This window comes from Saccopteryx bilineata, chromosome X (assembly GCF_036850765.1).
Source record: "Saccopteryx bilineata isolate mSacBil1 chromosome X, mSacBil1_pri_phased_curated, whole genome shotgun sequence".
Lineage (NCBI taxonomy): Eukaryota > Metazoa > Chordata > Mammalia > Chiroptera > Emballonuridae > Saccopteryx > Saccopteryx bilineata.
Window position 1 is genome coordinate 10,597,277 of NC_089502.1, and position 288,358 is coordinate 10,885,634.

General features: G+C 39.2%; 1 protein-coding gene and 1 non-coding gene across 2 annotated transcripts; both read left to right on the forward strand.

The window, feature by feature from the left end:
- Window positions 1–44,727: 44,727 nt before the first annotated feature.
- On the forward strand, window positions 44,728–178,899 carry GPC4 (glypican 4). Its single transcript, XM_066249289.1, has 9 exons — window positions 44,728–45,475; window positions 128,863–129,021; window positions 143,827–144,218; window positions 168,705–168,870; window positions 173,996–174,126; window positions 174,222–174,368; window positions 175,192–175,328; window positions 176,489–176,664; window positions 176,774–178,899. Exons 1-9 carry the CDS (start codon window positions 45,316–45,318, stop codon window positions 176,974–176,976), a joined length of 1,671 nt encoding a protein of 556 aa, XP_066105386.1. The 5' UTR covers window positions 44,728–45,315; the 3' UTR covers window positions 176,977–178,899.
- Window positions 103,859–103,996, forward strand: LOC136318009 (small nucleolar RNA SNORA13). The gene has a single exon (XR_010727986.1). It is a non-coding gene; the product is annotated as a small nucleolar RNA SNORA13 (small nucleolar RNA).
- Window positions 178,900–288,358: the final 109,459 nt, after the last annotated feature.

The following is a 288,358-nucleotide window of genomic DNA, read 5'->3' on the forward strand; positions in this document are numbered from 1 at the left end:
ATCCCAAGGTCACTGGCTTGTACAAAGGGTCACTGGGTTGGCTGGAGCCCCCTGGTCAAGGCATATATGAAAGCAATCAACGAACAACTAAAATGCCACAACTACAAGTTGATACTTCTCATCTCTTTCCCTTCCTGTCTCTGTCTCTGTCTCTCTCTCTCTCTAAAAAAAGGGAATCAACCAGCCCTGGCCGGTTGGCTCAGTGGTAGAGCCTCGGCCTGGCGTGCAGAAGTCCCGGGTTCGATTCCCGGCCAGGGCACACAGGAGAAGCGCCCATCTGCTTCTCCACCCCTCCCCCTCTCCTTCCTCTCTGTCTCTCTCTTCCCCTCCCGCAGCGAGGCTCCATTGGAGCAAAGATGGCCCCGGGTGCTGGGGATGGCTCCTTGGCCTCTGCCCCAGGTGCTAGAGTGGCTCTGGTAGCGACAGAGCGACGCCCCGGAGGGGCAGAGCATCGCCCCCTGGTGGGCAGAGTGTCGCCCCCTGGTGGGCGTGCCAGGTGGATCCCGGTTGGGCGAATGCGGGAGTCTGTCTGACTGTCTATCCCCGTTTCCAGCTTCAGAAAAATACAAAAAAAGAAAAAAAAAAGAGGGAATCAACCAACGAATGCATAAATAATTAGAACAATCCAATCCCTTCCAATCTCTCTAAAATAAGAAAATAAATATAAAGCAACATTAAAAAATAACAAAACTTTTTAAAATTTTTATTTATTATTTTCAGAGAGAGAGAGAAACAGAAAGAGACAGAGACAGAAACATAAATTTGTTCATGTATGTGCCCTGATAATGGATCAAAACCACAATCTGCCCATCAGGACGATATTCTTTTTTATTTATTTATTTTTTTTTCAGGACGATATTCTGACAAAGGAAAATATCCGGCCAGGGAAAACCAAAAAAAATTGATGAAAATAAAAAAGAATTTCTGGACATTCTTGTCCCTTCTTACCTCACTTAGAGACTAGCCAAGCAGTTCCCCTGAGCAGAAAGCAGCATCCACTGCCCCCCCCCCAGCACACTTAAAATAACTAGCCCAGGTGATGGTTTACTTAACCCTTGCAATGTGATTATTATTGATAATCTGGAGTCTTTTCTTTAACCTGAACCTAGGAAATGGCCTGGCCAGCAGAACTCATATCCTCATGGGGAACACCATTTTTCTGGATTGAATGGTGGTCCCCCCAAAATATGTGCCCATGTCTTAATGTTCAAAAACTATAATTGTGACCGTATTTGGATAAATGATCTTTGCAGGTATAATTAGGCTAAGGATATTGAGATGAGCTCATCCTAGATTTAGGTAGGGTTCTAAATCCAATGACTGGCGGTCTTATAAGAGAAAGGCAAAGGGAAATTTGAGACACAGATACAGAGTGGAGAAAACCATGGGAAAATGGAAGCAGAGTTCAGAATTGTGCAGTGTCAAAATAAGGAATGCTTGAAGCCACCAGAAGCTGAAAGGAACAAGGAAGGTGTAATGGTTGATTTTATGTGTCAACTTCGCTGGGACACAGAATGCCCAGATAATTGGTGAAACATTTTTTTAGGTGTTTCTCTGAGGATATTTTGGTTGAGATTAACATTTAAATCAGTGGACTTTGAGTAAAGTAGAGCGCTCTCCATGATGTAGATGGGTTTCATGCAATCAGTTGAAGGCTTGAATAGAACAAAAAGACTGGCATTCCTGCCCAACCCCCACCAGACCTCTGCCCCAGAAAGAGAAAATTCTCCAGCAAATGACTTTCTGCCATGATCTGAGACATGGCTCTTCCTGGGTTTTGTTTGTTTTTAATTTTTAAAAATTTATTTATTGACTTTAGAGAGAGAGAGAGGAAAGAAGAGGGAGAGAGAGAATCATCGATCTTTTCCTGTATGTGCCCTGACTGGGATAGAACTGCAACCTTTGTGCATCAGGATGATACTCTGACCAGTTGAGATACCCAGCCAGAGCCTGATTTTATAGGAGACTGGAACACTGGCTCTGCTGAGTTTCCAGCCTGCGTGCTAGCCCACTCTACAGAGTTTGTACTTGCCAGCCTCCATATTCCTTATAATCTCTCTCTCTCTCTCTCTCTCTCTCTCTCTCTCTCTCTCTCTCTATATATATATATATATATATATATATATATATATATATATATATCTCCTATGATTCTGTGTTGTTTCTTTCTCTCTGAAAAAGACTGACTACACAGGAGGCTCCTCCCCCTAGAGGTTTCAAAGGGAGTATGGTTCTGCCAACACCTTGATTTCAAACTCCTGCCCTTCAGAATTGTGAGAAAAATATATTTCCATTGTTTTAAACCATCTAGTTTGTGGTAATTTCTAATGGTAGCCCTAGGAAACTAAGACAGTCACTGTGGCCTTTGACTTTTCAAGGTCCTGGCCAGGTGGCTTTTGGGACATTTTCAGAAACATACACGTCACTGGGTATTTTTAAGCCCAACATACAAGTCAGGTACACATGTAGAATTGAGGAAGCACAGTGTCCTGGATCCAAATTCTGGTTCTATTACTTACTACCTGGGTGGACTAAAGAATTTCATTTAACCTCTACAAAGATATTTCCTTATCAAAGCAATGAGGATACCTCCTATATTTCTGTGGTCCTATCAGTGGTGGAATTCAAATAATTTAACAACCGGTTCACTGCCTAATGACCTTTTTAAGTATAAAATTATATATACCAAAAGGTAGTTTATTATTTCATGAATGATTAAGTTATAAGAAAGAGTTGTAAGATATTAATGAAAAAATATTAAATAATACCTGACAAACAATAAAACTATTATTTAAGATATTTCCATATTGCTTCTTGATTGGCATCCTCACCTGCAATTTTTTTTCACCTATGGACAGAATGAACATTACTACAGGTGCTTAGAATACACTGTTGCACAGATGAACATTAAAAAAGAGTAAGGAATGTAAATTTGTGATTTCCACATTGGGTGGTTGCCCAGGTGCCCAGCTTAGAGAGAACCCTGATGACAAGTGCCATTTTAACAACCAGTTCACCAAACTCAACAAAAAATTTGGTATTGGTTCTTCCAAACCTGTGTGAACCAGCTGAATCCCACCACTGGGCCCTATGAAGAGTAGAGATAATGTAGATAAATTGCCTGGCCCATAGCAGTGATTATAAATGATATCTCTTCTCTTCACCATCTACCCTCCCCCTCCCTACGTTTCCTCTCATATGAAAGTTCTGTAGACAATTTTTTCGAACCTGTCTGGCCTGACATCCCTCAATTCCAAGCAGAATGCTGGCTTAATCTATTTTTTCCGGCATGTGTAGTGAGCACCTCATTACTGTCTTAGTGTGTTGGACCCCTTTATCCTACCTACCAAAATCCTGTTCTTCCTGAAAGGTACAACTCACACTCCCCTATTCCAGGAAATCTGTCAACACCCAGGCTATGGTCCTCCCACCCTTCTCTGAACTTCTATAACACATTCTCCAAACAGTTACTCTGACTCTTAGTGAGTGCAGTAGTGCCTTATATCACTTGTCCTACGCAGTTCACCCCATGCAGTCAGGTGCTGTTTGGGAACTGGAAACCATTTCCCATGAATACAATGGTATGGATGATAGAGTAGCAAAAAGTGTGCTCAATATTCAGTTTTCGCCTGACCTGTGGTGGCGCAGTGGATAAAGCGTCGACCTGGAAATGCTGAGGTCGCCGGTTCGAAACCCTGGGCTTGCCTGGTCAAGGCACATATGGGAGTTGATGCTTCCAGCTCCTCCCCCCTATCTCTCTCTCCTCTCTGTCTCTCTCTCTCTTCTCTAAAATGAATAAATAAATAAAGAATAAAAAAATGAATAAATAAATAAAAAATAAAAAAATAAAAAAGATAAAAAAAAATATTCAGTTTTCATCTTTGGGAAAGCAGGCCCCACATACATTCCAAGTGTTATAATTATGCTCCATTATGCATACATAAGCAATACAGACAGTGTCCCTTTCTCCTGGCTGCATCATCTTGCATCGTTGCCTCTTTGGCTAATATCCATGGACAGCAAAGCTGCCTGTCTCCCAGGATCATGGGGCCCTCTGGGAGTCTGACTCACTGTGCTGGAAGGGGCTTCAGAGAGTCACCAGGGCCAGCCCCCTGATGCCAGGGAAGTCAAAGAGCAAACTACCCAGACAGGTGGATAAAGGTGCCAAGAAAGAGGCCACCAGCCCAGCTGGGCACATGGCCCAGAGCTAAATAAGCCTGACAGGCAGGAAGTACTTCCCCACATCCAACAGGATGGAGTGGGTCTCCTCGCCCTTGTCTGTGGCCTGGTGGTGGTAGTGGTGGTGGCAGGCTGCAGAGAGACTGGAAGATCAGGAGGCCTGGCCCACATGGGAGTCCAGGGATCCTTCCTAGGACAGGGTTGTCTTCACAGCCCTTGCCCAAACCTCGACAATCATTTGCCCTTTCAGTGGGGCAGTTCAGGTCTGGGGGTTTTCTTCTGGCCCACAGGGAGAAAAAGAACAACTCAACACACAGATTGACAAGACTGATGTCTGGGTTAGTTATTCGAGCTCCTTAGTGTCTCCTACCCAACCCTGAAACTAGCCAGATCAGCATCACCTGGGAGCTTATTAGAAATGCAGACTCTCAGCCCCCAGGCCCACACCTACTCCTTCAAAATTTTCATTTTAATGAGAGGCCCAGGTGATTCCTAAGCGGCCTAAAGTTTGAACACTGTTTTAATTGTTAAAGACAAAATGGAATGAAACCTAGATTTGCAATCTGATGAATTGGGAAAGCAATGGTGGCTTCCAGCTGTGGTCATAGCACAGTAAATTCAGAGGCAAGGCAAGTGAGGAGAAAAGTTCTGTTCTCTGCAGCCCAGCCCAGACTTCCCAAAGGCCCCAAAGGTAGGGTTTCTGCCCGTGAAGATCATTTATAAACCAAATGCAGCCTCTGTGTTTGTGTGTTTGTATTTATCTTTATCTTATCTTCTCAACTAGACTTCAAGGTTTAAAACGCAAGGAATCATTGTATATGTATAAGCATATATATAATGTGCAAACAATAATATATAATTAGTGAGCAAAGCTGTGAAGGAGGTGGACCTGCCTTCTGGGCCCAGAATTTTCACTGATTTACTGTGTTCTTAGCTATGACACATGGTCTTGTGGAGCCTCAGTCTCTTCATCTGTATTACTGGTGCTAATGCAAACCTACCTTCCATAATTGTTGCAGGTAGAAATGAGTAAACAGTATAAATGCTCCTGGTAAATAGCAGGCACTCAGTGAAACAGTCACACCTTTCCTTTAGAATCTCCTTACGCCCACTCATCCCCCTCCATCAGGCCTAGCTCCAGGCCAGCATATTTTAAATGCTAAATAAAAATATGCTAAGTGATTGGTCAGCTTGATTGTCATGACTAAAATGCATTTTAAGTAAACAACTCTGAATATTTCCTTACTGTTTTTGCAATTATCAAAGCAAATCGTTCTCATTATGGAAAAATTTGAAAAACACAAGAAAGAACATAAAAAATCAAGTACTTTCTTTCCTGCCACCAAGTGGCTGGAAGATAAGACTCAGGTGCATTGAAGATTTGGCTCTATTTTGTACTTCATAGCAGTTACCAAAGAGTCAAGGGGTGTAAAGTACAGCACAGGGAATACAATCAATACTGTTGTAATAGCTATGCATGGTGCCAGGTCCCTCCTGCACTGCTGGTGGGAATGCAGACTGGTGCAGCCACTGTGGAAAACAGTATCGAGATTCCTCAAAAAATTAAAAATCGAACTGCCTTTGACCCAGCTATCCCACTGTTAGGAATATACCCCAAGAACACCATAGCACTGTATGAAAAGAAGAAAGGCATCCCCATGTTTGTGGCAGCATTGTTCACAATAGTGAAGATCTGGAAACAGCCCAAGTGTCTGCCAGAGGACGAGTGGATAAAAAAGCTTTGGTACATATATACTATGGAATACTACTCAGCCATAAGAAATGATGACATCGGATCCTTTACAATAACATGGATGGACCTTGATAACATTATACGGAGTGAAATAAGTAAATCAGAAAAAAATTAAGAACTACATGAATCCATACATAGATGGGACATAAAAATGAGACTCAGAGACATGAGCAAGAATGTGATGGCAACGGGGGTGGGGGGGTGGGGGGAGGAGGATGGGGCGAGGAAGGAGAGAGGGGGTGGGGGAGGGGAGGGACACAAAGAAAACCAGATAGAAGGTGACAGAAGACAATTTGACTTTGGGGGAGGGGTATACAGCACAATCAAATGTCAAAATAATCTGGAGATGTTTTCTCTCAACATATGTACCCTGATTTATCAATGTCACTGCATTAAATTTAATAAATAAATTAAAAAAAAGATTTGGCTCTATTTTGTACTTCATAGCAGTTACCAAAGAGTCAAGGGGTGTAAAGTACAGCACAGGGAGTACAGTCAATACTGTTGTAATATCTATGCATGGTGCCAGGTGGGTACTGGAAATACTGGGGGAAACACTTTGTAAAGTATACAATTGTCTAACCAATATGCTATACATCTGAGACTAATACAAAATAATATTGAATGTAAACCCTAGTTAAAAAAAAAAAGATTCTGTCCCATCTGTAACTCACCGCTGTGGCTGAGGAAGGCATTCCTGCTGGAGGTGAAATAGCTGTTAGTAAGTACTGTTTTACAGAAGATACTGAAGACCACAGTCATCCATGAGAGCTTAGCCCAAAAAATTTCTCCAAGCTGCCAAAACCTAAGAGCAGTGCCAAGCCAATCTTTATGTGTTCGCATCCATCCAACTGCAATGGGCCTGTGTATATCAGTTTGGTGGAGACCCTTTGTGCTGAAGACCAAATCAACCTAGTTAAGGTTGATGACAAGAAACAGGGGGAAATTGGTAGTTAGGCCTCTGTAAAACTGACAGAGAGAAACCCTGATAAACTGGCTGGTTGCAGTTTTATGCTAGTTCAGGACTATGGCATAGTCTCAGGCCAAGGATGTCATCCAGGAGTACTTCAAATGCAAAGAATGAAAAATAAAATACTTGATTCTTGTTCCTAAAAAAAAGTCTAAAAATATTCTATAATGCATTCACTCAGTAATAGAACATGTTGATACTAACATTTTGGAGTATTTCTTTCCGTGTGTGTATGTGTGTGTGTGTGTGAATAAGAAGCCCTTAATAGTTATCTGTTATTACAGTCTCCGAAGACAATAGGTCAGCTGGATTTCTTTCCTTGCTGAGTACTGAGTGTGGGGCTTCTGGAAACCTGGGCCTTGAAACCAGCCAAACTAAGACACTTTCCTTGTTTCATGCTCACTCCTGTTACTATGATCTGCAAATGATGTGTGCTGCACAACCATATTTTCAAAGACTGCACAATAGAAAGTGGTGAAATAAGAATGCATTTGTATTGGTGACCAGCCAAACATAATCTATATTTCAAACCCAACTTTTTTTAGTAAATAACGAGTTGAAATTCGGGGCTAGGAGACAAGTGTCTTTGAAAGCTTAACTCTGGCTTTGTCTACTACAAGCCTTCTAAACTTGGCAGAGTTTTCCACTTTAATTGGGAGAGACAGAGGAGGTACTTGAAATTGAGCAGGAGACACATTCTTTCATTGATCTAGGGGAGAGTAAAGCTTGTTTAGTCAGACAGAAATCCTTGCCATCTCACAATCACTATGTGAGTCTTAAGAGGAGTTAGTATGCTGAAGGAGGCAGTGGCGAAGCTCTAGGACACTGGGCCTTCTAATAGGTTAGGATTTAGAAATCAGAACTCTTGTTAGGCCTTGCTCAGGAGCCTTTAGAGACAACCTATTAAGATTCAGACTGAGATTATCGGGACCCTCTGCCCCATCTCCCCAAATAATTTGGGTATGTGAACCACTGGTCTCTTTAGTCTTTCTATGTTAAGGCCTAACTCACAGGCTTTTATGATATAGATAAATGCTGTTTCTCTTCCTTCTTCATCCAAATCTTGTTCTAGATCTTGAAAGTGCTAGGTTTAAAGTAGAAAGACTTGGCTTCAAATCCTGCTTTCTACCACTTGTGACATACATGAGGCATTGGCTGCAACACTGACCCTCTTGTATTGTCCATTTCCACATCTGTAAAATGAGAATACAATATTATGCCTCTCCTTTGGTTATTGTGAGGATTTAGTGAGATAGCATCCAAAAAGTGTCTGGGAACAGGGAAAGTGTTCAGTAAATAAGAGTCAGAGCAGAGGACCCCTGCCCCCCATCCTCCTGGCCCCCCCATACCTGATAGACTGTCATTTCTTTAACTAATCTAAAATTCACTTCTCTTTCATCTCTTCGTCAAAACCTTGATGCTGATTTCATGTCTGGAGTCCAGCCTCCTTTGCTTTCAATTGGTCCAAACCACTGCTTCTAAATACATCTTTCTCACACCAGCAGTTTGTACCACATCAAGAGGCTTAGCTCCACCATTTAACCCTCCCAAACTCATCCCTTACTCTCCCTTTCTTTTCTTTTCCTTGGAGAATTTAATTTATTTCTTCCACTTCACCATTTCTACTTTAACTTCATTACTAGGACAATCTCCCAGTTTTCATTCACTAAGCCATCTTTCTTTATTCAAATCCCACTCACTTCAAAAAGCTTGCTTAAGGCTTGACCTGTGGTGGCACAGTAGATAAAGTGTCAACCTGGAATGCTTAGGTCGCTGGTTCAAAACCCTGGTCAAGGCACATATGGGAGTAGATGCTTCCTGCTCCTTCTCCCTTTCTCTCTCTCTCTTTCTCCTCTCTAAAATGAATAAATAAAAAGAAAAAAATGAAAAAGAAACAAAAAGCTTACTCAAAAAAAAAAAAAACTAGTTACCAAAGTCAAGAGGGGAAAAGTGTTCCTCTCACCATCAATGAAGGCATAATTACCTTAAAAAAACAACAACATTTTTTAAAAGATCATAGACTGTGCTGGGGAGGGTGTGATAAAAGGATATTCTCACTGGTTACAAGTAGTGTATATTGGCTCAACCCTTTGGAAAGCATTTCTGGAACAATAAATATGTTCATACTCATTAACCCCATGTTTTAATTTCTAAATGACTTAAGATTTTGGTGAAAAGGAATTATGCTAATACATGTATATTCATTGCAGTATTAATTACAATGGAAATATTGGAGCCACCTGAAGGGCTAGCAAGACAATTGTAAGATGAATGAAAATGAATCTAATAGATGTAGTCTGCAGTTATTAACATAATAAAAACTATGAAGGAACTACCCAGAAAAGTTTAATGTGAAAGCAAGGTGCCAAAAAGTGCATGTAGGAAAACAAATACATAAATAAATAGAAATAAAGCTAGCAAGCTATCACTGGGAAAAGATTAAAGAGAAAAAACAAAAAAAGCAAAACACAACCAGTGTCTCTGTTTAAGAGTTCTAATTAAAAATAGAGGGGGTTTCCTCTTTTTCTCTACTTTTCAAAATTTCTGTAATGTGGTTATATTATTGTTACAAATATATATAAATTATATATGTTACATATATATATCTGAAGCATGCCTGGAATTAAGGAGTTCAGAACAAGGACCACCAGGCAACAGCCCTCTATCCATGGCATCGTAGTCAAACCTCCAAGGAACTAACCTGCCAAGGGACCCTATTTTTGGATCCACTAATCCCAAAGCCAGAGTCGGGAAGATGGGCTGGGCTTGTGACTTTCCTATGTAGGAAACTCTTGCTAAATCTCCATTTTGCAACGAAACACCTGGACGAGCGGAAATCGGAAGCTGAGAGGAGCTCTGTTCCTGGGCAGTCCCTTCCCCCTAAACTGTGCTTCCCCACCTTGGGGTTGTGGAGGTGGGGAGTTAAAATAGAGTCAGGGAAGAAAAAAACTAGCTACACACTTGAAGAGACAGTGAATTGGGGCAAATACTTCTCAAGACGAAGTTATAGTGGCAGTTTGGAAAACTGAAAGAAGCAATTCAGGTGTGAGTACTCCTGCAGTGATTGGGAAGTAGAGATTTTTCTAAGACATGGACTGGATTATAAAAACAAAGGAACTGGATTAGGGCCACAGTGTGTTAGCACTGGAACAGACAAGCCAGGAAGAAATTCAAGTTTCCTGAGTGCTGCCTACTGTGTGCCAGATATTTTAAAAACAGTGTCTCTTTAATGCTCTGGATAGCTCAGGCAGGAAGGTCTTATTGACTTTAATTTTACATAGGAAGGGACTGAGACTCCGAATAACTGTCCAAGGTTACAAACTGACCAGTGGCAGACCCAGGAGGCAGACATCCAGCTTCCCTACTCCAGAAATCACCTTTGCCAGGAGGTGCTGCTTCTCTGAAATTCCCCTTTCTGGGGCAACTTGTGGGTGATTGGGAAGCCTGGGTTGATCTCTCTCTGGATTCTTTGCAATTTAGGACTCATTGTTATTAACATCACTATTATTTTTATTTCATTTGATTGTTCACTTCTATATTTCCTCGCAGGCTGGAAGTATTTGTGAAAAAACATTATCTGTGAAGTAAAGAACATGTAACTGAATACATAAAAGCTGTTTGCCCTGGGGCTTTATGTTTGAAACTGAAGTCAGCATGACCATTGAGTGTATTATCTGAATGATATCTAATACCACCACTTTAGAGTGTGAGAAGAAACCCTTTTCTTAAAAGAAAAAAATCAGAAAAGAATATTGACCTTCCTAATGTTTCCCAGCACAAAGGAATCCATCTACTATAGATTCCAAGACAGACCAGACCAATATGTTGACATGCTGGGCTCAGATTTCATTCCTGAAAATCTGGAACCTTATGCTGAATAAATAACATGATCTTTTCCGTGTTTCGAATCAAGGGGGAAAACAATTGCTGGCAGATCTCAGAGTTTGCCTTCCTCCCAAATGCCCCACAAGTCCTAGCTTACTACCCAGAAGTCATGACTTGCATATTTTCATTTGCAGAGTTATGAAATGCTCTGGAAATCATATGAGAAAAGAGAACTAGATCCTCCTGAGAAATAGAGTAATGGGAAACTTTTTTTAAGGGGAAAAAAGAACATAAAAGGAAATGTCTTGAATATATAAATGTATATTGAAATAGTTAATGCAACTTGAATAGGAAATTTTCTAGCCACAGACTTGTCAGACACAGAAGCACTGTGTTAGATCTAACCTCATTTTTCAGAAGAACAAACCAGTGTACAGAGAAGAGCTATGCCCAAGGCCACAGAAGGAACTGGCTAACTTGTACTTCTGTCTATGGTCTCACTTCTCTGGACTAATCAGAAGATCTAGATATCACATTCTAGTCTTGGTGGAACAAATTTATGCCTAAACTTATATTATTTTCTGGTAAAAACGTCTGAATCATTGAAGTTATCATTAGAAGTAATTATGATTCTAACTATGTTTGGAGGTCTTAGAGTAGTGTTGTATTTGCTACTGTTTAAATTATAGTCACATTTTAAATTATTTATTTATTTATTTATTTATTTATTTATTTATTGAGAGAAAGAGAGAGAGAGGGACCAACAGGAACACAGAGGCAGAAAGGGAGAGAGATGAGAAGCATCAACTTATAGTTGCGGCACCTCAGTTGTTCATTCACTGCTTTTTCATATGTGCCTTGACCGGAGGGAGGGGCTATAGCAGAGTGAGTGACCCCTTGCTCAAGCCAGCGACCTTGGGCTCAAGCCAGCTACCTTGGGGTCATATCTATGATCCCACACTTAAGCTGAAGACTTTGTGCTCAAGCTGGCAACCTTGGCTTTTAAACCTGGGTCCTCAGCATCCCAGGCTGACATTTTATGCACTGCACCACCACCTGGTCAGGCTATAGACAAACTCTTTGATATAGTTCTAGATTATTCAGAAAGTAGGAGAATGAGGGCAGTGGCCATGCATTATTTTTCTTTATATCCCCCAGACTGTTCAGCACTGTGCCGCCTAGCACTGTGTGTCATTCATATAAACCAGTGAAATGAATGTAAATTAGTCTATTGGCTAATTAGCCCAACCTGAGGTACATCCTCAGAGACAATGGAGTAAACTGTAGAAACGGATAGAACTGGAGTGGAAACTGAGTGACCTTGAGTGAGCAACTGCAGTAACTATCTTGGGAGCAGAACCAGAACGTCTGACACTCCACTGACTTTGTCCGCCCTAACTTACTCTAGTCTATCCTTGCCAGTATGCCTTCCACCATGTTTCCATTATTCCTAAGATCAACTCTAAACTCCTCATAGGGCCCTGACCAGGTAGCTCAGCTGGTTAGAGCATTGGCCCAATACGCCAAGGTTGTGGGTTTGATCCCTCATTGGGGCACATACAGGAATCAACCAATGTACGCATGTGTGAGTCGAACAACAAGTCGATATATCTTTCTCTTTCTCCCTCTCTCTTTCTCCTTTCCTCTTTCCTTGAAATCAATAAGATAAAAAAAGAAAAGAAACTTGCCTGACCAGGCGGTGGCGCAGTGGATGGAGCGTCAGACTGGGATGCGGAAGGACCCAGGTTCAAGACCCTGAGGTTGCCAGCTTGAGCGCCGGCTCAGCTTATTTGAGCGAAAGCTCACCGGCTTGCACACAGGGTCGCTGGCTTGAGCGGGGGATTGCTCCATCTGCTGGAGGCCCGTGGTCAGGGCACGTATGGAAGGGCAATCAATGGACAACTGGGGTGTCGCGGTGAAGGACTGGTGGTTGGTGCTTCTCGTCTCTCTCCATTCCTGTCTGTCTGTCCCTATCTATCTGACTCTCTCTCTGTCTCTGTAGGGGGAAAAAGGGGAAAAGAAAAAAAAAAGAAAAGATTCAAAAAGAAAAGAAACTCTTCATAGAGTCCTCTGTGGCCTGCTATGCCAACCATCACCCAGGTGTCACCCAGTCCCACCAAACTTTAGCCAGTGCTAGAGCCATAGCAAACTGTTTGCAGTCTTTGCTCCCCTACCCTAAGGCCAGACTGTTAGACACCTCCATGCTTCTCCCTTGAACATTCAACATTCACACCTTCCTGCCTATTAAACTTGTACTGCTCTTTAACTCTTTGACTAGTACGACTGTTCATGTACATCCTCGTGCCTCCTGACTGTCCAGAGTATGATCGTACAAAAATTTTTATTTTAAAAATGTGTATGCCTGACCTGTGGTGGCGCAGTGGATAAAGCATCAACCTGGAAATGCTGAGGTCGCCGGTTTGAAACCCTGGGCTTGCCTGGTCAAGGCACATATGGGAGTTGATGCTTCCAGCTTCTCCCCCCTTCTCTCTCTCTGTCTCTCCTCTCTCTCTCTCTCTCTTTCTCTCTCTCTCTCTCTCTCTCTCTCTCTCTCTCTCTCCCTCTCCTCTCTAAAAATGAATAAATAAAAAAATAAAATAAATAAATTAAAAAAATGTATAAGGCAACATTAAAAAAAGGCAAATGTATGTTCTTCTTGTTTCCATAAATTGGTTATCCAACAAACATGATTTTAAGTTAATAAAACTGTAACTGGAACTAATTTCATTTTTTGAAAAAAAAAACCTCACTCCTGGGGGTCAGCGAGCATGAAAAAAACTCACTACTCAAAGAGTTAATTTCATTCTCATGTCATATCCAGGCACCATCATTATTTCTTCATTCAGGGTGTAGCATTCCTTTTTTCTGTGTTCACACAACTCCCTGAACATGTCTGTATATAGCACCTACCACACTGGGCTGAAATGCACTGCTTAGATGTCTGTGTCCTCTGCTAAAATGTGATTTACTTTAGGACAAGGATTAGATCCTGTTCGTTTTTGAGTCCATGGTGTTTATCACAGGGCCTAGCCTTAGTAGTCTAGCCCATTTAAAAATGTTTAAACTGCCCAAGGAGTTTTACTGACTATATTTATGCTGTCCAATATAGTAGCGACTAGCACATGTGGCTGCTAAGTAGTTGTAATGTGGCTGGTGCAACTGATGAAGTATAGTTTTAACTTCAATTAATTTCTATTTAAATACCTCTCTGTGGCTAGTGGTTCACATACTGAACAGTGCAATTTCAAAGTAAACCTTAGCCCAGTCAAGGCCCTAATCACCTTGCCATCTACAGACCGTGGCCCCTGGCAAACTTTCTTTAGCAAAGCAATTTTTAGAAAAAATTAAAATAACTACCCTCCTGAAAAGTTAGAAAATAAGGAAAATGAAAAACAATTCATTATCCTAGCCCTGGTTGCATAGTTCGCTTGGTTGGAGTGTTGTCCTGAAGTGCAGAGGTTGCTGGGTTGATCCCCGGTCAAGGCTCATACAGGAACAGATTGATGTTTCTGTCTCTCTCTCTTGCCCTTCCTCTCTCTCTAAAATTAGTAAATAAATTTTAAAAAAGAAGAAGAAGAAACATTCAATATCCCTAATCTCAGGATTGTTACAACCATTGATAGATACATTTTGGTGCATTTCCCCCCACTCTGCCCAGCTTGCTCATTAGGATCTTGGATCTTTTGTCAGTCATAAGGCCTTTGCACAACAACAATAGATTTGTGCTCTATACTGGACACCAGGGACCATGAAGGCAGCCATGGATGGTTATCTGTGGCCTCACACAAGTGCTTCAAGAGGGGTAATCATTTGGGGTGAAGCTACTCACCCTGGCAATAGTAAACATGATGGCATCCCAGTTTTGACTCACCAGGGAAAGGGTCCTCTGTGTTTTCCACTCTCATATCCTGTCCTTTTTTCTAACTCCTTTCTTTTAAAAAATGATTTTATTTATAGATTTTTTTTAGAGAGAGATAGGGGGCAGTGGGAGCAGGAAACTTCAACTCGTAGTAGTTGCTTCTAGTATATGCCTTTACTAGGCAAGCCCACGGTTTCAAACTTGTGACCTCAGTATTCTTGGTCAATGCTTTATCCTCTGTGCCACCACAGGTCAGGCTCTTTTAATTTCTAAAAACTCTTATCAGGAAGTAAAATCTGGAATACTGGACCTGGAAATGTCCCTAGCAATGAGCTAGTCCAACCCACTTAAAGTACAGATGAAGAATCATATCGAGCCAGAGACTGTAAGATAATTGGATCCCTGACTCTTGACTCAACTCCCAGGCTAGTGCTCCTTCCCCTCAATCACTGATCCTTTCAGCAACCTCCCTGCCCCAGTGACCAGGGACCACTTCTTCACCTCCTCCTGCTTCTGCCATGCCACAGCTGCTGAGGAGAGGCAGGAGAGGGACAGAATGTCATTTTCTGGTCTTCTCCCAGATGTTTCATTTGCTCAGCAAAGTAGGAGCAAGTGCCCATAACTAAACCTGGCCTATCTCCTTCAGGAAACCCCTGCCAGATAGAGAGGCCAACATTGCCTCTCCTCAGTGCTGGCTGCTACTACGAAAGGCTCTGGTTGTCTGTTCCCACCATTCTCTTCTTTCTGGGTTTTCTCAGAAAGGCTGGTTGAAGCCTGAGTCCAGTTCTTTACTGCACAGGAAAGAAAGTTTTCCACAATGGAGGCAATCTTTTTGAAGGCTCCCATGGCATGCCTGAGGGAGGGCCATATTCCTCTGGAGGCCAGTCCTGGCCCTGGGTAAGGTAGTTTGCCCTCACTATTCTTCCCATTATGGGGATCCCTCTAACTAGGGCACACATGCATGACTCTCCTCTCTATGCCCTCTTAGTTTCTCTAAGAGCCCTAACCATATTGTTATCTCCAATAACTTGGAAGTCAGGACCCTACTGCTACCTTCCAAATTCTCTAGCCCCATTTGCTCCCAGTGAATTTAAACAACTGCATGAGTGGGTCTAAACTCCCTTTTGTGCTATAGTTAGGCTGGAACAAGGTTCACCCCAGGACAGAAATACTGTATAGGACTGGTTATAGATTGCTGCTAGTCTCCACAGTAGGGAAGTAGCGACCTTTTAAATAGGAGGATTAACATATTAGCACATAGATTCCTGTTTCCAAGGAGGGTTGAATTCTAGGATAAAAGCTCCAGCTTGTAGGAGAGGGGGAGGGGAGGAGGGGAGACATCCACATTGAAGACTATGTATTTCTGGGGTACTGGTGGAGTCAACATGGGGAGAGGCCAACGGGCACCAATCAGAGAAGCAGAGCAGCACCAGACCCTTCCCAGCTCAGTGCTGCACGTAGAAACTGCTGAAACCCAGGAAGAAAAAAATCTCCTGTTGTCTCCTCCTTTTTCCCTGCCTGTAGGGTTTGGGGCAGCTGGTGTGCTGCTGCAAAACCCTGGGACTATGACTGCTGAAGTTAGATGCATAGGAGTACCGGGAGAACCAGCTGTGTGACTTTGGGCAAATGCCTGTACCTCTCAGGGCCTGTTTCTTCATTTGTACAACAGAGGGTAGTAACATCTAGTTCATGAAATTGTTAGGAGGATTAAATGATATAACATAAAGTGCCTAGAAACAGATAAATGACACTATAACTGGCCCTCAACAAATGGTAACACCTCATTCCCAGACATCCTCTCTGTCACCCATGTTGGCAAGAATTTCCTTGGTAAATTTACCATTGATTCTTTTTTTTTTTAATTTTTTTTTATTTATTCATTTTTAGAGAGGAGAGAGAGAAGGAGAGAGAGGAGAGAGAGAAGAGGGGAGGAGCTGGATGCATCAACTCCCGTATATGCATTGACCGAACAAGCCCAGGGCCTCGAACCGGCGACCTCAGCATTTCCAGGTCGACGCTTTATCCACTGTGCCACCACAGGTCAGGCACCATTGATTCTTATTGACTGTTTCTAGCTATGCCCCAACACAGTTATCCCATTATTGTCCCCTCTCCATGCTCACTAGTATATACGGGGCAGGGCAGAGGTGGCTGAGGCCGACCTCCCACCATTGTTTCAAAGGGCTGAGTCCTGGAACAAGGTTGGCAAAAGTTGGTAATCAGTTCAGCTCTGCTCTTCTTTCAGGAACTCCCAGAAAGGAAACTTTCAGATATCTTCAAGGGCCATAGGTGAGTTGGTGGTGGCTGGGTCGGGACCTACAGGGTCTTTGTACCCACTGATGCAAGTGCATTGAAATGGGCCCTGAGCCAGTCACAGAGCGAGTAAACAATTCGATGGCAGGTTTATTTAAAAGACAGAAAAAGTGAGAAGTCACCAGCTTTAGAGTCTTCCCTCTTAACAACAACAACGACCGGTAGAGGAGAATAAAAGGAAGAAGAAGGAAAAAACACAGTCTGACAATAATAAAGTCTTTCTCAAATCTAGCAAAAATGGCCAAGAAACTCAGGAAAATATCTGTACTGTTTAGTTACTTGAGTCCTGTGCCTTTTTTCCTTGGTGAGTCTTGCCAAGGGTTTGTCAATTTTGTTGATCTTTTCAAAGAACCAGCTCCTTGTTTTATTGATTTTTTCTATAGTTTTTCTGTTCTCTATTTCATTTATTTCTGCTCTGATTTTTATTATCTCCTTTCTTCGGCTGGATTTGGGTTGTCTTTGTTCTTCTTTTTCTAGTTCCTTAAGGTGTGAAGTTAAGTGGTTTACTTCGGCTCTCTCTTGTTTGTTCATATAGGCCTGAAGTGATATGAACTTCCTCTTATTACTGCTTTTGCTGCATCCCAGAGATTCTGATATGTCGTATTTTCATTTTCATTTGTCTGTATATATCTTTTGATCTCTGCGCTTATTTCCTCTTTGACCCATTCACTTTTTAGAAGTATGTTGTTTAGTTTCCACATTTTTGTGGGTTTTTCCCCCTCTTTTTTGCAGTTGAATTCTAGTTTCAAGGCTTTATGATCAGAAAATATGCTTGGTACAATTTCAATTTTTCTAAATTTGCTGATATTGTCTTTGTGGCCCAACATATGGTCAATTCTTGAGAATGTTCCATGTACACTAGAGAAAAATGTATACTCTGTCGCTTTGGGATGAAGTGTCCTGTAGATGTCTATCATATCCAGGTGTTCTAGGATTTCGTTTAAGGCCACTATATCTTTATTGATTCTCTGTTTGGATGACCGATCTAGAGCCGTCAGCGGTGTATTGAGGTCTCCAAGTATGATTGTATTTTTGTTAGTTTTTGTTTTAAGGTCAATAAGTAGCTGTCTTATATATTTTGGTGCTCCTTGGTTTGGTGCATATATATTAAGGATTGTTATGTCTTCTTGATTCAACTTCCCCTTAATCATTATGAAATGACCATTTTTGTCTCTGAGTACTTTTTCTGTCTTGTAGTCAGCATTATTAGATATGAGTATTGCTACGCCTGCTTTTTTTTGGGTGTTGTTTGCTTGGAGTATTGTTTTCCAGCCTTTCACTTTGAATTTGTTTTTATCCTTGTTGCTTAGATGTGTTTCTTGTAGGCAGCATATAGTTGGATTTTCTTTTTTAATCCATTCTGCTACTCTGTGTCTTTTTATTGGTAAGTTTAATCCATTTACATTTAGTGTAATTATTGACACTTGTGGGTTCCCTACTGCCATTTTATAAATTGCTTTCTGTTAGTTTTGTATCTAGTTTGATTCTTCTCTTTTGTTTTTCTATCATTTGTTTTTGTTTGTTTGTGTTCCATACTTCTTTCCTCTGTTGCTACCTTTATTAAGTCAAGTGTTTTTGTGGTGGTTTTTTCGAAGGTGGTTACCATTAAGTAATGAAAAGGGTACCTACCATATTCATTGTAGTACCCTATCTTATAAGTATTTCTGCACTTCATCGTCCTTTGCTACTGTTAATCTCCATCCTCTCCCCCCTTTTTTTCCTTTGTTGTCACAGTTTAAGTTTGGTTTTATTGTGTTCTTGGTGGAGCTGTTACTTGTGGTGTTGTTTTCTTTTGTTCTTTGAATCTGGTTGGAAAACCCCCTTTAGTATTTTCTGGAGTGGGGGCTTTCTGTTGATAAATTCTCTCATCTTTTCTGTATTTGTGAATGTTTTTATATCTCCTTCATACTTGAAGGATAGCTTTGATGGGTATAGTATTCTTGGCTGAAAGTTTCTCTCTTTCAGGGCTTTAAATATTGGGGTCCACTCTCTTCTAGCTTGTAGAGTTTCTGCTGAGAAATCTGATGATAATCTAATAGGCCTTCCTTTATATGTTGTACTCTTCTTTTCCCTGGCTGCCTTGAGAATTTTTTCTTTGTCATTGGTTTGTGTCATCTTTATTATGATGTGCCTTGGAGTGGGTTTGTTGGGGTTAAGAAAACTCGGTGTTCTGTTTGCTTCTTGAATTTGAGGCTTTAGTACTTTCCACAGGCTTGGGAAGTTCTCGTCTATTATTTGTTTGAGTATATTCTCCATTCCATTTTCTTTCTCTTCTCCCTCTGATATACCTATTATTCTTATGTTATTCTTTCTGATGGAGTCAGACAATTCCTGTAGGGCTTTCTCGTTTTTTCTTATTTTTGAGTCTCTTTCTTCTTCTCTCTTTTGTGCCTCAAGTTGTTTGTCTTCTATTTCACTAATCCTATCCTCAATCTGGGCTGTTCTGTTAGCTAAGCTTGTTACCTCGTTTTTCAGCTCGTGAATTGAGTTTTTCATTTCTGTTTGATTTGTTTTTATAGTTTCAATTTCCTTGGTAATATATTCTTTGTGTTCATTGGGTTGTTTTCTGAGCTCCCTAAATTGCCTTTCTGTGTTTTCTTGTATATCTCTGAGTATTTTTAAGATTTCTATTTTAAATTCTCTGTCATTTAGCTCCAAGGCTTCCAATATGTTAAGTCTTTTCTCCATAGATTTTTCCACATCTATTTGTGTTACCTCTCTTTCTTTTGTATCAATAATATTCGATTTTCTCTTTCTTATTGGCATCTGAGGGTGGTCTTGTTGATAGCACTAATTAGAATTAATAAAGAGTAAAAAGTAAAAAAAAAAAAAAGGTAAAACACCCCACAAAAAAAAAACAGTAATAATTTATTATTTCCCCCTTTTTTTCTTTCTTCTCTTTTCCTCCTCTCCCCTCCTCAGGGAAATATCGTGCCTATAATGGAGGGCCTGATTTGGGGTGAAGAGTTCAAGGGGCAAAAAAAGGGAGTAGGGACCTACTAAATGCAAAAAAAAAAAAAAAAAAAAGGGAAGAAAATTTTAGACAAGCATAAGATGATTTGCTTGTAAGTGATGGTCAACTAAGAGATATAATGAGAGGGATAAGAGGGAACCAGAAAAAAGGACCAAAAAAAAGAATAATAAAGAAGAAAAAAATAAAAATAATAAGTAAAAATCTGTTGTATTAAGTGGAGCGAAGACTAAAGACAATGGAGACCTTAGGTTGGGAGGACCCAAAATGCCACAAAAATAAACAAACAAGAAAAAAACAAAAACAAAAGCAAAAAAGAAAAATAAAGCCAAAAAAAGCCTTGAGTCCCAAATTAACTAATTTGTTCGTGATTGAGGATTAAATGGGAGGAAAGTAAAACAAGAAAAGAAAAAACGAATAGAAAGGAAAAAATAAGAAAAAGAGAAAAACGAAGGAAGAAATAAAAAAGGAAGAGAAAAAAACAAAATAAAGCAAATAAAAAAAAAACCAAAAGAGGAGAGAGTGAGAGTTAAGTGTTTTGGAGTATAACCTTAAAGGAGGGTGAGGATGAAGAAGAGAAATAAAATGTAACACTCATAGGTAGTGTAGTTCAAGAAAAGGGAAGCATAAGATGGGCAGAGAATAGAAGGACCGAGGTGGAGGAAATAAAGGCAATAAGATAGAAGAAACAAACAACAACAACAAAAAAATTAGTGGAACAAGTTGTAAAGTCTGTGGATTTTTCTTGATTTTGAGAGGTTAACTTCTTCCTTTTTCTTTTCTCTCCCTCTTCCTGGTCAGTGACTCTGTACCCCAGGCTCTGCCCCTGTGTCACACTTAGGTAGGGATTTGCAGTTGATGGGATTCTATGGCAATGTCATATAATTGGCTTTAGTCTTGCTGGTAGTCAAGGCTTGTTGGCGTTTGCAGGGTCCAACGATGAGAGAGTTTGCTTTCCTGGATTCTCTCTCCTAGTCCCCCCTTCCTGAATTAGCAGCCTGGTGATCCAGCTATAAGGCTGCAACTGCTTCTGCCTGGGGAGTAAGAGGCTCAAATTGCTGGGAAATCCCCACTCTATCCCCACTCAGTGCAAGGCTTTGGGAAAGGCTCTGGCAGTCAGAGCCTCCAGTGTAATCAGGCGGGGGTGGGAGTCAATTGTTGTCAAGGTGACTGTTCAGCGCCTAGCATTCAGTTGGACCTCTCAACCCAGGCTTTCCACACTTTGTAGCCTGTTTTGGCTGGGAAGAAGAGGCACTAGTCTCTGCTTGTGACTAGTGTAGTATAGATCTTATTATCTGCCAAGTCCCTCTTGTTAGCATTTATCCCTGAATATGGAGGCTCTGTCAATCAGAAGTTGCCCCCGCCCCTTTAGCGAGAGGCACTAAAAAATATCACGCCTCTTGTCTTGGGTCGCTGAACTGAGAGAGATCTTATCAATTAGAACCGAGGGTGCGCAGATTTCATGGGTTAAGCTAATTTCAGTGATTGGGTCGCAGCTGTGTTCCCGAAGGTATTTTAGGCTGCCTGTGCACGCCCCTCCCCCAATGCTTGATTGTTAGCTTGAATGGCTGGGTGAGGTGCCCCGCCCATGGAGAGAATCTCCCAAGTAGAAGACCACCCTTGTGCCTCTCCCGCTTGCCCTGCCGCTGGCGGCTGGATCGCACCAGGCGCAGGATAATGGGGCACCCTGGGTGTGCGGGCCAGTAGGGCGTTCTGGGCGTGTGGAATGCCCAGGGCACATGCGCGAATGGGGTGCTCCGGGCACTGGTGGCTGGCGACTCTCACTCGCAGTGCGCGGGCCGCTGGGAACGTTAGCGGTGCTCGCTCTGCAACCGGACCGGGCGCGCGCCGGCGGCTGCTCGTGGCTCCCGAGTGTGGGCTGACTCACCACAGGCGCACTCCCTCGCGGCTTGAATGAACGTCCACTGTAGCTTCCTCCACACCTTCGTCTCTCAGATTCAAGTGATAACAGTCCTTTCGCTTTCAGTTTGTGTGGAACTCCGGAATGCTCCGAGGATAAATTTTTCTGTTTCTAGTTGATAAATTTGTTGTGATTTAGGGGAGAGCTGTCGGACGCGCTGCTCACGGCGCCATTTCCGTGATGTCACCCTGTTTAGTTACTAAAATAAATTAAAAGTGTTTCTTTGACCTCTATGGTAAGATTTCAAGGCGGAAGACATTTCAGACCCCAAACTTTCCAAATCTTTGGACAGCCACAGCTCTGAATCTCAAATCCAGGCAGGGTGCAATGCAACATGAAGCAAGTGAGCCAAAGCCTCACTTGGTCCACCCCAACCCCCACACAGATCTGCAAGACTGTTCTATAAGATACAGAACAGCAAGTGAGGCCAGTCAATTTTCATGGTTTCTGCTTTCTCTGTTTAGCTCTAAATTGTCACATAAGGCAAAAAACACAAGTCACTGAACATCTGAAGGCCTCAGTTTCCTCATCTGTAATCTGAGGGTGTGTGACAATACCTAATCTGCCCTCACCCCAATGGCACAGTTGCATCTGAGTTTTCAGTTGTGATCTTAACAATTTATTGAACACATATGTTTCAGAGTGTGCTCTTTTCTCCTTTAAGGACAAGATTTGGAAAATGCTTTGTAAATTGGAAATGGCACTCCCTCCCCAATGTAAAGTATTATTATTGAAAGTAGCATTGTAAGTCTTAAATGCTTTCTTGAAAATGAATATTCATTTCAGGGAGGAATAAAATTAAGACTTAAATGGAACTGAGGATAGAGCTCTAAATCTGCCTCTTAAAGTGCACATCTCCAGGTTGAGTCTTTCAGGCCTGAATTGTTGATTTCTGCTTTGTGAATAGCCACTCTTTCAGGGAATAATGATTTATGTAGAGTCAAAGGTTAAGAATGTTAATTTCATGTCTTTTGCTCTTATAGTAAGTACCTTTAGGGGACTAGCAAACTAGTGAAAAATGGTTTGTAGTTAGTAAAATGTCTTATATTTACTTGCCAGGCTTGCTTGGTGGTAGTACTTCCTTGGGGCAGAAGAAAGGACTTGTCTGGAAGAGCTGCTGAGCAGGTGGGATGCTACAGCTGTGCCTGGTCTGGCTGGCCCAGCCCCAATGGCCTGCCTGGCACTTGGAAAACCTAACAATAGAGGGAAAGCCCAGCACCTGGAGTGCCCAACTTCCTTTGGGTCAAAGCAGAAGCATTATTTTGAGGGACAGACAGACAGGAAGGGAAAGGGATGAGAAGCATCAATTCTTTGTTGTGGCACCTTAGTTGTTCATTGATTGCTTTCTCATATGTGCCTTGACCCAAGGGCTACAGCAGAGTGAGTGAGCCCATGCTCAAGCCAGCAACCTTGGGCTTTAAGCTAGCAACCTTTGGGTCAAGCCAGTGACCATGGGGTCATTTCTATGATCCTATGCTCAAGCCAGTGACCCTGCACTCAAGCTGGTGCCCGCACTCAAGCTGGTGACCTCTGAGTTTCAGATCTGTGTCCTCTGTAACCCAGTCTGACACTCTATCCACCGTGCCACCTCTTGGTCAGGCAAAGCAGAGCATTCTTAACTCACTCTGGGAAGAGTGTGGTTTGGAGCCACACCCCCTCCAGAAGACCCACTTGAGAGAACCTGTTATGATTTCCAGAAGAAGAAATTCTTACTGTACCAGCTAGGACTGGTAGTGGCCATGGCCCCAACAGCCATAGGAGTAGGACAACAGGGTTTTATATTTTGTCACTTTGAATCATAGGCAGTTAGTGCCTTGGTTTTGCATATTTGGGCAGAGAAGCAGGATATGTGGTTAGGAGGACTAATTCAGAAACATAAACACTTAACCACATGGAGAACTCATTACCTAAGTAGGCAGCCCGTTTAGAATGTTCTGCCTTATATTGAGTTAGAATCTACTTCCTTGTATCTTCTACCCTTTGTTCTCTGTTCCACCTTCAGGAACCATGTAGATTAAATATGTTCTCTTTTCCCAACAGGCCTTAGGAACTTTGTTCCTGAATTCAAATTCTTAGATTAGTCTGAGCACTAACTATAGTGATATTCAGTTGTTTAGACACTTTTCCATTCTTTATTTTTTTGTAACAGAGACAAAGAGAGGGACAGATAGGGACAGACAGGAAGGGAGAGAGATGAGAAGCATCAATTATTCGTTGTGGCACCTTAGTTGTTCATTGATTGCTTTCTCATATGTGCCTTGACCAGGGGGCTCCAGCCAAGCCAGTGACCCCTTGCTCAAGCCAGCGACCTGGGGCTCAAACCAGCAATCATGGGGTCATATCTATGATCCCACACTCAAGCTGGTGACCCTGTGCTCAAGGTGGTGAGCTTGCACTCAAGCCACATGAGCTTGTACTCAAGCCAGTGACCTCGGGGTTTCAAATCTGGGTCCTTTGTGTCCTAGTCTTACCGACACTCTATCCACTGCACCACCACCTGGTCAGGCATGCTTTTCCATTCTTATGATTCTATGTGGGGAGAAAATTGATCCTGTTCTAGGAGACATGACAATCCCTATGTTGCATTACATCTCAGTGGTTCCATTAGGAATCCTTCCTGACTCCAGGTATACTCTACCCTGTAGACAAAAGGCTGTCCTGAATTTCCATTATCAACCAAATAATGGAAATTTGTGCTTTGGCATGTATAGTCAATGAATTCTTAGCCAACAGAGGCAAATATTATACAAAACCCCATATAGCTAGTGCCTTTATCATGGTGGTGGTATTAAAACCAAAAGTATCAGATGTTTACTGATTAAATATATCTTAAAACGTCAAGCTTTTCAACATCCCTCCTCCATTTAGCTTCTATCACTTTTAATAAGCAATTTGCTGTCAGACATAATTCCATAGACAGTAATCTGGGCACATGCTGCAGGGGTAATTATATCCAATCCTACTGAAGAAGATGAGTGAGCTATACCCCTTGGCTACCTTCCCCACCCACCCCCATCTGCTCATGACCTGGCTTTCCTGGCTGAACTGCCCTTGACATGCTTGACCTTTATGCTTCCTTTTGCTCTGCATCAGCCAGTCAGCAAGCCACCAGTGAATGCCGCTTAACACAATTTAAGCTGGGGCTTCTAACTAGCCTGTTGACCAAGTCTCCAAGATTAGACAGTCAGCAACTTCTGTTGAGGCTACATCATATGTTGAGTACTGTTCTACTCTCTGCAAGAGGGAGAGGGAAACAAAAGAAAGAAAAGGTAGGGCCCTTGGCTTCTATGGGTTTACAGGCCTAATTAGTGATCTCTGAATGACTCTCATGAGAAAAGTCTTAATAAGGACACTTAACAAAACAACACACAAGTGGGTATAGTAAGGAGAGAAGTGAGCCAAGGGGAGACTCTAAGTTCCTTGAGAGAAACTCCATGCCTTTGTCTCCTGCCATCCCCCAGGAAGGACTTCTCCATTTTGTCATTACCTTTTGTTTGGAACAATTAAAAAGAACTTTAGGCTGGCCAACCTCTTTCTGGTCTCAAGCTCAAGGATCAAGTTGAAACTACGGAGACTTCATTGACTTCAGAAGACGTATGTCAATATCTTGCTGAGATGACTGAATAGGCCTTTGATATAATGGATATTCATTTGCAACTTACATTTCTGTCAAAGATAAGAATGATAAATCTCTCCTCTTTAGTGTCTTCCCCTTACCTCCAACTTTATAATAATAAGAAAATAACTAAGAATAAGAATAGCTTCTGCTACTTATTGAGCACCTATACTATGTCAGATACTACATGGTATTTCACTTTATACATTAGGAAGTATTATTGTTGTTAAATAAAGACAATTAGTACTATCAGTTTTTTATTTCTTCAGAAACATTAATCTGAAAAAATAAGAAAAATTCCTTCCACTCTACTTGGCAGTGATGAAAAGTAATCCAGAGGCCTGGGTCCAAGCTGGAGTTCTGCAGCATGGTGAAAAATAAATCCAAATACAACAGAGAAAAAGGAGAGACCAAAGAAATAAAAAGGTCCTTATATACAGATGAGATTCTACTATAAAACATTCTATCACAACCACATTCTCTTATAGAAAAATGCTGGTGAAACCTGTAGTCAGTGGTACATTTATTTAAAGCAATATTTAGATAAACAGAAATTGAAATGGGGTCGTCATATTATTTGAAATGGATTTTTAAATCAGTATGGTATATTGAGGTGAAAATGATTGGAGCTAGTCCCGATAAGCAAAGGCTGCCGGTGCAATTCACAGTAAGGGCACATACAGGAACAGATCAATTTTTCTGTTTCTCTGTCTCCCTTCCTCTCTTTTTAAAATCAATGAATTAAAAAAATTTAAATGGAGGAAGATAATATTTATAATCTGTATATTATGTTCAAGATACTTTTAATCTTCACAACCACCCTTTGAAGAGAGTACTATTTTTATTCCTATTTTCCAAATGAGTAAAATGAAGCCTAGAAAAATTAAAGAATTTTCCCAAGATTATATATGAACAAAGTGGCCAAGCAAGAATTAAAACACAAGTTATACAATCCCAAATCTAGGATTCTTTCCACTCTACCATACTGCATTCTAGTCATGAATGTGTTAACCTAGACCACAAGACAACAGAGAACAAACCTCATTCTTGTTTATCCAATGCTACACAAAGTGTTGAACTGCTCTTTGTCTCTCTGTGAAACAGAGGAGGCATCCCCAGCACTCTCTCTGAGCCTGACACCAGTGGAAGGACAAATGATTGTCTAGGCTTGGGTCATGGCTGAAAAGATAGCCCTGTTCCAGGAAAGCTGCTTGGGTTTGATTTGGCCTCCATGCGGACAAGTCCTATTTCTTTTTCATCTTTCTGCAGGTTCCCACATGGGCCAGGCCTCCTGATCTTCCAGTCTCTCTGCAGCCTGCCACCACCACTACCACCACCAGGCCACAGACAAGGGCGAGGAGACCCACTCCATCCTGTTGGATGTGGGGAAGTACTTCCTGCCTGTCAGGCTTATTTAGCTCTGGGCCATGTGCCCAGCTGGGCTGGTGGCCTCTTTCTTGGCACCTTTATCCACCTGTCTGGGTAGTTTGCTCTTTGACTTCCCTGGCATCAGGGGGCTGGCCCTGGTGACTCTCTGAAGCCCCTTCCAGCACAGTGAGTCAGACTCCCAGAGGGCCCCATGATCCTGGGAGACAGGCAGCTTTGCTGTCCATGGATATTAGCCAAAGAGGCAACGATGCAAGATGATGCAGCCAGGAGAGAGGGGCACTGTCTGTATTGCTTATGTATGCATAATGGAGCATAATTATAATACTTGGAATGTATGCAGGGCCTGCTTTACAGAAGCTTGAAGCTCAAGAAGAGTACTTTAATTTCTCAGTCTCTCACACACAGAAGCACGTACACACACACACTTTAAAGAGCAGGCCAAAAAGTGTTATAAATAAAATTCTAGAACATGAGTGGGAGGAATAAACAGGAAAATTTCACTCTAAGAGATGAAAATGTACCAACTCCTTGCAGGATGGCTTCACTCTGACAATCCACAATAGTGCTGTTAATCAGAAACTGAGTTAGATATATTGTTACTTTGCTCAGGATTTTTTTTGCCCCTCGTCAATACATATTAGAGATGGTGTAAATACTGTTGGATTTCAGGGTAAGGCTAACAGCAAGAGAAAGAAGATAGTCTTCATGGGTACAATAAGAAAACATGACCTGATGCATCACACTTATATTGTCAAGCATCCTTTCCTTCCAGCCAGACAGGGCTCCATGTTGCCAACCTTATAGCTTCAGCTCACTTGCTCCTTCCTACCTCTGCTCCATCCTCTTTCTGCCCATTCTTATATGCTCCTCATTTTCTAGGCCTTTGTTCAAAGCATTTTATTTATCTGACGTGCCCTCCACCCTCTTTCTATCCCCTTGATGTCTCTCTGGTGTGGATATATTCCCTTGCCTGAACCCACCCCCAGAAGTCCCAGTGACCTAATCCCTCCTCTGATCATGAGAACCACCAGCTATCTGGATCGAACACACACGCCTGCCTCATGAGTTAACATTTCGGTTCCTGCCAACAGTGGACACTCCTGGAGGACAGGCCAGGGCTTTGGCTTCTTCTCTGTTCATAAAATGTACTTGGCATGCGACTTTTTTCAAAACTTTAAAAGCAGAGGAATTGTTTAGGAGGTAGTCCTTATTTTGGTGACTTTAATCAAAGCAAAATTTACTTTGTTAAATAACTGTCATGATTTCTAAGTCCTGTAACAATTCCTCCATCATTTCATTCTTCTCTTATTTCTTTCTGTACTCCACACAGTCCCTCTCTTTCTCTCGCTCTGGTGTTTGGTTTACTGTTTGTAATGGGAAAATAATTTGTTTTTCAGGCCAAGGTAAAACAAGAGTCATCTCCATAGATAGACCCACTTTCTCTCTTCTATTCTCTAAGGCCAGGGAATATACATATGGAGGTTGCTGGGAAGTAGAGACACATTTTGTTGGGCACCTCCCAAATAAGAAATAAGAGAGCCCGTGCAAAAATATTGGTTCTAGAAGGCTCAGAAAAACTTCTAGAGAATCTTCTAAATAATATTTTTGTCTGATGTTTGTAAATGTGACTTTGTTTGACACCATCTGTCACACAGTCCTTTGGAGAGAGTTGAGAAACAGTTAAATCTGTGAAAATGAGTATATATTTGTATATACCAAAGCTTGTTTTAATGGGCTCCTGCTGCATGTTGTCCAGTGCATTCTTTGAAATATGATTTTGTCTAATTGTCAAATAACATTTAACACAGAATTCAAAGAAGGGACATGGCAATGAATGGACAGGCTGAGGTGCAGTTTGTAGTTGTGATTCTTTATGGAATGAATGGAGAGACTGCAATGCAGGTGGAAGAACAGTGTTTTTTCACGGCTCTGGGGTAAAGCTGGAGTTTTTGCTGCCCTTTCTCTAAATTAGGGAAGCAATCATCCCCAGGTTGGGTTAGGACAGTGGCCAGCTGCTCCTCACTTTTTAGTAAAGGACTAGACTTGTGCAGCCAGAATTGGGCATTGCTGACAGCTCAGCACTTCAATCTTTATAACATTTCTGTTTTCACATTTTGCCCTTGGTCCCTGCGGGTAATATCCCACCTGAGCCGTGCCCAAGGCATCTAAATTAATGGCAGCAGCAGCAGCTGTTATAGTAAGAAATTTGAAAATTATCAAAAAAGCTTCCTCATGTTGAGTGGAGAAAGTAGACTCAGAGGAAAACTTCTTTCTCCAAACACCTGTAAGACTAATTACTGGTATTTCACACACATGCTGTTGTGAGTCATCAGTTGTCTCTTGGGTGACATGTCTGCCTAAGTAAATATGTGTCCAGAAGGCCAGGATCTTGTCTAGATTGAAAATCAAGTGTCGGGGCTGAAAGGAACTCCAGAGCTCAAGTACCAGAGATGAGAAAATTATAGTCAAGAAACTGGTAAGTGGCAGAGGTAGGACTCAGTCAGAGGCCTCCTAATTCACAGCCCAATGATGTTTCATCATGCCATTCTCCAATATCTACCGAAGACAGACTACTCAACTACTGCCCCATGGAGTACAATCACTTAGAGCCTTCTTTTATAATACCTGGACATAATTAGCAATAAGGAAAGTATGTCAATGCCCAAAATAATTGGAAATTGGTACTCAAATACATGTGCATGCATGTTCATAGCAGCATTATTTAATAGCTTCATAGAATAGATAAAAGATGGTAAAAGCCTAAATATCTATCAGAGGATAAGTGAATTAACAAGTTGTGGTATATATACACAAAGTGTATCCCTATAGCTAATTATTTATGCATATCCTTGGTTATTTTCTTAGGATAAATTCCTGGGCATGTAAAACATAGAAACAATGCAAATTTCCATCAAGTGATAAATTGATAAATAAAAATGTATATACATTCAGTGGAATATTATTCAATCATAAAAAAGGAATTAAAAAAGGAATAAAGTATTGATATATGATGCTACAACATGGGTGGACTTCAAAAATGTTATGATAGGTGAAATGAGCCAGACACAAAAGGAAAAATATTGTATGATTTCATTTATATGAAATACTGAAACAGAATAGGAAAATTTATAGAGAAAGGAAGTAGAATAGAGATTACCGGCCCTGACTAGTTGGCTCAGTGGTAGAGCATTGGCCCAGCATGTGAAAGTTCTGGGTTTGATTCCCAGCCAGGGCACACAGGAGAAGCACCCATCTACTTCTTACTTCCCCCCTCCTTCTTTTCTCTCTCTTCCCCTCCCACAGCCAAGGCTCCATTGGAGCAAAGTTGGTCCCAGGCGCTGAGGATGGCTCCATGGCTTCCGCCTCAGGTGCTAGAATGGCTCCAGCCACAATGGAGCAATGCTGCAGATGGGCAGAACATCACCCCCTAGTGGGCATGTTGGGTGGATCCTGGTTGGGAGTCTGACTGCCTTCCTGCTTCTAACTTTGGGGAAAAAAAATAAAGAGGTTACCAAGGGCAAATAGAAAGGGAAATGGGGAGTTATTGCTAAATAGGTATAAGCAGGGGTCCCCAAACTTTTTACACAGGGGGCCAGTTCACTGTCCCTCAGACCGTTGGAGGGCTGGACTATAAAAAAAAAAAAACTATGAAAAAATCCCTATGCACACTGCACATATCTTATTTTAAATTAAAAAAAAAAAACAAAACGGGAACAAATACAATATTTAAAATAAAGAACAAGTAAATTTAAATCAACAAACTGACCAGTATTTCAATGGGAACTATGGGTTTGCTTTTGTCTAATGAGATGGTCAATGTGCTCCTCTCAATGACCACCAATGAAAGAGGTGCTTCTTCCAGAAGTGCGGCGGGGGCCGGATAAATGGCCTCAGGGGGCCGCATGCGGCCCACGGCCCATAGTTTGGGGACCCCTGGTATAGGGTTTCCTTTTTGTGGCGATGTACAGTTTTGGACCTAATTAGAGGTGGTAGGTGTGAATGCACCAAATGCCACTCAATTGCGCTTTTTGTTTGTTTGTTTGTTTTTTTAGTGAGTGAGAGAGAGAGAGAGAGAGAGAGAGAGAGAGATAGGAAGGGAGAGAGATGAGAATCATCAACTCACAGTTGCAGCACTTTCATTGTTTTTTCATTGCTTTTTCATATGTGCTTTGACTGGGGGACTCCAGTCGAGCCTGTGACCCTGACCCCTTGCTCAAGCCAGTATCCTTGGGCTCAAGCCAGTGACCTTGGACTTGAAGCCAGCGACCATAGGGTCATGTCCATGAGCCCATGCTGAAGCCAGCAACTTTGAGGTCTCAAACCTAGGTCCTCAGTGTCCCAGGCTGACGCTCTATCCATTGCACCACTACCTGGTCAGGTAAAAATGAGAGCTTTTGAATATCATCAGGATAGTAATGTTCATTTAAAGATATTTATCATTTTTTTTCATTTTTCTGAAGCTGGAAACAGGGAGCGACAGTCAGACAGACTCCCGCATGCGCCCGACCGGGATCCACCCGGCACGCCCACCAGGGGCGACACTCTGCCCACCAGGGGGCGATGCTCTGCCCATCCTGGGCATCGCCATGTTGTGACCAGAGCCACTCTAGCACCTGGGGCAGAGGCCAAGGAGCCAACCCCAGCACCAGGGCCATCTTTGCTCTAATGGAGCCTTGCTGCGGGAGGGGAAGAGAGAGACAGAGAGGGAAAGCGCGGCGGAGGGGTGGAGAAGCAAATGGGCGCTTCTCCTGTGTGCCGTGGCCGGGAATCGAACCCGGTCCTCCGCACGCTAGGCCGACGCTCTACCGCTGAGCCAACCAGCCAGGGCGATATTTATCATTTTTGAGACTCTAAAAGCCATATATATTTACTGTAAAATACAGAAAGTTTTCAAATTATATACATATGCATGTATATACACACATACATACATGTACATTGTATGTGTGTGTGTGTGCACTAGCCCTACCTCATCTACTAAAAAAAAATGTGGTTATGGTTTGTTTTATCCCCCATTCTTGTATAACATACATACAATAAAGTGCATCAATCTGAAGTATATAGTCTGATGAATATTTATATATTGAATATGTAACCACCACCAGGATCAAGATACAGAATAAACATTCCCAGACTCTGGCTGGATGGCTCAGTGATAGAGTGTTGTCCAGGTGCACTAAGGTACCTAGTTTAATCTCCGGTTAGGGAATGTTTGAGAAGGAAATCAATGATTTCACAACTAAATGGAACAAATTAAGGGGAACAATAAGTTGTCTTTCTCCCTCTCTCCCTCCCTCCCTCCCTTACCCCTGCTCTCCCCCACTTCCTCTCTCTCTCTCTCTCTCTCAAATCAATGGAAATTTTTTTATAAATATTTATTAATTTTAATGGGGTAACATTGATCAATCAGGGTACATATGTTCAAAGAAAACATCTCCAGGTTATCTTGTCATTCAATTATGTTGTATACCCATCACCCAATGTCAGATTGTCCTCTGTCACCTTCTATCTGGTTTTCTTTGTGCCCCTTCCCCTCCCCCTCCCTCTCTCTCTCCCTCTCCTCCCCCGCCCAACCACCACACTCTTGTCCATGTCTCTTAGTCTCATTTTTATGGAAATTTTTTTAATGAAAGAACTAGCACTACCAGAAGTTTTTCTTAAAATCCTTTATTCATAGTAATTAAAATATTGACTAAAACCAGCAAATTTTAAAAATCATATTATTTGATTATAGTTATTAAATATAGACAAACCTATAAGAATCCATACTTTTACAATTTTTTAAAATTTTATTTATTAATTTTAGAGAGAGGAAGGGAGAGAGAGACAAACATTGATCTGTACCTGTATGTGCCCTGACTGGGGATTGAACCCACAACCTTGGTGTATGAGGACAACATCTAACCAACTGAGCAATTTGGCCAGGGCTGAATCCATACTTTAAAAGGAAATAAAGTTAGAAGTCACAGAAATTAGATTATATTATTTAAAATTAAAAAATAACTTATGAAAACAATATTTTAAAAATAAATATTTTATTTATTTATTTTAGAGAGGAGAGAGAGAAAGAGAGAGAGAGAGAAGTGGGGAGAATCAGGAAGCACCAAATCCCATATGTGCCTTGACCGGGCAAGCCCAGGGTTTCGAACTGGCAACCTCAGAGTTCACCATCGACACTTTATCCACTGTGCCACCACAGGTCAGGCCAACAATTTTTTCTTGATACATTTTCAACCACCTCCTTACCTTGACCCTGAGAAATAAAGGAAAGGAAGGCACGGTTCTCTTGGTGGTGATGGAAGTGGAAGAGCAAGGAAGAGCCACTTTCTCATTTCTGCCAACTTTTGTGCATCCTCCCTCCTCCCCATGATACAGCACTGTGTGCTCTAAGAATTAAGAAAATGTCAGTTAGAATTAGCAAAACGTCAGTCTGGGTAAGGGAAGCTTGTATATGTCAGCAGAGAGGGACATGGGAAAGGCCAAACCCCCTGTGTTGTGGATACAGCCTGGATTCAGCTAGATGCTCAGAATGTCTGTCCAGGTTTAATATTCTTCTTGATTATTTGAATACTTTACTGATATAGCAGCAGCAGTTCTGTAGACATCATCCATCAGTGGTTATAAAATTACAAATGTCAAACTATGTCTGACCCTGACTCTCCTCAATTCTTTATCTGTTGTTCGTATCTCTGGAATAAAAACGCCTACTCCCTGCTGGGTCTTCTTAAAAATGCATATTGTCTCTTCACATAAAGGCAAAGATGATGGTGCTATAGAGAAAAAACAATAAAAAGTAGGGGAAAAAAGAAAAAAATTGGAACTCATTGTAACTTTTCAGGTTTGAAGTGCAAGCTCAGAAACCTGTCGGACTGAATTGGTGCTTCATTAAGAGCTTGCTTATGTAGCCGAAAACATTGTGTTGCTTTTTAAAACTGGCCTTGATTTTGCAGCTCAGTTTCCTAATCATCACAGAGGAGGAATAGGTTTCATAATGTTAAGGGCTGAAGTTGGGGAGGGTGCTCTTCAGCTCCTTGGTGTCCTGTGCATGTGAAGCTGACACTGGATAGCTTGTCTGTTTTTCCTAGCAAGGCAGAGAATGAATAGAAAATACAGTATTCAATACCACATACTACTAGGTGTCTTCTGTAACCTTGCACCACAATATGCCTGATGCCTAGGAGCCCTTGTTTTCAGGTAAAATCCTGAGTAGAAGCAGCAAGTTTGGAAAAATACCATTATTACTGCTATGGCTCTAGTGTGAACCTATATTTTGCTTCTGACAATCTTTCACAGGCTTGAAATTTCAAACAAGATAGGAAAGGTCGAGTTTAAGGTAGATTGACTAGACAAACATCAAGGTCTCTTCTAGATTTCACATCATTATAGGCTTTGCTCAAACAATGCTGGGTTCCTACCTCCACCGTGTCTTTTTGCCCATGTGATTTTCTCATTAGCTGGGTGAGATGTGGAAGAGTAATGTAAAACAATTTTGAAAAATGAATGTTCTAGAAATGTCTTCACAATATAAGTGCAAAACACAAAGTATTAGTGTTTTTATTTAATCAAAAGCATATGAAGAAATAATTTTCTTTCTATGAATGAACCATTTATGTCCAATGGGCAAATTAGAGAAGGAACTTTATCCCAATTATATTGAAATGCACATTTTACATCTAATTCTATAGGTCAAATTGTGTGCAACAAGCTAGAGTAGTGACTATCTCTGGCAACTGTTTGCCATCACATGGCAAATCAATAAAAAGTGGGCTCCTTTTTTTCAGAAATTAGAAATATTCTTTATAAATCAGACTATAAATAAAGCTTATGTATAGAAAATACTAACCAGCTTTCTCCCCATATAGACTTTGGTTGTCGTTCTATGCACTTGAGACATGAATTGTAATTTTTACAAAAGCTATATGAAACCTTTGTCCCAGTAGTAAACTATACATTATCAATACCAGTAGATACGTGATTATTACATAAGAATGTCCAAGTTACTTTTTGGGCCTCAGTCATCTCATCAGGGAAACAGTAAGATAAAAACTCCTTCCCTGGCCCTGGCCAGGTAGCTCTGTTGGTTAGAACCCCAATACACCAAGGTTGCAGGTTCTATACCTGGTCATACAAGAATCAACTAATGAATGTGTAAATAAGTAGAACAACAAATCAATATTTCTCTCTCTCTTTGCTTCTGTCTCAAAAATAACTAAAAACAAAACAAAACCAAAAAACCCCCTGCATTTAAAACAAACAACAAACAAACAAACAAATGCAAATTTCCATATTGTATATAAGTAACTCAGATTCCTCTCTGTTCTACATCTTGTATATTTCTGTTATGGACCATTACAGATGTAGCTTATGTATTGCATTACTAGAACAGTATACTATCATACTAAAGGGTATTCCAATGCTGGCAGGGCTGGGTTTGAGCAAATTGTGAAGTAGATAAAATTCATACTAACTATAAAAACAATAGTATTGCCTTGGCTAGCTGGCTCAGTGGTACACCATTGGCCTGGTGTGCAGAAGTCTTGGGTTCAGTTCCCAGTCAGGGCACACAGGAGAAGTGCCCATCTGCTTCTCCACCCTTCTCCCTCTCCTTTTCTCTCTGTTTCTCTTTCCCTCCTGCAGCCAAGGCTCCATTGGAGCAAAGTTGGCCCGGGCGCTGAGGATGGCTCCATGGCCTTCACCTCAGGTGCTAGAATGGCTCCGGTTGCAATGGAGTAATTCCCCAGATGTGCAGAGCATCGCCCCTAGTGGGCTTGCCAGGTGGATTCAGGTTGGGCTCATGTGGGAGTTTGTCTCTCTGTGTTCCTGCTTCTCACTTCAGAAAAATACAGAAACAAAACAATAGCATTAGTAGATATTTCTTTTTTTATTATTCATTTTAGAGAGGGGAAAGAGAGAGAGAGAGAGAGAGAGAGAGAGAGAGAGAGAGAGAGAAGGGGGGAGAAGCAGAAAGCATCAACTTCCATATGTGCTTTGGGCAAGCCCTGGTTTTAAACCAGTGACCTCAGCATTCCAGGTCGACACTTTATCCACTGAGCCACCACAGGTCAGGCCTTTTTTTTTTTTTTTTTTTTTTTTTTTTTTTTTGACGGTGACATGGAGAGAGTCAGAAAAAGGGAAGAACAGACAGGAAGAGAGAGAGATGAGAAGCATTGATTCTTCATAGCCACACCTTAGTTGTTCAATGATTGCTGTCTCATTTGTGCCTTGACTGAGGGGAGGGGGGGTCTACAGCAGAGCAAGTGGTCCCTTGCTCAAGCCAGGGACCTTGGACTCAAGCCAGTGACCTTGGGCTTCCAGCCAGCAACCTTTGGGCTCAGACCAGTGACCATGGTGTCATGTCTATGATCCTACACTAAAGCCAGCAACTCTGTGCTCAAGCTGGTGAGCCTGTGTTCAAGCCAGTGACCTCGGGGTTTTGAACCTGGGTCCTCCACGTCCCAGTCCAATGCTCTATCCATTGTGCCAACACCTAGTCAGGCTAGTTGATATTTCTTGAGCCCCAACTTTTGGGTTCTATGAAAGAAGGGACATTGTTTTATTCATAACTATAGTCCCAAAGCCTAAAAGAGTGTTGATCCTCAATAACTACTTGTTGAGTGAAGGACTGAGTGAATGGATAAATAAATGATGCTTTGTACCAGGCAGTATGCTAAGTGCTTTGTTTACTTAAATATGTACATATTGCATACTTCATGACTGATATTCAGAGTACAAAAGGAGTTCACATGTCCTAGGCCAAGAGAAACACTTTTCATATATTTTCTTTTGTAATCCTCACAGTGTACATATGACACATGAGAAAAGTGAGGCTCAGAGAGGGTAAGTTACTTATCTAAGGAAACACAGACAGTAATACATGGCAGAGCCAAAATTTAACTCTCAGTCTGTTTAACTACACTGATTAGATTATTTCCTTGAGAAACACTGACTTTCTTCTTTCTGTCTTTAGTTTTCTTATTTTATGCTCTTTTTTTCAGTGAGAGAGAGAGAAAAAGAGAGAGAGACAGAGAGAGGGACTGATAGGGACAGACAGACAGGAAGGGAGAGAGATGAGAAGCATCAATTCTTCGTTGCAGCACCTTACTTAATTGTTTATTGATTGCTTTCTCTGATATGCCTTGACCAGGGTGCTGCAGCTGAGACAGTGACCCCTTGCTCAAGCCAATGACATTGGGCTTGAAGAAAGCGACCATGGGGTTATTTATGTCTATGATCCCACATTCAAGCTAGCAATCCAGCACTCAAGCTGGTGAATCCATGCTCAAGCTAGTGACTGTGGGGTTTCGAACCTGTGTCCTCAGCATCCCAGGCCAATATTCTATCCACTGCACCACCATCTGCTCAGGCTTATTTTCTGCTCTTTATTGAGAATCCTTGGATGAAGAAATGGTGGGGCCTCATCACTTTGATGAAAAAACTGCAGTGGCCACATCTGCCTATTATCAGTCCATCCAATGCCTCCCCATGTCCCCAGATCGTTCATTCTAATGCACTACTTTCATCTATTCACTCGCTGCTTATCAAGTTACAGTGCTGATAGGATCAAGTTGGCACTATCACCCAGGGTAACATTCCTCATTATCTGGCACCTTATTGCACGATAATCTCCCGGATGAACCTGTACTCAATTAAAACAGTATTTTCACAGGCCTCCACTGGCATCATACTTCCTCAATCCTTCTCTTTGCTTAGTGACACCTTGTCATCCTTCATGGCCCAAAGAAAGTGGTACCTTCTCCACTTCTTTACCCATTAGCCCACTTTCTTCAAAATTTTCCTGAGTATGTTTTGAGCTTGGGGCATAGTGAAAAGTGGCTGTGCCACTAAACTTGGACTCAGAGGGCCTCAGTTTAAGACTCTAAACCAGTTTCCTCACCCATAAATTATGAAAAATAATACATATTTTATAGGTAATTTATGTGAAAGCAATTACTAAACTCTGAAATCCTAAACAAATATCAGTGATTATTGTAATATTGTCTTCTCATGAAAGACTTTTAAACCAAGGAGTATAACAAATACAAATGATGCTATAGAGAGATTGATTTTATGACAATCCTTTGGTGGGTGGATGGAAGAGACGTTGAAGGCCAGAAGACCTGTTAGGAGGCTGGCTCTACAGTCCAGGCAAGAGGTAATGGAATTTGGACAAGGGCTGATGGCCGTGAGGTGGAAAGGAGGACTCAGTTGGTCCAGGTGATTAATGAAAAGAGAGGGAATGTGGCAACTATGACACAGGGAGGACTGTGAACGACACTGTCATAAACAGGAGAAGTATGGTGGCTGAGTACCTGGAGCTGGTAATTAAAGCTGTAAACACAGATGAACTCTGTGAGGGAGAAGGAAAGGTAAGGCAAACTTAAGAAATTAGAGAAAGGATATTGGAGGGAGGTATGAAATTAGGAGACAGGAACAGATTACTCACATCAAATCCTTCAAAGTGGCTGATCCTTCAATCATTGGAACTTCAGTAAATTTCCAGAGGGACCAAGAGGAGACTGGCAGCATAAAACAAAGAGCAAACTGGGATGACTGTCCTGGGAGACATGCCTTGTGTTATCTTTGTTAGTGCCTTTCTCCATGTTAATATAGATTCTACCTCCCCAAGTACTATAGTTTGCCAGGTCCTCAAAGGCCTCTGGTCTTTCAAGTTCCTTTACAGAGCCAACCTCTGTACATAGAAAGTGGTCATAAGATACTACCTACTTAGTTGCTTGAAAGGGAGAAGCATGGGATGAGAGAGGAAAGTTACTTGGTAAAATCTGGGCTGAAGATGGGCTGAGTGTGTCCAGTAAACTTTTAAGTGTTTGGAAGTAGTCACTAACGTTTAAAAATCAGGATATTTCAGGTATAATTCTGGGTCTTTTATTCCTTGGGAAACTGCCCACCTGACAAACCTGTACACTGGCAGGAAATACACATTCAAATGAAAATGAAGTCTAAAAGAGCTGTTGGAAGTCTAAAAGAAGTTGGGGGTGGAGGAATCCTCAGAGAAAGCAAGACCTCTGCTGAGTAGGAAGTGTGGTAGTCATTTTGTGTAGATAGTGCTTTGGAGGCCCAAAAGAAGGAGCTATTAGCTCTGCTTGGGGGAATCAGAGAAGGTTTTCCAGAACAGGCGACATCTCAATTAAGTCTTTATTGATGAGAATTTTTCCAAGTAACAGAGGGAAATGACAAGGTATTCCTAGCAGGAAGAGAGTAAGGTTAGAAGAAAGTACATGGCATGATAGAGAATGATGATGTGTTCTTGTAGGATTGAACACCAGACACAGGGTTGGGAAGGACCAGTAAGAAAGCTGGTGCCTGGCCAGGCAGTGGCGCAGTTGGACTGGGATGCAGAGGACCCAGGTTTGAAACTCTGGGGTCGCCGGCTTGAGCACGGTCTCATCAGGCTTGCGTGTGGGGTTACTGACTTGAGAGTGGGATCATAGACATAACCCCAAGGTCGCTGGCTTGAGCAAGGAGTCACTCACTCTGCTGTAGCCCCCCCCTCCGTCAAAGCACATATGAGAAAGCAATGCAATCAATGAACAACTAAGGATACTACAAAGCTGTAATGAATAATTGATGCTTCTTATCTTTCTCCCTACCTGTCTGTCTGTCCCTGTCTGTTTCTCTCTTTGTCACAAAAAAAGAAAGAAAGAAAGCTGGTAATCAACAGTTCACAACTGGGATTGCCTAGTCAGGGCACATATAGGAGTTGATACTTCCTGCTCCCACTTCCTTCTCTCTCTCTTTCTCCTCTCTAAAATGAATTTTTAAAATATCTTAAAGGAATTTCTGGATGGTTGGCTCAGTGGTAAAGTGTCGGCCTGGTGTGCGGAAGTCCCTGGTTCGATTCCTGGTCAAGGCACACAGGAGAAGTGCCCATCTGCTTTTCCACCCCTCCCCCTCTCTTTCCTCTCCGTCTCTCTCTTCCCCTCCCACAGCCAAGGCTCCACTGGAGCAAAGTTGGCTCAGGCAGTGAGAATGGCACCATGGCCTCCACCTCAGGCACTAGAATGGTTCCGATTGCAGCCGAGCAACACCCCAGAGGGGCCGAGCATCGCCCCCTGATGGACATGGCAGATGGATCCCGGTCGCCTGGTCGGGCACATGCGGAAGTCTGTCTGACTACCACCCAGCTTCTGGCTTCAGAAAAATACAAAAAAATAAAAATCTTAAAGGAAAAAAAAAGACAGCTGGTAATGTAGACTATGGCCCAATAGCAAGGATCCAGATCTATTGGATGACTTGTGAATTGATCTGGAAGCAAATGGAATGCCTTGGAGGAAGGACAGACGTTTTTCAGGTGATCTTGTCAAAAGCTTACTCTGATGGCTGTGGGAGGGATGGGTGGGTAGGGACAGAGAAGAGAGAGCTTCATTTCTCCTAAGGGGGAAGTTACATTCCCTTCTTTATCCTCCTATTTAGTAACTAATATAACTTCCCAGCAGGCCAAGAGAAGTGACCCCAAAGCTGAGAGGACCTGACTCAAGTAGTTCTTGGTTTGGAGGACAGCAGCAGTGAGAGCGTACTTTGTTCTGTCTACCCATCAGCAAATGTGGTCCAGTGCCACCACATCAGGAGAAACACCTCACTTGGGAAAACCAATTACACTAAATGCATTCTACGTAAGCAAGCCTTTACACATAGGTCTAGGTCTTACTCAGTATATTAAACTGTAAACTCCTTCTGACTTGTATATCTTCCCTGCTAGGGCTGAACATTTGTTAATCTGAAACAGGGCATTCCTGCAAGATCTGGGCAGTTGCACATTCACTGCTGACCCTAAATGAGACCCAGAGCAGTGCATTTTTTAACAAAAAATTGCATGGGATTTAGTCAGAGGTCTTGCATTTTTTAGTCTTGGTTGGTTCAGCCTGTGGTTGTGGACAAGCCATATAACCTCACTGAGACTTAATTTGCTTATCTATTTAAAAAGAACACTAAAAATTTTAAAGACATGAGAGTATACCTAGAAACGCTTTGCAAACAGTCAAGTACTATATGACCAAAAGGGGTCTAATCATAACATGGAATACTCTTCAGCCATAGAATGAAGTACTGATACATGCTATCACATGGATGGGTCTTAAAAACACAATGCTAGGTAAATGAAGCCAGACACAAAAGTTCACATATTGCATGATTCAATTTATTTAAAATGTCCAAAATAGGCAAATCGGTAGATACAGAAATCAGATTAGTGGGGATGGAATGAACTTTGATTGCTGAATGGGTATGAGGTTTCCTTTGGGATGATGAAATGTTCTAGAACTAGAGAGTGGTGATGGCTGCACACCATTTTGAATGTACTAAATGCCAATGAATCATACATTTTAAAATGATGAAAATGGGGCCCTGGCCGAGTAGCCCAGTAAGGTGGAGTGTTGTCCCGAAATGCCAAGGTTCCAGGTTCAATCCCTGGTCAAGGCATACATGGAAGCAAGTAATGAATGTGAAACTTAGTGGAACAACAAATGAATGCTTCCCTTCCCCCTCACTCTCCCTCCCTTCCTCTCTCTGTCTCTCTAAAGAGCCATCAATTAAAAAAAATATCAAGCCCTGGCCGGATACTTTTCTTTGGAGCTTCGTCCTGAAGTGCAGAGGTTCCTGGTTTGATCCCCGGTCAGGGCACATACAGGAAAAAAAAAATGATTAAAACAGAGTCCTTGCCAGGTAGTTCAGTTGGTTCAAGCATTGTCCAGATAAGCCAAGGTTGTTGGTTTGATACCCAGTCAGGGTACATACATACAAGAATCAGCCAATTAACACGTAAATAAATGGAACAACAAAGTAATGTGGTTCTTTTTCTTGTTTTTTTTTTAAATTTTTATATTTTAATGTATTTTTCGGAAGTGAGAAGCAGAGAGGCAGAGAGACATATTCCCGCATGTGCCCAACTGGGATCCACCTTGCATGCCTGCCAGGGGGTAATGCTCTGCCCATCTGGGGAGTTGCTCTATTGCAACCGAAGCCATTCCAGCTCCTGACGCAGAGCCCATGGAGCCATCCTCAGAGCCTGGGCCAACTTTGCTCCAATGGAGCCTTGGCTGTGGGAGGGGAAGAGAGAAACAGAGGTAAAGAGGGGGGGGTGGAGAAGCAGATGGGCGCTTATCCTGTGTGCCCTGGTCAGGAATTGAACTGGGGACTTCAACATGCTGGGCTGATGCTCTACCACTGAGCCAACCGGCCAGGGCTGTTATGGTTTTTTTCCTCTTTCTCTCTCTCTCTAAACTTTAAAAAGAGGTTAAAATGATTAAAGTGCCTCGACCTGTGGTGGTGCAGTGAATAAAGCGTCAATCTGGAATGCTGAAGTCATTGGTTCAAAACCCTGGGCTTGCCTGCTCAAGGCACATATGGGAGTTGATGTTTCCCATTCCTCTCCCCTTTCTCTCTCCTCTCTCTAAAATTAATAAAAAATGCCTGACCTGTGGTGGCACAGTGGATAAAGTGTCGACCTGGAATGCTGAGGTTGCCAGTTTGAAACCCTGCACTTGTCTGGTCAAGGCACATATGGGAGTTGATGCTTCCTGCTCCTTCCCTCTTTCTCTCTCTCTCTCTCTCTCTCTCTCTCTTTCTCTCTCTCTCTCCCTCTCACTCTCATTCCTCATTCTCTCTCCTCTCTAAAATGAATAAAAAATTTTAAAGATATAAAGAAAAAATAAAATGAATAAAAAATTATTAAAATGGTAAATTTTATGTTTGCACATTTTACCAGAATAAGAAAAGCAAATTAGCGCTGTATGAGGGTTAATCATCCTGAGAATTTGTTGATTCTTGCATTCTGTATGCAACGTCAATCAATTTTTTGGTGTTCAGAATACTTACAGAGTGGGTACATTTCCATTAAGGAGCCTCTTTGGAAGAGAGGAGCTGGAGTGGGGGTGGGGGGGTAAGGAGGAACGATGGGCCATCTGAAAAGGGAATCTGGATGGTATTTGCTTCGCAGATTGCCAGTTGTTCACTCTGTTTGTATTTAAAAGAAAGTAGGCTTTGAAGTAGAAGCTGCCTCTGAACAGAGCTTGGAGTTCCTGCCCTGTGTGGTAAGGTTCAGACTTGTCCAGATCTGTTTTAAGCCAGAGGTTACTGTTTCTGGTGGAAAGGGCTCAAGTTTTGGTCAATAATACATGAACAGGAAGAGCAGGAGTAAACTGGGGGAAAAGGAGTGATTCCCGCTGGAAATCACTTTTCCATGTGAAAAGTTTTCTGATGGGGACTTCATGGTTTGGGAGTGTTTTCTCTCATTTGTGGTCACTGGATTTCATTTTATTATTAATGTTGGCATCCCGTAAGATTATATTCTCTTTGATAAAGAACAAATTTAAATAAATACACCAATCAATGAAAGGTAAAAGTGCTGGGCTGAACCCTATCAATGCCTTGAGGACCTGATGGTTGTCAATTTGAGGGAAATCTGTACTATTTGGAAGTCCCTTGAAAGTGGCTAGAAATTCATTTGTAGTTGAGTTTGCATATTTAGAAAAAACTTCTCTCCTAGTTGCAGAGTTAAATTTTCTGGCAATCCACAGAAATTGTAAGTCGTACTCATAGACAAGTCACAGTCTGTTTAGGCTGATGATCTCCTGGAGCTAATAAAATGTAGAAGAATATGCTGTGGGCATTCAAAACAACAGCTATCCTAGTTTCTACAGCTCCTCATAGCCAACTTTGTCAACGTGGTTTGCAAACAACAGTGGAGGAAGTCTCAACAAACCCTATAAGGGTGCTGTAATCTTCACCCTGTGTAATTTTATGGAAATTGAGAGTCTAGCCAAATAATAAGTTCCAGCCCCTTTTATCTGCCCAGTTCTCAGCACACTCCGAGGTGTATGAGACACTTCTCACTGTAACCTCTTGAAGCAGATTGTAACAATAACAACTGTAATGACAAGTTCCCAATCCGCACAGTTCCCTTCATTAAAGGTCCCTGGGAGCTTCAAAAACACTCATTAATGGAATCTGACAAAGCTTGGAAGGAGAAAGACTCGCCCATTTCCAGTTTTCTTATGGCTGAGAGAAGACTAGGTCCCAGAGAGGTGAGGGTAGAGAAGAATTAGGGATCTTGGGCTACCTTTATTCCTTGGACAGGGAACTGAGTCCAGGGTCCTGGACCACCCCACTGAGGTGCATGCCATTAGCAAGTTGCTTCTATTCAGTGGGCCTCCGTTTCCCGACGTGCAGAAGGAGGGTTCAGGCCGGTTTCTAAGGTCAACCCTGACTTTGTTCCATCGCCTCACAGTTGGGTCCCCTCCCCCTCAGGGTTTGGTTAGAATGATAGCAGAACTAGGCATGGTGGAAAGGAGTGGAGGCGAGGAGGCGAATGCCTCCTAGGCTTCCGAACAATGGAACACCGTTCGATGGGAATCAGGTCTAAAGCGGCAAGGAGAGGACACTTTAAGGCCAGCTCTTCTAAGTCTCAAGTCCTCCAGGTGCCCGCCGAGAAACAATGCGAGTAATGCCAGTGCTTTCCCCTCCTGGCCCAGGAACTGGGCGGTTAGGAGCGTCCTCCCTGCAGCGCGGAGGCGGAGAGGGGGGCAGGTATCGAGGCCATAGGGCTTTGCCCAGCTTTGGCCTACTGGTAGCGGGTCAGGTGGACGCGCATACAAGGCCTAGGACCCGGCCATGGGCTTTAGGACAAGTCCCCAGTTGCTTGGTGCCCTAGGGCTTGGGCCCTTTACACCGGAGAAGTTACGCTTTCCTTTATGGATGGAGGACGGCGGGCAGGCTCCCGCCTCCCCGGAAGAGGGGAGGAAAGAGGAGCCCAGCGGGGCGTGTCTCGGGAGGGAGCGCCGCGCACCCGGTGCGCTGCCCCCTAGGAAGTGGATTTAGCTGCTCCGGATCCAGCCCCGCTTCCAGGTTTTCTCCCATCCCGGCCCTACCAGCTCCCGCCCGCCTCCGGCACCCCCGCTGCCCGCCCCTACCCCATGTGCCGCCCGCTGGGCCAAGTTTGCCAAGCGTCGCCCTGCACGCCTGCCAGTCAATCAGCGGCGGAGTTGAGGAGGGCACAGCCGCGCGGCCGAGGGCAGGGTGAGAGAGCCGAGTGGAGCCAGGAGAGCGGAGCTCGCCAGGCAGCCTGAGCCGCGCGCAGCGAGCGCCAGCCGCCGCCGCTGCTCACACCCTCCGCGGCCCCCGCGGCGCCTGCCACCTTCCACTCCTTCTCCGCGTTCCTGTCTCCCCGGCCGGCCAGCTCGCCCCGCTCACTTCCCTCGCGCAGCCCCGAGGTCAGCGGTCCGCGCCTCCGCTGCCTTGGGCCGCTCACCGGCTCTACACTCTCGTCCTCCTCTTCTTCTTTACCCCTCTTCCCGGCTGGGCGCCTGGCACTGGGGACCGTTGCCTGACGCGCGAGGCCCAGCTCCACTTTTCGCCCCGCGTCTCCTCCTCCTGCCGCCCTCCTCCTACTCCAACTCCCTTGCCCTCTCGCTTCACTTGGGAACCCGCGATTCCGCGCCTCTCGGCCCGCGCCCGCCACTTTCCATCCTGTCCTCAAGGTGGGAGCCCGCCCGTCCTGCCCGCACCATGGCACGGTTTGCCTTGCCCGTGCTTCTCTGCACCCTGGCTGTGTGCAGCGCCGCGCTGCTGGCTGCCGAGGTCAAGTCGAAAAGTTGCTCGGAAGTGCGACGTCTTTACGTGTCAAAAGGCTTCAACAAGAACGATGCCCCCACGCATGAGATCAATGGTAGGTGAAAGCCCTTGGGGGGCGAGCTCAAAGACACTGCAGAGAAAGGGCCACCGAGGCCCCCTCGCTCCACGGCCCCCGCGCTGGACGCAGGTAGCCTAGGGAAGAGTGTTAGAGCTAGCCCCAGAGGCGTAGAAGGTTCCCGCGGACGCTGCGGCCCGCGGGGCGCCAGGTTGCCCTGTGCCACTCTCCCCCTTTGCCCCCTCACCCCCCGCAGTCTTCCCGGTCCCAGGAAGCCCCAGAGGACTCTGGTCTGCAAGAGTGCGCTTCAACCGCTTTCTCGCCTTTTCCGGGTTGAACTTCTTAGTAGGCTCCCTGCTTTGTTGTGTGGGTGACGAGAGGCCGGGTACTGGTGGAAGTCGCCAGTGGGGCAACTCGAGAGGTTGCCAGATTCCGGGGAGCGATAATCGTGGAACTTGATGTTTCATTGATGTAATTTAAAAACCTCTCCACCTTTCTCCCACCAGTGACATGAATTACTTTTAGTACCTACAGCGGCTTTAAAAAGCCGCTCTACCCTCCAAATCTCGCTTTTGGGTACTCATGTTTTCCAGAAAGTGGTGGACGGGGAAGGTATCCCCCCTTCTTTCTCACCTCATTTTAAGGCTTAATTACACATTGAATTACAAACTTTTGAAAGGATTGATTACAGGAAACCTGAATCTCAGCTAGGAGATGGTTATGCAAATAGAGATTGTTTAGCCTGTAAAAAAGTTCACCGGATTTTGGAGCTTTGGGGGTGCGTGGGGGATATTTTTGAAAGCTTTCCTTGGAGCATCAGGGAGGTGGCTTTCGGGAGGGTGCCCTTCACCACTCCTCGAGAGGCCGGTGAAGGTGGCCGGGTCGGTCCCCTCCGGGCCGCACTCCTTCTCAGAGGCCAACTGTTGCGCAAAGCCCGGTGGGCGGCGCTGGAGCCAGCGGCAGCGCAGGTAGCCGATTTCCTCGGAGGGTTCTGAAAGAACCACAAATCTAGCTGGGCAGTGGCCAGCATACCATGACGGAGAAATGAACGAGTGAAGCCCTGCGACCAAGCTTCCATTTCGAACCTTTCATGGAAATGTGCAGTGAGAGCCTTTGCCTCGAGGTGTTGATCACTGGCGTGGGGTGGGAAGGGGGCCGGCAGTCGGCAAAGGAAATACTGTAATTTCAACCAAGCACTTCCAAAGGCTTAGGAAGAGTTGGGGTTCATTTTTGGGAAAGACTATTAATAACCTTGGAGATTAAGTTCAGTCATCAATTACATATAAATTACAAAGGTAATTGAGGGAAGTTGCTGGGTACTTTCCAAGTGTAACCGGTATCTGTCTAGAAATAGAACCCAAGAAGTTGGAGCAGCCTAGAAGCCCACTGTACTTTGGCAGTTATCAAATAACTCGTACACTACTGATTAGGACTATTTGCCCTTGAGCTGCCTGTCTTTTTGGGAGCTCAAGTATGTCCTCACAGTGACACGATTCTATTGGTTGTAGAGAGCCCTGAAAAGCCCTCTTTCTTCCCACTGGCCATCCCGCCTAGCCAGAAAAAGTGAAAAAGTGAAGTGAACCAGCAGCCACTGAAGCTTGGGGGCTAGGCAGGTCAGACCTGGGGGCTTTGTGCCTTGCCCAGTCTGGGCCAGGGCCCGGTGGAAATGATTGGCGTGAAGGTTACAGTTGTCATTCTCACATTTTGAAAGGATAGATGCCATGATGCACTTAATGGGAATGTGACAAGTCTTCATCTTCTGTTCAGGCAAACAATTTGCCTTTGAAATGGGCTGGAGGCATTCAGGGAGTGGGTTGTGAAATGGCCCTCCCCGCTTTTTCCAACTTTGCTCTGTGCAGTCTCCTAGCCACAGGACATCTTCCCCAGCCAGCATCTCAGGAAAAAGAAAGTTTGATGAGTGCTCAAGGGCTGTACTAGGTGTTCCTTTTGATTGTCATGATCCCCAGAAAACACCTGAGGAATATTTTTGCATGAATGTCTATTTGGACATTTTCCCTCCAAAGATAGGAGAGCTATTAGTGACCAGCAGCAGGAAATAGAAGCTAATGTGCTCACACCCAAAACATTTTATTCTTTTTGTCTTGTTCTTCATCTCTCTCCCAATGCTGCTGCTTTTATTTTCCCTTTTGAATGACCTACTGGACTGCATTCTCCTGAGGAACAAAGGAAGTGCCTTTTTAGCTGGAATCCTTGGAAGACCACCAAGGATTTTAGCTCATGCAGTGCAATTTCGCACCACTTTCAACAATAACAAAAATGCATGACTGAATGGCTAAAAAATGTGGAGTGTTAGAGGCATTCATTTGAGTTTAGGACACTGTCACAACACAGACAGACCCAAGTAAATACCTTTAGATGGCCAGTATAGAAACAGGGATAATCTTTACCATCGGTCTGGCCTCTCCATATGCGTACATTAGCCTTGTCTTCCCTGGGCTACACTCAAATCATTTTAGTCATTTTGGGGTGTATAGTCAATATATTGACTTTTAGTTAGCTTAAGCCTGAATGAGTTAATTGTCGGGCATTTCACCTTGTTGGGATGGAGATATATATATATATATATATATATATACACACACACACACACACACACACACACACACACATTATATATATATGTAACATAATATGTGATATATATATATATCTATCTATATATATATATTTAATTTTCTTAACTGCAAAAAATCAAGGATCACAATGTCTGGTTGCCTAAGCTCAGGCTTAGCCTAAGTTTAAGTTTTTGTTCCCAAGGTCCTTGGCACTTGCCTTCTAGAAGTTTGAACAGACTTTAAGAATACTCTATGTTCTTAAGTACTCTCAGTCTTTTCAGGTGATTAAGAAACTTTGATATACTTTCAAGAGTGTTAGGAGCATATCATGCTGACAAGGGTTCCAACTGAAGTCTTACATCCCTGTACTTACCAGGCAATGGGTAGCTCCAGATGACATGATCACAAGGTATCTTTAACGCAAAGATTTTCCTTTTGTTTTAAAAACAGCTTTCAACAGGCATACCTTTTTGGAGTTCCTACTGTGTAAAAAATTCTGTGCTTGGCATACTGGAGGAGAGAAGGACAAGAGGGGCCTCTGGCACCAGGACCTTTCCAGGTAGTAGAGAGATAAGCCATGCACACACATAATTGGAATACAGTGTGGTGTATATAAGTTCCATGTGAGTGGTAGAGATGAGAAAGGAGTGCCCAGGAAGCTCCAAGGGAGAAGGAATTTGGGACTCCAGTATTAGCTATGAAATGCTAGTTCACTAATAAAAAATATAAGAAAATTAAAAACCTAACTGTTTATATTGGATCTTCCTCCACAAAGACAGGGTAATGGGTATGCAACAATTGGCATTTTATTACTAATCTAACCTTTGTTGAAATTGTCTTTTAAGAGTGAAGCAGTTGGTTAGAAATAATCTTAAGTTTGCCGAAGGTCCCTTCAGCAGTGACATTGCATGATGGCAACAGGAACCTTGTGTCATAGTTGTGATTTTGGAATTTTTGTTTTCTATCCATTTGTGTCCATGAACAATCAACCTGTGAGTGTGGATGCGCATGCACATGCATGCACACACATGTGTATATCCCAAAGGATTCTGGGAATTACATAAGCTGTGTTAGGATTACATTGGAGAAAAGTGTGTGTGAGGGGAGAGGTAGGAATACTTTCTGATACTGAGTTTATTATTACATGCAAGAAACACTTGTCTTCAGGATTTGTCTTTCCTGTTCCCCACTTTAAGTAGATGGGTTGTATTTTGCAAAAAACTTGTGATCTTCACTTCTGTTGGAATCATTAGTTTGGCTCCTTGTTTTTCTCTTGAGAAGAGGGTCTATTTGAGCCATACGGCCTGTCAGTATAGAAATTGTCACAGGGAGTATAGGAAATACCTCCTAGACATGCTCATAAAACAAAACAAAAACCTAAACTCAGTAACTGTTCTGACTTATGCAGTTTAATGTCTAGTTAGAACATAGAAATATAAATTGTTTGATTCATTATAATGACTATTTTCCTTTTTTAATTTTTATTTGTGTGTGTGTATGTGTGACAGACAGACAGAGAGGAACAGATAGGGACAGACAGACAGGAAGGGAGAGAGATGAGAAACATCAATTCTTTGTTGCAGCACCTTAGTTGTTCATTGATTGCTTTCTCATATGTGCCTTGACCAGGGGGCTACAGCAGAGCAAGTGACCTCTTGCTCAAGCCAGCAACCTTGGGATTTCAAACCTGGATCCTCTGCATCTCAATCCAGCACTCTATCCATTGCATCATTGCCTGGTTAGGCTTCCTTTTTTATTTGACTCACATTGGGTTACATGCAATTTCAGGAATAGCTGGAGACTAGACTGAGGAATGAAAACAGATTTTGTTGTCATTACAAGGGAAACAACATTGGTGCTAATCTAAATCAGTTGAAAATGAGTCTCTGGCTCCCCAATAGCTATTTTACCACTGGCATTGTTTCCATATATGTTCATAAAATATGCATTTTGGCCTCAATGAAAGAACTAGTAGCTTTTGAGTGCTTTCTCTGGGCCTGGTCCTACTGTAAGGGCTTTACACGAGACTATTTACAATCCACAGCAACCATATGAAGTCAGAATTACTACCTTCATCATCCCCATTTTACAGACAAGGACTCTTGAGATCCAAAGAGATTTATAAGTATGTTCAGTTTCACAGAGAGTTAATAGTAGAGGTGGAATTTGAATCCAGGTCTTATCTGACCCAGAGGATAGTCTGTGCTACGCTGTAAAGATAGTAAGACAAGAAAGTACCATCCCAGGTCCCATGCCAGCTGGTTTTAGAAATATAAGCTATGAGAGGATTATCAATTAACTAGTAAACGACCATTGTCACAGCACTATTGTGATGCTGTAGTAGAGAAGATCCAATTGTATCCTTGCAGGCAACTTGTTATACCCAGACAAGACAATCTATTGTTAACAGTAGAAGTAATCTAAATTGTAATTTTGAGCCATGTGGAACCAGTAATGGTTTCTGAGGAGGTAAATGTTATTAGTCAAGCTGTTTTAGAGAGATAACTAGTGGCTCTGCTAGTTAAGGGTTGCTGACAAGGGAGGGATAAAGGCAGGGAGAGCTGTTACGGGTCTGTTTTAAATAAATCTTAAGTGGTCTAACTGCCATTGCCTGTTACCCTTAACATTGCTAACTTGATTTCTTTACAGCAGCATTTTGAATGGAGTCATTCCTCTGTTTTGAACTTAGGTAGATACAAGTATCTCAAATAACCTGCTTGAAGCAGGTTCATGGTCTTTGCACATAACTGTCTTGTATTATATTTAATTGTGTGTGCCAGTTCATGTGTGTCTTTTCAACTGTAAGCTACCAGAGGACAAAGATGGTAGCTCCTGGTGTTTTGTATGCCCAGCAGTACAAAGTGCAATAGTAAAATGAGTGTGTGTGGGTGACAGCCAATTCTATTCCATTCGTTTCCAGGAGTAGTGCTCTGATGGGATTATACTGCTTTGCTGATAGATTGGTCATCCCATGGTCCCTTGCTCTCCTGGAGATCTTTTGGATCTCAACGTCTGAAGTGAAATAATTTTAGCGTTAAATCTCCATTATAAGTTGGTATTAATGTGGAGAATATTTTTATTCTTTGTGGGGAGTACTTGTCTTTGCCACTTCATTAATAACTGAGTGTTAGGAATTTTTCAGAAAGATTCAGAATTCTGGTTTTCTTCCTGCTTTGAGATATACTTCTTTAAGTAACAACTGAAACTTTTGTGATTAGGCAATTTAAGAACAAACTTAGAAGAATAATTTAACACTTTAGATTCAGGATATAAAACTATTCAATGCATATTGGTTAACTTTTAAAAAAATAAAACTTTGAGCTTATTCTCTTTACCAAACAGGAATTCAGGCTTAAGGATATCAGAAAATTCTCTATAAGCAGACACACTAAACTATGAACAGATAAGAACTAGCATTTTCTGTTCCACTTGGTTAAACATCTGTTGCTTACTATAGAGGACATGAAAGTGCAGAAAATTCATGAAGTGACTCCATCCTGGAGGTAATTTGAAATATTATATTTAAGTTCTGATGCATTTAATTCAGCAATCTGGTGGGAGAGAAAAATCAAAGAGATCCATCAGCCAGGTATTCAACTTTTGAAAAAGAAACTAACAAATGTTAGAAATTAGGGGAAAAAATTGAATGGAAGAGTTAAAAAAGTCAATAACCTCCAGGAAGCCTGGAAACTATGTAAAAACATCTTATTGGAAGCCCAGATAAATGTACGCCAGACATCAAAAAGACCAGCTGCTTGGGGAAGAAAAAAAGAACCCTGCATGACTAACTGGCAGAGTAAAAGAGGCTGCTTCAGGGAAAAGCATCTTTCACAAAATGGAAAGAGTTTAAGCCAAGAGAAGATGGAAGTCCACAAGTATGGCAGGGCAGGTACAAACTAGAAATTAAGTGAGCCAACAGAGAATTGGAGGTGATATAAATTCAGTGGGCTGAAAGAGATTTGGAGGTAACCTGGTAAGGGATTTGAAAGAACGCCTATCTGATGATAATAGTGAAAAATGATGGGCTAACTTATTAGAGGAAAAGCAATATGGTTTCTTTAATGGGAAACCATACCTGATTTAATCTCCCAGAGTTGTTTGAGGAAAAAAGAAGTGGATACTAGAGGGAAGTGGACATTACATAATTTAGGTTTTCAAGAATTACACAATGAAATTCCAAGGCAAATAATATTCAGAAAATGCATTTACTTTGGGAAAAGTGAGGATGTTGGTTTATTGAGGGGACAAAATAATAGAAGAGAAATGCTGCTGCTTTAGATAAAGTAGAAAGAATGGTTCTCTTGAGAGAGAGAGAGAGAGAGAGAGAGAGAGATGGGAAGGGAAAGAGATGAGAAGCATCAACTCAGGGTTGCAGCAGCTCAGTGTTTATTGATTGCTTTCTCATATGGGCCCTGACTGGGGGGCTCCAGCTTAGCTAGTGACCCCTTGCTCAAACCAGCGACATGGGGCCATGTCTATAATCCCACGCTCAAGCTGTCAAAGTTACAATCAAACTGGGTAACTTGGGTTCGAGCCTGGGTCTTTAGCATCCCAGGCCAACACTCCGCTGCTCTATCCACTGCACCACTGCCTGGTCAAGCTTGGAGAGAACAATTCTAGCCTCTATGACAAATTAGTTGTATGATACTTTTGGTGAGGTTCTTTCTCCTTTTTCTGAAAAACGTGAGGTGGGGTGTTAGAGTGCTAGATTAGGTCAGGGAGTCTCAAACCTGGCTATACATTAGAACCACCTGGAGAGCTTTTAAAATCCTATATCTGGGCACTACCCCAGACTAGTGAAATCACACATTCTGAAGGTGTGACTAGGTCATGGTAAATATTTGAAAGCCCCCCAGTTGTTCTGATGAGCAGCCATGGTTCAGAACCAATTCCCTAAATGAGCTCGGAAGTGCCTTCCATCTCTGAGATTGTGATTATAAATTTTCCAATGAAATTCATCACAAAGTGCTATCTCAGTAGAGAGCTTTAGTTTGGACTCAGTGCATGCTTGTGTTAATTCTGACTAACTTCGATTTAAGAGGAAGGTTTGTTAAACTTGGAAAAATATTTTTTTCCATCTAGGGCTTAATTTTTATTGATTTTTAGAGATAGAGGAAGGGAGAGAGGGAGGAAGGATAGCATTTGTGGTTCTAGTCAGTCGTGAATTTCTTGGGTGCTTCCCCTGTGTGCCCTGATCAGTGATTAAACCTGCAACCTTGTCTCGGGATGATGCTCTTAACTGACTAACTGGCCAGGGCCTGGAAAAATGTTTTTAAGTCCAGATTCAGTATATACCATAACCAGTGATGCTTTGCTGAGGGTAGATAAATAGGACTAGGGCACTGAAAGTGCTTTGGAGAAAATTAGATAGAAAGGAGTCTAGCCTTGTCAGTTATTGATCAGGTATCAGTGTGCTAGGTGATATTTTTTCCCTTTCTTTTTATTGGTTAAAAAAAATCTCTTTATCCCTTACTTTAATGTCCTCTTTGCCATGTGTTTATTCTCTTCAAGTATCTTATCAAGAAATAGAAGTACGGTAAATCCCTAGGCTTCAGGCCGGCACAGCCATCCAGGACACAGCTGGGAATGTGGAAGGAAGCAGGAAAGCTAAGTGATGGAAACAGCTGTCATAAAGCCTATGCATGCTATCTACTTGGAGAAATAGCCTTCAAAATTTATCATCCCCAATCATTGATTGAATAACTCTTCCATCAGCAGCAGAATGCTAGTTGCTGGGGCTTCAAAGAGGTTTAAAAAAGGAACCAAGCTTTGGTGGTGCTTACATTCAAATTATGTAGACGGGGTTTAAAAGTGGAAGATAAAGCTTACCTAGGTTATCTGGCTTTTGAGGTCAAGGCTGATTAGAAGGAACAAGTAGTGCTGGTTGAGGAGTTGAGGGATAAGAGGAAGGGCCGGGGCTGGTTTTAGAGGTGGGCAAGGTGACATCTGGGAGAAATGAGCAATGCCAGTGTGTACAGGGTGGGGAGGCCAGAAACTGAACAGCAAACCCAGAACTTGCTCAATTTGAGACCTTTTAGGGTGGGTGAATGATCGAAAGACCTGTGTAAACCTTCAGGGCAGTATTAAATAATTGTATTTAGTATATTCTGATTTCCAAGTTTATAAAGTTTTGTTTTAGAAAGACGGGACATATTTAAAATACAAAATTTGCCCTGGAAACAGAGAAAAGTTCAGGTAGCTTACACATTCACCTGTTTAGAGCACCTAGTTTCCCAACAGTGCTGGATCAATAAGGAGAGATTTCTATGTGCCACTTTCCTCTTTTCTTTAAAAAATACGTTAAAGGCTATATATTATTAATTCAGTCTTGTTCACTTCAGAGCTTTTGGTTGGAGATTTTGCTCCTTAGTCCCTTCTCTTCTAACTTTTCTAGAACATTTAAATTACATGTAGTTCCTAATACAGTTACTGTCTGCTTTGCTCATCTTGGGAAACTGACATTCCGACCTGAAGTCACAAGAGGCAAAAGTTAGTTTTACTTAGAGGTGACAGGTTTAAATATTTGAATATTGATTTCCCTTTTAAACATTTACCAAGCTAAGTAAATGTATAATCATAATTAAAGACACATTAGAAGTTAAGGACAAGAGTGCTGTAATTAAAAATGAGGATAAGAGGATATATTCGGTGGTCCTTGTCTCTGACGTTGTGGCTATTTGAACCTTAAAATCTGAGAGGCCATGTATCTCTAGTTTCTGTCTCATGGCATGGCACATGTAGGTGCTTGAGAAATGTTTTCTTTAAACTGTTTTTGTTTTAATTTTTATTTATTTTAGTGAAGAGGGAGGGAAGAAGGGAGGGAGGGAGGAAGGGGGGAGGGGAGAGAGAGAGAGAGAGAGAGAGAGAGAGAGAGAGAGAGAGAAGGGGAGAGGAGCAGGAAGCACTAACTCCCATATGTGCCTTGACCAGGCAAGCCTGTGGTTTCAAACTGGTGACCTCAGCCTTTCAGGTTAACACTTTTATCCACTGTGCCACCACAGGTCAGGCTTTTAAAATTTATTTTTATTTATTTATTGAGAAATGTTTTCAATTAAAAAATAAGTTCAAGCATGATTTTTGATTTTTGTATTCATTCTAGGAATGGATATTTCTATTTAATCTCCTTTTAATTTAATTAATTTATTTTAAGCTATTTAGTGTAAAGTTTCTAGTGCATTCAGTCCTGGATGCCGAGGTAAGAAAGGAAAATAATCTTTTTTTTTTTTAAACCTAGAATATAGTGTTTATTTCTTGGCTTGCTTAGAGCTGTAATATCTGAGTATTTCATGTGGTCTGTTTAACCTTGGTAGACAAGTGGTTTCTTCCTTCCATCATCTATTCCAGACCTTGATGGGAACTTAGCTGTAACTGCAGAGGTACTTTGAGAAAAGAGAGGCTGCCTGCCTGTGCTCCTCCTGTTAGTGGCTTCAGCCTTCCTACCAGGTGCTCGCTTCCCTCTTCCCTCTTCCTTCTTCCCCAGGAAGCCCAGGTCAGGCCCAAGGCAGAATTGCTGTCTTTGTCTTGTCTAGCTCAAGGTCACCTGATCTCAGCTTCATCCCAGCCATTCTTTTCAGGCTAGTCTTTTCTTCTCGCAGCTACTTTGTCAGTTGGCTTTCTAAAGCCTCTTTGAGCCTGGCTTCATTCTTATATGTTGGGCTTCTGTCTACAGGAGCAGACTGGAAGTGGTTTCTTTTGGACTGCAGAGGTTTTCTTAGTTCTCCAAACACTTGACGTAGACATTCCAGCAAGCATTAAGCCACAGAATATTTTTTCCTTCAGTTATTGTTTCTATTCCACCACACTATTTGTCTCCATTGAGTTTTCAGTCTGGTGTTTGGGTCAAGATGAAAACAAAGCACAGTGTTCTTGCAAACTGCAGTGTAAAGCATGTGGTTAACAGTTACTACTTGCAGTGGTCCGGTCTGAGTGGGAGTATCATTTTTCTTGGCAGTCACTTCACAGCAAGTCCTGCTTCTTTGGTGCCAGAATAAGCAGTCATTACATTCCTTACAATTTATAGTCAAATTATTATCTACTATTGTTAAAATTGCCTTAATTATAGAATATTTCCCCATGTTAAGATTTTAAAAAGCAAACCAGGACAATTTTTTACTGGTGTATACTTTAGAAACAGTCCTTAAAAATCACTCCCTGCCTAGGATATTGAAGGCTATGATGAGGAATAGTTTTCTTGTGAGTGTTTACGGGGAGAAATTTTTAAAGGGGAGCTGTGTAGCGGGTTCACTTTCAAGCGAATTTGAACTAAATGCCTCCAGATGGCTGGATGGTTAAAATTCTGCCTTGTTTATCACCAGTTTGGAATTAGCTTTATTTTTCCTCTGCCCCTTTGAGTCCAGTGGGCCTGGGCACACTCTGGGAAGAAGTTTCTGCTGGTGGGAGGTTGATTGATCAGTAAGCATTATGGCAGTCTTAGAAGATGGTTTTGTATCTTTCAGTTTGAAGCACAAATTAAGAAATCACCACCTTTCCTAAGGGACTATGTCAGTTTTCTTGTGATCTGATTGAAGATTTAGGTGACTGGGTGAGAAATATTCTGTTGAGATATTCTCTCCTAATCTCTACCCTTGGGTTCTGCTTTCAAGATGTATCCAGAATCTATCCTCTTCCCATCTCCAAAACTGCTAGCTTGATCTCCTTCCCCATAACCTCTTGACTGAATTACTGCAGTTGCCTCTGGCTAGTCTCTGCTCTGGCTTTTGCTCCCCACCACGCTCTTCCCAGTACATCAGCCAGTACCATTTTACTCTGTTAAATCTAACATCGACCTTACAACTTCTCCGCTCAAAATACTCCAGTGGCTTCTCTTGCCACTCAGTGAAAGCCAAAGCTTACGAGGCCTTACATGATCTGTCCATTCATTGCCCCTCTCATGCCAGTTTACACCGTCTTCTCCCCTGTCATTTCCCCCCAGGTCTACCCCACGTGGTGAGCTCTCTGTTCCTCAAGCACACCAGGAACACCCACAGGGGCCTTCTTTGCACTTATTATTCTCAGTACCTAGAACACTCTGCACTGGGGATAATGCAGTGATCAAAAAGGACAGTAGGGCTCTGGCTGGATAGCTTCCGGTTGGTTAGAGCTTCATCCCAAAACTCAGTGGTTGTGGGTTCGATCCCTGGTCAGGGAACATACAGGAACAGACTGATGTCTCTCTCTTTCTCTCAAAAAAATCAGTACATTAAGGAGAAAGGACAGTAAGCCAAGCCTCACACTCATGGAGTTCATGGTCTAAATTGTGAGGCAGATATTGATTCAGGAATGGTTCAAATAAGTAGGAATGGTTCAAATAAGTATTTAGTTGCAATTGTGAGGATTACTTCCAAGGAGCAGCACTTGAATGATCATCAGGGTGCAGCTCAGTGTTCTTTAACATGTAGACTCTGCATTTAGGCCCATGCAGCCCTTCTCATTTCCCAGGAATTGTGCTTTTTATATGATACTTGAATGGCCAGCATCTGTTTCACATAGTGGGTCCTGAGGTGAATTTCATAGTACTTGGTGGAACAGTTCAGGGGAGATGAGCCTAAGTCAGTGAGGTTTACAATCGAGTACTCCTCTGGTTGTGGATTTTGGCCATTGATTGTTTTAAGAATTGGGCTTATACCAAAAAATGCAAAGTGAACTCTTGTGCCACTTTGCACTATTGTTTTCTCGGAGTGGTCTGCAGGGAAACCACCACAGTACTGTTAGTGCAAAAACCTTCTAGCTTTTGTGAAGTGTTGACATGTACTCTCATTCCCATAGAGACTACAAATATACTAGTTTTTTTGTCCCCTCCCAATAGTGGTTGGCTCAAAACAAAATAAAATAAAATACCTCTAGCCTAGCAGCAGTTGTTATAGTAGATGTCTGGTTCAGCTAAAGATGGACCAGATGAACTTGTCAGTTGGTAGTAAGCCTCCTCCTCTTCCCCAAGCCTTTATTAATGGCAACCAGGTGTGCAGGTTGCCAAGTGGAGAGGAAGACCCTGGCTGTGGGAGCAAGTGCAGAAGCTGGCCACAGAGATAGTATTGTAAGCAAACGGCAGCCTGAGTGATAAAAGTGTTTAGCAGTTATTCTGAGAGGATGGTGCAATGCTGGTGGCTGAGGCCAGGCAGTTCAGTTCACACTGGATTCGGGCAGACAGTAGAGAAACTGCAGAGCCAGAAAGGATTGGGACACTCTGTTTAATAAATTTTTATAATGGCGGACAAGCACACAGGCAGGGGAAAACCTCCTCTCTGGCATACAAACGACAAGAATGGCTCCTCACAGTGGCGGGAAAAGCAATCCACCATCTACAGTCCCCCTGAGCATAAGCACTCATAGCCTTACACAGGCCAACACACACTTGGCGCAGCCACACATTCACATACCAATCGGGCAAAGGGCTTGCAGACGGTAAACCAGCGGGCGAGGGCGAGCTTAACGCAGCTGCCCCACAGATGGGAAGGAACCTTCCTTCCCTGCCACACATGGAAGCTCTGGGAACAGGGTTTTTTCCCATTTCACAATTGTTTTTCATAATTTTATTTTATTTTTAATGAAAACATAATTGACAATTTCTGTAATTTTAGATGACTACTGCAGAGAAAAATAGGGCCCTGTTTTTGTTAATTTGTTCAGAAATTCCAAACTCTGCTGATGGACTCTGAGGGGAGAGTGTATACAGGCACCACCTGCATCCCTGGCTGTTCTAGCAGAGTAGTCATGAGATTCCAGTATTCCCAGTGTTTGCTGGTTCCATCCTGGTGTTTTTAGCTGTCTTCTAATCCAAGGGCGCAGACCACATTATGTTGCAAGGACAGAAGCTGAAGCACCAAGTTCTCCCTTTAATGCAGTCAACTGACTGCATTTGTGGTGAACTGGGTGCGTGTATATGCAGATTAAGGTTTCCCTATCTTAAATATTAATTTAAATACGAATAGTATGGCATATGCCCTGTTTTAAATATTATTATTATAAGGATCATTTGCCTGATTAAGAGTAGAAAGAATCATTTTCTTTCTTGGTGGCTAATTAATCTAATAGTCCATATGCTGTGAGGTATTCATGGTGTGGACTGATGTGTGTGAGTTCATGAAAGGACAAACCAATCCTTAGCTATCTAAATAAACATAGCTTTAAGTTTAGAGGAAAATGATTAATTTGTCTCTGCTTTTATTTTTAAAACAGACACAACATGTACCATTTGCACCAGTAACCTCTTAATGTTTTTTTTTGGAGCCCTGACATTTTCTTGGTTGTTTCTAAGCTCGAGAATGAAGTAAAATACAATGATATTCTGCAGTGATGGAGGTTGAAGTTGATCTTGCTTATTTGTGCTAGTTCTGGAATAAAAGGTTTTGCTGAGCAAATGAATGGTATAAATACAATATTTGGAGTTACTTAACACCTACATGGGAGGAGAGAGTATTTCCAAATACCTCAGGAACAGCCATTTTAATTGCAACGATTGTGTTAATTGTAAATGTATATGTTTATTAAAGTAGGTCTGTAAGTTGAATTAGTTTATAATACTTCTGGTATGTTTGGGGGGTATTAACTTTGTGTATGAGAGTGATAAGTTTGCATTTTTAAAAAATATTTTGTAATTCAGCTCATATTCCCTTCTGTGAGTCAAATTTATAGAAGACATTTCTGTAATTGACCATATTAACATGAGCATAATTAATGGTAGCTATGCTCTTAGTAATAGGATATTTGTTTTCCTTCTTGAAGTCCCAACCACTGTTGTATCCTTATATGTTGCAGAAAGGAAAAACAACACCCCAAAACTGAGATATGTTCCTTTTTTAATGTTTATTTTATTGATTTTTGAGAGAAAGAGAGCAAAGGAGATAGAGGAACATCAGTCTATTCCTGTCTGTGCCCTGACTTGGGCTCAAACTGGCAACCTCTGCACTTCCACAGTCTGGCCAGGGTGAGATGTGTTCTTAATATGAGATGAATGCCAGCTGACCACTTAGAATAAAGGGCAATGATAGCATTTGGCTTAGTTATTAATTTCAGGAATGTCTTTGGATCTATGTTACATGTTTGAGTGTTACACCAGTGCTTTGTGTCTTCCTGCAGTAATATTTAAGAAATGTAGATTTAGATTCTACATTTTGCCAAATATAAATTGCCTCAAATATTAAGATTTTTTTAGATTTCATTTATTCATTTTTTAGAGAGAGACGGGAGAGAGGAGCAGGAAGCATCAACTCCCATATGTGCCTTGACCAGGGAAGCTCTGGGTTTTGAACCAGCAACCTCAGCATTCCAGGTCTAACGTTATATCCATTGCACCACCACGGGTCAGCCACCACATACTGTATTTCCCCATGTGTAAGATGTTCCCATGTATAAGACACACCTTAATGTTGGGGCCCAAAATTTGAAAAAGAAGTATTACATAAAGTTATTGAACTCAAGTTTTATTCATCATAAAATTCATACAACTCCTTGAGTGGGAAGTGCAAGTAAAAAAGTCTACAACCACTGTATAAGATGCATTCAGTTTTTAGGCCCCAAATTTTTCGAATAAGGGTGCATCTTTTACATAGGGAAATACGGTACCTTAAATATGTTTCGCCTGACCTGTGGTGGCGCAGTGGATGGAGCATTGACCTGGAAATGCCGAGGTCGCCGGTTCGAAACCCTGGGCTTGCCTGGTCAAGGCATATGTGGGAGTTGATGCTTCCAGCTCCTCCCCCCTTCTCTCTGTCTCTTCTCTCTCACTCTCTCACTCTCTCTCTCTCTCTCTGTCTCTCCCTCTCCTCTCAAATGAATAAATAAAAAAAAATAAAAAAATAAAAAAAAAGTTGAATAAATAAAAAATAAAAAGTATTAAAAAAAATATGTTTCTCAGTTGTATTAAATTTTGTCCACCAAAGTCGTTTCCTAAGTAAACTTTACTTTATGCTCATGTTACTTTTCAAACAATTTATTGTTTAAAAGAGGTAACCTTGGCCATACCTCTTATCTCCTCTCTCTTTCTTAATATTTGTTTTGTTAAATCAGTCAATATTAATTTTTTTCCATTAAAAAAGAAACAACCAAGAAGAGACTAACCTGGTTATTTCTTTAGCCCTCTAATTGATTTACTAATGGACATTTGTTAATCACATAAACATCAAAAGTGCAGTTTTAAAAGGAAGTAGGGACCGAATTTTCAACCATATGTCCTGAATTTTTAATCCAGAAACTTGAAGAAGCCACACCATTTTCTTCCAAGGTTTTAAAATTTTAATTGTAGCCCTGGCCAGGTATCTCAGTTGGTGAGTATTGTCCCGATATGCCAAGGTTGTAGTTCAATCCCTGATCAGGGCTCATAACAAGAGGCAACTAGTGAATGCATAGATGGTTGGAGCAATGGGTCAAAATCTCTCTCCCTCCCTCCTTCCTCCCTCTCGCCTTCTCTTTTTTCTCTCTAAAATCAATAAAATTTTAACATAATATAAATCCTTCTTAGAATTATTTAATCCATATTCAGTAAGATTCCCACAGCCATAACAATAATTGTTACTAATCACTATTTTAATTACAATCGATAGCATTTACTGTGTACTCACTATGTGTCTTTTTTTTTTTTTTTTTGATAGCAAGAGGAACAGACAGGAAGGGAGAGAGATGAAAAGCATCAACTCATAGTAGTGACACCTTAGTTGTTCATTGATTGCTTTCTCATGTGTGCCTTGACTGGGGGGCTCCAGCCAAGTTAGTGACCCCTTGTTCAAGTTAGCGACCCTGGGCTCAAGCCAGTGACCATGGAGTCATGTACATGATCTTGCACTGAAGCCCATGACATTGGGGTTTCGAACCTGGGTCCTCAGTGTCCCAATCTGACTCGTCAGCCACTGTGCCATCACCTGGTCAGGCTACTGTTTCTCTTTTTGAATTCATTATGTAGATTAACCCATTTATATAAATAGAAAAGAAAAAAGGATGATGAAAGGAGCATGGAATAAAGAATTTTAAAAGCAGCCCTGGCCAGGTTAGTTCTGCTGGTTGGGAGCATCATCCCCATAGGCCAAGGTTTGGAGTTATCGATTGGTCCCTGGTCAGGGTACATGCTGGAGTCAACCAATGAATGCATGGCTAGGTGGAGCAACAGGCTAAGTTCTCTCTCTCTCTCTCTCTCTCTCTCTCTCTCTCTCTTCCCTCCCTCTCGCTCCCCCTTTCTCTTCCTTTTCCTTTCCCCCTTTCTCTCCCCCTTTCCCTCTTCCTCTCCTCCCCTCTCCTCCCCTCTCCCTCCCTCCCTCTGCTCCCCTCCTCTATTCTCCCCCATCTCTTCACTCTGTCCCACTCTCCCCCTCTGGCCCTCTCTCCCCCTCTGGCCCTCTCTCCCCCTCTGGCCCTCTCTCTCCCCTCTGTCCCTCTCCCCCCTCTGGCCCTCTCTCCTCCCCTCTGGCCCTCTCTCCTCCCCTTTCATTCCTTTCTCAAAAGATCAATAAATACAAATTAAAAAATAATTTTAGAAGCAAGGCTATTATAGTGATTGAGCCATCATCAGTTGACTCAGTAGGCTTTCAGGTAACTGAGATAAAACAGGATACCTATCATATGATCTCACTTATATGTGGAATTTAATAAACACAATAGACCGATGAACAAAATAGAAACAAAAGCAGTGACACTAGGAACAGAAGGACAGCTGTCAGAGGGAAAGGGGGTGAGGGGATGGGATCAAGGAAGGTGAAGGGATTAGTGAAATTATATATACATAACACAGAGATACAGATAACAGGGTAGCAAGTCGCAGAAGAAAGGGAGGAAGCAGGCTAAGGGAGGGGCAAAGAGTGTGAAATTGGAGGCACATTGCAGGGAGGGTTGAGGGAGTTATATCACTGGGACAGTAGAAAACCATGTTAACAAAAAACAAATTAAAATTTTAATAATAGTACTGACGTGTAGTGGCGTAGTGGGTAAAAGTGTCAACCTGGAATGCTGAGGTTGCTGGTTCAAAACCCTGGGCTTGCCTGGTCAAGGCACATATGGGAGTTGATGCTTCCTGCTCCTTTCCTACCCTTCTCTCTCTCTCTCTCTCTCTCTCTCTCTCTCTCTCTCTCTCTCTCTCTCTCCTCTCCTCTCTAAAATGAATAAATAAAAAATATTTTAAAAAAATTTTAATAATAAAAACAGTATACCAAACTGGTTCACTTATACATTTCTCATCTGATAAAAAGAAACACAGAAGTTCTTTAGGCAAGACATTTTCTTTTTTTAAAATTAATTTTTAATTAAATATATTGGGGTGACATTGGTTCGAAAACCATACAGGTTTCAATTGCACAACTCAATAAAACATCCTCTGCATCGTGCTCTATCACCCCAAGCAAAGTCTCTGCCCATCCCAAGCCCCTCCCACTTTGTCCACCTGCACTGCGCCCTGCCTTACTTTTTCCTAGCAGTCACCACGTTGTTGTCTGTGGCAGGATATTGTCTTTCCCTTTTCAGTTTATTGATTTTTAGAGAGAGTTGAAAGGGGGGAGAGGGAGAGACAGACAGACATATGGACCTGCTTCTCCGAACAGAACCAGCAACCTCTGCACTTGGACACGGCTCTCTAACGAGCTGTACTGTCTGGCCAGGGCAGCAAGATGTTTTCTTGTTGCTAAATCTGGAAAGACTTTATTATATAGGCTTGTATGTAAAAGATATTAAAACAATATAATAGTGTCATCAACATGATTTCATTTCCTGTTACTGTTCTCCCATAAGACCCAAAGAAATAACATTGAGAAGTTGAGTCAGGTTTCAGTTCCCAGGAGATTGTCTTCAGTCTAAAGAATCAAACTTGCCTGGCCTGACCTGTGGTGTTGCAGAGGATAAAGCGTCTACCTGGAATGTTGAGGTTGCAGGTTCAAAACCCTGGGCTTGTCCGTTCAAGGCACATATGGCCATGAGTTGATGCTTCCTGCTCCTCCCCCCTTTCTCTCTCTCTCTCTCTTGCCCCCTCTCTCTCTCCTTTATCTCTAAAAATGAATAAATAAAATCTAAAACAAACATAAAAAGAATAACAAAAAAAGAATCAAACTTGCCTGACCTGTGGTGGCGCAGTGGATAAAGCGTCAACCTGGAAAGCTGGTTTGAAACCCTGGGCTTGCCTGGTCAAGGCACATATGAGAGTTGATGCTTGTTCTGATGCTTGTTCTTTCCCCAGTCTCTCTCGCTTTCTCTTCTCTTTCTAAAAATGAATAAATCTACAATAAAAAAGTTAAAGAATCAAACTTCTACCTGTATTGGTAGTTGTTTCCTTCTTGATTCACATCTTTTGATTTCTGATTAAGAGCTTTCCTGATAAGTAGCTAAAAACAAAGAAACAGAAAAAACACTGGGACAGCAAATACAGCTACCTGCAATTGCCAGAAAACCAGGAGATTTGCACGCCATGGGCAGTGAGACTCTGTGGGCTGATGTCACTTCAGATTTAGAAATTGAAAACATTTTGGGGTTTTGTACAGTATCTTTGCTGCTTCAGTCACTTTTATTCTCCCTGCCTTAACTGTGCTATTAGGACTTTGTACCTGGCACTCAGAGTTGTTATAGTATCATTTGGCCTCCAGAGATTTTGGTTTATGGCAGATTAATTTTTTTTCAAATTGAAAGGATGAGATAACAGTAATAAAGAGTAACTTCTACATCATGTGCATATCATATAGTCCAGTCCGTATTCAAATGCATACATTTTTTGTGGCTTAAATTGTAGTATATACTAGGTATATCTACTAATTTTAATATAACATGAAATTATAAGAATGCTTATATAATTCTATACAGTTAAAGTTTTCAAATGACTGCATAATATTCCCTGAAATCGATGTGCCATAATGTATTTTACATACTCCATATAGACATTTAAATCCTTTCTGGTGGTTTGTAGGGGTGTGTGTGTGTGTGTGTGTGTGTGTGTGTGTGTGTGTAATACAGGGACAGAGATAGAATCAGAGAGAGGGGTAGATAGGGACAGAGAGACAGGAAGGGAGAGAGATGAGAAGCATCAATTCTTTGTTGCAACACCTTAGTTGTTCATTGACTGCTTTCTCATATGTGCCTTGACCATGGGGCTACAGCAGATCGAGTGACCCCTTGCTTAAGCCAGAGACCTTGGGCCCAAGCTGGTGAGCCTTGCTCAAACCAGATGAGCCCACACTCAAGCTGGCGACCTCGGGGTCTCGAACCTGGGTCCTCCACATCCCAGTCTGACACTTTATCTACTGCACCACCGCCTGGTCAGGCTGTGCGGTTTTATATTGAGCACAACAGGAATCATCTTCATTCCTAATGAGTTCATCTATTGAAGTTCATCAACTTAACTTCCTTAAGTTAAATGTTATGATAATTTTTTTAACTTTCACAAGATTTAAAAGAAGGAAACATTCCTCTTCCTAAACCCTCGTCTAACTGCAGCACACACCAGGCTCCACTGTTCCCGGTATTCAGGGAAGGGAAATGGGAAGAAATCTGCAGTTTACCCAGGGAGTTGGTCAGCTTTAACCGTTCAGTGTTTTTCCGCCAAGAATTTCCCAGATGTACCTTCTCTGAACTCTTGCCAGGAACCTTCATCTAAAAACCCAGTTCAGGAATATTTCCAGACAGCTAAAATGTGTGGTAGGAGTGGGGGTTAAACTTAAAGGCAGTACAGATGAGTTACTTGAAGGGCAGTGCCTTTTTCCTGTTGTTCATCTGCCCTTTGATTGGAGGACAGTTTCCCATATGTCTTTGTGTATCACTTTAAAAACAAAACCCTTCTTAGAAAAGTGTCATTGTTTCTAAAGAGAGGGGCTCATAATAACCCTCCATTCTCCCTTCTCTCCCACTTTTTCACAATGAAATGATTTTATGACTATTAGTTGTGAAATGGTTTAATTCAGCTTCTTATTCTCTATGGAAAATTTTTGCTATGCCTAATGTCTGTCTGGTCAAAGAGCATTTCCTGTGTCATTGGCTCCCATGGTTCGTCTGCTTTCAGCTTTGTGATTGGGAGGGTATAGCCTTGCCTTTTAAATTGTCTGCTTCATCTTTTATCTTTCAACAGGTCCTGGAAAGAAATCATCCAATGGCTTATTTCCAGGGTTAGTTTTTGAAAGATCCATGGCTTATTTTATTTTGACAGGTGGCTGGTGAAAGAGGTGCTTAAAGAGTGGGGTAAAAGAGGGGAACATAGAAGTGGAGAAGAGTAGAAAGAGGTTAGCTGCTGCTTTGGGGGTTGTCTGACAAATGGTGAGTGATTATTCTGCTTTTTTTCCCTCACTGGGGCCTTGAAAGAGGAGTTTGCTGATGAGACCTGCAGTTGGAAGCCAGCTATACCTTTTTTATGACCATTTCTACTTCTTCAACTCTTACTGGGGTACCCTCTCTGGGAACAGAATTAACTGTGTAGACTAATTTCCTGTGATGAACAGGAATTAAAAATCATTTACAAGCTTAGGTGTCCTCAGAAGGATCAACCTCAGCATCCAGGCCAGCATAGAGTTTCAGATTGATTCAGGGACCCTGGTGCTCAGGGATATCTCTCAATAGCAATGATTTGCTGTAGCCATACTTTTTTTAGTTTACTATTGGAGATAGCACATTGACTGTTGACCACCTACTGGATAAACTAGTGCTTCTTAGTTATAATTGAAATTGCTCACCACTTCTTTGAAGCTTTAGTTCAGGGGTAGTCAACCTTTTTATACCTACCGCCCACTTTTGTATCTCTGTTAGTAGTAAAATTTCTAACCACCCACTGGTTCCACAGTAATGGTGATTTACAAAGTAGGGAAGAACTTTACTTTATAAAAATTATAAAGCAGAGTTACATCAAGTTAAATAAAGCATATAATAATAATTACTTACCAAGTACTTTATGTCGGATTTTTGCTAAGTTTGGCAGAATAAATCTTTATAAAACAACTTACTATAGTTAAATCTCTCTTTTTATTTATACTTTGGTTGCTCCGCTACTGCCCACCATGAAAGCTGGAACGCCCACTACTGGGCGGTAGGGACCAGGTTGACTACCACTGCTTTAGTTATTGGTAGTTTCTTGAAATTGTCACTTCTAGGGTTAATGGGCCTTTATGAAGTCTTAAGTGTTCGAACTATGTATGTATCCCTTTAAATCTCTCCTATATTTCTCCCCTCACTCATGATCCCACCCTACCCTCTGATTGTCCATAACTTTAGCTGCCTTCTACCAAACCTTCAATTTATGTCTTGCTTCATGCACAACTCAACATTATGCAATAATATTCCAAGTGGCTTGGAAAAAAGGTAGAATCAGAATGCTTCCTTTTCTCAGTCTTAAGCCCTTCTTCAGAACGTGAACAATTTGGGGGTGGTATTGTCGACTATAGTACATTGAACATTAAAGCCTACTAATAATTAAGAACAAGATAAAAGGTTGAAACCAGCTTAAAGAATTAACCAATAGAAACAACTGAAGCTATGACAGTACATAGCTTAAAGAATTCGGGATGAAATTCTTACTTTCCAAGCCCCCTTTTCTCGTGCTGTCCCAATTCTGGATCACAAGCGGCCTCTTGGGAGGAAATGGAGTGATCAGTAAAGATGAAAAGAGGAAGCAGAAAGCAGTCCACATTGCCTTTTTGTATTAGAACTCTGTCGAAACAAAGACTGCTTGGAAAAAGGGCCATCTGCTGAGGCAGAGAAAGCTTTCTGTCATGAAGGGATACTTGTTGCATGGCGCTTGAGGAATTCACTGTAATGTAGAGAACCCTGATATTAAAGATGTCTCAATATCATAAGTGAAGGTAGATGATAGCAATAATAACAATTATATCAATAAAATTTGATTAGGGAGGGATTTCTAGAGACTTGACAATATGCATAGCTTTAAATTTCTTGTACTATCCTGTTACTTTCTTTCCAGTTTGATGTTATTAAACTTCAATATTTAAATTAGACACTTAGCTGGTATTTTTTTGGGGTAGGTTTTTTCCCCTTCTCTTCTAACTAAATGTAAGCTGTGCCTGACTTGTGGTGGCACAGTGGATAAAGCATCAACCTAGAAATGCAGAGGTTGCGGGTTCAAAACGCTGGGCTTGCCTGGTCAAGGCACATATGGGAGTTGATGCTTCCTGCTCCTCCCTCCTTCTCTCTCTCTCTCCCCTCTCTATAATGAATAAATAATAAAATCTTTAAAAAAAAATAAATAAATGTAAGCTATGATATAAGCCCATAAACATATCACACCTAGGCAGGCGAAAGAGCCTTGGATGCTGTTCCCTGCTGTGCTACTGGCCATCTTGGTGATGGGCATTCACTAAGTGATTATATCAGAGCCTTGTTCCTGATGTTCATAAAGTGAGGGTGTTGAACTAGGTTATCACTAAGGTCCTTTCCAGCTCTGATATTCAGTGTTTCGTGGCAAATGTGTTGAGAGCTTATGAGATGATTTGGAAAGATAAGAGGAATATGAGGAAAGTTCTTTCCTCATTGCATATGTATTCTTGAATTCAATAAAACCTTGAAATGAGCAGTTCTGGGTAACTGAGCTTTCTGAATGTTTTTTGTGTTCTTCCTTGCTGTTGTGACAGCTTCCTTGTCAGCTGTCATTCTGTACTGCTGTCAGCATGCCCTATTTAAGCAACTCCTGTTCTTCCTTCTTGGCTGCTTCCGTTGTGGTCTTAGGAACCATAAAATTAAACTCACCTGAACTCTTAGCTAACTAAGCCTATGTAAGTTGTGAGTGAGGGCCTCTTCAGACTGTGGACTATGGCTGATTAGAGACTTCCAGGGTTTATTTTTAGGTTCCAGATAGATGATGTATCACCATATCCTCATTTGTCTTAATCTTAGACATTAGTATACTTATTAAGCACATTTCTTCTCTATGATAATTGAGAAGAAAGAGTAGGTGAAAAGAGGCAAGGAAGCACTTAGACTAGAGAAGGGTCTGGGGAGGCAGCACGTATAGCCTAAGGTCTAGTTCAGCGGTTCTCAACCTGTGGGTCGCGACCCCGGCGGGGGTCAAATGACCAAAACACAGGGGTTGCCTTGGTCGTTCGACCCCCGCTGGGGTCGCGACCCACAGGTTGAGAACCGCTGGTTTAGTTAAATAGCTAGACATACGTCAGAGAAAGACCTCATTTCATTTAAGATTAAAAAGAAAAAACAGTTTTAGGTAAAGAGCTAGGCTAAGGACTAAGGAGCTTTTTGAGAAAGCTAGTATCACCCTTGTTGCTTGGATTCTAAAGAGAAAGCTGGATTGATGTGCCTCTGCTTGAAGTTGGATGCTGGGAAGTGCAAGCTGCCTCAGCCAGTGTGTATATGTTTAGCATGGTTTGCCACTCTGACTGGTGCCTGGACTGTTGTGCATGAACTCCAGAAAGGCCACAGAGATTCTGCTCGCCATGTCTCAGTGAACAGGCCCAGAGTGGGAATTGGAACCAGTTATTTTTTCACAAAGTTAAATAGCAAGGCATTCACATCCAAATATGCTTCTTTATTCCATATTCTCCTTAAATTGCTCCTGCATGAAATATAACTCAAAGGATCAATTATTATGTTCAGAATACAGTATACTCTGAACAGTATGGGGTATGGATCACTGACTCCCCCCCTAGGCTGTTGAAAATCCAGGTAATTTTGGATTCCCCCAAAACTTAATCACTAATAGGTTACTATTGACTGGAAGCCTTACCAGTATCAAAAATAGTTGATTAACACATATTTTGTATGTTATATGTGCTGTATACTGTATTTGTACAATAAAGTAAGCAAGAGTAAAGAAAATGTTAAGAAAACCATAAGAAAGACAAATACATTTATAGTATTTATTGAAAAAATATGCACATATAAATGAACCCACATAGTTTAAACTTCTGTTGTTCAAGAGTCAACTATAGTCTTTCTGGCCACCAGACCATTAGCAGTACATATCCTCAGTTTGCAGCACTGGCCATATGTCTATTTTATGGTCACAACACAGTCTTGTAGGATAGAGGCCCTTTCCCCTCACATGCCCATTACCAACCTTTCTATCCTCCTGGCTTTATGTCTCCTTATTTCTACACCCTGTTCTCCATCAATATGTAGCCAAATAATATGACTGTTGTGCCCCCCCCCAAGTTCTTTCTGCTTAAATTTGCTCCTCTCTGCTTCTGCTGATAAAAAATTCTGCTTGTCTTTCATAGGCTTTTGTATCTGTTTTGTCTGACACCCATGGTTGGATATCTCCTTCTTTCTTATAGCATTTTACTATAAATGAACAAAAATAGACAAATGAAATGACATTAGAATAATGAGTTGTTTATTCTATTTTTTATTTTTATTTATTTTTTATTTACAGAGGCGGAGAGAGTCAGAGAGAGGGATAGATAGGGACAGACAGACAGGAATGGAGAGATGAGAAGCATCAATCATCAGTTCTCATATGTGCCTTGACCGTGGAGCTACAGTAGACAGTAACCCCTTGCTCGAGCCAGTGACCTTGGGTCCAAGTTGGTGAGCCTTGCTTCAACCAGATGAGCCTGCGCTCAAGCTGGAGACATCAGGGTCTCGAACCTGGGTCCTTCTGCGTCCCAGTCCGATGCTCTATCCACTGTACCACTGCCTGATCAGGCATGAGTTGTTTATTCTAAACAGACGTCTTCCATGTGCTTAGCTAAGAGTCATTGACTAAGGGTATAAAAGGAAGACATAGTCTCAGTCCTGAAGTAAATAATAATCAGCTTATACTGTATTAAAATTGGCTATTGACTTTATTACCTGTACAGGGTTGTAAGTTCCCTGAAGTCAGGCTTTGTAATCCCCCTTCATGCCTTGCACACAGTATAGGGGCTCAGTAAATGTTTATTATCTTGGTTAAAAAACAAAACAAACAAAAAACACAACAACTTTCCCTTGAAAACACAGGGCATACATTCCCAGAAGCCCTTTCCAAAGCATTGCCTTTGGTACATGTAGCGCTTTGATCTAACAACAGTGGGAATGTTAGACTTTGAAAGCACATTCTTCCCTCCACATTAAGAGGACTAAATCACAGAGGGTTAATACTGGTCACTGCCAGATACAGGAAGGGTCATCATTTCACTGTGAAGCCTCAAAAGTAAGGGCTGATGCCCATTTGTGCTAATAATTGCAGATATTGTGCAGACAAGTGCACATTTCAGTCTGCCCTTTTGTTATCCCCAGAATTGCTATATCTTTTAGCTACAAACCTGTGTATTAGCTAAAAAGATGGATACCATCTATTCAGCTGTAAGAGAGCCCAGAAGAATTGTCCCAGGAAGAATCAGGCTTTTGGATAACACAGAGATGTTAAGGAAAATGACTCTCTGATAATACAGTAATTGAACTTTAGTCTAACATGAAAATAATATAGCTAAGGATAATTTAATTTGAGTGTAAATGGATGCTCAAAGTTAGAAACCAAAGAACTTACCTGGGGGATGCAACTCAAGCATTTGAGCCCCTATGTATCAGTGCTGCACTAGAGTTATGAAGGTGAAGGGCTGCACCCTCACATCCGATATACCATGTTATTAATAATCAGCAAACATTTTGAAGTACAATGATAAAATTAAATCCAGCTCTAACAGGAAACCCAGCCTCTAGAACAAATTATAGACTTACTAGTTTTATCTGGCTATGCCTGTCCTTTAAGTGCTATATAATTATTCCTAAACCTTTCAGGAAAGATTTTGAAAATAATATTTTAAACCCATAGCTGTAATTCACTAACAAGGTAGAAATCTCATTGCCTTTTCTTTGTACAGCTTTTAAAATTTTATTTATTTGATGTTCAAAAATTAACCTGTACTCACTAGAATTGCTTCCAATTAATTCCCTGCTGTTTTCACTCTGGCAGACAGTATAAATAACAAGGAATTAATATCACTACAAAATACTTCAGGATAAGTTTTTACAGCATATATTTGAAACCAACTGCTGTCTTTTGTGCATCATTCCTACAATGGTAGGAAATACTGGGAGACCAAAGGAGACACTTTCAGCCCATTGCAAGGATAACTGTAGGCTCTTGTACATAAAACCACTCTTTGCTTTTCTGAACTGAGGCTGATGTGTTAGGGCAAAGTACGGTAGAGTGGACATATGTGAAAACAAGATCCTCTTAGGGTTCAGCTGGTCTTCGGCCATTGAGCACATTTAAACAGACTGCTCACCAGAGGGGCAGGTATTCCTCCTCTATGTACTGTAGATCCCAGCTTCTACTGCCACCAGCATGCCAACTTGCATGAACTTCCACGATTGACATTTCAGAGGGAGAGACTGGGACCTTCTGGTGCTGTCCCCACCATCCAAGTATTAAGACACAATATAGTCTCTAATGGCCATGAGAACTAGCTTGGGGTCCAGAAGCAACGAGTGGATTAACATATGAATGGTTCCCCCCCATCGCAAAATCTAATTCTGCATAATTAGCTCTAGTCTCAAAAACAAAACAAAACAAAAAACAAACTAAACTGGCTAGAAACTGGGGCAGGGAGAGGGGTAGTCCTTTGTACTTAGAAAATAGGTACTTTTACTTTAAGTGTGTCAGAGCAAATTAGAACTATTAATACTTTAATAACTGTGCTAGTTATTGAAATGGTCATTAAAACAAGAGAGGCAAAGTGGAATTTGAATAGGCAGATCTCTGACTTAATAGCCACTTCTCAGGTTGTTCTTTAGTTTCTGAGTATATGCACCTGCCTCCCATTTCCATTAATACCATTAAGAGCTGCATATTGTGTGTAATACAGGATTGTCAGGGTCTTCATTGCTGTTCTTTGAAAGGGAATAAAATCATGGCCCTTTCATTTCCTTTGAAACATTACATGTTAAAATTAAGAGCCCTTGTGCTTTGCCCAATTACTTTCCAGACAAAGCTTCTTGATGATGTGCCTAGAAGTAATTTTAATTTATACAAGCAAATATGAATTCTTCATTTACATTTTCCAATTCCATCTGTGTCCCTGGTAGAAGCCTCTGAATAAAACGGCATAGATAAAAAAAATCCCCACAACAAAACCCAAAATGAAAACCAAAGTAAAATAGACTCCAGTGTCTTTACTGCTATTTAACAGGCTCCCCTCCAGCTCTTACCCACAAGGCCCCCACATAGGAAAGCTGATACACAAAGAACAAGGACCAGTGTCCTTAACAAAGCCGAAATGCCATTCCTCTTCCTGTGAGGAGTTGGTATTATTTTAGGAATGTCCTTCAATTTTAGCATTAGTTTAATGCTACATATACATATATAATCCATCCACAATCAAACATTAATTTTGGATGCCTCATTTTTCATGAAGTAGATGTTGGACAGTAAAAAGAGCTCAGCAGTTAGATGACCTGCATTTTAACTAGTACTGGAGTGCCTGTTCTGGGTTAAGCTTGAGTCCAGGCACTTCCTGTACTTATTTCCACAAATCTTGTATTGTATGTCAGAAAGAGGATTTTTATCATATTTTTCTGGTCAAAGGTAAGCCTCAGTTTTCCTTAACTGTAAAATGGGCTCATACCTTCAAGGCTTGTGGTAAAACAAAATAACATTAAGATGTTTTAAGCATCATATAAATGAGAGGAGTTGCCATTATTAAGGCAATGGCTTCTGTTCTGTTCTAATTCTACATACTTGCATGTAAAAATAAGAATCAAATGAATGACCCTAATCTTTTCACTGTTCTTGATTAACAACTGAATTCTTTAGTGTTTTTGATACTTCTCCTAAGACCATCTCGATTATAAATGTTCTTACATTCCTTTTCACCAGACCCCATACAAACTGATTTATAAATGTTTCTCTCGGTTACACAGTTTGCAAGAAATACTGAGTCCTTGAACTAAATCCTGTAGTATAAAGACAGAATGGACATGTTCCTGTGAGGCAGAGGCTGTGTGGCACATAAATACATTCACTTTATTCACCCACAAGTTGGAAAGGCACAGGGAAATGGTAAGAAGTTAATACCAAGCTCTTGGAGGCATTAATTACTTAATAAAGATATATTTAAACATTTTTATGTAAATGGATGTACTGTTGTTACTCTTAAGTCCTGGCTGAGTGTTCTCTGGCCCTGATCTGAGGCCCTGCTGAGTCCAAAAGGGCTTCTCTAGGGATCCTGATGGGCAGTGTTTTTCAGCAAAGTTAGAGGCTATTCCCAGAGGGCCATAGTTCTCAAGCTGAGTTCAGTTTGACCGATTATACAGGTATTCTTTCTGTTCTATGGGAGTGTGTTTTGGGACAGAAAGGGGAATGCTGGCTAGTAAGAGATTTGCTGTAATGTGTGTCTGAGATCTGACATCTGTACTGGTCTCTTCTTAAGGCTCCTGGTTATTCTTAAGGTCTTTGACATCCTTGGAGAGTGATGCCTGACCTTTTAGGGTCCCTGTTTGTACATGTAGTTAGTGTAGTTCAATAACCCAAGGTCTGAAGCCGTACGGAAATGCTTTACATGCACTGAAGACAATGCCCAGAGCCTGGTTTTGGCTTGGACTCTCACTCCTACTCAGGTAATTGTGCACCCTTAAGTAACCTTTCAAACCGAAAACTGAGGCATTTATAGCAACCGTAAATGTCCTCTCATTCCTCTCCTCAGTCTTTGTTCTTTCAAAGTTTCAACTTGGAAATTTTCAGGGGGAAAACCCCTTTAAAATGACTTTAATTCATTGCAGATTTAACCACAGGATATGGCTTTACCTCCTGTATTGAACTGAAGGACATGGCTTTGTTTGACAGAGATCCTTGAGACTTATTAACTTTGAAAACATTGATAGCACTGTTCCTTTCAAGAAAATAGAAAAGATTTTATGGCTCCTTTTTATTAAAAGGAATCAAAAGTATCACAGTTATGGCTTTAAAATTTTTATCTTGTGCAAGGTCATGTGCTCTGGGTAGTAGGTTCATTTGGACACATGAAATTGTAATTCTTAGTGCATTTTTAGTTTTCCTTAGAATCTCATTTTGCATTGTCAATAATAAGCATAAATGTTTTTGAAAGGGCTTTTAAACTTATTTAAGAGCTACTCTTAATATTTTTTAAAGTGAGAGAAAGGGAAATAATAAGACAGACTCCCACATGCACCCTGACCAGGATTGACCCCCATCTGGGGCCGATGCCCAACCAAGCTATTTTTAGCACCTGAGGCTGGATGCTTGGACCAGCTGAGCTATCCCTAAGTGCCTAGGGCTGATGCTGGAACCATTTGACTGCTAGAACCATCAGGCTGCAGGAGGGAAAGAGAGAGAAGGGTGAGAGGGAGGGGGAAAGAAGCAGATGATCACTTCTCTTATGTGTCCTGACCTGGAATTGGACCACGGAGGTCTATATGCCTGGCTGACACTCTACCACTAAGCCAGGGCTTAATATGATTTAATAGACTATTTTTTAGAACAATTTTAGGTTCACAGAAAATTATTTTATTGATCTTGGAGAGAATGAAGCACATCTATTTTTTTGTTTCAGTTATTTATAGTCATTGGTTGATGTGCCCTGACCAGAGATCAAACCTACAACCTTGGTGTATTGGGGCAGTGCTCTAACCAATTGAGCTATCTGGCCAGGACAGTTCATGGCAAATTTGAGCAGAAAGTACAGTTTCCATATGACTCGTTCCTCTCTCCCACACATGCACAGTCTTCCCCCAGTGTCAACATCCTGCCCCAGAGTGGTACATTTGTTAGTTGATGAACCTACAGTAACATATCATTATCACCTAATGTTCATCATTAAGTTAGGATTCACTCTCGGGGGTACACATTCTGTGTATTTTGTCAACTGTATAATTAGATGTACTCACCATTATAGTATCACAGAGTGGTTTCACTGCCCCTAAAAGTCCACAATGCTTCAACTATTCATTCCTCCCTCCCCCCAATCACTGAACATTTTACTGTCAGTCACCATAGCTTTGACTTTTCTGGAATGTCATGTAATTGGAATCGTACAGTATATAGCTTTTTCAATTTGGCTCCTTTTACTTAGTAATATGCATTTAACTTCCCTCTGTGTCTTTTTGTAGTTTGATAGCTCATTAAAAATATATTGAATTTATTAGGGTGACATTGGTTAATAAAATTATATAGGTTTCAGGTGCACTATTCTACAGACATCATCTGTATATTGCATTCTGTTTACCACCCCAAGTCTAGTCTTCCTGTCACCATCTCTTCCCCCCATTACCCACCCCCACCCCCCAGCCCCATTTCACTTCACCTGTTACAATCCTCACACTGTTGTCTGTGTCCTCTGAATTTTTTTTCTTTGCTTAATCCCTTTACCTTTTAAGCTCATTTCTTTTTAGTGTGGAATAATATTCCATTATCTGGATGTACTACAGTTTATCCATTCACCTACTGAAGGACAGATTGGCTATTTCCAGGTTGTGATATTATGAATAAAGTTTCTGTAAACACCTGTATGCAGGTTTTTCTCTGGAGAAAAGTTTTCACTCTTTTAGACAAATACCAAGGAGCATGGTTATGTTTCGTTTTGTAAGAAACTTCCAAGCTGTCTTCCAAAGAGGCTGTGCCAATTTGCATTCCCATCAGCAAAGAATGAGAATTCCTCTTGCTCCACATCCTCACCAACTTTTGGTGATGTCAATGTTTTTGCATTTTGGACATTTTAATAGAAGTGTAGTAGTATCTCATTTTTTTTAAATTTGCATTTCCCAATGACATATGATGTGCAGCATTTAAAAACATATATTGATTTATTTTAGCGAGGAAGGGGGAGAGAGACAGGAACATCGATCTGTTCCTGTATGTGCCCTGACTGGGGATAGAACTGGCAATCTCTGCACTTCAGGACAATGCTCTAACCAACTGAGCTGTCCATCTGGGGCAATGTGCAGCATTTTTATCATATGCTTATTTGCAATTTTTATCTCTTCTTTGGTGAGATATCTGCTCAGGTCTTTCCCCTATTTTTAACCTGCCTTGTTTTATTATTAAATTATTTTTATCCTGTGGCAGATGTGCTTTGGTCTCTTCTAACTGGCAGCTAGACATTTTGATTTTGACATATTCCACTTAGATATGTAGGGTTTAAGGCAGATCATGCATGGTATATGTTCCCTTGGGTGTGCTGAAGCAGTGATCCCCAACCCCCGGGCTGCGGACCGGTACCGGTCCGTGGGCCATTTGGTACCGGTCCGTAGAGAAAGAATAAATAACTTACATTATTTCTGTTTTATTTATATTTAAGTCTGAACGATGTTTTATTTTTAAAAAATGACAAGATTCCCTCTGTTACATCCGTCTAAGACTCACTCTTGATGCTTGTCTCGGTCACGTGACATATTTATCCATCCCACCCTAAAGGCTGGTCTGTGAAAATATTTTCTGACATTAAACCTGTCTGTGGCCCAAGAAAGGTTGGGGACCACTGTGCTGAAGGATTTATTTTTATTAATTGGATTCTGGTGAAGAAGCAAATAGTGATCAACTGGGTATGCAGCTGCCACTTAACTTGTTGAATATGCAAACGTTGAAGGAAAGTATACTCACTTCTATTATACAACGTATTCCTTCCTAAAAATCACTGCGCCAAATCATGAAATAAATCACAGGCCTTATGGGAAAATTGGGGTTAGGGCATAACACTAAAACTTGACCAGTGGCACATCAAATTAAGGAACCAACTGATCAGGTGGTGGTGCAGCAGATAGAGCATTAACCTGGGACACTGAGAACCCAAGATCGAAACTCAGAGGTCGCCGGCTTGAGTGTGGGATCATAGACAGACTTCATGATCACCAGCTAGAGCCCAATATTGCTAGCTTGGCTGCCCCTGCCTCCCAGTCAAGGCACATATGAGAAGCAATCAAGGAACAACTAAATTGCCACAACTACGAGTTGATGCTTCTCATCTCTCTCCCTTTCTGTTTCTGTCTCTGTCTCTGTGTCTGTCTGTTTCTCTCTTTAAAAAATTAAGGAATCTACTAAAAATAGTAGCACAGTTTTGCACATGTTAAGTGGTTAATAAATAAAAATTACAGCAAGTATGGTATTTGACCTTTAAAAACACCTGAGGTTTGCTTGTGGACATGGGGAAAAATGATTGCTGCTTGTGAGTTGTGAAGTGTTGGAAGGAAGGTGATCTGAAATCAGATAGAAGATTGTTAATACTAAATGTGAATGGGTGTGACTTGTAACACATCGAGCTGAGGGAGCTGGTGGATGCTTGATGTGTGTGCATTTTGTGTGTTCCTATATGGTTTGTTTCAGCTTGTTGAACTTTTCTGCTTTTACCTAGTGTTTCTTGATGAAATCACGAGTAAGCAAACGTGAGATTCACAGTATGCTCAAATTGTTTCCTAATATATCAATTGCATTGGATCAGGTTCACATTTTCAAAGTAACTGTTACAGCATAGACTATAATTAATATCCCTAAGTTGCATTCTGAGCAACTTAGCAGGCGCTCACGTGGCCTGCTTTGTATGTGCTCCTCAGAACTGCTGTCATTGGGGGCCTACTGAGCAAGGCTCTTATCACCAGTCTATCCTTCCACCAAGGGCCTCCTGTGCTGCATGGGAGGGGCAGTTAGCATGCAGAGAGCTGCTTAAGACCTATTGCTTTCTCAGAATTGCTGGTGTGGATGAAGCATTGGCTAGGGCTGAGTGGCAAGAAGGCTCTTCCCTAGAGCCAGTCTAACTAGAGCTGGCTGCTTGTTTGAGCCCTCAAATGATCTGTCTTCATATAGTAATTAAAAGCATATTGGAAGTAGGTCTTCTTTCCAGTGTCTGGCCTTGAATCTTAATAGTATTCAGTTGTGTCTTTATCTCTTTCCTGTGCACTTTTCCCCTTATGGATTTCAAAATCCATCCTTTGTTGGGGAAACTAAATTTTTATTGAACCTGCCCTGTGGTGGTCAACCTGGAAAGCTGAGGTCACAGGTCAATCCCTGGGCTTGCTCGGACAAGGCACATAAAAGAAGCAACTACCTATACTAAGAGTTGAAGCTTCCCACTTCTTCTCTCCCCCCCTCTAAAAATCAGTTAAAAAATAAAAAAAAATTAAATTTATTGGGGTGATACTGTTTGATAAAATTATATTGGTTTCAGGTATACAATACTATAAAACATTATCTGTATATTGTGTGTTCACCCTAAGTCAGGTCTCCTTCCATCACCATTTATCCCCCTTCACCCTCTTCTACCTTCCCCATCCCCTTCCCGCTGGTAATCACCAGACTGTTGTCTGTGTCTATGAGTTTTATTATTTTTTTCCCTATCATGTGAAGTACTTGTTTCAAAGGGAAAACAACACCTTAGAGAGGAAATTATTTTCAAAAATAGACACATTGCATATAAATATACAGACAAGTGCTCCAACAACAACAAAGTACTGCCTTTCTGTTCTAGAAAATAAAAGACCTTATTTTCAGTTTGGAGTGAGGCATTCTTAACAAAATATATAAATGTTCTGCTCTCCGTGTATTATTTTCTGTAACCCTCTCTTCTACTAAAGATGGTTTGGACTCAGAGTGGCACTGCTGTTCTTGGAAAGCTTTAGATTTTTCTGTAGCTTCATTGGCTCCATTCAGGAGCTACATCACATTTATGGGGGCTGCTGGGTTTGACTGGGAATCAGTCTTTGCTGACACTTAAAAAGTTTTGTAGAGAAAATTCCTAACTGCCTAATCTCCAGGTCAGAGCAGTCCAGTTTTCATGGAGCCCCAGATTTCTCTATCATGTATTATTTAGGACCACTCTTGTCTCTAGAAACCTCATGGGTTCAGGTGGAAAGTAGGAGTTGGTATCTTTGCTTTAGAGAGTGAGGACAGTGCTTTTAGTCTTCGGAGTACCGATTGCTTTTCTTCCTTGAAAACTTCCTATGCATCAGCACTGATTTTTATGTGTTATCTATTTTAATCCTTGTAAAACATCTTAAAATTACTCCTTCCTTCCCCATTTTCCACTTGAGACTTCTTTGAGTCATTTTCATATGGTCAAGCATGCAATTTGAATGTAGAAAATTTATTTTCTAAACTTTTTGTTTCATTTTTTATTGAAGTAAATATCACGTAACAGAAAATTCACCATTTTAACCATTTTAAATTTTATAATTCAGTGGCATTTAGTACATTTACAATGCTGTGCAACCATCAGCACTCATAATTCTAGAACCTTTTCATCAACATAAAGGTAAAAAATCTTACACCCATTAGGTGACCACTTCTCAACTCCCCCATCCAGCCTTTGGGAAGCACTAATTTGCTTTCTGTTTATGGATTTGGCATATTTTGGATATTTAAAATAAATGGGATCATGTAATATATCTGGCCATTCATGTTTGACTTCTTTAACTTACTATAATATTTTCAACATTTGTCCTCATTGTTGCATATATTAGCACTTTTATGACTGAATAATATTCTAGTGTATAGATATATCATATATTTTATCCATTCATCATTTGATGGACATTTGGGTTGTTTCTCCCTTTGGCTCTTGTGAATAGTAGTGCTATCAACATTCATGTACAAGTTTTTGTCTGAATGAGTGTTTCCAATTTTCTTGAGTATATATCTAGGAGTGAGGAAATATAAATCTATATCTATATATATTATAAATATATAATTTTATATAGAAATATATAAAAATTACATTTAAATTTATAGAATAAAAACTATAAATATGTATGGAGTTGCTGGGTCATATGGAAATTCTGTCTAACTTTTTGAAGAACTGCCAGACTGTTTTCCATCAAGGCTGTGTCATTTTACTTTCCCATCAGCAGTGCGTAAGGTGAACACAGGTCTTTCTGAATCCAGGGGCTGTGCTCATTTTTTTCTTAGGCTATACTGTTTCCTAATAACTCTTCAAAGGATCCAACAACCCTTTGCCAAGTCCCACTTCCAGCCAACAACAGAGGCATGTTGCAGGTTGTGTCATGTTGCTAGGGGAAGTTTTTGGTAATATGACTTCAGCTTGGGAAAAGAACAGGTGTTTGAGATTTGTCAATAGACATCCTCCTCTTCCTCAGTATCAGATAGTGGTGAAGAGTATAGACTCTGGAACTACATATTATATGAGTCTAATTTCAAATAATGTCCAGAATTTACAAATCCAGAGAGAGAGAAGAGAATAAGTGGTTGGCTGGGACTCAAGGAATGATGACTGTAAGGTATGGCATTACAAAACATTCTAATATTAGTTAGTGTGATGGTTGCACAACTCAAAATATACTAAAAACCATTGTGTGGTATATTTTTTAAAAATATATTTAAGTTAGTTACTTTTTAATAATTTTAAAAGATTTTATTTATTTATTTTTAGAGAGTTGGGGGGGGGGAGAGAGAGAAAGGGAAAGGAGCAGGAAACATCAACTCCCATATGTGCCTTCACTAGGCAAGCCCAGCATTTTGACCCAGCAACCTCAACAGGTTGACACTCTTTTTTTCTTCTTTTTTTTTTTTTACAGAGAGAGAGTCAGAGAGAGGGATAGATAGGGACAGACAGACAGGAACGGAGAGAGATGAAAAGCATCAATCATCAGTTTTTTGTTGCGTCACCTTAGTTCATTGATTGCTTTCTCATATGTGCCTTGACTGTGGGCCTTCAGCAGACCAAGTAACCCCTTGCTCGAGCCAGTGACCTTGGGTCCAAGCTGGTGAGTTTTTTGCTCAAACCAGATGAGCCCATGCTCAAGCTGGCGCCCTCAGGGTCTTGAACCTGGGTCCTCTGCATCTCAGTTCGACACTATCCACTGTACCACCGCCTGGTCAGGCAGCAGATTGACACTTTGTCCACTGCACAACCACAGGTCAGGCTGTTTGATTTTTTTTCTTTGCGACAGAGACAGAGAGAGAGACAGATGGGGACAGACACACAGGAAGGAAGAGAGATGAGAAGCATCGATTCTTCTTTGCAGCACCTTAGTTGTTCATTGATTGCTTTCTTATATGTGCCTTGCCTTGACGGGGGTGGGGGGCTACAGCAGAGCAAGTGATCCCATACTCAAGCCAGCGACCTCAGGGTTTTGAACCTGGGTCCGCTGCATTCCAGTCTGATGCTTTATCCACTGTGCCACCACCTGGTCAGGCTGTGTGTGGTATAATTTAAATGGGTGAATTGTATGATATGTGAATTATACCTCATTAAAACATTTTAAAAAATAGTGTAGGATCTGGAGCCTTACTGCCACTTATTAGCTGTAGTCTTGAACAGGTTTCTTAGTGACTCTGCTCTAGTGTTCATATATGTAAAAGGTGGTAAAATAATATTTCTGTATCTACCTCACTGAGTTTTGAAGATCAAAGGAGCAACTATAGATAATATCGTATTTCACATAGTGCCTGACAAAAAACGAGTGTTCAATGCAGGTTGCTAACTGTTAATATTGGCATCATAAAATAGTTTTTGAAAACCCAACCGATGGTGTTCATGGTAGGGCATTGAAGACAGGAAATAGGTAGAATTCCTCTTAACATTTAAATTCTTAGGTCAACCCTGCAGCCGAGGGAAATGAGTAATGTGGAACAATGTAATGAAGCAATAATTTGAATAGTAATGGGAGATGAGATCATGTGGCAGGGGGTGTTGTTGGGTGGACCTGGGGGCTAGAAAAAGAATATTGGTTCTGCTGTGGGGGGAGGAAATTGTATTAAAAAGGCTGCTTTGCCCTCACTGACAACAGATGTTGGGAGGTCTTGGGCTCTGGACTCCAGGCCTTCTGACCCCCTTGAAATTCTCTCCTTGTTTCTCTCGGGGTCAGGATCTCACAGTTGGTGGAGTCCTGGTATAGATTAGCTTCCTTGGATATTTTTTTCTCTCTTTCCCTAATGCCTCCCATTGTTAGGGTCTTCAGGACCCTGAAGGTAGGTACTCATGCTAGTAAAGAAACCAGCAGCTTTGGAAGAGAAATGGAGGAAAAATCGGGGAAGGGATAGAAGGCACGAGTCTGAAAGACACAGATCTATGACTGAAAAGAAAGCAGAAGAGGACACCAAGGAACTCTTTGGATCCAATGGCTCTCAGGTTGAAGGCACTCCAAAAAAAGCAGCCCCACTGTTGTCTGTGTCCTTGCATGCAGGCGCTCCAGGCATTAAGCATCTTGCCCAGGGCTTCCCAGACAATGTCCTATGTGATGGGCAGACAAAAGCAAAGATAGCCAGCCCCCTCCCCCCAGGTACTTGAGAAGAATTCAAAGCAAACACAGAGAACAAAGCTCAAAAGTGCAAGTGGCCTGACCAGGAGTGGCGCAGTAGATAGAGTGTCAGCCTGGGATGCAGATGACCCAGGTTCAAGGCCGAGGTCGCCAGCTTGAGCATGGGGATCATAGACATGACCTCATGGTAGCTGGCTTGAGCCCAAAGTCACTGGCTCAGCTGCAGCTCCCCTTTACCCCCCATAAGGGCACATATGAGAAAGCAACCAATGAACAACTAAGGTGCCACAACGAAGAATTGATGTTTCTCATCTCTCTCCCTTCCTGTATGTCACTATCTGTCCCTCTCTCTGTCTCTCTTGCAAAAAAAAAAAGTGCAAGTGGACAGGCTGTAAACCAAGTGAAGTGTGTAGTAGTGTTGAATCAATATGGGCCACAGTTTATTTTCACAGAATGATTTTCTACAGTCTCTGTACCTCCTTTCAGTAATCTGGTACAGTGCATGGATTGATTCTGTTTTACAGCTGGGAAAACGCTGAGCTACTAGCATGCTAAATAATTTGTCACTGAGAGAACATTCAGCCTTGATGTCGGCTTCTGCAAGGATATTTGTGTTGGATTCCATCATGGAGGCAGGAATGCTTAGGTATGTTTAAGCTGTACATGCATACACCGTGCCCAACACATGCCTGGGCAGTCACGGCAGATATGAACGTGAAATGCCTTTGGTAAGGACTGGAGGTGGAGTGGGCAGCCTGTTGCCCTGAAGAGGTTTTTCTGGACAGCAGGAGAGAGTCTGGGGTCAATTGTGCAGCTTTAACCTGCTCACCTACCCCTCCTAGTCTTCTATCTGTCTATCAGCTACAAGGCCATCTGTCTGTGCACATAAGGCTGCTCCTTGGCTTCCAGCCAGTGGCAAACTGGGAGCCTCTGACTTTGAGACTTGGCCCTTTTCAGTTCTCTTTGTTCAGAAAAAAAGTTTCATCCTGGCTCTCTTCAGTGGCTGCCGAGGATTAGGAAAACCCGGGGGAAACTTGGCTATAGGACAGCTCTGAAAGTTATGCTGGGAAATTTGAAGAGGGGCCATTTCTCTGTCTTATTTCAAGTTACATTCTTCTCTCCCTTCCTAAACAAGTTTTTACTGTTGCAAACCCTACGGCGTAATCCCTTGGTGTACTTTTGTGATTTTGCAGCTATGGAGGGGATTATACCAGTATCTGGACCAATAAAATATTTTAAGGACTGTTCAAATGGACAATATGAAGAATAGTTAAAATCTAGGTGCTTGTTTTTAATAGTTGCACAAGTTAGAGTCACTACTTGATTTCCTGGTTTAGTTTCTTACTTTTTTTTTAAAGCCAGCTTTTCAGTGGCTGGAAAGAAAGAAAGGAGGCTTTGCTTCCCTGAACATTTCTGTTGAGAATTAGATTGCTAAATGGCCAGAGGCTATATGGTATTTCCAAGTACAAGTGGGCCATTTTCAGAATGTGTAACTACTTGTAGTTTTTCTAGTTTAATATTCTTAAGAAGTAGAAATGGCCTCAGTTGTAAAATGGTTTCCTATTAAGCTTCCATTTATTTTTTTGTCTTATTTTTATTTTTTAGTGTCAGTGTCTTTTACCTTTAAAAATACTAAATAGGTTTATGAATAAATTGTTTTTGAGAATCTGATTACATAACAGTAGATGTACAGATATTTATGTTTTCCATGTACTGTCCTTTGGTGTAAATCTAAGAAATCCTTCTATCCATCTTCTAACTGTTTCTTTTGGTACTCAAGGAGAACTTGACTGTGAACTGCTTCAATTAGAATTATTTCCTTGAGGACACATTGACAAATCAAAAGGCTACAGACTAGTACATACACACATACCAGGGGTGGATAGTTCAGTTCCTGTAATCCCACAATACACAAATGTTGGCAGGATTTCACTGATTGCATTAATCCTGTGAGATACTTTGTCATGAATGATAGATGATATTTACAAATTGAGGTCTGAAGTGGTCAGGAGCTTTGAAGATGCTTTATTATGCAGTATGTGGTAGGGGAAGTGTTTATATTACTTGTTTTAGACTATATTGGCCAACCAGGCGGCAAAGATATACAGTCTCAAAATAGGCTGCAACAATTTCATAGCAAACCAGAAGGTTCCTAGTGAGTTTTTACAGCCTAAACCTACAAGGTTTGTCAAAGGTTTTGCCAAGGCCTTAAAACTCTGTGGATATTCAGAGTTTTGATATGTCATGTGAAATGCTAGTTCATTGATATGTCACCCACATGCCTGTTGAATGACTTTCTGTATTATGAACTTGGAGTGGAATGTAATGGCCCTGCTATGTGGAGCTTCTGGTTCTTTAAGGGCTCCACTTGATTAATGAGAGGATTTGAGCATAATTAGGAATCACATTGCATTTGAAGACTGGAAGTGGAAGCCCAAGAATGGTCACTGATTTGTTCTCAAGGTCATAGAGTCAGATTGTCTCACTAGGCCTTGTTTCCTCTCAACATGTGTTACACTATAGGTTATTTTTGCCCCTGTTCCCTACTCTCCCAATTGGATACTTTTAAGCTTTTGAATGTTTCCATAATCAAAGAAGTTTTCGGGTCACCCTAGCCATGCTCTTTGTGACTTTGAAAATTTCCCTTTTCTTTCCCCATCCACTTTTCACCTTTAGTCTGTTTCTCCTACTGGGTTTCTCTCTTCCTCCTCCTCTCATTTTTTTGCTGCCCTTCTCCAGAATGTCTCTTGGTAGTATTCATGAATTTTAGAGAATAGCGGATGGTATTGCAGGCAAATATGAATAACCCTTTTGTACAAAGAATGGGGCTGCTTTATCTTTGGTGGCTATGAGGAGGGTTGTCTTGCTTTCTCTAGCCCTTCCCATGATGCCAAACACTTGCTGCCACAGCAGTATCATGGATTTGGTCCCCCCCCCCCGATTTGTTGAGATAAAAGTCATATACTATAAAACTCACCTTGTTAAAGTGGACAGTCCAATGACTTTTAGTATGTTCACAGAGTTGTACAACTATCAGCATTGTCTGTTTTAAAATATTTTTGTTATCCCCAATAGAAGAAACCCTGTACCTTTAGCAGTCAGTCTCTCATCTAACAGACCCGGGCAAGCATTCAGCTGATTTCTGTACAGATTGATGTTTCAGGGGCCCAGTGTACCATCACTTCCCTGTGATAAGAGGAGTCAGTTGGCTCTTCACTCGTCTACCAATGACCTTTCTGATTTTCTCCCCTTTCCTCTCATTTTCTTGACATGTCACTAACTACTTAAGAATCAAGTAAACCTAGAGATTAATGTATTCTGTACACCATTCCTATTCTACATAGACTACAAAATGGGATCTTGGAAAATCTCTATGTGCATTCCCTTTCTGTTACCTAATGTTCTGCAATCTCATTTTTGTCAGATGATTGCTTGTATCATTTGCCTCTAAGCCCAGGTGATGGAAGACCCCATGACTAGAAGTTTCTCAAGACAGGAACTTTGTAACTGCAGCTCCAAGCCCAATGCCTGCCTGCCACAGAGTAAACACTGTTCACAAACTGAGTGAACTCATGCACTGATATTGAGGATTAAATCATTGTAGCTTTTTGACACGTACCTGTCACTGTTAACTAATTGAGCTCATTTATGTTGCTGTATTTTTAAAAATATAACTCAAGTATAGAATCATTTGTTATTTATTTATAACTATTTATTGATTTTTAGTGAGAGAGGAAAGGAGAGAGAGAAGGACAAGAACATTGACTTGTTCCTGTATGTGCCCTGACTGGGGATCAAACCAGAAACCTCTGTGCTTCAGGACCTCTGTGCTTCAGGACGGTGCTCTAACCAACCAAGCTATCCAGCCAGGGCTAGAATCACTTATTTGTTTATGTTAACATTTTTATTTATTGATTTTAGGGGGAAGAGAAGGAGAGAAGCATTGATTTGTTGTTCCACCCATCCATGCATTCATTGCTTATTCCTTGTATGGGCCCTGAGCAGGCATCAGACCCACAACCTTGGTGTATCAGGACAATGCTCTAACCAAATGAGCTACCTGGCCAAGGCAACTGTAGAATTATTTAAAAAATAGCTTGTAAAGCTTATGTCAATAAATTCTGGATTCTGGTGTATCCCATTTTGTTGTACTAATTAGAAATGTATGCTTTTCTCTCTACCTTTTTGTTACTTGTATATCTAGTTCCTATCTAGGAGAAAACAACATGATGCTCTGTTTTAAGAGAAAAAGATAAAAGGTTTAGAGCAGTGGTCCCCAACCCCCAGGCCGTGGACCAGTACCAGTCTGTGGGCCATTTGGTACTGGTCCGCAGAGAAAGAATAAATAACTTACATTATTTCCGTTTTATTTATATTTAAGTCTGAATGATGTTTTATTTTTTTAAAATGGCCAGATTCCCTCTGTTATATCTGTCTAAGACTCACTGTTGACGTTTGTCTCGGTCATGTGATAAATTTATCCGTCCCACCCTAAAGGCCAGTCCGTGGCCCAAAAAAGGTTGAGGACCACTGGTTTAGAGCACATAATTATGTTTATCCTTTCCTAATAATGCTTTAGAACTCAATACTTCAGGTAGCTGTTTTGATTCTTTTTAGCTCTTTTTCTTTATCTGAGGTTGAACATCTAGTAAGGAATGCTCTTCCTTGCAATCCAGGGCATGCCTGTTGTAGTCAGAATGTAAGTGGGAGTGTGGAGATTCTATCTCAAATTCCTTTGATTGCCATAAGAGTGGGCCTGATGCAGAAGTTGAAAAAGTGTCAAAAAATGTTAGTGGGGATACTCAGAGTTCAGGACATTCGAGACATAGAGCCATGTTCACATCCGTATTGTATTGGTAAATATTCAAAAGTGAAACTGGTAAGGATCATAGGTTTTAATACTGTCCAACAACAGGATATTAAAAGCCACACACTAAGGTGCATGATATTGATAATTGCTTTGTGCTATCAAAGCTTACTTTTTAAAATATCCCAGAAAATTTCAGAAAGTGATAAGCAGGAAGTGCAGCGGTTCATAAGACATGTGCTTGCTCTTAAGTAAATGCCTAAAATGCTGCTAATTTGTACCAGAGACCTTATCAAAGGGTTTTGCAAAACTTCCAGTTCAGCAATTACCTGTATTAGTTGAGCTTAACCTGTGAGTCATGGGTTGGGGAGTGGGGAACTATTATTTCATTCTACTTTCAAAAAAGGTGGACTTTTCTAACAGTGCACAGTGGGCTAGTTGAAAAAGAAATTGATAAGAAAAGGAAGGGAATTTGAGAGTATCTTATTTTTGGAGCAGGCACGCTTTTACCTCTAAGAGCACTTTCCCTACTGTGCAGTATAGACAAGAGGGTTTATAATAAATATGTTAACCCCACCAGTGAAAACTGGCTTCAGCTTCAGCTTCAGCTTTTGTGTGTGTGTGAGTGTGTGTGTGTGTGTGTGTGTGTGTGTGTGTGTGTGAGAGAGAGAGACAAATGAGAGAGAGGGACAGATAGGGACAGACAGACCAGAAGGGAGAGAGATGAGAAGCATCAATTCTTTGTTGCGGCACCTTAGTTGTTCATTGATTGCTTTCTCATATCTGCCTTGACTGTGGGGGCTCCAGCAGAGTGAGTGACCCCTTAAGCCGGAAACCATTGGCTCAAGCTGGTGAGCCTTGCTCAAACCAGATGAGCCCGCGCTCAAGCTGGCGACCTCAAGCTGGTGACCTCGGGGTTTCAAGCCTGGGTCCTCCGTGTCCCAGTCCGATTCTCCATCCATTGCGTCATCACCTGGTCAGGCTACTTTAAACTTTGTATTTTTCACTGCTCCAACCCTCAGACCCCATTTAGCTATGATGCAACTGGGGATCAAGCCTTTTAAAACATTGCTTTCATTGTTTATCCTTTTAAACAACTTTTAGCAGTCCACAAGACTCTGCTTTCATTGTTTATCCTTTTAAACAACTTTTTAGCAGTCCACAAGACTCCGTATTAGGATAATTAGTGACACAATTAAGTAATAACTCATTTTCCTAGAATTAGGATATGTGTTTCTTTCTCTTCCTTCCTTCCTTTCTTTTTTTCTTTCTTTTTTTCTTTCTTTTTTTCTTTCTTTTTTTCTTTCTTTTTTTCTTTCTTTTTTTCTTTCTTTTTTTCTTTCTTTCTTTCTTTCTTTCTTTCTTTCTTTCTTTCTTTTCTTTTCTTTTCTTTTTTTTCTTTCCTCTCTTTCTTTCTTTTTTGTGACAGAGACAGAATAGAGGGATGGATAGGGACAGACAGACAGGAAGGGAGAGGGATGAGAAGCATCAGATCTTTGTTGAAGTTCCTTAGTTGTTCAGTGATTGCTTTTTCATATGTGCTTTGATGGGGGGGTGGCTACAGCAGAGCAAGTGACCCCTTGCTCAAGCAAGCAACCTTGGGCTCAAGATGGCTACCATGGGGTCATGTCTGTGATCCATGCTCAAGCCAGTGACCCCATGCTCAAGCCAGATGAGCCTGCGGTCAAGCCGGTGACCTTGGATTTCAAACGTGGGTCCTGTGTGTCCCAGGCCGATGCTGTATCCACTGTACCACCACCTGGTCAGGCAGGATATGTTTCTTGAAGAAAAGCTTTTAAATACAGTTAACCCTTGAACAATGTGTAGGTTAAGAATGCCAATCACCCATATAGTCAAATCTTATAACTTTTGATTCCCCAAAAACTTATAGATCATAAAAAAGAGGGTCACAGAAATGTCTTATGAGATGCAAAGTATCTAACTTTGTGAATGTGTCAGTAACCAGGATTTTTAAAATTGAATTTATTGGGGTGACATTGGATAATGAACAAGCAACTAGGATTTTTAAGTAATGCGATCATCTTGAGGAAAGATGAAGGAGTGGTTTCTTTATCAGTAAATAGAGGCCACAATTGTTTTTCTCTAACATGGGGCGATGGAGTAAAACTATTTTACTATATTTTGGCTTTTAGAAAAACTGTTATAATTTACTGTGTGAACACATGTTCCTTTATACTATTTGTCTCGTTTTTCATCATTTCCAGAAAATATTAAAATCTGAAATAACTCTGAAGGAGCTATCTTATAAGTCGATGTTCTTATTGAACTGGAAATTACATTTCTGTTGTTTTCTCTGTGAAGATCTGAGTTGTGGCTTTCAGGAACAATACTGAAGCTGATTGACTGTGGGGGGTCCTTGGTCACTAGTAGTTGTAGATGATTCTAGAGAAGGTTCAAAGTGTTAAGCCCGAAGGGTCAGGATATTTCTTTCTAGAAAATGAACACCAGCATGTTATGATTACCCTTGATTTATATCCTTAGGGCATCCTCACAAAGCAAAGACTTTCTGAAATTTAAAAGCAAAATTTGGGTTTCATGTAACCTCTTTCAATCTGTTGAGCCAGAGTGGGTGGAGTGGCTTGGTATTTATTTGGGCAGGGCGCTGAAGGAATGAATGCGTTCATTTATGGGAGAAGCAGTACTCATTTCTATGAGATTAGCTGCAGCCCGTGGCTCAATTTTAGAATGACTTTTAGAATGTTCTGGAAAGTAAATTGCTTATCTTGAGGGCCTCATTTTCTGTTGAGTGAGTTAATTGCCTCTCCCTGTGAGAAACATAGTAAGTGGCATAATGGCCTAAAGTTTATTATATTTGTATTAACCAATTTGGAAAAGAGAAATCTGCTCTAGCATATTTTTTTTTTCTGTTAAAGAAATGGTATGCCCATTAAGGACAAGCTTCATGTATAAAGGTGGCTTTATTTGTATTTAGAACTGATGGCTCCAGGCTTTAATTTGACAAGTTTGTTTAGATAACAAAACAGCATACTTCAGCCTTTCGGTATGGAGGCTGCTGGCTTCCCCCAAAAGACAGTAGTAATTTGAATAAAGCAAAAGAGTTTGTGGTAATATATGTGTCTTTGAGTTTTTAGTTCTGAAACTGAAAGTAATAAAAGTAATGAACTCTGTGATTTAAAGGATTCCATCTTTGCTTTAGGAATATAATCCAATACAAGTTGTTTCTTAGCAATTTGTAGTTATATCCTGTCTTGTTCATTCCAGTGGACACCACAGACTCTTAAAAGAAGAGATACTGAGGCCAGTCTAGGCCTAAAAGTCAAAAATTAAAGTAGGCCTTTAATGAACAGTTTTTAAATTTGCCATAGTTTCTAATTAACTTTATATTTGAACAGGAAGAAGCCTTAAGACTTCTTAATTTCCTAATGGTGCTCATAAAACACACTGAATGGGAATTTGCCTAAAAATTAATTTCATATGTGAGTGTACACATACACACATCCAGACACACAGCAACTATAATGGGATGCCTTGGTTTGATGAATTTTTCAAATATTTTAGCAAAGGTTTCAGAGCACTAATGAAACAAAAGCATTAAGGATTGCTTGTCATAGCTAATAAAGTTTACTTGGATCTCACTTAATTTTTCTGCTTCACTTCACAAAGTAATTGAAACTTCCTTTTTGCTTCAAGCTTTTTTCCCCCTCCCAAGAGCTAGTCTTAAAAGAACATCTCTTTGGTTAGCAAATCTGGAATTTTTCTGAATATAGAAATAGGTCTTTAAAAAGTTACTGAGCTAGTGGTCATTCAATCCTTGGAAGGTAAATTAGTTAAATCTGTAAGTGGCTTCTAGAGGCTGAAGAACATCAAGGAGAAAAAAAGGCTTATCACACAACTGGAGCATTTAAAACATCTCTTGTAAACCCAGAAATGTGATCTAGGTTGAAAAGTAGAGGTGATGGAACTGTCCCCCTGGAACCTGAAGGTATGAAAAAAAAAACAAAAAACACTTCCTAATCTACAAAAAACTGAAGATCTTTCATAGGTATAGAAACTGTCAGTTGACACAGATTAGCCAAAACGATGAGCTTTCTCAATGTTCCACATCTAGTTGTTTGCTTTTTATTTCAAGTGGTTCTCTAGAAAATTGCTTTTTCCTCCCTGAAATAAAACAACCCCAGAACTCCTAACCATCTCTTGCAAAATAACTACCTCCTTCCTCCTTTCCAACCATGTATTGTTTAGAGTGTTGACTTTACGAGAAAATTTGGGGGACAGATTTTGCTGCTGAGGTGAACAAAAACCTCAGATTGCATATCATCTATTCTCAGGACAACAGTTTATTATTGGAGCGATGTGGGTGGGTTGTGAGGAGCTCTTCTGTTTGTGTTTAAAGAATTTGGTAAAAAGATGCTTGATTTTGAAATTTCATTTTCATATGTACTGGCTTGATAAACCTGACCTCCCACCTCTAGTCATTATAACTTGTCAGCTTTCATTTTTAACTAAGTACTTAACTAGTTGACAAAACTTGATTATTTTAAAAGCAATCATATGGGAGTAATTTGGCTTTTTTTTTTATTAAGTTGAGTGTTAATTATTTTGATCTGCCTTTTGAATGGTGGGTTGTTAATAGTAGTATTAATCACAGCTGGGCTGTGAGTGCTGGACTCCAGATTCCTTGGTTGAATGTTTCATAGTTCACTAAACAATTTTCTGATGAAAATGATTTATTTAAACCCTGATTCTGGACCTCTGTCTCTCCCCACCCTTCCAGTACCTTAGGATAATTAAGTGCCCAATACTGTACCTCTGATTAGTTACTTGCTATTTAAGAATCCTCATTTAAATGTTCATATGAAGAAAATATTATTTATCCTGGAAAGGAAACTTTGTAAATACTGGGGTGTTTAATTCAGTTTAAATTCATTTTGAAGACAATAGGTTGAGTAAATGCATTATGTTGGGCAGATAAAATGTATTATGCTCACTTTGTTAAAGAGGCAGTTGCCCAGGTGATATTAATGTATGTTAAGAACTGTTGTAGCCTGGGGCTTGGTTTTGGGATTAAGCCTTTCCCACCCTTTTTGATGTAGGGCGGTACAATCCAATCATGCCTCAGAGAAGTGACTTTGTAGTAGAGAATTCCCTGTTTTGTATATTGGATTAGAGGTTGTGAAGCTACACTATAAAATGGGGGCGGAACGAGAGTTTGGGCTCTTGGTTCCTGAGATTAGCATGAGAGAGCAGAGAAAGTAGAGCCAGCAGCAGAAGGAGGCCACGTGGAGTAGGCCAGGAGAAGCAGCCAAGATGATGGAGTGCTGAGTGAGATGCCAGTTTCTGTAGAGTTTGTATCTGGGATAAGGAAGGAGATGGGGAACTGAGGAGAATAAGGCTGGTGAGCTAGAAACCTTTGATTCTAGGAAACTCGGATAAGTCAGTGGCTTTGTGAGCACTGAGTGTGACTGGGTTTTGAAGCCCAGTGTGTATTTTTACTTGCCCGCCGGGTGCAAGCTAGGATTAAAGGCTATGGCCCATCAGTTTTTGGCTCCATGGTTTCTTTACCAACTGTCCGAATCCAATGCGAACCTGCATGGCCCAGGCGGCTGTGATAGTGGCCCTGGCCTTGGCTCCTGGCTTTACACATTATAATTCATCAGGCAAGCAAAGCATTTAAAATATTTTGACATTTTTGACTAGGTTTTCATGTCATTTTTTATCAATCGCGTTGTAATACTATATTAGTTTTCTTTGTTTAGCTCACTCTGTCTAAAGGGTACAAGTTTAATATTTAAGACAGACTGGTTATCTCATGTAAGTGACAATGCTTCTGTGAGAACTGTAACTTAACAGAATTATAAGAAAAACAGGAACTAGGGTCAAAAGTCCCACAGGGTATAAAAGGGTCATAACCTTTCTTAGAGGAAGTAAACTTAACTGATAAACTAGTTTTTAAAGAGCACTTGACTGCGTAAAGGAATGCAGTAACAGGATTGAAAGCAAACATACAGCACTAGTAAGGATTAAATGAATTGTATGACCTGCTTGTGGGGAAATTATAGGATGTGGTTTTATATAAAAGTATTTATTTGTAGGTAGGATAAAATGAATTATTTGGTTTTGCATATTATACGGTACTATGATTTATGGCATCTTCCATGTATACATCTATGTATAAATTATGATCCACACTTAGGCATAGGAACAAAATAAAGATGCCATGTCAAAGTATAAAAAAAAGTGTCACCTAATATTAATTTATATTGAAGTAATATTCTCAGTATTTTCTTAGGTAGAACCATGTTCTTCAAAATGTAAGAGATTGAAGCTCTAAATTAACAAAAACATGAGCAGATGAAACATGTTGAAAGATGATTAATTTTTGTTATCAGTGCTTTTATGAATTGAAAAGAACCTGTTAAACATTGGTGTGGACAATGGGAAGAATGAGGTCTACAATCATGTTTGGGGTGCTGTAAAGTTGGTATGTCTGCGGTACTGTAAAAAGTGCTATATTGCCATCTCCAGGAGGTTTTGTTAGAGAGGCCTCCTGCATTTTAATTGTGGGGCCTGAATTGGCTATCCAGATAATTGAGATTAAATTAAGCCTGCATATGTTTCTAGAAAAAAAAATTATAGCAAATTTACCTCCTATCTCCAGTACTGTTTTAAGATGATTCACAGTTGGAAGATAGATGGCATGGAATTTAAGAGTTACACATTTTTGAACCCTTTATCCAAAATAATCTTGGCAAATAGATACTTTTCTTGAAATATTTTGGGTAAGGGAGAGGCTATTGTTCTGTTTTACCCAGCACAGTCCAGGTCCATGCCTGTGGTCCCAGCATAATTGTTAGTAGCACCTCCATTCATTTTCATGTGTTCCAGTGTGGACTATGATTTATGGTCACTCTAAGGACAGAAAAAGGTATATTGACAAAAAGAACTTGATAATTAAAAATGATTTAAAATAGTTTTGTTTCAAAAAATTGTAAGTGAACTGGAAATTTTTTGATAGATATAACTTACCAGTGGTTGGTAAACTCATTAGTCAACAGAGCCAAATATCAACAGTACAACGATTGAAATTTCTTTTGAGAGCCAAGTTTTTTAAACTTAAACTATATAGGCAGGTACATTTCTTATCGAGGTAGCGCCCGCACATGGTATTTTGTGGAAGAGCCACACTCAAGGGGCAAAGAGCCGCATGTGGCTCGCGAGCCACATTTTGCCGACTAGGGACTTAGCTTAAGATTGAATAATGAGTGAGGCACCATCAGGTTGATCTCCTTCCTGGCTGAGCACGTTCTGCAGAGGTTAGAAGAGCACTTTTCAAAGAGGCAAGGATGTCATATATACTGATGTTTAAAGACTCACACAGAATAGAATTGAGTCTGATTCTGCTGGCATCTCAGGGTCAACAGGGTGAACATCACTTCTCATTATCTTGGTTACACAGGCAAATGCAGGAAGAGTCAGGGCTCTCTCCCTAGCAGGAGTTATCTGCCTCCCGCTTCTGTATGAAAGTTGAATGCAGAAAATTCACCTGTATTCCTTCTGGGGTCTGTCAAAATGATTTTGACTTGAAGTGACCAATAAAGCGATTATTTTATTCTTTTTGAACCTCTTCCCAGGGAGCAACAAAGAGCAGTAAAGAAACGCTTTTTTATGTTTTATTTGTACATTTAAAAAAAAAACTAGCTGGAGTTCTGTAGGCTAACATATGAATTATGGTTTTGTGCCCAGTGATCAAATATTGTCAGCCTAGGGAATACCATAATACCTGAGTTATACAGAAATGTCAAGCTATTATAGAATAGGTGTTTTGGAATCAGATTTATGTGTTTATTATTATGGCATGTGGTTTAATGGAACTAGCAGACTGATTTCTGGGATCTCTTGAATGACCTGGGATAAATCACTTAATCCATCTCTGCTTTAGGTCCCTTTTTACTTTCTGAGGCTTAACAAGATTACGGAAATCCTCTTCTGGGGTTAAAGAAGTGAATTGCTTGCTTCTAGAGATGTATTCCCTCACTCAGCCTGTGTCTCACTTGGTAAAATAGGAGAGGTCGTGGAGGGCTTTTTAAGTGCCTTCAGCTGCAGTCCCTGCCCTAAGCATAATGAGATTCAGAATGTGGACAGTTCTGGACAAGAATGTGCAGCCTATGTATAGTGGGAGGTAAGAAGGCCTGAACACTTGCTCTTCCTCACTGGAGCTGGCTAGCCCACAGGCCTGCTGTGGGCTCTAGGGTGGGCCAGCACCCAGTCCCAGGGTAGTGTTTTAAACTGCAGTCATGAGGTCTTGGCTGGCTGGTTCTGCTGTAGCATCTTCCTGATATGCCAAGGTTGTAGGTTTGATCCTTGGGCAGGGCACATACAAGAGTCAACCTATGAATGGATGGGTGGGTAGAACAACAAGTCGATGTCTTCTCCTCCCTTTCTCTCCTTTCCTCCCTCCTTCACTCCCTTCCTCTTTCTCTAAAATCAATAAAAATAAACACATTAATTAAAAATAAATAAATAAATTGCATCCTTTTGGTGAAGATTTAAGTTGGGCCAGTTCAACAGTGAAGTAAAACTTGATTATTTGGGCACTAGTGGGTAGGACAGTTCAAAGTGCTGAACAGTGGAATAATTTCAGTCGAGATAACTGTATTACCTTGTAGTTGGTAAGTACTTCTTAAGCAATCTGGTTCAGAGAGACCATTTTAGAGGGGAGAAAAGAGCAAGTACCAGGGACAGACCCACATGTCCTTTGTATTATGAAAGTACCTTGTCTCATATAATATCCAGATTCAGTATCCACAAGTTTCTGGATCATCTGAGTGCTATCCATGGAACCCTTGAATTTCATAGTAAGAGATCTTGAAGTTGAACCTATACGAATGTGAACAGTTTATGTTCGTCTTGCTGACTTTCAGTTTTAGTGGTTATTAGGACATTTACTTCTTAAGATTTTATTACCTTACTCATTTGAAAGTGATTTCCTCTGGATTCTTTTAAATGAAAAACTAAATAGATAAAGACCATAATACATTAGAGCTGGAAGTAGCCTTCAAGACATTTAATTTGATAGGGTAAACTGAGACCCCCAAACGTTAAGTGCTTTGCTTGAATGTTTTTTTTTAAATGTACTTTTTAATTAAGATATATCCATTATTTTTATTAAATTTTTTTATTTATTCATTTTAGAAAGGAGAGAGTGAGAGTGTGTGTGTGAGAGAGAAAGGGTCAACTCCCATATGTGCCTTGACCAGACAAGTGCAGGATTTCGAACCGGTGACCTCAGCATTCCAGGTCAAGGCTTTATCCACTGTGGCACCACAGGTCAGGCTTGAATACAGTTTTTGAAGTTATTACTGTGAACTTAGCTCTGTCCTGCCAGATCTGCATGGAGGGTAGTTGAGTCTGGCAGTGGCCATGAGAAGAATGTTTTGTTTTGCTTTCATTCATTACTCTTTAATTCATTACTGCTTTTCAGTCCATCATTTAATATGATGGGAGTCATATTCTGTTTGTCAATGCCGGAAGTTTAAGTTGGCTTCTAAAGCAAAAGTCTGCAAATGGGCCCTGTTTATTTTCTCTACAAATGTCCCCCCTCCACCATTAGCTTTGGCAGGCTTCCAAACCTACAGACTTGATGGATGAGAACTCTGCTGGACCCCAGATTTTGGCATTCAGAGAGTGGAATGCACGAACTAAACCATCCAGCAGAGGTAGACATGTGTGAATCTCATAATTGGTGAAAATAGCGTTGCTCTGTTTGGCCTGCTACTCAATGCAGAATATAAGAATCACCTTTGAGCCTGACCAGGTGGTGGCACAGTGGATAGAGCATCAGACTGGGACATGGAGGACCCTAAGGTCGCCAGGTTGAGCACGGGCTCATCAGGCTTGAGTGTGGGGTCGCTGGCTTGATCATGGGATCATGGACATGACTTTGTGCTCACTGGCTTAAGCCCCATGGTCACTGGCTTGAAGCCCAAGATCACAAGGGGTCACTCACTCTGCTGTAGCCCCCCATCAAGGCATATATGAGAAAGCAGTCAATGTACAACTAAGGTGCCGCAAAGAAGAAGCGATGCTTCTCATCTCTCTCCCTTCCTCTATCTGTCTGTCTGTCCCTATCTGTTCTTCTCTCTGTTTCTGTCACACACACACACACACACACAAAAAAAAAAAAAAAAGGAAAAAAAAAAAAAGAAGAAACAGTCACCCTTGAACTTGGAGAGGCAGGTTAGGGAAGAGAAAGTACACTGCAGAAGGAATCCTAAATGATCATAGCATCTTCCTAAGAACCTGTATGAACCTCAATTGACTAACCCTTTGAGTAGTGAGTTTTTTTCATGGTTGTTGACTCCCGAGAGTGTTGGGGTTTTTTTTTTTCAAAAAATGAAATTTGTTCCAGTTCCAGTTTTATTAACTTAAAATCATGTTTGATAACCAATTTATGGAAACAAGAACAACATACATTTGCCTTTTTTAATGTTGCCGTACACATTTTTAAAATAAATCAATCATACTCTGGATGGTCAGAAGGCACGAGAATGTACATTTCTTAGCTCAAAAGGCTAAGAAATGATAGTTCTGTATCTGTTGCTCTGAAGGCCTTTTCCAGCTCTTCTGTTAATCTGACAAGTACACTGCTCACAAAACTTAGAGGATATTTTATCACTTCATATTCATTTTGAAATATCCCCTAATTCTTCTCACAAAAATTAGGAGATAGTTGATCACATGATATTCATTTTGAAATATCCCCTAATTTCTGTGAGCAGTATATTAACGGAGAGCAGCTCAACCTGAGACTGTGGCTCTGAGGATGTTCAGGTGAATAAAATAAACGTGTACTGGCAGACCACCCTTGAGGAGCTGATACCAGATGCCCCTGAGAACCAGAATCATGGTGGCATAGGATATTAGAACTCCTATAAATGTTGGAACCAGAGTAGAGATCAGAAGTCATTTTACAGTGAAATCATTGAGACCCAGAGAAGGGGATACTTGTCCCAAATCCCAAATCGTTCAAATGCTTTTTGGCAGAGTCACTTGGAAGCCCAAGGTTTTCATCATTGCTTTTTATTATTTTTATATTAAGATTTTTAAATGAATGGTTTTAGAAAAAGGGAATCATTGATTTGTTGTTCCACTTACCGTATTTCCCCATGTATAAGATGCACACTTTTTCAAAAAATTTGGAGTCTAAGAACTGAGTGCGTCTTATACAGTGGTTGTAGAGTTTTTTCGTGCTTTTTCGCGCTTGTTGTCTTTACGCTCATTGTTTTGCACTTGTTTCTGGTATATGACAGAGGTTATGCAATACCTTTTTCCCCCCAAATTTCCGGCCCCACAATTAAGGTTTGTTTTATACATGGGGCAAATATGATATTTATGCATTTATTGGTTGTTTCTTGTATGTTTCCTGAATGGGGATCGAACCCACAACTTTGGTGTATCAGGGTGATGCTCCAACCTAGTTACCAGGCCAGGGCTCCTCATTGCTCTTTAAATGATACTGTATACCATTGTACTTTATCTTTTTGGCTTCAAGGGAACATTGGTTTGATGTCATCTATGGTGACTGTTTGCTGAGTAGATAAGTAAGAAAGGTTCACCATCCTTTTATAAATCATTTTGATAATCTGTCTTAAATCTACCAGCTCAATGAGGTTTATGTGCCACTTTTTCTGCCCACACAGTAGTAGTACTTTATTGGATCTAAACTTTAGTAGTCTGAGAGCACTGTAATGTGTTCTGTGAGACAGTATTCAGTGTTCAGAAAGTCGTTGGCAGAACTGTAAATTCATAGACTTTTGGAAATATCTCTAAGATCCACAGGTTAGAAACCACTGAACTGAAACATTGAAAACATATGTGTGTGCTTTTATGTAATGACAACATTTGGAGCTTTGGTCCTGAAACTTGATATTATGATCTGCAATGCTTTTAAATACGAATCATCTCAGTGCATACCTGATTGGTAGTTTAGTTTTGACCAGAAATCCATGATGCTGGAAAGGATTTTAGAAGGCTGCACTGATAGCATATAAACACTTGGAAGACTGATGAATGTTCTTTTATATAGTATTGTATCCTTTCTGTCTAGCTCTTGAGGGATTGTGTATTAACATTTCATTATTCAGTCATTTACCATTTCTGATCTTAACTATCTGAAAAGGATAACCTCTACCCTAACATCCAGTATAACATATTGCTCCATCTTTTTGAATAAAAACATGTGAAATGGCTGCAACTATTTAGGAAAGGTGAGTAATGCAGAAAATAGTGCATGTTTGTAGATCTTAACACCTTGTTTCCTTTTCTACCAAACACTAAAGAAAAAAAATCTGTCTGTAGGTTTGGAATACCTTTGAAAATAAAATTATTCTACCTCTGGTTTATTAATTAAGGGTGAAGATTCTTAAGATTTTCTTCTTGAAGAGATTTTCCTGTCAGCATTTGTGTCTAACATCAGAATTTGAGTATTATAGAGCTGCTAGCTGGATCTCCTGGGGGCAGGGAAGGTCAAGATATCCATGTCTGAAACTCAATAGGCTTTTTAAAAATTTTATTGTGTTTACATAGATTCCAGTGTTGCCCCGAATGCATCCCCCCTCCCCTGTATTCCCCTCAACATCTCCCTCCTCCCACCCCCTTCTCTTCAGCTTTATTCCATCCTATCATCCCCTTTCCCTCTGGTCCCTTTGATCCCTCCTCTATCTCCATTCCATTCCTCAGTTCTCATTGTTCCTTGGATTCCTCAAATGAGTGAGGTTATATGATATTTTTCTTTCTCTGCCTGGCTTATTTCACTCAACATAATAGTTTCCAGGTCCATCCATGTTGTTGCAAAAGGTAAGATTTCCTTCTTTTTTATGGCCTCATAGTATTCCATTACACACACACACACACACACACACACACACACACACCATGGCTTTTTAATCCACTTGTCCACAGATGGACATGCAAATTAAAACCACAATGACATACCACCTCACACCAGTCAGAATATCGCTCATTAACAAAACAACACAGAATAAGTGCTGGCGAGGATGTGGAGAAAAGGGAACCCTCCTGCACTGCTGGTGGGAATGCAGACTGGTGCAGCCACTGTGGAAAATAGTATGGAGATTCCTCAAAAAATTAAAAATGGAACTGCCTTTTGACCCAGACATCCCACTTTTAGCAATATATCCCAAGAACACCATACCACTAATTCAAAAGAAGAAATGCACCGTCATGTTTATGGCAGCAATGTTTACAATAGCCAAGATCTCAATAGACTTTTGAAGAGACAGGTTTAAATGGTATTTTGGCAAGAGACTGTAATACTGGGATGGAAATGGAAACAGAAAGGGAGGGTGGTTTGTTGGGTTAATCCATACTAGACTCTGAGCACCTTGAGGGTAAAAAGTGTGCTTATTTTTTTATCTTCAGCATTTGGCACCAATACTACACACACACACCCAATAAACATTCATGTAGTGATTAGAGAAAGAAAAGTTAGCTGGGTGTGGATATTGGTAAAGGAAGCATGGGTAGTGGTGAAAGGTTAATGAAATTGTGCTAAAAAGGTGAAGATTTAAAAATTAGGTGGAAACCACAGTGTTTATTGACAAGCAGTCATTAAAACTATAGGTGACATAGAATAAAACATTAAGGAAAAAAATTGGGAGAAGTTGAAAAAAATTACTTATTTGACTCTGAGGCTATAATTTTATAGCTGCTATCAGGGAAAATGTTCTGCCCAGTAGCCTTAGCAATGAATAAAAAGAATTTTTAGAATAAAGAGAAATCATCGAACTCTAATGCTCCACAGAAAGGCCAATTGCTGCCTCACCCATCTTTGACAAGAATGACATTTTATTCTCCCAAGCTATTCTAAAAATGAGTTGAAAATGTTTGCATTAGTAGGATTGTTTGATAGAGAATGATACTGTCTTATATGTCAAAGTTTATGCTAGGAAGCACCTTTTTTTTAAAGCTCTCTTAAAAACAGTGAGTATTCTTAGATTTTCAGCAACATTCATATCTAGATATCTTTGGAATAATGTGTTTTCTGATCCAGAAAGTTGTATTTCTTTTCCCATTTCTGAAAGATGTAATTTGCATGAAAGCTATTAAAGAAAAGGGGGTATCTGATTCTTATTTACTACTTCATTCTCCTTTTATAATTATGTGTGTGTATTGAAGTTCAGAATGCCTTGTCTAAATTTTAGGATGAAAACAGGAAGTAATGACTAAATTTAAGTGTGTTTTCTTCTTTGAGGAATTAAGGCCCATGTTGTGGAGTTTTGTTTTGGTCATCACTCCCAATTTAAATGTCACTGTTGTTTCTCATGGCCAGAACAGCTTGTGGAGACCAGTAACGTGTGTTAACTTTATAGCTAAAGCCTGTCAGGTGGAATTTAACTCCAAAATGTCTGTGGGTGGGAATTCTGAAAAAGTTCAACATAGACTTTTTGGCCTATATTATACAATTTCACTTTTTCGTGTATACATAAGGAAATTGAAACCATTTGGGTAAAAATATAAAAAGAAAACTCAAATTGGAATTAGTGAAATTTTCATGTGGTAAATTTCTATCAATATTTGTACCCAGCATCAAAATTCAAACAATATAATTTAAGTATGTTTGTAGGGGCATTATTCACAGTTGCCAAATGATAGAACCAACCTAAATGCCCACCAACTGATAAGTGAATAAATAAAATATGGTACATACATACAATGAAATATTATACAGCCATAAAAAAGAATGGAGCACTGATACATGTGTAACATGGATTAGCCTTGAAAACGATGCTTCATGAAAAAATCTAGTACAGAAAGACTGTGTGTTTTATGATTCCTTTTATATTAGATGCCCCAAATAGGCAAATCGATTGAGATAGAAAACAGATTTGTGGTTGCCTGGGCTGATGTGTGTGGGTGAATGGAATGGAGCAAGTGGCGGTAATGGCTAATAGGTATGAAATTTTTTTCTGTGGGTAATAGAAATGTTCTGGAAGTAGATAGCAGTGATAGTTTCATACCTTGTTAAATATACTAAAACCCAATTAATTATATACTTTAAATAGGTGAATTGTATAGTATGTGAATTGTATATATTTATAGATATAGATATAGATACAGACATAGATATATTGATATAGATATAGGTATATGCTTATTTATATATATTTTTTTCTTCTTTTCCATGTGAGAGGAAGGGAGTTAGACACTTGTATGTGCCCTGATTGGGATCTGCCTGGAAATCCCCATCTGTGGCCGATGCTCTGCCCATCTGGGGCCCAAGCTTACAACCGAGTTATTTTTAGTGCCTGAGGTTCCATGGAGCCATCCTTGGTGCCTGAGGTGATGCACTCTAATGCCATGGTTGCATCATGATTGTGCCATGGTTGTGGGAGGAAAAGAGAGAGAGAGACAAAAGGGAGAGGGGGGATGGGTAAAGAAGCAAATGTTACTTTTCCTTTGTGCTCTGCCTGGGAATTGAACCCAGGACATCCACATGCCAAGCTGATGCTCTACCACTGAGCTCAACCGACCAGGACTATTTTTAATTTTAAAAACAATATTTTGGCCCTGGCCGGTTGGCTCAGCGGTAGAGCGTCGGCCTAGCGTGCGGAGGACCCGGGTTCGATTCCCGGCCAGGGCACACAGGAGAAGCGCCCATTTGCTTCTCCACCCCTCCGCCGCGCTTTCCTCTCTGTCTCTCTCTTCCCCTCCCGCAGCCAAGGCTCCATTGGAGCAAAGATGGCCCGGGCGCTGGGGATGGCTCTGTGGCCTCTCCCTCAGGCGCTAGAGTGGCTCTGGTCGCAATATGGCGATGCCCAGGATGGGCAGAGCATCGCCCCCTGGTGGGCAGAGCGTCGCCCCTGGTGGGCGTGCCGGGTGAATCCCGGTCGGGCGCATGCGGGAGTCTGTCTGACTGTCTCTCCCCATTTCCAGCTTCAGAAAAATACAAAAAAAAAACAAAAAAAAAAACAACAATATTTTAGTCGCCTTTGTATTGCCCATTCACTTTTGGAAACTATTGAATGTGGTGTCAAAAAAGGCGTAAACTAAACGCTTTGCAGCCCTCTTCCTGCCCTTGAGTAGTTTGATGTCTTTGGTGTAGGAGCTGCGTGAGTGACAGTTCAAAACAACAACAACAACAAAAACCCCCAATATTTTAGTTTTTTATTTTAGAGAGAAGAAAGAGAGAAAGGTTTGGGGGAGGAACAGGAAGCATCAACTCATAGTAGTTGCTTCTTATATGTGCCTTGACCAGACAAGCCCAGGGTTTTTATTTTTAAGAGGTTAGGGAAAATGCCTGTGGAAGGGCAAGCTATATGTCTAGCAGTATATTGCTCTCATGAATTTCCAGTTTGCAGTTCTCTTAAGGGCTAAAGTCAGGATTTACCTCGTTGATAAGGAATAGACAAATCACAAACTGGACCATAGGAGACTAGTCCTTCCTGAACTCTAGTCAGTTATGTCTGTAGTACCTTGGGTGAGTTCATCCACATTTGTGGGAACTTCATTTCATCTTGTATAGATTAAGGATATTAGATCTCAAGATGATGGATTTCTTATGTTCTTAGTGGTTGGAATCTTTGACAGCATTTGATTCCATGCATTTTACATGCAACCTTATTTCACTGTTTTCCATCTCTGGAGAATGAAGGGGTGATGTTAGGAAGTCATATCCCTTTTATAATAAAAAATGTTATTATTATTTAGGGGAAAGGTGAGAGAAAAATGGCTTGTTTTATACTCAGTTTGGGCTATAATAAAGATACCGTGGACTGGATAGCTCAAAATACAGAAAATTATTTTTCCAGTTTTGGAGGCTAGGACATCCAAGATCAAGGTGGTTGGCAGACTCTGTCTGTTGAGAGCTTCTGTAGGCTCTTTTATAAAGGCACTCATCTCACTCATAAGAGTTTCAATTGCATGACCTAACCACTTCCAAAAGGCCCCACCTTCAATACCATCACATTAAGGATTTAGAATTCAACATGTATTGTGAGGTATACCCAAACATTCATTCTATAGCAAAGCTATACATTTAAAACAAACATTATTTCTTAAACCATTAGGTGAGGGATGCATGTATGCTTAATTTCTATTCCTGAACCATGCTGGGTATTGACAATGACTTACCCAGGTGCTCCTTGGCCTCTCTGCCATGGCATTCTCAGCACTCATACCCCATATTTCTGTCAGAATAGCAATCCATCACCACCCCTTGTTTTATCAAAAGGAATCACCTCTGCCCTGCCTCCCTTCTGCCCTTAGCCTGGCTATCCCGACTTGACTTACCTGTTCTTTATAGTGGGAGACAGCTATGCAGCGGACAGGAGTTTGAGGGGTCCCAAATCACAGCAGCACGCATTCATCACTCAGAGAGGAAACAAGGAGTTTACAAACTTTCACTGAGAAGTCATCCTTGTGTCAGTTTTCATGAAATAAATATTGTGTGAGCCATCACAGAGGGGCTGTCTTTAGGACAGTCCTCACAGAGGATGTTTGTTCCTTTCAGAAATGCTTACAAGATGGTAAGCTTTTTATCTCTTGTTTAGCAAGACATTACTCTGGTTCTTTCAGTGTCTGATCTTGCTAAGAAGTAGGAAATATTAAGAGGACATTGTTCTAAAGAAATGATCTTCAGATATCAGTCCTAAGTGCCATCTATGACCACACATATGTCCATTTATAAAATATCCTATGAGACTTGAAACAGTGATAGGTTTATATCAAATTAAGTCTCAAAACCAAGACCATTAAAATTAAAATTTTAAAACTGCTCTTGCATTTTGAAATGTCGCACATTTGTACTGTGTTTGTGTTACATATATGTTATAGATATTTGGTGAGATTCGGTACACCGGCATTTTTAGAATGAAAATTTGAGCCACTGTTTTTTCCTACCTTTTCTCTGTTTGTTTTCTTCAAGGTTTTTGTTAACCATTATTTTATGTGATTTGTTTTGGTCTTGCTTCCTTACTCAGAATCCTAATTTGTCACTTGTTCTATTTCACAGAGATGAGCAACTTTTGCTTTTGAGTACTCTAATGTAAAGAATAATGCATGATACAATTTATGCAATTTGTTTTTCCATAAAACTTTTCCAGGATTTGTCTTATTTAATTTCCCCAGAGCACTTTGAGACCAGTAATGATACCTCTCTGGTGTGTGCAGTGGCTTGTTTCAAGGCATGGCTTTCTCCCTGGATATTTCATATGTGTTTCTTTTGCAAAGCACAAGATGTCTTGAGAAAAATAAAAAACAGTACAAAACACAGTTACTAAAGTCTCTTATGTGGGAAATATGTGTTTGAAGAAATAAATAAGACAATTTTGAGAAATAAACCTTATTTTCATGTTTACTTAACTCTTCCAAATCTTCTGGGATTATTTTTGGTAATATGAATCATCTTTTTGATGTCTTCTAAAAAGAAAAAAAGCCTTGTTCCATGGATCAGCTCTTTGCTCAGTTGTGCCACTGGCAAGGACAACACACTTAAGTGGAAGGGAAATGAATGTTTTTTGGGGGGAGGCACAAACTCAAAGGGCCTAAATGTATATAGAATAAACCAGTCTTCCTTAATATTTCACTTTATTGATCTGCTCTCTCTGAATACATGTAGAACTTTTGTGAAGCACTTGAGCTACAACTTGTAATAACTGCTGACTTTACACTTGTGGCTTTAAAATAATGTTATCTTGCTTTATATAATAAGGGAATATTTCGAGTAAGAACAATTTTCAGATAATTATCCTTTCACATACCTAGCAGACTTTTAAAAATATTCTTAACATTTCAATGGAAATATTTTTGAAATATTTATACCTCTGCCTTATTAAACAGAAGGATAAAAACCATAATCAGTTAAAGAAGACGCAGGGTTATTATCATGAAAATTATGTAATAAATGACACTAATGCAGTAGGACCTTTTGACTTATGAGGGACTATTTGCCCCTGGATTAAATGGACCCAGACTCTTCTGCTGCTGTTGCTTCAGCTTCCCTTTTTTAGCTGGCACTTCTGCTGTCATTGATGTCTTTGTCCTTTTTAACTCAGGGAAGAATTGAATGTGTAGAAATCAGACAGAAGAGTTGGTTAAATATGCAACTGTAATATTTTTGTGCAAAATAATGTCTATGTCCCAGAGGGTGGCTCTAAAATTCTACAACAAATTTCACAGATTTAAAATATTTCCCCTCCCCTCCCCTCCTCTCTCAGACCAAGGCTTTTCTTGCTTTCTGGGTTGTCCTAGAAGCTGGACCAGTATATAAGTGAGTCATTACTATACTTCTAAGGTTACTTATTGAATAAATTTAGTATATCAAAAAGCTATAAAAAGAATACATTTAAAGACTTTCCGTATGTTTTATTAAAAAAAAATAATATTCCTGCCCTGACCAGGTAGCTCGGTTGATTAGAGCATTGTCCCAGAGTGCAGAGGTTGCTGGTTCGATTCCTGGGCACATGTGGGAACAGATTGAGATTTCTGTCTTTTTCACTCTCCCTCTTCTCTCTCTAAAATCAATCAATCAGTAAAAGAGAAATAATATTCCTATTTTTATACTCTGAACTTTAATTTATTTTCTTTTGTACCACTTCTTTCAAATAATCACCCTAGTCCTTTTATCTCCTTTGTATGGATAGTACACAGTAGCATAGGTACACGATAATACTTTCTGTTGTGTTTTTAGCATTTCCATAAATTTTATCTTCAGGATCCTCTTTATTCAAGTGCATTTTCTCCTTGCACTGACCACCCCACAAGTGCTGGTTTTATTACAGGAATACGACTTTTCTCCTTTGCCAAAAGGTTTGGTTTTCTCTCTTCCCCATAGGCTTCAGTTTTGTAAATGTGCAGTGATTTCACTTTTATTGTGTAGTTGGCCAGCCTACTTGATATGGAAATGAGTTTTACTTGTTTTTACTTCCCAGGGTCCCTCCTGGAACCCTACTTTTATGAATAGGAATCACATTGACAAGCACCAGTCTCTCAGGACAGTGGCTGTTTGTAAAGACGAGCTACACGTGTTGGCCAAAACAATTTCACCCTCGAGTTACTTCAAAACTGGCTGGTGGATACCATCTGGTCCCAGTGATTTATTATCTACTCTTGGTTTGTTGATTAGATGTGGAGCATCATGTTTACCACTATTTGATCCTAGTACCTCTGACCTGCCGACTTCAGAGTTCTGGTTTGGGAATGCGAATTCCCTTAGAAGACAAAGGATTCATTCAAGTCTATGGACCATCTCCTTTTTAGTCCTGTGACTGTGATTAAGTAGGTCCTAGGATGCTGTAGATGGCTTCTTCCCTTTGTGAAAGAGCCTCTTAGTCTAATGGCTTTGCATTATCTTGGAAATTTGTTCCTGCCCGATTTTTATTTTGTGTCTAACATGCTGTGCTGTATGGTTTTTCTCCATTCCCAGTCTGGATTAAGCCCCCCCTCCCATCAAAGGCAGCCTTATTTCTTGTCATTCTGCCTCTTAGCCACACTGAAGCCTATCTTCTCTCTCTCCAGCCCTCTCCTTAAAATCCAAGTACTTGGGAGCACTTACTCTGATATAACAGTAGGAAAGGTTGTTTTTTTCCCCTCTCTATTTTTAAATCAGTCTCTAGGCATGTTGCATGTTTACTTTTTGAACTCTTTCTTTTTACTCTAATAATACCTGGTATTGTCATAGAATCTTACTCTAAAATAGAAAACACACATGGGTTTTGAACTTTTTTCCCTCTTTCATCATGTCAAATCTAACAGTGATGTGATCACCATTTCATATTTTTATCTAGTTACTAGGTGCCTTAAGTCCAATATACTACTCAGGACCAAGACGAGGGTCCTTTCGGGACACTTCTTCTGCCCCCCTCCCTGTGTAGCCCCCACACCACTCATAGAAACACCAGTTCAGGAAGCACTCATTTTTCATCTCTCCAAAACTTTCCTACACATCTTGGCAGGTATTCTAATGAAATTTTTTCCCTCATTCATGTCTGTGAATATTATGCACAATTGTAAGGGGGAAATGAAGGAAAGTCTATGGTGCCAGTCTAAAACCTAATAGAGGAAGACCTATCTGATGGAAACACTTAAGAAATAGACTGTGAGGAAGTGTCAGGTGATAAACTAAAATGATCTGAGGCTGATATACTCTCGTCAGCAACATCAAAAAATCAACACTTCAATGCATCACAATTGTGCAGGGAGCTGTCATTACCATCTTTGTTCTCCCTCCCTTTGATGTGGAAGGGAACAAACTCCCTTCATCTCAGAGTGCCTTTTTAAAAAATTTGACATACATTTTATCCTCAGATATTCTAATAATTGCTCAATTATCCACCTTTATTGTATAGAGCAGAGTATTCTTTCAACAAAATGATTGGCTGTTAAGAAGGAACTGTCATTTGTTAGGATAGTGCATTGACTTCACAGTGCATACTCTAGGCACACAAACTAAAGGAGGCAAGAAACCTACTTATGTAAAATTACTGCTGTCTTAGTTTAATCTTTTGAATTGTGTTCACAAGGGCAGGAATTCTAGAACACAAGACACAAATTTGATTGCTCAAAATATTAGGATGGACTCTGTAAAATTGCTGATTTTGATCTTTTTTACTTAAAATAATGGCAATTTCATGTGAATCAGCCTTTCTTACATTTTTATTACTCTCCCTGGTCATAACAGAGCCATTTTAGAACTAAAGAAAGGACTCTAGACAAACGCCTGAATGATAATGCTATGGCCTGAATTTTTACAAAGGGCAGTTTCTGTTTCATATTTTGGCTAAATAAATTTATGTTGAACTTTGCTCTGTAATTTTTAGAAATAAATACTTCCTAAGACTCATAATAATAGTAAATAGTAGAAGCAGTTATAACAATAAGAAAACAAAAGCACTCTTCATTTGATTACTATATTCTCCCATGTATAAGATGCGCCTTAATTTTGGGGCCTGAAATTGGGGGGAGGGGAAGTATTATAAAGTCATTGAACTCAAGTTTTATTCATCTACAACGAGTGGAAAAACAAGTGTGAAAAAGCAGGAAATGCAAGTAAAAAAACTACACTGTATAAGACACCCAGTTTTTAGACCCCAAATTTTTCAAAAAAGCTGCGTCTTATACATGGGGGAATATGATAAGTATAGTTGAACACTTAAGTATAGAAAGTATTAACCTTCTGAACAATATGCAGCAGCTTCAACATCAGCATTCATTATAATAGCCACTATTGAATGATGCACTATCTATATTTAATGCTTTCAAATGACTTTGAGGTAGGCCCTGTTTTTGTCCTCATTTTCCTGAAAACAAAGTAGTCTCAGAAGTGTAGAGACTGACGCGAAGTTGCATAGCTAGTTAGGAACAGAACTCAGTTCAAACCCAGGCTTGTTTAATCACAAAGCCCTTATGCTTTCCTTACGACATGGTGCCGCCCTACCTCAAAGACTTTTGCACAAGTACTGAGTGTACTAAGCATTTCTGTTCTCTTCATTGAGATTTCTGCTTGTCATGACTTTGTATTAAGCTGGTATGACTGGGGAACCTTGGTGATGTTGTGTAATCTGAAGCTCTTGGTCCTTGAAGAGCTTGCCCCTTCCTTTTCTGAACTGCTAGTCACTGAGCTGAATATTCATTCAGGATATTCAGGTATTTTGTATGTTATCCCGGAGCTACCAGATTTGTCAATGCTGTTAGGAGTTTTAACCAATAAGTAAAGTGCATCATGATTTCTTTCTTAACACAGGCTCATTTTGTAATAATTCTTGACATAATTTCTGTTTATATTTTCAGCCACGAATCATGGCACCATGAAGGTTCATCTTACAGTAGTGAACCAATGCCCTTGACCTTTTTAAAGAAGAGCGTGTCTCATCCTACCCGTAACCATTGGTCATCAGGCCAAATGGAAATCCAGACTTGTGCTACCAAGCACCTCTTCAAGTACATGTTGATGAAATATGAGAGAACTGTGGTCCTTTTCTAAGCTTATTTCATTTTAGTGTTGTCATTCTATATGATTGAATTGTCCATAGTAGAGTTAACCTTGTGTTAGGTTAGTTGGTCTTTTTTGTATTGGACTGTGTTCATTGGCATAGATTAAAAATAGAAACACCCATGCCCTTCCCCACAAAAAAAAAAAAAAAAAAAAAAAAAAAGTATTCCAGATAGCCAGGTTGGACTTGTTCTAATTTAGGCAATTCATTTGCAAAAATCAGGATTTTTAATAGTGAATGTTTATTTTGCTTCAGCTTTTCAAATGTTCCCCTCTCACCAATTGAAACTGATTCCAGAAAATGATTTTTTTTTGTATTTTTCTGAAGTTGGAAACGGGAAGGCAGTCAGACAGACTCCCACATGCACCCGACAGGGACCCACCTAGCACACCCACCAGGGGGCGATGCTCTGCCCATCTGGGGCGTCACTCTGTTGCAACCAGAGCCACTCTAGCACCTGGGGCAGAGGCCACAGAGCCATCCCCAGTGCCCGGGCCATCTTTGCTCCAATGGAGCCTCGGCTGCAGGAGGCGAAGAGAGAGACAGAGAGGAAGGAGAGGGAGAGGGGTGGAGAAGCAGATGGGCACTTTTCCTGTGTTCCCTGGCCGAGAATCGAACCCGGGACTCCTGCACGCCAGGCCGACACTCTACCACTGAGCCAACCGGCCAGGGCCAAAAAATGATTTAAAGTCTGGCACTGTGGTAATGTGTGTGCTCCTGTAACGTTGGATGTAATTTGGCATTATGCCATCTTGACTTAGAGTTAAAACATAAGTTTAGGTAGATTTTATGTAAGTGACCTTACACTATTTATTATCCTATGAAAGAAATAGAATTAAATGAGCTATTCTCTGTTCTTTTATATTTCTAGTTACCAATACTTGTTTAAGTACATTAATATATTTCCTAATTTAAATGGATAAGCATAGCACTGCCAAGTGTTAATCTTTCAAACAAGACCAACATTTAAATTAGTTGTCCTTTGTTCTCATCCTAAAGACAATTTGAAAATTGATTGCCACATGGAAAGGTTTTGGAGGATGGATAGAAAAGGTAAAGGGGAATATAGTCAATAATAGTGTGATAACTTTGCAAAGTCACAGATGGTTACAAGACTTAGAATGATGATCATTTTGTGAGGTATATAAATGTTGAATCACTATGTTGGCCACCTGAAACTAACATAATATTGCATGGAAAGTATATAAAAGTTTTTTTTTTTTAATTGCCTCTTGTTGGTTACTGTGGGATCAGGAAAAACTAGGAATTTGTGCAATATCTGTGTGCCTGCAAGGTTACTTTATTTTCCTTTGAAGTACATTTAAGTATACTCTTAAAATATACCCTGAACTACATGATTATACATTCTCCACATAGGATAAAACATCTTGAAGGAGAGGAGCTGAAAATAAGTATATTACAATGAGTTCTTTTCTGGCAAAAGGTTCTGGTATGAAATTGGGCTCTTAAATTTTCCAAAGGAGGCTGTATTTACTGCCTTGAATTTCTAAGAAGGGCCATTTTAATAATTTTTGCATCACATCAAAGACTTTTCATAATAGTTATAGTCAATAATTGCAGCAATAATGCTGTGTGCCATCTGCGGGCTCTGTGTAACGGAAACTCTAGAGAAAAACATGTCCCTTTGCTTGATGGGAGTTACTCTGGAATCTGTGACTCTAGTGCCAGATTGCCACTGGCATCAATTTTAAGTGGCCCTCCCACTACTCAGCCCTGGGTCATATACCATCTTTGATTTCTCTCTCCCTTGGCCTTTTTCTCTTCAGTTCTTTCTTACTTCTGCCCTTTAATGGCTATAGTTCTGAATGTGCCTCCCTCATGATTTTTCTTAATCCAGAAGTAGCTGATGGGCCTTGATGGGTCACATTCTGGGACTGGAGGAGTAATTGGAACTTCTTTGGGCTCAAATATTGACCAAATGAATTGCTTTATAAATGAGCAGTTGACCCACGACCCAAAGATTTACAGAAGGCAACTTGGATATTGAAATAAGCACCCGTGCATCCAGTTGCTGTAGGTCACAGGAAGCCCTCTGATACTTTAAATTTTGAACTTGTCTTCTGGCTATATTTCTGAAGCTTTGTTACCTTTTTCAGGTACTGTTGACAGATAATATTTTACAATGATTCCATTGTTACCCCTATGGCAGCAATCTTCATTCCTTCTTAGAAGCTCAAATTAGAATGGCCTCTTTTTTTTTTCATCCCTGCCCAAAGCAAAAATGGTAACAGGTAGTCCCTTCATTCTTGGTTATCTGACATTTCTGCAGTAAAGAGGGTGAGGCTACCTCCAATGCACTAGCTGCTTTCTGAAATATTCATATCTGTCTCTGTGGCCCTGGGATGACTCAGAGGCCTCTGATCTGGTAGATCTGTACCTGAGAATAGTCAGGAATGGCATAGGCCTGTAGAGACCTGCATGCAGAGCAAGTGACCGGTTTCTCTCTTTTCCTTGTCACTTGCTGGCAAAGAGGGAATCATTTTTTCATCTTCTGTGAGGAAGTAAATGTTTTATGTCATAAATAATTTATTACATTAATACTTTCATTTAGTGCCCAAGATCTGCCTTTATTTTCCCTCTCTGACACTAAAGAAGCTAGAACAAAATTGTAGGTGGCTGGCATGGGAGCCCAGCTCAAGAATTCCCTAAGTGATGCCTTACATTTAACTTCAAACATCTTTTTATTGGAGTTTCAGAGTCCAGAACAGACAGGGATTATTCCTAGTGTGACAGAGAGGAATTGTGTTGTATCTCAATTCCTTCATTGTGTGGTATGTCAGTCACTTGAGTGCTTAGAAGCTCCTTCCCTGACACCTCAGCTGCAAACATTGAATGGAGTCATGCCCATGATTTATTGACTATTGGAATATAAGTTTAGAGAACCTCGTCATCAAGTGACCACACTTAGAGACTAAAAAATGAAAGCATTGATATCATCTGAGAGGTGGCTTAAGAAATTAATTTGAATGTTTAGTGACCTTATTTGTCAAGCCAAATAACTAAAAAGCATTTGTGTGAGAAGTTTTTGCTTTGCTGACCAAGCAGAAGAACTAAATCCCCAAGGAGTTTGCTTCTTCCCCTCATCGCAAAATTTTGTTTTGAGTCCAAGTTAATGTTTTCTGCAGTTATGGATGACAAAAAATGGGCATGATGTGTCTCGCAACATATAGGTTGTATATGAGTGTGCAACATATAGGTTATATATGATCTCTCCTACTTTTGTCCAAAGGTGCCCCCTAAGGCACATCTGTTGAAGTCCCAGTGTGAGAAGCATGGGTTGGCTGGATTTGCCTGGGATAGTTTCACCTTTCCTCCTTCTTTTGAACTTCAGTTGTTATAAGATAAGATCAGCAGGCCTCAGATATCTGTGTGTGTGTGTGTGTGTGTGTGTGTGTATTCAGGTTATAGAATAAGAAGGAGAGAGAAAAAGCCTAGAGAGCAACAAAAACATGTCTGTTTATTTTATAACTGCAAAAGGGCAGACCAAGCCTTTTGTATTTCTGCGCTGATGAATGGCATCTGGTACAAAACAGGCACTTGGTAAATACTGCAGCACCAACAATGTGTGTGTGTGTGTGTGTGTGTGTGTGTTTCACGTCAAATGTTAGTTTGGAGAAGTAAATCAATTTTTGATTTAGACTTGGGGAAATTTTCGGGCAGGATACCATTCCCAGGTAATCTCTTGAGGTGGACCGGTTGAAGCAACTAAGGCAAGATGTAGTAAATATACTGGATTTTCAAATCCCAATGGACAAATCAAATGTAATTAATCAACAGGTCTAATCTGTAAGGAAAAATTCTGAAAGGTGATACTGGGAAATAGCATGGTAGCAAGGAGCTAGTCAATTTCTATTGGGATAAATCTCATTCAAACCTGGGAAGTGTCACGTACCAAGCCAAAGAAACTTACCTAGCATTAGCATCACCACAGAATTGTGAGACTGTTCCATCAAATATTACGAGTGACTCCGAGACAGGAAGCAAAGGGTAGGTAGGGATAAATGAGATAATTCTCTACATAGCTACATTAACATAGTGATATTCTCTCCACAATTAGGACTGAGACAAATTTTGCTTAAAACTCCAGTCAGTGACCTGGAAAAGGAAGTATACATTGAAAACCACTTTTGTCAAAAGTTTTATAAATAGTAAAGTGCAAATTAAGTGAGAATAAATTCTAGAGTGTGTCTTCCTAGGGTGGCAGCCCCAGATGTTAGAGTACAAGATAATGGCAAGGAGAGGAGCTTTTTGAAGGTCCAGGGAATTCAGCTGTGCAAAGCCAGGACACTGCCCCTCCTCCACCTACCTGTGCAAATATTCAGAAAGTTTTTCTTTCATGTTATAAAAATGAACTCCTGTTAAGCTGTGGCTCATGTCCATCGGCACTGAGACTTAAGAATCCTTCAATGGAGAATTGCATACAAGTAAGCAGTAACTTACCACTTTAACGGGGATTTTGTGGAAGTGGATTTTAAGGGATATAATATGGTACAAACATTGAAAATGTGAATGTTTCTTTCTCCTTTGTCATTTCATTGATGTTTAGCTAGAATTTTAAAAAACTGTTTGTGTGTCTTGAAAGCTGATGTTAGAGAGTCATTTTTCTTTATATGAAGCAGTGGACTTCTCTATCAATTTGGTGTAAAAGGTATTCTAGATAGCCATTTGGAGAAATACGTTTGAAAAAACTCATAACGAATGAATCTGTTGTTCTTTAGGTTTATTTTTCCTAGAAAGTAGATTGATTGAAAACTTACTCTCTTAGATTATTAACTGAAAACCTATTATCATGTGTACTTTGGAAGGAAGAATTTGAGGTATGTCATGAAAAGGGGAAGTAAAGAGAATTTGAAGATTGTTTTTCTTTTTTAGATAGAGGGACAGAGAGGAAGGGAGAGAGATGAGAAGCATTGAGTCATAGTTGCAGCACTTTAGTTGTTCAATGATTGTTTTCTCATATGTGCCTTGACCGGGGGCCGGGGGCTCCATCTGAGCCAGTGACCCTTTGCTCAAGCCAGCGACCTTTGGACTCAAGCCAGTGACTATGGGGTCATGTCTATGATCCCACGCTCAAGCCGACAATCTTGGGGTTTCAAACCTGCGTCCTCTGTGTCCCAGGCTGACATTCTATCCACTTCCTCACCTCCTGGTCAAAGTTGAATAGTTTTACTTTCCTAGTTACCCAAGATGAAAACAATTATTTTAAAAAAATGTTCAAATCTTCCTAACCCACACAACCGTGAAATGTATGTAAAAAGAACGGTATTAATATTTGTATTATAATTTAATTTATTATTTTTTTTACAGAGACAGAGAGAGAGTCAGAGGGATAGACAGGGACAGACAGACAGGAATGGAGAGATGAGAAGCATCAATCATTAGTTTTTCGTTGCGACACCTTAGTTGTTCATTGATTGCTTTCTCATATGTGCCTTGACCGCAGGCCTTCAGCAGACTGAGTAACCCCTTGCTCGAGCCAGCGACCTTGGGCTCAAGCTGGTGAGCTTTGCCCAAACCAGATGAGCCCTCACTCATGCTGGCGACCTCAGGGTCTCGAACCTGGGTCTTCTGCATCCCAGTCCGACACTCTATCCACTGCACCACTGCCCGGTCAGGTAATATTTGTATTATGGAAAGTGTCTAGTATCTGTGAATTTCCTCCACCCTCAACTGCTGACCCTTTCTAATCTTGCTGTGAAACCCAAATGGTCATGGCAGCTTATCTAAGCATTGCACTCCTGGGGGTTGCTTTAGAGATGATTTTGCAATAATAAATATAAACACTTCCTGTTGGAAGGCCTGGTGTTCAGTCAGACCCTTGGAGGAAGAGGAAAATAATGTTTTCAATGTTTTTTTAAGAATACCTTCCTCCGTTTGCTTTCACTCAGGCCTTACTTGATTACCCACAGGGGCAATCATAAGACTCCAGCACACTGGGGATGTAGAGAAAGGGCAAGATGCTGCTGCTGGCCAACATTCTCCCGCCCTGGGAATCTTTGTGACCCACCAAACCTGGTCTAATTAGCTGTCTTAGAGATGGTCCTACCAGTGCTTTGGTTTATCAGGGATTATGATCTATAGTTTGGGTACACAGGTTCCAGAAATACTACTGGGCACCAAGGGGGAAAATGTTACAGCCAATGATGTTTCCTCTCTAAGCTACTTTATATTTGTAGATAAATGTGTGACTGAGTTATTTGAAATCATGTCTTTATCCCCAGGCATTCTGTTAAATTGTGAGCCCAGTGAAAACCATAAATTAGTATTTGAGTGAATCTCTTGAATGATATGATCACAGTATGTGGACCTGAATCATTGACAGAAAAACAATCTTCTCTGATGTAAAACAAGAGCACCCGTCTTTTCTCTGCCTGTCCCTACCCTACCTCGTAAGGTTCCACAGCACATTTCTGGGAGCCTTTTATTAGCACTGACTCTTGAGGGGTTATTTATTGGATCTTCAGACTTGTTGAAGACTTTTGGGTTAATTGGTTATTCTTGTTGGGCCCTGGACCTGGACAAAGTGCTTGAAAGTGTGCAAAATAGATGCAGTTGCTCTAACTGCTCTAAAGTGTTGATAAAGTAGTTCAGTATGTGCATTTCAGGCCAGCTCACTTTGCTTGGTGTGCCTTACTTTACTGAACCTTTGGTACAGTTCAGATGGGGTCCTAAGATTGCTAGGCATAAATTTTGGTTCCTAATTTGCTATTTAAATATCAATAAAAAGCCTGGGTTGATTTCTCTCTGGAGCGCATTTTAAAGCTGTTGCAAGCTCACTGGAATGAAGTACAGAGTTTTAAAGTAGCAACCCTAACTCTTCTAACTACACTTACATGAAGGGTTTCCTTAGGAAAATATAATGCAACTGATTTTCAAAACATAAGTGTTTCTGATTGCCCTTCTCTATCTTACCTTGCAGGATCAGTACGCCTAAAAATAATTGGCAGTCTTAAACCTGCCAGAGCTATATTTTGGCAAGGTTTAACAAAATGCTAACTAGCTGCATTTCTCCTACTGATTGGTAGGTGATCTCAAATCATACATCTGCATAATGACTGTAATTTATGTCTCTTGTTATTAAAGCTTAGGTCAAATAACTTTAGGCTTTAGATAAGCATAGTGAACTATATGCAGTAATGTCACTCTTTTTGCACAGGGGAAGGATGGATTAATGTATGTGATCCTCCATCCTTCTGGAAATGTTAAAAACCTTTAGAGATTTTCTTTCTTTGTTCCCATGAAACTGAGCATTTTGTATTCCTCCTTGGGTTCTTAGGTAACTTGAAGGAGCTGGAGTTCTACAACAGCCTGCATTTTAGCTTACTTTGTGGCCACATGAATTTAGATCTAGAAAGTGAACAGAAACTATTTTTGTAATTCTTTAGACCAATAACAAAAGAATTGTTTTATTTTCAGAACAAATAAAAATTAGAAAAACAGCAAAGTAGAAATTGAGGGATTAGGGAAATTACCCCAGCAATTAATAGCTTAATGTATCTTTTCAATGTACAATTACATCAAGTATTTATTTTTAAAAGATTGATGAAGGTCCCACCACATATTCCTTTTACTTTGAAAACTGTTGTTTATTTAAAACAGACTTTGTCATAGAAGAGTTAGATTTACAGAAATTGGAAAGATAGCTGAGTTTTGCTATGCCCTATACCCAGTTTTCCCTGTCATTACCATCTGGCACAATGGCTAAACCTGCATTGATGCACTATTATTAACTAAAGTCCATACCTTACTCTGACTTTCTTAGTTTTTCTGTTCTACAACAGTTTTATTGAGCTATAAGTCCTACCCCTCCCCCAGATCCATTCATTTACTATATACAGTAGCTTTTAATGTACTCACAGAAGTGTGCATCCTCACCAAAATAAATTATGAACATATTAATCATTCCAGAAAGAAGTCTTATGCTTCTTAACTATAACCCCTCCCCATTATTTCCCATTCCCTTAATTCTAACCCTCTCCCCCTCAGCCCTAGGCAACCACTGAATCTACTTTCTATCTTTGACCTGTGCTGGGCATTTAAGTAAATGGAATCTTATACTATGTGGACTTTTGTGATGGGATTTTTCACTTAGTGTTTTAGGCTTTCGATATGCATAGTGAACTATATGCAGTTAATAGTGTTTTTGAGATTCAGCTGTGTTGTAACGTATATCAGAACTTCATTATTTATTATGGCTGAATAATATTCCATTGTACCAAATTTTTTCTGTTCATCCATTGCTGAGCATTTGGCTATTATGAATAATGCTACTATAGACATTTGCATGTCAGTTTTTGTATGATTTCCTATAATGTCATATTCAGTTCTGGAGTCCCATGATGGATGCATTCTAGTTTGTCGTGTTTCCTTAGGCTCCCCAGGCTTTGCTGCTTAGATCACTGTCTCCACTTCATTGTCATTGGTTCACTATTGCACATGCATGCCACTCAGCAGCTAACTGATTGTGGTTTCTGGCTCTCTTTACTGCCCTAAAGTCTATCTCCCAATAAGATACTTTCCTTCAATAGCTAGAAGAGAGAAGATGCTGCTCTCCTGGCCCCTCTCTCTCAGTACAAGGTGTCAGAAATGTCTCTTCATGGAGAACTTCAGTGGTTTTATCAGAATATAATAGATGGTCTTTATTTCTGTCCTTGTTTTGCAGTTGTAGTGTTTTACATTTGCATAATGCTTCCTTGTTTTCATAGGTCTTTTTAGGCTATAGTGAGGAAGTGACTTTCCTAGAAACCTACAGTGAATCATGTAGAGCTGGGACTCAAACCCCTCTTCCTGACTTGCCATATTGGTCTTCTTATCACTGGACAACCATTCATTTTGCAGAATGAAAACTCCAAATAGTGTTAAATATATGGAAGCTTTTAAATTAACTTTTTAAGCTACCATCTGCTTCTCTTCATCTTTCCCTCTTGCAGCCAGTGGCTCTACTGGTTCGAGCATGAAACATGGAGTGTGGCCCGGGACGCTGAGGATATAGTTCATTTGGTCCAAGCACATTGGTGTGCTAGCATCAGCCCCAGAAGACGAGTTGCTGGGTAGATCCAGTCAGGGCGCATGCGAGACTCTGTCTCACTATTTTTCCTTCTCTCACATTAAAAAATTAATTAACTAACTAATTAATTAAAACTTTAAAACCTTATAAACAGCTAAGTTTTCTTCAGAACCCAAGCGAAGTGATCAGTTTGTGCAAGAAAGGCCAATGCAAAATCATAATCTCTTACAATTGCAAATTACAAGTGCTTTCTAGTGTGTTCTCAAATGTTCTTCCCTGTCATATGTCCCCTTAGGGCAGGGGTCTCAAACTCAACTCAGCATGTAGGCCACAGAGCAAGATCACAGCCCTTTGGCGGGCCACACTAGGTCTACAAAAGGCAACTGTTACGCAACACTTTTCTCACTGCAGTTGAAAACAACAAAAAAAATCAGTCCAACAAGCACAATCGTACATGCAGTTTACTCAGTGTCACAAAACGACCAGAAACTGTAGTTCGCATCACAACTGCTGTTAACTAAGCTAATATCTAGCTAGGATGCTAGAGAAATGAAAAATACAAGTAGGCCCCTAGGCTTACTTAATTTTATCCAAAATATTTTGAATTTCGTGGATTAGTCTGCAGGCCGCACAAAATTGTTCGGCGGCCCACGGGCCGCGAGTTTGAGACCCCTGCCTTAGGGTGCAGTTTGTGTCTTTTATTTACCAAAGACATTTGGTTATTTCATTGGTCAAACCGTTTGGGGCCTGCCTAACAAATCAGGCTGGTGCAGGTAAGCCTAGGTTCTCTGCCACTGTGACCCATAAAGGTTTCTGACATTTAACTTCGTCTCCTACAGGTCTCGAAATCTAACACCTCAGTGATAACTATAGGTATTCCTCTTTGACCATCCCCTTCAAAAATGTGTGAGAATCTGAGATATATATATATATATTTTTTTTTCTTGGCATCTAGTTGGACTTCAACATGAATCTTCTGAGAGAGATGTAGAAATGATTGTAAGTCATAGTTAAAATTTGTCAGGTTGATATTAAATAAGCTGGGGGCTAGCCTGAGAACCTAACACCATTGATAAAAATTTTCTATGGAAAGCTGGGCTAAGGGGCAACCAGAAATAAATGGCCATTAACTGCATCCCATTTATACATTAGAACCAGACTTTGGTGAGACGATTAAATGAGATAAAATGAGAAAGCATGATTCTACCAGACTGTTCAGCACAGAACCTTGTTAAAAGATGGAATAGATTCGTCATATTCAGTGCTCCTCCTTTAACCATTGATTTGAACTGCTGGACGGAGGGCGGAGGGGGAGAAGAACCAGTACATACTCAGCAGGACTGAGTAGTAATTTACTGTGATCATCTCTGTTGACCTTTGAAAATTCAGGCCTTGGTATTAAGACTAAAGAGAAATTACATAGAGCTGGTATGACTGAGAAAAGTGGGCTCTTTGGAGTGATTATTTTTAATGCCATAGAGTTAAGCTTTAAAAAGCATGCTTCATTGAATCTCATCTAAGACTCCTAGGACAGGGCAAGGGGACCTTTTTGCTTTTGAGAGTCACTGACCCACAAAGAAAAAAAACTGATCAAGAGCTATGTACAAAAAAACAACTTAATTTAGGTGCTTCCTTAGAAAACTGTAATGCATTCAATTCACCTGCTTTTTAAATCAAGAGCAGGAAACTCAACAAGTACAACAAATTAAAAAAATCCTTTGTTTTCATGTTATGTGCAGTTAAAAGAGGTGGAGTAGGGTAAGAAAGAACAATATGGGTAAAGGAAAGAAGAAAACAAAATAATTTTAAGGGACCAGAAGATATATAGAGAGAGCCTATGCATAGCAATGGCCCTGGAAGCAGGAGGTTGAGTTAGGGAAAGATGGTAGACAAATCTCAGGTGTGGATCACAACGTGCATTCTCGGCTCTTCTGTGGCTGTAATGCTGACAATTTTTAAGTAATGTCCTTATGGAAGGGGATGTGTCAGAGTCACCCAGGGCCCTTAAAAATGCATATGCTCAGTGATACCTCTGCAGTGCTGTTTACTGATCCCATATTGGATTCTTTTGTCCCTGTGCTCAACTGACTCAGCCTACAGGAAACAAAAGTGAAATCTTTCTTAAGTGAGAAGAATACGGGATCACCAGTTTTGAAAAGAGATCTCTAGAAGGAAAAGACTTCTCATTCAGACCAAGCATTTTAAAAGCAGTCTCAAGGATAAGTATTATTATGTCTTTCAAATAATATGTATATCCTGGCTTTTGATATAAACCATTTTGAGCCTGACCAGGCAGTGGTACAATGGATAAAGCATCAGACTGGGACACGGAGGACCCTAGTTTGAAAGCCTGAGGTCGCCGACTTGAGCGTGGGCTCACCAGCTTGAGCTGAGAGGTTACTGGCACGAGCAAGAGGTCACTTGCTCTGCTGCAGTCCCCAGTCAAGGCACATATGAGAAAGCAATCAATGAACAACTAAGGTGCCACAATGAAGAATTGATGCTTCTCATTTCTCTCCATTCTTGTCTGTCTGTCCCTATCTGTCCCTCTCTCTGTCTCTGTCAAAAAAAAAAAAGCACTATGAGTGCTTAAAGTAGAAATGCTTGTTCTAAAAATCAAATGAGTTGCTCAAGTTCTTACCAAAATGTGGAACTAAAACTCCATTTTTAAATTTAACAAGACTGTCACCTCTTTCCCTCCTTGTACTTGTCAAGAGCAGAAACTGGATATGGCAGTGGATCCCAGTAATCTGAGTGTGTCTTGCAATTTAATTCATAAGTGTATCTTGGACCGAATGTGTCTGAAGCAAAGCTTTTGGCAAGAATGTCAAATTACATTTTCAAGTAATGCTTTTTAGAAATGCAGACAGAATAAGTGGTGTGTTCAAGGCTATATGGGCAAAAGTGAAGTACTCGAGGCAGCTTGTTTACACTGTGGGGAAGACGACTGTGCCAGCAGAAACATAAGCCAAGTATCTACCATGTTGTTGTCCTTTACACAGGGTGAGCCTTTTACCATTTGACACATTCTCCCTGGAAGAAAGTTCTTCTCTATAAAATGAAAGCAGGCTATTTTTCTCTTTTTTTATTAGGTATTGTGAGGACTGCAATGTACTTTAGTATTTAGATATAAGAAGGCCCCCATAGGGACTTGCTGAGGGCCTCTGGTCAAGATGGAAAGGGCGGAGTATGAGGGCCCTGTTGGGCTCTTTATAAGTGCCAGTGTGAATGGTGCTATGTACTTTCAGCAGGTTGCCAGTAAAACTTTTATTGTTGTTACCTGTTTTTGAAGATTGTCTCCTCAGTGTAAAATTCCTATGGGTAAGTTTAAACCCCTCAATGTCTAGCACCTTCTCCAATGTAGAATATTACTCTTTCCTGCTGTCTGTTAGAATTTGCTGGCTTCAGCTTGTGTGTGTGTCTTTGAAAGTATTCACTGCAGGTGGGAAAAAGGAAAACTTGGACTGAGAAGCCTATTTTTATAGGAACCAATAAGTGACCTTTTAGTTTATGATATCTGTGAGCCCGTCTAAGACTAAGTGATTAGATTCTTTTCCAAATTCTTGAATTGTTTTGCCTTGGAAATTCAATGCACTTCACAGTAGAATTTTTGCAGGGGTTTAGAAATCAGCTTGAGATGAATTTTAGCCTGTGATAACCTTAAAAAATAGCTGCTGCCTTATTATAATTCATTTAAATAGCTCTGTGTCTTGTTATTCTGAGCAATCCAGTTAATTTTCTTTGTTGGGTGTGAGTGTAATATGGATTACTTATACAGCTGCAGCAAGCACTGGACTCACTGAGGTCCTTTGTATCACTTCATATTATGCATTCAGACTATATTGGTGGAAATCCTCAACCTTGAAACCAGGAGACAACCAGATATGCCCCTGTTAATTATACGTGGCAGTACCTAAGGCCTGCTGCAGACTTGTTAAGCCACTGACCAGGGAGTTTTGCTTTTGGTTATAAAAGCGGTGTTTCAGAACACTGAGCCATAGCAAGCTGCCTTCTTTCACTAATGAGACCTGAGATACTCTGCAGTTTCACAGCTCTAAAGCTCTTAGACACAATGTTCCCCCTCATTTTATCATATTTTTTAGTATTATCTGTTGACCATCGGTTTTATAAAGTGCCAAAAACATTTTCAGTACTTCTGGATGAAGAAGTTACTTGAAGATTGTTTGCCTTACTCCCATCCTTAAATAGTCCTTTAGTGCTGCATACCCCATTTTGTCTTGGCAGTAACACTCTTCCCCACTTTTTAATTACCAGGAAGAATGATCTGGAGCATAGATGATTATGTAATTATTTGCATATGTTCAGTTGACAATCCTGGCATTAGTCAAATCAGTTGTCAGCTCAATTTTTATGTGATACACCCCCTTCCCTTCCCACCACTTTCATGTCTATCATAGGTGAAGACTTATTTCCTCTAAGAACACAGTTGGAAAGCAGCAAAGTCCAGCTCATGGCCTCATTCTATTTCCATGCTTATTAGTATTGTTAGAAAGATGTGCTCTTCATTCTCTATTCCTTTATTTATTATACATGCTTACTATTGACAGATACATACATCTTCAGTATACTCATTCCTGAGTTCCTGAGATCTTGATTCTCTTCAGATACTATTTTTCGTACATGGAACATGGGCAGCAATAGCAAAAGGAACATTGAAACTGAATCCTTGTAAACATCTGTACAAAATTATACTTGGGTTCCTATTCCACACTAGTTAATAGTGGAGTGAGTAAAAGTACCTAGTGTTTTTTTGTTTGTATGTTTTTAGTCATTATGTAGGATAGGTGTGGCCTCTTCCAAACACAGTTTTTGTCCTGTGATAGGAGGAGCAGGGTGTGGATGAACTTTAGGATCTACCATATTTTTCACTCCATAAAACACACCTGACCGTAAGACACACCTAGGGTTTTGAGGAAAATAAGAAAACAAATATTCTGAACCAAATGCTGTGTTAAAATATTTAATAAAATATACCACAATAATGTAAACTCAACAGCAGTATTAACAACCATTAGCACTGTTATTAACAAATGAGAGGAGACTTTAATGTTGTAGTTGTCTGGGAAGCCGCAGCAGCTAAAAAAAAATGAACATTCAATCCGTTAGATCGGTGTTTCCCAACGTGGGGCCCACGCCCCACAGGGGGGCAATTCGATAGTTAAGGGGGCAATTTGAAAATGGACTCGACACGACTTTAACTCTTTTGCCCCGGGCCATTTAAATGCAATGCTAGATATTGGTTCCAAATTTAACAAAAAATGCAATTTTAAATATTTGAGGTAAATAATTATTAAGTATAATTTCGTTTGACGAGACCAAAATATCAACTGGGTGATTGGTGTCATCAAGTAAACTTCGTCCTGGGTTCACTGCGGAGCGTGCCGTCTGCCGCAGGGAACCCCAGACGTTTTAAAAACTCGCTAAACAACGCAGTTATTCTCACCTAATTGGCCCATCGCAACTTCTGTAGTGTTTCACATCATTCAGTTGGTGTTAATTTGAAATAAGTGTCAGTCAAAACTGTTGTAAAAGCTCGTTGATTTAATAAATATACATATATATATTGTATAGATATAATTGGTAAGTATTTGATTTTATTTTTGCCATTATTAAACTCTTTATTAAGTACTTCTTGCACCGGGGCTAGAAAGCAATAATATTTTATAAATATTATTGGAGCTATAATAGTGCATGCATGACAATTTTAATTTTAGAAGCATAACTTTCCAGAAAATTTTGTCAAGTGGAAAAAATATAGATACCTTTTGATTTGCGGTGGTAGTGTAGTAAATGTGTTATATACATTTAAATAAATATGAATTTTTAGTATACGTTTACTCTGTCACATTGAATATATTTTAACACATATTTTAATATTAGTTTTTAATTGATCTTATTTTTATTATAGCCCATAGTAAAATGAGTGGTGCAAGCAAGAAAAAAACTCGTCAATATTTGGAGGAATATTTAAAATTTGGGTTCATACCCGCTGTTCACGATGAGCGGATTCCTTTTTGTCTTTTATGCCAGCAATGCTTGACGAACGAATCAATGAAATGAGGTCGTCTTGAGGTGCATTTGAAGGCGAAACATAGTGCTCATATTAATTCAGATTTGAGTTACTTTAAAACTTTAAAGAGCCCTGGCCGGTTGGCTCAGCGGTAGAGCGTCGGCCTAGCGTGCGGAGGACCCGGGTTCGATTCCCGGCCAGGGCACATAGGAGAAGCGCCCATTTGCTTCTCCACCCCTCCGCCGCGCCTTCCTCTCTGTCTCTCTCTTCCCCTCCCGCAGCCAAGGCTCCACTGGAGCAAAGATGGCCCGGGCGCTGGGGATGGCTCTGTGGCCTCTGCCCCAGGCGCTAGAGTGGCTCTGGTCGCAACATGGCGACACCCAGGAGGGTCGCAACATGGCGACGCCCAGGATGGGCAGAGCATCGCCCCCTGGTGGGCAGAGCATCGCCCCCTGGTGGGCGTGCCGGGTGGATCCCGGTCGGGCGCATGCGGGAGTCTGTCTGACTGTCTCTCCCTGTTTCCAGCTTCAGAAAAATGCAAAAAAAAAAAAAAAAATTTAAAGAAAAATTTTGAAAAAAGAACATTAAAGTCTCTATTTACTGCTCGTACTTCAACTAATAATCGTGTTCTTGAGGCTAGTTATCAAATTTCTTTACTCATCGCTAAAACTGGAGAAAATCACACTATAGGAGAGAATTTAATAAAACCGTCAATATCAGCATTTCTTAAAACGATTCTTGAAAAAGATGCCAAAGATGTAAAAGCTATGCCACTCAGTAACAATTCTGTTAGCAGAAGAATAGACGAAATGAGTGAGGATATTGAAAAACAACTTATTGAAAAACTGAAAACAAGAAAATTCTCCTTGCAAATGGATGAATCAACTTTGAGAGACAGTGAGGCAGTATTGATAACTTACGTAGATATATTGATAAAGGACATTTTGCTGAAGAAATGTTGTTCTGTAAAAGATTAGAAAGCACCACTACCTCCAAAGATATATATAATAAGCAAAAAAACTACTTAGATGTCAGTGATATACCAATGAAAAATATAACATCTTGTGCTGCAGATGGTGCTCCCAATATGATGGGCAAGAAAAATGGCTGCTTAAAATTGATGAAAGATGCGAATCCAGAAATGATTCTTGTGCATTGTGTTATTCAAGGGAAAACTTGGTAGCTAAAAACATCTCGCCTATTCTGAATGAAGTATTACATACAGTAATAAAGTGTGTTAATGCTACAAAAGCTAGTGCCAAATGTGAGCGTCTTTTCAAGCTATTTTGTGAAGAACAAAATGAAGACCATGTGAGACTTTTACTTCATACTGAAGTAAGATGGCTATCTAAAGGAAACTGTTTGAAAAGATTTATGGAACTGTTTGATACTCTTAGTGATTTTTTAAGCGACAAATCTGAAATGAAGTATCTGTTAACAATAGATGGTAAAGCATTTGTGAGTTAGTTAGCCGATATTTTTGAAAAACTAAATATATTAAATAAGCAACTTCAAGGAACAAATAAAACTCTTGTCGATGCAAAAGCAAAGATATTTGGTTTCATTACCAAGATTGAGTTATGTCAGAAACATATTAACAAGAAAAACTTTAAACAGTTTCATTGGCTCCAAAAATGTGAAGTAACTGATACTGCTTTACTTGTTATTGTCAATCATTTGAATATTCTATCGGCTGATTTAAAAGAAAGATTTTCTGATTTAAAACAAATTGATTTCCCAACATGGATGATGCAGCCAACATTAGTGGATTTGTCTGATATATCAAATATGCAGTATCAAGAAGAACTCGCAGAATTGCAAAATGATGAGTCAGTTAAAGCTTTATTTAATATAAAAGGAGCAATGGCATGGCTTTGTGAGGAAACAGAAATCAAATACCCAAATTCAACCAAATGTGCAAGGAAACTATTGCTACCGTTTCCATCTTCATTTTTAGCTGAATGTGGATTTAGTGCTGTAAATGATTTACTGGTAAAAAAAAGAAATCGGCTGGATATAACACAACGTGGAGACCTGAGACTAAAGCTAACCAAATTGGAACCTAATATCTAATCTCTGTGCAGCAAGCATCAAGCGCAAGGATCACACTAAATTAAAATAATAAATTAATATTGAAAAATCTGTATTAAAATTATTTGGAATTTAAATTTCTGTTTTTCATTATATGTTTTGAAATTTTACTTACTGTGTTTTGTTAACAATTTCATAGTGATTTCTTCCTAGAACCTATCATTTATGTTTATTAAGTGAACAAATCAATTTTTTAATGTTAAAAACTATGTATGTTACATAGGGGGGGACATAAAAATTTTAGAAAGATTAAGGTGGGGCATGGCACAAAAAAGGTTGGGAAACACTGCATTAGGTGATCTCCTTCACTTTTCAGGAAAAAAAAAGTGCATCTTATGGAGCGAAAAATACAGTATTCTAAACAAACAAACAAAAAACCCTCCAAGCCCTTATGGCCAAACAAGCAGCCCACGGAGTTTCTCCCTCCCCTGCACCGAAAGCATTTTGCTGCTTGTTTGGGCACTCACTCTCTCTTATTAAAGTGTAAAGTCCCAAAGCTGGAAAAATGATGTCTCATTTGTGTGACTTGCATAGAATGTCAAAGAATTAAAAAAGAGACTTAGGTTGATAATAATTGGCTACACTGATTTCTCCTGTGATATAGCAGAATTCCGGATTGAAAAGTTCTTTTGTCTTATGGAGGTGGTGTTATCAATTTGTTTTTCCAAGAAGGGAATAAATGTTACTAATTTAGTGAAAGTTTCCACACATAAGATGTGGTTCCTCAAGGCTTTTGCAGGAACCTCGCAGACAGAAATGAAGCAGGGTGCATGCACCTAAATCAAATTCTTCCCTCTAGGACTTGATGAACGATGATGGAACCTTGAGTGTCTTACATTTTATTTTTCAGGTGATCATTTGAAGATCTGTCCCCAGGATTATACCTGCTGCTCTCAAGCAATGGAGGAGAAGTACAGCCTGCAAAGTAAAGATGAGTTCAAAAGTGTGGTCAGCGAACAGAGCAATCATTTGCAATCTGTCTTTGCTTCCCGTTACAAAAAGTTCGATGGTATGTATTGGAACTTTGGTCCAAGTAAGCATCCACATGTGCTTTGTTCCTGAATTTGCTTTACACTTTTTATTCAAGTCACATTTAAGAGCTGACAGATACCTTTGTACAGTTGCTTTTTCAGAGCTCCTCTGTTCTCTGCATGTTCAAGTTTTCTCCCAATATGTTCCTTCTTGATGGATGTTAGGGGCAAGTTAGACTTACAGCTTTATTGCTAGAATCCTTCCGGATGCCCTAGAATCTGTATGGTAGGCATTATGGAAATATGGTCACAAGAAGCCAAAAAATAGATTAAAGTGGTTTAATTTAAATGCTTTCATTTCTTTTCTTTGGTGAACACAGAATAGTGTTGTTGACGCACATCATTTAAAAAAACCTTCCTAATAAAAAGCAGGCATCTGAAAACATAGTCAAAAATAGCCATAGAGATTCTGCAGACGCTGAACTTCACATTAAATTTCAGAGTGAATTCCTAGAAGCTCTGTAGAACAAAGACAGGATCAAAGCTCAGTTCTTGAGTTTCCATGCAGCAGCAACCCAGAGGTAGCTACTCAACTATATTCTTCATGAAGCTGATCTCCTTCCTGGCCTCATTTTATTTATTTATTTATTTAATTTTTTTTTTATATTAGTGAGAGATGAAGGGAGGGAGGGAGGGAGGGGAGACAGAGACAGATAGGAACATCAAGCTATTCCTGTATGTGCACTGACCAGGGACCCAACTGGCAACCTCTGTGCTTCAGGACGCTGATCTAACCAACTGAACTATCTTCTGACTTCACTTTAGCTGGTGCTCTGGCTTAGTCTGTCCATTAAAGCTACAATGAAATGCATTTCAATCCTCTGTGCCAAATATGGATTCTCACATGCACACTTTTCTTTAAATATTGAAGAAATAGTCAATATGAGCCAATTGAGAAGCACTTTAATCATACCTGATGCAATGTAACAGATAAAATATTTTAAAAGCTAGAGTATGGGGTCCAAAATACCTCAGGATTCCTTTCTTTGGTGCTGTTCACTGTTTGAAGATTGTTATGAAGTAGATTTAATTTTAATAGGAACTATTTTCTTTGTGCCTATTTTAAAGGCCATTCTAATTACATAGTACCTTTGAAGCATGCTTTTCTTAACATGTATGGTGAAGAAGTACAGTGCAAATTTCTGAGATGCGAAAAGTCTTTGAGTATTTTTGCAAAAAGCTCGTTACCATAGTGAGAACCTGGACTAAATTAGATGTCATATAGTAGAATGCAATCCTCGGCTAAAGAACAGGTTGTATTTCAAATATTGGCTTTGAAATTTGTTATTTGAACCATAGCCATTTTAATATGTTAGTTGGGTTCCAAGCTAGCCCACGAAAGCATATTTTATTTGTAATGTAGCTGAACTAGTTTTTTTCTTCATAGTATACCATATATTGTACCCATTCTTTCCAAAACTTTGTATGCAGACTGAATGCAAATTTATGTTTAGTCTTAATTTTATCTCCTCTTTTCTCTGAATGGATGAAAATAATTTTCCCATACCCCCAACATACATACCTGTATAGTATACTTAACAATATGTTAGCACCACATGAAGATCAGTGTTATTGTCAATAGACATCATTAGACTATCTCTGTCTCCAGGTCACTAAATTATTAGTATGATTATTTCAAAGAATAGTATTCTTTTGACTATGACATTTCTCCTTCAAGACAGTAACCAATGTGTTTTCTTTTAGTTTGAGGAAAAAACTTAGATAATCAAATGGTCATCTTTGAAAACTTGAAATGATTATATTTAAAAACTAGTTGGGGGATTAAGAAGGAAATTAGAAATTAAGATGGAATTTCGAAGGAAAAAGTCCTGCTCCTTAGAAATAGCTAGCCTATTGGTAGCTCGATGGAGTACAGATAAAGCCGTTTTCAGATTCCAAGGCCACCCCATTTCATATTAGATCTGGTGTGGAGCCCACAGACAGTGACCTCTCTTATCTGTCAGATACTGGTTTAGCTGTAGCTGGTCTTTCCCTTTCTCGCTCCTCATTGTTTTATAGCATTATTTGTAAAATTCCAATGTGTAATTTTTAAAAAGCCATACAGTAACTGTTATTATATGTTTTTTTTAATTTTTTTTTTTTAAAAAGGTTGAAAAACAATTTCTCTCACCCTTTCCTTTCAGGCTTCACATTCAATAAATATGTTAACATTGTTTATCAGTTTCAAAACTTGTCACAAATTGATTTGAAATAGCAGTTTGTTTCTTCTGTCTTTAAAACATGGCCTAGACAATAAAGATAGTGAACATAGATTAGCTTTTTTGAAGTAGTTTCTGAAATGTATTTGTGGTGGAGAGAAGAACAGAGCTGGGATATGTTGTGTATTTCCCCCAAGTTAGATTTTCTAAGACAAATGCTTTTATGGTAAAACCTCAGTTGACAAACCATAATCCTCAAGTGGGTACTGCATTTGTTGACTGATTAATCATTTTCAAGGTCTAGATGTTGACTAAAATTGTATAGGGGATATCTTGACTCTCTGAAATCCAAGAGTAGGGTGCTTTGGTTAAAGAATTGTCCAAGCCTTGCCTGACCTGTGGTGGCGCAATGGATAAAAGCATGTTGACCTGGAACACTGAGGTCGCCGGTTTGAAACCCTGGGCTTGCCTGGTCAAAGCACATGGGAGTTGATGCTTCCTGCTCCTCCTCCCCCCCTTTCTCTTTCTCTCTCTCTTTCAAATAAATAAAGTCTGGAAAAATATTAAGAAAAAAGAATTGTCCAAGCCTTTATACAACTAAAGCCTGTATTATTGCTGTGAATGAAAAGAGGAAGTTGGGGAGAGTATCAAGAGGGTAGATAATCAAGATGGGGGCAGTAATGCACCACAAAGAAGGCCGAAGACAAGCAATGAGGAAATAGCAAAGGGACATCTGGAAACTTGTGGTGTCGAGCAACTTCAAAGAGGGCATCTTTTGTCATCTCCATGATTAGTATAAAGTGTTGACCCCATATATAGTATATAGTATATAGTATATAGTATATAGTATATAGTATATAGTTCAAAGTGTTGACCCTGAGCGTAGGCAACTTCCTCTGTCATCAAAACTTTAGTCATGTTTATGAGATACCACTGTTTTTTAAGACAGGAACAATTAATTTTTATAATCTCTTCAGTAAAATAAAGCTTAGAGGCTTTTAGGGGATTAACCTTCTTAATCCAGAAATCATTCCATTTTCCCAGTTTTCCATTGTTTTGCCTCTGTGAGCTCCAGTTAGTTAGCCTTGGTATTTTGGAGCCAGATACGTTATATCCCTTACAGCTAAAGCCTTTGTTGTTATTGTTGTTCAACACTTCTAATTTTTTATTGTTTGCATACCTAAAGAGACTAAAAGTCTATAAGTTAGTTTTTCAGTTGGAAACTGTGAGCATTTTCAGACCTGGTTGAAATACAAAAGACCACTTCTTTAGGCAGCAATAAAATTCTCAGGTTTCCCATATTTTAAACTTGTACTTCTGAGTTTAAGGACTCACCTCTTTTCTACACATTGATCTTCTTGATCCACACTTTAACTTTAGGTGTTCAATACCAGAAATCCACCATCCTAGGCTGGAGACATAGAGCCTGAAAATGGTTGTGACAGTGATAGCTTATCCCAGGCCTCTTGGGCAGTTTTGTGATTTTTTTTTAAAGTAGAACTGCTAATTAACATAACTGAATCAGTTGTGTCATGAATATGGTAATAAGACACTCAGTTCAGGGGCCTTTGAAAGAATTGCTTGGCAAAGGGAATAGAAATAATAGAAGTGGGGCATAATCCGTATTTTGGGACCACAATATAAAGACCCAGCCCAAAATGACTCATTTTATGAGACTTGTTTTTAAAAGGAGCATAGTTATATCAAACAAGTCAAATCGATTAAGATTAGAGCTGCCATGTTAAATATATTTCTGAACTACATAGTGAAAGTGAAGTAACTGCTACAGATATATATTATTGCTTAATTACTAATTCCCCAAGGAAATTGTTAGCTAGATATTTTGCATCTTTAAAGAAATCTTAAAAGAAATAGAGATTGTTGCCTGATACTAGTACTTTGGGAAAACTTGAGCAACTTTGGGCTAGAGGCAGAGCACACCAAATTGTCAGCCTGGTTCTGCTGTGAATCCATAGTGACCTGAAGCAATTAACTGGTCTCAGTTTTCCCATCCATAAAATGAGGGGGTTAAGCTAGATGCTCTCTAAAGACCCTTTCAATTCTGAAATCCTCTGAATCTTCAGAACACATGACTACACCAGCTGCTTTAGTGAAAGGTCTTACAAGATGTTAATTAGCTGTGTGTATAGTACCCTCTATTTCCCTTCTATCATTTCTGAACTCTCTGCTACTCTCACCAGGTCTTTTAAAACCCTCCCATGAATCTGAAGCTTGTTAACTTGCATAATAGTACAAATTTCCTGAATTAGCTTATAATGTACATAAAAGAAATAATTGTTCTATCAGCATGGGCCAAGTATAAATCAGAGTGGCCACCCTTTTCTTAAAGCCTCCTTGTTTTCTCTCATTTCACAAAGGCAGGACATGAAATGCCCCTCAGATTTAGCCAAGTCTGTGTTTTAATCACTGACTGAAAAATTTCCATAGTTCATACTGGCCATTACTAGTGTGAACTTCAAACCAGTGTGGAGCCTCGGTGACTTGAAGGCATCAGAATTCACATGCCTGCTAAAAGTAATAACATCACTGGGAGTGAGTAGGCTGCTCACTTTAAAACATAAGTATATCCAACTAAGTTGTATGGTCATTTGCTAAGCTGAAATTTGTGGAATTTTTCTGACCTCTGGTTTTTCATGGCCATACGGACTTACTAAGGCTTCCTGGGAGATTTTTTTTTTTACATTAAAAAGAGTCTTAAAATAAATATGTCATAGAAATGTATAGCATATGTAAAACATAGGATTGTTTTTTAATCCTCACCTCAGATTTCATTCATTGAGACATCCTTTTAAAGTTTGTTGCTTTCTTTTCAACCCCCTGCTACAGTGCAGCAGGCGACATTTCACAGGAAAAGTAGCTAAGAAAGTATAGAAAAAGGCATGAGGCCTTCTGGCCTTCTAGCAAATAACAGAGTTCTTTCCAGATCATGATAATGTTCTTTGATTTAGTTGGAAAGCACTGCTACTCTTTCCTTTCCAATTCTATTTTCTTTTTCTTCCATGTGAAGGAGAAAAAATGCCAGGTATTTTTGTGAATCCTTTTTATAATCTTTCTGTGAAGGTTGATGAGAATGATCCAATGCCAACTTACTGTAATCAAATCAAGAGCTCAGACAAAACAGACTGTACTTTCAAAGGTTTTCTGCCTTTTGAGTTATCTGAAGTGTGACCAATGGTGGCTTTAGCATTGGCTGTTTCATCCAACTGGAAATGCTTGTGCAGCTTCCAGGGAGCCCTGAGTGAGCACTTCCATTTTGAGCCACTGCTGTTAGCTTTGACTTCTTAAGAAGACATGGCATCAGGAAGAAACAGCTGATAAGTTTGGAAGAAGGTAAATGGAAGAGCTTCAGCTGAAGTACTTTTATCTTTTTTGTTGGTTCATTACACTTTGAGCCTGGGAGGTCAGAATGTTGTTGTCCATTTCTGCCCACTGTCTTTACATGTGTATGTCTGTCCAGGCAAAGACAAGAGCTTATTTGATCCGGCACTGACTCCAACTGATTGACTGAGAGAATTCCCAAGCCATTCCAGCCTTTTTGTTCATTGTCCCTGCCAGTCTCCATTACTTCTCTCTTGAAAGACTTAGGAGAGCAATTGACATTTTTATAATAAATATGTCTCGAATAGGGAGGGTGATACATGATCATACCTTACCTGGAGGTCAGTTAATCAATGTGCCAGAAATTTTGAATAAGTTCATACCCTTTGATTAGTAATTCCACTTCTAGGTATTTATTTCAAGAAAAGGAAGATCTGCACATGGATTTATATATAAGGATGTTTATCACAGCAGTGTTTATAATAAAGAAAGTGGGAAATCAGCCTATATGTCTTATGATGATTATATTATCATCTGTCCTTATGGTGTGAGAGTATGGACTTGTGAAAAATGATGTTTCTGAATATTTTTTTTTATTTTTTATGACAGACAGAGAGAGGGACAGATAGGGACAGATAGACAGGGAGGAGAGAGATGAGAAGCATCAATTCTTTGTTGCGGCTCCTTAGTCTCCTTAGTTGTTCATTGGTTGCTTTCTCATATGTGCCTTGACTGGGGGGACTCAGGGCTACAGCAGAGAGAGTGACCCCTTGCTCAAGTAAGCCATCTTGGGCTTCAAGCCAGTGACCATGGGATCATGTCTATGATCCCGTGCTCAAGCTGGATGAGCCCACACTCAAGCCGGCAACTTCTGGGTTTCAAATCTGTGTCCTCCACGTCCCAGTCTGGCACTGTATCCACTGCGCTACTGCCTGGTCAGACATGTTTCTGAAGAATTTTTAATTGCTTAGGAAATGCTGATAATGCACTGTTATATGAGAAAAGGGTATATAGATACAGTACAATCTCAACCATTTGACAATACATGTCTTCATAGGAAAAAGGAAGAAAATTTGATGAACCATTTTTGCTCCTTTTTAATGGTGGGATTTGGGGTAATTTATATTTTTTCACCCCTTTCCATATTTTTAAAATTGCTACAATTTGAAAAGAATATAGGAAAAATATTTTAAAATAAAATGTAAAACCTGCTTTTGTTTAAAAAAAATGTTTACATTTTAATTTTTTTTCTTAAGTATCACAATGCTCATTGTATACAGTTTGGAAAATGTATTGAAAATGCACTGAATTCTTCAGCAATTAAATTGAATGGATAGAATAAAGAACAATAAAGTTATTTTTGAAAACATAAATTGACTATAAAATATTGCTGAAAGAATTGAGTGAACAAAATTGAAAAATATCTAGAAAAAATTATCCCTGGTCTCCAACACTCCATCACCACTGTATTTGCATCATCTTTTTTCTGAGTGTGTGTGTGCATATAGATAACACATATACAGTACAATAGTACCTTGAGATATGAACAGAACAACATACGAATTTTTTTTAAGATAAGACCTGCGACTCGGTCCGTATTTTTGTTCGAGATCTGAGCGAAATTCTGAGATACGAGTCACGATTCAGGAAGCTGTCGCTAGTTGGCGCATTTGTGCATGGGTCCAGTATCGGCAGTTTGATATATGAGTTGACTGACTTACGAGCTCGGTTGCAGAACGAATTAAATTCCTATCTCAAGGTACCACTGTACATACTTGCAAATTAGAATTATAACTGATTATGCTATTTTTGTGCCCTGATTTTCTCATAATATTAGATCATGAGCAGATAGATTGTGTTATGAGGTTTATATATGAGGCTGGATAATAGATCCACATACAGGTTAGTGTACAGAACATTTGCAATGGCTGCTTCAACCTCCTAGCTTACTTAAATATGCCCTCAGCCTTCTCGGTGGGCACTTCTATAAAAGGGACTGTGGGTGTATTAAAGTGAATTGGCTTCTGGTGCTAGAAATGGAATTGGGTCCAGTGGAAGAGACTTTACAGTACTGAGACTGTATTCCTGGCCACCTTACCAAGTGATAGGGGCCACGAGAGAGAGACATTGTATTTACTCACTACAAGCTTTAACACACAGAGTTCATTAACTAATAAAATTAACCTTGAAGTAAAGGCTTTATCTACTTTGGCATGAACCCCTAGTACCCTTTGATATGTTAACAGTACTAATAAGGGCTGCCCCTGGCAATTATCTTGACATCCTGGGAAAGGTCTACTGATGTGCTATCAGTTGGTGAACATTCGTCAAATACATGTTCTTTGAGTACACCGTGCCCTAAGAGGCACTACTGAGAATTGGGATTGCGATTATGCACAATTAAAGGAAGCTGTGTGTTAAAAAATTTATACAGACTTCACCAAAAAAGGAAGATTTTTGTAGATGCTTATGTTAGTTGTTCTTCATTAAGTACTTGATCTTGGGTGAAAGACTGGATAGGAATAACTTTTTGAGTTTTCTTAACTGCAAAAAAAATGATTTGAAGCATTTACAATGAGGCTATTTTTCTCATGAAAATTTTGTTGATGTGGTAACTTAATGTTTGCATGCCGCACCAGGGCTGTGAAATACAGCCTTTACTGTTGTAAAGAGGGAATTAATCTATATATAAAAAGCAGCATCCTGATAGTGTAAATACAAGGTGGTAATTTATAGCACCAAGCAAATGGATTGAATAGAAAGGGCTTCCAATCTCTTAAGGTCATGGGTTAATTCTAGAATGCATTCTAGCTCATTAATCAATGGCCAGTCGATTGTTTATAAAGGAGTAACTAAAGGCACTTAATAGCAGAACTGGGGGGGGGTCAATTCTTTTGACCTGTTTCAAGAATTTTGAATGTTTATTTGATGCAAGACAAGTGGCTGGGGATAGAAGTTCCAGAAGTACATGATCTTCTTTTTATAACACACAAGATATTTAAATAAACAATTTTTATATGAAAAACTTTTGCGTTTTCATTCTAGTTTTTCTCAGGTTAAATTGGTACTATTGGCATTAAACATCATCACCTTTTAGAGCTGCAAAATACTCACAGTCCCCTAACTCAACCCTGTATTTTGATGAAGAAGGTAATATGCAAATGAAATATGTGGAGAGCATTGGACATTGTTGTTTAATCCTGGTGTTTAATCCTGAATTTTCTTTTCCTTAATTCTCTTGCTTAATTGTTTGCCCTGCTTTTTAAAAAAAATATGTCTGTGGTGTTTATGATGTTGTTTCTTTTAATATAATGTGCAATCTCTTCCCTAGGTTGATGTTTCTCCATTCTGTGTTTTTTGCTCAGTAGTTACTCCCACCCTCATAGATGTCTGGGACATTTCACAGCATTGGAAGCAAGAGCCATTAAGAATTCCCATTAGCTAAATTGCTACCAGTTTTATAAGGCCTTGGGTATTCTTAACTGATTTCCAGCAGCTTTGGCTTACTTTATGTTCCACCCAGATGGATAATATTGGCCCCTGTCAAGAAAGATGAAAAACCAATCTTAAAAGATTTTTAAATGGTTGTAGATATAAAGAAACTCTAAAGGTGACAATAATATCACCTCATGTATTATGAATAGGGTCCATTTATTGAGCATCTATTATGTGCCAGGAATGAACAATATGAGGTGAGTTAGTAATAGCTCCAGTTTACAGATGAGGCATCAGAGAGTCATAGAGATGAAATCTTTTGTCCAATCAAGGTCATATAGCTCATAAATGAGATAGCCCATGCTTTTCTCACTATGTCATGCTGCTCTGGATATGCAGCATGCTACAGTGTTTATTTCCATCCCTACGTTAAGTGCTCATTCATGAGCCCTAGGAGTAGCAATTACTTGACCCTTAGAACAACAGACATTCTTAAGGCTCCAAACTGAAAATTGAAAGGAAATAAACCCTGATCACAGACACTGTATCTCAACTACTTGTAAACTGTCTCCTTTCTGACTGTCTTTTCAGATACCAACAGCGTCACTTAAAACAGACTCCCTGAGCAGCAGTTTTCATGAATACAAACAGTTGCTGCAAAGGGAGATCTAATTTCCAATTAACTCAGCTTCTGATCATTGTGGAACTCTGTTTTATACCACTCCTGGCTGCGTTCTCTCTTAGCCACCATGTATCTTATAATGGGCTTCAGGCATAGTGATTATGAAGGGATAAGTGCTAGGTGTCTCAGGACAACACAGGCTTTCTGTAGCAGTTAAAATCTGACTTTAATCCTGAATGCTGAATAATGGGGAAAAAAAGTGGAGGTGAGCATTACAATGATTAATGAAGTTGCTATTGATTACTGTGGACCATGACCTGAAAGTATGGAACAGCGTATGAAAGAATTATACAAGAACATTGGAGAAGTGCTAGTTTGTTAGAAAGACAGACACAAAAGTTTTTATTTTTCTTCTTTCCTTGCAGCAAATTATGCTTTGGTTGGTAATGTACCTAACTGGTATGAATGTTAGAATTTGATTTTTGTCCTTAAAATGTCTCTGAGGCAAAAAGCACGGGTAGAATAGCCCCATTTAACAGGGATAGTAGGAATAAGTAAGGAAAAACAAATTTGAGTCCTTTCTTCCTGTTGATATCCATAGGTGTTATAGATGAATATTTAAAACTTACTCCATGAAGTGAAAGATTAGGATTTCATAGGTGCTTTAAAATTTTCTGGCATACTCATAAAACCGTGTGTGAGAGTAGCAGTAAAGGTAAATTGGATGGAGAAAATTTGTTTTTCTAAAAATTTTCATTACAGTCTTATTGAGGAGGATGGTTAAGATGAATGGTAAAATTGTGTGCTTTGATTTGAGCCATTAATAGCCACTTAGTAAGTACTTATTATACAGCCATTTGGAGAGATTAAATTATCAGATTTAATTTGTTATATCCGTTTTAGAGAATCTATATAGTCTACTCAAACAATCTTTATATTTATAATTTATGTGGCCACGCTGAAGAATCTTTAAAAATGTGAAGGAATGGAAACCATTTTTCTGAATGATCAAATGAATTAGAATTTAGCCTGTATATAGCATCAAGATAAACTAATCTCTCACTCTCTGTCTCTGTCTTACTCTCTCTCTTTAATACACACACACACACACACACACACACATACTCACTCACACACGCACTCATACACACACAGCCTTTCCTAGACAATGATATATTTGAGTCATGGGAAGTACAGTGAGGTCCATGGTGGTGTTGTTCCAACAGCATCCTAATTTGAAATCAATGTTCTTAATTAGATAATTTATCTTGTACTCCGTAGGCTCTTGACCTGAATGAGGAACTTTAAAACTACTTCATTTTTCCCATAAAATGTTCAATACCTTAGTCTTTCTTTGACCTGGAGCATTTTGAAGCCTAACAGATGAATTCTGACATTTCATAGAAGTTTTAAAGGAACACTAAGCTAGACATGCCACTCCGCCCCCACTCTTAACTCCAGTATGGTTGTATGTGCCATTCATTGGGAACACAGCCGAGTATTCAGAATTACTCAGTGAGTCATGAAAGCGCAAGTGAAATAATTCTTAACATTTCATTTTTACATTAAATGATGTGTACCCGTTTTATGAGCAGTATAATAAAAATCCAGTGCAGATACTCCTCCGCTTACAATGGGGTAACTTTATGTCCCAGTAAACCCATTGTAAGTTGAAAATCTTGTAAATTGAAAATCCATTTAATATACCTAACCTACCAAACATCATGACTTAGCCTAGTCTACCTCAAACATGCTTAGAATACTTATATTCGCCTAAAGTAACATGCTTAGAAAACTTATATTAGCCTAAAGTTGGATGAAGTCATTTCGCTGCTGCTCTGCAGAATCACTGGAGAGTATTGTACTCTACATCACTATCACAGGAAAAGATCAACATTCAAAATTTGAAGTATAGGCCCTGGCCGGTTGGCTCAGCGGTGGAGCGTCGGCCTGGCGTGCGGGGGGGACCCGGGTTCGATTTCCGGCCAGGGCACATAGGAGGGGCGCCCATTTGCTTCTCCACCCCCTTCCTTCCTCTCTGTCTCTCTCTTCCCCTCCCGCAGCCGGGGCTCCATTGGAGCAAGGATGGCCCGGGCGCTGGGGATGGCTCCTTGGCCTCTGCCCCGGGCGCTGGAGTGGCTCTGGTCGTGGCTGAGCGACGCCCCGGAGGGGCAGAGCGTCGCCCCTGGTGGGCGTGCCGGGTGGATCCTGGTCAGTTGCATGCGGGAGTCTGTCTGACTGTCTCTCTCCGTTTCCAGCTTCAAGAAAGATGAAAAGAAAAAAAAAATTGAAGTATAGTTTCTGCAGAATGCATATGGCTTTTTTTTAAAATAATTTTATTTTTTTAATGGGGCAACATCAATAAATCAGGATACATATATTCAAATATAACATGTCCAGGTTATCTTGTCATTCAATTATGTTGCATACCCATCACCCAAAGTCAGATTGTCCTCTGTCACCTTCTATCTAGTTTTCTTTGTGCCCCTCCCCTTCCCCCTTTCCCTCTCCCTCTCCCCCCTCCCCCCATAACCACCACACTCTTATCAATGTCTCTTAGTCTCACTTTTGTGTCCCACCTACGTATGGAATAATGCAGTTCCTGTTTTTTTCTGATTTACTTATTTCACTTCATATAATGTTATCAAGATCCCACCATTTTGCTGTAAATGATCCAATGTCATCATTTCTTTTTCAGCACCATGAAGTCAATCAGTCATAAGTCAAACCGTTGCAAGTTAGGGACCAACTGAATATGGAAGGACCTATGGTTGCTTTTATAATCTACTCTTTGGATTTAAAAATATTAATAGCACTGGATAAACACAAGGCTTGTGCATTGATCTCAATGGTCACACTCTATTTCTCCATTATGTGAGAGCCATCTATGTGTGCAACACATTGGGCATGCAATGACACAATTCACTGGTCTTTTTTTTTTTATGTCTCCAGTGTATCAGCCCCACTTAACAAGAATGCTGGTGATTCAGGCAAGGTGTGGAAAGTGGACCAGATGACTTTTATGGTCTCTTCTCACCCTAAAACTTTTCAGCTTTCAATTCTGGAGAAGTGCCACCTGCATTTGATGATGAGCTGAAAGACACTTCCGCAAGAAAATACACCCCCAGAACATCATGAAATAATCAACTCAAGATTACAACCAAAAAAAAAATTTATTGGGAAGACATTTTCCCCTAATTAAACATGAACATAGCTGAATGCCTCACATTCAACACAATCCCTGAGCTGGTGATCATTGCCAGTAAGAAGGAAAATAGGAGAAGTCTCACTGACGATAGCAGTGGTTCTCAAATTTTAGGGTTCAGAGAGTCACAGATGGCTGGGCGCAACCTTCTGTGTTTCTGATTCTCAGTAGGTTTAGGCTGACGCTCAAGAATTTGCAATTCTAACAAGGGTCCTTGTAATGTTGATGCATGACCATCATGGGACCACACTTGAGAACCACTTGGGATTTTGGAGAGAATTGGAGGACTTCCTAGGTACCTGATTTGAGCAATGCTTTTGTAGGGTTCCCCTAGCTCCTGTTGTACTTTCTGACCATCTTCCAGTGAGAGGACATTGGTAAAAATGCCAGGTTGTACACCTGTAATGGGGATGAAGGAGTTGTTGACTTGCCCAGTTTTTAATCTTCAGAGGGAATCCATTTCCCTTTCTCTCTCTGAAGACAGCCTAGGAAATAAAAGGCAAGTAGTAGAGGAAATAAAAACTGGATAAACAAAACACGGAGTTTGGAAAGCTGGACCCAAAGGACCATGATTTTCATTTTAGCCCCAAACCCCAAGAAACCACATGATGATGAGACAAGGTCTTTGGTATGTACTTTCTTGAAAGTGAGGGAAGTAAGTTATATACATCCCCTCCAAAAGGCTTCAGTGTTTTCACTTCAGGTTTTGAGCATCTATTTGGAATTAGTTTTCAGCCTCTGGTTCGTCCACCCAGCATGTAAAGAAAACGATTTTGTAGCACTATTGCATTTCGATAAGGTTTCTAATGTTCTTCTGGCTTTGAAGGAGGCCTCCTATTTTCTTTTCTGCTCCATGTTCACTTGGGGGCAGTTTATTATTTGATGTGATCCTTATATTTTGCTTTGGTATTTATTATATTTCATACTTAAAACTTGATATCATGAGGTGTTTGTTTTTATAGCAGGCATAGATTCAAGAATGATTAATGTTACAGATATACTGTTGGCTCCTCTTTTCATTGAACTTCCTGAGAAGAGTTTTAGGAGAAACTAAATTCCAATTGACATTTACGTGATTAAAATCTTTAACACTTATACTGTGGGTATGTGGTGAGCAAAAAGTAAATCTGTAATAACATGGTATTATGTTTTTTTCAGTTATTTTTCTGTGCTTCAGTTATTTGACTTATAAATATATCAATTATATCAGTTGAGTCTGTTATGCATTTTATATACCTCTCTCTTCCTCTCTTTCTTCCTCTCTTCTCCTTCTCTCTTTCATTTTCTCCTCTCTCTCTTTCTCCTTTTCTCTCTCCCTTTTGGAAGAAAAACTCATGTTACAATATGAATCCCATAGGAACTCATGATCAAATTGGATATCCCAATTTGTACCAATGACACAGGGAACACCTGAGAACTATTTTTCAGAAAACTTAAGTGCTTGCTTTTGGAGTAATCCATTATGTCTCCTGGCCTCAAGCATTTCCCAGGCCTTTTTCTTACTTGTCATGTGGATATAAGGAGGAGAAAAGAAAAATATTTTGTCCAAATAAAACAACACTTTTTGAAATACTTTCCCTGGTGTCAGATTACAGTTATGAGGCATTATTAATAGTTTAGATTCTTGCAGCATTAAGTTCTGAGAAACCTCATGTTATGGACTTCATGTACTAACTTTTTTTCCAATTCTTTATTTACCTTGTGACTGAATGATAGAGAAGAGTGAATGTGTATTTGTGTGTGTATGTATGTTTTGTATTGACTCCTGATAAGTTGTTAGTTATAATTTCATTTTCCCACCTCTCTTTGATGTAGACACATGTCAGTGACTTTGTGATGTAGATGTGTTTTCATTGACAAATGATCAGAAATTCCAGATTGACCAAAAGAAATCTACCCTATATCCAAGCATGTTTTCCAATTTATTTTCATGATTTTTTTGTTTTCTAGTTTATTTGAAAAACACTTGGTTATTTAATTACTGAAAACTCTTTTCTTTCTTTTTTTTTTGTTTTGGTTTTAGAATTCTTTAAAGAACTACTTGAAAATGCAGAGAAATCTCTGAATGACATGTTTGTGAAGACATATGGCCACTTATACATGCAAAATTCTGAGCTATTTAAAGATCTCTTCGAAGAGTTGAAGCGCTACTATATGGTAGGAAATGTGAACCTGGAAGAAATGCTAAATGATTTCTGGGCTCGCCTTCTGGAGCGGATGTTCCGCCTGGTGAACTCCCAGTACCACTTTACAGATGATTATCTAGAATGTGTGAGCAAGTATACTGAGCAGCTGAAGCCCTTTGGAGATGTCCCTCGGAAATTGAAGCTACAGATTACTCGTGCATTTGTAGCAGCACGCACTTTTGCTCAAGGCTTAGCAGTTGCAAGAGATGTAGTAAGCAAAGTCTCAGTGGTAAGTGCTATTTGCATTTTGTGTTTTTCTTTTGTTTCATTTTAAAATCAAGTTTGGGTAAGGTAGAAAAATTAATCAGTATAACTCCATTGGCTCAGCAACACTCTTTTTTCCTTTTAAATTCTTTTTTTCCCTCCTTATTAAGTAAGAGATGGGAAGGCAAGGAGGCAGTGAGACAGACTCCCATATGCACCCCAACTGGGTTCCACCTGGCAAGCTCTCTACAGTGTGATGCTCTGCCCATCTGGGGCCGCTGATTTGTTGCTTGGCAACCAAGCTATTTTAGCACCTGAGGCGAGGCCATAGAATTATTCTCAGTGCTTGGGGCCAACTTGCTGGAACTATTCAAGTTGTGGCTGCATGAGGTAGAGAGAGAGAGAGAGGGAGAGGGAGAGGGGTCAAGAAGCAAATGGTTACTTTTCCTGTGTGCCCTGACTAGGAATTGAACCCAGGACTTCCAATGCCAGGCTGATGCTCTACTGCTGAGCCAACCAGCCAGGGCCTCAATTCTTTTTTTGCCTCTTTTGTCTTATACTTTGTGTTTATATATGTACCTTATATAGTTATAAACAATACTATGATAAGCATCTTTGTATATCATTATCATTCTTTTTTTTTTCTTTTTTTGTGAGACAGAGAGAGGGACAGATAGGGACAGACAGGAAAGGAGAGAGATGAGAAGCATCAAATCTTCATTGCAGTACCTTAGTTCATTGATTGCTTTCTCATATGTGTCTTGCTATAGCATAGCAAGTAACCCCTTGCTCAAGCCAGCGACCTTGGACTTCAAGCCAGAGATCATGGGGTCATGTCTATGATCCCACACTCAAGCCAGCGACCCCTTGCTCAAGCCAGATGAGCCTGGACTCAAGGCAGTGACCTTGGGGTTCCAAATCTGGGTCCTCTGTGTCCCAGTCCGATGCTCTATACACTGCACCACCCCCTGGTCAATCTCATTATCATTCTTCTCTGTGGATTTGTTTGGGTAGTTATTCTTAGGAGTAGTATATATATTCACATTGGAACTTTAAATAAAAATGTGTTTAATACCTCCATACTCTTTTCAGCTCCTCTTCCACTTCCTCTCCAGAGGAAGGAAACATACACAGACAGGGTCCACATTAGATTGATTCAAGTGACTATGTTTGAGTCTACTAGTTACAGACTAGAGAAGCGTTTAACATCCATAACTGTGTTTCCTTGTTATAAGGTGTATCCAGATTCTTTAGGAAGACATCTTTCTATGACAACTCATGTATGCTACCCGATCTTGACATATGGCTTTAATTATAGAATTACCAGTAGAGGGAAGGAAATTACAAAATGTGGGCAAAAGCAGAGATTTGAAGAGGGGGAGGATTCTGTGGCTCCTTCACTCTCCTACCCCCTCAGATGAAATTTGAAAACTTCTTGAAGGCCTTTCCACTTCTACCTTTCCATCATTCAGTGCCAGTGAAGAATTAGAATATATTTGGCCAAAGTTATCTTTGGAGGATTTATCTTAATGCAATACCTTTAGGCCTTCAAAAGAAAATTTAAATTTTAGTTCATTTCTAAAAAGTCTGGAGACAAAAGTGCAACAGCTTCTACTTTGGTCTTTTGGTTGTTTTGAGGATGGGAGGAATGGTCAATAAAAACTGGGCAGTAATACAAGCACTAAAATGTCAACCTGATTGCCTATCAGAAAGTTCATTTAGAGTTCAAATGATTGTGTAATTTATTTCGCGAACTGGGACATTTATTGTTTAGATCAGGAGGTGCTTATTGACAATCCTACCCAGACACGTAGCATTAATTTTTAATAGGGAACCAGGACTGTACTGGACAAAGCAGGATGCATTGTCACCCTAGTTAGAGAGGAAGTAACATTCTCCAAAATGAAGATGGAAATTCTAAAGAATTGTGAATTATTAAAAAAATAGATGGTTATAGGATATTTCATATTAGAACTAGGTGACAAAATGGGTTCATTGATTGATTACATTCATTATTATAATTTTATTTGTTTTCTCTTCTTTGGGCTAGGAACTGTCAGGAAACAATTCTTTTCAGCATGCTTTTGTTCATTCTTTTTCTTCCCGATATTTTCATTGTATTGTAAATTGCAAAACACCATTAGGGCATATGAGTGTGAGTGGAGCAAAGAGGGAGAAGATTGTTGTAATTGAAGGAATAATCTGGTTCCTGAACTGCTGACAGTCTCAGCAACCATTATTAATCTTGGAGATGTTGATGTCAGAATCTCTCAACAAGACACAATCTGGATCAAGGTAATTTACAGTGTAGTTCACCTAATACATTGGCTCTTCTTCAACAATTCCTTGTGTTCATGTTCACCCTAAACTGAATAGGCAGAAAGGCACTGCTCTGTGGTTTGCATATCTGTGTGTGTGTGTGTGTGTGTGTGTGTGTGTGTGTGAAAGAGAGAGAGAGAGAGAGAGAGAGAGAGAGAGAGAAGGTGAGAAAGTGAAAGTGAAAGGCAAGGGGGACAAAGCCCTTTGCAAGTGTTTGATTATTTGTGGTTTATTTACATTAACCACCCATCCTCCTTTGTGTTGATTCTTTTTTTATTTAATTAATTGTGTCTACATAGATTCTAGGGTCACCCTAATGCATCCCCCCTCCCCCTATTCCCCTCAACATCCCCCTTATCCCCCTCCCTATAGCACCCTTCCCCTTCCCTTCAGGTTTATCCCATCCTATCATCCCCTTTCCCTCTGTCCTCTTTTCCTTTGGTCCCTTGATTCTTAGGAAGGACCAGGCACCTGGCTCAAGTCTAACTAACCTCACTTTGCAAGATTGTAACCCTTTTAGAGAACTGAGATTCCAGAAAACCCAAGTTACCCTGGAGGGTGGTTGTTGAAACAAGGAAGCAGCATAGAGACAGCTTAGTACAAGTTAGAACAGGGGTCCCCAAACTTTTACACAGGGGGCCAGTTCACTGTCCCTCAGACCGTTGGAGGGCCGGACAATTAAAAAAAACTATGAACAAATCCCTATGCACACTGCACATATCTTATTTTAAAGTAAACAAACAAACAAACAAAAAAACGGGAACAAATACAATATTTAAAATAAAGAACAAGTAAATCTAAATCAACAAACTGACCAGTATTTCAATGGGAACTATACTCCTCTCACTGATCACCAATGAAAGAGGTGCCCCTTCCAGGAATGCGGCAGAGGTGGATAAATGGCCTCAGGGGGCCGCATGTGGCCTGCGGGGCCGCATTTTGGGGACCCCTGGGTTAGAAGATTGAGGGTGTAAAGCTTGCCATGATCCACATCATCCCACCTCCCAAAATTTTGGGAGAAATAAGCAGTTGTCGCTTCTCTATGTTGCATTCTTTTTGACATGGTTCTCAAAAATAACTATGGGAAATCAATAAGATTGAGTTTTGTATTTAAGTTTCAAGCCCCTTCACCAATGCAATAAAGAGCCTGTGACCCAAAATAAAACTGTCACAATTTCTGATGGTCCTTTTGGTATGATTTTTTTTAAAAGGAGGAAATAGACTTCCTGTATAACTTTGTATTGTATTACTTTCTTAATATAACTCTATTGTTTTAGAATTGATCTCTTTTTGATATTTACTGTATTTTCATATCTGCCTAAGAGATATTTACACAGTTATATGAGAATACAATTGATACAAGCTATAGAGCTTAATTTACTTCAAATATGCATTACTTGCCAATTGTTTAGTTGATAATGCTGTTTTATAACTAGTTTAAGTGTTGTAATTGGAAACTTAAAAATAATATTTTGCTTTCCTACTGAGTTTCTTTTTGACTTTAGGACTGACTTGAAATCAAGCCCTTCAACTAAATTGGGTTAAGTCATCAAAATTATATAATAATAAGACACTCAGGATCACATCACCTTTTAAAGATGCTAAAATACAAACTAGGTAAAAAAACGTGTTATCCATGTAGTATTTCTGTTTAGACAAAGTGAGCAAGGAATACTTGCACATTTGAGAACTATTTCTTACGTTAATTTTTAGAGTAGGCCTACCAGTTAAACAAATTTTTAAAGTTGAATTTATTGAGGTGACATTGGCTAATAAAATGATACAGGTTTCAGGATTACAAGTCTATCACACATCATCTGTATGTTGTACTGTGTGTTCACCACCCCAAGTCAGGTCTCCTTCCATCACCGCTTATCCCCCTTCACCCTCTTCTACCTCCCCCATCCCCTTTCCCTCTGATTATCACCAGACTGTTGTCTGTCTATAAGGTTTTTATTTTATTATTGTTAATTTAAGGAACAGTGGTATGGGGAAGACAAAAATGATCTGGTTGCCAAAAACATATTTCAGATTGAATGTCTTGAAAAATCTACATTTGATTAATAAAATAAGTAAGCTTTTCTACTGGTTCAGGTACCCAAGCAATGATTTTTCATATGGAATCCCCATCCTGCTCAGTGTTGTCCCAAATGCAGATGGCAGGTGGAACTAGGACAACATCCTAAGAGATAAGCCTGGAAAAGATTTTTCAGGGTAGATAATGTAATTGTGAATTAAAAGAGCTACTTCACCTACTTCATCTATAAAGAGGTCTTTAGTTATTTTAATGTTGATTTATATTGATTTTAGAGAAGGAGGGAGAGAGAGAGAGAGAGAGAGAAACATCAATCTGTTCCTGTATGTGTCCTGATTGGAGGATTGATGCTCTAACCAACCAAGCTGTCAGGCTAAGGCGAGATCTTTAATTTCAAATATGCAAAGCATCACAGTTTTGGGGCTAGTTATTGCATACTTACCCCAGATGTTCCCATTTTCTCTTCATTAATGGATGTCCTGGTTTCCCAGTTTACTTTTGCAACAAGAAAGGTTGCAGTTTTATGTTGAGCAATGATTTGGTTAACACTAAGCTTTTTACAGGCCAATAGCAGCAGCAAACTTAACTTGCTTCAAGAGAAAGTCACTTCTAAATTGAAGTATTCTTGTCTTGTTTCAGTTTTTTAGGGCCCAAAAAAATCCAGTGATTTCAGCTTACTCCATTTAATTTTACAATTCAAACTACAAAAGAGTTTCTTTAATTAGTTACAGATGTTTCAAGAATACCCTGGTGCTACACATCTTTGTATTACTTATTCAATCTTTACTTGTTTTCATGGTTCATGATACATTTCTTATTTACCTGTTTGTAGCAGCAGTTTTGCCCGGAAGGGCGAAGTCTGTTGTGGTCTTTCAAAAATGCACAAGTGGTTACATGCACCATGAAAATTAATAGCTCCTATGCCAAACAGAGTTAAATTCTCATGGTTTCATTTAACACTGACATAATGGGACTGTGTCTGCACCCCCACCCCAAACTACAGGGACTATAATTAGAAGTCGGTACCTTACCACTGTGATGTCTAAATGACTGTTGTGCCTTGTAAACAATTTCCATTTTCCCCCTTCATTTCTATCTATTCACAATGCCCAACACCTTCAAGAGTACTACTCAAATTATTTTGGCACTTTCCCCAATCATTACAAATTTTATAAATGGTCAATATAAAAAGGTCTTAAGAAGCAAAGCACAGACATCTATTCAACACAATAGTCTTTTTCACTTACAACCGAAGAACTGGAACTGCAGGAGGACGATGAGACTCTAGCTGTAGTGCAGATGGAGATGAAGATGGTGGTGCTGAGAGGGTGGAAAGTGTTAAGGACTGAATAAAAGGAAGTTAGAAACTCTCAAAATAAATAGATCCTTCTACAAGGGGTCTAATCCGATGATACTTTGACTTCCAGGTTGTAACTGAGTTTAATAATTTAAAACAAAATAAGGCATACTTTTGAGTGTTTAGGCAGCTTTAGTTTTAACTATAATGTACCTTCAAACATTCCTTAATGCATTCTAGCTTATTTTGTTATGCCTTTAATATTCCGTTATTGGGGAAATACTTAGAAATATCTTATCCTCCTCTCTTTGTATGTATATAGACTTCAAAACTAGGTAGGAAGTCATTTCATAAACTCATCACATCTCACCACATGTTTGGTTTTCCTATCTCTTTTACCATAATTTGTGAAATAGTTTCTGTTATTTTTATTGGGTGCTTATGTTACCAAGCAACAGGTAAAGTCTAGACCTTTTCTGTTTCTTTGGTACTAGTGGCTATGCACATGTACACAGAAAAATCCTGCAGCAAAAGTATGTTAGGGACTGGAATAAACTGAACAAATGTGTTTTTAACTTCAGTGCATGTTGACTGCCGTCACTGTAAAATGTGGCTTAAGGCTCATTCTGAATTACTGAAATGAAATCTAGGTTCTGTGAAAAGTACTGCTCCAATATTTTTCTTTCTTCAGGATGTTTACAGTAGATTTTTATGTGGTGTTTGTAAAATGCAGATTTTTTTGTAGAAAGTCTCAACCATATTAGAAGAGTCTGCAGAAAAAGGGACTTTTCTGCATAGGCTTTTTATAACAGAAATGGCATACAGATGTCATGTCAAATGTATATTTGAAGAAGGCAAGAATGAGTATTTTTAAGTGTTTAATAAGTTAAAAAGGAAATGATTATTCTTTCCTCTACTGACTTTTATAATGAAACATAGATCGGCTCCTAAAATCTAAATTCTAAGATGCCTCTTAGAGTTACTAATATTTAGAAAGACCTTGATAAGTCTTATTTGTCTTTTAAATACATTTTTTTAAGATTTCATTTATTCATTTGAGAAAAGAGAGAGAGAGAGGAGACACAAGGGGCAGAGGAGCAGGAAGCATCAACTCCCATATGTGCCTTGACCTAGTAAGCCCAGGGTTTCAAACCGGCAACCTAGGTGTTCCAGGTCAACGCTTTATCCACTGCGCTACCACAGGTCAGGCAAGTCTTATTTGTTTATAAAGAATTTATTTATTGATTTTATATAGAGAGAAAGTCAAGGGGAGGAGTGAGAAGCATCAAATTGTCATGGTTGCTACTTGTATGTGCTTTTACCAGGGAAGCCTGGGTTTCAAACTGGCAACCTTAGCATTCCAGGTCAATCCTCCATCCACTGAGCCCCCACAGGTCAGGCACCTTGATAAGTCTTGATGGATTTTATATGGCTTGAAAATGAGCTACTAGTATATTGCCATTTGGGTCAATAACTCAGATTGAGTTTGATTCATTCATATAGAAATATTGAGTCTAGATGATAGTGGCTTTCTATCATACTGTACCCCACAAAAAAGTAAACAAATTAAATTATCTCTTTCTTACATAAATAATATCAAAACTTTTTTCCTCCATAAACAATACTCCACTTTATAGTATAAATTGATAATTGCTGCTGTATTTAGCTTAAATTCTTTCAAAATGTTAAAAATTTCATAAAATATGTTTTCTCTTTTGTCCAGATAAAAATCTTTTTTTCATATTTAGCAGTGTTTGCTTGAGCCTTTGACTTCTTTGTGAGCAATAGCTAGTGAGTGATGTGATATATCTCTATCATCTATCTACTATCTATCTCTTTCTCTCTCTCTGTTTCTCTATCTATCTATCTATATATGTATGTATACATGCATATTTTTATCACCCCTGTAGCATATTGAACTATTTGAAGGATATAGCATTGACTGAATAAATCATTATTGTTGTTACTGTTTTTCGTTTTTGTTTGTTTTTTTTTCTGTGACAGAGACAGACAGAGGGACAGATAGGGGCAGACAGACAGAAAGGGAGAGAGATGAGAAGCATCAATTTTTTGTTGTGGCACATTAGTTGTTCATTGATTGCTTCCTCATATGTGCCTTGACTTGGGAAGCTACAGCAGACCGAGTGACCCCTTGTTCAAGCCAATAACCTTGGGCTCAAGCTGGTGAGCCTTGCTCCAACCAGATGACCCTGCGCTCAAGCTGGCAACCTCAGGGTCTCCAACCTGGGTCCTTCACATCCCAGTCTGACACTCTATCTACTGTGCCACCACCTAGTCAAGCTGCTGTTGTTGTTACTATTTATTATTAAACAATGTGTAAACTCATCCAATTATCCAATTGGTATTGTTCCACATAGAACAGTTAAGTGCTAACTTATTTTTCAATATAAAAACAGGTTCATTTGGTCAGTAAATTTGAAAACTGCAAATTGCAAGAAAACATACTGCCACAGAGCTGAATGTTCACTATATGTGGATGTCCTATACTAGGTCTAGGAGCTATGGAGAAGGACTGCCTACATGTGCTTCCCTCAATGTTCCTATATTCTATTACTGAAAAGAAGCCATTCATATAACCATCAAAGGAGTTCAGTGTACCTGTGTCAGAGCCAAACTGTCAGGGTTCAAATTTTGACCATTTATCAGAAGATCTGATGTGAGTCCTTTAATCTCTTTCAGTCTCTGTTTTCTTGTATGTGAAATGAAATTATAAACTCATCTCATATAATTTTTTAAGGCTTTAAATTAGTTAAAACATGGAAAGCACTTAGAACAGAGTCTGGCACATAGCAAGTATTCTAAGTATATCATATAAATGAATAAAATCCAATAAAAGCTATTAATACACAAGTTATTCTGACATAGAACAAAATGTGTTCCTCTTGAATCTTGACATCAAGACTTTTTTATAAATTTTTGGAATATTTGTTCTAATTCTGTGAAATACACCACTGGTATCTTTAGAAAAAATTTTAAATTGATTTTAAAGGGAAATAGAAGCATCCATATTTATTGTTCCACTTAGCTGTGCATTCATTGGTTGCTTCTTGTATGTGCCCTGACTGGAGATCCACCCTATAATCCTGGCATATCAGGACAACACTCTAACCAGATGAGCTACCTGGGCAGGGCTTTTAATTTTTTTTTAAATTGAATGCCATTAGTATCTTTATAGGAATGATGTTGAATCTATAGACTGCTTTGGGTAGTATAATCATCTTAATGTTACTTCTTCCTATCCTTAAACACGGTATATATGCTTTCACTTATTTGTATCTTCAGTGTATTATAATTTTCTAAATTGGCTTTTTATATCCTTGGTTAAATTTATTTCTAGGTATTTTATTCTTTTTGAAGCAATTATAAATAGGGTTGTTTTCTTAGTTTCCCTTTCTGTTCGTTTATTATTGGCGTATAAAAATATAGCTAATTTGTCAATATTTACATTGTATCCTGCTCCTTTACTGAATCAAAGACCCCTAATAGCAATAGTGATCTTTAGAATGAAGAAAAAAGTTGGAGGGATTACATTTTCTGATATCAAATTATACTACAAGGGCACAATAATCAAAACATGATACTGGCATAAAACAGGCACACAGATGAATGAAACAGAACAGAGAGCCCAGAAATAAGCCAACAATTTTATAGTCAATTAATATTTTACAAATAAAGCAAAAACATACAATATGGTAAAAATAGTCTATTTAGTAGTGTTGAGAATATTGTAAAAAAAAATAAAACAGGCCACCTTTTTACAATGAATTAAAGACTTAAACATTAGACTCAAAACCAGGGGTCCCCAAACTACAGCCCGCGGGCCACATGCGGCCCCTTGAGGCCAATTATCCGGCCCCCACCGCACTTCTGGAAGGGGCACCTGTTTCATTGGTGGTGAGAGGAGCATAGTTCCCATTGAAATACTGGTCAGTTTGTTGATTTAAATTTACTTGTTCTTTATTTTAAATATTGTATTTGTTCCCGTTTTGTTTTTTTACTTAAAAATAAGATATGTGGTAGGCTGACGTCACGGAAATGGCGCCGTGAGCAGCGCGTCCGACAGATCTCCCCTAAATCACAACAAATTTATCAACTAGAAACAGAAAAAATTTATCCTCAGAGCATTCCGGAGTTCCACACAAACTGAAAGCGAAAGGACTGTTATCACTTGAATCTGAGAGACGAGGGTGTGGAGGAAGCTACCGCAGGGACCTTCATTCAAGCCGCGAGGGAGTGCACCTGTGGTGAGTCAGCCCACACTCGGGAGCTGCGAGCAGCCGCCGGCACACACCCGGTCGGGTTGCAGAGCGAGCACCACTAACGTTCCCAGCGGCCCGCGCACTGCGAGTGAGAGTTGCCAGCCACCGGTGCCCGGAGCACCCCATTTGTGCACGTGCCCTGGGCATTCCACACGCCCAGAGCGCCCTACTGGCCCGCATACCCAGGGTGCCCCATTATCCTGCGCCTGGTGCGATCCAGCCGCCAGCGGCAGGGCGAGCAGTAGAGGCACCAGGGTGGTCTTCTACTTGGGAGATTCTCTCCGTGGGCGGGGCACCTCACCCAGCCATTCAAGCTAACAATCAAGCGTTGGGGGAGGGGCGCGCGCAGGCAGCCTAAAATACCTTCGGGAGCACAGCTGCGACCCAATCACTGAAATTAGCTTAACCCATGAAATCTGCGCACCCTCGGTTCTAATTGATAAGATCTCTCTCAGTTCAGCGACCCAAGACAAGAGGTGTGATATTTTTTAGTGCCTCTCGCTAAAGGGGCGGGGCAACTTCTGATTGACAGAGCCTCCATATTCAGGGATAAACGCTAACAAGAAGGACTTGGCAGATAATAAGATCTATACTACACTAGTCGCAAGCAGAGACTAGTGCCTCTTCTTCCCTGCAAAAACAGGCTACAAAGTGTGGAAAGCCTGGGTTGAGAGGTCCAACTGAATGCTAGGTGCTGAACAGTCACCTTGACAACAATTGACTCCCACCCCCGCCTGATTACACTGGAGGTCCTGACTGCCAGAGCCTTTCCCAAAGCCTTGCACTGAGTGGGGATAGAGTGGGGATTTCCCAGCTCTTTGAGCCTCTTACTCCCCAGGCAGAAGCAGTTGCAGCCTTATAGCTGGATCACCAGGCTGCTAATTCAGGAAGGGGGGACTAGGAGAGAGAATCCAGGAAAGCAAACTCTCTCATCGTTGGACCCTGCAAACGCCAACAAGCCTTGACTACCAGCAAGACTAAAGCCAATTATATGACATTGCCATAGAATCCCATCAACTGCAAATCCCTACCTAAGTGTGACACAGGGGCAGAGCCTGGGGTACAGAGTCACTGACCAGGAAGAGGGAGAGAAAAGAAAAAGGAAGAAGTTAACCTCTCAAAATCAAGAAAAATCCACAGACTTTACAACTTGTTCCACTAATTTTTTTGTTGTTGTTGTTTGTTTCTTCTATCTTATTGCCTTTATTTCCTCCACCTCGGTCCTTCTATTCTCTGCCCATCTTATGCTTCCCTTTTCTTGAACTACACTACCCATGAGTGTTACATTTTATTTCTCTTCTTCATCCTCACCCTCCTTTAAGGTTATACTCCAAAACACTTAACTCTCACTCTCTCGTCTTTTGGTTTTTTTTTGTTTTGCTTTATTTTGTTTTTTTCTCTTCCTTTTTTATTTCTTCCTTCGTTTTTCTCTTTTTCTTATTTTTTCCTTTCTATTCGTTTTTTCTTTTCTCATTTTACTTTCCTCCCATTTAATCCTCAATCACGAACAAATTAGTTAATTTGGAACTCAAAGCTTTTTTTGGCTTTATTTTTCTTTTCTGCTTTTGTTTTTGTTTTTTTCTTGTTTGTTTATTTTTGTGGCATTTTGGGTCCTCCCAACCCAAGGTCTCCATTGTATTTAGTCTTCGCTCCACTTAATACAACAGATTTTTACTAATTATTTTTATTTTTTTCTTCTTTATTATTCTTTTTTTGGTCCTTTTTTCTGGTTCCATCTTATCCTTCTCATTATATCTCTTAGTTGACCATAATTTACAAGCAAATCATCTTATGCTTGTCTAAAATTTTCTTCTTTTTTTTTTTTTTTTGCATTTAGTACGCCCCTACTCCCTTTTTTGCCCCTTGAACTCTTCACCCCAAATCAGGCCCTCCATTATAGGCACGATATTTCCCTGAGAAGGGGAGAGGAGGGAAAGAGAAGAAAGAAAAAAGGGGGAAATAATAAATTATTACTTTTTTTGTGTGGGGTATTTTACCTTTTTTTTTTTTTTTTACTTTTTACTCTTTATTAATTCTAATTAGTGCTATCAAGAAGACCACCCTCAGATGCCAATAAGGAAAAGGAAATCGAATATTATGGATACAAAAGAAAGAGAGGTAACACAAATAGATGTGGAAAAATCTATGGAGAAAAGACTTAACATATTGGAAGCCTTGGAGCTAAATGACAGAGAATTTAAAATAGAAATCTTAAAAATACTCAGACATATACAAGAAAACACAGAAAGGCAATTTAGGGAGCTCAGAAAACAACCCAATGAACACAAAGAATATATTACCAAGGAAATTGAAACTATAAAAACAAATCAAACAGAAATGAAAAACTCAATTCACGAGCTGAAAAACGAGGTAACAAGCTTAGCTAACAGAACAGCCCAGATTGAGGATAGGATTAGTGAAATAGAAGACAAACAACTTGAGGCACAAAAGAGAGAAGAAGAAAGAGACTCAAAAATAAGAAAAAACGAGAAAGCCCTACAGGAATTGTCTGACTCCATCAGAAAGAATAACATAAGAATAATAGGTATATCAGAGGGAGAAGAGAAAGAAAATGGAATGGAGAATATACTCAAACAAATAATAGACGAGAACTTCCCAAGCCTGTGGAAGGAACTAAAGCCTCAAATTCAAGAAGCAAACAGAACACCGAGTTTTCTTAACCCCAACAAACCCACTCCAAGGCACATCATAATAAAGATGACACAAACCAATGACAAAGAAAAAATTCTCAAGGCAGCCAGGGAAAAGAAGAGTACAACATATAAAGGAAGGCCTATTAGATTATCATCAGATTTCTCAGCAGAAACTCTACAAGCTAGAAGAGAGTGGACCCCAATATTTAAAGCCCTGAAAGAGAGGAACTTTCAGCCAAGAATACTATACCCATCAAAGCTATCCTTCAAATATGAAGGAGATATAAAAACATTCACAAATACAGAAAAGATGAGAGAATTTATCAACAGAAAGCCCCCACTCCAGGAAATACTAAAGGGGGTTTTCCAACCAGATTCAAAGAACAAAAGAAAACAACACCACAAGTAACAGCTCCACCAAGAACACAATAAAACCAAACTTAAACTGTGACAACAAAGGAAAAAAAGGGGGGAGAGGATGGAGATTAACAGTAGCAAAGGACGATGAAGTGCAGAAATACTTATAAGATAGGGTACTACAATGAATATGGTAGGTACCCTTTTCATTACTTAATGGTAACCACCCTTGAAAAAACCACCACAAAAACACTTGACTTAAAAAAGGTAGCAACAGAGGAAAGAAGTATGGAACACAAACAAACAAAAACAAATGATAGAAAAACAAAAGAGAAGAATAAAACAAGATACAAAACTAACAGAAAGCAATTTATAAAATGGCAGTAGGGAACCCACAAGTGTCAATAATTACACTAAATGTAAATGGATTAAACTTACCAATAAAAAGAAACAGAGTAGCAGAATGGATTAAAAAAGAAAATCAAACTATATGCTGCCTACAAGAAACACATCTAAGCAACAAGGATAAAAACAAATTCAAAGTGAAAGGCTGGAAAACAATACTCCAAGCAAACAACACCCCAAAAAAAGCAGGCGTAGCAATACTCATATCTAATAATGCTGACTACAAGACAGAAAAAGTACTCAGAGACAAAAATGGTCATTTCATAATGATTAAGGGGAAGTTGAATCAAGAAGACATAACAATCCTTAATATATATGCACCAAACCAAGGAGCACCAAAATATATAAGACAGCTACTTATTGACCTTAAAACAAAAACTAACAAAAATACAATCATACTTGGAGACCTCAATACACCGCTGACGGCTCTAGATCGGTCATCCAAACAGAGAATCAATAAAGATATAGTGGCCTTAAACGAAATACTAGAACACCTGGATATGATAGACATCTACAGGACACTTCATCCCAAAGTGACAGAGTATACATTTTTCTCTAGTGTACATGGAACATTCTCAAGAATTGACCATATGTTGGGCCACAAAGACAATATCAGCAAATTTAGAAAAATTGAAATTGTACCAAGCATATTTTCTGATCATAAAGCCTTGAAACTAGAATTCAACTGCAAAAAAGAGGGGGAAAAACCCACAAAAATGTGGAAACTAAACAACATACTTCTAAAAAATGAATGGGTCAAAGAAGAAATAAGCGCAGAAATCAAAAGATATATACAGACAAATGAAAATGAAAATACGACATATCAGAATCTCTGGGATGCAGCAAAAGCAGTAATAAGAGGAAAGTTCATATCACTTCAGGCCTATATGAACAAACAAGAGAGAGCCGAAGTAAACCACTAACTTCACAACTTAAGGAACTAGAAAAAGAAGAACAAAGACAACCCAAAACTAGCCGAAGAAAGGAGATAATAAAAATCAGAGCAGAAATAAACAAAATAGAGAACAGAAAAACTATAGAAAAAATCAATAAAACAAGGAGCTGGTTCTTTGAAAAGATCAACAAAATTGACACCCTTGGCAAAACTCACCAAGGAAAAAAGGCACAGGACTCAAGTAAATAAAATCCAAAATGAAAGAGGAGAGATCACCACAGACATCATAGATATACAAAGAATTATTATAGAATACTATGAGAAATTATATGCCACCAAATACAACAATCTAGAAGAAATGGATAAATTCCTAGAACAATACAACCTTCCTAGACTGAGTCATGAAGAAGCAGAAAGCCTAAACAGACCAATCAGCAGGGAGGAAATAGAAAAAACTATTAAAAACCTCCCCCAAAATAAAAGTACAGGCCCAGACGGTTATACTAGTGAATTCTATCAAACATTCAAAGAAGACTTGGTTCCTATTCTACTCAAAGTCTTCCAAAAAATTGAAGAAGAAGCAATACTTCCAAACACATTTTATGAGGCCAACATAACCCTCATACCAAAACCTGGCAAGGATGGCACAAAGAAAGAAAACTACAGACCAATATCTCTAATGAATACAGATGTTAAAATACTAAACAAAATACTGGCAAACCGAATACAACAACATATTAAAAAAATAATACATCATGATCAAGTGGGATTCATCCCAGAATCTCAAGGATGGTTCAACATACGCAAAACGGTTAACGTAATACACCATATCAACAAAACAAAGAACAAAAACCACATGATCTTATCAATAGATGCAGAAAAGGCTTTTGATAAAATACAACACAATTTTATGTTTAAGACTCTCAACAAAATGGGTATAGAAGGAAAATATCTCAACATGATAAAGGCCATATATGATAAACCATCAGCCAACATCCTATTAAACGGCATAAAACTGAGGACTTTCTACCTTAAATCAGGAACAAGACAGGGTTGTCCACTCTCTCCACTCTTATTCAACGTGGTGCTAGAAGTTCTGGCCAGAGCAATCAGACAAGACAAAGAAATAAAAGGCATCCATATCGGAAAAGAAGAAGTAAAGCTATCACTTTTTGCTGATGATATGATCCTATACATCGAAAACCCGAAGGACTCCACAAAAAGATTATTAGAAACAATAAAGCAATACAGTAAGGTCGCAGGATACAAAATTAACATACAAAAGTCCATAGCCTTTCTATATGCCAACAATGAAATATTAGAAAACGAACTCAAAAAAATAATCCCCTTCACGATTGCAACAAAAAAAAATAAAATAACAAAGAATGTAAAGAACTATATAATGAAAATTACAAAGCATTGTTAAGGGAAATCGAAAAAGATACAATGAGATGGAAAAATATTCCTTGTTCTTGGATAGGAAGAATAAATATAATCAAAATGGCCATATTACCCAAAGCAATATACAAATTTAATGCAATTCCCATCAAAATCCCTATGAGATTTTTTAAAGAAATGGAACAAAAAATCATCAGATTTATATGGAAGTATAAAAAACCCCAAATTGCCAAAGCAATCCTAAAGAAAAAGAATGAAGCTGGGGGCATTACAATACCTGACTTTAAACTATATTATAGGGCCACGATAATCAAAACAGCATGGTATTGGCAGAAAAATAGACCCTCAGACCAATGGAACAGAATAGAAAGCCCAGAAATAAAACCACATATATATGGTCAAATAATCTTTGATATAGTGGCCAACAACACACAATGGAGAAAAGAAAGCCTCTTCAACAAATGGTGTTGGGAAAACTGGAAAGCCACATGCAAAAGAATGAAACTCGACTACAGCCTGTCCCCGTGTACTAAAATTAATTCAAAATGGATCAAAGACCTAAATATAAGACCTGAAACAATAAAGTACATAGAAGAAGACATAGGTACTAAACTCATGGACCTGGGTTTTAAAGAACATTTTATGAACTTGACTCCAATGGCAAGAGAAGTGAAGGCAAAGATAAATGAATGGGACTACATCAGAATAAAAAGTTTTTGCTCAGCAAGAGAAACTGATATAAACATAAACAGACAGCCAACTAAATGGGAAATGATATTTTCAAACAACAGCTCAGATAAGGGCCTAATATCCAAAATTTACAAAGAACTCATAAAACTCAACAACAAACAAACAAACAATCCCATAAAAAAATGGCAAGAGGACATGAACAGACACTTCTCCCAGGAAGAGATACAAATGGCCATCAGATATATGAAAAGATGCTCAGCTTCAGTAGTTATTAGAGAAATGCAAATCAAAACTACAATGAGATACCACCTCACCCCTGTTAGATTAGCTATTATCAACAAGACGGGTAATAGCAAATGTTGGAGAGGCTGTGGAGAAAAAGGAACCCTCATTCACTGTTGGTGGGACTGTAAAGTAGTACAACCATTATGGAGGAAAGTATGGTGGTTCCTCAAAAAACTGCAAATAGAACTACCTTATTACCCAGCAATCCCTCTACTGGGTATATACCCCAAAACCTCAGAAACATTGATACGTGAAGACACATGTAGCCCCATGTTCATTGCAGCACTGTTCACAGTGGCCAAGACATGGAAACAACCAAAAAGCCCTTCAATAGAAGACTGGATAAAGAAGATGTGGCACATATACACTATGGAATACTAATCAGCCATAAGAAATGATGACATCAGATCATTTACAGCAAAATGGTGGGATCTTGATAACATTATAAGGAGTGAAATAAGTAAATCAGAAAAAAACAAGAACTACATGATTCCATACATTGGTGGAACATAAAAATGAGACTAAGAGACATGGACAAGAGTGTGGTGGTTACCAGGGGTGGGGGGAGGGAGGAGATGGGAGGGAGGGAGGGAGAGATTTAGGGGGAGGGGCACAGAGAACTAGATAGAGGGTGGCGGAGGACAATCTGACTTTGGGCGAGGGGTACGCAACATAATTTAATGACAAAATAACCTAGACATGTTTTCTTTGAATATATGTACCCTGATTTATTAATGTCATCCCACTACCATTAATAAAAATTTATTTAAAAAAAAAGTTTAGCTGTTAAAATAAAAATACTCATGTCTCATACTAATCATATGATAAAGAGCTAGTATCTTTAGTAGTCAAAGGCATGCATATTAAAATGAGAAAATCTTAATAATAAAAAGCATTGCCTACTTATGATAGAAGAAATAGAGAGCCACATTCCTGTGATTTAGTAATTTCTTTTCTAGTAATTTGCACCATGAAACTAGGGCATAGATGTAGCAAGAATTTATTTATAATAATTTAAAACACTGTACCATCTATAACAAAACCATCTAAAAGATGTTTTAAACTACTTTTGGAATGATTATATGAAACCATGCCCATGATATAATGAGTGCAAAATAGGTTACTGAACATACTGTAGTACGATGATGCATTCATATATGTATGTAAATGTTTAATGAGATAAAAGAATATATAAATAATTAGTGATATTTAAAAAAAAAAAGATATGTGCAGTGTGCATAGGGATTTGTTCATAGTTTTTTTTATACTCCGGCCCTCCAACGGTCTGAGGGACAGAGAACTGGCCCCCTGTGTAAAAAGTTTGGGGACCCTTGCTCAAAACCATTCAAATCCTGGAAGAAAACGTACACAATAAAATCTCAGATATTTCTCAAAGCAATATTTCTTTTTTGTTTTCTGGTATATCCCCTTGGCCAAGGGAAATAAAAGAAAAAATAAACAAATGAGACTACATCAAACTAAAAAGTATTTGCACAACAAAGAAAACATTCAACAAAATAAAAAGACAACCCACTGAATGGGAGAATATATTCACTGATACATGTGATGAGGACTTAATATATAAAATTTGCAAGAAACTTAAAAAATCAACACTCCTCCCCAAGAAAACCCAGTCTTATTAAGAAATGGTCAAAAAACCTGAATAGGCACTTCTCCATAGAAGACATACAGATGGCTGATAGACATATGAAAAGGTGTTCAATGTCACTAGTCATCAGAGAAATGCAAATTAAAATCGCAATGAGCTCTAGCCAGAGAGTTTGTTGCTTAGAGCAAGTTTGTTGCTTAGAGCATTGTCCTGAAACACAAAGGTTGCTGGTTCGATCCCTGATCAGGGTACATACAGGAACAGATTGATGTTCTTCTCTCTGTCCCCTTTCTTCTCTAAAATCAATAAAATAAACATTAAACAAAACACAGTGAGATATCATCTCACATCTGCCAGAATGGCTAGTATCAATAAATCAACAAAACAAGTGTTGGCGAGGATGTGGAGAAAAGGGAACCCTTGTGCACTGTTGGTAGGAATGCAGACTGGTGCAGCCACTGTGGAAAGCAGTGTGGAGTTTCCTCAAAAAATTCAAAATGCAACCTTATGACCCAGCAATTCCACTTCTGGAAAAATATCTAAAGAAACCAAAACACTAATTTGAAAGAATATATGTACCCCTATGTTCATTATGGTATAATTTACAATAGCCAAGATTTGGAAGTAGCCCAAGTGCCCATCAGTAGATAAGTGGATAAAGACAGGTGTGGTATGTTTACACACTGATATTTACTCAGCTGTAAAAAAAAAATTTACCTTTAGAACAGCATGAATAGACCCGCAGATTATTATGCTAAATGAAATAAGCCAGATAGGGAAAAGACCAGTACCATAAGTAAGGACAACAGAATGACAACTGTCAGAGGGGAAGGGGGTTGGGTAACTGGGTAGAAAAGATGAAGGAATCAAGCAAAGGAAAAAGAAAACTTAGACAACAATGTGGGGATTGTGGTAGGGAAAGGGTGTAGGGCAGGGGTCTCAAACTCATGGCCCGCCGAACAATTTTGTGCGGCCCACAGACTAATCCACGAAGTTCAAAATATTTTAGATAAAATTAAGTAAGCCTTGGGGCCTACTTGTATTTTTCATTTCTCTAGCATCCTAGCTAGATATTAGCTTAGTTAACAGCAGTTGTGATGCGAACTACAGTTTCTGGTCGTTTTGTGACACTGAGTAAACTGCATGTACGATTGTGCTTGTTGGACTGATTTTTTTTGTTGTTGTTTTCAACTGCAGTGAGAAAAGTGTTGCGTAACAGTTGCCTTTTGTAGACCTAGTGCGGCCCGCCAAACGGCTGTGATCTTGCTCTGCAGCCCACATGCTGAGTTGAGTTTGAGACCCCTGGTGTAGGGGGTGGGGGAGGGTAAAAGGGAGATAGATGGTGACGGAGGGAAACTTGACTTGGGATGGTGAACACACAGTGTAATATACATAGGAGATATATTATAAAATTGTACGCCTGAGACCTTTATAATTTTATTAACCAAAAGTTTGATAATAAAGTAAATCTGTCATGATCATGAAACCATAGGGATTAAAGAAGCATTTTCTCAGAGAAAATTAGTTTATTCTTTTGTTGTGGTTCAAAGTGGGAAGGGAGCAGTGTACAGTTTTCCTTTTCTTGTTCATTCTCAATATCATTTGGAGAAACCATTCAATCTCTAAGAGAGTTCTGAAAAATATGTTTTGTATAAAAGCAATCATAACCCAACCTGTCTTCTACCCCAGCCCCAAGGATTCTGGAAGTCACTGATGTCTGGGCTCAATAGAACCTTCGAAACAAAAAGAAAATATGTCAAATGTTAGTCAAAAGCTATAACCCAAAGGAACTATCAGATTGGTCATTTTCAATGGCATGCCCTGCCATACAGAATGAGTACATAACTGAGGATTATATATATAGTAAGGCCTTGGAATATGTTACCCTTTTGTTAATCCCCAAGTAGCATGATCTAGCATTTTTTCTTATGTCTTCTGGAATAAAACTATTTTTTGTAAATAAGGAATTGACTTTGAGTATTACAAGGAAGTAGAATGTAAATGAACTTGAATTTATATTAAATATTCCCAGAAGAAGGTATGATTTAGTCCACTCTGATATTTGCTTATGGATGAAAGAGAGTTTTTCCCCTGGTATGGTTATGGTGAGGAAACCACTGAAAGTTTGTGAAGGGACACCCACCAGGGCCTTGGTATATCATGACACGACAACAAGAACCATTACTGGATCAAGGAGATCCTAGACTTTCACCAGAAACACTACAAAAGAATTTGAATTGAAGTCCCATATACTATTTGGCTTTTTGTTCCCTTGGTTCTTTTCCCAACTTACATTGCTTCTTATCAAGAAAGGCAACCATTTTGTTTATCCACTGGGGTAGTTCAGCGTCAGAAGGTAGTGTTTGCCTGACATCCTAAGTACACCAGCCTGAACTTGGCCAGTTTAGCAAAAATAGGGACCCAAGGTGTGAGGAGTTGCCACATTATTGGCTTTTTCTGTGAGAGTGTGAGCATTGCAGAGGACCCTTGTTTCTTTAGTTCTCATAACTACTTTAGAACTCTTATACTAAGGCCTCATCCCACACAAGGGGTTTATTTCCCAGGTTCTGAATTCTCTTCATGTAAAATACTGCATGGTGGTCTAATTAGTGCTTGTGAGACATAAGACAGATTTTCTCCAACTTTTGTTATTTCATATGTATTTGCTTGTCCCCATTTTCTTATAACTTCCCCATTTCGCTTCTCAGTTCTGGTATTAGTGTTTCCATAGCACATTAGAGCTAAGTTTCTTGAGATCAGTTTTAGTAGTTACACAGCAACTCATGTACAGAGCACGAGCCAGTACTTAGCCAAAGAATGAAATGAAAAAACTCCGCCAAACTTAGCGTCATAATTTTTCTTTTAATAAAACTCTACTGTGTTATTTAGTGTGCACTCTGTTTTTAAAACTTGAGCTATTAACCTATTTTAAGAAAGCGTACTATAAGGTCTACTGCATAAGTGATTTATACTTAAAATTGAAAGAAGAATATGGAGAACCACTTCATAGAGTTAAAAAAAAACAAGAAAAATAATTTGAAAGGACTTATTTGGGGAAAAAATGTTTCTCAAATGTAACTACTGAAGTTTAGCTCTGGCTGGATACTCAGTTGGTTATAGTGTTATCTAGATAACACCAAGGTTGTGGGTTCAATCCCAGGTCAGGGCACATACAAGCATCAATCAATGAAGTACGTAAATTAGTGGAACAACAAATCAATGTTTCTCTCATCAATAAATAAAAACTAAAAAAAAATCCACAGAAAACCACTGTTGAAGTTTAAAACTTTGCGTATTTTCTAAAGACCTATACTACTTTAGAGTTTGTATTTTTCTGAAGTTGGAAACGGGGAGGCAGTCAGACAGACTCCCGTATGCACCCGACCGGGATCCACCCAGCATGCCCACCAGGGGGCAATGCTCTGCCCATCGCTCTGTTGCGACCAGAGACTAGCCATTCTAGTGCCTGAGGCAGAGGCCATAAAGCCATCCTCAGCGCCTGGGCCAACTTTGTTCCAATGGCGCCTTGGCTGCGGGAGGGGAAGAGAGAGACAGAGAGGAAGGAGAGGGGGAGGGGTGGAGAAGCAGATGGGTGCCTCTCCTGTATGCCCCAGCCAGGAATCAAAGCCGGGACTCCTGCACACCAGGCCAACGCTGTACTACTGAGCCAGTTGACCAGGACAGAGTTTGTATTTTCTAGAATAGGTTCCATATACTATAACAGAAATTCCTACTTGCCTTGTTACCTAATCAGAAATACATTCAAGAATAATCTCAGGCACATAGTAGGTGCTCATTAACTTTGCTGACCCTGTAACCTTCTACATTTCTTCTTCTTAGGGTGCTGTTTCCTGTTAAACATAATAGTCAACAAATGTAACGTGCTATTGTATGATTTTTTTCATAGGCATTTGTGTAATAACTCTTTACCTCTATAAAATCTAGCCATTCAGCCATCTCACCAGTGTGGAACCTAACTGACATAAAGAAGAAAACAACTGCTGCCTATTAGAATTTAATATATTCTGTTTAAGAAGATGGGAAAACATAATACATCTGTGAAACATTCTTGTCACAAAGGTTTGATAAAGTGCAGTACTAGAATAAAATGTATCAGGTGGCTGTCAGCAACTCAGTTCATCTCTTTGGCTTTGGTTTTCTTATCCCTTAAATGTGAGAGCCGTTCTCAGTGATCTCTTAAGACCTGTTTCAGTTCTAAGATTTCTATGGATCCTATGATTCTCCATTCAGCTCCTGTTTCCAGGCCTTTTTACTCACCTGTAAAATGAGGGGGTGGGCCAGTATCAAAGTCCTAACTATTTGTGACTTATTTAAAGGAATGAACTTATAGCTATCCAGATGATCTGGTTATCTAGAATGGCCATTCCTCCAGGGTATTGCTTAGCTAAGATTTTACTGTACAGTAGTAATATGTAGTCAAAAGAACTAATTTAGTGCCTAGGAAAACATTTGGGATTGGTTAAAATTGTGGAAAATATCCTAACTCTTTGTAGGGAGTGTTGATTTTAGTGTATATTATAAGCATCTTGTTGTTGCCCCCCCTTTAGACTAGAGTTCCTTTTCAGTTAAAAGGGTATGCATGCATGTGAATCATGTAGGACCTTCCACAGGGGTTCACTTTTTTCCTAACAGTGCTATCCACCCCATTTCTGTTCCTCAGGGTGATTTTGATAAGTGGTATCCACTGACACACCCAGAGCAGGTGAAGTGCACTGGTATCTGCTTTCCAAAGTCTGTGTTTGTAGAACTGGTTAGTATTGATAGAGAGGAGTACACTAATCCAAAAGAGGAGGGTGGAGCAGAGAGAACGAGAAGACCTGAACCTTTGGTTAGCTGCCAGTATGTGATACCTAGTTGTGATCCTTTCTCAGGAGATAGAAATGAATGACAAAATGATATTAGCAATTCTATGCCCAAGACAACTCCACCTTATGGAAGTAGGAAGAAACTTAGTCTCATTTCTCTGCATAGGGCAGCCAGCCCAATCTGGGTTAGTACTGATTTCCCCATAGCTGCTTCCTTTCCTCATGAACTTCTAGTAACCCTGTAATATGTTGTCTTGTTTCTGCCTGGTGTTGAAACACCTTTAAATTCTGTCCACACTCACATACTTCTTCCTATGTATCCAACTTTATTTCCCACAATTCTTCAACCCCATTCTAATATGCCACGATATGTGCTTGGTACATTTTCTTGCAGCTTTTGTTCATTCAATTTTTTTTTTTTGGAGATAGAGGAACAGACAGGGACAGACAGACAGGAAGGGAGATGAGAAGCATCAGTTCTTCATTGCGGCACATTAATTGTTCATTGATTGCTTTCTCATATATGTGTGCCTTGAGCAGGAGGCTCCAGCCAAGCCAGTGATCCCTTGCTCAAACCGGCAACCTTGGTGTTTCAAACCTGGGTCCTCAGCATCCCAGGCTGATGCTCTATCCACTGTGCCACTTCCTGGTTAGGCTCATTTCGTTCTTTTGAATTGAATGTTTTTCCTGATCACTTAAATCCAACCCCTTCTTCAAAATGTAATTGAAGTCCCACGTCTTTCATCGGGTATTCCCTGAGGACTCTGTGCTTTACAAGCCTTGGAAGACGCTCACAGAAACCTGTTTAATAAATTTACTCATATTTTTCTTATATAGTACATTCATTTTACCTTCTGCACAGCTATAGGCATAGGACAGTGTATATACTAGGTATCCTTCTAAAACCTTGATTGGGGCATTCAGTTTCAAAGGCAGTCTGGTAGTTCATGTTCTGGAAACAAAGATGTTCTTGTGTTCCAGTCTGGCAAGGCAAACACAGTGAGGGTGGAGGCCATAGCAGCCCATGCACAGTAAGGCAGAGAAAGGTAGCCTCTACTACTGTGGATTATGGATGATCCTTGAAAGTTATTTTTAAAAAGACCTTGAAATATTGAGCCATTTAACGTGAGTGAGAGTGAGCGTGTATTGGAGAGAGAGAAAGAGATTGAGAGACGGGGGGAGGGATGAGAGTTTACAGGGTAGGAGATACATAAAGCTTGATTATTTAAGGTAATGCAGTGTGCTTCCCTATCTTCCCACCCCTTTGCCCAGCACACGCCTTTTTATCTACCTTGCTCCATTTCACCTCTTCAGGAAGCAGGCCTGGCTTGCTGAATGTGATCTAGCACAGTTCATTCTCAGGTTATGTTCATGACCAAGCCTTCAAGGTCAGATTGATAGACTCGCAATTTCTTTGTCTATCTTTGCCCCCAACACTGTCTCTTTCTCCTCCTAAATTAGGTAAATCCCACAGCCCAGTGCACACACGCCTTGTTGAAGATGATTTACTGCTCTCACTGCCAGGGTCTGGTGACTGTGAAGCCATGTTACAACTACTGTTCGAACATCATGAGAGGCTGTTTAGCCAACCAAGGAGATCTTGATTCGGAGTGGAACAATTTCATAGGTGAGCAAGAGACTACTGTATTTGTGTCACTGGGAATAGATCAGCTTCCTGCCTTGAGGAGTATTGTTAATTATCAGCTATAAAATTTCTGTTTGTTAGTTAATGTTTGCCAGAGTTCTAACTGTATTCAAAGTTCATACCATTGTGCAAGTAAATATTCCCATGAACTAATGGTGACATTTCTGAAGAAATTAGACAGTGAATATCAAGTTTTAATAATGAGAAAGTGACGTTTTGACATTTCCCTCCTAAAAGTTAGTTTTAGCCATGCATCAGAGGTTTGTATCCAGGTAAATACTGGCGTACAGTCATCACTGTGTTGTGAAAGTGGCTTTTTAAGAAAAAGATTTTTATTTATTCATTTTATAGAGAGGAGAGAGAGAGAGAGAGCGAGAGAGAAGGGGGAGGAGCAGAAGCATCAACTCCTATATGTGCCTTGACCAGGGAAGCCTGGGGTTTCAAACCAGTGACCCCAGTGTTCCAGGTAGATACTTTTACCCACTCCACCACTGCAGGTCAGGCTGAAAATAGCTTTTAATATGTTACATCTCTTACACCGAAACCAAAATTGTTGCAAATTGGCCAGATACTTATTGGATATTTGAATCAGGTGAAATCTGACTGTAGAAAGTTAGGGGTTCTCTTTCTATAGAGGATTTAGCAATAACTGACTGCTCTGGTGAGAATGGAAAATCATCTCTCTTGATAATTTTAGAGGTAAATAGTGTCATATATACTTAAAACCTACAAAATCATTACTGGAACCCAGACAGCAATGTAAGTGAAGTGGCCAGTTTCTGAGAAGGTTCATTATGATTTGTGGAGAAGGGCAAATTAAGGACGATTGAAATGTCCAGTCATCTACTCTCCTGATCCCTACCTACCATGCATGTTAGCCCTGAAACCTCAGTGTTGAAGCTTCTAATGCTGAGAGCCTAGTGAAGCCTCACACAGATACTAATATCTCATTCAGACAAACTCAGATTTTCCCCATCCTCAAGTGATATTTGCATAATTGCAGAATTTGAGTGTCATTATAAGTCCCTATTTTTCACTTATTTGTCCACACTTTGGGAACATATATGCAATTTGCTATCTTTTTTTTTTTTTTGGTGGTGGGGGGAATCGGCAATGGCAAATGCTTTTTAGTCTTCATGAGAGCTAATTGCCATGTTAAGTGTTTGAAAATACATCAATAAATCGACTCCAACAGATTCTTGAGAACACTGACACAGGAATAAAAAAGATGTGAATATTAAGCACTTTCGCACAATTGTAGCCTAAATAGCTCAAAGCTAGAAGACCTGGGGGAGGGCGGAAGACTTCTACACACAGAACAGCAGAATCCCATGAAAGGGAAGGTGTGAGACTAGCAAAGACATACACGCATAAATGGTGTATCATGCCCAGAAGAAAGCCATAGGAGAGAGTGTTGCTTTAAAATGTTTCCCATGTAGGCCTGACCTGTGGTGGTGCAGTGAATAAAGCGTCGACCTGGAAATGCTGCGGTCACCGGTTCGAAACTCTGGGCTTGCCTGGTCAAGGCACATATGGGAGTTGATGCTTCCAGCTCCTTCCCACCTTCTCTCTCTGTCTCTCTCTCTCTCCCTTTCTCTCTCTCCTCTCTAAAATATGAATAAATAAAATAAAATAAAAAGATAAAAAAATGTTTCCCATGTAAATAAAAGTCCAAGGCATTTACAGATTTAATATTGATGTTTTTTCTTTTTCTTTTTAAATCCACTCTCACCCTCATACCCATGTATCATGTTTGCAATTTATTTTTGCTGAATTTATTTTTTTAAAAGTTAGTTGACCTTTTACTTTCCCATATAACTTACAGCATACTAATTTTCTGGACAAAGGAGTAGAATTCACCACATGATACTAAAATATATGGTGACAGTGATCAACTTTTCTACGGACACCTCAGGAACAAGGTGCAGAGGGGCTTGCCCCTTGCACTAATCTATCTGTTATTCCAATATTCTGACCAAAACTATAACTCATATGCCTGTATTAAAATACAAATTTTTATATATATTTTCCCAAGAGTTTGCAGGTCCCTATCAAATCAAAACCATAGTAGGTTTGCTTAATAAATGTTTTCAACAAGGTACCCTAAAAGGAGTTAAGTTGCTGCTGTTGTTTTTGTATATTTTAAAAGTTAATTTGCTTTCTTTCAAGAAATAAAATTAAACACAAATAGAAATTGATGCGATTTTTGAATCAATTTTCCTTGGTTATTTTTAATGATACTTTAATTTAGAGGGATGAGGTATATAACTGTATCTAAATTTCATGTTTAATTGGTATTTTTTCTTTATTTTTAATAAGCTGATATGAAAGGCCAGAAATAATAGACATTGTTAATCTCCAGTGCTTTTTTCATGGATTTTCACAAGGGTCTAATTAATTTGCTCTGTGGTTGCAGAATTCAGTCCCAATTTATATGCCTCTGCTATATGTGCTATAAGTTCTTTTTATTTCTTTGCAAGGAATTTTTCTTGCCTTGTTAAATGATTGTAGTTAATAAATAAATGGCCAAAGGTTTTTCCCACCACTTCTTTAAATCAGATCTTCGGGTTAAGTTGGGAAACTACATTTGTTCTTCCAGTCCAGTGGTGAGACTCAGTGCAAAAGGAATCACTTTCTGTAGTGAGAAGGGATGGCTTTGTTGCTGGGGGATGGGGGTAGGGCAAGGGGTAGCAGTTCAGTGCTGAGGGCCTGAGCACTGAAATCCTGCCGTTGGACTAGACCCTTTTAGAGACTTAGGGTGACTTTTCCAAATCTGCCTTCTGGTTGCCATGCCCGCTCTTTCCTCTCTTTAACTGCATCTGTGAAAGTATTGTCAGTCTTTATCCAGGTGGATCCAAATATTTGAAACACTTTGGACTTCATTTTGTAAGAGGTTGGTTCTAGGAAACCTTTAGTTTGAATACTCTTCCTGACCCCCCAACCAAAAACATCAATTTCTGGAGAGTCATAAATTGTGCTTAGGCATCACTTGTTCTCCGTCACATATTGTAGTAGTGTTACTATTGTCAGACTCCTAGCCAACCCTGTTGATGTCATGTTGCCGCCAGTGAGAATTTTAGTATTGGGGTATTGGGATTGCTAGTGGGCACACCAGCCAGTTCCTGGCGGACGGCAGACAGTCAAATGTAAATGGGGCCTGTGGCCCAACCAGAGGAAAACCAAGACTCCAAACCAACCATCTTTGGATCTTGCTTGGCTCTTATAATTAGGGCTGGCTGCTGCAAGGAAATTCCCAATTGATAAGTAATCATGACTTTCCCCAGAGGTTAGGAACAGCTTTTGCTCCTGGGCTGCAGGCCACAGGCAGAATGTGCCTTCATTCACATTCTTCAGCCATGTAACATGCAACGCCATGGCACCGGCCCCAACAAAGGCCTAGCTTCACTCTCCATTCCCAGACCCTTGTGGATGGCCGGCCGGCTCTGGGTTTACAAAGACGCCAAACAGCCAGTGAATTGGGATTTATGTTTCCTTTCAGTCTTTCCCAAACACATTAGTGATCTGGCCTTTCCTCACTACTAGGGGAATAAGTAGCTACAAAATGCACTTTTTTCTGTTGTTTAAATTCTTCATTTTTGGATGTTTATCATCTGTCTATTCATAATATTTTTATTTGGAGTAAGGGCTGATTTCTCCACAACGAAAGAATGTGCTTTCTGTATGTGGCAGCCCTGCTGCTCTGACAGTGATGAACACATTTAAGTTGTGCTCTGCTTGTTTATAAAAGTCTCCTTTCGCTAGCACATCAAAAGCATTTTTTCTCTCGTCTGGTACAATGGTATATTCAGGCTGGCAGCCTTTACTTAGAGGTTGGAAGTGTCACTTTATTGGTGCTTACCACAATGCAATCTGAAACTTCATTTGTTATTACTTCTAAAAAAAATTACATCTCACAGAAATCTATTTGCGGTTTGTGACATTGGAATTGTAATTTAAAAAAATGACCCTTTGTTTTAAAATGCTGTGTTGCAGTTGTTCTAGGTTGAAGGTGAAAGCTTGATGACCATATTTGCTTTCATTGATATGGTGATGCTGGAACTCTTTTCACTAGGACTCTTAGGTAGAAGCAATCTTCTGGAAATGAGCTCTTCATCCTGGACTACCTGGAGGCCATGGATAATGTGGGCCTAACTATTCTTTTCCTGCTATACTTTAAAGACTAGTGTATAAAGGGGAGAGAACATGATTACATTTCCAATTTCATCTAATTTTGCATAATAAGTATCAGGCCAAAATACCAAATCTCATAGTCTCAACAAACATACATGGCAATAAGACAAGCACAGCATATTTGGTTTGAGACTCAATGTGTACTGAAATATTCCAGACTCCTTCCACATGGAAAAGTGACTTGCAGAGTCACAGTGCAGCTGTATACTGTGGGTACACAGTCTCTGTGTCCTGCCTCTCATACCGGCCTTCACCCAAAGAGCTGAGGTACAGCTTTTGCCTGAAAAGAAATCAGGGCCCTTTTATTTGAAATGAGAAGTTTGTCTTATTCTAAACGTTGCATTTTTCAAAAAGTTTATTATTTAAAGCAATCAGAATTCCTTGGGCTACTTGTATTTGTATTTTCTAATTGTGCACTCGGGAATCTGAATGGGTTTCATGTAAAAAAAAAAAAGTAAAGAATTTCAATGCCAAGACTTTGACTGACGTATATTTTTAACTCTTGTAAATAGAACCTGAAATGAAAAGATCCTAGGAAGCCTGGGAGAACTGGCATGTTATTGTGCCTCCAGCCTTTGGTTTGTCAGCTGGGAGCTAACCCCAAGCCTTACCGTGACAGCCACTAAGACAGGAAGGAATGAATAATCAGTATAATAGAAGATTCCCGATTAGGTTTTCTAGCTAAAATGAAGCATTCATCTGGCCACTTCATACTTTAGAGAGCTGGCAATACATAGTGACTTTTGCAGTTTTATGTAATAGAAATAGATATAAAAACAAATTAATTATGATGTATGCCTTCATCCTATCTCTATAGTAAACAAAGACAGTAAAATAATTAGACTAATGACTTAAGGATGAACTAAGGATGATTGACTTTTTATGCTATATTATTCTTCCCCAAACCTTATGTTAGATGCCATGCTGATGGTGGCAGAGAGGCTAGAGGGCCCTTTCAACATTGAATCGGTCATGGATCCCATCGACGTGAAGATATCTGATGCTATTATGAACATGCAGGACAATAGTGTGCAAGTGTCTCAGAAGGTAAAGAGAGCAGCATTAATGGAAAGGAGAGCCAGGGGGCCCCCTCCAGCTGGTGATGTGACTTCTCTAATATGATCACACTTTCTCCAATGCAGGTTTTTCAGGGCTGTGGACCTCCAAAGCCTCTCCCAGCTGGACGAATTTCCCGTTCAGTCTCTGAAAGTTCCTTCAGTGCTCGCTTCAGACCATATCACCCCGAGGAACGCCCAACCACAGCAGCTGGAACTAGTTTGGACCAACTGGTAAGCACTTTGTCAGGAACGGCCATGTTTAATGATAAAAAACTGAAAACATTTGCTCCAATGTATTTTTAGTTGGAAGGCTTGCAAGTATGGGTCTTTCAGGTGAAACTATTCAAGCACATTGAATGTGCATGTCAGTAAATCTGTCTCTCCCCTTCGTACATAGTCTAGGCAATATGATGCAATAAGTTATATCTCAAAACCCCCTGTTGTTTCACCATGTTTTTACAAAGCATCTACTATGAGCCCATCTTGATGCTAGTTACACGGTGGCTCTGAGGAATCAGACAGGTCCCTGTTCTAAAAAACCCAAGAGAAAGGGAAATGCAGACATTCCAGCTCACCAACTAAGGTGATGTATAGTGATTGATAGGATGGGCAAAGGACAAGAATATGTAAGCAACCTGCTTTATACACCACAGTACACTTTAAATATAGAAGTAGCAGAGAACCTAGAGTTGGGGAGGGGTGCAGCATAAGGCAAGTTTCACAGAGTGGACAATATATAAGCTTTATCCTGACTAGAGATGGCCTGTGAGGAGACTGTGTGTTGTATCTGCAGGAAATGGAACCTGGTGGGCCTCAGATGGTAGTCACAATGAAGATGTCCAGGCAATTCCTTAAGAATATTTCAATTGTTCATTCATTTGAATGATTCTGTAGCTCTAAGTATGAGTTTGATCTTTACTTTTCTCTAGTGACTAAAGATGAGAATGACTTGTATGACATTCTGGAGATACTGTAGGAATGATCAAAAGGCACATCTATAAGGTAGTTCTGTGTTGTTTTACAGAGGCCTCTGTCTCTTGTTTTTCTGAATCAGGTTACTGATGTCAAGGAGAAACTGAAACAGGCTAAGAAGTTCTGGTCCTCTCTTCCTAGCAACGTTTGCAATGATGAGAGGATGGCTGCGGGCAATGGCAATGAGGATGAATGTTGGAATGGAAAAGGCAAAAGCAGGTTGGCTTCCGTAGGATGGATTTATAATCTCTCCCTTCCTAGATGCTTGGGGGTAACCTTCAGAGAGGGTTTTCTAAGTTGTCAATCTAGAAGCAATTCAAGGTAGGTAACAACAACATGGAAGGATTCTTAGACTTTTCTTAGGAATTGGCTTTACCATAGAAATATTGGGAAAGTACCCAGCTACTTGTACTGGGTCAAAATTTGTGATAGTAGTCATATTTTGGCATTTGAGCTCCAACCACTCTCAATAGTATCATTTAAAAAGTATTTAATACCTGTGGTTCTTTGCCGAGGGGCTTGACCTTATAAAGCACCAGATCAAAAAAATTAAAAAAAAAAAAAAGCCTGACCTGTGGTGGCGCAGTGGATAAAGTGTTGACTTGGAAATGCTGAGGTCACCGGTTCAAAACCCTGGGCTTGCCTGGTCAAGGCACATATGGGAGTTGATGCTTCCAGCTCCTCCCCACCTTCTCTCTCTGTCTCTCTCTCCTCTCTCTCTCCCTCTCCTTCTCTCTCTCTCCCTTTCTCTTTCCTCTCTAAAATGAATAAATAAAAAATTAAAAAATTTTTTTTTAAAAAACACCAGATCAATTCTCTTATTTGATGATAGCCTGTTTTCCTCCCCTGCACAGTCAGCAACTTAAATACCCACATTAGCAGTACTTTCCTCTAACCCACCAACCTCTGCAAAATGGGTAGCTTTCAAAAAGGTCAGGCGGTTACACAGTGGATACAGTGTCAGCCTAGAATACAGAGGACCCAGGTTCGAAACCTCAAGGTTGCTGGCTTGAGCAGGGGGTCACTCGCTCAACTGAAGCCCCCTCGTCAAGGCACATATGAGAAAGCAATCAATGAACAACTAAGATGCCACAAGGAAGAATTGATGCTTCTCATATCTCTCCCTTCCTGTCTGTCTGTCCCTATCTGTCCCTCTCTCTGTCTCTCCCTCTTTGTCTCTTGCTTAAAAAAAAAAGAAAAAGTCATTGTCAAGTTGGAGAAAAAAGATGTATATACCCAGGAAAAGGAGAAATTCAAGTTCATATAGAAATGGAAGTTAATTGTACTAAGTGCAAATACTAGAATCCAGGCAGAAGTCTTTGGTCTTTTGTAACTTTTTGTTTTATTGATGATCTCAGTGGTGTCATTTCTCATCCCAGGTACCTGTTTGCAGTGACAGGAAATGGATTAGCCAATCAGGTCAATAATCCAGAGGTCCAGGTTGATACCAGCAAACCGGATGTACTGATCCTTCGTCAAATTATGGCTCTTCGGGTTATGACCAGTAAAATGAAGAATGCTTACAATGGGAATGATGTGGACTTCTTTGATATCAGTAAGCATCTGCAGTTCAAAAGTACAAATTGATCTTGTGCACCTTGTGATGAGAACAAGTGGAATGAAATGTCTATTCTGTTTTTTGTTTGGTTTTGTTTTTTAAATAGATGATGAAAGCAGTGGAGAAGGAAGTGGAAGTGGATGTGAGTATCAGCATTGCCCTTCGGAGCTTGAGTATAACACAACTGACCACTCTGCGAAGAATGCCAACGATAATGCCAGTCGCGCTGGAGCCCGTGTTCAGGCACAGCCCTACCTCCTCACTGTCTTCTGCATCTTGGTTCTGGTTATGCAGAGAGAGTGGAGATAATTCTCAATATTAGAGAAAATGTGTTCATGATCAAAAAGTTAAAAAGTGCACCGGTTATCACTTTTATATCATCGTAGTGACTTTGCTTTTCAAACAAATGGACAACAATGTACAATTTTTACTATGTGGCCACTGGTTTAAGAAATTCTGACCTTATCATTTTTCATTCAGTTTTATGAGGAAAAAGGACTTGTACATAAAATAAGTTCCTGCTTCCCCACAATCATGTTAAATGTGGCTAGCAGTGTAGGTGCAGAACTGTAGTTGTGCATTTGTGATTTTATCACTCTTGTTTTTCTTTACTGTTTGTTTTTGTTTGTGGAGTTTTTTTCCCTTCAATTATGATTTCACCTTGTTTCCTACAAGAAAACCAGGGTCCTTTCTTGGCATGTAACATGTACGTATTTCTGAAATATTAAATAGCTGTACAGAAGCAGGTTTTATTTATCATGTTATCTTATTAAAAGAAAAAGCCCAATAAGCAGTAAAATTTCCATTTATCCCTGTTGTTTTACTTGCCTTATCTGGAGAGAGGAAGAGGTGGATTTTTTTTTACATTAGACAGAATGTGAAGGCACAAGAGGTTTCTAATCCACTTGTCAGGTTGTATTCAAGCATCAATGAAAGAAGAATGTTCTGTTTCATTTGTACCTAGTGACTGGAAGAGACTGCAGACAACTCATTCTGGTTGTGGTGAACTGCATAAAGTAAGATTACATATAGGTTCATTTCTTGAACCCACTTAGTGTAAGTCATTTAGAACATTCTTGATAAATTTTCCCTGAAAGATATAAAGCCATATAGGATATCCCAGTTATCACATGTTCACATTTTGTTTAGAGGTGAGTTTTGCTTTTTTTTTTATCATCCAGGCAGGTATGCAATTCATTGTATGCTGGTCTTCATGTCCACACTTGACCCTCTTTGAATTGATATCCCAATAGCAGAAATAAGTGACCAACTATCTCATTTGATCCCCCTCATAACAGTGTTCCAGATTTCAAACTCAGCCATACAGAGAGAGCTGTCTGCTGGGGGCTAGGTAGAACTGGGGTGGGTATGGTCTGTGCTGAGGAAATAGTATTAACACTTGAGCAAAGTTTTTGTGCATTTGTATTTGCATTCATTTTGGGATACCAGATTTTATAAAGAAGTCTAAGGTGTCTTACTCGAATCTTTTTTTTTTTTTTTTTTGCTCAGCCCCCCTCTGATCAGAAAGGCAAAGAACTTTCGTTTAGTGGTTCATAGCTGTGTGCTACCTATCAACCAAGAAGCCCACTTTTGGGAGATCTTAGTGTCCAGACTTTTTTCATATTTTCTTGTTTTTTGTTTGTTTTGTTTTGTTTTGTTTTGGAGGGGAGGGAGTGGAAGTAGGTAGAATTCAGAAGACTACATCTTAGTGGTGACCCTTAGCCACGTGGTGAACTGGCAAAGTCCATACCTGTTGTCCGAGGTCAAAGACCAGCAACTGCCTTGGCCCCTTAGGAAACGTTAACGTTCCTTGTGTACTTACCAAATGACAGCTCATTAAACTAGGAGAATGTAACAAATCACTTTAAAAGGAGTTTCCAAAAGTCTTCAGAAAGAAGAAGATTCTGCAAGTCTCTTCCTGCTTTAGACAGCCATTAAGATCCCAACAAATTCTACCGAAGTAAAAACCCACAGAGAGGTTGTTTGTGTTGTTCAATCTTCAGTTATAAGAGTAATTCTCTATTTTTATATTGAAACATAATTACTTGCTAGCTCAGGGTCTACATTTCATTCAATTTTTTACACCAAATTCTGCATAATGGTCAAAATGGATATTGAGGCTGTTGTAAACAGAGGCTTAATTTTATTAGAAGTAGCCAGTTATTTATTAAAGCATGATGTTAATAAAATAGGCATATTCTGGCTGGTCTGTATAAGTGGTTTTTTTTTTTTTTTTAACAAATCACATAAAATTGAAAAGGCACTCCATTTATGTATGAGGGAAAATGGATTGTAAATAGCTAAGCTGCCTTGTGAAAACTTGGAAAATGTGCTGATACTTAGTAACTACCTCAGTTGTGAGGAATTTCCTTTATAGCTTAGACTACTATTACTTTTACTTGGTAGAAATGAATCTGGTCTCCAAAATGTGGCTCAAAGAGTTATCCCCATAGACTTCGTTAGATTGTTTTTAATTTAAAACCTGAACTCTGCCCAGCTGTTTTTCTTTCAGTCAATTTCTCTACACCAATAACATTTTCCGAATTAAATATTCTTGAAGGTTCTTCTGGATTCTTACTGATTTGTTTTCTTTCTTTGCATTTTTTTCCTGTTACTCTTTTATTATTTAAATTGGTTCTTGCTTTTGAACTTGAACTATGAAATAAACAAATCGTAGATTTTTCCATTCAGGTCTGTCTGGATAACTCTTGGCTTTTATCCAGTTGGCAGGCTTACCCCCTTCTCCCCCCCCCAAAAAAAAAGAATAAAGGCAAGTTGAATATTTTAAAACCTTAAGAGTTCACAGTATGAGGTAGAATAAAAGCTATGTTAGAAGAACTGACTTTTCCAAAGCCTCAGTTAATAAATAGCATGTGAAGGGTTTGTGTTTTACAAAGTCACTTTTAAATTCTTTTTCTTTCAAACACTTCACCCACTCTCTACCTTAAGAAAAAGCATTTTTGGACTCTTAAATTTATATCTGCTTTCAAGAATGGTAATTAGCACCTATTATTCTGATAAAAGGAAGAGTGCAAACCATTGACTTGTATCTTTTGACTTTAGTTTCTGAGTATTAGAAATCTGTTTATATGTAAAGTAAAATTTATCACTAGTGACTATAGGACCAAAATAAAAATAGGTGTAGATGGTATTACACAAAATTATTTCTCTTTTGTGTAGAATATGTCTATTTGCATAGCTGAGAATGTAATATGTCAATAAGAGTATCTATTATAGAAGCTCTTGTCTGTGCGTGTATTATCACTCAAGCAAATGCCAAATTACCAAAGACAACTTTATCTTTTTTTTTGAAATAAGAAAAAAGCACTGGTGAAATTCTTCCAACTTAGAACTTAGTGGGGGGAAAAAACCATAATTCAGCATTCTATGATACACTTTACAAATTTAGTTCCTACTTTTAAACTCCTAATTATTATTACTTTTTTGAATAAGAGAAAGAGGGGAGAGAGAAACAGGGAAGAAAGAAGCATTAACTTGTCATTGCTTCACTTTAGTTGTACATTTGCATTGACCGCTTTTCATATGTGCCTTGATCTCTGAGGCACAAGCCAAGCCAGCAGCCCCATTTCAAGCCAGTGGCCCATTGGAGTTTTGAAACAGAGACCTCAGCATTCAGGGTTGACACTATCCATTGCGCCACCACCAGTCGGGAAAACTCCTAATATTTTTTTCTAAAAATCCTTTTTGTATATGTGAAAAATATCTGAAAGATATTTTTAATAACATAGGTATTTAAGCCCGCTAGTAAGGCAAGTGCTATATAATATTGTCTAATTTAGATTTTAAGTAGATAATTATTGGTAGCGTTTAAAAACCAATATATATGAAGGTATAGAGTGAACATTTTCCTTTTAATTCTTCCCAGTTATCCTCTTATACTAATAAACTTATTAGTGGTTTATATACATCCTCTTCCTAAGTTTCTTTATATATGTATGTATATATATATACATATATGTATGTGTGTATACATACACACACACACAAAAGCAAATGTGAATATTTCTTTTTTACCTCTCTTTTTTTACACAAAATGTGACATATTATGTCTTACTATTTTTTGTTTTAACTTCAAGTATTTAGAGGAGGATTCCCTAAAGATACAGTTTTCTTTTTTAAAGTCGTGGCTTTTTAGTGGTACCACATTTTAGACTTTTTACTACATTTTGCCTGTATTAGGTAATTTTTCAAGAAACAAACATTGAATTGAATGAGAAGCAGTTTGACTTTATACGTCTATAATCCTGGAGTGCACAATTACGATGCTCTCTGTTCATGTTAAGGTTAATTTTTGGAAGTTTGTTTCCATATTTTCTGAAGTGAAGAAGACATTGACCAGAGCATATTAATGTCATTGTTAATGCTGGGGGATGGTTCAAAGGAAATGTGTCCTGGAATTTACTCATTCTATCAGAATGAAGTACTTTTAATATTTTCTCAATACCAAATGGCTTGAAGTATCATCCGCTGTCACTCAAGATGATGATGAAATTAGTGTTGGGAAATTTTGTGGCTAGATCTTGGTTACTGCATGAGTTATCTGTCCAATGGTGAAGGAGTCGTTAGAATATGTAAATAATTGTCCAAGTTCAGTTTTCATGTCAGGTTGAATTTTCACTCATCAATGTTCGAAGAGACTTCTAAGTTGAGCATTAATCAGGAAAATCTACAGAAATCCATTTCTCAGGATGAGTGCCCATGTGCATAATTAAATACACATTTTACTCTGCTTTGACATTTTAGAAAGAAATATTGGGAATTCTGGAAAGAGCACAAGATTGTTGGAAAGAGAAAGGTTTTCAAGGATCAGTCCTACCAGGTAAAAGCTGATGATGGGGTTAAAGAATAAAGATAAAGGAAATGAATGATGACCCGTGATACTTTTCTAAAGGGTTTTTTGGTCTTGATCTGTGGGCTTTGAAGAAGGGAAGTTTTGCTACAACTTCCTTGCCATTTTGTGATACTGTTTCTTTCACGACAGGATTAGAAGTCTCCTGTGTGTGCACATGTGTGTGTGCATTCACACACACACATCTATATACAGAGATTCATTTGAGTATTTTCACACAATGAATTCCAGGTATAGAGGTAGACCTTACCCTGTTGCTTATGGGCTGTCTTCCTTCTGCTGTCAGGGCTGTATGTTTGTGAAATGCAGACTGATTTTAATGATAGCTTAAGGGAAACATAATTAGGAAGGTAAGTTCTGCCAAGAAAAAATACACACATGCCATATAAAATGCATTCCAGATAGAATTTCTTAGATTTACCATTGCCTGGAATTTGCTTTCTTCCTCACCACAGATAACCTAAAACTGATGATAACATGCTGCTCTTGGTGACTCACTGCTTAGGGCAGTTGGTGTCAGGTTGACCACAAAGAAATAATCATGGTCAGTTGATGGACACACATTAGGATCTCAACCCTCTTTCACTGCATTTGCCTTTAAAGGCCTTCATTGCCCTTGCTCTCATATTTTAAAAAATAAATAATGAAAAATCACTACTTTGCAGTTTCAGTTATGAATACTTTGCAACAAATTCTGGCAGCTGCAAAAAAAAAAAAAAAAAAAAAAAAAAAACCCAAAGAAACAAAAAACCAAAACCAAACACGTTATTTTGGACATACTATTTCTGTAAAAAAAGAAAAGGTTGTTGTTTGTTCACCTGTCATTTCTCAAGTGAGCATGATCTGTGTTCCTGTCACCAAGGCCAACCAGGTCGATTATATCATGCCATCCTGCAGAGTATAAATTGTTCCATTTTTGTAGATGCCTAAAAGGACTCGAAGTTAGGTTGTTTGCCCAAGGGGTGACAGGTAAAAAATGCAAGAGGATGATTGGGAATGGGTTGATCTGCTACCAGAGCCTATTTATTTCAGGTGCCACTTTTCTTCTGATCATTACCCTTTTCCCCTAATTCCACATTGTCTGAATTATCAAGAAGAAATGAACTTGTCAGGCATGTCATCTCTCCTGGCCCTGCAGAATGGCCAGGTTAGGGGTCATGGCAGACAGTGGTTGACTTGGCTTACCTGACTATAGCAGGACCACCTGGAGATAAATCATAATGGTGAAAAGGTTTTCTAATCTCACAGTGGCTCCTTGCTTAGTGCTATTTAATGCAGAAAGAGCTCAGATGACTGTGCATGGGGACCATGTAACCTTTGGTAGTTCTGGAAGAGCTGATATTACGTCAAGTGACCCTATCCTTCCTCCCCAGGACAGCCTCATATGACCCTGTGTGAAAGGATTCTGGAAGTGCCCTGGCAGCTGCATTATTGGGAAGGGTCAACTTGCTAAATACTTAAACACAACCTGTTGAGAAAAATCACAGAGTTTACATAGGGAAAATTCATACCTGCCTAATCACTTGGAGCATTGTGAGGAGGAAAATAAATCTTGGGTTAAATGGAACCCAGTGAATATGATGTGGGCTTCTTAAGAGCTCTGGAGAACATTCCACTCCTAAAGTTATACCTGGGTCAGAGGTTGTACACACAGAACATAATTAACAGTTACTGCTGTAAATGAGGTTTATAACAGTTTTCTCTGTCTGGAATGGCATTAGTGCACACTAGGGGCAAGAGATTTTGATATTTTCTACCCAGGTAGGGAACCTAGGGTCTTCTGTCGATTATTTCCTGAACACATGCCCCAGCGTGCCCATCGGGCAGAATAGGCTGGGAAGAAAAGGTGGAAAGGTCTTGATCTAGGTGTACTCAGGCTCTGGTGTCTGATCTTGATACAAAACTTGGGTACAAGGTCTAGAGAGAAACATTTAAGACCAGCAGGGAGTGAAGGCTCTGCCTCCAAACAGAAGGCAAGTAATACCTCTCTAGTTTGCAAAGGTTGAAGGCCATGTAACTCAAACTATAAGTAGGGGGGCATGGGAAGGGTGAATTCCTCTAACTAAAGGCAAACTTCCCCTTAGAATTAGTAAATTATCCCTTTTGAGCAAGTAGGAGTTCTATCTCCCTCAGAGGGTAGTGCTTTATACAGTTCTTTAAACCAGCTGTAGTTGATGGTGAGCAAAACCACTGGACTTAAGAGGTAGATTAGAGTGGTATGATGGAATGAAATAGTATCTAAAGTGGCTGTAGAGATAGGCATTATTCTTTTTTTTGTCTTTGCTCTTATTTATTTATTTATTACAGGGACAGAGAGAGAGTCAGATAGAGGGTTAGATAGGGACAAACAGGAATGGAGAGATGAGAAGCATCAATCATCAGTTTTTCGTTGCGACACCTTAGTTGTTCATTGATTGCTTTCTCATATGTGCCATGACTGCGGGCCTTCAGCAGACTGAGTAACCCCTTGCTCAAGCCAGCGACCTTGGGTCCATGCCTGTGAGCTTTTTGCTCAAGCCAGATGAGCCCACGCTCAAGCTGGCAACCTTGGGGTCTCGAACCTCAGTCCTTCCGCATCCCAGTCCAATGCTCTATCCACTGCACCACCGCCTGGTCAGGCAATAGGCATTATTCTTCTTCAGCCTGCCCCTGCAGCCATTGGCCCACACATGAGTCAGGGCTGGATGGACCCTTGTGTGCCCCACATTGCATAATTTGTCTACTGAGTTCCCTTTTGGAGAACTGTAATTTGAGGCCAACCAAAGAATTTGAAGGTCCTTATTTTATTGGAACAGACTCCAAAATGAAGTGCCTAGAAAGGCCAACCCTTGGTTATCAGAGGTCTCTAATGACAACCATTCTGGTTCTGAATGTGTGAGCATCCAGAACCACTTGGAATTTGAGGCAGTAGTATAAATTATGACACATCTCGTCTTGGTCTCTGCATGGGAAGACAAAAGTGAGGATAGAAGTAAGATGAGGCCCTCACCCTCAGAAAGCCCATAATTCCACTGGGGAGACACAGCTAACCCAGGACACATGCCTGTGAATATGTAAGTCTTAGCTGATCTGTAGATCAAAGGAGTGCAATGCATGCTGCAGTGGTCAGGGTGACTTCCTGGAGGTGGAGCTCCACCTGGGTCTGCCAGGAGAGGCACAGAGAATTCTCTGGTGAGGTCCTTGAGGGCAAGACCCATCAGTGGTTCTTTGTACCCTTTGAGTGCTACAGATTCCCTCAGGAGTAAGGGTAGGGAGGTGGGATGAACTGTCTGGGCATCGTAGTGGAATAAGTGTGGGTCATGAAGCAGCAGAAAGGAAATGTATCTAAAAAGCAGAGGGGATAGATTTATACTACATGACTAGGGAAGGGTGGGATCAGTGCATATGAAGCCCTCAGAAGCCAGTCAAGGCAATTTAAAATTCAAATTGGTACCATCTAACACTAATTCTTAAATAGGACTTGAAATGATGCCCAGGGTATATAAAGAACTAAGTAGAAGTATGCAACATGGATTGTGTGAGTTGCCTTGGGGTGACGATGTGCACTGTACTATGTACACTAAAGGGATTTAGCTCCCCTTCCATCCTACACACTCTAGCCTTCTCCCAACAATCTTGATTTGGAATTTTGTGGTGAACACAACCCAATTCCACGCAAAGGGTCCTCTTTGGACTTCCACACCCATAATGCAGTCAGACACATTAAAAGTGGTCCTCCCAACCTCCCACCCGATCAAACCCTTGAATTCTGACCAGCCACATGCACATATTTTATCCAAATTTCTCCAAGTATTGCTTCCATCTTACCTCCACAGCTCTGTCCCCAAAGGCATTCCAGGGCTCCAAGGCATTCTGCTCTGGCCTCCTGACTCTAGAGAGAAAGTCAGAGCAGGATCCCTGGAGTCTGGTTCCTCAGACACCGTCCTGCAGGGACCTGGGATTACAGGGGTGTTTATTTTTTTTTTATTTATTTATTTATTTTTTTTTTTATTTATTTTTTTTTAATTTTATAATTTTATTTTTTAAATGGGGTGACATCAATAAATCAGGATACATATATTCAAAGATAACAAGTCCAGGTTATCTTGTCTTTCAATTATGTTGCATACCCACCACCCAAAGTCAGATTGTCCTCTGTCACCTTCTATCTTGTTTTCTTTGTGCCCCTCCCACCCCCTATCCTTCTCCCATTCCCCCCTCCCCCCCGTAACCACCACACTCTTATCAATGTCTCTTAGTTTCACTATTATGTCTACAGGGGTGTTTAAAAACCTTTTCAAGCATTAGGCATTAGGCAGCCAGTTAGTGAGATGAGTGGGCCAACTATATACTGCTCACAAAAATTAGGAGATATTTCCAAATGAATATGAAGCGATATCCCTCAATTTTTGTGAGCAGTATATTTCAAGTTAAGTAGGAGCTACTGCGATAAGGGAATTGAAAAGGGCAATGCTTACCCACTGCTGACCCAGATGACTTTTGTTACCTATGTAACAGTTTGCAAACTACAAAGCAGCTGAGCAGCTGCTTGACTTCTTTCTGGGCTTTTCTCTTATTTAAGAAATCGCTCCCTGCACTGCCTACTGCAAAATGTGGTTATGAGGAAATACTGGGAAGATGTACACACCAGGGCTTTGGAGGCATGAAAGCACTATTGTATTCCACAGTAAGGAGAGCCCTTATAGGGGGCTGGGGTGCCATGAGCTGCTTCATCACCATGCCTTTCTCACCAGGCACGATGCTAACTGAGGCCTCTGGATAAAGGATGATTGCATTTCCGAGGCCTGGCCGCTGAGCACCACCTCTGGTAGCAGGCACAAGGTGGAGCCTGGACAGAAGAAGCTCTGGCTGCAGGGACTCTGAGATGGACCCTGCCTCCACCTGCGCTCTTGATGCCCTCTCTGTGGGCTACATATTTCAAGTGGAACTTGCCTCTACACCTGCCATTGCCAAGTAATAGCGGGAACGCTGCTCTTAGATCAAAGCCTTGTGGCTGAGATTTTATAGAAAATGAGCAGGGAAGTGTACAGCTGGGTTCTTCCTGGCAAGAAAGAATTCTAAGTGCCTAATAATGACATATTCTGATTTAAGGGCTCAAAACTGGAGAAGCTCCAAATGGTCTCTTTACCTGCCTGCCTTTTTACTGTCTTCCCTTCCTAAAATGTACCTTTTAACTTCTCTACCAATGCAGCTAGGGGACAAAAATTCCACGCACTAAGCCTCTTTCCTAGGAGCCGGGCAGGCAGGACACTCAGATGAGCACCTCTCATCCTATTAATTGCCCACCCCTCTAACTCATCTATCCCACCTCTCTTACCAATTTCTGGTCAGTCTTTGAATTCCCTGGGAGTTGCCACCTCCTTTGTAAATTAAAGCTCTCCTCTCCTGGTCACATAGTGAAGCTGGAGTAGCATCTACAGTTCCAGAGTTGACAGGGAGAGGGAGGATGCTATGCAGAAGTGTTGCCCAGGGTAAGACTTCTATCTGTATATCCTCTGAAGAATCCAAAGCGGTTTTGGAAGGGCTGGGATTGAGTAGTGTTGAACTGGTGCCCCCCAGAAAAAGGCCAAGGACCTTTTAGACACTTTTTATATTCCCTCTTAGACTGGTCCTGGGGTCTTTAGTGTTCTGCAGAGTTAAGACTCTGGCAAAAATGAATAAAGGAAAGTGTATTCCAATATATAACCTATAATAAGCAGTATCCAATACTCATGGCTTTCTAGCATGAGAGCTTGCTGAATAGAAGTCACATTCTGGAATAATTTGAAGTTGACTTCATTGCTGACTTCAAGTGGGGGAAACATGAAGATCAGTTTATCAGTTGTACTCAGCCTAGAAAATATTGTACAGTTTGAACATCTCAACTGGATGATCACTTTAGGAATTTGCTAAATTTTGTAGGGAGAAAAATATGCCATCCAGTAATTTTTGTGACCTATAAGGGCCCTTCTTCATTCATTGCACAGACTTTGAGGGAGTACATACTATGAGCTGGGCACTGAGTATACAATTACAAAGCAAGATACACTTGGTGTCCACTCTGGTGGAGCTCACCACTAATGATGGAGATAGACAATCACATCAGTCACAGCAATTGAAATATAATTACAGAATGAGATGGGGTCCTCACAGTATAAAATAATTAAGTTAGAGCCCTGTGGAGCTCCCCCACCCCCAGTTACCAGTCACGCTAGTAACCAAGGCCTAGGGCAGTGGTTCTCCCAATTGACATGTTTCAGAATTTCCTGGAGGGACTGGTAAGTCACAGATGGCCAGGGCCTACCACTAGAATTTCTGATTCAGTTGACCTGGGGTATGCCTGAAAATTTGCATTTCTACCCAATTCCAAGGTGATGGTGATGCTACTGGTCTGGAGACTACACTTTGAGAATCATCAGCTAAACAAAGGAATTTTGAATCTTAACTTTGATCCAGGTCACACAGCCCTGTTGGGAAGTCAGTCAGAGATACCTCCAGAGAAATAATGGGGAGAAAGTAATCAGACAATTTGCAATCATCTTGTCACACTGACAGGTTAGGATTTAGTATTCCTAAATGGAGTCTAAGCTCTGCACCATACCTCAGACTTCAGAAAAGGCCAGGCAACTGTGAAAAGTCAGTGAGATGAACTCATCAGAAGTCTCATTTTATAAGGGATCAAGGAGTTACCTGAGCATGATTACACCAAAATGGAAGCCTGAGAAAAGATACAGGTATGGAGATGCTTATAGACCAGTGCTGGGCATAAAGAGTGGTTCTGAGTACTCCCCTCATATGTCTTTTCTATAATCTAGCCCCGTTACATGGATGAAAAGAATGGTTTCACCACATCTGTATAACACGTTGAGAGCTCAAGATCCAATCAAAGTTTGTGTTATTATTCAAGATGCTCTTGGCTACAAGTAAGGAGAAATTAAACTCAAAATTAGTTATATAAAAGGGATTTATTATATATTATATTATTATATTATATTATATTATATTAATTAAATTATGTAAGGACACTCCAGGGATGGCTATTTCTAAATTTTATTATCAAGGATCCAGGTTCTTTCCGTTTTTTAACTTTCTTAACTTCACCATAGCTTCTCTCATGTTTGCAAGATGGCTAGAAAGCCTAAATAAAGCTGGAGAACAAAGATGGCTGTAACAGTTGTAGTAATAATACATCTTCACACAGCACTTTCTGTTTGTAGCAATACGAGACTATTTCTCCCCCAAGTTTCTTTTGAAGAGTTAAAAAAAAAATCTTTTCTAGAAGGTACCCTCTTCCAGCAAACATCCTCTCACATCTCACTACCTATAATCAGCTCACATGCTCCAAGGTTTTGAGTATAAAAGCTAACAAAGATTCATGCCCTGGTGTGAGGGCAGTCCTATCTGAAAGATGTGGCTGCAGAGAAGAGGGTGGACTCTAAACAAATTAGGGGATGACTGACAGGGAAGAAGAAAGGAATGGCTATTGGATGCAGTACCAGACGGTAACACAAGTAGGAGTACAGGGCACTCTAGCTACATCTGGGGCGGAGAAGTGGAGCACTGTATTATATTAGTATGTTAGCCATCAGCAACTTTGGCAGGGATAGGAAACTTCTTTAAGCTTCAGAGATTCCGGAATGAGAACTACACAAAAATCAGCTTATCACCTTCTAGACATACACCAGCTCAGCTCAATTCCCACAGTCCCTTAAAAGTTATCCAGGTCTATTTTGAATCCTTGCTGATTGATTATCCTAGACAATATTCCTGCCAAGTGGTTGCCCAACCACTTCTTAAACACCTCCAGTGACAGGGATCTTACTACTTATGATGGCTTTCTATCTCTAGGCAGCTCTAAATATTAGAAAGGGTTCTCTGCAAACTCCAAAGTGTACATACATGTACTGTTTGTTCAGTGATTAGGTGCCAGAGCCTCTTAAGTTGCTGTCAGTGTTTCCACTAGAAATGGAAAATTTCATATGTTTCTGACTAAAATTTCTTGTAGATTTATATATGTTTCCAAGAGATACCTAAAAAAATAAACAACCAAATAACTCCAGGAAATTTTAGCTTGTCTGCATTTAAGATCTTTAGATATTTTTCATAATTCAAACCCACTTTTGGTCTGAAAGGTTTAAATTTTAGCAAGAGAATAGACCATAGCATAAGCTAATAACTAATATTTGGGGGGGGGAATGTTTGAAGGAAATGCCTTGCAGTATACTTTGAAAGTAGTCATTGTACATGGGCCCCACATTGCTCCTTCTTCAGTTGAATTGGTGAAGCCTCGCTGAATTACTGTCAGTCCCTGTGGGATAAGGGGACCATTTCCCTTTGTGCCACCTTACAAAGTCAAAGTAGGATGGTGTGTTTCGTGTGTTCACGTGAATTCGGATGAGTGGGGAATCAAGGCTCCCACCTTGGCAAAGACAGTCCAGGGGTTTGGTAGACTTGTCTACTGTGCTGCAGTAGGTGGGGTCTGGGGGGAGTATCCCAGGAAGGACCCAAGGTAGAAATCAAAAGGCCATTTGCATCTCAGTGACTCTACTCTTCTCATACTATGTGAATGAGCACTGCCTGGCCAAATGGAATTGCTCAGGTTTACCAGAATCATAGATACTAGTCAATTGTCTATTGTTTTCAAATCTCAGTATGTTGCTATGGAAACTTTTTTTCTATTATCATCTGGGAAGAGTGCCTAATAGTGTGCCTGCATTGGCAGATCATTTGTTGCATCATCAGAGACATAGTATTATTTTTTATTTAAAGGTTGATTTCATCTATAATGTCATCACCCTCTTTTCACCACTTTCCTGATTTGTCTTCCCTTCCTCGACCACCAGTTATAAAGATACTTTCCTTGCAGCAGCCCCACTCCCCTCCATTTCCCTTCTTAGGGCCTGGCCACCCGGTGTTTAGACATGGACTTTGGAATTGGTCTCAGCTTTATAGGATTACAGTTAATGCAGATTCTAGCAGTGGCCAAGAGCCTGATGTAGCCTATGGAATCACCTTCAGGAGATTACTCCTGCTTCCCCATAGTCACACCTGGCTTTTCTTCTCCTTTAACAGACTTGCCCTCATTTTTCCCATGGTGTCAGTTTAGGTTGTTCCCTCAAGCCACTGCTCTTGCAACTCAGTTGGGAAAGCCTGCCCAGCCTACAGCACACATGGACTCACCCCCACTTTGGGGCATATATTCTAGCACTGATGAATATGTTTTTCTAAATAACCAGAGGTTAGTAAAGGCCATGTCTGAAACACTGGCCAGAGGGTTCCATCACCATACTTACAGATACTTTTGCATGTGATGTAGGTGTCAAGAAGTCAAGTACTCATGGGGTTCCCTCAGTGTCAGGTAAGTAATTTTTCTCAAAAATGAGATGTATAGGAAAGGAGAGAACTTTTCTCGCATGGCTCAGAAATGGGTTCCGAAGGCAGGTCATGTGAACAGTGCTTCAAGTCACATGAGTGTGACAGTATTGCTTGAGCTATCAGATGGCCTCCCAAGGAACCTGTGAACTTGGGAGGAGCCAACACTCTTTGAAAGTGCAAGTTCTGCTCTTTTGTTAAAAGTCATCAGTTTTTTAAAAATCCATTTATTGATTTTAGAGGGAGAGGAAGAAGGAGAGAGAAAGAGCAATGTGAGGGAAGCCAGGTTTGTTTCAGGCTCCTTCAGCCTCCCAGATATAGGACTCTTCCTACCACCTACTCCCCAAACCCCAGAGCAGCGGTTCTCAACCTGTGGGTCGCGACCCAGAGGGTTATGGTGTGCGTTCCATCCTGAAATATCTGCATTTTTTTTTGACAGGAAGGAAAGTTTTCAGCCAAAGCAATGGCATTGTCATTTACAGATTTGAAGCAAGGGCATAGAGGAAGGGCAGGGCGCTAGAGACTGCTTCTAAGTTTCCCAAATCACTCATTAGTTCTGAAAAACACCAGCCACTGGACTGTTTCACATCCTCAAGAGAACGTGCCACCAAGATTGTCTCCAGAACCTTGTAATAACTAGCCAAGAAAAAGATGGTTTCCATTTAGTCTACATGTTTGGCTGTTCCCCAGAGAGAAGGAATGGCTCATCCCCTTCACTGCTTTAATAACAAGCAGGAGTCTGTCTGATGACATGGCAAGACTTGTCGGATGGCTATGTGGATAGCACATAAGCTGAGTGAGCACTAAGATTTGAGGGCATCATGAGTGGATGCCAGCCAGACCACCATGGCCCAGGCAAGCTGATTATACAGGCGGCACCCTGCTCTGGGGAGGGCTGGGCTGGTGGGGAATTGGAGGCTGGTTCAGCATTCATTCTAATTTGAGGCCTAAGTAAAAATGTGTGTTTCGTAATGGAGACATTCATATTGAAAACAGGTGGTGTTTGGGCTTTTGCCTACTCTTTAAAATGGATTGTCTAAGGCCCACAATGCATTTCTGGCTCCAAAGTCTTAGCCTGCTGTGGGTTTGGATCTCCACTAAGGACAGGGCCTGTTTCAGCCTCTGGAATGAAGGGACTCCCAGAAGGTCACAAGGATATGATGGTCTTGAATTGTAGTTTTTGCCTAATGGTGAAGAGCAGGAAAAGAAATGGGGCTGCCTTTATGAGCAACAGAAAGCCCAAGTTCTGTCTTGTTTTTTGTTTTTGTTTTTGTTTTTACCGAGAGAAAGAGACAGACAGACAGACAGAAAAGGAGAGAGATAAGAAGGATCAATTCTTCGTTGTTGTACCTTAGTTGTTCATTGATTGCTTTATCATATATGTGCCTTGAACAGGGACTCCAGCAGATCGAGTGACACCTTGCTCAAGCCAGCGACCTTGGGCTCAAGCCAGTGACCTTTGGGTTCAAGCCAGTGACCATGGGGTCAAGTCTATGATCCCATGCTAAAGCTGGATGAGCTCCTGCTCAAGCTGGTCACGTTGGGGTTTTGAACCTCGGTCCTCAGCATCTCAGGCTGACACTCTATTCACTGCGCCACTGCCTGGTCAGGCTTAAGTTCTGTCTTGTAAGTCAGCTTGTGTGACCCCAGCTTGCTGGGGGCAAGTTACTAAGCACCTTCAGAAATCACTTTGAGCTCCAACTATATGTCAGGCACCATGTAGGCATGTGGGAAAGATAAAGCTGGGTCTAACATGCTAAAGGAAGACCTATTAAGAGGTACTAAAAATAATAATGGTAAAAGGTAACACAATTGCCAACCAAATGATACCAAGTAGGATTTTTCCAGATTGCTCTCTAGAAGCTTGCTATAGTGTAATGGGGTGATTTACAAATAGAATCGATTCATTTGTTCATTCCTTGATGTATTTATTCATTCTTCTATGGAGAGAGATGTCAATCAGATAAGAGTGTGAGTTATATTTTTTAAGTGAGGGCTGGTTGTTATTTAAATAATGCATTTTATCTTATTATTATTGTTATTATTATTTATTTTTTGGAAACAGAGACAGGAAGAGAGGGAGGAGAGTGAGAAACAGTAACTCATCATTGTTTCACTTTAGTTGTTCATTGATTGCTTCTCCTGTGTGCCTTAGCCTGGGGGCTCAAGCCAAACCAGTGACCCCTTGCTCAAGCAAGTGACCTGAGACTTCAAACCAGAAATCTCTGGACTCAAGCCAGTGACCTTAGGATCATGTTGATGATGCTGTACTCAAGCTGGCAAGCATGAACTCAAGCTTGCGATCTCAGGATTTCGAACCTGGGACCTCAGTGTTTCAGGTTGACACTTGATCTACTGTGCCGCCATTGGTTGGCTGAATTTCCTTTCTTTTAAAAAAGAATTTTAATGGTTGATTTTATTTTCTTTTAATTTTTTTACAGGGACACAGAGAGAGTCAGATAGAGGGATAGATAGGGACAGACAGACAGGAATGGAGAGAGATGAGAAGCATCAATCATCAGTTTTTCGTTGCAACACCGTAGTTGTTCATTGATTGCTTTCTCATATGTGCCATGACCGCGGGCCTTCAGCAGACTGAGTGACACCCCCGCTAGAGCCAGTGACCTTGGGTCCATGCTAGTGAGCTTTCTGCTCAAGCCAGATGAGCCCACGCTCAAGCTGGCAACTCTGGGGTCTCGATCCTGGGTCCTTCCTCATCCCAGTCCGACACTCTATCCACTGCGCCATCGCCAGGTCAGGCTATAATGGTTGATTTTAGAGAGGGAGGAAGGGAGAGAGAGACACAGACAGAAACATCAATCTGTTCCTGTATGTGCCCTGACTATGTATCAAACCCACAGCCTCTATGAATCCATACAACATTCTAACCAACTGAGCAATCCATCCAGGACTTTCCTTTCTTCTCTCCCTACAGAACCTAATCTCATCTTTATCCTGTAGTGCAGGGGTCCCCAAACATTTTACTCAGAGGACCAGTTCACTGTCCCTCAGACCGTTGGAGGGCCGGACTATAAAAAAAACTATGAACAAATCCCTATGCACACTGCACATATCTTATTTTAAAGTAAAAATAACAAAATGGGAACAAATACAATATTTAAAATAAAGAACAAGTAAATTTAAATAAAAAAAACTGACCAGTATTTCAATGGGAACTATGCTTCTCTCACTGACCACCAATGAAAGAGGTGCCCCTTCTGGAAGTGCGGTGGGGGCCGGATAAATGGCCTCAGGGGGCTGCATGCGGCCCATGGGAAGTAGTTTGGAGACCCCTGCTGTAGTGTGTTTATTTTCAAGTGCATCCAAACTAAGTCAGAAATTGATCTGTGCAAGTGTTGCTACTTTTAAATGGAGCACTGATTTCATCTGTATGCCCAAATAAGCCATAATACTCTCTGCTAGCCTAAATGACCTAAATTTTAATCTTATTTTTTTAAAAAGAAACAATGCTTACTATTGTATATTGATTACAACTGGTCAACATAAGGCTTAATTGTAGATTTTGTGGGTTGGTACAGTTTTTTTTTGTTTGTTTTTTTTGTTTTTGTTTTTGCTATCTCTTTTTATTGTATCTATATGAGATGACAGAGGCTAACTGTTCATTTCACAATATACGGAAGTCAAGACATTAATGCTATACACCAGAAACTCATACAGTGATGTATGTCAATTATATCTCAATAAAACTAAAAAAAAAGAAAAAGAAAAAGATACAAGTTTTAAAAATGAGTATCTTTGAAGAAGCAATAATACTGAATTTAAAAAAATGATTACTGAGTCTTTTAGTAACACTTTTAAATGTGCATTGTACTATCATTTCTTTTTTAATATAAATTTTAATTAATGTTAATGGAATGACATTAATAATTCAGGGTACATATATTCAAAGAAAACATGTCTAGATTATCTTGTCATTAAATTATGTTGCATACCTCTCGCCCAGAGTCAGATTGTTCTCCGTCACCCTCTATCTAGTTTTCTCTGTGCCCCTCCCCCTCCCCCTAACTCTCTCCCTCCCTCCCTCCTGTGTCCTCCCTCCCCCCACCCCTGGTAACCACCACACACTTGTCCATGTCTCTTAGTCTCATTTTTATGTTCCACCAATGTATGAAATCATGTAGTTCTTGTTTTTTTCTGATTTACTTATTTCACTCCGTATAATGTTATCAAGATCCCACCATTTTGCTGAAAATGATCTGATGGCTGAGTAGTATTCCATAGTGTATGTGTACCACATCTTCTTTATCCAGTCTTCTATTGAAGGGCTTTTTGGTTGTTTCCATGCCTTGGCCACTGTGAACAGTGCTGCAATGAACATGGGGCTACATGCGTCTTTACATATCAATGATTCTGAGGTTTTGGTGTATATACCCAGTAGAGGGATTGCTGGGTCATAAGGTAGTTCTATTTTCAGTTTTTTGAGGAACCACCATACTTTCCTCCATAATGGTTGTACTACTTTACAGTCCCACCAACAGTGGATGAGAGTTCCCTTTTCTCCGCAGCCTCTCCAACATTTGCTATTACCCATCTTGTTGATAATAGCTAATCTAACAGGGGTGAGGTGGTATCTCATTGTAGTTTTGATTTGCATTTCTCTAATAACTAATGAAGCTGAGCATCTTTTCATATATCTGTTGGTCATTTGTATTTCTTCCTGGGAGAAGTGTCCTCTTCCCATTTTTTTATTGGATTGTTTGTTTGTCTGTTGTTGAGTTTTATGAGTTCTTTGTAAATTTTGGATATTAGGCCCTTATCTGAGCTGTTGTTTGAAAATATCAGTTCCCATTTAGTTGGCTGTCTGTTTATTTTGATATCAGTTTCTCTTGCTGAGCAAAAACTTTTTATTCTGACGTAGTCCCATTCAGTTATCTTTGCCTTCACTTCTCTTGCCATTGGAGTCAAGTTCATACAAAGTTCTTTAAAACCCAGGTCCATGAGTTTAGTACCTATGTCTTCTTCTATGTATTTTATTGTTTCAGATCTTATATTTAGGTCTTTGATCCATTTTGAATTAATTTTAGTACACGGGGACAGGCTGTAGTCGAGTTTCATTCTTTTGCATGTGGCTTTCCAGTTTTCCCAACACCATTTGTTGAAGAGGCTTTCTTTCTCCATTGTGTGTTGTTGGCCCCTTTATCAAAGATTATTTGACCATATATATGTGGTTTTATTTCTGGCCTTTCTATTCGATTCCATTGGTCTGAGTGTCTATTTTTCTGCCAATACCATGCAGTTTTGATTATTGTGGTCCTATAATATAGTCAGGTATTGTAATGCCCCCAGCTTTATTCTTTTTTCCTTTGGATTGCTTTGGCTATTCGGGGTTTTTTATAGTTCCATATAAATCTTATGACTTTTTGTTCCATTTCTTTAAAAAATGTCATAGGAATTTTGATGGGAATTGCATTAAATTTATATATTACTTTGGGTAATATGGTCATCTTGATTATATTTATTCTTCCTATCCAAGAACAAGGAATATTTTTCCATCTTATTATGTCTTTTTCTATCTCTCTTAGCAATGCCTTGTAGTTTTCTTTATATAGGTCCTTTACATTCTTTGTTATGTTTATTCCTAGGTATTTTAATTTTTTGTTGCAATCGTGAAGGGGATTCTTTTTTTGAGATCGTTTTCTAATATTTCATTGTTGGCATGTAGAAAGGCTATGGACTTTTGTATGTTAATTTTGTATCCTACGACCTTACTGTATTGGTTTATTGTTTCTAGTAATCTTTTTGTGGAGTCCTTTGGGTTTTCGATGTATAGGATCATATCATCAGCAAAAAGTGATACCTTTACTTCTTCTTTTCCGATATGGATGCCTTTTATTTCTTTGTCTTGTCTGATTGCTCTGGCCAGAACTTCTAGCACCGTGTTAAATAAGAGTGGAGAGAGTAGACAACCCTGTCTTGTTCCTGATTTAAGGGGGAAAGTCCTCAGTTTTATGCCATTTAATATGATGTTGGCTGATGGTTTATCATATATGGCCTTTATCATGTTGAGATTTTTTCCTTCTATACCCATTTTGTTGAGAGTCTTAAACATAAAATTGCGTTGTATTTTATTGAAAGCCTTTTCTGTGTCTTTTGATAAGATCATATGGTTTTTGTTCTTTGTTTTGTTGATATGCTGTATTACGTTAACCGTTTTACGTATGTTGAACCATCCTTGAGATTCTGGGATGAATCCCACTTGATCATGATGTATTATTTTTTTAATATGTTGTTGTATTCGATTTGCCAGTATTTTGTTTAGTATTTTAGCATCTGTATTCATGAGAGATATTGGTCTGTAGTTTTATTTCTTTGTGCCATCCTTGCCAGGTTTTGGTATGAGGGTTATGTTGGCCTCATAAAATGTGTTTGGAAGTATTGCTTCTTCTTCAATTTTTTGGAAGACTTTGAGTAGAATAGGAACCAAATCTTTTTTAAATGTTTGATAGAATTCACTAGTATAACCATCTGGGCCTGGACTTTTATTTTTGGGGAGATTTTTAATAGATTTTTCTATTTCCTCCCTGCTGATTGGTCTGTTTAGGCTTTCTGCTTCTTCATGACTCAGTCTAGGAAGGTTGTATTGTTCTAGGAATTTATCCATTTCTTCTAGATTGTTGTATTTGGTGGCATATAGTTTTTCATAGTATTCTACAATAATTCTTTGTATATCTACGATGTCCGTGGTGATCTCTCCTCTTTCAATTTGGATTTTATTTATTTGAGTCCTGTGTCTTTTTTCCTTGGTGAGTCTTGCCAAGGGTTTGTTGATTTTGTTGACCTTTTCAAAGAACCAGCTCCTTGTTTTATTGATTTTTTCTATAGTTTTTCTGTTCTCTATTTCATTTATTTCTGCTCTGATTTTTATTATCTCTTTTCTTCGGCTGGTTTTGGGTTGTGTTTGTTCTTCTTTTTCTAGTTCCTTAAGGTGTGAAGTTTAGTGGTTTACTTCGGCTCTCTCTTGTTTGTTCATATAGGCCTGAAGTGATATGAACTTTCCTCTTATTACTGCTTTTGCTGCACCCCAGAGATTCTGATATGTCGTATTTTCATTTTCATTTGTCTGTATATATCTTATTTCTTCTTTGACCCATTCATTTTTTAGAAGTATGTTGTTTAGTTTCCACATTTTTGTGGGTTTTTCCCCCTCTTTTTTGCAGTTGAATTCTAGTTTCAAGGCTTTATGATCAGAGAATATGCTTGGTACAATTTCAATTTTTCTAAATTAGCTGATATTGTCTTTGTGGCCCAACATATGGTCAATTCTTGAGAATGTTCCATGTACACTAGAGAAAAATGTATACTCTGTCGCTTTGGGATGAAGTGTTCTGTAGATGTCTATCATATCCAGGTGTTCTAGTATTTTATTTAAGGCCACTATATCTTTATTGATTCTCTGTTTGGATGACCGATCTAGAGCCGTCAGCGGTGTATTGAGGTCTCCAAGTATGATTGTATTTTTGTCAGTTTTTGTTTTAAGGTCAATAAGTAGCTGTCTTATATATTTTGGTGCTCCTTGGTTTGGTACATATATATTAAGGATTGTTATGTCTTCTTGATTCAGTGTCCCCTTAATCATTATGAAATGACCATTTTTGACTCTGAGTACTTTTTCTGTCTCGTAGTCAGCATTATTAAATATGAGTATTGCTACACCTGCTTTTTTTGGGTTGTTGTTTGCTTGGAGTATTGTTTTCCAGCCTTTCACTTTGAATTTGTTTTTATCCTTGTTGCTTAGATGAGTTTCTGGTAGGCAGCATACAGTTGGATTTTCTTTTTTAATCCATTCTGCTACTCTGTGTCTTTTTATTGGTAAGTTTAATCCATTTACATTTAGTGTAATTATTGACACTTGTGGGTTCCCTATTGCCATTTTATAAATTGCTTTCTGTTAGTTTTGTATCTTGTTTGATTATTCTCTTTTGTTTTTCTATTGTTTCTTTTTGTTTGTTTGTATTCCATACTTCTTTCCTCTGTTGCTACCTTTTTTAAGTCTAGTGTTTTTGTGGTGGTTTTTTCAAGGGTGGTTACCATTTAGTAATGAAAAGGGTACCTACCATATTCATTGTAGTACCCTATCTTATGAATATTTCTGCGCTTCATCGTCCTTTGCTACTGTCAATCTTCATCCTTTCTCCCCTTTTTTTTCTTTTGTTGTCACAGTTTAAGTTTGGTTTTATTGTGTTCTTGGTGGAGCTGTTACTTGCGGTTTTGTTTTCTTTTGTTCTTTGAATCTGGTTGGAAAATTCCCTTTATTATTTCCTGGAGTGGGGGCTTTCTGATGATAAATTCTCTCATCTTTTCTGTATTTGTGAATGTTTTTATATCTCCTTCGTACTTGTACGATAGCTTTGATGGGTATAGTATTCTTGGCTGAAAGTTCCTCTCTTTCAGGGCTTTAAATATTGGGGTCCACTCTCTTCTAGCTTGTAGAGTTTCTGCTGAGAAATCTGATGACAATCTAATGGGTCTTCCTTTATATGTTGTACTCTTCTTTTCCCTGGCTGCCTTGAGAATTTTTTCTTTGTCATTGGTTTGTGTCATCTTCAGTATGATGTGCCTTGGAGTGGGTTTGTTGGGGTTAAGAAAACTCGGTGTTCTGTTTCCTTCTTGAATTTGAGGCTTTAGTTCTTTCCACAGGCTTGGGAAGTTCTCTTCTATTATTTGTTTGAGTATATTCTCCATTCCATTTTCTTTCTCTTCTCCCTCTGATATACCTATTATTCTTATGTTATTCTTTCTGATGGAGTCAGACAATTCCTGTAGGGCTTTCTCGTTTTTTATTATTTTTGAGTCTCTTTCTTCTTCTCTCTGTTGTGCCTCAGGTTGCTTGTCTTCTATTTCAGTAATCCTATCTTCTATCTGGGCTGTTCTGTTAGCTAAGCTTGTTACCTCGTTTTTCAGCTCATGAATTGAGTTTTTCATTTCTGTTTGATTTGTTTTTATAGTTTCAATTTCCTTGGTAATATATTCTTTGTGTTCATTGAGTTGTTTTCTGATCTCCCTAAATTGCCTTTCTGTGTTTTCTTGTATATCTCTGAGTATTTTTAAGATTTCTATTTTAAATTCTCTGTCATTTGGCTCCAAGGCTTCCAATATGTTAAATCTTTTCTCCATAGATTTTTCCACATCTATTTGTGTTACCTCTTTATGTTTTGTATCTATAATATTCGATTTCCCTTTCCTTATTGGCATCAGAAGGTGGTCTTGTTGATAGTGTTAATTAGAATTAATAAAGAATAAAAAGGAAAAAAAGAAAAAAAAGGGAAAACATTCCACAATAAAAAAGTAATAATTTATTATTTCCCCCTTTTTTCTTTCTTTTCTTTCCCTCCTCTCACCTCCTTAGGGAAATATCCTGATGACCTGTGAGTTATATTATGCTAAATGGAACAAAAACTGCCTATAACAGAGGGACTGATTTGGGGTGAAGAGTTCAAGGGGCAAAAAAGGGAGTAGGGACCTACTAAATGCAAAAAAAAAAAAGGAGATAATCTTAGACAAGCATAAAATGATTTGTTTGTAAGTGATGGTCGACTAAGAAATATAATGAGAGGAATAAGAGGGAAACAGAAAAAAAGGAGGGAAAAATAATAATAATTAAAGAAGAAAAAAATAAAAATAATAAGTAAAAATCTGTTGTATTAAGTGGAGGGAAGACTAAATACAATGGAGACCATGGGTTGGGAGGAATGCTAGTGAGTTAAAAAGCAATGTAAAAAGTACCCAAAATGCCACAAAAACAAACAAATAAAGGAAAACTAAGAACAAAAGCAGAAAAAAATGAAAGAACAACAACAAAAGAAAAAACTTGAGTCCCAAATTAAATAATTTGTTCATGATTGAGGATTGAATGGGAGGAAAAGTAAAAGGAGAAAAGAGGAAACGAATAGAAAGGAAAAAATAAGAAAAAGGAGAAACAAAGGAAGAAAAGAAGAAAAGAAAAAAAAAGGGGGGGGGAGAGTGACAGTTAAGGGTTTTGGAGTGTAACCCTAAAGGAGAGTTAGGATGAAGAAAAGAAATAAAATGTAACACTCATGGGTAGTGTAGTTCAAGAAAAGGGTAGCATAAGATGGGCAGAGAATAAAAGGACCGAGGTGGAGGAAATAGAAATAATAATAAAGGCAATAAGATAGAAGAAAGAAACAACAACAACAAAGAATTAGTGGAACAAGTTATAAAATCTGTGGATTTTTCTTGATTTTGAGAGGTTAACTTCTTCCTTTTTCTTTTCTCTCCCTCTTCCTGGTTGGTGACTCTGTACCCAGGTCCTGCCCCTGTGTCACGCTTAGGTAGGGATTTGCAGTTGATGGGATTCTATGGCAATGTCATATAGTTGGCTTTAGTCTCACTGGTAGTCAAGGCTTGTTGGCGTTTGCGGAGTCCAACGATGAGAGAGTTTGCTTTCCTGGAGTCTCTCTGCTAGTCTCCCCTTCCTGAAATAGCAGCCTGGTGATACAGCTGTGAGGCTGCCACTGCTTCTGTCTGGGGAGTAAGAGGCTCAAAGAGCTGGGAAATCCCCACTCTATCCTCACTCAGTGCAAGGCTTTGGGTAAGGCTCTGGCAGTCAGAGCCTCCAGCGTAATCAGGTGGGGCTGGGAGTCAATTGTTGTCAAGGTGACTGTTCAGCACCTACCATTCAGTTGGACCACTCAACCCAGGCTTTCCACACTTGGTAGCCTGTTTTGGCTGGAAAGAAGAGGCAGTAGTTGCTGCATGCTGTATAGATCTTAATATCTGCCAATTCCCTCTTGTTAGGTATATCCCTGAATATGGAGGCTCTGTCAATCAGAAGTTGCCCCCGTCCCTTTAGCGAAAGGCACTGAAAAATATCACACCTCTTGTCTTGGATCGCTGAACTGGGAGAGATCTTATCAATTAGAGCCCCGTGGGTGTGCAGATTTCGTGGGTTAAGCTAATTTCAGTGATTTAATCTGCAGCTGTACTCCAGAAAGTATTTCAGGCTGCCTGCGCGCCCCTCCCCCAACACTTGATTGTTATCTTGAATGGCTGGGTGAGGTGCTCCACCCACGGAGAGAATCTCCCTACTAGGGAAGACAGCCTTGGCGCCCGTCCCGGACCGCGGCACGGGGCCTGCTCGCGGTCTCTCAGGGCACACTGGTGGCTGGGGACTCTCACTCACAGTGCGCGGGCCGCTCGAGATGCTGGTGGTGTAAGGGAGCTCGCTCTGTGACCAGGACCGCGGCACGGGGCGTGCACGCGGTTTCTTAGGGCACACCGGTTTGCTGGGGACTCTCCGGACTGCGGCACGGGACGCGCGTGCGGTTTCTCGAGGCACGCCGGTGGCTGGGGACTCTCCGGACCGCGGCATGTGGCGCGCGCGCGGTTTCTCAGGGCACACCGGCGGCTGCCAGCGCCCAGGCTGCCGCTCCCCGAGTGTGGGCGGGCAGTTGCACGCGTGGGTTGACTCACCACAGGTGTACTCCCTCCTCGGCAACAGTCCTTTTGCTTTCAGTGTGTGTGTGGAACTCCGGAATGCTCCAAGGATAAATTTTTCTGTTTCTAGTTGATAAATTTGTTGAGATTTTGGGGAGATCTGTCGGACACGCTGTTCACGGCGCCATTTCCGTGACATCACTCTCGTGGGTTGGTACAGTTGATGTGCTTGTTCCATGATTGTGGAGGTAGGGCTCAAACAGGGATTCCCACTACTAACTACCCACTCTGGAAATCTCATTTGGATCAAAAGGACCATTAGGTTTAGGTAAAACTTGGGTATTTGAATATAATTTTAAAGTTTCTACCTGCCCTAAATGTTAGTGATTTGAAGACAACTCAATGGATTACATTATTTCTACACAGGGGAGGGTAGGCATGAGCTTTAGTGGTCCTTATTGAGTTACAAACTTCTAGATACATGAGCCCTGGGTATTTAGTGTACAGCACTGGGAATATATCAATAATATCATAATAAGTTTGCACAGTGACAGATATTTACTAGACTTACTGTGGTGATCACGTAGTAAGGTATATAAATGTCAAATTGCTATGGTGTACACATGAAACTAATAAAATAATGTATGCCAAGTACACTTTTAAAAATTTAGAAAGAGTAGTCTTTATTGTTAGCATAACTTTTGATTATGGTTATTTTAAAAGGCTTTGAATACAATGGAGAATATAAATTTACCATGAAATTTTCCACTAAGTTGGGCTACATTCAGCTACTTATTGGAAGAAATGGAATTACTAGCAAAATCACCTGTACGATTTTACGCAGCTGTTGGTCTCAAATGCTTACTTACACTAAATGAATACAGAATCACTGATATGTATAAATCCTGATGAATTTACCGGTTGGTGTCTGCTGGGCATCGAACAGTGAGCTCGGCAATTCTCTGAATTCAATTCCAGAACTGCGTAGCTCAACCCTAGCAATTTTATTTCTGTAAAAATAGGTGGTAGTCAAACTTGGTGAGGTTTTCTGGTTCCCGTGAAAATACCCAGCAGCCTTTCTGCCTCTCTACACTCTGTGGGTCTGGGGTTGAATTGTATAGCATAGCTGGTTAGCCAAAGGTGATCTGCGATTGGTGGCTATTTACTTTATGACCATTTTGAGTTTTTAAAAGCTCATGAAACTGAATGGGTATTCTTAATTTTGTTGCTGAATTGGTTGGCTAATTGCTTCAAATTCTACTTTGTACTGGCTGAGGACTCATGCTCTTATTTTTGTTTCTTGAGGACTGTACTTGAGTTTTTCACTTGAGTCCCATAAAGGTGCTATGCACAATTTCCCCTAGGGGACAATTCTTTGGCCATGTTTTCTGATACCCATTAAACAACTGAAAAGTTCCACTCCTGAATTAATACTGATGGAGAGGGGATTTTGATCACTGTCATGAACCTTCCAATGGACCCTCATGGGAAGGCCACCCAAATTGGTTCCTAGAGGACTCCTCCTTATTAAGGAAAGACAAAAAGTCTGAAGATAGTCTATACTATATGTGACCAGAGGGAGGAAAAATGTGTGGATGGAAGGAGCTTCACCTACATTTTAGGAAGATTTCTCTCTGTAAATATGTGTGTGTAAAAATATGTATTGTGGGCCCTGGTTGGTTGGCTCAGCGGTAGAGCGTCGGCCTAGCGTGCGGAGGACCCGGGTTCGATTCCCGGCCAGGGCACATAGGAGAAGCGCCCATTTGCTTCTCCACCCCTCCGCCACGCCTTCCTCTCTGTCTCTCTCTTCCCCTCCCGCAGCCAAGGCTCCATTGGAGCAAAGATGGCCTGGGCGCTGGGGATGGCTCTGTGGCCTCTGCCCCAGGCGCTAGAGTGGCTCTGTTCGCAACATGGCGACACCCAGGAGGGTCGCAACATGGCGACGCCCAGGATGGGCAGAGCATCGCCCCCTGGTGGGCAGAGCATCGCCCCCTGGTGGGTGTGCCGGGTGGATCTCGGTCAGGCGCATGCGGGAGTCTGTCTGACTGTCTCTCCCTGTTTCCAGCTTCAGAAAAATGCAAAAAAAAAAAATGTATTGTGGATTTGCTTTCTCTAGCATGAACTCTCAAAAATAACCTGAGTGGTAAATGAAATAAAGATCATTTTAAACCTTTTCTGCTTTATATTAACTTTGTAGAGATTCTCATATATTTAGCCATTAATTTTTAAGTCATATTTTAGCTGAAAAATTGAGAAATAAGAAGTAAAAAGAGACTGACGAGGCAGTGGCGTAGTGAATAGAGCGTCGGACTGGGATGAGGAGGACCCAGGTTCGATACTCCGAGGTCGCCAGCTTGAGTGCGGGCTCATCTGGTTTGAGCAAAGCTCACCAGCTTGGACCTAAGTTCTCTGGCTCAAGCAAGGGGTTACTTGATCTGCTGTAGCCCCACGGTCAAGGCATATATGAGAAAGCAATCAATGAACAACTAAGGTGTCGCAATGCACAACGAGAAACTAATGATTGATGCTTCTGATCTCTCTGTTCCTGTCTGTCTGTCCCTGTCTATCCTTCTCTCTGACTCCCTCTCTGTCTCTGTAAAAAAAAAAAAAGAAAAGAAGTAAAAAAATGGAGAGAAAAACACCAGGTATAAGAACAATACATGTGCTTAATTTTTCCCCTGAATTGAAAAAAGAAATGAAGATTTGCACTTACCAACTTTATTAAATATTCTTCTTTCAGAATAGATTACAGTGGGTTTTTACTTCTCAATTGTAAGCTAGAATTTAAATTGAGACCAATCTTTCCTTCTTGGAATTAGAAAGTATTTTCCAAGTGGAGTACTTTAAGGCACAGCTTTCCTTGTAACTAATCAGTATATACAAAAAGTGTTTGAACAAATGCTGCCTTCATCTCATGGCAAATAATGTGCTGATAAAATACAGGAACAAAAATATAACCACCTGTTCAATAAGGAGTTCCAGAGGGGAGGGAAAGGAAAGGAGAACGTGTGTGTTCCTGTGTGTTCAACCTAAGGACTTTCTTAGTCCAAATAACCTAAGTTACTGAAAATGGGTGAGTCCCATTCAATATATTCATAAAGTTTACTGCTTTTTTTTCAAGTTTCCACAATCTACTTTCTTTTTATATATATATAATTTTATTTTTTTAATGGGGCAACATCAATAAATCAGGATACATATATTCAAAGAGAACAAGTCCAGGTTATCTTGTCGTTCAATTATGTTGCATACCCATCACCCAAAGTCAGATTGTCCTCTGTCACCTTCTATCTAGTTTTCCTTGTGCCCCTCCCCCTACCCCTTTCCCTCTCTCTTTCCCCCCTCCCCCCCATAACCACCACACTCTTATCAAAGTCTCCTAGTTTCACTTTTATGTCCCACCTACGAATGGAATAATGCAGTTCCTGGTTTTTTTTCTGATTTACATATTTCGCTTCGTATCATGTTATCAGGATCCCACCATTTTGCTGTAAATGATCCAATGTCATCATTTCTTATGGCTGAGTAGTATTCCATAGTGTATATGTGCCACATCTTCTTTATCCAGACATCTATTGACGGGCTTTTTGGTTATTTCCATGTCCTGGCCACTGTGAACAATTGTGCAATAAACATGGGGCTGCAGGTGTCTTTACATATCAATGTTTCTGAATTTATGGGGAATATACCCAGTAGAGGGATTGCTGGGTCATAAGGTAGTTCTATTTTCAGTTTTTTGAGGAACAACCATACTTTCTTCCATAATGGTTGTACTACTTTACATTCCCACCAAGAATGGATGAGGGTTCCTTTTTCTCCACAGCCTCTGCAACATTTGCTATTAACTGTCTTGCTAATAATAGCTATTCGAATAGGTGTTAGGTGGTATCTCATTGCAGTTTTGATTTGCATTTCTCTAATAGCTAAAGAAGATGAGCATCTTTTCATATATCTGTTGGCCATTTGTATTTCTTCCTGAGAGAAGTGTCTGTTCATATCCTCTTCCCATTTTTTAATTGGATTGTTTATTTGTTTCTTGTTAAGTTTTATGAGTTCTTTTTTATATTTTGGATATTAGGCCCTTATCTGAGCTGTTGTTTGAAAATATCAGTTCCCCTTTAGTTGGCTTTCTGTTTATTTTGTTATCAGTTTCTCTTGCTGAGCAAACACTTCTTAATCTGATGTAGTCCCATTCATTAATTTTTGTCTTCACTTCTCTTGCCTGTGGAGTCAAATTCATAAAATGCTCTTTAAAACCCAGGTCCATGAGTTGAGTACCTATGTCTTCTTCTATGTACTTTATTGTTTCAGGTCTTATGTTTAGATCTTTGATCCATTTTGAGTTAATTTTAGTACAGGGGGACAGGCAGTAGTCCAGTTTTACTCTTTTGAATGTGGCTTTCCAGTTTTCCCAGCACCATTTATTGAAGAGGCTTTCTTTTCTCCATTGTGTGTTGCTGGCCCCTTTATAAAAAATTATTTGACTATATATATATGTGGTTTTATTTCTAGACTTTCTATTCTGTTCCATTGGTCTGAATGTCTATTTTTCTGCCAATACCATGCTGTTTTGATTGTCGTGGCCCTAAAATATAGTTTGAAGTCAGGTATTGTAATGCCCCCAGCTTCATTCTTTTTCTTTAGGATTGCTTTGGCTATTCGGGGTTTTTTATATTTCCATATAAATATGATGATTTTTTGCTCTATTTCCTTAAAAAAGTCATTGGAAGTTTGATGGGAATTGCATTAAATTTGTATATTGCTTTGGGTAATATAGCCATCTTTATTATATTTATTCTTCTTAACCAAGAACAAGGTATATTTTTCCATCTCATTATATCTTTTTTGATTTTCCTTGACAATGGTTTATAGTTTTCATTATATAAGTCCTTTACATTCTTTGTTATGTTTATTCCTAAGTATTTTTTTTTTGTTGTTGCAATCGTGAAGGGGATTATTCTTTTGAGTTCGTTCTCAATTTTTTCATTGTTGGCATATAGAAAGGATATTGACTTCTGTATGTTAATTTTGTATCCTGTGACCTTACTGTATTGCCTTATTGTTTCTAGTAGTCTTTTGGTGGATTCTTTGGGGTTTTCAATGTATAGGATCATATCATCTGCAAAAAGTGATACCTTTACTTCTTATTTTCCGATATGGATGCCTTTTATTTCTTTGTCTTGTCTGATTGCTCTGGCTAGAACCTCTAGTATGACAGTAAATAACAGTGGAGAGAGTGGACAACCCTGTCTTGTTCCTGATTTAAGGGGGAAAGCCTTCAGTTTAGTGCCATTTAATATGATGTTAGCTGATGGTTTATCATATATGGCCTTTATCATGTTGAGATATTTTCCTTCTATACCCATTTTGTTGAGAGTCTTAAACATAAAATTGTGTTGTATTTTATCAAAAGCCTTTTCTGCATCTATTGATAAGATCATATGGTTTTTGTTCTTTGTTTTGTTGATATGCTGTATTCCGTTAACCGTTTTACGTATGTTGAACCATCCTTGAGATTCTGGGATGAATCCCACTTGATCATGATGTATTATTTTTTTAATATGTTGTTGTATTCGGTTTGCCAGTATTTTGTTTAGTATTTTAGCATCTGTATTCATTAGAGATATTGGTCTGTAGTTTTTTTTTTTTTTGTGCCATCCTTGCCTGGTTTTGGTATGAGAGTTATGTTGACCTCATAAAATGTGTTTGGAAGTATTGCTTCTTCTTCAATTTTTTGGAAGACTTTGAGTAGAATAGGAACCAAATCTTCTTTGAATGTTTGATAAAATTCGCTGGTATAGCCGTCAGGGCCTGGACTTTTATTTTTGGGGAGGTTTTTAATCGGTTTTTCTATTTCTTCTCTACTAATAGGTCTGTTTAGGCTTTCTGCTTCTTCTTGACTCAGTCTAGGAAGGTTGTATTGTTCTAGAAATTTATCCATTTCTTCTAGGTTGTTGCATTTAGTGGCATAAAGTTTTTCATAGTATTCTACATTAATTCTTTGTATATCTACGGTGTCCGTGGTGATTTCTCCTCTTTCATTTTGGATTTTGTTTATATGAGTTTTTTCTCTTTTTTTCTTGGTAAGTCTTGCCAAGGGTTTGTCAATTTTGTTGATCTTTGCAAAGAACCAGCTCCTTGTTCTATTAATTTTTTCTATAGTTTTTCTGTTTTCTAATTCATTTTTTTCTGCTCTGCTTTTTATTATCTCCTTTATTCAGCTGGTTTTGGGTTGTCTTTGTTCTTCTTTTTCTAGTTCCTTAAGGTGTGAAGTTAAGTGGTTCACTTGGGCTCTCTCTTGTTTGTTCATATAGGCCTGAAGTGATATGAACTTCCCTCTTATCACTGCTTTTGCTGCATCCCAGAGATTCTGATATGTCGTATTGTCATTTTCATTAGTCTGTATATATCTTTTGATCTCTGCACTTATTTCTTCTTTGACCCATTCATGTTTTAAGAGTATGTTGTTTAGTTTCCACATTTTTGTGGGATTTTTTTCCTCTTTTTTGCAGTTGAATTCTAGTTTCAAGGCTTTATGATCAGAAAATATGCTCAGTACAACTTCAATTTTTCTGAATTTGCTGATGTTGTTTTTGTCGCCCAACATATGGTGAATTTTTGAGAATGATCCATGTACACTGGAGAAAAATGTATACTCAGTCACTTTGGGATGAAATGTCCTGTAGATGTCTATCATATCCAGGTGCTCTAGTGTTTTGTTTAAGGCCACTATGTCTTTGTTGATTCTCTCTTTGGATGACTGATCTAGAACCGTTAGCGGTGTATTGAGGTCTCCAAGTATGATTGTATTTTTTTCAGTTTTTGTTTTAAGATCAAAAAGTAGCTGTCTTATATATTTTGGTGCTCCTTGCTTTGGTGCATATATATTTAGAATTGTTATGTCTTCTTGATTCAGTGTCCCCTTAGCCATTATGAAATGGCCATTTTTGTCTCTGAGTACTTTTCCTGTCTTGTAGTCAGCATTATCCGATATGAGTATTGCTATGACTGCTTTTTTTTGGATGTTATTTCCTTGGAGTATTGTTTTCCAGCCTTTCACTTTGAATTTGTTTTTATCCTTGTTACTTAGATGAGTTTCCTGTAGGCAGGCATACAGTTGGATTTCCTTTTTTAATCCATTCTGCTACTCTGTGCCTTTTTATTGGTGAGTTTAATCTGTTTACATTTAGTGTAATTATTGACACTTGTGAGTTCCCTATTCCCATTTTATATCTTTCTTTCTGTTAGTTTTGTGTCTTGTTTGATCCTTCTCTTTCCTTTTTCTATCTTTTGTTTTTATTTGGTTGTATTTCATACATCTTTCCTCTGTTGCTATCTTTTTTATCTCATGTGCTTCTGTGGTGGTTTTTTCAATAGTGGTTACCTTTAAGTAATGAAAAGGGTTCCTACCCTGTTCATTGTAGCGACCTATTTTGTGAGTACTTTTGCACTCCATCGTCCTTTCTACTGTTAATCTCCATCTTCTCCCCCACTTTCTTTTTATTGTTGTCACAGTTTAAATTTGATTTTATTGTGTTCTTCTTGGAGCTTTTACTTGTGGCTTTTTTTTTTTGTTCTTTGTATCTGATTGGAGAACCCCCTTTATTAATTCCTGGAGTGGGAGTTTTCTGATGATAAATTCCCTCATCTTTTCTGTATCTGTGAATGTTTTTATTTCTCCTTCATATTTGATGGATAGCTTTGATAAGTATAATATTCGTGGCTGAAAGTTCCTCTCTTTCAGGACTTTAAATATTGGGGTCTGCTCTCTTTTAGCTTGTAGAGTTTCTGGTGAGAAAACTGATGATAATCTAATGGGCCTTCCTTTATATGTTGTATTCTTCTTTTCTCTGGCTGCCTTGAGAATTTTTTCTTTGCTGTTGGTTTGTGCCAATTTCATTATGATATGCCTTGGAGTAGGTTTGTTGGGGTTAAGAAAACTCGAGTTCTGTTTGCTTCTTGAACTTGAGGCTTTAGTTCTTTCCACAGGCTTGGGAAGTTCTCATCTATTATTTGTTTGAGTATGTTCTCCATTCCATTTTCTCTCTCTTCTCCCTCTGATATACCTATTATTCTTATGTTATTCTTTTAGATGGAGTCAGATAATTCTTGTAGGGCTATCTCATTTTTTTTAAATTTTTGAGTCCCTTTCTTCTGCTCTCTGTTGTGCCTCAAGTTACTTGTCTTCTATTTCACTAATCCTCTCTTCTATCTGGCCTGTTCTATTAGCTAAGCTTGTTACCTCGTTTTTCAGCTTGTGAATTGAGTTTTTCATCTCTGTTTGATTTGTTTTTATAGTTTCAATTTCCTTGGAAATATATTCTTTGTGTTCATTGAGTTGTTTTCTGAGCTCCCTAAATTGCCTTTCTGTGTTTTCTTGTATATCTCGGAGAATTTTTAGGATTTCTATCTTGAATTCTCTGTCATTTAGCTCCAAGGTTTCCAATATATTAAATTTTTTCTCCATAGATTTTCCCACATCTAGCTGTTTTACCTCTCTTTCTTTTGTATCCATGATATTCGATTTTCTCTTCCTTAATGGCATCTGAGGATGGTTTTGTTGATAGTATTAATGAGATTTAATAACGAATAAAAAGTTAAAAAAATAAAAAATCAAAAATAGTTGTTTTTTCTTTAAAAAAATTAACAATGAAATAAAGAAAAATAAAATAAAAATTAAAAAAAAGGAAATTATTCTTCCCCTCCTGTATTCCTCTCCTCTCCTGTTTCCTCTTTGTTGAATATATCTTGTGGTTAACTGTGAATTATAACATACAATGCCTGTAACCGAGGGCCTGAATTGGAGAAAAGTAATAAAAGGGCAAAAAAAAAATAAAGAAAAAGAAGAAGGTATGGACCCTGAGTCAAGAATAAAATGATTTGCTTTTAAGTGTTGGTTGACTAAGAGTTATGATGAGAGGAATAAGAGGGAAACAGAAAAATGTGGGGACAAATTAAAAAATTACTATTGTATTTAGTGGAACAAGAACTAGATAAAATGGAGTACCAGGGATGGAAGCACTGCTAGTGAGTTAAAAATATGAAGTAAAAAACCCCCAAAATGCCACAAATATAAGTTTGAGTCCCAGATAAGATAATTTGTTTGTTATTGAAGTTTGAATGAGAGGAGATGTAAAGGAGAAAGGAAGAAACTAATATAGAGGGAGAAAAGAAAGAGAGCGAGAGAAAAAAAGAGGGAACCACTAAAAGAAGAAAAAAGAAAAAAGAGGAGAGAGAGAGAGAGAGAGTTCAGGGTTTTGGAGTGCAACCCTCATAGAGAGAAAGGAATTGAAAAGATAATGGGAGCCTGACCAGGTGGTGGTGCAGTGGATAGAGTGTCGGACTGGGATGCGGAAGGACCCAGGTTCGAGACCCCGGGGTCGCCAGCTTGAGCGCGGGCTCATCTGGCTTTAGCAAAGAGATTACCAGCTTAAACACAAGGTCGCTGGCTCCAGCAAGGGGTTACTCGGTCTGCTGAAGGCCCGCGGTCAAGGCACATGTGAGAAAGCAATCAATGAACAACTAAGAAGTCACAGCGCGCAACAAGAAACTGATGATTGGTGCTTCTCATCTCTCTCCGTTTCTGTCTGTCTGTCCCTGTCTATCTCTGCCTCTGCAAAAAAAAAAAAAAGATAATGGGAGATGTAACACTTATGGGTAGTGTAGTTCAAGGATAGGAGAAAGTCAGACCGGCAGAGAGTTAATCGGCCAAATTGGAGGAGGAAAAAAATATCAAGAATGAAGATAAGAGAAACAAATGCACAAATATAATAAAATGGGAGAGGTTATAAAGTCTGCAGATTATTCTTGATTTTGAGAGGTTATCTTCTTGCTTTTTCTTTTCTCTCCCTCTTCCTGGTCGGTGACTCTGTACCCTGGGTTCTGCCCCTTTGGCATGCTCAGGTAGAGGTTTGCAGTTGATAAGTCTCTATGGCGATGTCATGTATTGTGTTTTAGTCTCGTTGGCAGTCGAGGCTCATTAGCATTTATAGGCTGTGACAGTGAGAGAGTCCGTGTTCCTGGAGCCTTTCTCCTAGTCTTTCTTTCCTCAATTAGTAGCCTGATAATCCAGCTATTAGGTTCCTGCTGCCTCTGCCTGGATAGTAAGAGTCTCAAAGAGCTGGCAACTCCCCACTCTATTTCCATTCAGCACAGGGCTCTGCGTAAGGCTCAGTCAGTCAGAGCTGCTAGCATAATCAGGCGGGCTTTCTGCCCACTCAATGACCTCTGGCTCTGCCACTCTGTCCGGTAACACAGGCAGGCGCCCACTCCCAGGGTGCTTGGGGAAACTCTCGCTCACTATCTGCGTGTGGAGACCAGGATATCCGGCCGGCAGTCTCACACTCTGAGTGAAACCCCCAACCGCATGGAAAAGTTCCAGTGTTGGAATTGGCTCTCGCTCCGTCCCCGTGCGTGGCTTTTCAAGGTGCTGGGGCAGCCCGAGATTCTGCTTTTGCCCACACAAAGGCCCCTGACTCTGCCCCTCTGTGCTATAACACGGCCACGCTCTGCCAAGGCACTCGGAGAAATTTCTCGCTATCTGCGCACGCAGACCAGGATATCAGACCGGCCACGTTTCCCTCTGTGTGAAACCCCACCAGCACGGAAAAGTTCCACCGTTGGAATTAGTTCTCGCTCCGTCCTGTGCACAGCTTTCCCAAGGTGCTGGGGCTGCCCAGAGATTCCGCTTTCAGCCCACACAAAGGCCTCTGACTCTGCCTCTTTGTGGGGTAACACGGGCACCCACTCCCGGGGCTTTGGAAGGAATCTCTTGCCCACTATCTGCATGCACCGACCAGAAGATCGGGTAAAATGGCTGCCCCGTTTGTCTTTCTTTGTCTGGGTTTGGCGCGAGTGTTAGCTTGTATTGCCTGGGTTGCCACAGGAACAGTTTTTCCTCGGCTTGGATCTCCGTGCCACAGCCTGGTTCGGCCGTTTGTGCCATGGCCTGGATCTATTCACCCCCTTTGCCTGCCTCAGTTTCTATTTTCACAGATCCCAGAGAAAGCCGCCTTGTTTAGGTTAGTGAAGAAGGCGGAACATTTCTTACTTTCTAATTCCTTCACGGTTTGGTTATATATTTAGCCAATTTTTCACTCAACCATACCTTCGGGTGTATTGTGAAACATCTGGAGGCTCCAAGGATAGGTTTTTATGTTTCTGGTTGAAGATCTTGTTGAGTTTTGGGGGAGATTTATCAGTATCACTTCCTACCCCACCATTACTCTGACATCATCCAGTTTGCTGCTTTTTAAGCAACAGGTGGCAACCAAGCACTGGACAATGATTCTTGGTTTGAGTGGACATTGTTCATTGATTGATTTGCAAAAGTAAAATGAATGAGTTGCCTGAATGTTCTTTGAAAAGTGCTAAGCAGACCAACACTTCAAGAATATTTATCAATGTCATTGAGATAGCTTCTAAAACAAAAGAAGAATGTAATACCTAAATTGTATAAACCTAGAGCATTTGGGCTGGAAGGCCCCTGGAGGTGAAGCTTTTTTTGATAAGCCATCATTTTGCATTCATTGTTCCCTTGGGCTCCTTTGCCTACCTTCTCAGTACTGTAATAGATTTGTCAATGACAGGATTGAGCAAAAGAATTTCCTTGTTATTGAACAAACGCTTATAATAAGAATAGTAAGATTTGTGCTCACATTGTATTTTGTTACACTGACTTCCTTCAGACCTATAGTATGGTATGTACAGCTTTAACATTAAATGATTGCTACAGAGAATTCTATTTTCCCAGGAGCTTTGAAGGAAATAGATATCTGTCTACTATTGTTTTCTCCCAGGGCTTACTTGGAGGGAAAACAGAGGGGCTATAGAAGTGTGTGCACTTTCTTTGGAGAAGAGGTCTAGTAGATAGGAGTGAGGGATCTTTAACCATGAGGGACTCCACTTCAGATCAATAATGTGAGGTCAATACTTCCAGCTCTTGATACCCCAGTGTCTTAGAGTTTTGGCTAGGAGTTTAAGTGTATTAAAAAATGTATGGAATTGTATGAGCCTGCCCTCTGTGCTTGGGGTCATGAACAGATTAGATCTAGGGAGTTTATTTATTTGCATCTTCCCTTGACAAAGAATGCTCATCAGCACAGGGCTGGAGTTCTGGAGTTCTGCAGCCTCCATTAATAAATGTCCCCATAGAGATAGTCTACCAGGTGCAAACTCCCTAAACAATATCATTCAGCCCTTGCTGGTTAGCTCAGTTGGTTAGAGCACAGTCCGATATGCCAAGGTTGCAGGTTTGATTCCTGGTCAGGGCATATTTGAAAATCAACCAATGAATGTATAAATATATGGAATGAAAAAAATCAATTTTTCCTATTTCTCAAATAAAAAAAAATTTAGAAATATTGCCTGACCAGGTGGTAGAACAGTGGATGGAACGTCAGCCTGGGACACGGAAAACCCAGGTTCAAAACCCTGAAGTTGGCCCTGGCCGGTTGGCTCAGTGATAGAGCATCGGCCTTGCGTGCGGAAGTCCCGGTTTCGATTCCCGGCCAGGACACACATAAGAAGCGCCCATCTGCTTCTCCATCCCTCCCCCTCTCCTTCCTCTCTGTCTCTCTCTTCCCCTCCCACAGCCGAGGCTCCATTGGAGCAAAGATGGCCCGGGCGCTGGGGATGGCTCCTTGGCCTCTGCCCCAGGCGCTGGAATGGCTCTGGTCGCAACAGAGCGAGGCCCCGGAGGGGAAGAGCATCACCCCCTGGTGGGTAGAGCGTCGCCCCTTGGTGGGCGTGCCAGGTGGATCCCAGTCGGGCGCATGTGGGAGTTTGTCTGACTGTCTCTCCCCGTTTTCTGCTTCAGAAAAATACAAAAAAAACCCCCCCAAAACCCTGACGTTCCCGGCTTGTGCAAAGGCTCACCAGCCTGACTGCAGGGTAGCCACCTTGGGCATGGGAATATAGACAAGACCAATGGTTGCAGGCTTGAGCAAGAGGTCACTGGCTTGGCTGGAGCCCCCACCCCATCAAGGTACATATGTAAAATCAATCAATGAACAACTAATGTGCCGCTACTATGAGTTGATGCTTCTCATGTCTCTCCCTTCCTGTCTGTCTCTCTCACGAAAAAAAATAAAAAATAAAAAAATTACCAAAAAACATTATCATCCAGACCACCCATCATCATTTTCTTGATGAGACTATCATCAAAGACTATATACTGTTTAGAAAACACAAAAGATCAACACAACTTAGAACAAGCACATAAAGAAGGGTACTTACTGGACCCAAAAAAGACTGAAGAAAGGGCCTCACTGTTTTGTAAATGAGGAAGGAATTAGAGATCAGTATCAGAAACCCACTATAAACTATTCTAGGCTGTCATTTGTACTTTTGTTTAAATATACTGTTGCAATTTCTAATCCATGCTGTAGGTTCAGTCATTCTCAGTACTTTCCATTATCTTCATGATATCCTGTGTTTAAAACCTCCTCCAGGTATTGTTATAGAAATCGGAATACTGTGGCCCTTCTCGTTATCCCACCATCAAAAATCTCTCCTTGACTGGGGCTACTCAGAAGTTTCTTCTTTAACTTTTTCAAGCCCAATAGCGTGGGCTCCACATTCTTTTCTAAATACGTATGCAAAAGCCACCTGTTTGATGATGTGGTCCAGAATATTGCTGGAGCTCAGTGTCAGGTTCACTGCTTTGCAGTTTCCGGAATCAAGTATGTGTCTATATTTAGTTGCCACCATCAACATTTTCCATCTCTTGCATCTTTAGCCAACTTTTGTGTGGGCTGTATCTTTGACCTTGCAGTGAAGTTCTAAGCATGCATGGAACTCAATATAAATAATTAAATGATCACCTGTTCACTGCAATCAGCAACCTCTTCAACCTATTTCATTTCAGCTAAAGTTGGAACTCAAGCCAGGCTTACTAGAGAAAGGAACAGTTCCTCTCTCTCCTAAATGTCTGATGGGCAGCAAGTTAGCCAATGGTTTTTGGATTCATATGGGTCTTGTACCTATACAGAGGCAGATTTAATGGAGGGTGCACTGGGTGCATGCCCTGGGCCCTGACTTCTGAAGGGCCCCACAAACCCCCAACTTTATACTTTTTTCTAATGACACCAAGTTTGGTTTCATATGTGCAATATTAACATTAATAGTACAAAATAATTTTATTTATTTAAAAATATGGTTAATATGTATTTTTATTTTCCCCATCTCTCTCTCTCTTTTTATAAATAAATTTTTATTTTAATGGGGTGACATCAATAAATCAGGGTACATATATTCAAAGAAAACATTTCCAGGTTATCTTGTCATTTAGTTCTGTTGCATACCCATCACCCAAAGAGAGATCATCCTCCATCACCCTATATCCAGTTTTCTTTGAACCCCTCCCCCTCCTTTTCCCCCCCTCCCCCTTCCCTCCCCCAACCCCCCATAACCACCACACTCCTGTCCATGTCTCTTAGTCTTGCTTTTATGTCCCACCAATGTATGGACTCCTGCAGTTCTTGTTTTTTTCTGATTCGCTTATTTCACTCAGCATAAAGTTATCAAGGTTCCACCATTCTGCTGTAAGTGATCTGATGTCATCATTTCTTCTAGCTGAATAGTATACCATGGTGTATATGTGCCCCATCTTCTTTATCCAGTCTTCTATATATATATATATTATTTTTTACAGTTATTCAAAGCCTTTAAGCAAACTCTTGGCCAATACAGCAAGAATCCATAAAAGAGTAGTGTCCTTAACATGTTCACCAAGTCCAAATTGGCCCCATCACCATGCCAAATCCCTGAAAAAATGCAACTCAACCACAGTTTAGTCTGTTAGGAGCTGTCACAGGGAGCAGGAGTCCAGGAAAAGTCCACACAGGAAAAGTCCGCATGGCACTGGAATTGTTGTCACCATTCTATACTTTGCAGCTCATGTCCAAGTCCCAATGACTGCTGCTTCTAGCTGGTAATGATTCAGGTAGACTGGAAAAGCCATTTGCAGCATGCGCGGATATGGAGCTTCTGTTCTCTTCTGCCTGGAGAGTTGAGACCAGGTTGCTTTTCCCTGGAGCTCTGAGACTGTGGCATGGTAAAGAGAACCTTGGGATACACTAAGCTGGGTGGCAAAGGTAAATTCATAATACAACTTGGCAGAAGGAGGAAAGAGAGCTCTAAATTAGGAGTAGGTCCCAGCCTGAAATATAAGTGGGACATCGAGGTAGGAGGGATAAAGGAAACACTATATATTAAGCAAAGCAGCAGAAAATAATACTATCAAAACCCACAACAGAGATCTTTGAGGGAAGAATAAAAAACCTGACTATTCAGGCAAAACATAGTTAAGTGGCCCTTGTGCAAATGAGATCAGTTTACCTGCTTCTTGGAAGAAATACCCTAGGCTCGTCCATAGTGTCATAGATGGGGCCGAAGGCCCTGGGCACCTTCAGCCTTTAGTGGCAACCCCCAGCTTTCTGGGCAAGGTTAGGTCATAGGTGGCTGGAGCAGGGCTGGAAGAGACTGTACCCTCCCTTAGAGGAGCGAGGGGGAAGCCTACCTTCCAGTGTCCCTGTTCCCTCACAGCAGAGGCATGTAAGCCTGGCAGGCTTTAGCTCAATGACCTTTCTTTCCACTATTGAAGCAGGACCCAGATGGCATCCTATGAGACCCCTTTGGGGCTTTGGAGCTTTTAAAGGTGTATCCTAAAAGCTGGTAGTTCCCCTGATCTCTATTGGGCTTTTTCTGCCTCTAGGTATCTTAAAAGCCATGCTCAGAAGATCTCGCTGAGGGGTTTGAGGATCCCCATCTGCCTATATAAATCTTTTCCATATATCTGGAGCTATTTGGAAAAAGACAAAACAGTGTTATTAGCTGGATCTAATAAAGAAGGTAGTAGTTTGCAGGCAAAAAAGATTTGGTGTCTCCTGTTCATCAGCCTTCAAAAGAAATGTAAATTTTTTTTAAGTAAAAAGCATGATATGGTAGACCCGTAGGAGTCATTGGACTGGTATGCAGGATTCCTGGGTTCGATTCCTGGCCAGAGCACACAGGAGAAGCGCCCACCTACTTATCCACCCCACCCCCTCTTCCTCATCTCCGTCTCTCACTTCCCCTCGTGCAGCCAAGGCTCCACCAGAGCAAAGCAACCCTGGACACAAAGGATGGCCTCACGGCCTCCGCCCCAGTCCCTAGAATGGCTCTGGTTGTAACAGAGCAACACCCCAGATGGGCAGAGCATTCCCCCCTGGTAGGCATGCCAGGTGGATCCCGGTCAGGCGCACGTGGGACTCTGTTTGACTGCCTCCCCATTTCCATCCTCAGAAAAATACAAAAAAATAAATAAATAAAAGAAAAAATACAACCAAACAAACAAACAAAAAAAGGCATTCCCTTGTGTTAAAGCTCCAGGGAGCATGGAGTGAGCTTGAGTATGTCCTATGAAACATGGAGTTCTATGTTGACATATAAGTCTTTGAAGAAGGAGAAACTGCTGAAATAGTTTATCAGCATTTGTCCCTAAGACAGCAGTCTTTATAGTGGAAACACCATAAGTAAATATTTGCTGCCTGTCTATAGATTAAAGGGGTAATATGGCAAATGCTGAAAAGCCATGCTCTTTGTGCCACTCCCCTCCCCCAACCCCCTCCCTCTCCTCCCCCCACCCTGTAACCCCAACACTGTTGTCAATGTCTCTGAGTCTCATCTTTATGTCCCACCTATGTATGGAATCATATAGTTCTTAGTTTTTTCTGATTTACTTCTTTCGCTCAGTACAATGTTATCAAGGCCCATCCATGTTGTTGTAAAAGATCCTATGTCATCATTTCTTATGGCTGAGTAGTATTCCATAGTATATATATACCAAGGCTTTTTAATCCACTCGTCCTCTGATGGACACTTGGGCTGTTTCCAGATCTTTGCTATTGTGAAAAATGCTGCCATAAACATGGGGGTGCATTTCTTCTTTTCAAACAGTGCTATGGTGTTCTTGGGGTATATTCCTAACAGTGGTATAGCTGGATCAAAAGGCAGTTCGATTTTTAATTTCTTGAGGAATCTCCATACTGTTTTCCACAGTGGCTCCACCAGTCTGCATTCCCACCAGCAGTGCAGGAAGGTTCCCTTTTCTCCACATCCTCGCCAGTACTTATTCTGTGTTGTTTTATTGATGAGCGCCATTCTGACTGGTGTGAGGTGATATCTCATTGTGGTTTTAATTTACATTTCTCTAATCATTAGTGATGTTGAACATTTTTTCATATGCCTATTGGCCATCTTTGTGTCCTCTTTGGAGAAGTGTCTATTCATTTCTTTTGCCCATTTTTGGATTGGATTGTTTGTCTTCCCGGTATTAAGTTTTACAAGTTCTTTATAAATTTTGGTTATTAACCCCTTATCAGATGCAATGTCAAATATATTCTCCCATTGTGTAGTTTGTCTTTTTATTCTGTTCTTATTGTCTTTAGCTGTGCAGAAGCTTTTTAGTTTGATAAAGTCCCATTTGTTTATCCTGTCTTTTATTTCACTTGCCTGTGGAGATAAATCGGCAAATATATCGCTGCGAGAGATGTCAGAGAGCTTACTGCCTATGTTTTCTTCTAAGATGCTTATGGTTTCATGGCCTACATTTAAGTCTTTTATCCATTTTGAGTTTATTTTTGTGAGTGGTGTAAGTTGGTGGTCTAGTTTCATTTTTTTGCAGGTAGCTGTCCAATTTTCCCAACACCATTTGTTGAAGAGGCTGTCTTTACTCCATTGTATTTCCTTACCTCCTTCGTCAAATATCAGTTGTCCATAGAACTGTGGGTTTATTTCTGGGTTCTCTGTTCTGTTCCATTGATCTATGTGCCTGTTCTTATGCCAGTACCATGCTGTTTTGAGTACAATGGCCTTATAATATAACTTGATATCTGGAAGTGTGATACCTCCCACTTTATTCTTCCTTTTCAAGATTGCTGAGGATATTCGTGTTCTTTTTTGGTTCTATATAAATTTGTGGAATTTGTGTTCTATATCTTTGAAGTAAGTCATCGGTATTTTAATCGGTATTGCATTGAATTTATAAATTGCTTTGGGTAATATAGACATTTTAATGATGTTTATTCTTCCTAACCATGAGCACGGTATATGCCTCCACTTATTCGTATCTTCCCTGATTTCTTTTATCAATGTTTTATAATTTTCCGAGTACAAGTCTTTAATCTCCTTGGTTAGATTTATTCCTAGTTTCTTTATTTTTTTGGTTGCAATGGTAAATGGGATCGATTCCTTGATTTCTCTTTCTGACAGTTCATAATTAGTGTATAAAAATGCCTCTAATTTCTGAGTATTGATTTTATACACTGCCACCTTGCCAAATTCATTTATCAGGTCTAGTAGTTTTTTGACTGAGACTTTAGGGTTTTCTATATACAATATCATATCATCTGCTACTTCTTCTTTTCCAATTTGGATGCCTTTTATTTCTTTTTCTTGTCTGATTGCTGTGGCTAGGACTTCCAGAACTATGTTGAATAAGAGTGGTGAAAGGGGGCACCCCTGCCTTGTTCCTGATCTTAAGGGGATTGTTTTTAATTTTTGCCCATTGAGTATGATGTTGGCTGTGGGTTTGTCATAGATGGCCTTTATCATGTTGAGGTACGTTCCCTGTATTTCCACTTTGCTGAGAGTTTTGATCATGAATGGGTGCTGGACTTTATCAAATGCTTTTTCTGCATCTATTGAAATTATCATGTGGTTTTTCTCCTTTCTTTTGTTTATGTGATGAATCACATTGATTGATTTGCGAATATTGTACCAGCCTTGCCTCCCAAGAATAAATCCCACTTGATCATGGTGTATGATTTTTTTATATATTGCTGGATCCGGGTTGCTAATATTTTGTTGAGGATTTTTGCATATAAGTTCATCAGGGATATTGGCCTATAATTTTCTTTCTTTGTGTTGTCTTTGCCTGGTTTTGGAATCAGAATTATGCTCGCCTCATAAAAGGTGTTTGGAAGTCTTCCTTCCTCTTGAATTTTTTGAAATAGCTTGAGAAGGATAGGAGTTAGTTTTTCTTTGAATATTTGGTAGAATTCACTTGTGAAGCCATCAGGCCCAGGACTTTTTTTGGGGGGGAGTTTTTTGATAGCTGTTTGAATCTCATTTGTTGTAATTGGTCTGTTTAGGTTTTTTGATTCTTCCAGATTGATTTTTGGAAGATTATATGATTCAAGGAATTTGTCCATTTCATTTAGGTTGTCTCGTTTTTTGGCATACAGTTCTTCATAGTATTTTCTTACAATCCTTTGTATTTCTGTTGTATCAGTTGTTATTTCTCCACTCTCATTTCTAATTTTATTTATTTGAGTCCTCTCTCTTTTTTTCTTGATGAGTCTTGTTAAAGGTTCATCGATCTTGTTTACCTTTTCAAAGAACCAGCTCCTGGTTTCATTGATCCTCTGTGTCATTTATTTATGCTCTGATCTTGATTATTTCCTCCCTTCTACTAGCTCTGGGCTTTACTTGCTTTTCTTTTTCTAGTTCTTTTAGATGCAGGGTTAAGTTGTTTATTTGAGCTTTTTCTAGCTTCTTGAGGTGTGCCTATAATGATATAAACTTCCCTCTCAGGACTGCTTTTGCTGTGTCCCATAAATTTTGAGTTTATGTATGCTCATTATCGTTTGTTTCTAGGAATGTTTTAATTTCTTCTTTGATCTCAATGTTAACCCATTTGTTATTTAATAACGTGCTATTTAGTTTCCAAGTGCTTGAATGTTTTTCAATTTTTCTATTGTGGTTGATTTCTAGTTTAATGCCATTGTGACCCAAGAAAGTGCTTGATATGATTTCCATCTTCTTAAATTTGTTGAGACCGCTTTTGTGCCCTAACATGTGGTCTATTCTAGAGAATGTACCATGAGCTCTTGAAAAGACTGTATATTCTGCTGTTTTAGGCTGAAAGGTTCTGAAGATATCTATTAAATCGAGTTGATCTAATATGTCCTTTAAGTCTGCTGTTTCTTTGTTGATTTTCTTTCTTGAGGATCTATCTTATGATGTTAATGGGCTATTGAAATCCCCTACTATTATAGTATTGCTGTTGATTTCGCCCTTTAAGTCCATCAAAGTCTGCTTTATATATTTAGGTGCTCCTATATTAGGTGCGTAGATATTTATAATGGTTATATCTTCCTTTTGGATTTCTCCCTTTATCATTATGTAGTGACCTTCTTTATCTCTAACTATCGTCTTGGTTTTAAAGTCCATTTTGTCTGATATAAGTATTGCTACCCCAGCTTTTTCTTCATTTCCATTTGCGTGAAATATTTTTTTCCATCCTTTTATCTTCAGTCTGTGTGCGTCTTTTGATTTAAGGTGTGTCTCTTGTAGACAGCATATGTATGGGTCCTGTTTTCTTATCCACACAGCTACCCTATGTCTCTTTATCGGATCATTTAATCCATTAACATTTAAGGTTATTACTGATATGTAATTGTTTATTGCCATTTTTTTTCTTTGAAACTGTATTCCACTTTTGCTATATTCTTTTTTTCCTTTGATCTGTTTACAACAGGTCCTTTAGCATTTCTTGCAGCCTTGGTTTGGTTGCAGGGAATTCCTTGAGTTTTTTGTTGGTTTTTTTTTTGTCTGTAAAGCTTTTTATTTCTCCTTCAATTTCAAACGATAGCCTTGCTGGATAAAGTAGTCTTGGTTGTAGGTTTTTGTTCTGCATTATTTTGAATATTTCTTCCCATTCCCTTCTGGCCTCAAGTGTTTCTGTTTAGAAGTCAGAAGTCATCCTTATGGGGGCTCCTTTGTAGGTGATAGTCTTTTTTTCTCTAGCAGCTTTTAATATTTTCTCTTTATCATTTAGCTTTGGTATTTTAATTATGATGTGTCTTGGTGTTGGTTTCTTTGGGTTTCTCCTTAATGGAGTTCTCTGTGCTTCCTGAACATGTGTAATGTTTTCCTGCCTTATTTCAGGGAAGTTTTCCGCTATAATATGTTTCAACAAAGTCTCTATCCCTTGTTCTTTCTCTTCTTCTTCAGGAACCCCTATAATGCGGATGTTATTTCTCTTCATGTTGTCACAGAGAGCTCTCTTAGAGTTTCCTCAGACTTTTTGAATCTCTTTTTTTTCTGCTCTACTTCCGTGCCTTTATTTATTGTGTCCTCTAACTCACTGATTCGATTCTCTGCTTCATCCATCCTGCTTTTAATTCCTTCCATTGTATTCTTTATTTCAGATATTGTATTTGTCATTTCTGACTGATTCTTTTTTATTTTTTCAATATCCTTTTTTATATTTGTTATCTCTTTATTTAGGTTTTCGTAATGGCCATCTATGGTTGTTCTGATATCTTTGCGCTTCCTAACAATCATTATCTTAAACTCTGCATCTGGTAATTTGGTTATATCTGATTCACTTAGGTCCTTTTCTGTGGATTTCTCTTGGTTTATTTGTGTTGTATTTCTCTGCCTCCGCATTTTCTCTTCTCGGGAGTGGCCGTGATCACGTGCTTGGGTGCACAAGTGTTGGTGGCCTTCTCTCTCTCTTTTTTAAGGGGCCCAATATTTTCTTCTGTGCCCGGGGCCTCAACCAACCTTAATCCACCTCTGTTCCTACAGCTTGAGTTCTTGCCCCTTAGTAGAACTGCTTCTCTACAGATGTGCACCAGAGCTGTCTCCACACTGGAGAGGGTGCAGGCTGTGAGATGGGCACTGGTCACAAATACCTGGGCCACCGCATTCTAGGAAAAGCCCAGTCCTCTAACTGCTTAAGTGGGAAAGTGATTGGTGGCAGGGTGTATTCCTGGGAGATCCTGGAAGGGGGGAGGCAGGTAATTATACTGTGCAGATTCATGTTGAATAATTTCCTCTACAAAATCTGCTTAACGTGAACATATAATGCAGATTAGCAGGCAGAGATTATATTACAAAAGGTGAGCCTTCAGGAATAAGTTAGTGTGGTGAAAGGGAGCTGAGGGTATCTCCATGACAATGAAATTCTCAGTTCATTTACAGTGTTCTCCAGATGGACAGTGTGTAGTGGAAGGAGCCCTGAATTGTAAATCCCAGGAGGGAGGGGCCCACATCTAGTTTGTTCCTGAATGGGGCCTCCAGTGCTTAGAACAATGCCTTACACAGAGTAGAAGATTGAGAATTATTTAAATCCATGACAAAAAATCGTATAATAATGTTATTTAAAGAACAAAACATGAACAAAAAATTAGTAAACTGACTGGTCCACTTTGCCGGTATTAGGTAAATACTGTAACTCATTTGAAAAGTGGTGATGAAAGGAAAGAAGCAAATATTTATCTTCATTTCCTGCATAAACCATATCCCAGAGGAAAACCAAACATATTCTGAGGGCAAATAATATATATAAAATATCATTTTATAGAAAGCATTCTAGTTAATAAATACAGAAAGATGGACAGGATTTGGGTGCTAACATTTTGCATCCCCTCACAAATCAGTGGGTCTAGACATTGATCATTAGTTGTATTACCATCATAAAAAGAGTGACAATCATACAATGTGTGCTTCCTGATGACTTGCGCACTACCACCCATGAAGTAACTTGGCCAAAATAATTAAACCCGGACCTAATTAAGCTTCTAATTTTAGCTTTCAATTGACAGGAAATCAAGGTGACAAACGGGTATGTCCGATTATTAAAATCTATGGGCAACTGGACAAAATCAATGCCAGAGGAAAAAAAGAAGAGAAAGAGAAAGGGAAAAGGGGGACCTTATATTTAAAAGTTTAAAAATGGCTTAAGAAATATATATTGATTAGTTATGATTAATGAATTTGAGTTTGATCCTGACTTTAAGAAATAAGTTATTTTAGGACGTCACGGAAATGGCGCCATGAGCAGCGCGTCCGACAGATCTCCCCAAAATCACAACAGATTTATCAACTAGAAATGGAAAAATTTATCCTCAGAGCATTCCGGAGTTCCACACAAACTGAAAGTGAAAGGACTGTTATCACTTGAATGTGAGAGACGAGGGTGTGGAGGAAGCTAACTACCACAGGGACGTTCATTCAAGCTGCGGAGGGAGTGTGCCTGTGGTGAGTCGGCCCACACTCGGGAGCGGTGAGCAGCCGACGGCGCACGCCCAGTCCGGTTGCAGAGCGAGCACCACTAATGTTCCCAGTGGCCCGCGAACTGCGAGGGAGAGTCCCCAGCCACCGGTGCCCGGAGCACCACATTCGCGCGTGTGCCCTGGGCATCCCACATGCCCAGGGTTCCCTACTGGCCCGCACACCCAGGGTGCCCCATTATCCTGCGCCCGGCACCGGGCCCCAGCCGCCAGCGGCGGGGCGAGCGGGAGAGGTGCCAGGGCAGTCTTCCCTACCTGGGAGATTCTCTCCATGGGCGGGGCACCGCACCCAGCCATTCAAGCTAATAATCAAGCATTGGGGGAGGGGCGCACAGGCAGCCGGAAATACCTTAGGGAACACAGCTGCGGACCAATCACTGAAATTAGCTTAACCTATGAAATCTGCGCACCCACGGGGCTCTAATTGATAAGATCTCTCTCAGTTCAGTGATCCAAGACAAGAGGCGTGATATTTTTTAGTGCCTCTCGCTAAAGGGGCGGGGGCAACTTCTGATTGATAGAGCCTCCATATTCATGGATAAATGCTAACAAGAGGGACTTGGCAGATAATAAGATCTATACTACACTAGTCGCAAGCAGAGACTAGTGCCTCTTCTTCCCAGCAAAAACAGGCTACAAAGTATGGAAAGCCTGGGTTGAGTGGTCCAACTGAATGCTAGGCGCTGAACAGTCACCTTGACAACAATTGACTCCCACCCCCGCCTGATTACACTGGAGGCTCTGACTGCCAGAGCCTTTCCCAAAGCCTTGCGCTGAGTGGGGATAGAGTGAGGATTTCCTAGCTCTTTGAGCCTCTTACTCCCCAGACAGAAGCAGTAGCAGCCTTATAGCTGGATCACCAGGCTGCTAATTCAGGAAGGGGGGACTAGGAGAGAGACTCAAAGAAAGCAAACTCTCTCATCGTTGGACCCTGCAAACGCCAACAAGCCTTGACTACCAGCAAGACTAAAGCCAATTATATGACATTGCCATAGAATCCCATCAACTGCAAATCCCTACCTAAGTGTGACACAGGGGCAGAGCCTGGGGTACAGAGTCACCAACCAGGAAGAGGGAGAGAAAAGAGAAAGGAAGAAGTTAACCTCTCAAAATCAAGAAAAATCCACAGACTTTACAACTTGTTCCACTAGTTTTTTTTTGTTGTTTGTTTCTTCTATCTTATTGCCTTTATTATTATTATTTCTATTTCCTCCATCTCGGTCCTTTTATTCTCTGCCCATCTTATACTACACTTTTCTTGAACTACACTACCCATGAGTGTTACATTTTATTTCTTTTCTTCATCCTCACCCTCCTTTAAGGTTATACAACAAAACACTTAACTCTCACTCTCTCCTCTTGTTTTTTTTTTTTTTTTGCTTTATTTTGTTTTTTTCTCTTCCCTTTTTTTTCTTTCTTCATTTTTCTCTTTTTCTTATTTTTTCCTTTCTATTCGTTTTTTCTTTTCTCGTTTTACTTTTCCTCCCATTTAAACCTCAATCACGAACAAATTAGTTAATTTGGGACTCAAGGTTTTTTTTTGGTTTTATTTTTCTTTTTCGCTTTTGTTTTTTTTTTTGTTTGTTTATTTTTGTGGCATTTTGGGTACTTTTCACGTTGCTTTCTAACTCATTAGCATTTCTCCCTACCCAAGGTCTCCATTGAATTTAGTCTTCGCTCCACTTAATACAACAGATTTTTACTTATTATTTTTATTTTTTCTTCTTTATTATTCTTTTTTTCTCTCCTTTTTTTCTGGTTCCCTCTTATCCCTCTCATTATATCTCTTAGTCGACCATCACTTACAAGCAAATCATCTTATGCTTGTCTAAGATTTTCTTCCTTTTTTTTTTTTTTTGCATTTAGTAGGTCCCTACTCCCTTTTTTTGCCCCTTGAACTCTACACCTGAAATCAGGCCCTCCATTATAGGCAGTTTTTGTTCCATTTAGCATAATATAATTCACAGGTCATCACGATTTTCCCTGAGGAGGGGAGAGGAGGGAAAGAGAAGAAAGAAAAAAAGGGAAATAATAAATTATTACTGTTTTTTTTTGTGGGGTGTTTTACCTTTTTTTTTTTTTTACTTTTTACTCTTTCTTAATTCTAATTAGTGCTATCAACAAGACCACCCTCAGATGCCAATAAGAAAGAGGAAATCAAATATTATGGATACAAAAGAAAGAAAGGTAACACAAATAGATGTGGAAAAATCTATGGAGAAAAGACTTAACATATTGGAAGCCTTGGAGCTAAATGACAGAGAATTTAAAATAGAAATCTTAAAAATACTCAGAGATATACAAGAAAACAACAGAAAGGCAATTTAGGAAGATCAGAAAACAACTCAATGAACACAAAGAATATATTACCAAGGAAATTGAAACTATAAAAACAAATCAAACAGAAATGAAAAACTCAATTCACGAGCTGAAAAACGAGGTAATAAGAATTAGCTAACAGAACAGCCCAGATAGAAGATAGGATTAGTGAAATAGAAGACAAACAACTTGAGGCACAACAGAGAGAAGAAGAAAGAGACTCAAAAATAATAAAAAATGAGAAAGCCATACAGGAATTGTCTGACTCCATCAGAAAGAATAACATAAGAATAATAGGTATATCAGAGGGAGAAGAGAAAGAAAATGGAATGGAGAATATACTCAAACAAGTAATAGACGAGAACTTCCCAAGCCTGTGGAAAGAACTAAAGCCTCAAATTCTAGAAGTAAACAGAACACCGAGTTTTCATAACCCCAACAAACCCACTCCAAGGCACATCATAGTAAAGATGACAGAAACCAATGACAAAGAAAAAATTCTCAAGGCAGCCAGGGAAAAGAAGAGTACAACATATAAAGGAAGGCCTATTAGATTATCATCAGATTTCTCAGCAGAAACTCTACAAGCTAGAAGAGAGTAGACCCCAATATTTAAAGCCCTGAAAGAGAGGAACTTTCAGCCAAGAATACTATACCCATCAAAGCTATCCTTCAAGTATGAAGGATATATAAAAACATTCACAAATACAGAAAAGATGAGAGAATTTATCATCAGAAAGCCCCCACTCCAGGAAATACTAAAGGGAATTTTCCAACCAGATTCAAAGAACAAAAGAAAACAAAACCGCAAGTAGCAGCTCCACCAAGAACACAATAAAACCAAACTTAAACTGTGACAACAAAAGAAAAAAAAGGGGAGAAAGGATGAAGATTGACAGTAGCAAAGGACGATGAAGCGCAGAAATACTCATAAGATAGGGTATTACAATGAATATGGTAGGTACCCTTTTCATTACTTAATGGTAACCACCCTTGAGAAAACCACCACAAAAACACTTGACTTAAAAAAGGTAGCAACAGAGGAAAGAAGTATGGAACACAAACAAACAAAAAGAAACAATAGAAAAACAAAAGAGAAGAATAAAACAAGATACAAAACTAACAGAAAGCAATTTATAAAATGGCAGTAGGGAACCCACAAGTGTCAATAATTACAATAAATGTAAATGGATTAAACTTACCAATAAAAAGACACAGAGTAGCAGAATGGATTAAAAAAGAAAATCCAACTATATGCTGCCTACAAGAAACACATCTAAGCAACAAGAATAAAAACAAATTTAAAGTGAAAGGCTGGAAAACAATACTCCAAGCAAACAACACCCCAATAAAAGCAGGTGTAGCAATACTCATATCTAATAATGCTGACTACAAAACAGAAAAATTACTCAGAGACAAAAATGGTCATTTCATAATGATTAAGGGGAAGTTGAATCAAGAAGACATAACAATCCTTAATATATATGCACCAAACCAAGGAGCACCAAAATATATAAGACAGCTACTTATTGACCTTAAAACAAAAACTGACAAAAATACAATCATACTTGGAGACCTCAATACACCGCTGACGGCTTTAGATCGGTCATCCAAACAGAGAATCAATAAAGATATAGTGACCTTAAACGAAATACTAGAACACCTGGATATGATAGACATCTACAGGACACTTCATCCCAAAGCGACAGAGTATACATTTTTCTCTAGTGTACATGGAACATTCTCAAGAATTGACCATATGTTGGGCCACAAAGACAATATCAGCAAATTTAGAAAAATCAAAGTTGTACCAAGCATATTTTCTGATCATAAAGCCTTGAAACTAGAATTCAACTGTAAAAAAGAGGGGGAAAACCCCACAAAAATGTGGAAACTAAACAACATACTTCTAAAAAATGAATGGATCAAAGAAGAAATAAGCTAAGCGTAGAGATCAAAAGATATATACAGACAAATGAAAAAGAAAATACGACATATCAGAATCTCTGGGATGCAGCAAAAGCAGTAATAAGAGGAAAGTTCATATCACTTCAGGCCTATATGAACAAACAAGAGAGAGCCGAAGTAAACCACTTAACTTCACACCTTAAGGAACTAGAAAAAGAAGAACAAACACAACCCAAAACCAGCCGAAAAAAGGAGATAATAAAAATCAGAGCAGAAATAAATGAAATAGAGAACAGAAAAACTATAGAAAAAATCAATAAAACAAGGAGCTGGTTCTTTGAAAAGATCAACAAAATTGACAAACCCTTGGCAAGACTCACCAAGGAAAAAAGGCACAGGACTCAAATAAATAAAATCCAAAATGAAAGAGGAGAGATCACCACAGACATCATAGATATACAAAGAATTATTATAGAATACTATGAAAAATTATATGCCACCAAATACAACAACCTAGAAGAAATGGATAAATTCCTAGAACAATACAGCCTTCCTACACTGAGTCATGAAGAAGCAGAAAGCCTAAACAGACCAATCAGCAGGGAGGAAATAGAAAAACTATTAAAAACCTCCCCAAAAATAAAAGTCCAGGCCCTGATGGTTATACTAGTGAATTCTATCAAACATTCAAAGAAGACTTGGTTCCTATTCTACTCAAAGTCTTCCAAAAAATTGAAGAAGAAGCAATACTTCCAAACACATTTTATGAGGCCAACATAACCCTCATACCAAAACCTGGCAAGGATGGCAAAAAGAAATAAAACTACAGACCAATATCTCTAATGAATACAGATGCTAAAATACTAAACAAAATACTGGCAAACCGAATACAACATATTAAAAAAATAATACATCATGATCAAGTGGGATTCATCCCAGAATCTCAAGGATGGTTCAACATACGTAAAACGGTTAACGTAATACACCATAAGAACAAAACAAAGAACAAAAACCACATGATCTTATCAATAGATGCAGGAAAGGCTTTTGATAAAATACAACACAATTTTATGTTTAAGACTCTCAACAAAATGGGTATAGAAGGAAAAAATCTCAACATGATAAAGGCCATATATGTTAAACCATCAGCCAACATCCTATTAAACGGCGTAAAACTGAGGACTGTCTACCTTAAATCAGGAACAAGACAGGGTTGTCCACTCTCTCCACTCTTATTCAACGTGGTGCTAGAAGTTCTGGCCAGAGCAATCAGACAAGACAAAGAAATAAAAGGCATCCATATCAGAAAAGAAGAAGTAAAGGTATCACTTTTTGCTGATGATATGATCCTATACATCGAAAACCCGAAGGTCTCCACAAAAAGATTATTAGAATCAATAAACCAATACTGTTAGGTCGCAGGATACAAAATTAACATACAAAAGTCTATAGCCTTTCTATATGCCAACAATGAAATATTAGAAAATGAAATCAAAAAAATAATCCCCTTCACGATTGCAACAAAAAAAATAAAATACCTAGGAATAAACATAACAAAGAATGTAAAGGACCTATATAACGAAAACTACAAGGCATTCTTAAGAGAAATAGAAAAGGACACAATGAGATGGAAAAATATTCCTTGTTCTTGGATAGGAAGAATAAATATAATTAAAATGGCCATATTACCCAAAGCAATATATAAATTTAATGCAATTCCCATCAAAATTCCTATGAGATTTTTTAAAGAAATGGAACAAAAAATCATCAGATATATATGGAAGTATAAAAAACCCCGAATAGCCAAAACAATCCTAAGGAAAAAGAATGAAGCTGGAGCCATTACAATACCTGACTTTAAACTATATTGTAGGGCCACGATAATCAAAACGTAATGATATTGTCAGAAAAATAGACACTCAGAACAATGGAACAGAATAGAAAGCCCAGAAATAAAACCACATATATATGGTCAAATAATCTTTGATAAAGGGGCCAACAACATACAATGGAGAAAAGAAAGCCTCTTCAACAAATGGTGTTGGTAAAACTGGAAAGCCGCATGCAAAAGAATGAAACTCGACTACAGTCTGTCCCCGTGTACTAAAATTAATTCAAAATGGATCAAAGACCTAAATATAAGACCTGAATCAATAAAGTACATAGAAGAAGACATAGGTACTAAAATCATGGACCTGGGTTTTAAAGAACATTTTATGAACTTGACTCCAATGGCAAGAGAAGTGAAGGCAAAGATAAATGAATGGGACTACATCAGAGTAAAAAGTTTTTGCTCAGCAAGAGAAACTGATATAAAAATAAACAGACAGCCAACTAAATGGGAAATGATATTTTCAAACAACAGCTCAGATAAGGGCCTAATATCCAAAATTTACAAAGAACTCATAAAACTCAACAACAAACAAACAAACAATCCATTAAAAAAATGGGAAGAGGACATGAACAGACACTTCTCCCAGGAAGAGATACAAATGGCCAACAGATATATGAAAAGATGCTTAGCTTCATTAGTTAGTAGAGAAATGCAAATCAAAACTACAATGAGATACCACCTCACCCCTGTTAGATTAGCTATTATCAACAAGACGGGTAATAGCAAATGTTGGAGAGGCTGCGGAGAAAAGGGAACTCTCATCCACTTTTGGTGGGACTGTAAAGTAGTACAACCATTATGGAGGAAAGTATGGTGGTTCCTCAAAAAACTGAAAATAGAACTACCTTATGACCCAGCAATCCCTCTACTGGGTATATACCCCAAAACCTCAGAAACATTGTTACGTAAAGACACATGTAGCCCCATGTTCATTGCAGCACTGTTCACAGTGGCCAAGACATGGAAACAACCAAAAAGCCCTTCAATAGAAGACTGGATAAAGAAGATGTGGCACATATACACTATGGAATACTACTCAGCCATAAGAAATGATGACATCAGATCATTTACAGCAAAATGGTGGGATCTTGATAACATTATAAGGAGTGAAATAAGCAAATCAGAAAAAAACAAGAACTACATGATTCCATACATTGGTGGAACATAAAAACGAGACTAAGAGACATGGACAAGAGTGTGGTGGTTACCAGGGGTGGGGGGAGGGAGGACATGGGAGGGAGGGAGGGAGGGAGAAAGTTAGAGGGAGGGGTAGGGGCACAGAGAACTAGATAGAGGATGGCGGAGGACAATCTGACTTTGGGCGAGGGGTATGCAACATAATTTAATGACAAAATAACCTAGACATGTTTTCTTTGAATATATGTGCCCTGATTTATTAATGTCATCCCATTACCATTAATAAAAATATATTAAAAAAAAAGAAATAATTTATTTTAAAACGTTTTTAATTTTTTTTTTCTTTACAGGGACAGAGAGAGAGAGAGAGTCAGAGAGACGGATAGATAGGGATAGACAGACAGGAACGGAGAGAGATGAGAAGCATCAATCATCAGTTTTTCGTTACGACACCTTAGTTGTTCATTGATTGCTCTCTCATATATGCTTTGACCGTGGGGCTTCAGCAGACCAAGTAACCCTTTGCTTGAGCCAGCGACCATGGGTCCAAGCTGGTGAGCTTTGCTCAAACCAGATGAGCCTGTGCTCAAGCTGGCGAGCTCGGGTTCTCAAACCTGGGTCCTCCGCATCCCAATCCAATGCTCTATCCACTGCGCCACTGCCTGGTCAAGCTAAAACTTTTTAAAAAAAAATAAATTAAGTTGATGAATGAATGGTGGGAAGTTGAACAGAAGTGACACCTTTGCAGGCATGGCTATGCTCAAGGACTGGTGCAAACCACAGGGCAACAAGACTAATGTTAGTTCCCATCTGCTGGTGAAAATAAGGCTCTAAATATTCTGCCAAGCTTGATGGAATTATTATAGGCTCCATTTTAAAGCTTTAATAAATAAATGGGAAGGTATGAGAGGTCAGAGACCACTTCTACCATATTTGCTGCTGTTTCCCTAGCACCTAGGAACAGCGGGAGGCATATATCCAAGTCCTCTAAAATATTTGCTGAGCTGGGCAAGCCAGATTTTCACCCTGCCTGTGCCACTAACTGGCTGTGAGAATAGCAAAGTGTTGCTCTGTTTCTAAGCTTCCATTTCTTTACACATGCAATGAAGGGATTGGGCCTATTTTATTATAAACAGAATTTCCTTCCAGGTCACATATTGTGTGATTAGAGAAGAAGCATTCAATTTCCCCAAAATTTGACCAAGATTAACCCTAGACCAATCCATGAGAATCATGTGTTACACGAATGCTATGACACTTCCTGTAGTACACCTTTACAGAATCTTCTTTCACTGCCGGAGAAAGACAACTGCCTTTGCCCAATCACTGTGCACTGATGGAACTTGGATTTTCTTGTGAATTGCAAGTTTTCTTTCTGTTCAAAAGAATGAGACCATATTGACCCAGAGGCATTTCAGCTTGTGCTCCCCCAGGCAGCCAGCTGAGTTAATGTTGGACTCTTATCTGCTCCGGCAGTGTGAGCTGGCTGGAGTTCATTAAACCAAAGGGAAGCCCATCAGTGTTTTCAGAACTGCTGAACAGCTGAGCAGGTTCTTTCTGACCCAGGGAGCATGTTCACAGGGGTTTTCTTATTCAAGCCTCAAGTTAAGTCCAGCTCTGTACCCAGCAGCACCTCCCTGGGTCTCCAATCAGAGGAACTCTCAAGGAAGAGTGAGGACCACAAGTGCCTGTGACATACACAAGACAAGCAGTCCTGGTTTTCCCAGCAGTGGACTCTCCCCCCAAGCCAGGCAGCGGCTCTCAGTCCCTGTTTTTTCAAGGGCTGGGAGATAGAGGAGAGCACAGTGATCTAAGCAGACTCATTGAAGGAACAAGGACACTCTTTGGTGATAACAGTTTACCTGAACCCTATGTGGACGCTTATTCAGGCCAGTCATCAAGTCACTCAGGAAAAAAAAAGTTTGTAACTTTCAAGAGTTCTGTTCGAGAATGTGTTATGGGATCCTTCTGCACCAAGGCTTGGGGAAGCTGCAGCCTGGCAAGTGGCCCAAAGTTGGGCACAGTTGACATCGTTGAGAGTCTAGGGCAGTTAGAATCGATAGTCTCAGGAGGGAATATTAAAATGGAAAAAGGTGTCAACTTGATGTGGCCAAGGTCATTGGAGAGCTCATATGGAGTTAAAAGAGAGAAAATGTGAAATCTGCTCAGCAAGCCATCAATCTTGCCTTATCCCACTGATCAGAGTGTAACTTAAATACAGGTTACCTTCTAGTTTGATGATGGAACATCACATGATTTTCTGAATTGTGCTACTTTCAAACTGATTTCTTACATTATTTGCTTATTTCTGGTTTCTTCCCCATCTGCTTCTCTCAAAGGATTGGAGGTGACAACTTTAATTAATTTTCCAAGTAGGATCATGTTAAAACACATTTTCACATTAGTAGCAGCCACAGGAGCAGGCTCTGCTGTAGAAGATGGGTGGAGCCTCCAGTTCTGCTTACTGAATTATTCATTACAACAGTATTTATGGACGCCTGTGTGCACAACTCTGTGGGCTGATAAGGAAGAGAGAGACTGTCTCATCTTTTCTACTTAGTGAAATCTATTCTCAGGGTCTCTGGAACCTTAAAGAGTGGGGGACAAAGGTGAGAACCTTAGAACAAATGGGTACAGGTGGCAATTAGAAACTCAGAAGCCTGCTATTGACACTGAAAGATAAAGGAGCCCTTTTAGAGATCACTACCTCTGCTTCCCAAACTGAAGCTTCAATACAGTGTGCTGGGGGTGGGGTGGGGCTTGAAAGCACAGGACAAACATTGTGTTCTTACTTAAAGATATTGATTACAGTGTGAAGTCAGGGAAAGAACTCTCTTTTTCTTTTACACCTGTTATTTTTTATAGTTAAGCAAGCACATATGCAATTTAAAACAAACAAACAAAGCATGAAAATTCAAAGAAGCTCCCTGTTTAATGCAGGCTGATTCAGATTCTGCTCTATGGTTAGCCTCCCCCACTCACTTTGGTGAATGTATAAGCTTTGAATGATATTTCAATGGGAAAATTTACAAAGTTCTAAGACAACTGTGAGACCCAGTGCTGTCAGATAGAAACACAATGTACAGCACATGCAATGTTAATTATCTAGTAGTCACATTAAAAAAGGAAAAAAAAGAACAGGTGAACTTAATTTTAATAATACATTTTCTTTAACCCAATATAGCCAAAATATATATTATCATGTTAATATATAAACAGTATTTTTAAATGTATTAATGAGATAGCTTCCATTCTTTTTTTATACTAAGTCTCTTAATTCTGATGTGCATTTTATACTCACTACACACCTCAATCTAGATTAGCCACGTTTCCAGGTTTTGATAGCCATGGGTGGCCAGTGGGCAATGCTGGCCTCACCTTGTCACTTTACAAATGAAGAAATAAGACCGTGCTCTCAGCTTACAGCTTTAGGTCTGCCTCACTAAACTTTCACCACAATTCTTCAGATTCTTCTCCCAGCTCTTTTCTCTTCATTTGTGGTATGACTGTCCTCTGACTTTGAGAGATAGGCAGACAAATAGACAGACAGGTACGCTCACACATTCCATGCACACACACTTGTATTTGCTCATGTACTTTGCCTTTTACTTTTCACCACCACCTTCCAAACCTCACACAAACCAAAATACTTTATCCTATGGCCAGATGCCCAGGGTCCAGGCTTCCAGACTTATAGACTTATAGAACAGATAATCCAGCCCCTGGTCAGTAATTAATGGGTGCTAATGGTTTCCCATGTGAAATCCCCTTCAGCTCCTCTAAATCTCATTCCACATGCACATACATTTTAAGAACCTTTCTAGAAACTGGAGCATATCCCAACTCTTGACTGTGAGAAATTCTATTCACTGGGGCTTCAGCAGTGGGAAGCTTCCTTAAGGGTGTGGTTATTAAATACTATTACAGGAGCATGAATAGTGCTTGTTAAAAAAATGAGAAAATACAGTCACTATAAGGAAGAAAAGGAAACTCACCCACAATCCCTCTACCTAAACATAGGCTCTGCTCCTAGTATTTCCTTCCTGCTGGAGGCCTTTTGATGGAACTCATACACTTACAAGGAAGGCCAGCTGAGATTTGGCCCACAGGCAGTAATGCTCCTTCGTATACAGTACTTCCCACAGTATGAGTTGCTTGCCAGTGCAATCCTTTGAGCACCATCCGATAGTATCCCTTCCCTAAAAACATGAAATCAAATTGAGACTTTCTCATTCTGCCTCTTTTTTGCCACATCCAATGCAGCCTGAGGCTGTAGTTCCTCTGCAGACCTGGGGCTCCTTTCGCTGGGAGGTTGTACACAGGAGCCCAAGCTGCTGAGGCAGGAAACACTGTGGTGGGGGCTTGCATTGTCTGCCTTCAATGCAGCGGCAGTCTGTGAAGGTTCCTTGACCCCAGTGGCCCCAGGCTGACCCCCTGCCAGAGGAGAGGAGCTGGACTGCTAAGAATGCAGTGGATTCCCGCTGAGGTTGGAGCCACTGCCCCGAGAAAATGTGCAGAATGCCATTTGTTAAGACACTCTGGCCTTTGCACAGAAAAGCTCTTTGGGCTTCAACAAAGGTAGGACACATTGTTTCAGAACTAAGGGTCTAATCCAAGTTCACTTCAGTCTGTCTCAAAGGAGGATACCAGCTCATTAAAAACAGAGCAAAGCCTGACCTATGGTGGCGCAGTGGGATAAAGCGTCGACCTGGAACACTGAGGTCGCCGGTTCAAAACCTTGGGCTTGCCTGGTCAAGGCACATATGGGAGTTGATGCTTTCTGCTCTTCCCCCTTCTCTCTCTCTCTGTCCCTCTCTCTCACTCCTCTCTCTCTAAAAAAAAATCAATAAATAAAATATTTTAAAAAAAAAAAAAGATCCCACCATTAAAAAAAAAAAAAAAAAAAAAAAAAACAGAGCAAAGCAGTGGTGCTGTAGAGGTGACTTGAACTTGACAAAGTTCCCACCCTGTCTCAATTTGAACCTGATGTCAAATCTCATGTTAAAAAACAACTGTGAAAATTACAACAAAAAACCCATGGGCTTTTTACAAACTGGCAATTCTTTTAAAAAATTATTATGCACTGGTTTCTATTGTACAACTTAGTGGTTAGACAGTCATATACTGTATACAATGTTCCCCTTAATATTCTCATTAACCCACTGGCACTACAAATAGTTATCACAATATTATTGACTATATTTTCTATGCTACAAAATGTGTATACTTTTAAGGATACATCCACATCCACAGTGATACACAGTATAAGGAAAATATTTAGAAATGACTATTATTTAGAAAAAATTTTTAGTTTTATTTAAAAGTTATTATTATTATTAACTTTCATTAACTTAAAGAGATCACATTTGGTGATTGAGGTGTGTTTGTGTTGGGGAGAGGCATGAGGTAAAGTAGTATCAGAACTAGACTGGGACTGCCTAACATTTGCTTAATACTTTAAAGCTTTTAAGCATTTTAAAATCATTTTTCACATATTTAAATAACCCTGGACATAACATACAAGTTATTGGCTGTTATTATGGTGAAATGAAGAAACTGAAGCCACTAGGAGGTGAAAGATCTAGCCCATGTTGAAAAGGTTTATATAGTAAACACTGTGATAATAATACATTTATCATCATCATTTATTACCATTAATATCCAGCACATATAGTGTCAAGGGCATTGAACATATTTTGTCTTGCATTAACTACAGTTCTGTGATGGAAAGTATCATTATTCTTCCCATGTTATAAATAAGGACAATGCAACACAAGCATGTTCAATACCTTGCCTAAAGTTGTACAGCTAGTAAGTGTCAGAGCATGTATTTGAACAACAGACCTGTGCAACTCCTAATCATGGTTCCTATCATCTTTTCCCCTCAGCAGAGTGGAAGAACATTTGAGAAATGTGGATGCTGGTCTATTATAGCTCTGTCATGTTTGACCCTGATACACATTCATTCTTTCAGCACTTTTTGAGTGACTGCTATATAAATGGCTATGTGTGCTCACTATGTGTATCTCTCTCTCTCTTTCTCTCTCTCTCTCTCTCTCTGTGTGTTTAGGGTGGTGGTAAGGGAGATGAAAGAGAAGAGACCTTCAATAAATTTACAAGAGATCTATGATGGCAGCAGGGTTACACTCATCTCCTCCCAGAACAAAACTGGAAATACAACTAAATTATAGAAAAACCATCCTCAATAACCAATTGGAGACTAGCTGAAGAGAAGTCTTATAACCAATAATTTACAGAAGAAACTACATAGAGACTGGTAGGAAGGGCAGAGATGCATAAAGGCTTGGCTCTGCTCCCACAGGCAGCACCTGAGGTTCCAGAGGGATATCTCAGCTGTGTAAGGTCTAAACCGCAAGCCAGGCTCCTCAGTTCTGAGCACCAAAGTCGGGAAAGGGCATCCACATAATATCTGTAAAAAGCAGTGGGGTTTCTATCTGTCAGGAAGAGACAGGAGCCCACTATAGACACAGGTAGGCCCTCCTTTAAAGGGCCCAAACACAAAATTTTCTTCACAGCCACTCACCTTGGCACCAGTGAAGGGAGGGTGGGGCAGACTAAAGTTGCATGAGGAGAATCTGAGGTTCCTGGATCTGAAAAGTGAGTTTAAAGGACAGCCATCAAGATCCCTGTGCTGAGTCATTCTCTGATACCACAGATACCATCTTTCTTGACTGAAGAATTCCCATCTATCAGCCTGGGGGAAAGCAATAGCACCACCATCTAGACTCACTCTCACTCTGCTCTGTGGAGCTTATACCCTGCTGAAGAGTACAGCTAGAGGCTCTTTTAGTGACTGAGGCCTAACTGGTAGCTGGCAGGCAGTGGCAGGCAGTGCCTTGGGAGTTTTGCTGATGTGCCCATAAACTCACTGCTGGTAAAAGTCAACCTTGGTGCACATCTTGGTTTTTCTTGTGCACACCCAAGCTCATCAGAGGCAGCCACAAACTTTGGAGAACTTGTAGTTCCAAACAGGTTGCCAAGGGCCAGTCACAGGCAGCATTTTATTTTATTTTATGCATGTATGTATGTATTTTTAAATTTTATTTATTCATCTTTAGGGAGAGAGAAGTGGGAGGAGGAGCAGGAAGCATCAACTCCCACATGTGCCTTGACCAGGTAAATCCAGGGTTTCAAACTGGTGACCTCAGCATTCCAGGTTGAAACTTTATCCACTGCAACACCACAAGTCAGGTACAGACAACATTTTATATTGGCCTGCACCAGACTCCCTCACAAGAGGCCCAAAACTAACATACCCAGTGGCCAACATTAGACAATATCAGACAAGGATCCAGTAAGCTTCACAAGCAGGTATCCAAAGGTAGATCTCAGCAGGCACCTGCTGAGGTGAATTCTGCTGAGTATGGTCAGCTCCAGCACAGCAGCTTGCACACCGTGGTTGGGATTTAGCTTCACAAACAGAAAACCTGAGGGTTGATGCCATGCACAATCAAGCCAATAACAATCAAGACTCAATTGCAACAGAAGCACCCACATAAACCACACAAAAGATAATTCCTGGGGCACTCAGCTCAGATGATCAAAGAGGTTGCTCCACTGGACTCAACATGACACATACTACATAAAGCTACCCCATGAAGACTGGGAGTCATAACAGAACTATCTAATATGAAGAAACAGACACAAAGAAGCAACTAAAATGGCGAGAAAGAAAAAAGAGGCTCCAAATGATAGAACCAAAATCTCCAGAAAAAGAGCTAAATGCAATAGAGGCAAGCAATTTATTACATATAGAGTTCAAAGTAATAGTTACATGGATGTTAAACAGCATGAAACACGATATAGAAACCATAAAAAGAGACCAGTAGGAAATGAAAAATACAATATCTGAAGAGTATACTGAAAGGAATAAACACTAGGATGGATGAAGCAGAGGCTCGTCAACAATTTGGGAGACAAGATAGAAAAGAACAACCAGATAGAGCATCAAAAGGAAAAAAGAATTAAAATAAATGAGAATTGTTTAAAGGACCTTTGGGAAAAACATGATGCATAACAACATCCACATCATAGGGGTGTCAGAAGAAGAGAGAGAGAGTAAGGGATCAAGAACATATTTGAAAAAATAATGATGGAAAACTTCCCTAAACTGGTGAAGAAAAGAGACACATAAGACCAGAAAGTACAGTTTCCCAAACAAGATAGTCCCAAAGAAGCCCACACCAAGACATATCATGATTAAAATGGCAAAGGTGAAAGATAAAGAGATAATCTTAAAAGCTACAAGAGAAAGACAGTTAACTACAAAGGAGCTCGCACAAGAATGTCAGTTGACTTATCAATAGAAACATTTAATGCCAGAAGTGTTTGGCATGAAATATTCAAAGTGATAAAAATCAAGGACCAACAACCAAGATTAGTTTACCCAGCAAGGCTATCATTTAAAATTGAAAGAGAAATAAAGAGCTTCCCAAACAAAACACAAAACAATCAAACAAAAAACACTAAAGGAATTTGTTACCACAAAATCAGGATTACAAGAAATGTTAAAGGGTCTGCTTTAAGAAGAATATGATGATTGCTTGTGGGATGACATCAGAGTAATGACAGTATGAGAGATACTCCTGATCTCTCCCCTTGAAATTTCAACAAATTGAACAACTATAAAGCAGTGAAGGAACCCCAGCTGGGCTCACAAGTTTGACTGAAATATCAGTACACCAAATGGACTAAACGTAGGAAAGGTTGAGAAGGGAGGAAGAAGATAAGATGCACTCACAGTTGGCTCTGCAGAGGAAAGAGACCCAGACTGTCCGGGAGTTTGTCCACTGGGGCTCCAGAGAGAAGGGAAGCCTGGAGTGACTGTTTTTTAATTTTTGTTTTTTGTATTTTTATTTACAGGGCTATGGAGAGGGGGAGAGGTTGGATTGTCTAGGGTTTGTCTGCCAGGGCTCCAGAGAGGGGAGAAGCCTGGAGTAACTGGGGCTTCTTCTGGGGGTGGAGCAGTGAGATTGAGGGGCAGAAAGTGAGATATTAAAACAAGAGACAGCAGAACAAAAGGTCACAGCCAGTGTTCCATGGTTGGGCCACAGCCCACAATCAGCACAAAGACAGAGAAAACCATAGCTGCTCCCAAGTCTCCCATATCCTGCCTCTCTCACCTTGAGTGGTGTGGAAAGTTGCAGTAACAGGACTCCACAACTAACTCTGCAGAGACACACTCTCTCTCCTTGAAGTACAGAGGGGTTCTGTGTCTGGTCCCCTGGTCTGCTGAGATGTGGGGAGCAGCACCCAGAGACATGAGATCACCATTGCTAAAGTGAAAAAACTGTAAAGCCGTAAATCCCTCAAAACATACCCCAACCACCAACAAAACTGTGGCCCCACCAATATCATTGTGATAGCAACATCTCAGTGAAGGTCAGCCCAGGAATTTCACAGAGGTAAAACTTGTAACACAGTGATATCAACTGGAAGAAAACAGAAATCCTCTCAAAACTAAAATATTTTTTATCTTTATTTTCTGTTTTTCTTTTTTGTCCTTTTAAATTTCATTTTATTTAATTTTTGTATTTTTTTCATGGGCATTTTGTTTGTTTTACATATTTTTGTTTTTTCAATTTAAAAAAATTATTTTTAAAATTTTTATATTTTTCATTGTAATTTTCAACTTTTTCTTTTCATGATTTAGTTGCTTTTTGTTAGAATTCTTAACAACATAACTCTCAAATGGCATAAGGAAGAAGACATTGAATACCATGGCTACACAAGAAAAAGACATAGTTAAAAAAAACAAAACCGAAAACAGAAAATCTCCAGAAAGCAAGTTAATCATATAGAATTATTATACTTAAATGATAGAATTCAAAATTAAAGTTCTGAAAATGTTCAAAGAGATGTGAGAAAACACTGTTAGGCAATTTAATGAGCTCAAAAACAAATTAGTAAATGAAATGAGTATTTCATCAGAGAGACTGGAACTTTAAAAAGAGAGATGAAGAACATAATACTTGAATTGAAAACTGAAGTAGCAATTTTAGTTAATCAAACAGGCCATAGAAGAGGAAAGAATCAGTGACATCAAAACAAGCAACTAGACATGTTACAGAGAGAAGAGACAGACTCATGAATTTAAAAAAAAAATGAGAGAGCCCTACAAGGATTCTCTGACTTTACCAGAAAAAGCAATGTAAGAATAATGGGTATATCAGAAGAAGAAGAAAGGGAGAAAAGAATGGAGAACCTATTCAACCAAATAATTGATGAGAATTTCCCAAGGCTACAGACAGAGTTAGAGTCTCGAATCCAAGAAGTAAACAAAATGCTGAGTTACCTCAACCGAAACAGACATTCTTCAAGGCAGATCATAATACAATGGTTAAAAATAAATGACAAAGAAAGAATTCTTTAAGGAGCTAGGGTAAAGAAGAATATAACATATAAAGGAAAGCCCATTAGGTTATCATTGGACTTCTCAGCAGAAACTCTACAAGCCAAAAATAAAGTTCACTGAAACATTCAAAGTACTGAAAGAGAGGAATTACAGCCAAGAATACTATATCTAACAAAGTTACCCTTCAAATATGAAGGAAAAAAAATTGTGAAAATACAGAAAATGAGGGTATTGATCACCAAAACACACCCTCTGCAAGAAATACTCAAGGGAGTTATTCGACCAGATACAAAGAACAAAACAAAACCAAACTACAAATAAAAGCTCCAGTGAGGTTACAGTAACCTATGACAAGGAAAATATGTGACAATAATAACATAAAAGGGGATAAGATAAAGATCTGCAGTAGCAAAAGAGGATGGAGTGCAGAAGCACTCATAAGACAAAGGACTTTTTTTAATCTTATTTTTATTAATTTTAACACAGTGACATTGATAAATCAGGGGACATATGTTCCGAGAAAATATCTCCAGATTATTTTGACATTTGATTATGCTGCATAACCCTCACCCAAAGTCAAATTGTCTTCTGTTACCTTCTATCTGGTTTTCTTCGTGCCCCTCCCATCCCCCCCACACCCTCTCCTTCCTCGCCCCCTCCCCACCCCTCCACCCCACCCCCTGTTACCATCACATTCTTGTCCATGTCTCTGGGTCTCATTATTATGTCCCATCTATGTATTGGTTTATATAGTTCTTAGTTTTTCTGATATACTTATTTCACTCTGCATAATGTTTTCAAGGTCCATCCATGTTATTGTAAATGATCCGATGTCATCATTTCTTATGGCTGAGTAGTATTCCATGGTATATATGTACCAAAACTTTTTAATCCATTCATCCTCTGACAGACACTTGGGCTGTTTCCAGATCTTCGCTATTGTGAAAAATGCTGCCATAAACATGGGGGTGCATTTCTCCTTCTGGAACCGTTCTATGGTGTCCTTGGGGTATATTCCTAACAGTGGTATAGCTGGGTCAAAAGGCAGTTTGATTTTTAATTTCTTGAGGAATCTCCATACTGTTTTCCACAGTGACTGCACCAGTCTGCATTCCCACCAGCAGTGCAGGAGGGTTCCCTTTTCTCCACATCCTCGCCAGCACTTATTCTGTGTTGTTTTGTTGATGAGCGCCATTCTGACAGGAGTGAGATGATATCTCATTGTGGTTTTAATTTGCATTTCTCTAATGATTTGTGATGAGCATTTTTTCATATGCCTATTGGCCATCTGTATGTCCTCTTTGGAGATGTGTCTATTCAGTTCTTTTTCCCATTTTTGGATTGGATTGTTTGTCTTTTTGGTGTTGAGATTTACAAGTTCTTTATAAATTTTGGTTATTAACCCCTTATCAGATGTACTGTCAAATATGTTCTCCCATTGTGTAGTTTGTCTTTTTATTCTGTTCTTATTGTCTTTGGCTGTGCAAAAACTTCTTAGTTTGATATAGTCCCATTTGTTTATCCTGTCTTTTATTTCCCTTGCCCGGGGAGATAAATCAGCAAATATATCGCTGCAAGAGATGTTGGAGAGCTTACTGCCTATGTTTTTTTATAAGATGCTTATGGTTTCACGCCTTATATTTAAGTCTTTTATCCATTTTGAGTTTATTTTTGTGAAAGGTGTAAGTTGGGGCCTAGTTTCATTTTTTTGCAGGTTGTTGTCCAATTTTCCCAACACCATTTGTTGAAGACGCTGTCTTTACTCCATTGTATGCCCTTACCTCCTTTGTCAAATATCAGTTGTCCATAGAGCTGTGGACATATTTCTGGGTTCTCCATTCTGTTACATTGATCTATGTGCCTGTTGTTATTCCAGTAACAGGATGTTTTGAAGACAATGGCGTTTTAATATAGCTTGATATCAGGAAGTGTGATACCTCCCCCTTTATTCTTTTTTTTTTTAAGATTGCTGAGGCTATTGGTGTTCTCTTTTGGTTCCATAAAATTTTTGAAATATGTGATCTATATCTTTAAAGTATGTCATTCGTATTTTAATTGGTATTGCATTGAAATTATAAATTGCTTTGGGTAATATAGACATTTTAATGATGTTTATTTTTTCTAACCATGAGCACGGTATATACTTCCACTTGTTTGTATCTTCCCTGATTTCTTTTATCAATGTTTTATAATTTTCTGAGTACAATTCTTTAGTCTCCTTGGTTAAATGTACTCCTAGGTACTTTACTTTTTGGTTGTAATATTGAAGGGGATTGTTTCCTTAATTTCTATTTCTGCCTCTTTATTGTTGGTGTGTAAAAATGCCTTTGATTTCTGAGTTTTAATTTTATATCCTGCCACTTTGCTGAATTCATTTATCAAGTCCAGTAGTTTTTTGACTGAGACTTTAGGGTTTTCTATATACAATATAATATCATCTGCAAATAATGATAGTTTTACTTCTTCTTTTCCAACTTGGATGCCTTTTATTTCTTCTTCTTGTCTGATTGCTGTGTCTAGGACTTCCAGGACTATGTTGAATAAGAGTGGTGAAAGGGGGCACCCCTGCCTTATTCCTGATCTTAAGGGGATTTTTAAAAATTTTTGCCCATTGAGTGTGATGTTGTCTGTGCGTTTCTCATAGATGGCTTTTATCATGTTGAAGTATGTTCCCTGTATTCCCATTTTGCTGAGAGTTTTGATCATGAATGGGTGCTGAATTTTATCAAATGCTTTTTCTGCATCTATTGAAATTATCATGTGGTTTTTCTTCTTCCTTTTTTTATGTGATGAATCACATTGATTGATTTGTGAATATTGTACCAGCCTTGTCTCCCAAGAATAAATCCCACTAGATCATGGTGTATGATTTTTTCCATATATTGTTGGATTCGGTTTGCTAATATTTTGTTGAGGATTTTAGCATCCATATTCATCAGAGATATTAGCCTATAGCTTTCTTTCTTTGTGTTGTTTTTGCCTGGTTTTGGAATCAGAATTATGCTTGCCTCATAAAAGGAGCTTGGAAGTCTTCCTTCCTCTTGAATTTTTTGAAATAGTTTGAGAAGGATAGGAGTTAGTTCTTCTTTGAATATTTGATAGAATCCACTTGGGAAGCCATCTGGCCAAGGACTTTTTTTTGTTGGGAGTTTTTTGGTAACTGTTTCGATCTCATTTGGTGTAATCGGTCTATTTAGGTTTTCTGATTCTTCCAGATCGATTTTTGGAAGATTGTATGTTTCAAGGAATTTGTCCATTTCATCTAGGTTGTCTAGTTTTTTGGCATACAGTTCTTCATAGTATTTTCTTACAATCCTTTGTATTTTTGTTGTGTCAGTTGTTATTTCTCCACTCTCATTTCTAATTTTATTTATTTGAGTCCTCTCTCTTTTTTTCTTGGTGAGTCTAGGTAAAGGTTCATCAATCTTGTTTACCTTTTCAAAGAACCAGCTCCTAGTTTCATTTATCTTCTGTATTTTTTATTTAGTCTCTATGTCATTTATTTCTGCTCTGATCTTTATTATTTTCTTCCTTCTACTACATTTGGGATTTTCTTGCTGTTTTTTTTCTAGTTCTTTTAGATGTAAGGTTAAGTTGTTTATTTGACCTTCTTCTAGCTTCTTAAAGTGTGCCTGTAGTGCTATGAACTTCCCTCTCAGTACTGCTTTTGCTGTGTCCCATAAATTTTGAATTGTTGTATGCTCATTATTATTCATTTTTAGGAATTTTTTAATTTCTTCTTTGATCTCATTCTAAAATCCATTTATTATTTAACACCCTGCTATTTAGTTTCCATGTGTTTGAGAATTTTTGAGCTTTTCTGTTGTGGTTCATTTCTATTATCATGCCATTGTGATCAGAGAAAGTGCTTGATATGATTTCAATCTTAAATTTGTTGAGATCACTTTTGTGCCCTAACATGTGGTTTATCTTAGAGAATGTACCATGAGCACTTGAAAAGAATGTATACTCTGCTACTTTAGGGTGAAAGGTTCTTAAGATATCTATTAAATTGAGTTGATCTATTGTGTCCTTTAAGTATGCTGTTTCTTTGTTAATTTTCTTTCTTGAGGATCTATCTAGTGATGTTAGTGGGATATTAAAATCCCCTGCTGTTATAGTACTGCTGTTGATCTCACTCTTTATATCCATCAAAGTCTGCTTTATATATTTAGGTGCTCCTATATTAGGTGCGTAGATATTTATAATAGTTATATCTTCCTGTTGGATTGCTCCCTTTATCATTATGTAGTGGCCTTCTTTATCTCTTACTATATCCTTTGTTTTAAAGTCCATTTTGTCTGATATAAGTATTGCTAACCCAGCTTTTTTTTCATTTCCATTTTCATGAAATGTTTTTTCCATCCTTTTACCTTTTACCTTTAGTCTATGTGCATCTTTTGTTTTAAGGTGTGTCTCTTGTAGAAAGCATATGTACGGGTCCTGTTTTCTTATCCATGCAGCTACCCTATGTGTTTTGATTGGATCATTTAATCCATTAACATTTAAGGTTATTATTGATATGTAGTTGTTTATTGCCATTTTATCCTTTAAGGCTGTATTCCTCTTTTGCTATATTCTCTTCCCACTTTGATCTGTTTATACCATGCCCCTTAACATTTCCTGCAGCATTGGTTTGGTTGTAATGAATTCCTTCATTTTTTTTTTCTGGGGAAATTTTTATTTCTTCTTCAATTTTAAATGATAGCTTTGCTGGATAAAGTAGTCTTGGTTGTAGGTTCTTGTTCTGCATTACTTTGAATATTTCTTGCCATTCCCCTCTAGCCTCAAGTGTTTCTGTTGAGAAGTCTGATGTCATCTTTATGGAGGCTCCTTTGTAGGTGATTGCCTATTTTTCTCTAGCAGCTTTTAATATTTTCTCTTTATCACTTAGCTTTGGTATTTTAATTATGATGTGTCTTGGTGTAGGTTTCTTTGGGTTTCTCTTTAGTGGAGTTTTCTGTGCTTCTTGAACTTGTGAGAGTTTCTCCTGCATTAATTAGGGAAGTTTTCAGCTATGATATGATTGAACAAAGTCTCTATCCCTTGTTCTTTCTCTTCTTCTTCAGGAATTCCTATAATGCGGCTGTTATTTCTCTTTATGTTGTCTCAGAGCTCTCTAAGAGGTTCCCCAGACTTTTTGAGTCTCTTTTTTTCTTCTTCTCTGCTTTCATACTTTCATTCCAGTTGTCTTCCAACTCGCTGATTTGATCCTCAGCTCTAGCCATTGTGTTTTTAATTCATTCCATTGTGGTCTTCATTTCTGATATTTTATTTGTCATCTTCGACTGATTCTTTTTTAATATTTCAATATCTTTTTATATACTTGCTATTTATTTATTTAGGTGTTTGTGATGACCATCCAATGTTATTCTAAGGTCCCTAAGCCTCCTTACAATCATCATTTTGAATGCCGCATCCAGAAGTTTGATAATTTCCATATCACTCAGTTCATTTCCTGAAGTTTTCTCTTGTTCTTTCATTTGGATTGCACTTTTTTGACTTCTCATTGTGTCTTTGTGTTTGGGTGTTTTGTTTGTAGAGCTGGTTGAGTCTACGCTTGGTGTTTTCTGCCTCCAATTTTCACTTGTGTTTATTCTAGGTCTTCTTGGATTGGCATCAGCTATTTGTAATCCACTTTTGGATTTGGGCCACTTTGAAGTCTTGATTTTTTTGTTTTCTTAACAGGTGATTGTCTTGTTTGCTGATCTCAGCAGGGGGTTTATTTGAAACTGTATCCAGGAATGCTGTGGGTGTGACCTCAAGTTCTGAAGTCATCTTCTGCCAGTTAATCTCTCTGGGAGCAGGTTGCTTTCTCAGGTATAGCAGGGGGAGGTGTGTCTCAGATCTCCATGGAGATTTGAGTTACTGCCCCTCCTCCCCACTTCTTATTTTCAGCAGTGTCTTGTTATGCTAATTGGAGCTGGAGAGATGTCTGTAACTCTGTGACCTGGAAGTACTTTTCTATTTTGCTTTGTGGAAGGATCAGCCCCTCCCCCAGTTATGGCTGCCTCCAGCACTGAATGAGTCAGCTTTTCAGGTCTTCTCTAGCATTCCTCTCCCCCTCACCATCCATCTTTCTCTCTCCTTTCTTTTTGGAAGACAAGATGGCCCTTTCAACACACCTCATTCTCTGGTCACCAGGCAAGTGGCTGTAAGCAGTATTTACTGCTCTTTTCCTTGGAGTGAGAGCCCAGCCTCACCGCCCCCTGTTCCTGTAAGCAGGGGAGATTCAGGCGCTCTCTACCAGGTTTGTTGTGGCTTCTTCTTTGCTCCTTGGTTTTTGAGAGCTGTTCTTGTAGTCCAGATTTGGTTTTTCACACTGTTTGTTCATAAATTAGTTTATAATCCAGTCTGTGCATCTGCCTACTCCACTGCCATTTTCAGGTCTGAAGACTTTTATATATATAAAAAAATTTCTCTTAAAACCACCCATGGAAAAGTACTACTGAAATACACAGCTTAAAAACGGAAGAAACAAATGAAAGAAGTATGGAATACAACCAAACAGAAATAACTGACAGAAACACAAGAAAGAAGAACCAAACAACACAAAGCTACCAGAAAACAACACATAAAATGGCTATAGAAAATCCTCATGCATTAATAATTACCCTAAATATAAATGTACTGAACTCACAATAAAAAGGCAGAGAGTAGCAGAATGGAATGGGTCAAAAAGCAAAACCCAACTGTATATGGTCTTCAAGAGACACATCTAGGCTGCAAGAACAAAAATCAACCAAAAGTGAAATATTATAAAATGATTGTCCAAACAAATAATACTTCTCCCAGAAAAGCAGGTTTATCCATACTCACATATGACAATGTTGACTTCAAGACATCAAAGGTAACAAGAGACAAAGATGGATATTTGATAATGATAAAGGAGATATTGTATCAAGAAAATATAACACTTCTTAACATATATGCACCAAATCATAGAACTTCAAGATATATAAGATGTCAACTAAGTGATCTAAAAGTAGAAATGGACAAAATCACAAACATAGTTAGAGATTTCAACACACCATTGACTGCTTTTTAGATAGATCATCCAAACAGAAAATCAATAAAGAAATATCAGCCTTAAACAACACACTATACCAAATGGACATAACAGACATTTACAGGACATTTCATCTCAGAAAATCAGATTATAAACTCTTTTCTAGTGTGCACAAAATATTCTCAAAGATAGACCAAATGTTGGGCCACAAAACTAGCATCAACAAATTCAGGAAGATTGAAATGATACCAAGCATATTTTTTTTACCATAAAGCTTTGAAATTTGAATTCAATTGCAAAAAACAAGTAAAGAAACCCACAAAAACATGGAAATTAAACAACATACTTCTTAAAAATGACTGGGTCAGAGAAGAAATAAAAGCAGAGATCAAAAGATATGTACAGACAACTGGGAATGACATCATGGCATACCAAAATTTTTGGGACACAACAAAAGCAGTAATAATCGAAATTTATGTCATTATAAGCTTATATCAAGAAACAAGAGAGATCCCAAGTACACAACCTAACATCACTTCTTAAAGAACTAAAAAGAGAAGCAACAAAGTTAACCCAAAGTCAGCAGAAGAAAAGAAATAGTAAAAATTAGAGCAAAACTAAGTGAAATACAGAACAAAAAGGTATTGAAAAAATTGATACAACAAAGATCTGGTTCTTTGAAAAGACCAAGAAAATTGACAACCTCCTATATAGACTCACTAAGGAAAAAGAGAAAAGACTCATATAAACAAAATCTGAAATGAAAGGGGAGAAATTGCCACAAATATCATAGACAGAAAAAGGTTCAAGCTAAAATATTATGAAAATATGTCATTGAATTCAACAGTCTAAAGAAATTCCTTGAACTATACAATCTTCCTAGCTAAGTTATGCAGACTAGAAAACCTAAGTAGACCCACAAGCAGAGAAAAAATAGAAACACCTATCAAAAATCTCATTCCAAAATAATAGTCCAGGAACACATGACTACACTAGTGAATTCTACCAAACATTCAAAGAAGATTTGGTACTTATTTCTCTCAAAGTCTTCCAAAATATTGAAGAAAAATTAATATTCCCTAACACATTTTATAAGTCCAACATAACCTTGATACCAAAACCTGGCAAGTACAACACAAAGAAAGAAAACTACAGACCAATATTTCTAATGAATACAGATGCAAAAATCCTAAACAAAATACTAACAAATCAAATCCAACAACACATTAAAAAATAATACATCACAATCAAATGGGACTCATTCCAGGAGCACAAGGACAGTTCAACATATGTAAACTAATCGACATTATACACCACATCTACAAAACAAAGAACAAAAATCATATGATCTTTATCAGTAGATGCAGAAAAGGCATTAGATAATGTACAACATCTCATTATGTTTAAAACACTCAAGTAAATGGTTATAGAAGGAAAGTACTGAAAATTATAATGGCTAATTATGACAAATCATTAGCTCATATCATTCTAAATGGTAAAAAATGAAGACTTTTTCTCTAAAATCAGGAACAAGATAAAGCTGTCCACTCTGTCCACTCTAATTCAACATAATTTTGGAAGTTTTAGCCAGAAATTCAGGCAAGAAAAAGAAATAAAAGACATCCATATCAGGAAAGAAAAAATTAAGGTATCACTTTTTGCAGATGACAGAATCCTATATATAGAAAACCACAAAGACATCACTGAAAAACTATTCAGAAAAATAAACTAATGCAGTAAAGTCACAGGTTACAAAATCAATATGAAAACGTCTATGGCTTTCCTATACACCAATGATGAAATTTGAGAAAATGAACTAAAAAAATTCTTTTTATAATTGAAACAATATATATGTATATAAACAACAAATATATGAAGTACTTATATACTGAAAACTACAAAGCATTACTGAAAGAAATTGAAAAAGATACAATGACATGGAGAAATACACCATGTTCATGGATTAAAAGAATCAACACAGTTAAAATGGCCATGTTACTCAAAGAAATATGTATCAATTTAATAAAACACCATTAAAAAACCAACTTCATTTTTTTAAAGAAATAAGAACAAAAAACTTCCAGGTTTGTATGGAACCATAGAAAACCCCGAATAGCTAAAACAATTCTGAGGAAAAAGAATGAAGCCAGAAATATCACAATACTTGACTTTAAATTATACTACAGAGCCAAGATAATTAAAACAACATGATATTGGCAGCAAGACAGACATAGAATCCAATGGAACAGCTTGGAGAGCCAGATATAAAACAACATAGATATAGACAAATAATCCTCAATAAAGGAGCAAAAAGAACACAATGGAGAAAAGAAAACCTCTTCAATAAATGGTGTTGGAAAAATTGGAAAGTCACATGCAAAAGAATGAGATTTGACTACAGTTTGTCTCCTTGAACAAAAATTAATTTAAAATGGATCAAAGACCTAAATATAAGATCTGAAGCAATAAATTACATAAAAAGAAACATAGGTACTAAACTCATGGACCTTGGCAGTAGAGAATATATTATCAATTTGACCTCAAAGGCAAGGGAAGTAAAGGCAAGATAAATGGGACTACATCAAACCAAAAAGTTTCTGCTCAGCAAAAGGAACTGACAACAAAACAAATAGACAGCCAACTAAATGGGAGATTATATTTTCAAACAGCTCAGATAAGCGGCTAATGTCCAAAATATATAAAGAACTCACAAAAGTCAGCAACAAAGAAGCAACCAATCCAATAAAAAAATGGGAAGAGGACATGAACAGACACTTCTCTCAAGAAGAAATACAAATAACCAACAGATATATAAAAAAAATGCTCATCTTCAGTAGCTATAAGAGAAATGCAAATCAAAACTATAATGAGATACCACCTCACACCTGTTAGATTAGCTATTATCAACAAGACAGGTAATAGCAAGTGTTGGAGAGGCTGTAGAGAAAAAGGAACCCTCATTCACTGTTGGTGGGAATGTAAAGTAGTACAACCAGTATGGAAGAAAGTATGGTGGTTCCTCAAGAAATAAAGAATAGAACTACCATATGACTCAGCAATCCCTCTACTGGGTATATACCCCCAAACTTGAAAGCATAGGCATGTAAAGACACATGCAGCCCCATGTTCATCACAACAGTGTTTACAGTGGACAATACATGAAAACAACCAAAATGCCCTTCAATAGAGGATTGGATAAAGAAGATGTGGTACATATATACTATGGAATACTACTCAGCCATAAGAAATGATGACATAGGATCATTTACAACAACATGGATGTACCTTGAAAACATTATACTGAGTAAAATAAGTAAATAAGAAAAAGCTAAAAACTTTATGATTCCATACATAGGTGGGACACAAAATTGCAACTACTCATGGACATAGATAAAAGTGCAGTGGTTATCAGGTGGAGGGGAAGGGAGGAGATAGAGGAGAATAGGGGGAGAAGGAGGGGCTTGAAGAGAAACAAAATATAGGGTGACAGAAGGTGATTTGACTTTGGGTGATGGGTATACAGCATAATTGACTGTCCAAATGATGTGGAGATGTTTTCTCTAACTCTATGTACTCTGGTTGACCAGTGTCACCCTGTTAAATTTAATTGTCTAAAAAAAACTCCAAAAACTAACAACAGAACAAAAAGGCAGCCAACCAAATGGGAGATGATATTTGCAAACAACGGCTCTAATAAAGTGTTAATATCTAAAATCTATAAAGAGCACACAATGCTCAGCAACAAACAAGCAAACAATTTAATTAAAAAATGGGGAAAGGACCTGAAAAGACACTTCTCCCAAAAAGAAATAGATATGACCAACAGATATATGAAAAAAATGCTCATCTTCACTAGCCTTTTGGGAAATGCAAAATAAAACTATAATGAGATACCACTCCACATCTGTTAGTTAGACTGATGATTATCAACAAGTGTTGGAGATACTGTGTAGAAAAAGGAATCTTCATTCACTGCTGGTGGGAGTGTAAACTGGTACAGCCATTATGGAAGAAATTATGATGGTTCCTCAAAATATTAAGAATAAAACTACCATATAACCTAGCAATACTTTATTGGGTATCTACCTTAAAAGACTCAAAAACATTGGTATGTAATGACACATGCACCCCCCATGTTTTCACAGTATTATTCACAGTGGCCAAAACATGGCAACAACCAAAGTGCCCTTTAATAGGGAATTTGATAAAAATGATGTGGTACATATATACAATGGAATACTACTCAACCATAAGAAATGATGACATAGTTCCATTTAGAACAACATGGATGGACCTGAAGAACATTATACGGAGTGAAATAAGTAAATCAGAAGAAGCTAAGAACTGTATGATTTCACACATAGGTGGGATATATATAAAACTAAGATTTATGGACATAGGTAAAAGTGAAATGGTTTCTAATTGGAGGGGGAGTGGTGGAGAAGTGGAGGGAAGGGAGTAAAGCGGGACAAATATATGGTAATGGAAGAGCAAGTGACCTCTTGTTCATGCCAGTGACATTGGACTCAAGCCAGTGACCTCAGGGTTCCAGCCAGTGACCTTCGGGCTCAGGTCAGTGACCATGGGGTCATGTCTATAATCCCATGCTCAAGCTGGTGAGCCCACACTCTAGTCAGTTGAGCCCATGCTTGAACCTGGGTCCTCAGCATCCCAGGTGATGCTCTATCTACTGTGCCACTGCCTGGTTAGGCAACAATTAAATTTAAGTGTAAATGGCTTAAATGCTCTAAACAAAAGACACAGGGTGGCTGAATGGATAAGAAATCATGACTGAGATATCATAAATTATATCTGGCAAAATGAACTTTAAAGTAAAGGCTGTAGTAAGGCCAAAAATGACACTACATAATAATAAAGGGAGCAAAACAAGAGGATATAATCCTTGTAAGCATTTATGCATCCAACTTAGAAGTACCTAAACATATAAATCAAAATTTGAGAGACCAAAAGGAAGAGATTGACAATAATATGGTCATAGTGGGAAATTTTAACCCCCTTTTAACACCAATGGATAGATCTTCCAGAGAGAAAAATCAACAAGAAAATGGTGACCTTCAATGACACAATAGATCAAATGGTTTGAATGGATATCTTCAAAGCATTTATCCTAAAACAACAGAATATACATTCTTCCCAAGTGCACATGGAACAGTTACTAAGATAAACCAAGGCACGCGCGCGAATAGGATACAAAACAAACCTCAATAAATTAAAGAAGTTTGAAATCATATCAAGCATATTCTCTGACTATAATGGTATAAAACTGAAAATCAATTACAAGAAAAAAAAACAAAAACTAAAAAACAACTTGACTGGTGAAGGCATAGTAGATAACGCATCAACCCAGAGCACTGAGGTTGCTGATTTGAAATCTGTGGTGACAGCTCAAACCCAAGATTACTAGTTTGATCCTGGGTTGAGGCACATATGAGAAACAATCAATGGGATGCACAATAATTTGAATAACATGTTGTGCTTCTCTCTCTTTATCTTCTTCTCTCCTTTCTCCTTTCTCTCAAAATCAATCAGTAAATAAATAAACCTGAAAAACACACAAAAACATAGGGGCTAAATTACATGTCACTAAACAATAAATGATTAACAATGAGATCAAGAAAGAAATCAAAAGATATCTTTAAACAAGTGAAAATAAGAACACAACAATCTAAAATCTTTGGTACACCATGAAAGCATTCCTAAGAGGGAGATTCATAACATTATAAGTCTATATCAAATAAGAAAAATCTCAACTAACCAGTCTAACTTTACACTTAAAAAAAATGAAGAAGAAGAAAACAGGCAAAGCCCAAAGTATGTAGAAGGAAGGAAATAATAAAGATTGGAACAAAAATAAAAAAGAGAAGGTCTAGAAAAGCAATATAAAGGATCAAATGAACTGCTGTTTCTTTGATAAGATGAACAAGGATGACTCACTTTTAACCCAACTCATCAAATAATAAAAAAAATCAGAGATGAAAGCAGAAAAGTAACAACTGACACCAAAGAAATACAAAAGTTTGTAAGAAAATATTCTGAACAACTATATGCCAACAATTTGGACAATTTGAACAAAATCGATAAATTCCTAGAAGTATACAGTCTTTCAAAATTGAATCAGGAAGATAAGAGAATCTGAATAAATAGATTATAATTAGTAAAATTAAAGCAGTAATCAAAAATTCCCAAGAAAACATAGGTGAATTTTACCAAACATTCAAAAAATGAACACCTCTTCTTCTAAACTCTTGCAGAAAGCTCAATAAAAGGGAAGACTTCTGGATGACGTCAGAGTAATGGTGGGGTACAAAGCAATACTGATAAATCTCCCCCAAAACTCAACAAGATCTTCAATCAGAAACAGAAAAACCTATACTTGGAGCCTCCAGATGCTTCGCAATACACCCAAAGGTATGGTCGAGTGAAAAATTGGCTAAATATATAACCAAACCCCGAAGGAAAAAGGGAGTAAGAAATGCTCCGCCTTCCTCCCTAACCTAAACAGGGCGGCTTTCTCTGGTACTTGTGAATATAAAAATTGAGGCGGGCAAAGTGGGTGAATAGATCCAGGCCATGGCACAAACGGCCGAACCAGGCTGTGGCTCGGAGATCCAAGCCGAGGAAAAACTGATCCTGTGGCAACCCGGGCAATACAAGCTAACACTCGCGCCAAACCCAAACAAAGAAAGACAAGTGGGGCAGCCATTTTACCCGATCTCCTGGTCGGTGCGCAGTTAGTGGGCGAGAGATTTCTTCCTAAGCCCCGGGAGTGGGTGCCCGTGTTACCCCACAGAGAGGCAGAGTCAGAGGCCTTTCTGTGGGCCGAAAGCAGAATCTCTGGGCAGCCCCAGTGCCCTGGGAAAGCCGCGCATGGGAGGGAGCGAGAACTAATTCCAACGGTGGAAATTTTCCGTGCTGGTGGGGATTGCACTCAGAGGGAAACGCGGCCGGCCTCATATCCTGGTCTGCGCGCGCAGATAGTGAGTGAGAGATTCCTCCGAGTGCCTTGGCAGTGCACGCCTGTGATATCGCACAGAGGGGCAGAGTCAGGGGCCTTTGTGAGGGCCAAAGAGGAATCTCGGGCCGCCCCAGCGCCTTGCAAAAGCCATGCACGGGGATGGAGCGAGAGCCAATTCCAACGCTGCAACTTTTCCATGCGGTTGGGGTTTTCACTCAGAGCTTGAGACTGCTGGCCAGATATCCTGGTCTATGCATGCAGATAGTGAGTGAGAGTTTCCTCCAAGCGCCCCGGAAGTGGGCGCCCGCCTGTGTTACCGGACAGAGTGGCAGAGCCAGAGGTCGTTGAGTGGGACGAAACCCCGCCTGATTATGCTAGCAGCTCTGACTGACTGAGCCTTACCCAGAGCCCTGTGCTGAGTGGAAATAGAGTGGGAAGTTGCCAGCTCTTTGAGCCTCTTACTATCCAGGCAGAAGCAGCAGCAACCTCATAGCTGGATTATCAGGCTACTAATTGAGGAAGGAAAGACTAGGAGAAAGGCTCCAGGAACACGGACTCTCTCACTGTCGGTGCCTATAAATGCTAATGAGCCTCGACTGCCAACGAGACTAAAGCACAATACATGACATTGCCATAGAGACTTATTAACTGCAAAACTCTACCTGAGCATGCCAAAGGGGCAGAACCCGGGGTACAGAGTCACCAACCAGGAAGAGGGAGAGAAAAGAAAAAGCAAGAAGATAACCTCTCAAAATCAAGAATAATCTGCAGACTTTATAACCTATCCCATTTTATTGTATTTGTTCGTTTGTTTCTCTTATCTTCATTCTTGATATTTTTTTCCTCCTCCAATTTGCCCGATTAACTCTATGCCGGTCTTACTCTCTCCTCTCCTTGAACTACACTACCCATAAGTGTTACATCTCCCATTATCTTTTCTCTCCTCTTCCTTTCTCTCTATGAGGGTTGCACTCCAAAACCCTTAACTCTCTCTCTCTCTCTCCTCCTTTTTCTTTTTTCTTCTTTTAGTGGTTCCCTCTTTTTTTCTCTCTCTCTCTTTCTTTTCTCCCTCTATATTAGTTTCTTCCTTTCTCCTATACATCTCCTCTCATCCAAACCTCAATAACAAACAAATTATCTTATCTGGGACTCAAACTTATGTTTGTGGCATTTTGGGGGGTTTTTTACTTTACCTTTTTAACTCACTAGCAGTGCTCCCATCCCTGGCTCTCCATTTTATCTAGTTCTTGTTCCACTAAATACAATAGTAATTTTTTAATTTGTCCCCCCATTTTTCTGTTTCCCTCTTATTCCTCTCATCATAACTCTTAGACAACCAATGCCTAAAAGCAAATCATTTGATTTTTGACACAAATTATTTCCTTATTTGCTTTTTGTGGGTTCATACCCCCTTCTTTTTTCTTTTTCTTCTTTCTTTTTTTTCCTTTTTTTGCCCCTTTATCACTTTTCCCCAATTCAGGCCCTCCATTACAGGCATTGTTTGTTATAATTCACAGTTCACCACAAGATTGTCTCAAGAAAGAGGGGAGAGGAGGGGAGAGGAAAAAAGGAGGGGGGGAATAATTTCCTTTTTTTAAATTTTTATTTTATTTTATTTTTCTTTATTTCATTATTAATTATTTTTAAAAAAACTTTTTTCAATTTTTTATTTTTTTAACTTTTTATTCTTTATTAAATGTCATTAATACTATCAACAAAACCATCCTCAGATGCAATTAAGGAAGAGAAAATCAAATATCATAAATACAAAAGAAAGACAGGTAACACAGCTAGATGAGGAAAAATCTATGGAGAAAAAATTTAATATATTGGAAACCTTGGAGTTAAATGACAGAGAATTCAAGATAGAAATCCTAAAAATCCTCCGAGATATATAAGAAAACACAGAAAGGCAATTCAGGGAGCTCAGAAAACAACTCAATGAACACAAAGAATATATGTCCAAGGAAATTGAAACTATAAAAACAAATCAAACAGAGATGAAAACTCAATTCACGAGCTAGAAAACGAAGTAACAAGCTTAGCTAATAGAACAGGTCAGATAGAAGAGAGGATTAGTGAAATAGAAGACAAGCAACTTGAGGCACAACAGAGAGAAGAAAGAGACTCAAAAATTAAAAAAATGAGATAGCCCTACAAGAATTATCTGACTCCATCAAAAAGAATAACATAAAAATAATAGGTATATCAGAGGGAGAAGAGAGAGAAAATGGAATGGAGAACATACGCAAACAAATAATAGATGAGAACTTCCCAAGCCTGTGGAAAGAACTAAAGCCTCAAGTTCAAGAAGCAAACAGAACTCCGAGTTTTCTTAACCTCAACAAACCTACTCCAAGGCATATCATAATGAAATTGACACAAACCAACAGCAAAGAAAAAATTCTCAAGGCAGCCAGGGAAAAGCAGAATACAACATATAAAGGAAGGCTCATTAGATTATCATCAGATTTCTCATCAGAAACTCTACAAATTAGAAGAGAGTGGACCCCAATATTTAAAGTCCTGAAAGAGAGGAACTTTCAGCCATGAATACTATACACATCAAAGCTATCCTTCAAATATGAAGGAGAAATAAAAACATTCACAGATACAGAAAAGATGAGGGAATTTATCATCAGAAAACCCCCACTCCAGGAATTACTAAAGGGGGTTCTCCAATCAGATACAAAAAGCACACACACAAAAAAGAACCACAAGTAAAAGCTCCAAGAAGAACACAATAAAACCAAATTTAAACTGTGACAACAACAAAAAGTAAGAGGGGAAGAAGATGGAGATTAACAGTAGCAAAGGACGATGGAGTGCAAAAGTACTCACTAAATAGTTCACTACAATGAACAGGGTAGGGATGCTTTCATTACTCAAAGGTAACCACCATTGAAAAAACCACCACAGAAGCACATGAGATAAAAAAGATAGCAACAGAGGAAAGATGTATGGAATACAACCAAATAAAAACAAAAGATAGAAAAACGAAAGAGAAGGATCAAACAAGACACAAAACTAACAGAAAGCAAGATATAAAATGGCAATAGGGAACTCACAAGTGTCAATAATTACACTAAATGTAAACAGATTAAACTCACCAATAAAAAGGCACAGAGTAGCAGAATGGATTAAAAAAGGAAATCCAACTGTATGCTGACTACAGGAAACTCATCTAAGTAACAAGGATAAAAACAAATTCAAAGTGAAAGGCTGGAAAACAATACTCCAAGCAAATAACATCCAAAAAAAAGCAGGCATAGCAATACTCATATCGGATAATGCTGACTACAAGACAGGAAAAGTACTCAGAGACAAAAATGGCCATTTCATAATGGCTAAGGGGACACTGAATCAAGAAGACATAACAATTCTAAATATATATGCACCAAAGCAAGGAGCACCAAAATATATAAGACAGGTACTTTTTGATCTTAAAACAAAAACTGACAAAAATACAATCATACTTGGAGACCTCAATACACCGCTGACGGCTCTAGATCGGTCATCCAAACAGAGAATCAACAAAGACATAGTGGCCTTAAACAAAACACTAGAGCACCTGGATATGATAGAAATCTACAGGACATTTCATCCCAAAGTGACTGAGTATACATTTTTCTCCAGTGTACATGGATCATTCTCAAGAATTGACCACATTTTGGCCACAAAAACAACATCAGCAAATTCAGAAAAATCAAAGTTGTACCAAGCATATTTTCTGATCATAAAGCCTTGAAACTAGAATTCAACTGCAAAAAAGAGGAAAAGAATCCCACAAAAATGTGGAAACTAAACAACATACTTTTAAAAAAAGAATGGGTCAAAGAAGAAATAAGTGCAGACATCAAAAGATATATACAACAAATGAAAATAACAATACGACATATCAGAATCTCTGGGATGCAGCAAAAGCAGTAATAAGAGGGAAGTTCATATCACTTCAGGCCTATATGAACAAACAAGAGAGAGCCCAAGTGAACCACTTAACTTCCCACCTTAAGGAACTAGAAAAAGAAGAACAAAGACAACCCAAAACCAGCCGAAGAAAGGAGATAATAAATCAGAGCAGAAATAAATGAATTAGAGAACAGAAAAAGTATAGAAAAAATTAATAGAACGAGGAGCTGGTTCTTTGAAAAGATCAACAAAATTGACAAACCCTTGGCAAGACTTACCAAGGAAAAAAGAGAAAGAACTCATATAAACAAAATCCAAAATGAAAGAGGAGAAATCACCACGGACACCGTAGATATACAAAGAATTATTGTAGAATACTATGAAAAACTTTATGCCACTAAATTCAACAACCTAGAAGAAATGGATGAATTTCTAGAACAATACAACCTTCCTAGACTGAGTCAAGAAGAAGCAGAAAGCCTAAACAGACGTATTAGTAGAGAAGAAATAGAAAAACCATTAAAAATCTCCCAAAAAATAAAATTCCAGGCCCTGATGGCTATACTAGCGAATTTTATCAAACATTCAAAGAAGACTTGGTTCCTATTCTACTCAAAGTCTTCCAAAAAATTGAAGAGGAAGCAATACTTCCAAACACATTTTATAAGGCCAATATAACCCTCATACCAAAACCAGGCAAGGATGGCACAAAAAAAGAAAACTACAGACCAATATCTCTAATGAATACAGATGCTAAAATACTAAACAAAATACTAGCAAATCGAATAGAACAACATATTAAAAAAATAATACATCATGATCAAGTGGGATTCATCCCAGAATCTCAAGGATGGTTCAACATATGTAAAACGGTTAACGTAATACACCATATCAACAAAAGAAAGATCAAAAACCACATGATCTTATCAATAGATGCAGAAAAGGCTTGTAATAAAATATAACACAATTTTATGTTTAAGACTCTCAACAAAATGTGTATAGAAGGAAAATATCTCAACCTAATAAAGGCCATATATGATAAACCATCAGCTAACATCATATTAAATGGCACTAAACTGAAGGCTTTCCCTCTTAAATCAGGAACAAGACAGGGTTGTCCACTCTCTCCACTCTTATTTAATGTGGTACTAGAGGTTCTCGCCACAGCAATCAGAGAAGACAAAGAAATAAAAGGCATCCATATATAAAAAGAAGAAGTAAAAGTATCACTTTTTTGCAGACAATATGATCCTATACATCGAAAACCCCAAAGAATCCACAAAAAGACTACTAGAAACAATAAGCCAATACAGTAAGGTCGCAGGATAAAAAATTAACATACAAAAGTCAATAGCCTTTCTATATGCCAACAATGAAATAATTGAGAACGAACTCAAAAGTATAATCCCCTTCATGATTGCAACAAAAAAAATAAAATACTTAGGAATAAACATAACAAAGAATGTAAAGGACTTATATAATGAAAACTACAAACCATTTTTAAGGGAAATCGAAAAAGATATAATGAGATGGAAGAATATACCTTATTCTTGGCTAGGAAGAATAAGTATAATCAAGATGGCTATATTACCCAAAGCAATATACAAATTTAATGCAATTCCCATCAAACTTCCAATGACATTTTTTAAAGAAATAGAGCAAAAAATCATCAGATTTATATGGAAGTATAAAAACCCCCGAATAGCCAAAGCAATCCTAAAGAAAAAGAATGAAGCTGGGGGCATTACAACACCTGACTTCAAACTCTATTATAGGGCCACGACAATCAAAACAGTATGGTATTGGCAGAAAAATAGACACTCAGACCAATGGAACAGAATAGAAAGTCCAGAAATAAAACCACATATATATAGTCAAACAATTTTTGATAAAGAGGCCAACAACACACAATGGAGAAAAGAAAGCCTCTTCAATAAATGGTGCTGGGAAAACTGGAAAGCCACATGCAAAAGAATGAAACTGGACTACAGTCTCTCCTTATGTACAAAAATTAACTCAAAATGGATCAAAGATCTAAACATTAGACCTGAAACAATTAAGTACATAGAAGAAGATATAGGTACTCAACTCATGGACCTGGGTTTTAAAGAGCATTTTATGAATTTGACTTTAATGGCAAGAGAAGTGAAGGCAAAAATTAATGAATGGGACTACGTCAGACTAAGAAGTTTTTGCTCAGCAAGAGAAACTGATAACAAAATAAACAGAAAGCCAACTAAATGGGAAATGATATTTTTAAACAACAGCTCAGATAAGAGCCTAATATCCAAAATATACAAAGAACTCATAAAACTCAACAACAAACAATCAGACAATCCAATAAAAAAATGGGAAGAAGATATGAACAGACACTTCTCCCAGGAAGAAATACAAATGGCCAACAGATATATGAAAAGATGCTCATCTTCTTTAGCTATTACAGAAATTCAAATCAAAACTGCAATGAGATACCACCTCACACCTGTTCGATTAGCTATTATTAGCAAGACAGGTAATAGCAAATGTTTGAGAGGCTGTGGAGGAAAAGGAACCCTCATCCACTGTTGGTGGGAATGTAAAGTAGTCCAACCATTATGGAAGAAAGTATGGTGGTTCCTCAAAAATTGAAAATAGAACTACCTTATGACCCAGCAATCCCTCTACTGGGTATATACCCCCAAAACTCAGAAACATTGATACATAAAGACACATGCATCCCCATGTTTATTGCAGCATTGTTCACAGTGGCCAGGACATGGAAACAACCAAAAAGCCCTTCAATAGAAGACTGGATAAAGAAGATGTGGCACATATACACTATGGAATATTACTCAGCCATAAGAAATGATGACATCGGAACATTTACAGCAAAATGTTGGAATCTTGATAAATGATACGAAGCGAAATAAGTAAATCAGAAAAAACCAGGAACTGCATTATTCCATACGTAGGTGGGACATAAAAGTGAAACTAAGAGACATTGATGGGAGTGTGGTGGTTACAGGGTGGGGAGGGTGGAATGGGAGATGGAAAGGGGGAGGGGGAGGTGCACAAAGAAAACAAGATAGAAGGTGACAGAGGACAATATGACTTTGGGTGATGGGTATGCAACATAATTGAACGACAAGATAACCTGGACTTGTTTTCTTTGAATATATGTTTCCTGATTTATTGATGTCACCCCATTAAAAAAGTAAAATTATTAAAATTAAAGAAGAAAGGGAAGACTTCTAAGTTTATTTTAAGAAGCCAACATTATCCTAATTCCAAAACCTGATAAAGGTACTACAAAAAAAATTATAAGTCAATATCCCTGATTACATAGATGCAAAAATCCTCAACAAATTATTAGCAAGCCAACTCCAAAAGTACATTAAAAAAACCATACACCATTATCAATGGGATTTATTTTGGATATGTGAGTTTATTTCAATATACACAAATAAATAAACATGATATATCACATAAACAAAGAGAAGGATAAAAACCACGTGATCATATCAGTACATACAGAAATAACATCTGATAAAATCTAGCATCCATTTATGATAAAAAAATTTTCATCAAAGCTTAACTGGGCCGTGGAGCTGTGGATAGAGCATCAGATTGAGATGAAGAAGACCCAGGTTCAAAACTCAAGGTTGCTGGCTTGAGCGAGGGCTCATTTGACTTGAGCATGGGCTCACCAGCTTCAGTGCGGGGTCAGTGGCTTGAGTATGGAATCATAGACATGATCCCAATGGTCTCAGGCTTGAGTCCAAAGTCACTGACTTGAAGCCCAAGGTTGCTGGCTTGAACCCAAGGTCGCTGGCTTGAACAAAGGGTCCCTTGCTCTGCTGTAGCTCCCTAGTCAAAGCACATATGAGAAAGTAATCAACGAACGGCTAAGTTGCCGCAGTGAAGAGTTGATTCTTCTCATCTTTCTCCCTTCTTGTCTGTCTGTATCTGTCCCTCTCTCTGTCTCTCTCTCTGTCTCTGCCACACACACCCCAAAAAATCATCAAAGTAGGAATAGAGGGAACAAATCCAGATCAGGAACAAGACAAGGATGTCCATTTTCACCCCACTTATTCAACATAGTACTGGAAATCTTACAGCAAACAGACAAAAAGAAGAAATAAAATGCACACATGCTGGAAAGGAAAAAGTAAAACTGTCATTATTTGCTGATGACATGATATTGTATGTAGAGAACCCTAAAGACTCTACCAAAAATTGACTAGAACTGATAAATTAATGAAGTAGGAAGATACAAAACATATATCCTGAAATCAGATGCATTTTATATAACAATAATGAATTATCAGAAAGGGAAACTAAAAAAAAAAACAATCCAATTCACAATTGCTTTAAAAAGAACAAAATAGCCTGACCTTTGGTGAGGCAGTGGATAAAGTGTCAACCTAGAATGCTAAGGTCACCAGTTCAAAGCCCTGAGTTTTCCTGGTCAAGGCACATATTGGAGGTGATGTTTCCTGCTCCTTTCCACCTTCTCTCTCTTTCTCCACTCTCTCTAAAAATGAATAAATAAAATATGAAAAAGAAACACATTGAAAAGAATAAAATACATTGGAATAAATTTAACCAAAGATGTAAAACACCTGCACTTGCAAAATTATAAGCCACTGCATAAAGAAATTGAAGAGGATACAAACAAGTGGAAGCATATACTGTGTTCATGGATATGAAGAATTAACATTAAAATGTCCAAAGTACCAAAAGAAACATAAATTTAATGTAGTTCCTATTGAGATACCAATGGCATGCTTTGCAGAACTAAAATAAATATTCCAAAAATGTATATGAAGCCACTGAAACCTTGAATAACAAGAGTGATCTTGAAAAAGAAAAACAATGTTGGAGGAATTGCGTTACCTGATATTAAAGTATACTATGAAGACATAGTAATAAAAAGAACATGGTACTGGCATAAAAACAGACTTAGAAATCAATGGAACAGAATAGAAAGCCTAGAAATAAACCCAAAACTTTATCGTCAATTAATTTTTCACAAAAAAGGCAAAAACATACAATGGGGTAAAAATAGTCTATTCAATAGTGTGGGGAATATTGAACAGATACATATAAAAAAATGAACAAGGCTACTTTCTTACACTATTCATGAGAATAAGCCCCCCATTAATAAAATGATTAAATACTTAAAACTGTAAAAATAATAGAAGAAAATATAGGTAGTAAAATCTTGGAATTTCCTCATAGTAATATTTTTTTCTGACGTGTCTCCTCGGGCAAGAGAAACAAAGACAAGAAAAATATAAAGAAATGGGACTACATCAAACTAAAATGTTTGCATATTAAAGGAAACCATCAACAAAATGAAAAGAGAACCCACTGAATGGGAGAACATATTTGCCAATAATACCTCTGGATAAAGGACTAATGTCCAAAATTTATAATAAACTCATACAACTAAACACCATAAAACAAGCATTCCAATTAATAAATGGGCAAAGTACCTGAATAGACACTTACCAAGAAGAATATACAATAGCCAATAGACATGAAAACTTGCTCAACATCTTTAATCATCAGATAAATGCAAATTAAAAGCACAATGAGATATCACCTCACACCTGTCAGAATGGCTCTCATCAATAAAGTAACGAACAACAAATGTTGGCTAGGATGTGAAGAAAAAGCAACCCTCGTGCACTGTTGGTGGGAATGCAGACTGGTGCAGCCACTATGGAAAACTTCAAAAAATTAAGATTGGAACTGCCTTATGACCCAGCAGCTCCATTTTGGGGAATTTATCCAAATCAATCTGAAACATGATTTTGAAATATCATATGCACCCTTATGTTCATTTTAGCATTATTTACCATAGCCAAAATATAGAACAGGGGTCCCCAAACTTTTTACACAGGGGTCCAGTTCACTGTCCCTCAGACCGTTGGAGGGCCGGACTATAAAAAAAAACTATGGAGTGACGTCACGGAAATGGCGCCGTGAGAAGCACGTCCGACAGCTCTCCCCTAAATCACAACAAATTTATCAACTAGAAACAGAAAAATTTATCCTCGGAGCATTCCGGAGTTCCACACAAACTAAAAGCAAAAGGACTGTTATCACTTGAATCTGAGAGACGAGGGTGTGGAGGAAGCTACCGCAGCAGCGACGCTCATTCAAGCCGCGAGGGAGTGCGCCTGCGGTGAGTCAGCCTATATACTTGGGAACCGCGAGCCGCCGCGAGCGGCCGACGCGAGCCGCCACCGCGAGCCGCCGCGAGCCCCCGCAAGCCGCCGCCGCAAGCGGCCGCCGCGAACTGCCACCGCGAGCGGCCGCCATGAGCCGCCGCGCGCGCCCAGTCGGGTTGAGCACCGCTGACGTTCCCAGCGGCCCGCACACTGTGAGTGGGGGTCGCCGGCCACCGGTGCCCGGAGCGCCCCATTCGTGCGCGTGCCTTGGGCATTCCACGCACCCAGGGCGCCCTGCTGGCCCGCACACCCAGGGGGCTCCATTATCCTGCGCCTGGTGCGGTCCAGCCGCCAGCGGCAAGCGGGAGAGGCTTGGGAGATTCTCTCCGTGGGCGGGGCACCTCACCCAGCCATTCAAGCTAACAATCAAGCCTTGGGGGAGGGGCGCACGCAGGCAGCCTAAAATACCTTCCAAAACAGAGCTGCGACCCAATCACTGAAATTAGCTTAACCCATAAAATCTGCGCACCCTCGGTTCTAATTGATAAGATCTCTCTCAGTTCAGCGATCCAAGACAAGAGGCGTGATATTTTTTAGTGCCTCTCGCTAAAGGGGCGGGGGCAACTTCTGATCGATAGAGCCTCCATATTAAGGGATAAACGCTAACAAGAAGGACTTGGCAGATAATAAGGTCTATACTACACTAGTCGTAAGCAGAGACTAGTGCCTCTTCTTCCCTGCAAAAACAGGCTACAAAGTGTGGAAAGCCTGGGTTGAGAGGTCCAACTAAATGATAGGCGCTGAACAGTCACCTTGACAACAATTGACTCCCACCCCCGCCTGATTACACTGGAGGCCCTGACTCTCAGATCCTTTCCCAAAGCCTTGCACTGAGTGGGGATAGAGTGGGAATTTCCCAGCTCTTTGAGCCTCTTACTCCCCAGGCAGAAGCAGTTGCAGCCTTATAGCTGGATCACCAGGCTGCTAATTCAGAAAGGGGGGACTAGGAGAGAGAATCCAGGAAAGCAAACTCTCTCATCGTTGGACCCTGCAAACGCCAACAAGCCTTTACTTCCAGCAAGACTAAAGCCAATTATATGACATTGCCATAGAATCCCATCAACTGCAAATCCCTACCTAAGAGTGACACAGGGGCAGAGCCTGGGGTACAGAGTCACTGACTAGGAAGAGGGAGAGAAAAGAGAAAGGAAGAAGTTAACCTCTCAAAATCAAGAAAAACCCACAGACTTTACAACTTGATCCACTAATTTTTTTTTTGTTGTTGTTGTTTGTTTCTTCTATCTTTTTGCCTTTATTTCCTCCACCTCGGTCCTTCTATTCTCTGCCCATCTTATGCTTCCCCTTTCTTGAACTACACTACCCATGAGTGTTGCATTTTATTTTTCTTCTTCATCCTCACCCTCCTTTAAGGTTATACTCCAAAACACTTAACTCTCACTCTCTCCTCTTTTGTTTTTTTTTTGTCTTGCTTTATTTTGTTTTTTTCTCCTCCTATTTTATTTCTTCCTTCGTTTTTCTCTTTTTCTTATTTTTTCCTTTCTATTCGTTTTTTCTTTTCTCATTTTACTTTCCTCCCATATAATCCTCAATCACGAACAAATTAGTCAATTTGGGACTCAAGGCTTTTTTTTGGCTTTATTTCTCTTTTTTGCTTTTGTTTTTATTTCTTTTTTCTCTTGTTTGTTTATTTTTGTGGCATTTTGGGTCCTCCCAACCCAAGGTCTCCATTGTATTTAGTCTTCGCTCCACTTAATACAACAGATTTTTACTTATTATTTTTATTTTTTCTTCTTTATTATTCTTTTTTGGTCCTTTTTTCTGATTCCCTCTTATCCCTCTCATTATATCTCTTAGTTGACCATCACTTACAAGCAAATCATCTTATGCTTGTCTAAGATTTTCTTCCTTTTTTTTTTTTTGCATTTAGTAGGTCCCTACTCCCTTTTTTTTGCCCCTTGAACTCTTCACCCCAAATCAGGCCCTCCATTATAGGCACGATATTTCCCTGAGGAGGGGAGAGGAGGGAAAGAGAACAGAGAAAAAAAGGGGGAAATAATAAATTATTACTGTTTTTTTGTGGGGTGTTTTACCCTTTTTTATTCTTTTTACTCTTTATTAATTCTAATTAGTGCTATCAATAAGACCACCCTCAGATGCCGATAAGAAAGAGGAAATTGAATATTATAGATACAAAAGAAAGAGAGGTAACACAAATAGATGTGGAAAAATCTATGGAGAAAAGACTTAACATATTGGAAGCCTTGGAGCTAAATGACAGAGAATTTAAAATAGAAATCTTAAAAATACTCAGAGATATACAAGAAAACACAGAAAGGCAATATAGGGAGATCAGAAAACAACTCAATGAACACAAAGAATATATTACCAAGGAAATTGAAACTATAAAAACAAATCAAACAGAAATGAAAAACTCAATTCACGAGCTGAAAAACGAGGTAACAAGCTTAGCTAACAGAACAGCCCAGATTGAAGATAGGATTAGTGAAATAGAAGACAAACAACTTGAGGCACAACAGAGAGAAGAAGAAAGAGACTCAAAAATAATAAAAAATGAGAAAGCCCTACAGGAATTGTCTGACTCCATCAGAAAGAATAATATAAGAATAATAGGTATATCAGAGGGAGAAGAGAAAGAAAATGGAATGGAGAATATACTCAAACAAATAATAGACAAGAACTTCCCAAGCCTGTGGAAGGAACTAAAGCCTCAAATTCAAGAAGCAAACAGAACACCAAGTTTTCTTAACCCCAACAAACCCACTCCAAGGCACATCATAATAAAGATGACACAAACCAATGACAAAGGAAAAATTCTCAAGGCAGCCAGGGAAAAGAAGAGTACAACATATAAAGGAAGGCCTATTAGATTATCATCAGATTTCTCAGCAGAAACTCTACAAGCTAGAAGAGAGTGGACCCCAATATTTAAAGCCCTGAAAGAGAGGAACTTTCAGCCAAGAATACTATACCCATCAAAGCTATCCTTCAAGTATGAAGGAGATATAAAAACATTCACAAATACAGAAAAGATGAGAGAATTTATCAACAGAAAGCCCCCACTCCAGGAAATACTAAGGGGGGTTTTCCAACGAGATTCAAAGAACAAAAGAAAACAACACCACAAGTAACAGCTCCACCAAGAACACAATAAAACCAAACTTAAACTGTGACAACAAAGGAAAAAAAGGGGGGAGAGGATGGAGATTAAAAGTAGCAAAGGATGATGAAGTGCAGAAATACTTATAAGATAGGGTACTACAATGAATATGGTAGGTACCCTTTTCATTACTTAATGGTAACCACCCTTAAAAAAACCACCACAAAAACACTTGACTTAAAAAAGGTAGCAACAGAGGAAAGAAGTATGGAACACAAACAAACAAAAACAAATGATAGAAAAACAAAAGAGAAGAATCAAACTAGATACAAAACTAACAGAAAGCAATTTATAAAATGGCAGTAGGGAACCCACAAGTGTCAATAATTACAATAAATGTAAATGGATTAAACTTACCAATAAAAAGACACAGAGTAGCAGAATGGATTAAAAAAGAAAATCCAACTATATGCTGCCTACAAGAAACACATCTAAGCAACAAGGATAAAAACAAATTCAAAGTGAAAGGCTGGAAAACAATACTCCAAGCAAACAACACCCAAAAAAAAGCAGGTGTAGCAATACTCATATCTAATAATGCTGACTACAAGACAGAAAAAGTACTCAGAGACAAAAATGGTCATTTCATAATGATTAAGGGGAAGTTGAATCAAGAAGACATAACAATCCTTAATACATATGCACCAAACCAAGGAGCACCAAAATATATAAGACAGCTACTTATTGACCTTAAAACAAAAACTAACAAAAATACAATCATACTTGGAGACCTCAATACACCGCTGACGGCTCTAGATCAGTCATCCAAACAGAGAATCAATAAAGATATAGTGGCCTTAAACGAAATACTAGAACACCTGGATATGATAGACATCTACAGGACACTTCATCCCAAAGCGACAGAGTATACATTTTTCTCTAGTGTACATGGAACATTCTGAAGAATTGACCATATGTTGGGCCACAAAGACAATATCAGCAAATTTAGAAAAATTGAAATTTTACCAAGCATATTTTCTGATCATAAAGCCTTGAAACTAGAATTCAACTGCAAAAAAGAGGGGGAAAAACCCACAAAAATGTGGAAACTAAACAACATACTTCTAAAAAATGAATGGGTCAAAGAAGAAATAAGCGCAGAAATCAAAAGATATATACAGACAAATGAAAATGAAAATACGACATATCAGAATCTCTGGGATGCAGCAAAAGCAGTAATAAGAGGAAAGTTCATATCACTTCAGGCCTATATGAACAAACAAGAGAGAGCCGAAGTAAACCACTTAACTTCACACCTTAAGGAACTAGAAAAAGAAGAACAAAGACAACCCAAAACCAGCCGAAAAAAGGAGATAATAAAAATCAGAGCAGAAATAAATGAAATAGAGAACAGAAAAACTATAGAAAAAATCAATAAAACAAGGAGCTGGTTCTTTGAAAAGATCAACAAAATTGACAAACCCTTGGCAAGACTCACCAAGGAAAAAAGACACAGGACTCAAATAAATAAAATCCAAAATGAAAGAGGAGAGATCACCACAGACATCATGGAAATACAAAGAATTATTGTAGAATACTATGAAAAATTATATGCCACCAAATACAACAATCTAGAAGAAATGGATAAATTCCTAGAACAATACAACCTTCCTAGACTGAGTCATGAAGAAGCAGAAAGCCTAAACAGACCAATCAGCAGGGAGGAAATAGAAAAAACTATTAAAAACCTCCCCAAATATAAAAGTCCAGGCCCAGACGGTTATACTAGTGAATTCTATCAAACATTCAAAGAAGACTTGGTTCCTATTCTACTCAAAGTCTTCCAAAAAATTGAAGAAGAAGCAATACTTCCAAACACATTTTATGAGGCCAACATAACCCTCATACCAAAACCTGGCAAGGATGGCACAAAGAAAGAAAACTACAGACCAATATCTCTAATGAATACAGATGCTAAAATACTAAACAAAATACTGGCAAACCAAATACAACAACATATTAAAAAAATAATACATCATGATCAAGTGGGATTCATCCCAGAATCTCAAGGATGGTTCAACATACGCAAAACGGTTAACGTAATACACCATATCAACAAAACACAGAACAAAAACCACATGATCTTATCAATAGATGCAGAAAAGGCTTTTGATAAAATACAACACAATTTTATGTTTAAGACTCTCAACAAAATGGGTATAGAAGGAAAATATCTCAACATGATAAAGGCCATATATGATAAACCATCAGCCAACATCCTATTAAACGGCATAAAACTGAGGACTTTCTACCTTAAATCAGGAACAAGACAGGGTTGTCCACTCTCTCCACTCTTATTCAACGTGGTGCTAGAAGTTCTGGCCAGAGCAATCAGACAAGACAAAGAAATAAAAGGCATCCATATCGGAAAAGAAGAAGTAAAGGTATCACTTTTTGCTGATGATATGATCCTATACATCGAAAACCCGAAGGACTCCACAAAAAGATTATTAGAAAAAATAAACCAATACAGTAAGGTCGCAGGATACAAAATTAACATACAAAAGTCCATAGCCTTTCTATATGCCAACAATGAAATATTAGATAACGAACTCAAAAAAATAATCCCCTTCACGATTGCAACAAAAAAAATAAAATACCTAGGAATAAACATAACAAAGAACGTAAAGGACCTATATAATGAAAATTACAAAGCATTGTTAAGGGAAATCGAAAAAGATACAATGAGATGGAAAAATATTTCTTGTTCTTGGATAGGAAGAATAAATATAATCAAAATGGCCATATTACCCAAAGCAATATACAAATTTAATGCAATTCCCATCAAAATCCCTATGATATTTTTTAAAGAAATGGAACAAAAAATCATCAGATTTATATGGAAGTATAAAAAACCCCGAATAGCCAAAACAATCCTAAGGAAAAAGAATGAAGCTGGGGGCATTACAATACCTGACTTTAAACTATATTATAGGGCCACGATAATCAAAACAGCATGGTATTGGCAAAAAAATAGACACTCAGACCAATGGAACAGAATAGAAAGCCCAGAAATAAAACCACATATATATGGTCAAATAATCTTTGATAAAGGGGCCAACAACACACAATGGAGAAAAGAAAGCCTCTTCAACAAATGGTGTTGGGAAAACTGGAAAGCCACATGCAAAAGAATGAAACTCGACTACAGCCTGTCCCCGTGTACTAAAATTAATTCAAAATGGATCAAAGACCTAAATATAAGACCTGAAACAATAAAGTACATAGAAGAAGACATAGGTACTAAACTCATGGACCTGGGTTTTAAAGAACATTTTATGAACTTGACTCCAATGGCAAGAGAAGTGAAGGCAAAGATAAATGAATGGGACTACATCAGAATTAAAAGTTTTTGCTCAGCAAGAGAAACTGATATCAAAATAAACAGACAGCCAACTATATGGGAACTGATATTTTCAAACGACAGCTCAGATAAGGGCCTAATATCCAAAATTTACAAAAACTCATAAAACTCAACAACAAACAAACAAACAATCCAATAAAAAAATGGGAAGAGGACATGAACAGACACTTCTCCCAGGAAGAGATACAAATGGCCAACAGATATATGAAAAGATGCTCATCTTCATTAGTTATTAGAGAAATGCAAATCAAAACTACAATGAGATACCACCTCACTCCTGTTAGATTAGCTATTATCAACAAGATGGGTAATAGCAAATGTTGGAGAGGCTGTGGAGAAAAAGGAACCCTCATTTACTGTTGGTGGGACTGTAAAGTAGTACAACCATTATGGAGGAAAGTATGGTGGTTCCTCAAAAAACTGCATATAGAACTACCTTATGACCCAGCAATCCCTCTACTGGGTATATACCCCAAAACCTCAGAAACATTGATACGTGAAGACACATGTAGCCCCATGTTCATTGCATCACTGTTCACAGTGGCCAAGACATGGAAACAACCAAAAAGCCCTTCAATAGAAGACTGGATAAAGAAGATGTGGCACATATACACTATGGAATACTACTCAGCCATAAGAAATGGTGACATCAGATCATTTACAGCAAAATGGTGGGATCTTGATAACATTATAAGGCGTGAAATAAGCAAATCAGAAAAAAACAAGAACTACATGATTCCATACATTGGTGGAACATAAAAATGAGACTAAGAGACATGGACAGGAGTGTGGTGGTTACCATGGGTGGGGGGGGAGGGAGGACATGGGAGGGAGGGAGGGAGAGAGTTAGGGGGAGGGGGAGGGGCACAGAGAACTAGATAGAGGGTGATGGAGGACAATCTGACTTTGGGCGAGGGGTTTGCAACATAATTTGATGACAAAATAACCTAGACATGTTTTCTTTGAATATATGTACCCTGATTTATTAATGTCATCCCATTACCATTAATAAAAATTTATAAAAAAATAAAAAATAAAAAAAAAATAAAATAAAAAAAAACTATGAACAAATCCCTATGCACACTGCACATATCTTATTTTAAAGTAAAAAAAACAAAACGGGAACAAATACAATATTTAAAATAAAGAACAAGTAAATTTAAATCAACAACCTGACCAGTATTTCAATGGGAACTATGGGCCTGCTTTTGGCTAATGAGATGGTGGTGCCCCTTCCAGAAATGTGGCGGGGGCGAATAAATGGCCAGCATGCGGCCCGCGGGCTGTAGTTTGAGGACCCCTGATATAGAAGCAGCCTAAGAGCCCATTAGTAGATGAGTAGATAAAAAGCTGGAATAGTACTGGGTCATAAAAAAGAAGAAAATCTTATCTTTTGTGATAGCATAGGACCTATGCCACAGGTGGAGCTGAAGAACATTATGCTAAGTGAATAAGCCAGTCAGAAGAAGACAAATACCATATGATTGTGCTCATATATAGAATCTAATGAAGAAAATGAAGTAACAAGAAAAATAGACACAGACTCATAGAGATCTGCCTGACAACTCTCAAGGTTGGGGGCTGTTTGGGGAGGATTGAGGGTTTGAGTAAAAAAAGGAAATAAAAAGCGCCTGACCAGGTGGTTGCACAGTGGATAGAGCGTCAACCAGGGAAGAAGAGAACCCAGGTTTGAAACCTTGAGATCGCCACCTTGAGTATAGGCTCACCAGCTTAAGCATGGGGTCACCAGCTTGAGTTTGGAATCATAGACATGACCCCATGGTCACTGGCTTGAAGCCCAAGGTTGCTGGCTTGAGCCCAAGGTCACTGGCTCGGCTGAAGCCCCCTGGTCAAGCACTTATGAAAAAGCAATCAATGAACAACTAAGGAGCCGCAAGAACAAGTTGATGCTTCTCATCTCTCTTCATTCCTGTCTGTCCCTCTATCTCTCTTTCTTTTTTAAGCAAGCCAGAGAGAGAGAGAGAGAGAGAGAAAGAGAGAGAAAATACTCATGAACTTGGATAACAGTGTGGTGATTGGGAGGGAGGGGAGAAAAAGTGGGGGAAGGTAGAAGAGGGTATAGGAGCAATAAATGATGATAGATGGAGACTTGACTTGCTGTGGTGAACATACAATATACAGATGATGTGTTTTAGAATTGTGCACCTGAAACCTGTATAATTTTGTTAACCAGTGTCACCCCAATAAATTCAATAAAAAGAAAAAATTACAATATTGTTCCTGTCCTGATTATTTTTATGCTTTGGAGTGACAGGCAAATGTGCAAATATATAGAGCTAGAATGCAAAAGGTCTCATAGGAGGTATTTGTAATCTAGTGGGGATCTAGTACCTCATCTTAATGTGAGAAGGGGGAGAGGGAATAATCTTCCTTATGGAAATAGCTTAGGCAAAAGACAGCAAGGTGTGGTGATGGTGATGGTGCATGGAACCAAACAAAGCAAGGTCAGAAAAAAGCAGATACTCCATGCGATTAGAACATAAGGTGTGAAGGCTTGAAACGTGGAAGATGAGTCCAGAAATGCAATTTAGGTCCAGCTGTTTGAATAGAATGATGAGGAGTTTAACTTATATCCTGTAGGTGATAGGGAACCATTGAGGAGGAGAATGAGAGAATGATGTGATGTGCTATGCTTTTAAGGAAAAGTTTTAGAAAGGCTATGTAAAACAGGGCTTTGTTCTTTCTGGAAGCTTCTCCAGATAATCTCTTCTAGTTTCTAGAATAGGAAAGCACCTTCCTCCTCCTTCAAAGCCAGAAGGGCAGCATTTTCAAATCTTACTCTAATCTTTGTTTCCATTGTCATGTCCCCTTCTCCGACTCTGATCATCATACCTCCCAATTATAAGGAACTTGTGATGACACTGGGTTCACCTGTATAATCTAGGATAATCTCCCCAGCTCAGGATCTCTGACAACATCTGCAAAGTTCTTTATGTCATTTAAGGTAACAGGCTCTGGAGATCAGGAAATGGGTACCTTTAGAGTGGGTATTATGTAATCTTTCATGCCTGGGCTCCTTTAAACCACCTTTTTCTCAAGTAATTTACTGAAAATCAGTTATTTATCAGCTGTAATTGTTTAGGTTTTCATCCTGGTACTTGGTGAACCTTTAGTGGTGATATCATATAGGCCAATAATTATAATCTCTATGACTCACCCTTACTGCTCACAGAGGACTCTGACAATGGGACATGGTCATTGACTTCAGAAATCAGCCACTTGGAGCTCCCGACTAGGATGCTACTAAGTTCAGAATTCAAAGAACCTCAAAAGGGCTTACTTAATTTAAAGACTTTCTCTGAGCTGCTATTTTTTTTGCCCAGGGACTGTGCTAAGGGGTAAAGATATAACTACGAATAAATCTTGGCCCTGCCCTCAAGATGTTTACAGCCTAGAGGAGAAGGCATACAGATTAACAGTACAAGCTCATGTGACAAGTGTCCCCATGGCTGCATAACCTCTAGGTTTAAGCCTCCATAAAGCTATTGGGGAAACCCAGAGGTGCTGAGCTGACCAACAGAAGGAGGAACCAGTAAAGAACTAACATACATTGAGAACTTTAAAATTAACATAAACATTTTACGTATGCTAACTCATTTAATCCTATTTCACAGATGAGAAAATTGAGACAGAGAAGTTAAGTGACTTGTCCAATGTCACACAACTGGCAAATTGTCGAGTTAGATCCAGGCAGACTGGCTTCAAAGATCATGCTTTTCACAACAACATTATAATGCTTTAAAGTAGGATGCTATGGGTTAGCTCGAAGGAGACTGGAATTACTGAGGTAGATCTCCACACTAAAGTATAGCCACCCCTGACTTCAGAGTTCCTGAACAATGTGTTCTTGGAAATACTACATTATAGGTTGGAAGCTGGTGTTCCCTTAACAGCCCTGGAGATTTCTGAGGCAACAAGGAGTTCACATGATTCTTGTGAGCAACAGTAGCTCCTTTGTACCCCCTGGGGAATGTTAAATTTTGGAAGCAAGTTATTTTCATTTTATTTTAGCCCCTAAGGAACTCTGGGAATGCAAACCAGTTTTCTTGTTTTACCTAAAAACAAATGAACAGGAAAGGCAAATGAACTATCCAAAGAAAAATTAACTGGCTGACTGTATCCTTCAAAGAAAGCAAACTGCTTCTAGCACTCTGTGAATACTTTTTTTGGTCACAGAGACAGAGAGAGATAGGGAGAAGGACAGACAGACAGGAAGGAAGAGATATGAGAAGCATCAATTCTTCGTTGAGGCACTTTAGTTGTTCATTGATTGCTTTCCCATATGGACCTTGACTGGGGGCTATAGCAGAGCAAGTGACCTCTTGGCTTGAGCCAGAGACCTTGGGTTCCAGCTGGTGAGCCTTGCTCAAACCAGGTGAGCCTGTGCTCAAGCTGGCGACCTCGGGGTTTTGAACCTGGGTCCTCCACAACCCAGTCTGACACTCTATTCACTGCGCCAGTGCCTGGTCAGATCTGTTAACAATTCTCCCATTAGAAGTTAATTAAGACTCTCTAATGAGGGTTAATGACTAGATAAATATCTTGACTGAAAGCTGGACCCTTGAAAGCCCTTTTATTCAAATTTCAGACAAAGATTGTGTTAAGGCTTCTTTTGCTCTAGTTATGAATAAATGGTTGGCTGAGCAAATTAATGGCATTATCCCCATGGCCTGGATGAATTAAAGAGAACAAATATCTAAACACCCCTCAAGCACTGAAGACCTATACATTGACATAAAAATAATATACTGATTATAAATTATTCTTACTCATTTAGCAGATCCTCCAAGGAGCTCTATGTGATGGTTTTGTTAGGCTAAACCTAATGACTGCCTGAGAACCTTGGAGCCAGCTTGTGGGGTCTGGTATGCCCTATCTCTGCTTTAGATCACTTTGTATGTGCGTATAAAAAGCTTTAGGGTTTTAACATTCCTTGACATTTAGTTTAGTTATTTTAAAAACAGTTTTCAAAGGGTCTTTATTTTTATTTTTTATAATAATTTTATTTTTTTAATGGGGCAACATCAATAAATCAGGATACATATATTCAAAGATAACAAGTCCAGGTTATCTTGTCATTCAATTATGTTGCATACCCATCACCCAAAGTCAGATTGTCCTCTGTCACCTTCTATCTAGTTTCTTTGTGCCCCTCCCCCTCCTCCCTTCCCTCTTCCTCTCCCCCCTCCCCCCGAAACCACGACACTCTTATCAATGTCTCTTAGTTTCACTTTTATGTCCCACCTACGTATGGAATAATGCAGTTCCTGGTTTTTTCTGATTTACTTATTTCGCTTCGTATCATGTTATCAAGGTCCCACCATTTTGCTGTAAATGATCCGATGTCATCATTTCTTATGGCTGAGTAGTATTCCATAGTGTATATGTGCCACATCTTCTTTATCCAGTCTTCTATTGAAGGGCTTTTTGGTTGTTTCCATGTCCTGGCCACTGTGAACAATGCTGCAATAAACATGGGGCTGCATGTGTCTTTACCTATCAATGTTTCTGAGTTTTTGGGGTACATACCCATTAGAGAGATTGCTGGGGCATAAGGTAATTCTATTTTCAGTTTTTTGAGGAACCACCATACTTTCTTCCATAATGGTTGTACTACTTTACATTCCCACCAACAGTGGATGAGGGTTCCTTTTTCTCCACAGCCTCTCCAACATTTGCTATTATCTGTCTTGTTAATAATAGCTAATCGAACAGGTGTGAGATGGTATCTCATTGCAGTTTTGATTTGCATTTCTTTAATAGCTAAAGAAGATGAGCATCTTTTCAAATATCTGTTGGCCATTTGTATTTCTTCCTGGGAGAAGTGTCTGTTCATATCCTCTTCCCATTTTTTTTATTGGATTAGTTGTTTGTTTGTTGTTGAGTTTTATGAGTTCTTTGTATATTTTGGATATTAGGCCCTTATCTGAGCTGTTGTTGGAAAATATCATTTCCCATTTAGTTGGCTGTTTATTTTGTTATCAGTTTCTCTTGCTGAGCAAAAACTTCTTAGTCTGATGTAGTCCCATTCATTAATTTTTGCCTTCACTTCTCTTGCCTGTGGAGTCAAATTCATAAAATGCTCTTTAAAACCCAGGTCCATGAGTTGAGTACCTATGTCTTCCTCTATGTACTTAATTGTTTCAGGTCTTATGTTTAGATCTTTGATCCATTTTGAGTTAATTTTAGTACAGGGGGATAAACTGTAGTCCAGTTTCATTCTTTTGCATGTGGCTTTTCAGTTTTCCCAGCACCATTTGTTGAAGAGGCTTTCTTTTCTCCATTGTGTGTTGTTGGCCTCTTTATCAAAAATTGTTTGACTATATATATGTGGTTTTATTTCTGGAATTTCTATTCTGTTCCATTGGTCTGAATGTCTATTTTTCTGCCAATACCATACTGTTTTGATTGTCGTGGCCCTAAAATATAGTTTGAAGTCAGGTATTGTAATGCCCCCAGCTTCATTCTTTTTCTTTAGGATTGCTTTGGCTATTCGGGTTTTTTTATAGTTCCATATAAATCTGATGATTTTTTGCTCTATTTCTTTAAAAAAAAGTCATTGGAAGTTTGATGGAAATTGCATTAAATTTGTATATTGCTTTGGGTAATATAGCCATCTTGATTATATTTATTCTTCCTAACCAAGAACAAGGTATATTCTTCCATCTCATTATATATTTTTTGATTTCCCTTAACAATGGTTTATAGTTTTCATTATATAAGTCCTTTACATTCTTTGTTATGTTTATTCCTAAGTATTTTATTTTTTTTTTGTTGCAATCGTGAAGGGGATTATTCTTTTGAGTTCGTTCTCAGTTGTTTCATTGTTGGCATATAGAAAGGCTATTGACTTCTGTATGTTAATTTTGTATCCTGCGATGTTTCTGTATTGGCTTATTGTTTCTAGTAGTCTTTTGGTGGATTCTTTGAGGTTTTCGATGTATAGGATCATATCATCTGCAAAAAGTGATACCTTTACTTCTTCTTTTCCGATATGGATGCCTTTTATTTCTTTGTCTTGTCTGATTGCTCTGGCCAGAACCTCTAGTACCACATTAAATAAGAGTGGAGAGAGTGGACAACCCTGTCTTGTTCCTGATTTAAGGGGGAAAGCCTTCAGTTTAGTGCCATTTAATATGATGTTAGCTGATGGTTTATCATATATGGCCTTTATCATGTTGAGATATTTTTCTTCTATACCCATTTTGTTGATTGTCTTAAACATAAAATTGTGTTGTATTTTATCGAAAGCCTTTTCTGTGTCTATTGATAAGATCATGTGGTTTTTGTTCTTTGTTTTGTTGATATGGTGTATTACGTTAACCGTTTTACGTATGTTGAACCATCTTTGAGATTCTAGGATGAATCCTACTTGATCATGATGTATTATTTTTTTAATATGTTGTTGCATTCGATTTGCTAGTATTTTGTTTAGTATTTTAGCATCTGTATTCATTAGAGATATTGGTCTGTAGTTTTCTTTTTTTGTGCCATCCTTGCCTGGTTTTGGTATGAGGGTTATGTTGGCCTCATAAAATGTGTTTGGAAGTATTGCTTCTTCTTCAATTTTTTGTAAGACTTTGAGTAGAATAGGAACCAAGTCTTCTTTGAATGTTTGATAAAATTCACTGGTATAGCCGTCAGGGCCTGGACTTTTGTTTTTGGGGAGGTTTTTAATGTTTTTTTCTATTTCTTCTCTACTAATAGGTCTGTTTAAGCTTTCTGCTTCTTCTTGACTCAGTCTAGGAAGGTTGTACTGTTCTAGGAATTTATCCATTTCTTCTAGGTTGTAGAATTTAGTGGCATAAAATTTTTCATAGTATTGTACATTAATTCTTTGTATATCAACGGTGTCCGTGCTGATTTCTCTTCTTTCATTTTGGATTTTGTTTATATGAGTTCTTTCTATCTTTTCCTTGGTAAGTCTTGCCAAGGGTTTGCCAATTTTGTTAATATTTTTAAAGAACCAGCTCCTCGTTCTATTAATTTTTTCTATAGTTTTCTGTTTACTAATTCATTTATTTCTGCTCTGATTTTTATTATCTGCTTTCCTCGACTGGTTTTGGGTTGTCTTTGTTCTTCTTTTTCTAGTTCCTTAAGGTGGGAAGTTAAGTGGTTCACTTGGGCTCTCTCTTGTTTGTTCATATAGGCCTGAAGTGATATGAACTTCCTTCTTATCACTCCTTTTGCTGCATCCCAGAGATTCTGATATGTCATATTGTCATTTTCATTAGTCTGTATATATCTTTTGATCTCTGCACTTATTTCTTCTTTGACCCATTCATTTTTTAAAAGTATGTTGTTTAGTTTCCACATTTTTGTGGGATTTTTTTCCTCTTTTTTGCAGTTGAATTCTAATTTCAAGGCTTTATGATCAGAAAATATGCTTGGTACAACTTTGATTTTTCTGAATTTGCTGATGTTGTTTTTGTGGCCCAACATATGGTCAATTCTTGAGAATGATCCATGTACACTGGAGAAAAATGTATACTCAGTCACTTTGGGATGAAATGTCCTGTAGATGTCTATCATATCCAGGTGCTCTAGTGTTTTGTTTAAGGCCACTATGTCTTTGTTGATTCTCTGTTTGGATGACCGATCTAGAGCCGTCAGCGGTGTATTGAGGTCTCCAAGTATGATTGTATTTTTGTCAGTTTTTGTTTTAAGGTCAATAAGTAGCTGTCTTATATATTTTGGTGCTCCTTGGTTTGGTGCATATATATTAAGAATTGTTATTTCTTCTTGATTCAGTGTCCCCTTAGCCATTATGAAATGGCCATTTTTGTCTCTGAGTGCTTTTGCTGTCTAGTAGTCAGCATTATCATATATGAGTATTGGTATACCTGCTTTTTTTTGGATGTTATTTGCTTGGAGTATTGTTTTCCAGCCTTTCACTTTGAATTTGTTTTTATCCTTGTTACTTAGATGAGTTTCCTGTAGGCAGCATACAGTTGGATTTTCTTTTTTAATCCATTCTGCTACTCTGTGCCTTTTTATTGGTGAGTTTAATCCGTTTACATTTAGTGTAAGTATTGACACTTGTGAGTTCCCTATTCCCATTTTTATCTTGCTTGCTGTTAGTTTTGTGTCTTGTTTGATCCTTCTCTTTCATTTTTCTATCTTTTGTTTTATTTGATTGTATTTCATACATCTTTCCTCTGTTGCTATCTTTTTTATCTCATGTGCTTCTGTGGTGGTTTTTTCAATGGTGGTTACCTTTAAGTAATGAAAAGAGTTCCTACCCTGTTCATTGTAGCGAACTATTTTGTGAGTACTTTTGCACTCCATCGTCCTTTGCTACTGTTAATCTCCATCTTCTCCCCCCCCCTTTCTTTTTGTTGTTGTCACAGTTTAAATTTGGTTTTATTGTGTTCTTCTTGGAGCTTTTACTTGTGGCTCTGTTTTTTTTTTTGTTCTTTGTATCTGATTGGAGGACCCCCTTTAGTAATTCCTGGAGTGGGGGTTTTCTGATGATAAATTCCCTCATCTTTTCTGTATCTGTGAATGTTTTTATTTCTCCTTCATATTTGAAGGATAGCTTTGATGGGTATAATATTCATGGCTGAAAGTTCCTCTCTTTCAGGACTTTAAATATTGGGGTCCATTCTCTTCTAGCTTGTAGAGTTTCTTCTGAGAAATCTGATGACAATCTAATGGGTCTTCCTTTATATGTTGTATTCTTCTTTTCCCTGGCTGCCTTGAGAATTTTTTCTTTGCTGTTGGTTTGTGCCAATTTCATTATGATGTGCCTTGGAGTAGGTTTGTTGGGGTTAAGAAAACTCGAGTTCTGTTTGCTTCTTGAACTTGAGGCTTTAGTTCTTTCCACAGGCTTGGGAAGTTCTCATCTATTATTTGTTTGAGTATGTTCTCCATTCCATTTTCTCTCTCTTCTCCCTCTGATATACCTATTATTCTTATGGTATTCTTTTAGATGGAGTCAGATAATTCTTGTAGGGCTATCTCATTTTTTTAAATTTTTGAGTCTCTTTCTTCTTCTCTCTGTTGTGCCTCAAGTTGCTTGTCTTCTATTTCACTTATCCTCTCTTCTATCTGACCTGTTCTATTAGCTAAGCTTCTTACTTCATTTTTCAGCTCTTGAATTGAGTTTTTCATCTCTGTTTGATTTGTTTTTATAGTTTCAATTTCCTTGGACATATATTCTTTGTGTTCATCGAGTTGTTTTCTGAGCTCCCTAAATTGCCTTTCTGTGTTTTCTTGTATATCTCGGAGGATTTTTAGGATTTCTATCTTGAATTCTGTCATTTAGCTCCAAGGTTTCCAATATATTAAATTTTTTCTCCATAGATTTTTCCTCATCTAGCTGTGTTACCTCTCTTTCTTTTGTATCCATGATATTCGATTTTCTCTTCCTTAATGGCATCTGAGTGTGGTTTTGTTGATAGTATTAATGACATTTAATAAAGAATAAAAAGTTAAAAAAATAAAAAATCAAAAAGAGTTGGTTTTTTTAAAAAAAATTAATAATGAAATAAAGAAAAATAAAATAAAATAAAAATTTAGAAAAAGGAAATTACTCCCCCCTTCCTTTTTTTCTCCTCTCCTCTCCCCTTTTTCTTGAGAATATCTTGTGGTGAACTGTGAATTATGACAAACAATGCCTGTAATGAAGGGCCTGAATTGGGGAAAAGTAATAAAAGAGCAAAAAAAAAAAAAAGGAAGAAAGAAAAAAGAAGGGGGTATGGACCCACAAAAAGCAAATAAGGAAAAAATTTGGGTCAAGAATAAAATGATTTGCTTTTAGGTGTTGGTTGACTAAGAGTTATGATGAGAGGAATAAGAGGGAAACAGAAAAAATGGGGGGACAAATTAAAAAATTACTATTTTATTTAGTGGAACAAGAACTAGAAAAAATGGAGAGCCAGGGATGTGAGCACTGCTAGTGAGTTAAAAAGGTTAAGTAAACCCCCCCAAATGCCACAAACATAAGTTTGAGTCCCAGATAAGATAATTTGTTTGTTATTGAGGTTTGAATGAGAGGAGACGTAAAGGAGAAAGGAAGAAACTAATATAGAGGGAGAAAAGAAAGAGAGAACCCCTAAAAGAAGAAAAAAAAAGAGGAGAGAGAGAGAGAGAGAGAGTTCAGGGTTTTGAAGTGCAACCCTCATAGAGAGAAAGGAAGAGGAAAGAAAAGATAATGGGAGAGGTAACACTTTTGGGTCGTATAGTTTAAGGAGAGGAGAGAGTAGGACCAGCAGAGAGTTAATCGGCCAAATTGGAGGAGCGAAAAAATATCAAGAATGAAGATAAGAGAAACAAACGAACAAATATAATTAAATGGGATAGGTTATAAAGTCTGCAGATTGTTCTTGATTTTGAGAGGTTATCTTCTTGCTTTTTCTTTTCTCTCCCTCTTCCTGGTCGGTGACTCTGTACCCCGGGTTCTGCCCGTCAAAGGGTCTTTAAAGAACTACCTCCCACCATATTTTATTATTTGAGCTAAGTATATTTTGAATATATTGTAGCTGAGCCTCTGGTAATAAAGTGGAAGGTTTAGAATGGTGTGGTCTCTGATAACTAGTCTCATCTTCCCCAAGACATATACCTATCTGTCTTTGAGTGAGTCACTCAGTGACCACTATTCTTATAATTGCCCAAGAAGAATGAAATGCCTTCCCACTGCCCATTGCACCTGGTGCCTACTTCTCTCTCTCTTCTTTTTTTGCGACAGAGACAGAGAGGCAGACAAAGGGAGGGACAGGTAGGAACAGACAGACAGAAAGGGAGAGAAATGAGAAACATCAGTTCTTCATTGTGGCACCTTAGTTGTTCATTGATTGCTTTCTCATGTGTGCCTCAACCGGGATGGCTGGTACAGCAGAGTGAGTGACTCCTTGCTCAAGCCAGTGACCTTTGGGCTGAAGCCAGCGACCATAGGGTCATGACTTTGATTCCACGCTCAACCAGAGACCCTGTGCTCAAGTTGGTGAGCCTGCGCTCAAGCCAGATGAGCCCGAGCTCAAGCCAGCAACCTTGGGGTTTCAAACCTGGGTCCTCTGTGTCCCAGTCTGACACTCTATCCACTGTGCCACCACCTGGTCATGTGGTGCCTTCTTATCTTACTGCACCCACCACAATGCCCACCACTTGCTTTGTGTACATGTCTGTTTCTTTCACTAGACCCTTAATGTTTCCAGGGCAGGAGCTGGTTCTAATTTTTTTTTCTAAAGCCTTAACAACAATTTCAATTACATAATTAATACCTGAAAACAATTTCATTGTAAAAAAGAATAGAGATAAAATATTTCTTATTCATTCTCCTGTTCTTGTTCCCTTTATATCTATTGGAATCACTTTTAAATTTCAATTTTACTTTTAATTGTGGTAACAACTATGTCTTTAAATATTCTAATTTAATACTTTTTAAGTGTACACATAGTTCAGTAGTATATTCAGGTTGTCATGCAACAGATCTCTACAAGGTTTTATTTTTGCAAAACTGAAACTCTGTGCCTATTAAACACTATCCCCCCTCATCCCCCAGCCCTTGGAAACAACTTTTCTACTTTTTGTCTCTAAATTTTACTACTCTATGTATCTCAGATAAATAAAATCATATAATATTTTTCCTTTTGTGATTGGGCTATTGCTCTTAGCATGATGACTTCATGTTGTAGCGTGTATCAGAATTTCATTTTTTTTAAAGCTGAATAGTATTTTATGATATGGCTATGCCACATTTTGTTTATCCATTGATGGGTTTTTGGGTTGCTTTAATTTCTTGACTATTGCACATGTTGTCATGTGTTACTTAAGGACATTTCAGTTAATGACAAACCACATATATGATGGTGATTTCATAAGATTTTGATAAAAATGTTATCATCTAGGTTCTTACATTCTAGTTGGAAGAGAAATTAATGCAATCTGGAAGATAATTTCTGATTATGGAAAGTGCTATGAGAAATAAAAGGGTCATCTGATGACATGAGTTGTAGGTTGGGAGTCCTTGAGTTGGTTAAGAAAGGCTTCAAGAAGCCATCCATGTGATATGTGTTTGTTGAATGATTGAATAAGTAAATAAAATATTGATAGAATGAATGAATTGAAGTAAGTTGTTTTCTTGAACACATGTTTATCATCTCATAGTACATATAGCTCTGTATAGCTATAGCTGTCTACAGAGAGCTGTCTGCCAAGGATAGGTCATGGGGAGAGTAAGATCAAATGTCTCAATGCTGCTCTAAGTCAAGAAAGGCCCTATGTGAGTCAATGTTAAATACCAAGATTTTGGCTGTTGGATAACTTGAAGCTTTAAAGCTCACAGGCAGATTCTTCTAAGGGGAGAGTTTGAGAGATGAGGTGTCACAAGTTTTGTGTGGATACAGTCATCTGTATACCACCATCTATATCTTGTCATAAGGAATTACAAGATGTGTACCTGTGTGGAAGTTTTAATTGAGAAAGAGGGGTGAATTTAAGGGAACAAAAAAACTGAGAAGCTGAGGTGGCGTCAGACTTTTCCAAAATAGGGACCTACTGAAGATAATGGTATTAGCTTTCTCACTATCTAACATTGACAAAAAATGAGAAAGTCCCTATTAAGCTGTTATTTCCTTCATCACTAGAGGGAGACAGATAGAAATAGCTTTGTCAGGAAAGTGGGAGAGCTGGGGGAACCAGTGGAAACAGAGCCAATGTCAGAGTCAGAGACATCATCGTCAGTGACATTTTGCCTTTTGTGGCTGTTCAGATAGGAGAGGCTATGAACTTTGGGTAGCTAGTCCAGATAATATCCTATGGCTTTTCCCCTTGAAAGGTGAATGTAGCAACATTTGGCTATGGATGACAGACTTCTCACTTGTTGAGGTCTTGTATAACAGTATAACAGTACCCATGGAGATTTGGCTTGGTTTTCATGAACCACTAACTGAACAGGGAGTTTCAATTAGGATTGTAAATGAAAGCTACATATCTATCTATATCTATATCTATATCTATATCTATATCTATATCTATATCTATATCTATATCTATATCTATATCTATATCTATATCTATATCTATCTATTCTATATCTATATCTATCTATGTCTATGTCTATATCATCTATATCTATCAATGTGTATATCTATGTCTCTCTCTATATATAATGAACTTTTAGAAAATATATATATATATATATTCTAAATGTTCATTGTATAATTGTGGTCCATTAAACATATTTTCCCATAATCAGACTTGGATCCAAAGCACTTGAAGTACGGTGCCATTAAATAACCTGAATTAGAAATTTTGACACTAGGTCTCAGCCTATGACATTCTGCATGCCTCCCAACCTCTCTGAAGAGCAGCTTCCTCATCTACAAAGTGATAAAGTTGGGGTAGATAATTACCACTGTACCTTTCAGCATGACAGTCTATGATTATATGACTTTTGCAAACGTAGATATTCTTCTGGGACCCGTGGTGATTTTATGAAAATCAAAAAAGTCAAATGGGCCCAAACCTCTTGAATTTTGGGAAGGAAATACAGTACATGTTTTTACAAGATTGCCTTGTTTTCAAATTAGTTGGGTTTGTCAAATACATGATAAAGGAGAAAATAAGAAACAGAAGATGAAACATGAATGGCAAGAAGGAAAGATCAAAGACTCAGAGCTTTATTCCTTAGTTGCAAAGTGCAGCTGTCAGGGACTTCCCCTGTTCTCACTAGCTGGAGACAGAGCTGAATGGGACTACTGAATATGGGCCACAGAGCAGGG

Bases quoted from the DNA above. Each gene is read 5' to 3' on its own strand.
- GPC4 (XM_066249289.1), top strand. From the start codon at position 45,316: ATGGCACGGTTTGCCTTGCCCGTGCTTCTCTGCACCCTGGCTGTGTGC. The intron at 174,369-175,191 runs GTAAGCACTTTG...TTTCTGAATCAG, and splicing joins GAACTAGTTTGGACCAACTG to GTTACTGATGTCAAGGAGAA. The intron at 175,329-176,488 runs GTTGGCTTCCGT...TTCTCATCCCAG, and splicing joins AATGGAAAAGGCAAAAGCAG to GTACCTGTTTGCAGTGACAG.